The following is a 288,358-nucleotide window of genomic DNA, read 5'->3' on the forward strand; positions in this document are numbered from 1 at the left end:
GATAGACAGACAATACTTTTGAGCATCTGTGTCACCCAAAAATTAACTAAAATAAAAAATAATACTTGAACTGCATTTTTTAGGGTTAAATGGTTGCAAAAACTTAAAGTTAATATTTTAAGCAATTTTTATAAACATTTCGCAGATTTTAAAGAAAAATCAGGGTAGGAGGAAGATCATTCGAGAGGGGTTTAGTTCACACCACATTATTGTTGAACATTGGTAGATTTTACGGCCTTTTATGACACATCATGTTTGGTACATAAAAGAGAAACAAAGTTTGTTGTCATAAAACATAATGAAGAGTTCGACGTAAACTGATAGCCTTCGCCTACAATCTCATATAATATGTAAACAAAATTAGTGAGAAAGTGAAATACGACCGTAAGATAAGAAAGGCACGTTTTCAAGGCCATATATCATCATCTTTAAATTGATTATGGGAAAATGCGTTTCTTCTACTACTGTTATAGAAAAACTAATACATTTTAGTATGGAACATAAATGCTTCAAGTATTGTTAACAGATTAGAGCTGTGCTTTCCAGTGCCTCATGCATATTATGAAAAGTTATGGAGGATACACAACCAAATTGCTGCTACTCCTAAAGAAATTTAAAATAGATACTAATAGGGAAACAAGTCCTTCCATCCATCCATTGTCTGCACCGCTTATCCTCATTAGGGTCGCCGGGGTGCTGGAGCCCATCCCAGGTATTTTCGGGCAGTGCGCAGGGGACTCCCTGAACTGGTTGCCAGCCGGTGGCAGGACACACAGGGACAGACAATTCGCTCGCTCATTCACACCTTGGGACAATTTAGACCGGCCAATTAACCTGACATGCATGTTTTGGGAATGTGGGAGGAAACAGGAGTGCCCGGACGAAGCCCACACAAGCACGGGGATAACATGCAAACTCCACACAGGAGGTTTGATCTCATGACCTCAAAACTGTAACAAGTCGTGTTGACTAATTATGGCCAAGCTCTCCATTGCCTCGAGCACATTATATACTTCAAGTGACTATGAGATCTTTATTCAATCGGAAACAATAACTGTGACGTCCTATTTTCTCGTTATCTGTTCTATAACTATCTGTGCATCCCTAACTTTTCTCCCCTTTTCAAATGATCCCTCCATAATTTAGTAATCGGATGTTTGAGTGCTTTGTTATGAAGAGCTTGCTTGACAAATGCTGCAGGCTTCCACCGGCCAATCAGAGGGCAGCAGACTTTAAAGCTCCGGCCTTCTTCCCATTCATCCCACTGATGACATGGGTAAGCACCACTTGAGTGCAAGCCCCCCTCAAAGAAACATCTCCTCAGTGTGGATTTTTTTTAAAGAATGACTTTGCACGTGGAAAAGTCCAAAAACTTTCGTATCGAAGCTCTTTTGAGGCCAGACCCCTCAGAGGCAGGGAGGACCCCGCCTGATTCTGCGGTTTACAACTTTTCACAGGCAGGATTTGCACACATGCCACCTGGGGGCTACTTTGCAATGCACCCGAGGTGCGTTTACCCCCTGGCAATGGGGGGTGCTCAGACACCTGCCCTGGTTTACCCAGGATTCCCGCAAATGGTGCATCCCTATATGGGGCATTTGAAAACAGGGGGGACGCACCCACTGGAGTCCTGGATCAGAGCTGGGATCGTGGTCCCCACACTACGGGAATATGCACGTAAGTTGTGGCTACAATAGAAAATAATGGTGTGTCTGAATGCGGGAAATGGTTGAAAAGGAAACAAAAAATACTGAATAAAATATATTTTCTTATCAAACAAAACAATATATTTGAAAATAGCAAAATAAACCTTCAAACGAACCAAAAACATTATTATTATTATTATGTCAATGAAAAAAACAAAAAAGTAATCAATTACAAAAGGAAACATGGAAACATTTTGATTAAATGCATTTGTAGTTTGAAAAACAAAAACAAATAAAAATGATAAAAAAGAAAATTTAAAAAGATCCAATGATGAGTCACCTGATACCACGCTATAATATCAAATCAAGTGTTTAGAACAATTTTAAGCATTTCTGTTCTTCATTACAAAATATTTCAATTTGGTCGTGTTCCCTCTTTATCTCTCCAAATTGTGTGCAAGGCACTGGAGAGCTTGGCCATAATCATCCAACAATACTTGTTAGAAAGATTTAAAGGATTTATGTTCTTCATTAAAACATATGTAGAATTTTTTTTTTTTTTTTTTTAATGGAACTACTAACCCAACTTGGTCGTGTCTCCTCTCTACCTCCTCATGAAGCACCCAAGGCACTGGAGAGCTCAGCCTTAAACAATCTCATAGCTCAGATTGATTTAATAGTACTGTACTTGCTATAAGATATAAATAGCACAACTTAGTCGTGCTCCCGCTCTATCTCTTCATATTGTGTGCAAGGCACTGGAGAGCTTGGCCATAATCACCTAACAATACTTCAAAGTATTTATGTTCTTCATTTCAACATATTTTGATTTTTTTTATAGAACTACTAGCCCAACTTGGTCGTGTTTCCTCTCTACCTCCTCATGAAGCACACAAGGCTTAAGAGCTCAGCCTTAATCAGTCTCATAGCTCAGATTGATGTAATTTTACTTGCTTTAAAACATAGATAGCACAATTTGGTCGTGTTCCCTCTCTATCCCCTTCATATTGTGTGCAAGGCACTGGCAAGCTTAGCCATAATCATTCGACACAACTTGTAAAAAAGGTTTGAAGGATTTATGTTTCTCATTAGAATATATTTTTGATTCATTATAGAAGTAGTATCACAACTTGGTGTCCTCTCTACCTCTTCAAAATGCATACAAGGCACTGGAGAGCTCGGCCATTATCGGTCTCATGTGATTACATTTGCTTCCAAGCTTGATCAAATCCCACATAGAATAGTAGTAGCACAATTTGATCTTGTCTCCTCTCTACCTCTTCATAATGTATGTATTTTGTTTTGTTTACAGAATGTTTTCCTTTTTCGTTGCTATCAATGTACACAACTGAGATAATTCCACTTTATAAAAATGATTGCTATATTTTTCTTAGCCAAGGCATATGTGACTTTCAGTATTGGAGTATTTACTGTATATAACGTTTCAAAGTGGCTTTTTTCACATTATAAACACACCAATTTTCATATGCACTTTCTGCAATATCTATATATTATAGTGCTCATAATAATATCTGGTCATTATCATTACTGACACACAAAGTATGTATAGATCATTTCATTGGCAAAGTCTGTCAGGATCACTGATGTGAATCACCTTTGCCCGCTCATTTGGCGCCAACCGCGGCAGGTTCTGATTGGCTCCCTGTCCCTATTTAAACCCAGTCCTGTCAATTCCCTGTTGTCAGTCCGTCTGGGAACCTCTGTTTTTACAAGGCAAGCCATTTTTGACCCTGACTCCCGCCTGTACCGTTTTTGCTCCGGTTTGTCTCCGGCTACGACCTGTTTTGATCCCGACTACGTCTACTCTCCAGTCCTGGCTTACGACCCGTTTCCGACCCCCACCATGCTTTGCTCTCCCAGTCCCGGTTACCGACCCGATTGTGATCCGAACACGGAAGTGGATCTTATGTAGCGAGCGATGGCGGTGTCAAGGACGGAAAAACAGGTGGACAGGAGAGCAAAAACGTGGTCGGGGTCAGAAAAGGATCGTAAGCCGGGACGGGGGGGCGGACGTGGTCGGAATCAAAAACGGGTCGTAAGTCCGGACGGGAGAGCAGACGTGGTCAGGATCAAAACAGGTCAAAGCCGGAGACAGACAGGAGCAAAAACGGGACAGGTGGAAGTCAGGGTCGAAAAAGGCTTGCCTACTATAGACTGAGGTTCGTAGACGGACTGACAACAGGGAATCGACAGGATCGGATTCAAATAGTGACATGGAGCCAATCAGAACCCGTGGCGGTTGGCGCCAAATGAGCGGGCACAGCTGAGTCACATCAGTAATCATGACACTAAGTAATCATGACACTAACTGTTTGAGAAAAACGCACATTTGAAGAAAAATATCATTGGTCTTTGTCCTTCAGCATCAGCAAGCCAAGCAAGTTTGTTGGGAAAATGCCGTAAGCCCAGGACGGCCTTCACCAGCCAGCAGCTTTTGGAACTCGAAAATCAATTCAAGCTCAACAAGTACCTTTCACGACCAAAACGATTTGAGGTGGCCACCTCGCTGATGCTGACCGAGACTCAAGTATGTTTTATTTAAAATTAATTAATCTGAAACAGCAAGACAAAATGTGTAGCTTCATTTGCTAACAAAGTTCTTGCTATGCAACATTCACTGATCTTCTACGTTCCTCCACGGCAGGTAAAAATCTGGTTCCAGAACAGACGGATGAAATGGAAACGATGCCGCAAAAGCAAAGAGGAACCAGCGGCGTCCCCGATGAGCTCCAGCTTGGAGGATGAAGATGATCTGGAAGTGGAAGAAGAGGAGCCAAGTTCCTTGCGTTTTACTTGTAGGAGTCCTGGGAAACTACAGAGCTTAAGCTGAAGAACCATTTTGATCTGGAGAGGACAATGCTATCTATCTATCTACCCTGGTCATATCCCTCGAGGGGGGTGACCGACAGCAAGACAAACACATACACAAAAAAAGAAAATAAAAAAGGGAAAAAATAGCAAAAACACACACAAACATTTTTGGACCATGGCCAACCCGAATGCCCACCCAAACAAGTTAGGCACCTCGGCACCTAAGTCGCTCGTGCTTTCGTCCCTCCAGATGAAACAGGACACAAGAAAGCGGCCATGTCACTCGGGTCAGGGTGACACAACACTCTTCTGTTCAACAGCAGGGCCCGACAGCTTTCACTGGTTTACCCCTGCCACATCATCCAGGTGCCCTGCCCATCCTTTAGAACGCATCCAAACATCCCACTATCCTTTTTAAACATAACAATGCTAGTCATGGAATTTTTTTGTTCAACCACAACGATATACAATTGACTCCAAGGATCCAACATAGTTTGTTGTTGATGTTGTATAGTGGGGCAAAATAACATATTGCAAGGGATGCACACCTTAGCTTACACCTACCAAACACACAGTAAGAGATTAAAAACATGACATAATATTAATAATTTGTTGTTGATGTGTTGAGTGTAATGGGAAAAATGCATTTTATTCCTCACTATGAAGTGAAAAAGTCATGAGGTACGGTAGCTCAGGGCTCTACAGTACTTTGAACGGATTTTTGATTTTTATGGATTGCAATGGCATTTGAATGTATGATAATGTTGTAATATATTTTAAAATAATAGCATATAATATGGCCACACTATAACAATTACATATATTGTTCGGTTGGAAAATATTTTTGCTCATTTTAATTATTTATTTTTTTGATTTTACAGTATGTTGTACTAATTTTTCTTTGTTTTAATTCCACTAGAACAAAGTGTTTGAAAATATATTATAATAAGAAGAGACGAATTTCGTCTCAATGTTTTTGGTTATCATTGGTGTGTTTTTGTCGATCTTATTGTATGAATTATTTTAGGAAGCCTTTTTTGATGGACTTGTGCACTATTTTTTTTAATACGAAATGTAAAAGTGCGAAAAACTTTTATTTGGTCTGAAGTTTAAAAGCTTTTTCGATGAATGTGATTATGACAAAGTAATTTAAGAATCCCTACAATTTAATATATTTATTTTGATTTTTCCTTTGTGCATTATTTGTATTTTTGTAAGTTCAATATCATGTTAATAAAGATGTCAAAAAAATAAGATCCATTCAAGTTTAATTTTTGAGCTGCAAAAATATTAATTAATTAGTTAATTAATTAATTAATTAGTTATTTTTGGTTATACGGTACTATATTATTTAACGTATTTTTTTAACGTGTATTTTGTCTTTGATGGTTTTCCGTAGTTCCATCATAAAATGCAACAGGTTGTAAAGCTCCTTCTCTGTACTACAAATTCCTTTTCACAATTGCTGGATATTTATTCTTTTTTTTGTGCAATTTATAATAATTTTCCTGAAGATGAAAACCAAAATAAAACCTATTTAATGTGGCTTTTGTGTAATTTAGAAATTGTATTAAACTGTCGTGTATTTTTGTCCTCAATGAACTTCCGTAGTTACCATGACAACGTGTAACAGGTGTTAAAGCACATTCTTTAGACTACAAATTTCTTTACACTCTTTTATCTGCCGTTTTTAAACTTTCCACTCTTTAACCAGGTAAGAGTTTATTTACTCTATTTATCATTTTAATGATTCTAATATCAGAGCTAACAGAACGCTAATATTCACAACTGTCCACTATTAATTAGCGTACTTGCTAACTAGCTAGTATCCCTTAGCTCCGTATTTTTTATTTTTTTCGAAAATAAAATCGCTTTATCCTTTACTCATTTCAATCTTTACAAATAAAAGCATGCCACCTCATACCCTACTACATACATACATACATACATACACATCCTTTGGATAAATTAGTTTGAACATTTAAACTGTTACTACTTCAAATTTCACTATTTATTTATTTATTTATTATTTCGAAATGTTATCGTCATTTATTTATTCACAAAATCACTGTCACAGAAAATCAGAATATTGTGATACAGTTTCTATTTTTTTGTTATGAAATTAAAAAAAAAAAGAGAAACAAAAACTATATCTTCTGGATATATTTCTAATCAACTGAAATATTGTAAGTTTTCTAATGTTTTGATATGGCTGATTATGGCAAAAACTCAAATATCGAAACTCAAAATATTCCAATAATAAATAACAAAGTATACTTGTAGGCTGTAAGGCGTAAAACCAGTAATACCAAAATAATATAAAATCTGTAATATTTGTAATGATAAACATGGAATCTAACACTTAAATAAGAATATTTCAGATTCATATTCAGATATACTTTATTGTCATTCTTGTACCCGTGTATACAGAACGAAATGTTGATTTATCTGACCTGCACAGTTTCCTTGAATGTACAGATATAAATAAAATGTTGTATTGAGTTGGAGTATTGAAGTACTAATAATATACTAAATAATTATAGCTATGTATAGTATTATACAGTAGTGCAAAGAGTGCAAGAGGAGCAGCTGAACAGATGTGCAAAATGGGCTGTCAGGTAAACAAGTCACTATACAATAACAATAACACTGGAGTACGCAGAGGAGAACAGAGGCGTGTTCAGGAGAGTGAGTGATTGCTATCGCGAGCTATCGCTAGCTTCTGAACGGCCAGTGATTATTGAGCGCTCGCGTGCCCGAGTAATCACGGGAGAAAGACCGCTTACTTTGATTTCCAACATGGCGTCGACAGTGCAGAAGATGGAGGATCTCACCCTGACGAGTGCTGTTGGCGATGTAATATATCGTCTTACATTGCCTGGTAATGTTTGTGAACAATGCAAGACAGGTATGACCCTTCCACTGCGTTTAGGATAACCTTAACTGTGTCAATATGCGAACTGTCGCTCATATCAGCCAACTCGCTCAAAGCAAGCTGTAGAACGAAATCCATTGTACTGTCGTCGGCCATTTTGGATCAGTAAGACAATCACAGTGAGCGATTACAAAACGTTCAGCAGTGCGCGGCAAGCGATTATCAAGAGACTACATGTCTGATCACTCTCCTGAACACGCCTCAGATGTGCAAAGGAGTGGCTAGGTATAATAGAACTATTTGGATAAATGGGCAAATATTTACAAGGTTGTGCTTGTAAATAGGCTTATGTTGTAAGTGCATCAGAAAATAATGCAGTGATATTTAGCAGCAACATTTTGCCATATATAAGAAATAAAATATAAGTGGTGAATGCTCTGGTTAAGAAATTGTCACTGCCTGTTTTGTATGTGTTTTAAAGGCACAGTGTGTATTATTTAGAAATTCCTACTGGTAAAAAAAACATTCATTAAAAAAAAATGTTGATTTTTAAAAAATGAGCAAAAATACATGACCTATCATATAAACAAACATTTTTCTAAATACTGAATACTTAGGGAATTTGCATTTATTTTACATAACATGAGCTTCGCCTAGAGAGGCTGGTATAATTGCAAAAAATCTTTTGAAATTTTGGGCAAATGAGAAAAATTTTACTCTTTGGTCATTTTGTTGGTAGTTTTTATTCTTCCTTGTGTTTTTTAGCACTCATTTTTGGTTGTACTACACAATACAGTGATATCTTGCGGTCAAATTTTACATATTGTCCCTTTAAAGATCTTGTAGCGTCTGCCAGAGTGCAGTAGGTGAGAGCAGTCCTTGATAAGGTTCTCCAGACGAGGCAAAAAGCGGCCGATGATTTTCTGGTCTGTGTTGATGACTCTCTGTAAGGTTTCTGTGTTGTCATCCGTGCTCCGACCCATTGAAGCTGTATGTTGTCTCTATTTCTTTGCCTCCAGTCATGTTAACCGATTCTGAGGGTCCAAATTTAATCGGGTCCGAAGCACTATGGAAATCTTCTCTCATTGTGAACAATACCAAAGTGAGCATCTTTGCAATTTACACTTTTTCAGTCGACTGAGTTTTTTGCTTCATTACAATTCTGAGATTTTTCCTCTTTCAGTACTCGGGGACTCATCACAGGCACCCGCGGCGCCCCCATGTGGAACTAAGCTGCTTCCTGGGACTGGAAACCAAAGCCGAGCTGCTATGGGAGGATTGGGACGAGGGACGGGAATTCACCAAATCGTTAACGCTTAAAAACATCAGTCTCAAGCTGCAAAAACTTCACTTAAGGCAGGTGTCGGGAACCTTTTGGACCCAAAGAGCCATTCAAGCTCTTTTTTAAGGAGAGAGCCACACCATATCATTTAAGACAAAATTCAACAAAACTGCCAAACCCGGTCGCCAGACAGCAGCTTATTCTTTAGCATATTTTATTTCACTGTGTGAGAATTGATGATTTCATAAAATCTATGAAATAATAATTATGCCATAGCCTGTGTCCCATAACAATATAAATAAACAGGGTTGGGTAGGGTTACTTTAACTGGATTACTTTCAATTACTTTTGGATTACTCCAATAACAAATATGCTAATAAAAGACAAAATAAACTAAATATGAATAAAATTATGACTCACAACACGTGGTAAGCTTTCTCCCCTGGCTTTGATCTCTTTGATCTCCGGCAAAACTAACATAAAATGCGACAGAAACAAAATGAAAATAAATCCAAACAGCTTGCCAACATCATTTTTGCCGTTCCGTGTGTTCCGTTACTCCCCAATCCTGCACAAAATTTAGTCGTTTTATTCATATTTAGTTTCTTTTGTCTTTTATTAGCATATTTTGTATTGGAGTCATCCAAAAGTCATTGAAAGTAATCCAGTTAAAGTAACCCTACCCAACCCTGTAAATAAACCACTGAAATTGTGTCTCCCTCCAGCACTTACCGGCACTTAACAATGTTGAGGCACATTTTGACTGACATTTTCATACCTGTCAATCCGTACGTTTTTGCCGTACAAAGTACGTTTATTATGCATTTTAAGACGTGTACGACGTACAAGAACATCTGTACGGAAAAACGCAAATTTGTCAATTATGGGTACCATCCGGTATACACCGACTATGACGAAACGGCAAATCAATCAAGTCAAACGAGTTCGCCGCGGTAGCCTCTATCTCGGTATCGTTTTTTTCGTTGCAAACGAAGCGAGCGGTTTAATGCTACTGTGCGCATGCGTCTGCCACCTGGGGATTTCCCATCATGCATCATTCCGTGGTAGTTGTGTAGTGAAAGGAAGTCCGTCTCCTTTTAGAGAACCGGCCTTTTCGGCTAGACTCATTAAAGCGAGCCAGCTCTCAAACGGCTCACTTGCTTTGATGCATTATATTACGAATTATTATGTTGTATAAAGAAGTTACGGAAAAAAAGGAAGTATAAAGGAAGTATAAAAGGAGAAAATGAAAATCGACAGGTTTGTGGTAATTCCTTTAATCAGTATATTACCAACAATAATTTAATGCAGAAATGAATTAATATTTTGAATAAGAAAATTCTACTTAATTCTATTTGCATGTATTTTTTTCCTTCTACAGTGAACGTCCAAGCTACTTAATTTCTGAACTTTCTTTTTACAATAAACTTCATTAATGTCGAGCAACTTAGTGTCTCACAACAGAATGTTAATTAACAATATATATGATATAACGAAACACATGTACAATATAACGTGTTAAACTACATAAACAGAATAAAAATGGTGTAAGATTATTTTGTAAGGGAAAATATAAGAGTTGTAAGGGCATGGAGCCCTGGAGCATGACAGGTATGCATTTTTGCCCCAAATAATTGTTAAAAGGTGCGAGTAAAGGTGTTTTGTAGAAATGTCACATAATACTGCAAACGACGATACCATTTACCTTCAGTGCAGGCGGCGCTGAGTGCGTGTATAGCTCTGCCAATTACTACCGATCACCCAATCAACTTGCTTTGGGGGCTGGCGTTTTTGGGTGTTTACAATTTGTTTTCATCATAAATTGTCGCAATAGTGAACATAGATTTTTTTTTCATGCGCCTCCATATACAAAATTTCCTAGCGACCGACAGGCAAAACGGGGTCTCTGGTTTTGAAACCTTGACTGTAAACTATAATAAAGACTGCACTGCGTTCTGTATACACTGGACTGACAAATCTCAAATATCAGTGTTATCTTGGCTTTATTACAAGTGCTAAAAGCAGCTTTGACCCTAATACAACAGAAAATATTCAATTTTTTTTTATTTTATCTCCTAATCAGATATACACATGAAAAGAGCCATTAATGGCTCACAAGCCAAAGGTCCCCGACTCTAAGCTTAAAGTCTGCCGTGATTAAAAAATGTGATACACGAAAAATTGTTTTATGTTACATTTTGTTTTCTCTTTTTTTAGACCTCCAATGACAAAATTCTTCAGCGTTGCGAGCTCCCGGAATATAGCCGTGAGCCCGGGTACAACTTTGTCCATGCCGGTTACTTTTAAACCAGTTGAGAAGGTAATATTTTAAATACACCACGATATAAATTGTCCTCACTTACCGGTGTTGGGCCCGTTACTTTGAAAAGTAACTAGTCACAGTCTGGTTTCACGGACAGACTGAGATCATTTCTTCCTCATGCCATGAGGCTCTTTAACTCCACCCGGGGGAGTAAAAGCCCACTTTAAACCCCACCCCCTACATTTGCATATTACCCTATTTTAATGACAGTGTGTATTTTCTGTTGCATTATTTAAATACTCTATATCAACATGTTATATTGGGTATTTTTGTATCCTATATCTTTTATTTTATCATTTTATTATTTTATTTTTCAACACAAGGATACTGCTGGAAATGTAAATTTCCCTACGGGGATGAATAAAGTATCTATCTATCTATCTATCTATCTATCTATCTATCTATCTATCTATCTATCTATCTATCTATCTATCTATCTATCTATCTATCTATCTATCTATCTATCTATCTATCTATCTATCTATCTATCTATCTATCTAGACATCTAGACATCTATCTATCTATCTATCTATCTATCTAGACATCTATCTATCTATCTATCTAGACATCTAGACATCTATCTATCTATCTGTCAGGACCAGAACAGAGACAGGACCCACTAGCGTAACGTTTCTCACAGTTTTATTGGGAAGAAGGGAAAGGAGCGCACACACGATCCGGAGATCGCTGGTCGCGGGGAGTAGGTTGCTCAGACGCGGAAGTGGGACCTCCGTGACGAGCGATGGTGGTGTCGGGAACAGAAAAAAAACGGGTCAGGTGGAAGAGCAAAAACGTGATCGGAATAAAAAAAAAGAATCGTTATTCGGGGCGGGAGAACAGACGTGGTCGAGATCAAAACAGGTCGTACTTCGGGACGAGAGAGCAGACGTGGTCTAGCTCAAAACAGGTCGTAACGGGAGACTAACAGAAGCAAAAAAACAGGACAGGCGAAAAAGGGCTTGCCTTGTAAAAACAGAGATTCGCAGACGGACCGACGAAATGGGACTGACATGACCAAGTTTAAATACTGTCATTTTTAATTTCGCTATCGAGTTTTGATATCAATCGTGCCTGTCCCGTCCTGTCCGGGATCGACCTCATCTGTCCGATATCTGCTTGGGCAATTGGTATCGATTTCGTCGCTCTCTGGCTTCCTGTCATTCCACGCCAGACTATTGCTTTACGTTTTCCGCTCAACGATCGTCGAATCACTGGGTTTACGTGCATGACTGCCCGCATTTCCCGTAAAATAAAAGCTTTTGTGAGAAACGTCACGCATTTGGGTTCTCCTCCTGTTCCGGTTCATGGCAACTGTAACTCAATTGTAAAATGTTTTATGTGTTGCACAGTGTAAATATGAGGACAACATCGAGTTTGAAGGCAAAGACGGCAGATTCCAAATATTTCTCCGGGCTGTGGTTCCATACCCGGCCCTGGAAGTGCCAGAGGCCGTTCTCCTTCCGCTCTGTGCTGTTCATCAAACTGCCTCTGCTGTTTTTCTGCTCAAGAATCTCAGGTGAGTGTTTCGAAACGAATCATATCACTGCTAAAATTGATTTCTTTTGTCTGACTCAAAGTTTCAGTGTGTCTATGATAACAACCCCTGGTGGTATAGAAATACATTTCTATAAAACACCATCCATCCATCCATCCATCCATTATCTGCACTGCTTATCCTCAGTAGGGTCGCGGGGGTGCTGGAGCCCATCCCAGCCATCCTCGGGCAGTGGGCAGGGGACACCCTCAACTGGTTGCCAGCCAATCGCAGGGCACACAGGGACAGACAACTATTCACTCGCTCATTCCCACCTAAGGACAATTTGGACCGGCCAATGAACCTGACATGCATGTTTTTGGAATGTGGGAGGAAACCGGGTTGCCCGGAGGAAACCCACGCATACATGGGGAGAACATGCAAACTCCACACAGGAGGTTCGATCTCATGACCTCAGAACTGTGCGGCACACGCGCTAACCACTGCGCTGCCGTGCTGCCCCTATAAAACACTATTGATATCAAAAATGAGCAAAAACACATGTTCTATCTCATGACCATGATCACAGGTTTGGAAATGTGTTCATTATCTTACACAACTTGAAGAAGTTTACATGTTTGGCCGCCACCTTTTTACTACGGAAGCCCAAATGTCCATTTTGCGGAGCCAGGTTGTCTCGGTGGTGCTTTAAAGAATTAATGGCAACTTGTGATGGGCGCCGGGTCCTCCCGTTCAGGCATTTTCCACTATTTATCCACTGTTTCATTCTCTAGCCCAGGGGTCAGCAACCTTTTTGGTGTGGAGTGCCACTTTAAAATTTCCTTGTAAATCAGTGTGCCACACCAAGATTAATGGTAAATGGTCTGCATTTTATATAGCGCTTTTCAAGTCAATTAAGACTTTCCAAAGCGCTTTACAATGTGCTTCACCCCTACCCATTCACACACACTCACACACCAATAGCGGCCCTGTAGCCATGAAAGGCGCCAACCTGCTTATTGGGGGCATTAGGGATTAAGTGTCTTTAATGACTCGCACGACATTTTTTTAATATCCAACAGAGCTGTCATTTTACACCAGTCCAAATATACAATATGGATAGACATTTTAATCGTATAACTGACCAATTTATCTTCCATTATTCTTGTTCATCAATTAACTAAAAAAATGAATGTGAATAACAAGTGGAAAGGCCTGTAGCCATCCATGACTTTTTGCCTCAAAAATTAACCAGAATCAACATTTCTTCATTGACAATGAACTACAATCAAAAAACAAGTGCTATGGACAGATAGCATACCATTCATCAATGATATCTTGTTGCAGAAAATATCAAAACTTGAAATAACAGCAGCAAAGCAGAAGGCAGTTGCGTGCACACACGCATACACGCACACACACGCTTCTTTAAAATATTCGCCATCAGTAAATTTTTCTGTGCTTTGCTATGCAGTGAGCAATGTGATAGCTTGCTTCAGTGGTGGTGTTTTTAGCAGTGACGAAGGTTTTTAATGTCTGAGTTTGTTTGCTGTACCTGGACACTGCACGTTTTAATGTCTCCGCCATTGTAGACTCATCCTTGAATTCATGTTCATGTTTCGTCTCGTAATGACGTTTAACACTTGCTGTGAGAGGTACAACGCTCTTGAGGCATAATGCATAAAACAGCACGGTCATTTTTTTTGCACAAAACCCCATTCGTCTCTCCACGCTGGCTGGAAAGAACGAGATGTTTTCGCTGGAGGAGCCGTCATGATTCGTTCATTTATCGCGCGCGTGTCTTTCGTTGGCTGGGTTAAAACACGGATCTTTCCTCTGCGAGGCGCCACACAAACACGCACTCTACACGAAGCAGACGAGGAGCTAACGTAAAGCCTCTAAATAACATGGTGCAACTTAAAATGTCTATATTTCAGGTAAAAATGCACAGTTTTGAAATATAATCGTTATTATTTTGCAATGCGCTCGCGTGCTACTGGTTAACCCCTTGCGTGCCACTGCTGGCACTCGTGTCATAGGTTGCCGACCCCTGCCCTAGCCTTTCATGTTTGTCACTTTGCTGAAGGGCATGGTTTGTTGCCAGCCACTGTGTTTATGTTTTGTGATTCAGGTGCTCGACACATGACAAATTCTTTTTCTCCCTTCCAAATGATTTGCCGGCCTTTTTAACCGCTTTTGCTGCTAGTCGCTAAAGTTAGTTACTTCCACCAATTCTCACCAACTCTAGCTATTGGCTCTTTTCAGTTGCTCCGGGTTTAATCAGCTCACTCCGTCTTTTCTTGGTGCTGGCAGGGATTAACACGAACTATCATGTCCTGCCAAAGGCTGAAATGAATCCTTGCTCAAGAACATATTGAATTAGGCTTCTGAATGTTGCCAAGTGGTATCCTTTAAGCTTCTGAATACACATCTTTTAGGGTTGTTCTAGGCTACAACAACCCTTTGAATGAATGAATGAGTGAAAACTTTTTTCGAACATCAAAATAAAAACAGAACAAAAACAATAACTCAACAACAAAATAAAGTTACAGAATATGTTCGAAAAGGGGTAGTAAGAAGCAAATGCTTATATTACCTACCCCTTCATCTTCCCCACCAAATATACCAATGATATTACAACAATTGTAGTGATATTAATAATAACAGTTATAAGAATAGCAACAATAACACAAAGTTAACTAGACGCACTATTCCCAATCTCCCGCACCACTCAAAACCCATTTTCTTCATCTCTGTATTCCGCCAGGAATGTTCCTTTGTACCTAAACCTGAAGAAGTGAATAGTTGGAACCTAAACCTGAAGAAGTGAATAGTTGGACCTTGTTTGATCTGGTCTTGTAAATCATTCCAAAGTTTGACTCCGCACACAGGCACACACATACTTTTCCTGGTGGTTCTCACCTTTGGGATTATGAATTCACGACAGCCCCTTACGTTATAATTTCCCTCTTTCCGAATGAATAATTTATGGATTTTTTCTGGAACTATGTTTTTGTTGACCTTAAATAGCAGTTGTGCAGTGAAAATTTTACTAAATCATCAAATTTTAATAACTTGGACTGCAAACCCTTTAGCGCTAAACTGTTACACACTGACTCTTTGAACAGCAAACTCCATACGCGGTTCCGTTGGGAGTGTCCGGAACCTTTCGAAATCCGTCCCGAGGACGGCGCGCTGAAGCCCAGCCAGGAGATTCAACTGCAGGTCTTCTTCCAACCACATCAGGCGCTCCTGTACAACAAACAGGCCTACTGTCATTTTGGCGAGGAAGGAAAAAGCACGGACGGTTACATCGCCCTCCTTCTTCAGGGAGTGGGTACTGTACCTCATTTTACACGATGGACTCCAGGTAAGGTTTGATGTCAATTTTCACTTTTTTTGTTTTTGTTTCTCTTCGAAAGCCAAGTACCCGTGTCTTCAGTTGAGAAGCCCGAGTTTGAAAGAGAAACAAGACAGCTATCCGGTGCTGAACTTCGGATCTGTGGCTGTCGGACAATCTTTGCAGAAATCTTTTGACATCTCGAATCCTTCTTATGTAAGACGTTACATTCAGATATAGATTTTTGTAATTATTAGGATGTAACCATAGCACTAGCACTCTTTAGTGGTTAGTTATTTAGTACAGTTTTATTCTGATTGGGAATGTTTTGTCCACTTTGTGGCCAAATATTTTTCACCATCCTTATAAACCAAAATGGACAAATAATATGTCGGGTTTTTTATGTTTTAGTTTGTTTTTGTTTTATAAATTAATTATATAAGTATAATGATTTCTGTTTTTTTTCCTGAATTATCATTTTTATACCATATAAATAATTAAAGGGCAGCACGGCGGCGCAGTGGTTAGCGCGTGTGTGACACAGTTCTAAGATCATGAGATTGAACCTCTTGTGTGGAGTTTACATGTTCTCCCCCTGCTTGCCTGGGTTTCCTCCGGGCACCCCGGTTTCCTCCCACATTGCAAAAGCATGCATGTTCTCAGTTAATTGGCCGGTCCAAATTGTCCCTTGGTGTGAATGAGGGAGTGAGTTGTCTGTCTCTGTGTGCCCTGCGACTGGCTGGCAACCAGTCGAGGGTGTCCCCTGCCCACTGCCCGAAGATAGCTGGGATGGGCTCCAGCACCCCCGCGACCCTACTGAGGATAAGCGGTGCAGATAATGGATGGATGGATTTTTAACACATATGTGCGTTACACTTTGGAAAATTCCACAAATTCTAGCTGTTGCTCAATTTTATGTTGTCTTTGAGCAAACACATTTGCAAGGAATGAAAATCAGACATTAAAAGTGATTATTTGGAGATTATTTTGGTTGGCCTGATGCCTGCAATTGTTTTTTTAAATAATGATCTGCTTCCGCTTTCGCTGGTTTACCCCTGCCGCATCATACGGGCGCCCGCCCATCCCTTAGAACGCGTCTGAACATCCCACAGTCCTTTCACAACAGCTCTCCACTCATTCCTATCACCAACAAGAGCTCTAGCTTCCACTAGATTTAGACCTCTTTCTTGCAGTGCACTCATAACACCATTCATCCACGTCAGTCGCAGCCTTTCCTCTCAGTCTCCTTCCATTGACTTCTGCTCTGTAGATCCTCTTCAACATTCACTCCTCATCCATCCTCTCCATGTGTCCAAACCAACCGAGTACTCTCTTATCCACAGGCTTGCTCAGTTCCACTACTACTCCAGTTCTGTCTCTCACAATTTCATTTCTCAATCCAATCTTGTCACTCCTAACATACTCCTCAAATACTTCATCTCAAAAACATTTAATTTCCTTCTAAATTCTGCGTTCAGGCTCCAAGTCTCTGCACCATACAACAAAGTCGACACAATCACACTCTCATACAGTCCCCACTTAACATCCACACTCATACTCTTGTTGCTCATCACTCTCCTCAGAGCACCCAAAACCTTGCTTCATATATAATAATATGTATAATATATGAATAGATTTCTAGATTATAACACAAAAAACCTTTTTACTTCATTTGATTAAAAGAATCGTCAATCAACAATAATAATAATTCGCAGATATATTCCATGACATATAGAGTTTTCCCACAATATTTTTAAGAATATCACATTGGGATAGTTTGTATTGTAGCATTCATTGTGATATTCATTACAATGGTTTTTAGTCATCTGAGCTCTTTCAAGATGTCTCCATCTTTGTGTTTATTTTCCTCCCTCATATATGTTTTGTGTCTGCCCATTTCCTTCCAGGTGACGGCGTGTTTTACTCTGAACCGTCTCCCCGGGGGGATGCCCCTCTTGGGCTCGGAATTTATCTGCGATCACAGCAGCGGCAGAGTGGCACCGGGCGGATACGTGACCACCAAAGTCACCTTCGCACCTACGGTCGCAGATTCCGTCTCTGTCGAGTATTTGACGGTGGAATGCAAAGGAGCGCTCAATAAAACCGTTCTTAAACTTATAGGAAATTGTACAGGTAGGAGGATGGTGTTTTAAGAATCTCAAGAGTCCACAAATAGATTGCAGTGTGCGTTTTGTTTTTGTTACAAGGTCCCAAGGTTTCATTTTCTTCGCCCGTGGTCGACTTTGGCCGCGTCGAAGGGGGGACGGCCGCGTCACAGACGGTGGAGATGATCAACTCTTCCTGCGTCCAAGCCATCTTTCAATGGGACATCGACAGCGGCGGGCACAGCGTTTTCGGCATCCGACCGCAATGGGGCACCTTGCCCCCGAAGAGTTGTTTGACGCTGACTGTCACCTTCCTACCCACTGTGCCTTTCGCCCATCACAGAAGCGTGCCTTGTTTGATTCTCCACGCGGTAAGGACCATCACAAATTACTGAAGATACTATCTGACACTTATATTATTCTCTAAAGGAGCCGTTATTCCTGGACCTGATTGGTTTGTGTCATTCGGACCTCCAGAAACCAGCCACGCTCACACCAGAACATTTATTGGAAAGTAAAGAGGACCGGTCAGACATCATTAGTTTCCTGCTGCCAAGTAATAGCACGCAACTGGATCTGCAAGCGTTCTGTTTGTTTGCAGACGAGGTAAATAGTTTTATTTTGAATCTATCTATCTATCTGTCTATCTATCTAGACATTTATCTATCTATGTCGTTCGTTATACCCATCTCTGTCTATCTATCTATCTATCTATCTATCTATCTATCTATCTATCTATCTATCTATCTATCTATCTATCTATCTATCTATCTATCTATCTATCTATCTATCTATCTATCTATCTATCTATCTATCTATCTATTTATTTATATCTATGCCGCTCGCTCTCTATCCATCTCTCTCTCTCTCTCTATCTATCTATCTATCTAGATCTAACTAAAGATCTATCTATCTATCTACCTACCTACCCACCTACCAATCTACCCACCTACCCACCCTGGTCATATGCCTCAAGAAGGGTGACCGACAGCAAGACAAAAACATACAAAAACAGAGAAAATAAAAAATAAGGGAAAAAGTAACAAAAACACACAATTTTTTGGGGACCATGGCCAACCCAAATGTCCAAATACCCAAACAATTTAGGCACCTAAGTCGGTCATGCTTTCGTCCCTCTAGATGAAACGGGACACGAGAAAGCGGCCTTGTCACTCGGGTCAGGGTTACACAACACACTTTTGTTCAACAGCAGGGCCCGACATTTCGCTGGTTTACCCCTGCCGCATCATACAGGTGCCCTGCCCATCCCTTAGAACGCGTCCAAACATCCCACTATCCTTTTACAACACCTCCCCACTCCTTTCTATCACCAAAGAGAGCTCTAGCTTCCCCTAAATTTTGACCTCTTTCCTGCAGTGCAACCATAACACCATCCATCAACGTCAATCGCGGCCTTCCTCTTGGTCTCCTTCCATTTACTTCTGCTCAATATTCGCTCCTCATCCATCCTCTCCATTTGTCCAAACCAACAGAGTACTCTCATATCCACACGCTTCTCAGTTCCACTATTACTCCAGTTCTGTCTCTCACAATTTCATTTGTCAATTTTAGGGATGCACGAAAATTATCGGGCCAAATAGTTGTTGCACCAACTATGACGTAACAGTTAACAGCCCGATCGAAAGAAAGACCTGATAATCAAAAACTTAGCCATGCTAAAATCTTCAATCGGGACACGACATGTTAGAAATGTTCTAGGCCACGGGTGTCAAACAGGCGGCCCGCGGGCCATATCAGGCCCGCTAAGGGATTTAATCCGGCCCGCGAGACAACACTCAGAGAAGCGCAAGAGAAAAACAAGCTGCAGGTTGAAATATCTCAACTTGATGTTGCCAAAGCCAGGTGCCTCGAACAAAGACACTGTACTTATTTCTCTCTCTCTCTCTCTTTCTATTCCACCCCTTTTCTACCACTCTGTCTCTTTCACTCTCTGTGTCTCTCTTTTTCTCTTCCTTTGTTGCTCTTTGTCTCTTTCTCTCTCTCTGTCTTTTAACCTCTTTCTCTCTAACTTCCTTTTTTCCTTTCCTTTCTCTCTTCCTAGTCTTCGCGCTTTCTTTTCTCTTTTCTCTCCTTCTGTCTTTCTATTTCTCTTTGGATTTCTTTCTTCCTCTCCCTTTCTTTCCCCCCCTCTCACAACTTTTTATCTTTTGTTTCTCACGCTCACTCCCTCTCTCTCTTTTTCTTTCTGTGTCCCGCACTCTCTCCTTTTCCATCCTCTTTCTCTTATTTCTTTATCTCTTTTTCTTTCTCTTTAATCTACTAGTCCGGCACCCGACAGAATGTTTGTTCTATCGTGTGGCCCCCGAATTAAAATGAGTTTGACACCCCTGTTCTAGGCATTTATGTTTTTTCACTAGAAAATATTTAGATTGTCTGAAGAAATAATGGCAAAACTTTGTCTTGTTTCCTCTCTTCATAATGTATATATATATATATATATATATATATATATATATATATATATATAAAATCTCATCTTTCTTTATATTGTTTTTTTATTTCCTAGAAATTAAGCAGACAGTCAGATAATATCTCTGCCCGGTCGATGACTCCCAGGGAGGACAGCGACCCATCCAGCTTGACTGACGCGGATTCATCCGGCTCATCTTCGGCGTCCATGCGAATTTCGGTGGTGCCCAGCGAGCTGCTGTTCAATCACCCCTCGTCGGCCTTGTCGACTCTCTGTGTGCCTTCTCAGGGGGTTGCCGTCACCAACAACTCATCTTTGAAAGTCACGTAAAGTCATTTTGCTCTTGACATTCGGAGTTCTTTCTGAGAAACGCGCTCGTGTTATTTATTATTATTATTTTATTTAAACTATAATGCATTGTATTTATTATATTTTTCTCTAGTTCTGCCATACTTAACATATTGTGCAGAAGTCTGGGGCAATAATTCCAAAAAGTTCACCCCAGCCGCTTTTTATCCTCCAAAAACGTGCAATTAGAACCATACACAGGGTAGGATATCGATACCATACTAATATTTTATTCCTGCAGTCCAAATGATTAAAATGAGATGATTTAGTAAAATTTTTCACTGCACAACTGCTATTTAAGGTCAACAAAAACATAGTTCCAGAAAACATCCATAAATTATTTATTCGGAAAGAGGGAAATTATAACGTAAGGGGCTGTCGTAAATTCATAATCCCAAAGGTGAGAACCACCAGGAAAAGTATGTGTGTGTCTGTGTGTGGAGTCAAACTTTGGAACAATTTACAAGGCGAGATCAAACAATGTCCAACTCTTCACCTGTTCAAATTTAAATACAAAAAAACATTACTGGCGGAATACATGAGGTGGGGTATGAGTGGTGCGGGAGATAGGGAATAGTGCGTCTAGTTAACTTTGTGTTATTGTTGCTATTCTTATAACTGTTATTATTAATATCATCACAATTGTTGTTATATCATTGGTATATTTGGTGGGGAAGATGAAGCGGTAGGTAATATAAGCCTTTGCTTCTTACTACCCCTTTTCGAATATATTCTGTAACTTTATTTTGTTGTTGAGTTATTGTTTTTGTTCTGTTTTTATTTTGATGTTCGAAAAAAGTTTTCACTCATTCATTCATTCAAAGGGTTGTTGTAGCCTAGAACAACCCTAAAAGATGTGTATTCAGAAGCTTAAAGGATACCACTTGGCAACATTCAGAAGCCTAATTCAATATGTTCTTGAGGAAGGATTCATTTCAGCCTTTGGCAGGACATGATAGTTCGTGTTAATCTATCCCTTTTCGAACATACTAAGTAACGTTATTTTGTTGTTGAGTTATTGTTTTTGTTCTGTTTTTATTTCAGATTCAGATTCAGATTCAGATCTACTTTATTGTCATTCTAGTACACGTGTATACAGAACGAAATGTCGATGCATCTGACCCCCACAGTTTCCTTGAATGTACAGATATAAATAATGTTGTATTGTATTTTGGCTACGTATAGTATTTTACCATAGTGCCGATAGTGCAAGAAGAGTAGCTAACCAGATGTGCAAAATGGGCAGTCAGGTTAACAAGTCAGGTACACAGTAACATTAACACTGTAACAATAACGCTGTAATTACAATAGTGCAGAGAGCAATGTGCAAGGAGTGGCAAGCTATAAAAAAAAACTGCCAGTAGTGCAAAAAGTCAGATTAGCAGCCGTTTAGATTTAAGTTAACTATATGTTAGATTGACCATTTAACAGTCTAATGGCCAGGGGGACTAGACTATTGCGGAGCCTGGTGGTCCTGCACCGCACACTGCAGTACCTCTTCCCAGAGGCTAGCAGAGTGAACAGTCCATGATGGGGGTGAGAGGGGTCCCCGGTAATGTTTTTAGCATGGGATAGGCAGTGCTTCTGGCCAATGTCCTGAATGGAGGGAAGTGTAGTCCCGATTATTTTCTCTGCTGTCCTCGTTACCCTCCTCACACTACCCCAGTCGGTAGCGCTGCAGCCTCCACACCACACAGAGATACAGCTGGTCAGGATACTCTCTATGGTGCCCCTGTAGAATGTAATGAGGGAGGGTGGGGGCAGGTGGGCTCTCCTCATCCTCCGCAGGAAGTACAGGCGCTGCTGTGCCCTCTTAACCAGTGATGCAGTGTTCACGGACCAGGTGAGTTTGTTTGTAATGTGCACCCCTAGGAACTTGATACTGCTGACAACCTCCACAGCCTTGTTGTTGATGCAAAGTGGGGCATGGTTGGGCTGGTTTTTCCTAAAGTCGACAATGATCTCTTTAGTTTTGTCGACATTCAGGACCAGGCTGTTGTCCCTGCACCAGCCCACCAACTGCTCCACCTCCTCTCTGTAGGCCAGGTCGTTGTCATCCCTGATGAGGCCCACCACTGTTGTGTCGTCAGCATACTTCACGATGTGGTTTGTGGCGGACCTAGGGACGCAGTCGTGTGTCATCAAGGTGAACAGCAAGGGGCTTAGGACGCAGCCTTGGGGGGAGCCCGTGCTGAGGTAGATGACATCTGAACTGTTCTGACCTATCCGCACTGATTGGGGTCTGTCACAGAGGAAGTCCAGCAGCCAGTTCCGCAGGGGGGTGTTGAAACCCAGGAGTCTCATTTTGTCTACCAGATGTTGTGGGATGATGGTGTTGAATGCTGAACTGAAGTCCAGGAACAGCATCCGCACATGGGTGATCTTCTCCTCTAGATGTGTCAGGCTCAGGTGAAGCGCAGAGGAGATGGCATCCCTGGTGGAGCGGTTTGTCCTGTAGGCAAACTGAAAGGGGTCGAATGAGGAGGGGAGACTGGAGGTGATGTGCTCTTTAACCAGTCTCTCAAAGCACTTCATTATGATAGGAGTCAGTGCAACGGGCCGGTAATCGTTGAGTGATAAGATCTGGGGTTTCTTTGGCACTGGGATGATGTTGGCAAATTTGAAGCATGATGGTACTTTGGCTTGGTCTAGCGAGGTGTTGAAAATGTCTGTTAGTACACAAGCCAGCTGATCGGCGCACTCCCTAAGTACCCGCCCCGGAATGTTGTCCGGGCCTGGAGCCTTCCTTGTGTTGACCCTTCTCAGGGTCTTCCTCACGTCAGATGAGTCCAGGTGGACTGCTCTTATATGCACCTTTGATGTTTGTGTAGGCCAGGTCTAATGTGTTCCTACCTCTTGTAGCAAAGTTTACATGCTGATGGAAATGCGGGAGAACTGTTTTCATATTGGCCTGGTTAAAGTCCCCCGCCGCAATAAAAATGCACTCGGAGTAAGCATGCTGCAGTTCACTCACAGTTCGGTAGAGAACGTCCATTGCCTCCTTCGTATTAGCGCTGGGGGGCACGTACACGGCAGTAATGATGGTCGCGCTAAACTCCCTCGGTAGGTAGAAGGGTCTGCAGATCACCGTCAAAAGTTCAATGTCTCGTGAGCAGTGTTTCGAGATTATCTTCGCATTTTTACACCAGTTGTTGTTGGTATAAATGCATAGACCGCCCCCCTTGCTTTTGCCGGTGAGCTCGCCGCTTCTATCAGCGCGGAAAGCAGTTAGCCCCACAATGCTAACAGCGTCATTCGGGATAGATGAGTTTAGCCATGTCTCCGTCAGAATTAAAGCACAACAGTTCGTCAATTCGCGGTTCGATGTAAATTCCACTTGTAAATGGTCCAGTTTGTTGTCCAGGGAGCGGACGTTGGATAGGAAAATGGATGGTAGAGGCGTTTTGAAGGGTTTAGCCTTCATCCGAGCCGTTAGCCCGGCCCGACAACCTCGTTTCCTTCCCCGGTCACAGCGCTTCCGCTTGCCACTTTTACTCGCTGCTTTGTCGGCCGCTGCGTTCTGTTGACGTAGCACTCCGAGGCTAAGTAAACACTCCAGAGTGATCGTCGAAATTTGCGCTGGATTTCTGGATGTTCGCATATCCAGCAAAAAACTGCGATCGTATATTAATCTACAGTTAGAGTTGTCTTTGTTCGCCCTCATAAACTGAGTCGAATTTATTTATTTATTTTGACGTTCGAATAAAGTTTTCATTCATTCATTCATTCATTCCGGTTATTTTTTTCAACAGCCTGGTGTGGACCAACGCCCCCGACTCCCCATTTTCCGTCTCGCCATCGACACGTGACCTGTGCCCGCTTAAATCCACCTCCTTCCGAGTGGCTTACAATCCAAAGGAGCCGAACACACTCCATGCAGCTCAACTTGAATGCCTGGCTTTTAAAGTACGAACAGTTCTCTTTTATTCAAAGGGTTGGTTAGGGTTACTTTAACTTGATTACTTTCAACTACTTTTGGATTACTCCAATACCAAATATGCTATTAGAAGACAAAAGAAACTAAATATGAATAAAATGATGACTCACAACACGTGGTAAGTTTTCTCTCCTGGCTTTGATCTCTTTGATCTCCTGCAAAACTAACATAAAATGCGACCGAAACAAAATCAAAATAAATCCAAACAGCTTGCCAACACCATTTTTGCCGTTCCATGTGCTCCGTTACTCCCCGAGCCTGCACAAAATTGAGTCATTTCATTCATATTTAGTTTCTTTTGTCTTTTATTAGCATATTTGGTATTGGAGTCATCCAAAAGTAATTAAAAGTAATCAAGTCAAAGTAACCCTACCCAACCCTGTTTATTCCTTTATTTCACGATTTGTTAAGAAGAAATATAACCTACCTAACAACGATATTTCTTTGTGATTTCCTACTGTTGACCCTCCATTCTTAGGTGGGGATATCAAGGTGAAATTAGTGTATAGCGGGGATAGAAACCTAGAGTATTTAGCTAATGCCTTCCAAACTCCTAGTACCCAAGACAATTTAAAATTTAAAAAAAGATAGTATCATTGTTGTGGATTATTGGAGTCGGGCTTGACATAAAAAGAACACATTAGTTTAAAACGGGAAATTCCAGGCTTGTTTCTCCCGAGTGTAAATGTCAGCGAATGTTATTATTAATCGCCTTGGGCTGCCAAGGAATAACATTCTGCTTGGCGTGGAACATGAGGTCAAGTCAAGAATTTGGATGTCAGGCCGATCCCAATAATGTTCTTGAAAATTGTGTAACTTTGGAAAATCGAAAGAGGACGAAAACATTCTGGGGAAAAACATTGTGTCTGGTAGCGTGCATTTTGAGATAAACACGTGCGTCATCGTGAGAGGGACGTGCTAAGTAATATGAGATGATGTCTGAGGATATAAAAAGCCGATTGTCTCTTAGACGAATGAGAACTCTGTTTTGAACTTTGACGAAGATAATTAAACGGCTCTCCCTCTCCCGCCAAGATTTCTCCCTGCATCTTGTTTTACATGTTTTGGGGAGAAGCAATAAGGTCTGCTCCCAAATATACTTTTGTGTAGTATATTTGCAGATGAGGAAAATAACATAATAAATAAAGATAGATATAGAGGAAAAATTAAATTGTATTTACCTTTGGTGTGATGTGGTTTGAGCTGGTTATGTAGAGTAGCAGATGGATGCGAAAGGATGTGGGATACAGGGGATTCAAATTAAAACTTATTTCAAAACTTCTACTTGCAAGAACTGTCATAACCTTAGAATATTTTCTTTAATCGCCTCCTTAGTCATTATAATAGTTCCAATCGTTGATTGTTTATGGCCATGCAATTTAGCGACGGTAGCGATTTATGTGCCTTGTTTGTATTTCTTGATATTTGCAAGCTTCTTTTAAGTCAAGTCATATTTATTTGTATAGCCCTTTATCACAAAAAGTTTCAAAGGGCTGCACAGCTTTAACAGTTTGAAATCACTTTTCATTTGAATCTACCGTCTCCTCCCCCTTCTGCATTCCTCCGCTACTCCACTGTACCAGGTAAATCAATTTAAAAAAGAAAATCTCTAAATTAGTCGGAATTTCGATCTCTTCAAATGAACACCGGTCAAAGACATCACCGCGGTATTTCGTATTTGCGCAGAAAAATTCAAATTCTTTGACATACAACTTCTTTTTAAAGTGAGGGAAATATTGACTTTCCCCGGTAACTATTTACTTTTACTTTGGAGTAATTCAGTTACTTTTTGCAAGAAATTGTGAGTAACTATAACCAATTACTTTTTAAAAAAAACGCGCCCAACATTGGTCCCTAAACATGTAAACAATTCATTTTAAGTCATTTCTTTTCTCCAGTGTCTGCACTTCCTTGTGATCCCATTCCTTACCTTCTTCTTTTTCTTATCTTTCAAACTTATCAAGCTTTTGCTCCTTTCTTTAGCATCACTGCAAACCTTGGCACCTGCTGTATCACATTTTATCACTGACTCACAGAGTATCAGCAAAGCACACGAGCACTTAACAGTGGAAGAAAAAGCCATTGTGGGAGGAAGTTTAGCCAATAGCATTATCAGTATTTTCAAGATGGTTTGATGCAAACCAATAGAAGACCAGCATTTTATATGACATTGACCAATAGCAGACAGGCATCTTTGAGACTTAACTCATCACATGTGCGAAAAATGTGTTGATGTCGTAAGAGTGGAGAAAATGCCGTAAAGAAGGGCTGAAAATACATCTTATTCCACACCATAAAAGTTAAAGTGTTATAAGGCAGGAATGCCGTTTATTGGAAGGCCAATATACTTTTGATGTTATGGATACTCTGTAGCTCTTTAGATAAGTGGTTACACTACTCACATGTATTATTTTCAGATGTGCATGTTCCTCCTTCTAGGTGCAACAAAACGAATCTTTTGAGAACGAGGAACAAATACGACCACCATGGTGCGTGGTCATCAGAGTCCTCGGCCACTCCTTTGATCGAGGAAAAGAGCACTTTTACCCCTACTTTTCTCTTGAGCCCAGTAAAGCGGTACGCCAGAAATTTCAAATGTATTTATTGTATTTATATTTCAGAAGCTTTTTATAGCAACATTATGACTTATAACCTTTATAACTCCGTATGCTAAAAACACAGCTTTTGAATTGGGGGGGGGGGGAAAACCTGATGCTAAATGGTTGCATAGGTCTGCACACCCTCCACCACATAAAATGAAGGACTATTAGTTCACATCCGCAGATGCATTTCAGTTGATTTATTCATTGTATTGCTAAAATATTTATTGAATAGAATAGAATATATCTTTATTGTCATTGCTAGAAAATGGGTTGAACATATTGTGACAACGAAATTGGACGTGGCACTTCAGTCTCACATTTTACAGTGAGGATAGAAGAGAACAAAGAAGATAAAGGAACAAAGAAGATGTTGGTATTGTCCTTGTTGCAGGCTTTGTTTTTCTCCAGAGGGGGGTGTATGAGGGGATGAGAGACATATAGAGATGGTCGGATCCAGCTAGGTGGGGGGAGGGAGAAGCTCTGTACGCATGTTTGATGTTACTGTACACACGGTCCAGTGTGGTTGCACAGTCCACGTATTGAATGAATTTGGCGACGATAAAATCTCCGTCGGGGTGTGCAAGCTGCTGTTTATTGATAGCAGCAAGCAGGAGATTTAGCGCTATGCTAACGTTAGCATTCGGTGGAACGTAAACAGCAATCACAATGACCACAGTTAGCTCTCTCGGTAGATGGAAGGGTCTACCCGATACTGCTAGAAACTCTATGTTGGGTGAGCAAATATCAGTCACTGGAAATAAAGTCATGCCAAGCTTTGTCTATCCTCTGGAAATTATTTAATTGATTAATTCAGTACAAATCTCAATTAAAATGGGTTTTGACTCCAATTTACTCAGTTCTATTTTGATTGGTTAATTCTAAAAAAAAATAGACACCACCTGGGGGGGTGTAAATTTGTGTAATCACATTACCTTATGTATTTTTTTTTCATATTTTGTGTTAAACATGACATTAAAGTGACAGTGAGTATCAACTCACCACTAGAGGTTGTTGCTGTTTAGAATGGAGCTGAACCGCGTGCATTCGAATCTCTATTTACACTAAGCTGCTAACAATGACGGCTAATGGCGAGCCATAGTCTGCAGCCAAGTGGCTTACATGAGTGGCTAGAGAAAGAAACAAGGGGGTAAAAAGTCAGTTATATCTGAATCATGGAACTCTGTAACATTCTCTTGCATGATTAAATAGGTAAGACAAGTGACGATGAAGGACGAAGCAGAAGTAAAAAAAACAACAATAAAAATAGTGAGCCATAGCCTGCTGCTTAGTAGCTAACAAGAATGGCTAGAGAAGAAAACTGGAAAAAACTCAGTCATGCCTGACTCATGGAACTTGGCAAAGTTTACTTGCATGACCAGCTTAGGAAGGAGAGTGAACTTGAAGGACCAAGCAGAAGCAACTAACAATAACAATAGAGGTGAGCCATAGCATTCAGATAAGTGGCTGACATGAGTGGCTAGAGAAGAAAACTGCGAACAAATGGGGAGGATGCTTGTAAAACAGGACTCTGCATCGATCCGTTTTTTTGTTTTTTTTTTCAATTATTGGCTCAAAAACATTTGTGCAGGCTTGTTAAATCCCTGCATGTCTTTTATGTTTCATACGCTGTATCGTAGGTCTTCACAGGGCTCAGCGTTCGATCTTATCAGACGTTGCTCCTGCGCAATCACGGAGAGAAACCCCTCACCTTTTGCCGGAACCTAAACGAAAGCGTGGACCCTGCCCTGGAAGCCTCCGTGTCCATTGTGCCCAGATGCGGCTTACTCCCACCTGGAGCTCACCAGATCCTCACCGTCATAACCACCCCTAAGGATGACTGTCCCATAGAGGGCGTTAAGCTCCGCCTTCAGCTCAATTGTAGCAAATTCATGAAGGTACAAGAGCCCAAGATGATTTGAACAGTAAATATATAATAGCGATCGACTGATATGGGTCGTTACTGATTCTTAGTATTAAAAGGGGGCTGATAACCGATATTTGGAGCGGTATTCATTAGCTGTAATGGCGTAAAAAATATTTAATAATGCAAAAAGAAACAAAGTACCGTAAATTCCGGACTATAGAGTGCACCCGATTATAAGCCGCACCCACCACATTTTAAAAGGAAAACCGATTTTGTACTTACACAAGCCGCACCTGTATATAAGCCGCATGCGCCCACATGAAAAAATGTAACATAAACACAAAATTAACCCAGACCCGACTTTAAGTCCTCCGATTGTAACTGAATATCCTTCATTAAAGTACACAGTCCAAAAATCACAGCCGGCAAAATGAACGGAAAATGATACCGGTACTTAAGGTTTGATGCAGACCGGCAGAGTCCGGGTCCCGTTGAAAGTAATCCAAAGAAAAAAGTGTATATTTCCAAAGGTAAGGGTGGGAAAAATATATGTCCACTATTGTCCGCCTTGTCCTCTAACACTCACCTTTACCGGTCCCAACTTCCCGTCAGCTCGCGTTTGTTACGCCCTTTCTTTTTCATTCGCCCGTCCAAAACATATAAGTGTCTAAAATAAATACAAATAAATACATTACAAAAATATACAGTTGCAAATACATATTATACATGGTTACACATATTTACAAAGAAAGACGGTACACCGAGAGAGTTTTCAAAGCTTTAATAATAATAATATAACTTTCATCCGGGCAGTTAACGGTGGCAAGACGCTAGCAACACGCTAGCAACACGCTCGCAACACAGTAAACGGGTCTGTTAAAAAAAACATACCGTACTTGTAAAAATCACGGTAAACCGTCATCTTCCTCCTTAGAACTGAAGCCATCAAAGTCGTCTTCCTCAGTGTCGGAAAGAAACTTTGTCATATAGACGTCGTCCCACGCTCCCGCAGCCTCACTCGCGCTGTCACTGTCGCTGGAACTCTCATTCACTCCTGATTCTGTGCCCTCCTCTCCGTCACGCAGCGGACCGGCTTTTCGGAACCCGTTGGTGATGGTGGATTTTTTGATGCTTCCCCACGCTGTCAGGATCCACTGGCAGACTTGCGAAAAAGTTGCCTTTCGCATGCGGCCAGTTTTAGTAAAAGATTTCTCGCCGCTAGTCAAGCCAAGAAGTTGGAGTCTTCCTCTGCGCATATATTCCACCGGTCTAAATCTTACCTTTTGTACTCGAGCGCCGCTGGCGGCCGTTAGAAGAATGACATAAATTGGCCGCATCACTGAATAAGCCGCAGGGTTGAGAGTTTGGGGAAAAAGTAGCGGCTTATAGTCCGGAATTTACGGTATATCTGTTATAAATTTAAATACAACTTTAATAGCTGCTGAAACCCTTTACATCAAATTAATTACAATTTCAACACAATTATCATGAGTAATCAGTGCAGGAAATACAATTAAGCTTAGCAGCTATTTGTATAAAGGTACATAAAAACTTAAATATCTCCCCAAAACTTACGTGCAATAGCCTAAATAAATAAAATACAATACAACCAACATGACTTAAATTAACAAAAAGTGGAAAGTGAAAAAGTGTGGGCACCCCTGTGTAGAGCCACTGCTCCTCCGCATTGAGAGGAGCCAGTTGCGGTGGCTCGGGCATCTGATAAGGATGCCTCCCTCGGGAGGTGTTCCGGGCATGTCCCACCGGCAGGCGGACCCAGGACACGCTGGAGAGACTATGTCTCTAGGCTTGGCCCGGGAACGCCTCAAGATCTTGCTGGATGAAGTGGCTGGGGATAGGGACGTCTGGGCTTCCCTTTTAAGGCTGCTGCCCCCGCGACCCGACCCTGGATAAGCGGAAGACAATGGATGGATGGATGGACTCCAGATTGATGAACTAATGAAAAATTAGTGTCTTGATAGCTAAATTAACAATCTTCACCAGTGTTCCCTTTAAGATGCGCGAGTGCGCAATTGCGCACTGCTCACACATTCTCAGCGCACAAGAAAATCTAGCCAGCGCACAAAAATCAGGGCTCAAAATTACTCATTAAGAAGCGACTTAAGTCAAAGTTACAGTGCATGAAGGTAAAAATACACGGGTTCCCCTGACATTGTGTCCTAAATGCGGTATTTTGAAGTCAAGATCAAAGTAGAACGAAGTTGAGTAAAGTTGGTAGAGTTTGTCTGGGAACCGGCTTCTTCGGTTTGGCTCACTAAAAGAAACCGGCTCTTTCGGGTCCTAAACGGCTCTTCGGGTTGTTTTTGCTTCTTTCATCCCAACATGACCAAATATGATGTAAAATTATGCACAGAATGACTTAAAGGAATGGAGGATTAGAACAAAAAAGAAAAAAATACCAAAATGAAAAAGTAGTGAAAAGCTGAGAAAAAAAGAAACAAAAGGAAGAGAAAAAAGAAGGAAAAATTTAGAAAAAAGCCAGAAAAAAAGAAAAGAAAGAAATGCAGGAAAAAGATAGAGAACAAAAAGAAAAAAGTAAGATTGTTTACAAATTAAAGAAAAAATAAACACAATGAGATTTTTTTTAAAGGAATTTAAAAAAAAAGTAGAAAAAAAACACCGAAAAAAAAGAAAAAGTTTGTGTTGCATTCAAATCATTTCCAATTATATCAAGTGAATCTTGTTGCCAACATTGTACTTCCACTAAGAAATGTGATTAAGTACAGTTCTGTATCTTACAACCGACTAAATAAGCCCCCCAAAATGTTAATATTATGCGCCAAAATATGTCAGGAAATAAAAAGAAATGGATATCTTGTGAAAGAATTGTGAGAACAAATGACGTTTGAAGGCCGTACAACCTTTGCAATAATACATGAGTCAATTCATTCAAAAATGAAAAATAATTTTGCATTGCCAGAAACTCAGCAAAATGTAACTTGATGTCAAGTTTTGGACATGTTTGATAATGATTTAGTTGCCACACTTGGGATTGCCGTTGCTCACTGTTGTTTCAAGCGTTGCTCACCGACTTTGTGTGAACGCTCAGACCCCTGGAAAATTAGAGGGAACATTAGTCTTCACCTGAACTTACCTCTCTAAAACAAGTTATCTACACTATCTCTTTTATCACGGTTTTATCAAAAGTTAGTTGAGATCATCCTGCTTCAGTGGCTCCGCCCCCTGTCGCTTATCCAATCATAAGATGCGGGGTGGGTAGCAGGAGACAGGAGGTGGGGAGGAATAGGTTCAAGAGAGAAAGACAGAGGGTCTGCATGAGATATAGTAATTGGCTTGTTGAATGTGAAAATTTTGCTTATACGACATCCGTCATATTTCCAAATAACTGCTGATAATCAGCCTGCCGTATAATTGGTCAACCTCTAATATATGAATTTGTTCTGATGCATTTGTGTGTTCTTAAGGAAATTACAGTTTTCAGCATATTGGAAAAGATGAGCTTGTCACTGGGGGTAGAGGGGAGTCTGTATTTCCAGGATACATCCGTGGGCTCACCTACTCAACAGACTCACCTCATCAGAAACGTCTGCCGCATCCCTTTAGGGTTAGCTTTGCTGGTGTAGTATTGCAAAATCAACATTTGCTATAAGAATTTTCTCAAATGGTGTTATAATAGGTTCCAATGGAACATTCGTGAGGCAGACCAGAATCTCATCTCTGTTCAACCGAAATCTGGTGAACTGCAAGCCAACGAGAGTGCGGTAAGATATACGCTGGGTACGTGGAGGCAATAATTTTTGGAGAGAACGTCGTTGGGCGTCGCCCCAAAATATACGCAGAGAGGAGATATGGCAGAAAGGGAACACTCTTTATTGCAATCGGGACACGTTATCACATTCCCCTCACTTGTTTTCCAGAGAATGTCGTTGGGCGTCGGCCCAAAAAATACGCAGAGACGAGATATGGCAAAAAGGGAACGCGCTTTATTGCATTCGGGACACGTTCAAAGTTCCAGACGTTCAACATTGGCTTTTATAGTGTTCTCAAATAAAGTTAAGATGTCTCGTGAAGGTCGTCCGCCCCGGCTCCCTCAGCATATCAGCTTGTGACCTCTTGCAACAACTTAATCCCACGACCTTCACCAGATGCCTTTTCATTAGTTATTATCCACATTCAACGACATAATCGGATTAGAAACGGAATATTGCCAGTTTACAATTATTTAAAGCCATGTTAAATGTGCACAATATTCCGATTGACTGCAAGTATTGCAACGGTTGGGTACGTCATTTCATTTTGCGATTAGTCGTGCACCATTCGAGTAATCCGCAGTTTTTCTCAAATTGGATATTTTCATGCCGCAAAACACAGTAGAACTTGTGGTACAGGAACAAATGATACATATGAACTTGGTTTGCTCGCTAAAAAAAGCGCGGTTGATTTCTCCGAGACGTTTAATTTTATGCCCGGCAAAACTGCCACAACTGTTTATCCATCTATACCAAAGTTGTATCCATCCATATATAGTGCAAGTCTATGCTTCTGGTAAGCTACATACAAACACACCTTGTCAAAAGATGGAACCCAGCAATAGAGCTCACTTTTGGAGAAATCAAGCACAGTATTATGATGATTTTGGTGAGTCACGTGAATAAAATCATCCTTTTTTCTATGTATAAATGTAAATGTGAAAAAAACATCTATTTGTGTGATGACATTGCTCCCTGGTAATCAGAAAATGTACAATATTCTTTCGGATCACTCCAGAAGTCCAATGTTCCATTTCCAATCAGATTATTGCCCTCATGTAAACTGTTTGTACCTTCTTCATTTATTTATACTTTTTTCAATAGTTTTATTTGTATGTCTTTGACGTTGCAGCAGCCAAAATGGACCTTCAATCCCCAAGAAGAGAAAACATATATTCTGGAACCTACTCTCACTTACTGGCCCATTCAAGACCCCGATTATATAAAGTCGATACAGACCCTTAAAGTCGTGGGGAAAGGTGCCAAAGGCTCCATACAGGTATTATTATTAATTCCATATTGACTTCCAAATTGCTTGAATATATATATATATATATATATATATATATATATATATATATATATATATATACCATCCAGACTTTCTGTGCAGAGTTTGTATGTTCTCCCCGTGCTTGCTTGGGTTTCCTCCGGGCACTCCGGTTTCCTCCCACATTCCAAAAACATGCATTTCAGGTGAATTGGCCGGTCCAAATTGTCCCTAGGTGCGAATGAGCGAGAGAGTTGTCTGTCCCCGTGTGCCCTGCGATTGGCTGGCAACCAGTTCAGGGTGTCCCCTGCCCACTGCCCGATGATTGCTGGGATGGGCTCCAGCATCCCCGTGACCCTACTGAGGATAAGCGGTGTAGCTAATGAGATGAGATGAGATATATATACCATACTGAACTAAAAACAATTAAAGAGCATCTTCTTCTGTGGGTCTACTAGTGATGCCAAGAGCCAAGAAGAAATTGTGATAAAGGGCTTTACAAATAACCATGACTTATTTTCCATTCTAAGGCAGTTAAAGAGCTATTGGAAATGGGAGACACACTAGTTGGACGTTCAAAGGCCATCGACGTTCCGCTGGTGAACAACAGCACCTGCTCCATCTCCTTCAAGCTTTCCCTTGAGCAGAACTTACAAGACGAGCAACTTCAACCGGATCTTCAACCCGCAGGAATCGGTATCATACGTTTCCCAATCGAACGTATTGTTGGAGATTAATTATCAAAATGTACCGTTTACCTAATTGTTCGAATTAGTTATCTGACTCCATTAACCAAACGCAATCTTCATTCACCCAACAATTTATGCGCGCTCGTTTCTTGAGGGAAAAATGAACAGGAAAGCCGACATTTTCACACGGGGGCAGATTTATTTTCCCTAACAAAAGAACTAAGTGAACTCCATCGAAAACGGCCGAAGAAGCGACGTTGGAGTCTCTGGGAAGCCTTTTTCTCAAGTCCTTTAGCTTTCTCCTATTGGCCATCTTCTCCCTGAATAATGGTGTGCTGGCTCCTCCCATGGGCATGCCAAGGAAGCCCAACGTGAGCTTCACAATCTCATAGACGAGCGTCTTGATGTCTGGCTTCCACAAAACAACGCCTGTGTCAACCGTCAGATCCTGTTATCTAAATTCCCTAGTCAAAATATTATGCATTTCGAACAGCCTGTCCTGTCATTGAACTAAAGCCCACTCTGTGAAAATCTTGCATTAAACTCAATAAATGTAACTTGTATTCAATCATATGAAATCCTTTATAGTCAAATGTATAAAATCCTTCAATATGCATGTATTTCGAAATGAGCTGTGGGTACTACCACAGCGGCGCAATGAAAATCTCGCCGTTAACGCCCCAGTCTGGATTATGAACCAACCCGAGTGGTGTAAAAGGACTTCATTCATTGAAACAAAACTTTATTGATGCAAATAACGAGCAAAAACACATGTATGAAATCATTAAAATTATGTTTTTATTTTTTTTAGAGATTTTTAGGGTTAGAAATGTGTATTATGATTACACAACTTGAAGGTGCTTTTTTAGCAGCAAGCTTCCCACTATGGAAGACTAAATGACTATTTTGCAAGGTATCTTGACCTGATGGGGCTTGCACAAAGCTCAGCCCCCTCCCCCACTAATTACTAACTCCACTCATGGAAGAATGTATGTACTGGTAGGCAGTGTTCCCTCTAAGCTGTGCGCGTGCGCAATTGCGCACTGCTCGCACATTCTCAGCGCACAAGAAAATCTAGCCAGCGCACAAAAATGAGGGCTCAAAATGACTAATTAAGAAGCGATTTGAGTCAAAGTTACAGTGCATGAAGGTAAAAATACACGGGTTCCCCGACGTTGTGTCCTAAAAGCGGTATTTTGAAGTCGAGTCGAAGGAGAAAGAAGTTGAGTAAAGTTAGTGCAGTTTGTTGAGAAACGGCTTCTTCGGCTCGGCTCACTAAAAGGAACCGGCTCTTCCGGGTCCTAAACGGCTCTTCAGGTTGTTTTTGCTTCTTTAATCCCAACATGACCAAATGTTATGTAAAATATTGCACAAAACGACTTAAAGCAAGGGGGGAATAGAACAAAAAAGAAAAAAATACCAAAATGAAAAAGTAGTGAAAAGCTGAGAAAAAAAAGAAACAAAAGAAAGAGAAAAAAGAAGGAAACATTTAGAAAAAAAACAAAAAAAGAAGAAAAAGAAAAAGAAATGTAGTAAAAAAGCAAATAGAGAACAAAAAGAAAAAAATAACAGCTCGGAAAAAATAAACACAATGAGATTTGTTTTGAAGGAATTTTTAAAAAAAGTAGAAAAAAAACACCGAAAAAAGAAGAAAAAGTTTGTGTTGCATTCAAATAATTTCCAATTATATCAAGTGAATCTTGTTGCCAACATTGTACTTCTACTAAAAATGTGATTAAGTACAGTTCTGTATCTTACAACCGACTAAATAAGCCCCCCAAAAATGTTAATATTATGTGACAAAATATATCAGGAAATAAAAAGAAATATTTGTGAAAGAATTGTAAGAACAAACGACGTTGTACCTTTGCAATAGTACCTGAGTCAATTCATTCAAAAGAGAAAAATAATTTTGCATTGCTGGAAACTCAGCAAAATGTAACGTGATGTCAAGTTTTGGGCATGTTTGATGATTAATTATCTTGCCACACTTGGGATTGTGGTTGCTCACAGTTGTTTCAAGTGTTGCTCACCGACTTTGTGTGAACGCTCAGACCCGTGGAAAATTAGAGGGAACATTGCTGGTAGGTCATGCATCTACGGGCGGAGTACTTACATAAATAACTAGCACCTTTCTTTTAACATTGAAAATCACGCCGAAATTGCAATAATGGTCTAAAAAATCGCAGTTAGGTTATTTCTCAAAATCGCGCACCCTACTATCCAAGCGATAGATCATACTTGTTTAAAGAAAGTGGCTAAAAAATGCCACCAAAGCGACGCCTAACTGCCTGGTTTGATCTTTTCCAGCTCTGCAACTTAACTGTCAAGGGGCAACCGTAGCCTCACGCTCTTCCTTTATGCTTCGTGCAACTTTTCGGCCGGATCGGCAAGCCCAGTACAGATGGACCCTCAGCTATCAGACGCTCAATTGCAGCGGTACACAAAAAACATACCCGCATGTCTTCGCTCCAAGGAAGTGTATTCACCCATTTACCTTTCCCTGTTTTCTTTTGCCAGGTATGCTTCTGGCGCCCCCACAGGCGTTGTGCGAAGTGCGGGGCAAGGGCGTGTTCCCCAGCATGCAGGTGAGCGACGTTTGCAGCGGGGGCGTCGCGGCCTGGCTTAGCAAAACCTACGTTTGGAGACTGCTCTCCGTGGATAACCTCAACCTGCAGCTTCTCTCCATGCCTTCTCTCGTGGAGCACACCTACACAAGCCCCAAAAAGCACAGGTCAAGCCATAGATCACGCATGGATTTTTTTGCAGTATCTTTTAGTGCCTTAGATGGCTCTAGACGTCAAATTTCAATTATTTTCCGTCATGGACCCTCTAGGAAGAAGAAAACCCCTCGCGAGCCCCAAGCTCTCTTCTAGGGGCGTATCACACAATTTTAAGGCACCTCCAGGATTCTAAAATTTTTAAATTCTTTTCCTTAATAATATCAGGACCAGAACGGAGAAAGGACCCACGTGCGTTTCTCTCAGTATTTTTTTGTTTTTTTAATAACTTTTTATTTATTGCACACATTTTGACAGAGGTTTGATTCCTCCATCATACAGCAACACAAACATAAAATATATACAATTGACATACCCATAGATAACAAAAAACAACAACAAATGTTAATAGAATAAATAAAATAAAAAGTGAGGTGTTTAATCATCAATTAAAAATTGTGTGATAAGCTTCCATCTTTTCTCGAATTGATCTAGTTTCCGTTGAAGTCTTGCAGGGATTTTTTCCATATGTCTTAGTGCTTTAGGTGGCTGTAGACGTCAAATTTCAATTATTTTCCGTCATGCACCCCCTAGGAAGAAGAGAACCCCTTACTAACCCCAATCTCTCCTCTAGGGGCATAGAACACAATTTTAAGGCACCTCCAGTATTCTAAAATTTTAAAATTATTTTCCTTAATGATGTCAGGACCAGAACGGAGACAGGACCCACTTGCGTCAAGTTTCTCTCAGTTTTTTTTTTATTTATTTTTTTATAACTTTTTATTTCTCGCACACATTTTGACAGAGGTTTGATTCCTCCATCATACAGCAACACAAACAAAAAATATATACAATTGACATACCCATAAATAACGAAAGAAACAACAACAAATGTTAATAAAATAAATAAAATAAAACGTGAGTGTTTAGACATCAAGTAAAAATTGTGTGATTAGCTTTCATCTTTTCTCGAATTGATCTAGTTTCAGTTGAAATCTTGCAGTGATATTTTCCATATGTTTTAGTGCCTTAGGTGGCTCCAGACGTCAAATCTCAATTATTTTCCGTCATGCGCCCCCTGGGAAGAAGAAAACCCCTCGCGCTCTCCAAGCTCTCCTCTAGGGGCGTATCACACAATTTTAAGGCACCCCCAGGATTCTAAAATTTTAAAATTATTTTCCTTAATGATGTCAGGACCAGAACGGAGACAGGACCCACTTGCGTTACGTTTCTCTCAGTTTTATTGGAAGAAAGGAAAGGGTTACATCCCACGATCCGGTGATCGCTGGGCACAGGAAGCAGGCTGCTCTGAACGCGGAAGTGGGACTTCCGTGGCGAGCGATGGCGGTGTCAGGAACGGAAAAACGAGTCAGTCGCCGGGACAGGAGAGCAAAAATGTGGTCGGAAACGAGTCGTAAGCCAGGGGAGGAGAGTAGACGTGGTCAGGATCAAAAACGGGTCGAAGACGGGGAACAGACGGGAGCAAAAAACAGGCGGGAGTCAGGGTCGAAAAAGGCTTGTAAACTGAGGTTCGCAGACGGACTGATAACAGGTGACAGAAAGGAGTGGGTTTAAAAAGGGACAGGGAGCCAATCAGAGTCCGAGGCACAGGTGCATCACATCGGTAATCATGACAAATAAAGGAAAGATGAAGATATTCTCCCTGTGCTTGCGTGGCGGGCACTCCGGTTCCTCCCACATTCCAAAAACATGCATGTCAGGTTTATTGGCCGGTCCAAATTGTCCCTGGGTGTGAATGAACGAGTGAATGGTTGTCTGTCTCTGTGTGCCCTGTGATTGGCTGGCAACCAGTTGAGGATGTCCCCTGCCCACTGCCTGAAGATAGCTGGGATGGGCTCCAGCAACCCTACTGAGGATAAGCGGTGCAGATAATGGATGAAGTCTCATTAATAGATTTTGAGGAATAGACAGTTCAGTTTTGTCATAACAATAAAGCAATTGCTCTATATTGAGCTTTTATTTAATTTCAATGGGTCCTTTTATATTGTTTGCATTTTGGCCCTCTCAGGCTTCCATTGCAACCGTTTTCACAGTAAAGTCTTCTGTGTTGTAGTATGCGCAAGTACCCGTCCATCTTAATCAAGGCCATGCTGGACCTCAACTTCGGCGCCGCTCCACAGAAATCTGAACCTTCCACTTTCTGGTTGGTTTTCTACAACCACGGCAGCATTCCTGTCGAGTGGTACGTCGTATTTACTTCACAAATTGGAATCATCGTCAACTGACGTGTACTCATATGAATCTTTTTGAAATTTAGGAGCTTCTTGTTTCCAGATGACCAACAAGTGGAATTCAAACACTGGAGCCAGCGTGAAGAGTTATGCCACAATGAGCTGGAGCAGATGCAGGCATGACTTCATTTTTTACAAGCCCTTTTTAAATTATCGTTAGTAAAGAGAAAATTCAAACGGCTCCTTGAAGAAGAAAGACAGGCTTTGCGGAAATATATATGTCACGTTTGCCATGGTGCCCAATTGGCCCCGCCCGTGTGGCGCCAGCTGCGGCTCGTTGACAGATTGGCTTCCCTTCTATTTAAGCTCAGTGCTCTCACTCACCCTTTGTCAGTCCGTCAGCGAACCTCTGCACCCGCAAGACATGGGTTTCGACTCTGTCCGGTTTCCTGCCTGTGTTTCCTGTCCTGTCCTGTTCTCGTCTATTTTTTCCTGTTTAATATCGATCTTAAGTTTTGTTCCCGTCTAGTTTGTTCTGTTTAATTTTGATATCCAGTTTTGATATTAATCCTGTCCGGTATCGACCCCATCTGTCCGATATCTGCTCGTGCAATTGGTATTGATCTCGTCGGCCTCTGGCTTCCTGTCATTCCACTCCAGACTGCTGCCCGACGTCTTCCGCCCAACGATCGCCGAATCACTGGCGTTTGGGTTGACGTGCATGCCAGCCTATTTCCCGTAAAATAAAAGCTTGTGTAAGAAACGTCACGCATTTGGGTTCTCCTCCTGTTCCTGTTCCTGACAATATGTATTAAAAAAAATCAAAATCAATCAAAGTACTTCTCTAATACGCTAACAAGTTGGCAGCAACTTCCTACTATTGGATCTCACAGGCATCCACATGTGGTAACTGAACAATCACAGGCAAGAAATGACTCAGACGAGGCATTAGTCATGCATTTTGTAAAGCATCTTTTGTTATCTGTAAACAATCGAAAAAATATTGAGTCCCTTGAAAATTTATTAGTTTTTATTGTCAAAGAGGCAAAGAATTAGGGTATGGATGGGTCGTGTATGATGTGGGTCTCTGCCTCCAGAATTTTCTTCACCATGTAGCACGCTGGCCCCTTAAACGCCTGGTCATGGTAAAAAATAGTATGGAAAACTAAGAGAGCAAGACTAAAAACCATTTTGTATTTTCAGTTTATGTTGTCATACCATGTGTTCATGTTCAGTTCCAGTCTAATCCTGAAAAATCCAAGTCAGTGTTTTTGTTTTGGTTTTGATTTTTAACTGTTATTAGCCTAGATGGTAAGGCGCCCGCTTTGAGACTGGGAGGTTCGGGTTCGCGCCCCAGCCGAGTCATTCCTAAGACTTAAAAAGTGGTCGGCGGCGCCCTCTGTTGGCTGCGGCTGCATCGGCTCGCTACAACGGGTCAGGTGCAATCGACATTTCGTTCTGTGTACATTGTTACACAGAATGACAATACAAGGAAATTATTATTATTATTATTATTATTGTCATAACACACATTTTTGGGGAACAATTTTACCAGATATTGAAAGTTTGTCTTTTTTTGATAGCCAAAATAACAAAACAAACAAAATCCCAGGCGGCCTGTATGATACTTGGTCAACATAAGGTTGATATGCAAACTTGTAATCGTAAACTTTTAAAAAAATGTCACGGTTGCCATGGCGCCCAATTGGCCCCACCCGTGTGGCGCTAGCTGCGGCTCATTGACAGATTGGCTTTCAGTCTATTTAAGCTCAGTAGTCTCACTCTTTGTTTGTCAGTCAGTCAACAAACCTCTGCCCCGCAATAGGTGGGTTTTGACTCGGTCCTGTTCCTGTTGGTATTTCTTGTCCGGTATTGTTCCCGTTTGTTTTTGTCCTGTTTAATATCGGTTTTTAGTTTCGTTCCCGTCTATTTTTGTCTTGTTTATTATTCCCTCCAGTTTTTGTTCCCGTCTAGTTTGTCCTGTTTATTTTCGATATCCTGCTTCATTATCCTGTCTATCCTGCTCTGTCCGGTATCGACCCCATCTGTCCGATATCAACTCGGGCAATTGGTATCGATCTCGTCAGCCTCTAGCTTCCTATCATTCCACACCAGACTGCTGCCTAACATGCATGACTCCCCATTTCCCATAAAATAAAAGGCTTGTGTGAGAAACGTCACGCGTTTGGGTCCTGATCCTGTTCTTGACAAAAAATGCTTTCCTACAGGTTGCAGAGCTTTTCAGTGTGTTCCCACTTTCAGGAAACCTGCTTTCTGGACAGCAGAAATCAGTACAGCTCAGCTACAGGTAAGAGATCAATGTGCTGATTTTTGATTGTTTTATTTTTATATTTTCAATATGTGTATTTTAAATGATTATTTACAATTTTAGCGTACATTGCATACAATTATAAATATATGACCAAATAAATTTTACTGTATATATATATATATATATATATATATATATATATATATATATATATATATATTATTTACCAGGTTGTCCTTCGTTGCATGCAAAAATACTTACAGAACAAAACACGAAAGTCAGAAGGAGAATATACGACCTAATACATTTTTATTTTGCTGATGGTAGATACATATGTTAATTATGATACAGTAACATCTCGTTTATTCCTCTTCGAATCTGTGAAGTAGAAACCTTTTTTTTTTTTTTTAATCACTTTTATACAATTAAATACTGTAATACACTAATACCAAAGAACAAACTCTTTTTTTACAGGCTCAAGTGTTGTTTAATAAATAAAAGTACTGCATAAACGTTTTCTTAGTTAGTTTTGTACAAACAACTACTGTACCGTCAAGCAATGGTAAAATGGGAAATTGTTTAGCCAATCTAAATAAAGAACACAATGCATTAGGCAAACACGTGGAGAAACAGTATAAAGTAAACCGCATTATAGAAAGGGATTACTGTAATTATTTTCTTCTAAAAATATTGACCGCTAGAGGGCCCTATTGTCTAATGCAAACGAAAACCAATGCCAAATGATCACTGCCTTAGCTGCCAGTCAAACATGGCGCCAACTCCTAGGTATGGATTCTACTGTTTTTTTTAATAAAAGTTAATTTCCCTTCGGCGATGAATAAAGTATCTATCTATCTATCTATTGGTTCATGATTTTTTTTTTGCCTAGTATTCAAATCAATGTTTTGTCTTTTTACTGAATGAAAGTTTTTTTTGTGCCACTAAGAGGCACTAAATATTACACACTGTCCCTTTAAATGAGCAACTCTTTATTCCAAATGGGTAAGATTTTACCTGTTTATATGACGGTGTGTATTTTCTGTAGCACTATTTAAATACTCTATAGCAAAACGTTTCATTGGGTGTTTTTGTATTCTATCTTTATTTTATTATTTTATTTTTCAACACAAGGTTACTGCTGGACATGTGAATTTCCCTACAGGGATAAATTATCTATCAATCTAGACATCTATCTAGACAGCTATCTATCTATCTAGACAGCTATCTATCTAGACAGCTATCTATCTAGACCTCTATCTATCCATCTAGAGTCTAGATGGATAGATAGATGTCTAGACATCTATCTAGACATCTATCCATCTATCCAGACATCTATCTATCCAGACATCTATCTATCTAGACCTCTATCTATCTATCTAGACCTCTATCTATCTATCTATCTATCTATCTATCTATCTAGACATCTATCTAGACATCTATCTAGACATCTATCTAGACATCTATCTAGACATCTATCTATCTAGACATCTATCTATCTACAGTAATCCCTCGCGGTTAATGGGGAGCAAAACCACCCGCCAAAAGTGAAAATCCGCGAAGTAGCGACGTCCCTTCAAAAATGCTTAAAAAAATACTTTTTAAAAAAAATATTATTTTATTTTATTATTATTACTTTTTAGACCCGCGAAGCTCTGAACCTGCGAACGTGGAACCGCGAAGTAGCGAGGTCCCACTCTATCTATCTATCTATCTATCTATAGTAATCCCTCGGTTATCGCGGTTAATGGGGAGCAAAACCACCCGCGAAAAGTGAAAATCCGCGAAGTAGCAACACCCCTTCAAAAATGCTTAAAAAATTTTTACTTTTTAAAAAATTATTATTATTAATTTATTTTATTATTATTATTTTTTAGACCCGCGAAGTAGCGAGATCCCACTCTATCTATCTATCTATCTATCTATCTATCTCATTAGCCGTACCGCTTATCCTCAGTAGGGTCGCGGGGGGGCTGGAGCCCATCCCAGCAATCATTGGGCAGTGGGCAGGGGGACACCCTGAACTGGTTGCCAGCCAATCGCAGGGCACACAGGGACAGACAACTCATTCGCTCATTCACACCTAGGGACAATTTGGACCGGCCAATTCACCTGAAATGCATGTCTTTGGAATGTGGGAGGAAACCGGAGTGCCCGGAGGAAACCCACGCAAGCACGGGGAGAACATACAAACTCCGCACAGAAAGTCTGGAGCTGGATTTGAACCTACGACAGGTTCCCATGACATGAACTGTGCCGCACAAGCGCTAACCACTGCGCCGCCGTGCTGCCCCTATCTATCTATCTATCTATCTATCTATCTATCTATCTATCTATCTATCTATCTATCTATCTATTGGCACAAAACATGGAATAAGAAGACAGAAGAAAAGTTTGACGTGCGGTCAAGACCACAACTCGAGTGCCATGACAATGAGATCATGAAACATAAAGCTGGATCAATAACTACTTCCAACTGAACAAAACATGAAAAGACGACATTACTAGATATGTATTCACATGTGGATAGAACAATAACAAGAGTGCCATGATGACGAGATCATCAAATATAATGCTGGATCAATAATTAGTTCCAACTGAACAAAACATGAAAGAACGACATTATAGGATATGTATTCACATGTGGATAGAACAATCACGAGAGCGCCATGATGACAAGATCATGAATTATAATGCTGGATCAATAACTAGTTCCAACTGAACAAAACATGAAAGGACGACATTACAGGATATGTATTCACATTTGGATGGAACAATAACGAGAGTGACATGATGACGAGATCATGAAATATAATGCTGGATCAATAATTAGTTCCAACTGAACAAAATATGAAAGGATGACATTACAGGATATGTATTCACATGTGGATAGAACAATAACGAGAGTGAACGATGACGAGATCATGAAATATAGCGCTGGAACATTAAACTGGCTCTAACTGAACAAAACATTAAAGAAACCCGGGGGTCTGGTCTTTTTACAGCCATACAGTTGCTGGGACGCATCAGTTGCCGATTATATTGAAAATCGCACATGGAAGAGAAATCTTGGTGAGCACAAAGTAACTTTCATCTTTTTGTACCTGAAAGAAACTTAAAGTTGTTGTTTTTTGTTGTTCTACTTTTCCCCGACAGCTAAACTTTCAAGGGGTAACGGTGGAGCAAGAGAAACCTCATCTGTATTTTTTATCCAGACATCATGTTTTTACTCCCATCATGATTGGTGGGCTGACACCTCCAATGCAGGTAGGGGCGGATATCATTTTTAAATTATTTATGTCCCCCTTTTTTTATATTTTTAAAGAGTGATATTAAAAGTAATTGAAATTAAATATAATAATCAAACCAAAGGTACATTCTTATATAGTTAAACACACATATTTAGAATACTTCTTGTTATTTTACTATGTACTCATTTTGGGACGCCTAGTTTTCTCTATTAAGTGTGTCTTAACAATACCTAACTGAGTTCAAAGAGCCTTTATACGTTGCCCCAACCGCACCTAACTACCTTGAACTCACTTTTATTATCAGTGTTCCGGCCATGGAGTGCATTTGACTGGAGGGAAGGAGGAATAGGGGGGAGGAGAGTGATTTCATGCTTAAAGTTGCGGTTTTCTGTTATTCCAAGTTAAAAATGGTGATAGTAAGAAAAGGACTGTTTCAAATTCAGTCCAATTGCCAAACCCAACTAAAGTTGTAGACTACACCTTTAAGTTTGCTAAGCTTTTTTTTTTCTATAATAATGTCTTTCCAATTTTGAAGAATATTAGTTTAAATATTTTGTCAGGATCATAACAGGAAACAGGACCCACTCGCGTAACGTTACTCACAGTTTTATTGGGGGAAAAAGATAGGAGCGCACACTCCATCCGGAGATCGTTGGTCGCGGGGTGTAGGCGGCTCAGAAGCGGAAGTGGGACTTTGTTGGCGAGTGCTGACGGTGTCGAGAACGGAAAAAGTCGAAATCACACAGATCGTGACGGGAGAAAAACAAGAGCAAAAACACAGGAAAAACGGAGATTCGCAGGCGACTGTCAGGACAGCGTTTAAATACTGACAGGGAGCCAATCCGTCAACGAGCTCCAGCTGGCGCCCTCGGGCGGGGCCAATCGGGCACCATGGCAACCGTGACAGAAGCTGGCTCCACACGGCTTGGGCCAATTGGGCGCCATAGCAACCGTTACATATTTTTTTAATTTATTTTGGAACTAAATTAATTTAAATTCTTATTTTGCTCATCATACCATATTTTAATTTATTTTAGGAGTCAAATATTACTAACAAATTTCAGAGAACATGCATACTCCGCACCAGGAGGCTGTGGTAGCTGGAATTGAACTCTGGTCCTCCGTACCATGGGGCTTTGTGCTAACCACCCATCCACCATGTTGCCTTAAAGATAATTCAACAATCGGCTGTATAGGTGTACGGTATACTAACGTTACTTGCCAAACCATGAATTTCACTCCAAATGACTAAATCCAATGAAATCTTATCCCCGTTGTCACTTTTACCGGCAAACAACTCCCTTGACTTGGGAGGTAGAAGATGCACTGCTTCCACGGTTGCCATGGCGCCCAATTGGTCCCGCCCGTGTGACGCCAGCTGCAGCTTGTTGACCGATTGGCTCCCTGTCAGTATTTAAGCCCTGTCCTGTCAGTCCCCTTTTGTCAGTCCGTCAGCTAATCTCGGCAAGCCCTTTTTCGCCTGTCCCATTTTTTTCCTCCTGTTTGTCTCCTGCTAATATCTGTTTTGATCTCGACCAAGTCTGCTCTCCCGTCCTGAATTATGACCTGTTTTGATCTCGACCACGTCTACTCTCCTCTCCTGGCTTTCGACTTGTTTCCGATCCCGACCAAGTATTTGCTCTCCTATCCCGGCTACTGACCTGTTTTTTCCGCTCCTGACATCACATATTCTATTCTATTCTATTCTATTCTATTCACTTCCGCATTCAGAGCGACCTGCTCCCCGCGAACAGCGATCTCCGGATCGTGTGTGCAATCCTTTCCCTTCTTCCCAATAAAACTGAGAGAAACGTATGCAAGTGGGTCCTGTCCCTATTCTGGTCTTGACACCTTCTGCTTCTACGTCGCTTACCCTAAACTCACGGTCATCTCCGCTTTTCACTAACCACAAACTTTCTCTCAACTGCTTTATTAGCGTTTTCGGCTGCATATTTCGATATTTGCAGCTCATAATCTGCAGAATATAATTTTCTTTTTTGTGCTATTTGTGTCCTGCCCCTTCTCAGTTTTTTTTTATAAATAACCAGCAATGTTGACATTATCAACACAGGCCTAAAGCTCCCTCTTTTGGTTTTGGCATGAAAACAACATGTGAAATGATATGATAATGTTTTAATAATTTCACATTTAAGGTTGAGTGCGTAAATAAAAAGTGAAATTACATAATAATGTGTTACTAATTTCACATATAAGTCACATCAGACTATAACCACAGGGCAAACTATTATAAAAAGGAAAAAGTCAGAAGATTTTAAAAAAAAAATATTATTTGATTACGACTGGGGCAGCACGGCGGCGCAGTAGTTAGCATGTGTGCGGCACAGTTCTGAGGTCATGAGATCGAACCTCCTGTATGAAGGGGCGTTTTCTTTTCTTCTTTGTCTTTGTCCTACCCGTTGTGACTTAAATAAAACACAGTATAGGGGGGAAGGGCTCCAGAGTGAAGGAACGCGGCCAGAGAGACGAACGCGGGTAAATTCCTCCTCTCCTGGCTCCTCCCCCTCTCCAACTGGCAGTTGTAAAAAGTCTAATGCCTGGTCGATTTTAGACCCCACATAATGAAAAACGTACAACTGATAAGGTAATACTAACTATAAATGAATTAGATTTTTATTTATGTATTCATTGATGTTTATACAAAAACATAATAGCACCAAAACATTTGCATGAAATGATTACGACGGTTTGAACGGAATTCTTCTGTTTCGCAGACGTACGACCTTTACAACGGCGGTGACGTTCCGGTGCGTTACGAAGTGGACGCCGGCGTTTTGTCGCAATTGCAGGAGGACAATTTTAACCAACCGCTGCTGAGTTGCCTCAACCCAGTAGGTGTGGTCTTACCTGGGAAGATGGCCAAACTGGAGTTCATTTTCTCTCCGCTGGAGGCAAAATTGCATACTGTACGTACCTCAAAAGCATAAACAGTGTAGAGCACTTTCCTGAAAAACAGTAATTAGTTACAGTTGCTAGTTACATTATTTTGTCACAAACCAGGAACGGAGACAGGACCCAATTGAGTTCATTTGACTCTAGACATCTAGTCCCTGCATCCACGATCCGATGATCGTCGGTGATGGGTTGCAGATAGCAGGAACGCAAAAGTGGCACTTCCGTGTCAAGCGAGGGTAGTTGTTGACAGCGAAAAAAAAGGGGCGATGACCTGGGCGGAGGAGCAAAACCGAAACGGGTCCAGAAAAGAGGTCGGCAACAGGTATCAGGCAGGAAACAAGGCAAAACCAGTTTGATGGCCAGGACAGGGGAGCAAAAGCAGAAACGGGTCCAGAAAAAGGTCGGCAACAGGTATCAGGCAGGAGAACAGGGCAGGATAGAGTCAGGAGTCAAAAGAGCTGGCCTTGCTTGTAGCTACGGTTTATAGACGATCCGACAAATAATGACAGGAAGGCGGGGGTTTAAAAAAGAGGAAGCAGCCAATCAGCGTCCACGGCCAAAGAAGCAGACTCAGGTGCATCAGTAATCGTGACATTTTTAAACACTTATTCAGTTACCCCCTCTAAATCACTCACACCAAAATGTAGCATGTTACTCTGAAAGTAACCAGTTAAGAATTATCATATACACTCACAAAGAAGTCGAACCCCTAAAACCATCTTAAAATAGCCACATAATAAAAAATAGAAGAAAACATATACAACAATCTTTGTAAGCAGTAGCTTGCAAACAAACACTTAACCGAGACACTCCATATCCATTTTGTCTCTGGGCTTCAAACCAGTCAAAGATCTCCTCTATTTCTGGTTACTGCCCAAGATATTTTCCTTTTTTTCTCCAGTATTGCAAAAATAATTTTATAATTAAAAGGACCAAAATTCAACGGGGCGTGATCGGAGATCGGAAGCAAGTCGGGCAGCTGGTACGGGAGAACGGAGCGTGGTTGGAGATTTGAAGCAAGTCGGGCAGCCAGGACGAGAGACGGAGCGTGGTCGGCGATTGGAAGCAAGTCGGGAAGCCGGTACGGGAGACGGAGCGTTTTCGGAGATCAGAACAAGTCGGGTAGCCGGGACAAGCATGAAGCCAGAGATCGATACAGGAAACGGAATCAGGCAGGATATGGGTAGCTGGGACAGAAGAACGGAGTCTGGATCGGGGATCGATACAGGAAACAGAATTAAGCAGGAATCGGGTAGCCGGGGCAGGAGAACGAAGCTTGGATCAGGGATCGATAGAGGAAACGGAATCAGGCAGGATATGGGTAGCTGGGACAGAAGAACGGAGTCTGGATCGGGTATGGATACAGGAAACATAATCAGGCAGGATTCTGGTAGCCGGGGCAGGAGAACGAAGCTTGGATCAGGGAACGATAGAGGAAACGGAATGAGGCAGGATATGGGTAGCAGGCACAGGAGAATGGAGCTTTGATTGGGGATCAATACAGGAAACAGAATTAGGTAGGATACGGGTAGCCGGGACAGGAAAACGGAGCTTGGATTGGGGATCGATACAGGAAACAGGTTGGGATCAAAATGGGAGCCAGAATCAAAAGTGCTTGCCTTGCTTGCGCTGAGGTTTGCTGACGGACTGACAAGGAGTGAACGAGAATGACATGCTTAAATAGGAGGATGACTAATTAGGGAACGAGTGGCAGCTGGGGCTGAAAGAGTGAGCGCAGGTGAGGGCAATTGCCAAAACATGGCACACTTCTTGAAAAACACTGTATTTCACTATAAACAACATTTTATCTGTAGGAAAACAGAATAACGGTGCATTCCTAGTGATGCTCTTTCCCTTTTGTGGCTTGTGTATCACCAGGTAGACATTCCTATTCACGTGCAACACGGGGAAACAACCGTGGTCAGATTCGACGCCTGCGGCTTGGAGACCCAAAGAGACGTGTCCTCAAGCACCGATACCAAACCGGCCCCCGCTGTGCGGAGGATACCCATTCCCGGCCAGGTGAGAAAGGAAACTTTTGGGTTTCATTGTTAAAAAATGCGACGTTCCCGGCATTTTTGCAGACGGCGTTCCTCTCGGAAGACAAGATCTCGCTTGGCGAGATCCCGGTGTGCTCGCAGTCCTCCAGAATCCTTTTTCTCACCAATGTGTCCCTCAAAGAAGTTTTCTACAAATGGTGTTTGACTCAGGTGAGGGAACCCGCGCATGCTACAAATTCGGCACCAGACCATACGTTGGGTTCTGTTTGGGTTTGGTTTAAGGTGATCCGGATCCAGCCTAAGCAAGGCCTTCTTCGGCCGGGTGAAAGTATCATTTGTGTGCTGACTTTTATGGCAACTGACTTTCCCACCATTCATCATCTGGACATCATCTGTCAGGTACCTTTCTTCATCCATCCATCCATCCATTATCTGCACCGCTTATCCTCAGTAGGGTCGCGGGGGTGCTGGAGCCCATCCCAGCTATCTTCGGGCAGTGGGCAGGGGACACCCTCTACTGGTTGCCAGTCAGGGACAGACAACTCACTGGCTCATTCACACCTAGGGACAATTTGGACAGGCCAATTAACCTGACATGCATGTTTTTGGAATGTGGGAGGAAACCCATGCAAGCAAAGGGAGAACATGCAAACTCCACACAGGAGGTTGGATCTCATGACCTCAGAACTGTGCTACGAACGTGCTAACCACTGCGCCGCCGTGCCGCCCTTCATATTCATTTTTATTTTTTTAATGTTTTTTATTCTATTATTAAGAAACTCTAATATATTATTGCACTATTAATTTCTGATTATTTCCAGCATTACAATTTTTTTTCTTATTTTAATATTGTATTTTAAAAACATACAATGTTTTTCATTATGTTAGCACTAGAGAGATCTTTCTGTTTTCTCTGTTAGCGGGGACAAGTGAAAATCATTGAATTAGGCACCCCTTCAGAAATGCACCCAAGGGGTAAACTTACTTCGAGCTGATGTCATTTCCGACTGAGAGTATACAAAATAACAACTATAGATCTACAAATTGCTGTTGAATAACCTGTTTTCTTCTCATTCTGCAAAATAAAATGAAATTGGAGGACTTCTACTATCAGTGTAAGAAAGCAATTTAGAGAGCGGCTGACAAGCTGTGCGCTAGCATCAGGTACCCTCGCCACTGAGTGGTTGGCTAGTTGCGCACTAGCATCGGGTGTCCTCAAATTAAGACAACTCTCTGCGCAGATTTAAAACACAACGGTCCCAAATGTAGTGGTTTCCCATAAATTGTATCTCAAGGGCATCCGTTTAATGGGTTATGGATATGGCGTTGTTGAAATACGGGTTCCGCGGGGGTAGCTTGTGAGCGTAGTGTAGCTTAGCTGTAGAAATACCCCGGACCAGCAGCATCGCTCTCGCCTTCTCCCTGAAGCTGCCTCAGTCGTTTCCTCGAATCCGATAATAATCCACAGAGCACCCACTAATAGTTAGCATTTCTTTGCGCTCTTCTGAGAAAAAGTCAGATTTAATTGATTAATTTATTTTCAATGTAACAATCCGCTAAAAGCTAGGGGTCGCTCTGCTTCCCGGTTTGGTTTGGGAGGCAGCGCCGGCCCACTGTTTGGCTGACAGCATACACTAGCCTATCAAAGTCGCACACACAGACAGTCACATCCACCCAACGCAGATCGCAATCCCTAATCTGTCCCCGCTGTCTGCTTTCTATCGGAACACTATACACGAAACAATGACGTCAATGACAATAAAGTCAAGTCATGTTTATTTGTAAAAATAACTTAACGTACATACTTTTTGCAAAGATAAAAGAATGATTGTACTCATATTGTTATTTAATTTATGCAAGTACTGTTTTTTTGTAAGTATTGCATTCAAATTCTATTGCAGCTGACGGAGCAAGCGGCCTTGACACAGTACTGGGACTCCCTTCAGCATTGGGAGCAGGAGCGGGAACGCCAACAACACGAATTCACCATCACGGAGCGCGACCTGGGAGAGATCCGACAACCCCGAATAGACAAGGTCGCACCGCATCAATAACGTCACACGTTTAAGTCCAACCAGACTACATTAATAACATGACTTTTTTGTCACAGTTGCCCACATCCCTCCCCAAAGAACTACCGCTAGGAAAACATAAGGTAATAGTTTGACTCCTGTTAGGTTTAAACTTTAGTAGACACTCAAAATAAGGAGAAAAGACATCAATGGATTTTGAACTCACAAGGAGGACATGGAAAGAAGCTTTCAGAAATGGAATTCCGCTTTAAGGCACTCCCCTGAGTCTTTTCTTTTTATTTAATCTTCAAGGTTACAAAAAACAGATCAGCCCTAAGGGGTGTGGCAATCAAAGAACAGCTACATGCCTAACCAGAACCAAATTTCAGGCAAGGTCAGGCCTTATATTTTTTTTACATTCATGTCGGTTCATGCTTCTCTCTCCCTGAATCATTTTGCACACCCACTTTTTTGTTTTTTATTTGTTAAAAAAAGTTTAAAATTTGCATGTGTGTTCCACTTCATGATTGTGTCCCATTTATTGTTGATGCTTCACAAGAAATAACAGTTTTATATCTTTATGTTTGAAGTCTGATATGTGGCCAACCATTACAAAAAAAGTTCAAGGGGGCCAAATAGTTTCGCAAGCCACTGTACATCACCTCTCCTCCTCCCTAGTCCTCTCGATTAAAATGTGGAATTTGGAGTTTTTCTTCGCGCTCGGTCTTGTAAATCAAGTTAATTTGTCGGGCTCGGGTTGAGTCGAGCTTTAATAACCGTCGGTTTGGGTCAGGTCAGGCTGGACTATTTTAGGCCTGTTCTCACGACTGCTCTGTATTTGCCAAATAAATAAAAACACAATTATCTTTGAAATTAAATATTGCAGTGTGTGTCCTTTCAGGTTCTTCCGCCCATTTGCAGCAGAGTGGCACGGGCAGAGCAGCGGGCACAGGCGGAGGCAACCAAAACATCCAAACGGCCCACGCCACCTCAACCCACATTAGTGCACCTGGAAGTAACTGCACGCTCTTACCGGGCACAGGAATACCTCCGATACTTTCCTGACCGCTTCAATACTCGCTTCAGGTGGGTGAACCTTTGGAAGACATCAGGAATTTGCAATACAGTGGTACCTCTTGTCGGGAATTAACATCAAAATGTATTGTTTACCAAATTGTTCGAATGAGTTATCTGACTCCATTAACTAAACACAACCTACATTCACCCAACAATTTATGCGCGCTCGTTTCTTGAGGGAAAAGATGAACAGGAAGCCGACATTTCCACACGGGGGCAGATTTTTTTTCCCTAAAAATTTAACTAAGTGTATTCCATCGAAAACGGCCGAATTAGCGTCGTTGGAGTCTGTGTGAAGCCTTCATCTGAAGTCCTTTAGCTTTTTCTTCTTGGCCATCTTCTCCTCACATAATGGTGTGCCGGCTCCTGCCATGGGCGTGCCAAGGAAGCCTCCCCTGGACTTCACCATCTCGTCGAAGAGCGTTGCGATGTCTGGAATACTCAAAACAACACCGAGCGTTTCTACGTCATCAGGGCCTTTCTGCGTCTGGATGTGCTGATTATCTTATCAGCCTTATGTCCCGTTCCCGCCGTTCCTGTAAACAACATTTTCTACCAGGGTGCCCTGACCTCGCACCATAGCCCAGCTAGTGAATATCTTTTGCATTAAATGTAATTTGTATTCGATTGTATAAAATCCTTTATAGTCAAATGTATAAAATCCTTCACTCTTCATACGAGTTTAAATCGTTCCGGGATCGTGCTTGTAGCTCGAATTGTTGGTGTAACGAGCGACCTTTCCCCATAGGAAATCATTAAAAACTAATTCATCCGTTCCCGACCACCCATAAGCATCCAAGTGATTCCTAAATAGCAATAAAACACATCTTCCTGATCACTAAAACACGTTCGAATAACAAACAAAAAAAAATACAGTAATAATAAATAACATAATGTTAATGAAGTAAAAGGTGGGTTTTATTATGAGATCCATAGTGAACTCATTCGCTCATTCACACCTAGGGACAATTTGGACCGGCCAATTAACTTGACATGCATGTTTTTGGAATGTGGGAGGAAACCGGAATGCCCGGAGGAAACCCACGCAAGTACGTGGAGAACATGCAAACTCCTCACAGGAGGTTCAACATCTAACAATATTCGTAAGGAAATTTAAAAAAAAACCCATCTCATATCGCCCATTTCAGTTCTTATTCAGATCGTCTCGGTGACTGGTAGGAGACAACAACGTCACCGTAGATTGCTAATATTGTCGCGGTATTCTACATAGTCTGTCTTTCTGTGAGTAAATAGTAAGTGTAAGGTTTATTATCGCTTAATAAGGGGAAATGCAATCATGATAAGGGACGCAATTGGCTGATGTTGACAGGTAAAAGATTGAGAGACTGTTGATAATATGTAACTCTTACAGTACACTTAAAATTAAAGTTACTGTAACTTTAAACGAACATGCATTGAAAAGATTGTTACTGCGTAATTTTTTATTTTTTATATTTTGGCCTGCGGTAGTTTGCATGCACAAACTGGACAACCTGATGCTGGCAGTAAGCCGTCACGAGCGGCGAGTAGTTTTAAGCGGTCCCTAGTGGTAGCCGCTGGGATTGCTCATGAACTGGATTTCGTGAATTGGCTCGTATAAAGAGGTAGCACAGTTTTAACGAAATGAAATGTGAGTTTATTATGAGCACTTCTCTGGCGTGTCCTATTCTTCATGCTATTCAAATTCAAAGGCAATTTTATTTGTCAATTTCTTCAGATGTACCTAAAACCAAAATTACGTTTCACACTAAAATAAAGAAACATAAAAGTGAGCTTTAGGCTAATACGTACATAATACAACTGACAGACAGGAGACACATCATACTGTGAAATATTGCAAACAGCACCAGCAGCAGTAGTACTAATATAGGTAAAGGTAAAATGTAAAATAGGTAAAAGAATAAGCAAGGAGCAGGTGTGTGCAAGTTAATATGGAGAGGTAATTATTCTTCTTAGTCATGAATGTTGATTTATTTCAGTAGTCTTACTGCCTGGTGGGTGAAGCTGTTAGTGAGCCTTGTAGTGCGGGAGCGGAGGGTTCCTGTATCTCTTTCCAGAGAGCAGGAGGCAGAACAGTGTGCTGGGTGGCTTGCATCATTGGCAATAGAGATGGCTTTGCGGGTGAGGTGGGTGGTGTAGATGTCTTGCAGGGAGGAAAGTGCTACACCAATTTCCTTCTTGGCTGTTCTGCCAATGCGTTGTAGGCAATGTTCCCTCTAAGCTGTGCGTGTGTGCATCTGCGCATTACCCAGAGCTTTTCCGCGCACAATAAAATCTAGCCAGCTCACAAAAATCAGGGCTCAAAATTGCTGATTAGGAAGCGAATTAAGTCAAAGTTACAGTGCATGAAGGTGAAAATACACGGGTTCTGCTGACGTTGTGTTCTAAATGCGGTATTTTGAAGTCAAGGTCAAGTTGAGTAAAATCAGTAGAGTTTTTCGAGAACCGGCTTCTTCGGCTCGGCTCACTAAAAGGAAATTTCGGGTCCTAAACGGCTCTTCAAGTTGTTTTTGCTACTTTCATCCCTATATGACCAAACATTATGTAAAATTATGCACAAAATGACTTAAAGGAAGGGGAAAAACACAAAAAAGAAAAAAATACCAAAATGAAAAAGTAGTGAAAAGCTAAGAAAAAACCCCCAAAAGGAATTGGGGCGGCAGTAGCTCAGGAGGTAGAGCGATCGTTTTAGGATTAAGGGATCCCAGTTCGAATCCCGGCTTGTCCGTGTTACATGCCGAAGTGTCCTTGGGTAAGACACTGAACCCCCAATACCCCCAATAAGCAGGTTAGCGCCTTACATGGCTGCACAGATCACGGCCGCTATTGGGAAATGTGAAGCACAATGTAAAGCGCTTTGGGAAGTCATTGACTTGAAAAGCGCTATATAAATGCAGATCATTTCATTTCATTTCATTTCAATAGAAAAAAGAAGGAAAAATTCTGGGAAAAAAAACTGAAAAAAAGAAAAGAAAGAAACAAAGGAAAAAAAAGTAAATAGAGAACAAAAAGAAAAAAAGTAACAGCTAGGAAAAAATAAACACAATAAGATTTTTTTTAAGGAATTAAAAAAAAAATAGAAAAAAAACAGGGACAAAGAAGAAAAAGTTCGTGTTGCGTTCAAATAATTTCCAATTATACCAAGTCAATCTTGTTGCCAACATTGTACTTCCACAAAAAAATGTGATTAAATACAACTGTGTATCGTACTACTACGACTTAGTTGCCACACTTGGAATTATGGTTGCTCACTGTTGTTTCAAGCGTTGCTCACCGACTTTGTGTGAACGCTCAGACCAGTAAGGAAAATTACAGGGAACATTGGTTGTAGGTGCAGCTCCTGCCCCTACAGTGATGCAGCTGGAAAGGATGCTTAAGGATGCTTTTAATGGTCTCGCCGTTTCATAAATAAAAAAATCTAGTATGTCGTAATTGTGTCTGTCTAGAAGTGCTTGTATTTAGAGTTAGGAGCGTATGCTGAAAGTAATTGGGTGGTATCCTGTTTTTGCCATCAGGTGCTTCCAAAGCGTCAAGCCTCTGAGGCCTGACTCAATGATGCAGGAGGGGCGCCCGGCGCAGACTTTGGGCCCAGAGCGCCACTTCCTCGAGCATGTCATCACCTCAGTCATCAGGTAATTTCCTTCTTCCTCTACAGGTACTGGAATTAAATATTAAAACGTATCATTTACCAAATGGTTCGAATTAGTTATCTGACTTCATTAACCAAACACAACTTACATTCACCCAACAATGCGCGCTCGTTTCTTGATGGAAAAGATGAGCAAGAAAAGCCGACATTTTCACACAGGGGCAGATTTAATTTCATTAACAATGGAACTAAGTGTACTCCATCGGAAATGGCCGAATTACCATAAATTCCGGACTATAAGCCGCTACTTTTTTCCCTAACTTTCAACCCTGCGGCTTATTCAGTGATGCGGCCAATTTATGTCATTTTTCTAACGGCCGCTAGCGGCGCTCGCGTGTTGCTACCATTAACTGCCTTGACAAAGCTATATTATTATTATTAAAGCTTTGAAAACTCTCTCGGTGTACCCTCTTTCTTTGTAAATATATGTAACCCATGTATAATATGTATTTGCAACTGTATATTTTTGTAATGTATTTATTTGTATTTATTTTAGACACTTATTCTGATATGTTTTGCACGGGTGAACGAAAAATGAGGGGCGGAACAAACGTGGGGTGCCGAGTTTAAGTGGGGACCGTTAAAGGTGAGGGACAAACAAGGAAAGAAGAGGGGGTTAAAAATTGTTTAAAGAAAAAGGAGTTGCGTGAGTAAATGTGTTCATCTGATATATTTTTCCCACCCTTACCTTTGGAAATATACACTTTTTTCCTTGGATTACTTTCAACGGGACCCGGACTCTGCAGGTCTGCATCGAACCTTAAGTACCGGTATCATTTTCCGTTCATTTTGCCGGCTGTGATTTTTGGACTGTGGACTTTGATGAAGGACATTGATGCCAAGTCCTTAGCTTGGCCTTGATGCTAGGTCCTTAGCTTGGCCTTCTTGGCCTTGCTTGGCCTTTTGATGCTAGGTCTTTAGCTTGGCCTCTTTGATTTTTGCAATCCGGAGATGGAATAAGAGCTTGCTCTGTCCACTCCACGCATCGGCCCGGTATTGCAGTACCTCCGGGAACGGTGCATTCGCAATGATCGCAGCAAGGCTTTAGGGCTAGGACCTTAGCTTGGCCTTTTGGCTGAGAGTAAGTGTCCCGGCTCCTAGGCTTTGTAGCGTATTATGAACTGACCGATAACGGATAATGGATAATGAATAACGAAGATAGATCAATAACCCTTAAAAACCCCAAAACCCCATTTAGTTTCAATCGCGGGACTTGAAGTCGGGTTTGGGTTAATTTTGTGTTTGTGTTACATGTTTAAATGTGGGCGCATGCGGCTTATATACAGGTGTGGCTTGTGTATGTACAAAATCGGTTTTCCTCTCATAATGTGGTGGGTGCGGCTTATAATCAGGTGCGCTCTATAGTCCGGAATTTACGGTAGTTGAATTAGTGTCGTTGGAGTCTCTGGGGAAACCCTCTCTTCAAGTCCTATCGCTTCTCCTCTCGGCCCACGTCTTTTTGCAAGATGCTGTGCCGGCTCCTCCCATGGGCGTGCCAATGAAGCCCCAACGTGAGCTCCACCACCTCGCCGCGATGTCTGGAAAACTCAAAACAGCGGAGAGTGTTTCTCATAACCATGCCTGCCGTCCTCCGTCATCAGGGCGTTTCTGCGTCGTCGGATGTGCTGATTATCTTATCAGCCTTACGTCCCGTCCCCGCCGTTCCTGTAAACAATATTCTCCACTAGGTTGCACTGACCTCACACCACAGCCCCGCCAGTGAATATCTTTTGTTAAATGTAACGTGTATTCAATTGTACAAAATCCTTTATAGTCAAATGTATAAAATCCTTCAAGAGTTATTGCTGCAAAGCGTGAAGGGCTACCCTTTTGATATGCATTTCCAAGAGAAACTTGTACCCTGTTTTTGGTACAAAAATCGCACCAGGCCAAAAATCCATAATTGAGAAGGAAAAAGCATATATAAGTCGCACTGGAGTATAAGTCATATTATGGGGGGAAATTAATTTGATCAAATGTATCACCAAAAACATTCAAAGCAATTTAAAATAAACATCTTCAAAAATGTCCCCCACGCTTGATTTGCCCCCACTAGTGTCAAGACCAGAACGGAGACAGGACCCACTCGCGTAACGTTTCTCACAGTTTTATTGGGAAGAAGGGAAAGGAGTGCACACACGATCCAAAGATCACTGGTCGCGGTGTAGTGGGTTGCTCAGACATGGAAGTGGGACTTCCTTGGCGAGCGATGGTGGTGTCGGGTACGGCAAAAACGGCCAGTAGCTGGAATAGAAGAGCAAAAACATGGTCAATATCAGAAAATGGGTCGTTATTTGGGACGGGAGAACAGATGAGGTCGAGATCAAAACAGGTCGTAATTTGGGACGGGAGAGCAGACTTGGTCTAGCTTAAAACAGAATGTAGCAGGAGAAAAACAGGACCAAAAACACAGGACAGGTGAAAAAAAAGGCTTGCCGTGTAAAAACGGAGATTCACAGACGGACCGACAAAAGGGGACTGGCAGGACAGAGTTTAAATACCGACAGGCAGCCAATCTGTCAACAAGCTGCACACGGGCGGGGCCAATTGGGCGCCATGGCAACTGTGACAGAAGCTGGCGCCACACGGGCAGGGCCAATTGGGCGCCATGGCAACTGTGACAGAAGCTGACGCCACATGGCAGGGGCCAATTGGGCGCCATGGCAACCGTGACAACTAGTATATGTCACTCGCGCTACAGTTGCTAAAACTACTGTGCATATCATTTTTGGAGAATGTATTATAACATTAACACACATTGCAAATTGTATAGAAATCACTTTTGAGTACTGTAGGTTGGCACGTTCGCCCAACACCTGGAACAAATGTTGGCCAATTTGGCAGTTCATTTCAATGTAATAAGCTTTACGGTAGCTAGAGCATATAACAGTTTTCAAGGTGATAATCAGAAGATTACTGTTTTGAATCACAATAAAAGCAACTCGTTGATGTGTCCATTCATTGCTAAGAAAAGGTGGTATTGTCAGGACCAGAACGGAAACAGGACCCAATTGCGTTACGTTTCTCATAAGTTTTATTGGAGGAAAAAAAAAGGGCTGCACCCACGATCCGGTGTTCGCTGGACGCAAGTCGCTCTTGTACTCTGATTGCTCTCCGAACGCTGAAGTGGATCTTCCGTAGCGAGCCATGGCGATGTCAGAGATGGAAAAAAGGGGTCGGTAGCCGGGACTGGCAGAGCAGGCGTGGTCGGGATCGGAAACGAGTTGTAAGCCAGAACGAGAGAGTAGACGTGGTAGGGGACAATAAGAGGTCGTAAGCCAAGGACTGGAGAACAGACGTGGTCAGGAGCAAAACAGGTTGTACCTGGAGACAGACGGGAGCAAAAACGGGACAGGCGGGAGTCAGGGTCGAAAAAGGCTTGCCTAGTATTCACTGAGGTTCGCAGACGGACTGACAACAGGGGATTGACAGGACAGGGTTGAAATACTGACAGGGAGCCAATCAGAACCCGGGGCAGTTGGCGCCTAATGAGCGGGCAAAGCTTAGTCACATCAGTAATCATGACAGGTATCATTTCACCAATTATGGAAATTTATTATGGGCCACGCAAAAAAAGGTAGCGTTTCCTAGTGGTGAATCGTAATAGGAAGAACTTCCTGCAAATGTAAATGTAACCTACATACAGGGGTGGGTAGGGTTACTCTAACTTGATTACTTTCAATTACTTTTGGATGACTCCAATACCAAATATGCTAATAAAAGACAAAAGAAACTAAATATGAATCAAATGATGACTCACAACACGTGGTAAGCTTTCTCTCCTGGCTTTGATCTCCGGCAAAACGAACATCAAATGCGACAGAAACAAAATGAAAATAAATCCAAACAGCTTGCCAACATCGTTTTTGCCGTTCCGTGTATTCCGTTACTCCCCAAGCCTGCACAAAATTGAGTCATTTTATTCATATTTAGTTTCTTTTGTCTTTTTTTAGCATATTTGGTATTGGAGTAATCCAAAAGTAATTGAAAGTAATCAAGTTAAAGTAACCCTACCCAACCCTGCCTACATATTACCGTCATTTTTACCCTCCACTTATATGGTCAAGTCTGAATTACACACGAATTGTTCAGATCCACAAATATATTCACAATTTCCTCAAGATCTAGAAACCATATGTCTTGATAAATGCACACTCAAGATTAAAAAAATCGCAGAAATTTGCCGATATATGAGTAGCTCTGCAAAATACATGTTTCACACTAGATTTCTTCTTCTAATGGTGCTGGAGAAATATAAAAGTCCTTGAAAAGTGCTTGAATTTGCCCATGAAAAGGTGTACAAACCCTGCAAATAGTACCAAGGTTTCAGAATACCGTAAATTCCGGACTATAGAGCGCACCTGATTATAAGCCGCACCCACCACATTTTAAGAGGAAAACCAATTTTGTACTTACACGAGCCGCACCTGTATATAAGCCGCATGCGCCCACATTAAAAAAAGGTAACACAAACACAAAATTAACCCAAACCCGACTTTAAGTCCCGCGCTTGAAACTGAATGTCCTTCATTAAAGTACACAGTCCAAAAATCCCAGCCGGCAAAATGAATGGAAAATGATACCGGTACTTAAGGTTTGATGCAGACCTGCAGAGTCTGGGTCCCGTTGAAAGTAATCCAAGGAAAAAAGTGTATATTTCCAAAGGTAAGGGTGGGAAAAATATATATCCACTATTGTCCGCCGCGTCCACAAACAGGTCTCACCTTTACCCCACTTCCCGTCACCCCGCGTTTGTTCCGCCCTTTCTTTTTCATTCGCCCGTGCAAAACATATCACAATAAGTCCCTCAAATAAATACATTACAAAAATATACAGTTGCAAATACATATTATACATGGTTACACATATTTACAAAGAAAGACGGTACACCGAGAGAGTTTTCAAAGCTTTAAAAATAATAATATAACTTTCATCCCAAACGGTGCCTGTGACAGGGCAGTTAATGGTAGCAACACGCTAGCAACACGCTCGCAACACAGCAAACGGGTCTGTTAAAAAAACATACCGTACTTGTAAAAATCACGGTAAACCGTCCTCATCTTCCTCCTTAGAACTGAAGCCATCAAAGTCGTTTTCCTCAGTGTCGGAAAGAAACTTTGTCATATTGACGTCGTCCCACGCTCCCGCAGCCTCACTCGCGCTGTCACTGTCGTTGGAACTCTCATCCACTCCTAAAAATGTGCCCTCCTCTCCGTCACGCAGCAGACCGGCTTTTCGGAACCCGTTGGTGATGATGGATTTTTTAATGTGCCTTTTTTTTTTTGCTTTTTGCATGATGAGGGTATGTTTACGCTAATTTAATTTATGCACAATCCAAGAAGTTGCAGTCTTCCTCGGCGCATATATTCCACCGGTCTAAATCTTACCTTTTGTACTCGAGCGCCACTGGCGGCCGTTAGAGAAATTACATAAATTGGCTGCATCACTGAATAAGCCGCAGGGTTGAAAGTTTGGGAAAAAAGTAGCGGCTTATAGTCCGGAATTTACGGTAATCATTTTTAGAAATTCCATTTGTTTTTCAGCGATGTTTATTTTCTTTCCTTTTTGCAGGAGCTTACTAGACGACGACACCTTTTCCCGTTCTCTCCTCACCTTAGCATCCAAGCCCCTCTTCTACAAGCCCCTCGTCATCTTCTCCAGCCCTTCCACCATTCCGCAGCCTCTGATTGGCTTAAACGAAACCAACCCCGACCTTCACCTTCGCGCCGACGCGGCATCCAATTCCGGCGGCAAGATGAAGCTGACGCCGCGTGCCGAGCGCGTCCCGGTAAGCATCTTCAACGACATTTTGCTCAACACGCTCCAGAACGTGATGATGGAGGTCGTACGTGGAGATCTGGACCTCACCGAATATCGCAGGCTCTCCTCGCCCAATATCTCCAACAGGTAATGATGCAAAGACTTAGGTGGGTAGTAGACCCCTGGGATACGGTGACCCCCTCTTACCATATTTTCCTGTTACAGTGTGGAGTGAGATGTTTCAATATGGATCACCAATTCGAGTTAAAAACCCTAAATTTGGCTTAAAACCCTCATATGATACCCTAACTCTAGTTTTAAACCCTAGTTTAGAACCCTATATTTAGTTTAAAACCGTAACATAAGGCTCAAAAACTATGAGGTCCACACTCTAGTTTCAAATTCTAGTTGGAAACTATAAATGTCAGCTAAAAACCTTAATGAAAAGCCAAAACCTTATTATATCATGTTAAAACCCCACTATGGATCACAAATTCTAGTGAAAAACCCTACATGTGGCCTAAAACCCTCATATGATACCCTAACTCTAGTTTTAAACCCTAGTTTAGAACCCTACATTTAGTTTAAAACCGTAACATAAGGCTCAAAAACTATGAGGTCCACACTCTAGCTTCAAATTCTAGTTGGAAACTATAAATGTCAGCTAAAAACCTTAATGAGAAGCCAAAACCTTATTTTATCATGTTAAAACCCTACTATGGACCACAAATTCCAGTTAAAAACCCCAAATGTGGCCTAAAACCTTCATATGATACCCTAACTCTAGTTTTAAACCCTAGTTTAGAACCCTATATTTAGTTTAAAACCGTAACATAAGGCTCAAAAACTATGAGGTCCACACTCCAGTTTCAAATTCTAGTTGGAAACTATAAATGTCAGCTAAAAACCTGAATGAGAAGCCAAAACCTTATTATATCATGTTAAAACCCTACTACGAATCACAAATTCTAGTTAAAAACCCTAAATGTGGCCTAAAACCCTCATATGATACCCTAACCGTAGTTTTTAACCCTAGTTTAAAACCCTAAAATCAGTTTAACTCAGAATATTAGTCCCAAAAGCTACTTTTAAACCCTAGTTTGAGAATTTTTATTCATTTAAAACCCTAAAGAGAAGCCAGAGTCCTCATTTAAAACCCTACATTCAGCTTACAGTGTGGAGTGAGATGATTTTTATTTTAAAACCTTATTTTATCATGTTAAAACCTTACTATGGATCACAGATTCTAGTTTGAAACCCTAAATTTGGCTTAAAACCCTCATGTGATACCCTAACTCTAGTTTTAAACCCTAGTTTAGAACCCTGCATTTAGTTTAAAACCGTAACATAAGGCTCAGCAACTAGTTTTAAACCCTAGTTTGAGATCTTCGATTTTAAAACCCCAATAAGAAGCCAAAATCCTTGTTTAAAACCCTACATTCAGCTTACAGTGAATGTTTTTGAGGCCCCTCTTTTTACAGCCCAAATTACATTTTCCTTTCATTTTTTTGTTTCTATTTTGGGTCTTTCCTTCATACATGTTCACAATAAAATTCAAACTTGGTTTAAAGCCCTAATATGAAGCACGGATCCAATTTCAAACCCTTGTTTTAAGCCCTAGTTTGAAACAAAATGAAGTTGAAAAATATAAATATGAGGTCCACACTCTAGTTGGAAACTATAAATGTCAGCTAAAAATCTTAATGAGAAGCTAAAACTTTATTTTAAAACCTGACATTCATGTTAAAACCCTACTGTGGATCACAAATTTAGTTTGAACCCCAAAATTTGGCTTCAAACCGTCTTATGATATCCTAACTCTAGTTTTCAACCGTAGTTTAAAACCCTAAATTCAGTTTAACACAGAATATTAGTCCCAAAAGCTACTTTTAAACCCTAGTTTGAGACCCTTGATTCATTTAAAACCCTAATAAGAATAGAATAGAACGTACCTTTATTGTCATTGTTACAAAATGGGTTGAACTCCAGTTTCACATTTAACAGTGAGAATAAAAGAAAACAAAAAGATAAAGGAACAAAGATAACGGTTATAATTGACACAATATTTACACAAGTGTGGGCATGTGGGATGTTACATACAGTTTTGGGATCGTATTTAGTGCCGAAATATAGAAGCCGAAACCCTAGTTTAAAACCCTATATAATCTTATCTTCTCTGTTCCTTTATCTTCTTGGCTCATACCTCACTGTTAATGTGTAAAACTGGAGTGTCATGCCCAATTTCGTTGTCACAATATGTTAACCCATTTTGTAACAATGACAATAAAGGTATATTCTCTATTCTATTCTACAATTTCCAGTGTGGAGTGAGACGTGTGAGGTTCTTATCCTCCGCTATACGGAAATTTCACTTTGCTATCTCCACCTCAGAATGGATTCATGCCGTATCCCGGGGGTCTACAGTGTAAATTCTTCTGCGGTATTTAAAATAAGAAAATGCGTTTGTTTAGATCCCGGAGGTTCAAGAAAGTCAGACAAGAAGACAAGGAAGCGACTGTAGACAAACCAGTACAATCATTGTCCACAGAATATGTCAAATAAATTGCACGAAAAATGGTGGTTTTGCAAAAATCTCATCTCATCTCATTAGCCGTACCGCTTATCCTCATTAGGGTCGCGGGGGGGGCTGGAGCCCATCCCAGCCATCTCCAGGCAGTGGGCAGGGGACACCCTGAACTGGTTGCCAGCCAATCGCAGGGCACACAGGGACAGACAACTCATTCGCTCATTCACACCTAGGGACAATTTGGACCGGCCAATTCACCAAAAATATTCATTTAAAACAACTCGGAAAAATAATCTTTTGGTTTTTATTAAACAATTTATTTTTAATACAATTAAATATATTGGAAGAGGTATATAAATATAGTCAAATTAAAATGAGTGAATCACAAATGCAGTAAAACAATCAAATATTTTGAAAAATTGAGAAGAATAACTGTGTGTATACTCCTGTTAAGTGTTATGTTTATCATGTTGTTTTTCTTACTTTTTACTACATTCCCTATTTGGAATTTTGATGCGATTTAACAATAAAAATGTCAGGACCGGAACAGAGACAGGACCCACTTGCGTTACATTTCTCTCAGTTTTATTGGGAAGAAGGGAAAGAATTGCACACATGATCCAGGGATCGCTGGTCACAGGGAGCAGGTTGCTCAGACGCGGAAGTAGGACTTCCGTGCCAAGCGATGGCGGTGTCGGGAGCGGAAAAAACAGGTCAGTAGCCGGGACAGGGGAGCAAAAATCGTGGTCGGGGTCAGAAATGGGTCGTAAGTCGGGACGGGAGAAGCAGGACGTGGTCGGGATAAAAAATGGGTCGTAAGTCGGGACGGGAGAGCAGACGTGGTCAGAATCAAAACAGGTCGTAACCGGAGACAGACGGGAGCAAAAAATGGGACAGGTGGGAGTCAGGGTCGGTAAAGGCTTGCCTAGTATACACTTAGGTTCGCAGACGGACTGACCACGTGGGATTGACAGGACTGGGTTCAAGTTGTGACAGGTTGCCAATCTTCTGTGGTGAGCGATGGCGGTGTCGGGAACAGAAAAACGGGTCAGTAGCTGGGACAGGAGAGCCAAAACGTGGTCGGGGTCGGAAGCGAGTTGTAAGCCAGAATAGGAGAGAAGACGTGGTCGGGGACAAAAAGAGGTCGTGTGCCAGGACAGAAGAGTAGACGTGGTCAGGATCAAAAATGGGTTGAAGCCGGGGGACAGACGGGAGCAAAAAACGGGACCCTCGGGAGTCGGGGTCAAAAAAGGCTTGCCTAGAGTTAACTGAGGTTTGCAGATGGACTGACAACAGGGGACAGGCAGGACTGAGTCTAAACAGGCACAGGGAGCCAATCAGAGTCCGAGGCAGTTGGCGCCAAAGGAGCGGGCATAGGTGCATCACATCAGTAATTATGACAAAAAATTCAGTAAATCGAGTCATGAATGATGAAGAATATTGTAAAATTAAAAGGAATGAATACATAAAATGTACTAAAACAACTCCATTATCTCTAAAATTGAAAAGAAAGTCATAAGAATAACCTTTATTTTTGTGTGTCTTTAATTGTACTAATTTTAAGCCTTATGTTTCTCGTGTTGCTCTATATTTGGACTTTTTGTGCAATCTTAAGATTAAAATCAGTAAAACGAGTCAAGAATCTGGAAGAAAATTGTTAAATAAAATGAATAAATAAGTAAAATGTAGTAAAACATCTCAAATATCTCAAAAAGTTGAGAATAAAGTCATAAGAAGAACCTTTATGTCAGGACCAGAACGGAGACAGAACCCACTTTCGTGACGTTTACCACAAGTTTTATTGAGACAGGAAGGGCTGCGCCCACAATCCGGTGTCCGCTGGGCGCAGGGAGCAAGTCGCTCTCATACTGGGATTGTGCTCCGAACACGGAAGTGGATCTTCCGTAGCGGGCGGTGTCAGGGGCGGAAAACTGGTCGGTAGCCGGGACTGGGAGAGCAAGACGTGGTCGGAAACGAGTCGTAAGGCAGAACGGGAGACTAGACGTAGTCGGGAACAAAAGGGTTGTAAGCCGGGACAGGGAAGCAGATGTGATCAGGATCCAAACAGGTCGTAACCGGAAACAAACAGGAGCAAAAACGGGACAGGCTTAAGTCCGGGTGGAAAAAGGCTTGCCTTGTATACACGGAGATTCACAGACGGACTGACCACAGGGGATTGACAGGATCCAGTGAAACAAGTCTTGAAAAATATCGTAAAATGAGACACAATTAATATTTTACTTTTATTTTTTTACTTTTTATAAATAATGCTATTAATTAACTGGAGCAAACCACTGATTCAAAAAAACTGTTATAAACTTGAAGACATTACGCAAAAAATACTTTAAAAACAATACCTTTCTTTAAAGTGCCACACAAAGATTACTCATCTCATCTCATTCGCTACACCGCTTATCCTCAATAGGGTCGCGGGGGTGCTGGAGCCCATCCCAGCAATCATCGGGCAGTGGGCAGGGGACACCCTGAACTGGTTGCCAGCCAATCGCAGGGCACACGGGGACAGACAACTCACTCGCTCATTTACACCTAGGGACAATTTGGACGGAGCAATCCACCTGAAATGCATGTTTTTGGAATGTGGGAGGAAACCGGAGTGCCCGGAGGAAACCCACGCAAGCACGGGGAGAACATACAAACTCTGTCTGGAGCTGGATTTGAACCCATGCAGGAGGTTCCCAAGACATGAACTGTGCCGCACATGCGCTAACCACTGCGCTGCCGCCCTCACAGATTTAAAGTGTCCTAATTATATTAAAATATATAAATATAAAACGAAAATAATACACAAAAACAATAAAAGTATTTCAAAATAATACAAAAGGAGTCTTTACGATTTAAAGTGCAAAGTATGTGAACATTATAAGAAAGAATAACACACAAAATAAGTATTTCCTGAAAAATACTAAGACTAGAAAAGAATATCCTAGAAATAGTATGGTAATGTCCACTGGTCTCCGCTAGATGGCGGCCAACGCAAACAATTTGATGTTGTTTCTGCCTCCTCCAACCACAATAGAGTGTTTAGTGAAACCTCTGACGATTATTTTGGAGTTAAGCTATGAATATAATTCACAAATAAAATAGGAATTTAGGCATGAAAATGGTGTATATGTATGTTATTGCTGTGTTTGAGATTCTAAAAAGGGATAAAAAAATAAATAAAAAGATGCTATCAATGGAGTCATTGACAAGTGTTATCTAGTTACAGGGGTGTCAGACAGGCGGCCTGCATCGGGCCCGCTAAGGGTTCGATTCCGGCCCGCGAGACAACGCTGAGGGGAGCGCAAGAGAAAGACAAGCTGCAGGTTGAAATATGTCCACTTGATGGGGCCCAAAGCCAGGTGCCTCTTATAAAGACGCTGAAGTTGTATTTCTTTCTTTCTCTCCCTTTCTCTCTCTCTCTCTCTCTTTCTCTCTCACTTTCTTTCCCTCTCTTTGTCTTGCTCTCTCTCGCTTTTTTTTCTCTCTCTTTCTTTCTCTCTCTTTTCGCTTTTCATTTTCTCTCTCTCGCTTTTTGCTTTCTCTCTCCCTCGCTTTCTTTTTGCTCTCCCTCTCTCTCGCTTTTTGCTTTCTCTGTCCCTCGCTTTCTTTTCGCTCTCACTCTCTCTCGCTTTTTTGCATTCTCTTCCTCCCTCGCTTTTTGCTTTCTTTCTCTCCCGCTTGCTTTAGCTCTCTCTCTCTCTTGCTTTTTGCTATCTCTCTTGCTCTCTCTTTCACTTTTTGTTCCCTCTCTTTTTCCCATCTCTCACTCTCGCTCTCCCCTTCCCTCTTTCTCTCTCTCGTCTCTCGCTTTCTTTTCACTTTCCCTCTTTCTCTCTGTTTTTTGCTCTCTCCCTCTCTTGCTTTCTCTCTCTTTCCCTCTCTTGCTTTCTTTTCGCTTTCTTTCTCTCCCGCTTGCTTTTCGCTATCTCTCTCTTGCTTTTTGCTCTCTCTTTTTCCTTCCTTTTTTGTTCCCTCTCTCACTCTCTTCCCTTCCCTCTTTCTCTCTCCCCGTCTCACGTTTTCTTTTCACTTTCCCTCCCTCTCTTGTTTTTTGCTCTCTCCCTCTCTTGCTTTTTGCTTTCTCTCTCTCTCCCTCTCTTGCTTGCTTTTTGCTTTCTTTCTCTCCCGCTTGCTTTTCGCTCTCTGTCTCTCTTGCTTTTTGCTCTCTCTCGTGCTCTCTCTTTTTCCTCTCTTGCTCTTGCTGTCTCTCTTTTGCTTTTTGCTCCCTCTCTCACTTTCCCCTCTCTCGCTCTTGCTCTCCCCTTCTCTCTTTCTCTCTCTCTCTTTACCCTTCTCTCTTTCTCTCTAATCTACTAGAATGTTTGTTCTATCGTGTGGCCCCCGAGGTAAAATGAGTTTGACACCCCTGATCTAGTATATATCGGTCGAATTCTCTTTTACCCGTTCCCTTGTTTATCAATGAATCGATCAATTGATAAATGGATCCATGAAATTGAAAATAATAATAATAATAATTGTCTCCGTAAACACCAAACTAGTGAACTTTGTTAACAATGAGATTGGATGTGGCACTCCGAAATAAGCGTAATAAAAAAATCTTAAAGAGAAAAGAAAGGATGAATAGACAAAAATATGTATTTATTGCTTTTGCAGGGAATCGAACCCCGGCCTCCAGTGTGGCAGGCAAAAGTTATCCCACTGCATCGAGTAAATCCATTTGGAAATACAGCCATTTATGTCAGGACCAGAACGGAAACAGGACCCACTCGCGTAGCGTTTCTCACAAGTTTTATTGGAAGAAAGAGAAAGGGTTGCGCCCGGGATTGCTGGGTTGCAGGTCGCTCTGAACGCGGAAGTGGGACTTAGCAGTGTCGGGAACGAAAAAACGAGTCAGTAGCCGGGATAGAAGAGCAAAAACGTGGTCGGGATCGGGAACAAGTCGAAAGCCAGGAGACGAGAGTAGACGTGGTCGAGATCAAAAATGGATCGCTATTCGGGACGGGAGAACAGACGTGGTCGAGATCAAAACAGATCGTAACGGGAAACTAACAGGAGCAAAAAACAGGACAGGCGAAAAAGGGCTTGCGCTGTAAAAACAGAGATTCGCAGACGGACCGACCAAAGGGGACTGACAGGACAGAGTTTAAACACTGACAGGGAGCCAATCGGTCAACAAGCTGCAGCTGGCGCCACACGGGCGGGGCCAATTGGGCGCCATGGCAACCGTGACAATTTAAACCGGTTTTATTTCTATTTCAGTGCGATGAGCTGTCATCGACACTAATTTCGGTTGATTACTTATTAGTCACAAAATGTATTTTTGCATACTGATACTAAATCATTCTAAATCGTGTTGAGGACTGCTAGATGACCTGGTAAAATGCCTGTAATCCACTCACTGGATTGTGGATTCACTCTCCGGTCAAGGGAGTACAAATTCTAGGGTTTGGGTTTTGGTCGGAGCTAAGGTTTTGGGTTTTGGGTTGCAGAAAAGTTCGGGCTGTTTGTTTGAGTTGGAGTTAGGGTTTTTGCCCGAATTAGGGATGGAAGTATGGTGAGTCGGTTAGTTTTGAAGTTAGGGTTTGGTTTTTGGTTTGAGCTGGGATTAGGGTTGTGTTGGGAGATAGGGTTTGGTTTGGAGCTATGGTTAGGGTTTCGAGCAATAGGGACACCACTGGTATTTCAACTGGGAAGATGTGATTTGAGATTGGAGTGTTTGGGTTAGAGCAGGGGTGTCCAACTCGTTTTAGCTGGGGGCCACAAATGCTATAAAAACATCTCACGGGGGCCGGACTAGTAAGTTGAAGAGAAAGAGAGAGGGAGAAAAAGACAGAGAAAGAGAGAGCAAAAAACAGATAGGGAGAACAAGGAAGACAGAGTAACAGTGAAAGAAAGAGAGAGCAAAAAAGAGATGTGAATGGAGAAGAAGGGGGAAATGAATATAGAGAGAAAAAGAAAGTGATAAAAGAGAAAGATAAAAAGAATAAGAGAAGTGAAACGACAGAAAGAAAAAGAGTCAGCGGGAGAAATAGAGACAAAGTGAGGTGTGAGAGAGCGGTCGAAAAAGGGAAAGAGGGTGAAAAAGAGAAAAATAGAAAGAAAGAATTAAAATGTAAATTAGAGAGAGAAAATAGAAAGAGAACAAGACAGAGAAAAAGAAAGAGTTGGTGAGAGAGAAATAGAGAAAAGAGAGAGTGAACAGGAGAAAGAAAAAGAGGGAGAAATAAATAAAAAAGAAGTCAGTCAGAGAGAAACGGAGAAATACTACCACAATGGTTTTGCAAGTGTTAACTGGCATTGGTGACATCCGGTGGAAATATTTAAAACTACAGCTCATTTTCCTCTTGCGCCTCTCTCACTCTTGTCTTGCGGGCCGGATTTAAACCATTGGTGGGCCTGATCTGGCCCGCGGGCTGCCTGTCTGACACCTGTGGGTTAGAGTTTTGTTGTTATTTAGAAACAGTACTGGTAACCGTATTTAACCCGGTTTTCAGTGTTCTCTCGCCAACTCTTCAACATCTTCCTGGATAGGATCATGTCTGGAGCTCTGGAGTAACATGAAGGTTGTCAAAGATAGTCATTATTAAGACTCTTTGGTGGCTGTATTTACACAGATAAAATACATATACCGTATTTTCCGCACTATAAGGCGCACCTAAAAGTCTTCATTTTTTTCAAAAGCTGACCATGCGCCTTATAATACAGTGCGGCTTATTTATGGATCAACATTAAATCACAAGGTCTCGCAACTTACGCCGCCGCCGACTCGATTTTCCCCCGAACGTGGAGTAGTCGGCGGTGTATGCTGGGATTTATATACCGGCGTTTCATTGGCTAACCAATGTGTCAATCATCATTTGAATCGATCGCTATTGGCTAAAGTTATTCGGAGCCTCGGATAGGCTAGAGGGCCAAAACAAACCCTGCAATTGGCCGAAAAAGATGTGTCAATCATCCGTTAAATCGATCGCTATTGGCTGAAGTTATTCGGAGCCTCGGATTGGCTAGATGGCCAAAACAAACCCTGCAATTGGCCGAAAAAGATGTGTCAATCATCCGTTAAATCGATCGCTATTGGCTGAAGTTATTCGGAGCCTCGGATTGGCTAGATGGCCAAAACAAACCCTGCAATTGGCCGAGTTTAGCAATGGCGTAGCAAGCTTAGCAAGCTTGCTAAAGTACACCATAAAGAAACATGTTTTATTAGTCTGTATTTGCAAATAATTTACTCTCCTGGATTTACTTCACTCACGGTTGTAAGAAGACCATGATTGCGTATCATTATTGAACGTGAGAACTTAGGTGAGCTATGCGGCTTTATATTTTCCCGGTATCTTGTTTTAGAACCATCTTGATGTTGCTGTGATGAGTTGAGTGAATTCAACTCAATTCCAAGTGTTTATTGTCATATGCACAGTAAAGTTGCGAGCGAAAAAGAAAATAGAAACTAAGGAATGGTTGGCATTTCTTGAATCCCAAGACTTTAACCTTCCGAATGATATTTGAAATGACGCATTTAAGTGACATCGTACGGACACCGCATCCGCACGTGTCTACGACACGTATTTGCTTCTTTGCAAGCTTTGGGAATGTTAAGGGGGTAATCAGTTGGACTGAATCATCTGACTGTTTTGTCCATGTTCCCGTTGTAGCGCCTTATAATCCGGTGCGCCTTATGTATGGAAGATATAGGACCAAAAACTATTTTTTGGGGGTGCGCCCTATAACCCGGTGCGCCCTATAGTGCGGAAAATACGGTATTGTTAAAAACTACATCGTGATAGCAGCAGCAAGGTACTCACGAGGCTTCATGTTGGTTGAAAAAGGGAAGAGAGGGAGCCCAAACGGTGGGCGTGGTTTATTATACGTCAGTGATAACAGGACACACATGAGCACGACTTCACAATAAAAGAATATAAGATTGATAAACGCACAAGAGATATAATTGGACTGATTATTGAAACGTTGTTTTATGTGTGTGTGTGTGATAAAGATAGTTTTTGTATTTAGGAATATAAAAACAAGTTATTTTCATTAGACTGAATTCTGAGAGATTTACATCCAAAACGGCCAACTTGTGCAGTCAGTATTGGGGGACAAACATCACTAACCTCTGTTTTGATGAAGATGTTGCCGGATTGGCAGGAGATGAACAGGAACTGGAAATCAGCAAAGAAAAAACAAAAGTAATGCCCAACTTTCCCTTAAGGATCATCACAAACATCACCATCAACCACCAAGAAATTTAACCTGTCACCATATTTGAATATCGTGGAGCTGTTGGACAGAAGAAGGGTCAGAACCAGAAATCATAGCCAGTCTGGAGGGACAAGAACATAGCAGTGAAATCAAAGAACAGACGGGCAAGCACCGGTTAGTTCCGTCTTCCTCTAGGCTTGGGAGACATGGACTCTCACAGCAAAACTGGAAAAGAAAATCCAGACCTTGGAGATACAATCCTACAGGAAACTTCCATGCATCAGTTCCTTAGCCCATGTGACAAACGGAACGGTGCGCAACACCATCAGAGGGTACATTGAACCCTACCAAGAACTATTGTCAACTGCGCATACGGAAATTCCAGTGGTATGGTCACGTCACAAGATCATCAGGACTGGCCAAGATCATTCTCCAGGGCACAATCCAAGGGGGCAGAAGAAGAACTGGGCCCACAACATGGACTGGTGCCAACTTTGCTATGACTCAAAAACAGGCAAGAAACCATCAACCCATTCGGTTAAGGTATCTAAAAGCAATGAACTTTGAACTGGTAGCTTTTTTTTGTTTTGTTTTTTGTTTTTTTGCACTACTGGCAGTTCTCTTATACCTAGCCACTCCTTTGCACATCTGTTCTCCTCTGCACTACCGTACTCCAGTGTTATTGTTATTGTATAGTGACTTGTTTACCTGACTGCCCATTTTGCACATTTGGTTAGCTGCTCCTCTTGCACTCTTTGCACTACTGTATAGTACTATACATAGCTATAAATTATTTAGCATATTATTAGTACCGTATTTTCCGCACTATAAGGCGCCCTGGGTTATAGGGCGCACCCCCAAAAAATAGTTTTTGGTCCTATATCTTCCATAGATAAGGCGCACCGGATTATAAGGCGCTACAATGGAAACGTGGACAAAACAGTCAGATAGTTCAGTCCAACTGATTACCCCCTTAACATTCCCAAAGCTTGCAAAGAAGCAAATACGTGTCGTAGACACGTGCGGATGCGGTGTCCGTACGATGTCACTCAAATGCATCGTTACAAATATCATTCGGAAGGTTAAAGTCTTGGGATTCAAGAAATGCCAACCATTCCTTAGTTTCTATTTTCTTTTTCGCTCGCAACTTTACTGCGCATATGACAATAAACACTTGGAATTGAGTTTAATTTAAAAAAGACCCATCACAGAAACATCGATATCACTCTGAAACAAGATACTGGGAAAATATAAAGCCGGAGTAGCTCACCGAAGTCGTTGTGTTCAATAATAATGTGCAACCATGGTCCTCTTATATCCGTGAGTGTAGTAAATCCAGGAGAGTAAAATATTTACAAATACAGTACAGAATAGTAAAATACTGTTTTTTCTATGCCGTCAACCCAACTTGCTATTCACATTCATCTTTTTCGGCCAATTGCAGGCTTTGTTTTGCCCCTTTAGCCTATGCCAGCCTGTAAATGATAAAAAGGATCCACCCCCTTTACCTCCGAATAACTTTAGCCAATAGTGATCGATTCAAATGATGATTGACACATTGGTTAGCCAACCTCCTGCCTGGGTTCAAATCCAGCTCCCGGCCTTACTGTGCGGAGTTTGTATGTTCTCCCCGTGCTTGCGTGGGTTTCCTCCGGGCACTCCGGTTTCCTCCCACATTCTAAAGACATGCATTTCAGGTGAATTGGCCGGTCCAAATTGTACTTAGGTGTGACTGAGCGAGTGAGTTGTCTGTCCCCGTGTGCCCTGCGATTGGCTGGCAACCAGTTCAGGGTGTCCCCTGCCCACTGCCCGATGATTGCTGGGATGGGCTCCAGCACCCCCGCGACCCTACTGAGGATAAGCGGTGCAGCTAATGAGATGAGATGAGATGAGATGAGACATTGGTTAGCCAATGAAACGCCGGTATATAAATCCCAGCATACACCGCGGACTACTTCACGTTCGGGGGGAAATCGAGTCGGCGGCTGTTGCGTAAGTTGCGAGACCTTGCGACTTAATATTGAGCCATATATAAGGCGCACTGTATTATAAGGCGCACGGTCAGCTTTTGAAAAAAATAAAGGCTTTTAGGTGCGCCTTATAGTGCGGAAAATACGGTACTTGCTAAAATGCCCGTATTACTTTCACAGGGCATTCCCAACCAAGACAACACAATATCCGTTTCTATTGTTTTAATTGTTGCAAACAAAACGCAGACCCTAGCTCCAACCAAAAGCCGAACCTGAGATTTTTTACTGCAAGGACTGGGGATGGAACCCGCAACTCTGAGAGTAAAATACATGCATTATACCATTTGAGCTAACAGTACTGTTAAAAACTCCAGCTGAAACCAGAAACTCAGCCCAACCAGTAAAAGTATCACTAGTGGCTTAACTACTGTAATGCACGTACTACACTCCCAGGGTTATGTGTTCAATTCCCCTTGAAGGTCGTACAAATTTTAGAATTAAAATCTTTGCTGGACCAATCCTAACCCTAGGACTTCCTTGACTGGGGATTACACCAACAACAGTGTTCCCTCTAAGCTGCGCGCATGCGCAATTGCGCACTGCTCGCACATTCTCGGCGCACAAGAAAATCTAGCCAGCGCACAAAAATCAGGGCTCAAAATGACTCATTAAGAAGCGACTTAAGTCAAAGTTACAGTGCATGAAGGTAGAAATACACGGGTTTCCCCGACGCTGTGTTCGAAATGCGGTATTTTAAAGTCGAGTCGAAGTACAACGAAGTTGAGTAAAGTTAGTAGAGTTTGTCGGGGAACCGGCTTTTTTGGCTCGGCTCACTAAAAGGAACCGGCTCTTTTGGGTCCTAAACGGCTCTTCAGGTTGTTTTTGCTTCTTTCATCCCAACATGACCAAATATGATGTAAAATTATGCACAAAATGACTTAGAGGAAGGGGGGAAATAGAACAAAAAAGAAAAAAATACCAAAATGAAAAAGTAGTGCAAAGCTGAGAAAAAAGGAAGAGAAGAAAAGAAGGAAAAATTTAGAAAAAAGCCCGAAAAAAAGAAAAGAAAGAAATGCAGGAAAAAAGTAAATAGAGAATAAAAAGAAAAAGTAACAGCTCTGAAAAAAGGAATTTTTAAAAAAAGTAGAAAAAAAACACGGAAAAAAGAAGAAAAAGTTTGTGTTGCATTCAAATAATTTCCAATGATATCAAGTGAATCTTGTTGCCAACATTGTACTTCCACTCAAAAATGTGATTAAGTACAGTTCTGTATCTCACAACCGACTAAATAAGCCCCCAAAAATGTTAGTAGTATGCGACAAAATATATCAGGAAATAAAAAGAAATGGATATCTTGTGAAAGAATTTTAAGAACAAACGACGTTTGTACAACCTTTGCAATAGAGTCTCATCTCATCTCATCTCATCTCATCAGCCGCACCGCTTATCCTCATCAGGGTCGCGGGGGGGCTGGAGCCCATCCCAGCCATCTCCGGGCAGTGGGCAGGGGACACCCTGAACTGGTTGCCAGCCAATCGCAGGGCACACAGGGACAGACAACTCATTCGCTCATTCACACCTAGGGACAATTTGGACCAGCCAATTCACCTGAAATGCATGTTTTTGGAATGTGGGAGGAAACCGGAGTGCCCGGAGGAAACCCACGCAAGCACGGGGAGAACATACAAACTCCGCACAGGAAGTCTGGAGCTGGATTTGAACCCACAACAGGTTCCCATGACATGAACTGTGCCGCACAAGCGCTAACCACTGCGCCGCCGTGCTGAGAAAAATAATTTTGCATTGCCGGAAACTCAGCAAAATGTAACGTGATGTCATGTTTTGGACATGTTTGATAACGGATTAGTTGCCACGCTTGGGATTGACGTTGCTCACTGTTGTTTCCAGCGTTGCTCACCGACCATGTGGGAACGCTCAGACCCCTGGAAAATGACAGGGAACAATAACCAACAACCCCCTGAATGTGACACATGCATCTTACTGTTTGACCTACCAGTGGTAGCTAACCCTACTCTTGACACTAAACAAAACCATTACCCCAGACCCTGAGTTTTGGTTGAAATGGGACTAGTAGCTTAACTGCTTAAATGCCTGGATTACATTCATGGGTTCAAGTTTCCAATCAAAGCACTATGAATTCAAAGATCATGGTTTTGTTCGAGCAACCTAAACCTAGCTTAAACCAAAACCCTAACACCGGAATTTGTATACCCTTGCCCAGGAACAAGCATACAACCATCTCAGTGTAATACAGACGTTTTACCATCTAAGCTACTCAATGCGGTAACATAATCCAAACAAAACAATAGATACTTTATTCATCTCCATAGGGAAATTCACACTTCCAGCAGTATCCTTTTGTTGTTTATTAACAGATTAACAGGATGGCCTCGGGGTGCTGTGTTGTAGTTTAGCCACAGCGGAGTGGATGACGTCACACGCTAGGCTAAAAGTTCGACGTCCCTGCGGCAGATGGAAATCTTTGTGCCCAGGGTTACACCACCTCGTGTTCACGTCGATAGCGAGTCCGCCTCCTCTTTGCTTCCCGCAGGCTTTTGTGTCTCCGTCTGTCCTAATCGATTGTAGCTACCGATGTGATGCACCTGTCCCCGCTCTTTTGGCGCCAACTGCCTCGGACTCTGATTGGCTCCCTGTTCCTATTTAAACCCTCGTCTATCTGTCACCTGTTGTCAGTCCGTCTGCGAACCTCAGTGTACTCGAGGCAAGCTTTTTCCACCCTGACTTCCACCTGCTTTTGTCTGTTTCCCGGCTTTGACCCGCTTTTTGATCTTGACCACGTCTACTCTCCCCTCCTGACTTTTGACGCGTTGCTGACTTTTTTTTGCTCTCCTGCCTTGGCTCCTTTTTCTTTGATTTTCTATCCCCCTCATTTTCCATCCATCTTCTTTTTTTCCTTCATTATCTATTTATTTTTTCCCATTTTCAATTTTTCTTTCTTTTTTTTAAATTTTCTTTCACGTCCAGTCAATTTAATGAATCACATAACGCTTCGAAGGACTGCACAGGCTACAATGACACCATCCCCTGATCTTTCACCTTTTTCTTTACCTATTTTTCTTTCTCTGTATCCTGTTTTCCTCATTTTCTATCCTATATCACAATTTTTTTTCTTTTTGTTCCCTCTTTCATTCACGAAAGGCTGCGTAAAACACTAAGAGGGGGAAAAACGGTGTATTTTGGTCACTTTGAGTCTCTGTAGCTTTGTATTTCTCCTCCTGCTTTTTAGCACTTTTTCTTTCACTCTATAATATATACACCGATGGTCCAAGATTACACACTGCCAATGTTCCCTGTAATTTTCCAGGGGTCTGAGCGTTCACACAAAGTCTGTGAGCAACGCTTGAAACAACAGTGAGCAACCATAGTCCCAAGTGTGGCAACTGAGTCATTATCAAACATGTCCAAAACTTGACATTTTGCGGAGTTTCCGGCAATGCAAAATTATTTTTCTCTTTTGAATGAATTGACTAAAGTACGGCCTACAAACGTCGTTTGTTTTTACAACAATTCTTTCACAAGATATCCGTTTCTTCTTATTTCCTGATCTATTTTGTCGCATAATATTAACATTTTTGGGGGCTTATTGAGTCGGTTGTAAGATACAAAACTGTACTTAATCACATTTTTGAGTGGAAGTACAATGTTGGCAACAAGATTCACTTGATATCATTGGAAATTATTATTTTTCTTCTTTTTTTCCGTGTTTTTTTTCTACTTTTTTTTAATTCCTTAAAAAAAATCTCATTGTGTTTATTTTTTCCGAGCTGTTACTTTTTTCTTTTTGTTCTCCATTTACTTTTTTTTCCTACATTTCTTTCTTTTATTTTTTTCTGGCTTTTTTCTAAATTCTTCCTTCTTTTTTTCTCTTCCTTTTGTTTCGTTTTTTTCTCAGCTTTTCACTACTTTTTCATTTTGGTGTTTTTTTCTTTTTTGTTCTATTCCCCCCTTCCTTTAAGTCATTTTGTGGATAATTTTACATAATATTTGGTCATGTTGGGATTAAAGAAGCAAAAACAACCTGAAGAGCCGTTTAAGACCCGAAAGAGCCGGTTTCTTTTAGTGAGCCGAGTCGAAGAAGCCGGTTCTCTACTAACTTTACTCAACTTCGTTCGACTTCGACTCGACTTCAAAATACCGCATTTAGGACACAACGTCAGGGGAACCCGTGTATTCTTACCTTCATGCACTGTAACTTTGACTTAATTCGCTTCTTAATTAGCAATTTCGAGCCCTGATTTTTGTGCGCAGGCTAGATTTTCTCGTGCGCCGAGAATGTCCGAGCAGTGCGCCATTGCGCACGCGCGCAGCTTAGAGGGGACCCTGCACACTGCCCCTTTTTTTAAAAAGAAATTCTCCATTCGTGGAGTTCGAACGTTGCTCCAATGAGATGACTCAATTAGTGCGCTCATGCGCGTGCGTAAATGCCCCCCCCCCTTTTGTGTCAATATTGGATCAGACCAACGCACCGTGCGACAGGTGTCTGCCCCCCCCCCCCACTCCCTCCCCCCTTCTGTCTCTGCTTTCCATCAAATGGGGGGAGGAGAAAAAGGAAAAAGGGAGAAAAAAAAAGAGAGAGAGAGGTATAAAAGCGCCTACCTGTTCCTGAAACAAGTTCAGTGCGCGCATAAAGTTGAAGACCATCGAAGACTCCCCCCCTTTCACCCCCCCAGGTAAGTTTTCGACCCCCGAAATTCACATTTCACCCTCTTTTTTATGTCTTTTTGAAATTGTGGCCCCCCAGCAGAAGACCCCGCGCGCAAAGCAGAAGTGCGCATGCGCCATTTCTCCTCCGCATCTGCTTAACGCTGAGCCTCACGCACAATACCTGAAAAAAGTGAAGTTTTGTTCGTTCGGCTCGCGTTACGCAGGTTTTGGATTCTCGACTGGGAAAAGAGAGAAAAAGTGGATGACTTTTGAGTTTGAAAGGAAACGTTAGGTTGATGTTTGTTGATGAGGTTTGGTTTTTTTTCGCAGGATGGAGTTCTTGAAGAACGAGTTTGGGAGTCTGATATTTGCATGGCCGGATATCAATGTTGATGTTTCTCGAGTTTTGAATAAATGAGAGGGAAAAACTAACGTTTTTTATTGACTCGTGAATGCAACCTTTTTTTTTTTTTTTAACGAATCCATTTAGTTGATTTTAAGTGTTTTTATATGTGTTTTTTACATAGAGGCAACGGTTTGAAAATATATGATTTGTTTAAAAATAATTCTAGATTTTTTTTTCTCTATTTCAAGGTTTTTAAATCTAGTAAAAAATATTTTTTTTCATATGAAAGCAACTATTTTTAAAACGAATCTATCCTGCTGTATTTTGTATATATATAATTATATTTTTGTATAGATTTTTTTCTTACATAAAGGCAACGGTTTAAAAATATATGATTTGTTTAAAAGAAATCTATATTTTTTTTCTCTATTTCAAACTTTTTTATATTTAAAATGTAATAAAAACATGTTTTTTTTATATGAAAGTAACTTTTTCTAAAACGAATCTATCCTGCTGTATTTTGTATATATAATTATATTTTTGTATAGATTTATTCTTACATAAAGGCGACGGTTTGAAAATATATGATTTGTTTAAAAATAATTCTAGATTTTTTTTTACTCTATTTCAAGGTTTTTTATATTTAAAATGTAATGAAAAATATTTTATTCATATGAAAGTAACTATTTTTGAAACGAATCTATCCTGTTGTATTTTGTATATATAATTATATTTTTGTAGAGATTTTTTCTTACATAAAGGCAAAGGTTTAAAAATATATGATTTGTTTAAAAATAATTATAGATTATTTTTTCTCTATTTCAAGGTTTTTTATATTTAAAATGTAATAAAAAGTACTTTTTTTCATATGGAAGTAACTATTTTTAAAACGAATCTATCCTTCTGTATTTTGTGTATATATATATATATATATATATATATATAATTATATTTTTGTATAGATTTTTTTATTATTATTATTATAGATTTTTTCCTACATAAAGGCAACGGTTTAAAAATATATGATTTGTTTAAAAAATTCTAGATTTTTATTATTTGTTTTCTCTACTTAAAGGTTATTTTTGAAAAATTGTCTTTTTTTCATATGAAATAAACCCTTTTCAAAACGAATCTATTTTCTGGTATTTTTATATATTCATTATATTTTATTACATATATTTTTTCACAAAGGCAACAGTTTAAAAATATTTTTACATTTTTTTAGATTTCTTTCTTTTCTTTCTCTATTTAAATGTTATTTATATTTAAAATGTAATATAAACATTTTTCATATGAACGTAACTATTTTTAAAACGAATCTATCCTGCTGTATTTTATATAAATTTTTATAGATGTATTTTTATTATTGTTGTAGATTTTCTTCTGACATAAAGGCAACGGTTTAAAAATGTATGATTTGTTTTTTTAAAAAAAATCAAGTTTTTTTATATTTTCTTCTTTATTTAAAGGTTATTTATATTTGAAAAGTGTTGAAAATATGTATTTTTTCATATGAAATAAACCGTTTTAAAACGAATCCATTTAGTTTTTTTTTAAATTTCATTCTATATATATATATATATATATATATATATATATATATATATATATATAATATTGTATTTTACATAAAGGCAACAGTTAAAAAATATTTTTACATTTTTCTTCGATTTCTTATTTTTCTAATTCTATTTAAAGTTTATTTATATTTAAACTGTGATAAAAAAAGTAACTATTTTTACAACGAATCTATCCTGCTGTGTGTGTGCGTATATATATATATATATTTATATATATATATATATATATACACATAAAAAATTAGATTTTTATCATTTTTTTCTTTATTCAAAGGTTATTTATATTTAAAAATATGTATTTTTTCATATGAAATAAACACATTTTATAACGAATCTATTTTCTTGTATTTTTATACGTTCATTATTTTTTTATTACATATATTCTATCACATAAAGATGACAGTTTAAAAATATATGATTTCTTAAAAATATTTTTACAACTTATCTAGATTTCTTAGGTTTCTCTCTATTTAAAGGTTATTTATATTTGAAAAGTGTTGAAAATGTGTATTTTTTATTTGAAATAAACACATTTTTAAATCGAATCTGTTTTCTGGTATTTTTATATATTCATTATTTTTTTAATCACAGTTATTTTTTTCACATAAAGGTGAGAGTTTAAAAATGTATGATTTCATAAAAATACTTTTAAAGTTTTTCTAGATTTCTTAAGTTTCTCTCTATTTAAAGGTTATTTATATTTGAAAAGTATTGAAAATATGTATTTTTTTCATATGAAATAAACACATTTTTAAATCGAATCTATTTTCTGGTATTTTTATATATTCATTATTTTTTTAATCACAGTTATTTTTTTCACATAAATGTGATGGTTCAAAAATATTTTTTACTGTTTTTCTAGGTTACAAAATGTATTAAAAATATTTATATTTTTTGTACGAAATATTTTTTTAAACGAATATATATTCTCTTCAATTATTTTATTTGACATTTTCTCCATGTATGTTTATTGTAAAGGAATCAATATTGTTGTATTTTACTGGCATTACAGTTTTTAAACTCGTTTTTTCCACATTTGTCACTTTTTTTCCTGTAACTTAAGAAACCCTATTTATTTAGTATAACGTTCATTTTGGTACATGAGTGGAAAAAGACTTGGTTTGAGTAGAATTTGATGATTCTTTGATTTTATATTAAAAACAAGAAAGATAAACGTGAAAATATGAATGTAATTAAAGATAAAATTAAAAAAAGGTACAAGGTGTGCCTCAATTTCTGCACAAAATCGTTTTAAAATGTTTCTCACTTTATATACACAAACATCCTATGTTTTCAGATCAGAATAGTAAAAAAGTTCATATACTGATAGTTTTCATAAAAAAAGCATCCTATTTTTACATTTGCATGTAAGCACAAGAAAATTTCCATTCTACTTAATCGTAAAAGGGGAAACTGGAAATCCAAAAGCGGACATTCGCAGGAGCAGGGATGCTAATCTCATGGAAGCTCACGAGCGCTCACCTTTCAGGCATTTTCCGACTGGTGCGTTCAGGGCGGTCGTTTTTTCCACCGCCGACGTCATCAGCGGATGCTGCAGGCACAACTCCGAGATGCACTTCATAGGAGCTTAGCTTAATGCTTAACTAAACATGAAATGCGCGTGCACGCCGCGCAAACCTGATTATCGATTCAAACGATTCGTTATTTTTACCGTCGCCGCTCATAAATGTCGACACGAAATAAGGTTTTAAAAGCGGATCCCTTAACAGGAAAGAGTGTACAGAAACAGAACAAGGAAGTTTATGAGGATCCTTAAAGACATGAAAGCTACCTTAAAGAAGGCTTGACGTTGCATCCCGGATGAATAATGCTGAAACACCGACTCGATCTAAAGGAAGAAAACATGAAAGTGGTAGACGCATGACATGTCTAAGCACAAACTAGCTCTACCTGAACAAAACATGAATGTAAAGTAAAGCAACACAGGATGCGTTGGAAAACGATCTGGTTTCAACTGAAAAAAACAGGAAAATAAGAGTATGCATGGAACATATGCACAGTTGGATAGAACAACTACATAATCTACAGACCAGCTATAACAGAACAAAACATGAAACAAGGACGCCGCAAAAATCAGTCCCACACATGAACAAAACAACTACAAGACCGCCAGGGAGACAGGACCAAGAAATGTAATGCAAGTAGACTAAAGAGCTGTAACTGAACAAAACATGGATATGTTGGAATACCAAATACATCTAACTGAACAAATAAGGTATGTTGGAACACGGACGAGCTTGAAATGAACAAAACATGCAAGAAAATGCTGAATATGTTGGGAAACTAACTAGCTCTGACTAAAAAAACCCTAAAAGAACGACTTCTCGGAACACTAACTCTAACTGGGCAAAAACTACATCTAAAGGAAGAAAACATGAAAGTGGTAGACGCATGACATTTCTGAACACAAACTAGCTCTACCTGAACAAAACATGAATGTAAAGCAACACAGGATGCGATGGAAAACGATCTAGTTTCAACAGAACAAAACAGGAAAATAAGAGTATGCATGGAACATATGCACAGTTGGATAGAACAACTACATAATCTACAGACCAGCTATAACAGAACAAAACATGAAACAAGGACGCCGCAAAAATCAGTCCCACACATGAACAAAACAACTACAAGACCGCCAGGGAGACAGGACCAAGAAATGTAATGCAAGTAGACTAAAGAGCTGTAACTGAACAAAACATGGATATGTTGGAATACCAAATACATCTAACTGAACAAATAAGGTATGTTGGAACACGGACGAGCTTGAAATGAACAAAACATGCAAGAAAATGCTGAATATGTTGGGGAACTAACTAGCTCTGACTAAAAAAACCCTAAAAGAACGACTTCTCGGAACACTAACTCTAACTGGGCAAAAACTACATCTAAAGGAAGAAAACATGAAAGTGGTAGACGCATGACATTTCTGAACACAAACTAGCTCTACCTGAACAAAACATGAATGTAAAGCAACACAGGATGCGATGGAAAACGATCTAGTTTCAACAGAACAAAACAGGAAAATAAGAGTATGCATGGAACATATGCACAGTTGGATAGAACAACTACATAATCTACAGACCAGCTATAACAGAACAAAACATGAAACAAGGACGCCGCAAAAATCAGTCCCACACATGAACAAAACAACTACAAGACCGCCAGGGAGACAGGACCAAGAAATGTAATGCAAGTAGACTAAAGAGCTGTAACTGAACAAAACATGGATATGTTGGAATACCAAATACATCTAACTGAACAAATAAGGTATGTTGGAACACGGACGAGCTTGAAATGAACAAAACATGCAAGAAAATGCTGAATATGTTGGGGAACTAACTAGCTCTGACTAAAAAAACCCTAAAAGAACGACTTCTCGGAACACTAACTCTAACTGGGCAAAAACTACATCTAAAGGAAGAAAACATGAAAGTGGTAGACGCATGACATTTCTGAACACAAACTAGCTCTACCTGAACAAAACATGAATGTAAAGCAACACAGGATGCGATGGAAAACGATCTAGTTTCAACAGAACAAAACAGGAAAATAAGAGTATGCATGGAACATATGCACAGTTGGATAGAACAACTACATAATCTACAGACCAGCTATAACAGAACAAAACATGAAACAAGGACGCCGCAAAAATCAGTCCCACACATGAACAAAACAACTACAAGACCGCCAGGGAGACAGGACCAAGAAATGTAATGCAAGTAGACTAAAGAGCTGTAACTGAACAAAACATGGATATGTTGGAATACCAAATACATCTAACTGAACAAATAAGGTATGTTGGAACACGGACGAGCTTGAAATGAACAAAACATGCAAGGAAATGCTGAATATGTTGGGGAACTAACTAGCTCTGACTAAAAAAAACCTAAAAGAACGACTTCTCGGAACACTAACTCTAACTGGGCAAAAACTACATCTAAAGGAAGAAAACATGAAAGTGGTAGACGCATGACATTTCTGAACACAAACTAGCTCTACCTGAACAAAACATGAATGTAAAGCAACACAGGATGCGATGGAAAACGATCTAGTTTCAACAGAACAAAACAGGAAAATAAGAGTATGCATGGAACATATGCACAGTTGGATAGAACAACTACATAATCTACAGACCAGCTCTAACAGAACAAAACATGAAACAAGGACACCGTAAAAATCAGTCCCACACATGAACAAAACAACTACAAGACCGCCAGGGAGACAGGACCAAGAACTGTAATGCAAGCAGACTAAAGAGCTGTAACTGAACAAAACATGCATATGTTGGAATACCAAATACATCTAACTGAACAAATAAGGTACGTTGGAACACGGACAAGCTTGAAATGAACAAAACATGCAAGAAAATGCTGAATATGTTGGTAAACTAACTAGCTCTGACTAAAAAAACCCTAAAAGAACGACTTCTTGGAACACTAACTCTAACTGGGCAAAAACTACATCTAAAGGAAGAAAACATGAAAGTGGTAGACGCATGACATTTCTGAACACAAACTAGCTCTACCTGAACAAAACATGAATGTAAAGCAACACAGGATGCGATGGAAAACGATCTAGTTTCAACAGAACAAAACAGGAAAATAAGAGTATGCATGGAACATATGCACAGTTGGATAGAACAACTACATAATCTACAGACCAGCTCTAACAGAACAAAACATGAAACAAGGACGCCGCAAAAATCAGTCCCACACATGAACAAAACAACTACAAGACCGCCAGGGAGACAGGACCAAGAAATAAGTAGTAATGCACGCAGACTAGAGAGCTGTAACTGAACAAAACATGCATATGTTGGAATACCAAATAAATCTAACTGAACGAAAACACGAAAAAAGACCAAATGAAATGAACAAAACATGCAAGGAAGGCAATGCAAAATATGTTGGGGAACGATCTAGTTCTAACTGTACAAAACCCTAAAAGAAAGAATTCTCGAAAAACTAACTATCTCTAACTGAACAAAAACTACATCTAAAGGAAGAAAACATGAAAGTGGTAGACACATGATATGTCTAAACACAAACTAGCTCTACCTGAACAAAACATGAATGGAATGCTACACAAGATATGTTAAAAAAGGATCCAGTTCTAACAGAACAAAACAGGAAAATAAAAGTATGCTTGAAAAATATGCACAGTTGGATAGAACAACTACACAATGCGCCGCCCGGCTCTAACGGAACAAAACAGGAAAGGAAGACGACCAAAAAAAACAGTCCCACACATGGAGAGACCGACAACAAAAGTGCCATTCAGACGAGGCCATGAAATATAAAGCAAATTTGCCAGTTAAATGTAACAGAACAAAACATGGAAGAAGGCAGACACCGGATGTCTTGGAATGGTATGTAGTTCAATCAGAGGGGAGTGAAATCAAGAGGAGCAGGGAACTTGGATTTAAAACAACTACACAATCTACCAAGCAGTTTTAACAGAACAAAACATGAAAGGTAAACCGTCCTCTAAACATTCCCTGCTAGTTAACAGAACAACAAGACTACCACGAAAACGGCACAATTGAACTAAACGCAAGCACTCTAACTAGCCCTAACGGAACAAAACATGAAAGTTAGTTAACAAAAGAAACATGACCACACATGGAGAGAACGGCAACAAAAGTGCCATTCAGACGAATCCATGAAATATAACGTGAACACGCTAACTAGCTGTAACAGAACGAAACATGGAAGAAAGCAGACACCGGATTTCATGGAAAGGTATGTAGTTCAATCAGAGGGGATTGAAATCAAGAGGACTCAGGGAACTTGGATATAGAACAACTACACAATCTACCTAGCAGTTTTAACAGAACAAAACATGAAAGGTAAACCGTCCCTGAAACATTGCCTACTAATTGACAGAACAACGAAACTGCCACGAAAATCGAACAAAACGCAAGCGCTTCAACTAGAGCTAACGGAACAAAACATGAAAGGTAGTTAACAAAAGAAACATGACCACACATGGAAAAAACGACAACAAAAGTGCCATTCAGACGAGGCCATGGAATAAAACGCGAACGTGCTAATTAGGTGTAACAGAACAAAACATGGAAGGAAGCAGACACCAGATTTCATTGAAAGGTATGTAGTTAAATTAAATAAAACGCAGGCACTCCAACTAGCTGTAACGGAACAAAACATGATACAAAGGAAACCAAAATAAATAAAATATGATTTCTGATATTTCTCTTCATTTTTTGTTTTGTTAGGAAGGTTTTACTTGAATTTTCACTGTCATGAATAAAACAAAATATAAGTTATTGAATGTATTCACTGACTCCGCCCCCTAAAACTGGGGGATAATGGAAACCCCGTACGGTGATAATCCGAAAAGTCTATTGACGTAGCATTAGCATTGCTAGCCTTGCTATCGTTTACCTCACAGGTAGGCAATTATTTGCAGTGTGGGGTTCCAAAAATTGGCCCAGGGGCCCATGTTTGGAGACCTATCCATTTTTCTCATTTCTGAATAAATATACACGCAAACATCTACAAAAGAGATAATGGCTTTTGAAACCATTACTGCGAAAGCATGTATAAGCACTAAATTGGATATTTTCTTTTGTAGTATTTCTGTAGTATTTTGAAAGTATTTCATGAAGGATTTTTGTATTGTATCTGTAGTATTACTGTAATAGTATTTTGGTAGTATTGCCATAGTTGTATTTCTGTAGTATTTCTGTACTATCTTTAAAGTATTTCCATAGGAGGATTTCTTAAGTAGTATTTCTATAGAATTACTATAGTTTAACCTTGTAGTATTTCTGTAGTATTCCTAAAGAATTTCATGAAGGATTTTTGAATTTTTATCTGTAGTATTACTGTAATAGTATTTTTGTAGTATTCCCATAGTTGTATTTTTGTTGCATTTCTGTAGTATTTCTGTATTATCTTTAAAGTATTCCAGAGGAGCATTTCTTAAGTAGTATTTCTGTAGAATTACTATAGTTTAACCTTGTAGTATTTCTGTAGTATTTTTGTAGCGTTGCTGTCTAGATTTCTATTGTAATATTTCTTTAGTATTTTTAAAGTATTTCATGAAGGATTTTTGTATTGTATCTGTAGTATTTCTGTATATCTGTAGTATTCCCATAGTTGTATTTTTGTAACATTTCTGTAGTATTTCTGTATTATCTTTAAAGTATTTCCATAGGAGCATTTCTTAAGTAGTATTTCTGTTGTATTTTTGTAGTATCACTGTAGTTGCATCATAGTATTTCTGTAGTATTTTTGAAGCGTTGCTTTCTAGATTTCCATTGTAATATTTTTGTAATATTTCTGCAATATTTTTAAAGTATTTCATGAGGGATTTTTGTATTGTATCTGTAGTATTTCTGTAATAGTATTTTGTAGTATTCCCATAGTTGTATTTTTGTTGCATTTCTGTAGTATTTATGTATTATCTTTAAAGTATTTCCAGAGGAGCATTTCTTAAGTAGTATTTCTGTAGAATTACTATAGTCTAACCTTGTAGTATTTCTGTAGTATTTTGGTAGCGTTGCTGTCTAGATTTCTATTGTAATATTTTTGTAATATTTCTTTAGTATTTTTAAAGTATTTCATGAAGGATTTTTGTATTGTAGCTGTAGTATTACTGTAATAGTATTTTTGTAGTATTGCCATAGTTGTATTTCTGTAGTATTTCTGTATTATCTTTAAAGTATTTCCATAGGAGCATTTCTTTAGTATTTCTGTTGTATTTTTGTAGTATTACTGTAGTTGCATCATAGTATTTCTGTAGTATTTTTGAAGCGTTGCTTTCTAGATTTCCATTGTAATATTTTTGTAATATTTCTGTAGTATTTTTAAAGTATTTCATGAAGGATTTTTGTATTATATCTGTAGTATTTCTGTAATAGTATTTTGTAGTATTCCCATAGTTGTATTTTTGTAGCATTTCTGTAGTATTTATGTATTATCTTTAAAGTATATCCATAGGAGCATTTCTTAAGTAATATTTCTGTTGTATTTTTATAGTATTACTGTAGTTGGATCATAGTATTTCTGTCGTATTTTTGTAGCGTTGCTGTCTAGATTTCCATTGTAATATTTTTGTAATATTTCTGTAGTATTTTTAAAGTATTTCATGGGGGATTTTTTTTGTATCTGTAGTATTTCTGTAGTATTTCCATAGTTGTATATTTTGTAGCATTTCTGTAGTATTTCTGTATTATCTTTTTAAAGTATTTCATGAAGGATTTTTTTATTGTATCTGTAGTATTACTGTAATAGTATTTTTGTAGTATTCACATAGTTGTATTTTTGTAGCGTTTCCGTAGTATTTATGTATTTTCTTTAAAGTATTTCCATAGTAGCATTTCTTAAGTAGTATTTCTGTTGTATTTTTGTAGTATTACTGTAGTCGGATCATAGTATTTCTGTCGTATTTTTGTAGCGTTGCTGTCTAGATTTCCAATATTTTTGTAATATTTCTGTAGTATTTTTAAAGGATTTCATTAAGTATTTCCATAGGATATTTTTTGTCATCTACCTGTAGTATTTTTGTAAAATAACTGGAGTGGTATTTTTGTAGTGTTTCGTTGTGATATTTCTTTAGAAGTATTTTTGTATTATAGTATTATAGTTGTATTTGTGCAGTATTTCTTTAGAATTATTTATGAAGTATTTCCATAGGAGTATTTCTTGAGTATTATTTTTGTAGAATTACTATAGTTGAACCTTGTAGTATTTCTGTAGTAGCAATATTGTATTATTTCCATAGCAGTATTCTTGTCGTATTTATGTAGTATTTTTAAAATAGATTAATGGGAGATTTTTGGGGTATATTTTGAGTGTTTTTGTAATATTACTGTAGTTGTATTTCTGTAGTCATATTTTTGTATTATAGTGTTACTGTAGTAGTATTATTGTAGTATTTCTGTGTTGTTGTTGTTTTTTTCAGAATAAAAGCAAAATAATATATGAATAGTTTTTAAGCACTAAATTTAATATTTAGTTTGGGAAGATTTCGTAGTATATTAGAAATATTTGTGAAGTAGTACCCCTGAAGTAAAACATGGAATGAGTTCTAGTAGGTATGCAATTGTCAAGTATTAGGGACCCTCCCCCAAATCTAATTTTGTTTAGGGCCCCAAGAAGGCTAGGGCCGGCCCTTGCCCAGAATATTCTGTAATAAAACTACCAAGAAACTACTCATCTCTCCAGCATTTACATCCTACAACCAGAATATAACACACTACCGAAATACTGAAACGGCCCCTCTGCTAAATGCCTGAACCCAGTTCTGCCCTCGGGCCGTAGTTTGCCCACCTCTGGCTGTGACTGTTCCACCTCAAACTGGGAAACTGTATTTTCTAGCTGGGAGCTTATTTGCCTCAGCGGGTCAATATTTGCTTAAAGAGCCAGGAAGCTCCTCCGTATCCTGGTTACCTGGTTACCAGGTAACCTTGGTTACCTTGCTGTAACTGCTGGTCACTAACCCGTCCTGTTGCTGCCACTTAACAATAGCTCTCTCTCTATATAGATAGTTATAGATATATAGAGATAGAAAGATAGAGAGATAGAGATATATATGTGGATAGAGATATAGATATATATGTAGATCTAGAAATAGAGATATAGATATATATGTAGATATAGATATAGAGATATAGATATATATGTAGATAGAGATAGAGATATAGATAGAGATATAGGTAGAGATGGGGATGAAGATAGAGATATAGATATATATGTAGGTAAAGATATAGAGATAAGGATTAATGTGTAAAAATAGATAGATAGGAGATAGAGATATACATATATATGTAGATATAGATAGATAGCAGATAGCGATATAGATATAAATATATATGTAGGTAAAGATAGAGATAAGGATATATATGTGGATATAAATATTAGATTTAGATAGAGATATAGATAAATATGAAGATAGAGATAGCGAAATAGATATAGATATAGATAGAGATAGAGATGGAGATAGAGATATAGATATGTATGTAGATATAGATAGAGAAAGATAGGGATAGATGTGTAGATATATATATGTAGATATATATGTAGATAGAGATACAGAGATAGAGATAGAAATATAGATATAGATATATATGTAGATATGGATAGAGATAGAGATGGAGATAAAGATTGAGATATATATATATATATATATATATATATATATATATATATATATATATAGGTATAGATAGAGATAGAGATATAGATAGAGATATAGATATGTATGTAGCTATAGATAGAGAAAGATAGGGATAGATGTGTAGATATATATATGTAGATATATATGTAGATAGAGATACAGAGATAGAGATAGAAATATAGATATAGATATATATGTAGATATGGATAGAGATAGAGATAGCGATAGAGATAAAGATATAGATATATATGTAGATAGAGATATAGATATATATGTAGATATAGATAGAGATAGAGATATGTAGATAGCGATATAGATATAAATATATATGTAGGTAAAGATAGAGATAGAGATAAGGATATATATGTGGATATAAATATTAGATTTAGATAGAGATATAGATAAATATGAAGATAGAGATAGCGAAATAGATATAGATATAGATAGAGATAGAGATGGAGATAGAGATATAGATATGTATGTAGATATAGATAAAGATAGGGATAGATGTGTAGATATATATATGTAGATATATATGTAGATAGAGATACAGAAATAGAGATAGGAATATAGATAGATATATATGTAGATATGGATAGAGATAGAGATGGAGATAAAGATTGAGATATATATATATATATATATATATATATATATATATATATATATATATATATATATATATAGGTATAGATAGAGATAGAGATATAGATAGAGATATAGATATGTATGTAGCTATAGATAGAGAAAGATAGGGATAGATGTGTAGATATATATATGGATAGAGTTATAGATATATAGATATAGATAGAGATGGAGATAGAGATGGAGATAGGGATACAGATATAAATATATATGTAGGTAAAGATAGAGATAGAGATAAGGATATATATGTAGATATAAATAGATAGGAGATAGAGATATAGATATATATGTAGATAGAGATAGATATATATGTAGATATAGATAGAGATATAGATATAGAGATATAGATAAATATGAAGATAGAGATAGCGAAATAGATATAGATAGAGATAGAGATGGAGATAAAGTTTGAGATATAGATATGTATGTAGATATAGATAGAGAAAGATAGAGATAGATGTGTAGATATATATATGTAGATATATATGTAGATAGATATACAGAGATAGAGATAGAAATATAGATATAGATATATATGTAGATATGGATAGAGATAGAGATAGCGATAGATATATATGTAGCAGCTCCTGGTTTGTCTTTCAGTGTTATTCGCCCTCCATAGCAAGTCAAGGGAGCAAACGTCGCCGAGAGCCATTGTTGACTTTTTTCCCCATTGTTTCCTTCTCTAGCCACTCCTGTTAGCCTTTTGGTACCAGGCTATGGCTTGCTACTAGCTGCTTTTATTATTGTTAGCTTCTCTTTGGTTGGGCCTTTCCACATTTGTTTAAGCAAGCAAACATTGCTGGGTTCTGTTATTCGGGCATCTTTGACTTTTTCACCACTGTTTCCTTCTCTAGCCACTCTTGTTAGCTTTTTGGTACCAGGCTATGGCTCACCATTAGCTGCCATTATTATTATTAGCTTTTCTTGCTTGGGCCTTTCCACATTTGTTCAAGCAACCCAACATTGCTGAGTTTCATGATTTGGGCATCTTTGACTTTTTCCCCACTGTTTCCTTCTCTAGCCACTCCTGTTAGCCTTTTTGTACCAGGCTATGGCTTGCTTTTATCTACTTTTGTTATTGTTAGCTTCTTTTGCTTGGTCCTTTAGTGTCTTTCACACTTATTCTAGCAAACAAACATTGCTGAGGTCCATGATTTGGGCATATTTGACGTTTTCCCCGCCGTTTCCTTCTCTAGCCACTCTTGTTAGCCTCTTGGTACCAGGTTATGGCTTGCTATTATCTGCTTTTGTTATTGCTGGGTTCTCTAGCTTGGTCCTTTTTACATTTGTTCTATCAAGCAAACATTGCTGAGTTTGGATTTGGGCATCTTCCCGACTGTTTCCTTCTCTAGCCACTCTTGTAAACAATTTGGCTGCGGACTGTGGCCAACCGCTTGTCACGATTTCCTCTCACGCAAGAGAACATTGCCGAGTTTTGTGATTCATACAGCTTTGTACCTTTTTTTCCTGACTGTTTCCTTCTCTAGCCAGTCTCGTTATCCTCGTGGTACCAGTCTACAGCTCGCTATTAGTTGCTATTATTAATGTTAACTTCTCCTGCTTGGTCCTTTAGTGTATTTTGCACTTGTTAAAGCAAACATTGCTGAGTTTGGATTTGGGCATCTTCCCGACTGTTTCCTTCTCTAGCCACTCTTGTAAATAATTTGGCTGTGGACTTTGGCCAGCCGCTTGTCACGATTGCCTGTCATGCAAGAGAACATTGCCGAGTTTTGTGATTCATACAGCTGTCTTCTTTTTCCTGACTGTTTCCCTCTCTAGCCAGTCTCGTTAGCCTCGTGGTTCCAGTCTACGGCTCGCTATTAGTTGCTAATATTAATGTTAACTTCACTTGCTTGGTCCTTTAGTGTCTTTTGCACTTGTTAAGGCAAGCAAACATTGCTGAGTTTGGATTTGGGCATCTTCCCGACTGTTTCCTTCTCTAGCCACTCTTGTAAACAATTTGGCTGCGGACTGTGGCCAGCCGCTTGTCACGATTGCCTGTCACGCAAGAAAACATTGCCGAGTTTTGTGATTCATACAGCTTTGTACCTTTTTTCCCTGACTGTTTCCTTCTCTAGCCACTCACGTCAGCCAGCCTTATCTTGTGACCCGCTGAACTCTTTCCCACGTGGATCCATTAAGACTCGGCTGTCTGTTGCCCGGACACGTGATTGCATTTGCGGGGGTCTGCTCAACGGCCCAACTCCGTTATCTCCAAAATGCTTCGGTTGAGTAGTTCCCGGAGGGGGAGAACAGAGAAGGGGGGAGGAGTTCTTCTTCCATGTGTGCGAGTGCGTGCCGCTTCCTGTGACAGTTACTGATCATGGAGAGTCATGCAAATGGCCCCCGGGCGTGTTCCCTTTCTACTGGTGTGTTCTCCTGCGTGTGCAGCTGCAAAATTTCAATGGAATAAAAAGGAGAAGGGAAAATGTTCCCTTCTTCATAATAATTCGCATTTGAATGATAAAAACAAGCCTGACCATTAAAAATGGCTTGAAAAGACGTTGAAAAGACGCCATTTTTAAGATGATTTCTACCTCATTTTTACTTTTAGGAAGTTGAGCTTCAAGTATTAAAAACAAATCATTCTCATGGAGCAAAAACTGTTTGAAACGACCTTAAGGGACAACTTTCTCTTTTCTCTCTTCCTTCGTCATTCTTGTGCTTCTTCCTTCTTTTCTCTCTTCCTTTGTTTCTTTCTTTTTCTCTTGTCTTTTTTCCTCTTCTTTTTTTCCTTTTCATTCCTTCCTTATTTCTTCTTTCTCTCTCGTTTGATCTTTCTCACCTTCTTCCTTTTCTCTTTCTTTTGTCCTTTCCTTTATCATCTCTTCCTTTTATCGTTTCTTTTTTCTCTTTTCCCTCAGTCATGTCTTTTGTCCTTTTTCCTCTCTACTTTTTTCCTCTTTATTCCTTCCTTATTTCTTTTTCTATTTCTTTTTGGATTTCTCTCTCCTTTGATCTCTCCCACTTCCTTCCTTCTCTCTTTCTTCCTTCTTTATTTTTGTTGTCCTTTCCTTTAAAATCTCTTCCTTTTATCGTTTCTTTTTCTCTTTTCCCTCAGTCCTGTCTTTCTTTAGTTCTTTCTTGCTCTTTTTGTCTTTTTTCCTCTTCATTCCTTCCTTGTCTCTTTCTTTCTCCTTTGATCTTTCCCACTTCCTTCCTTCCCTCTTATTTCCTTCTTTTTTTCTCTTTCTTTTGTCCTTTCCTTTATGATCTCTTCCTTTTATCGTTTTTTTTCCTTTTTTCCCTCAGTCCTGTCTTTCTTTAGTTCTCTCTTGCTCTTTTTGTCTTTTTTCCTCTTCATTCCTTCCTTGTCTCTTTTTCTCTTTCTTTCTGACTTTCTCTCTCCTTTGATCTTTCTTTTCCTTTGCTATTCTTTCCTTCTTTATTTCTCTTTCTTTTGTCCTTTCCTTTATGATCTCTTCCTTTTATTGTTTTTTTTTCTTTCTCTTCCCTCAGTGCTGTCTTTCTTTAGTTCTCTCTTGCTCTTTTTGTCCTTTTTCCTCTCTTCTTTTTTCCTCTTCATCCCTTCCTTATTGCTTTTTCTTTCTGTCTTTCTCTTTTCTTTTGCTTGTTCTCACTTCCTTCCTTCTCTCTCCTTACCTTCTTTATTTCTCTTTCTTTTGTTCTTTCCTTTATCATCTCTTCCTTTGATCATTTCTTTTTTCTCTTTTCCCTCTGTCCTGACTTTCTTTCTTTCTCTCTTGCTCTTTTTTCCTCTTCATTCCTTCCTTATTTCTTTTTCTCTTTCTTTCTGTCGTTCTCTCTCCTTTGATCTTTCTCACTTCCTTCCTTCCCTCTTCTTTCCTTCTTATTTCTCTTTCTTTTGCCCTTTCCTTTATGATCTCTTCCTTTTATTGTTTATTTTTTCTCTTTTCCCTCAGTCCTGTCTTTCTTTCTTTCTCTCTTGCTCTTTTATCCTCTTCATTCCTTCCTTATTTATTTTTCTCTTTCTTTTTGTATTTTTCTCTCCTTTGATCTTTCTCACTTTCTTCCTTCTCTCTTCCTTCCTTCTTTATTCTTTTTGTCCTTTCCTTTATGTTCTCTTCCTTTTATCGTTTCTTTTTTCTCTTTTCACTCAGTCCTGTCTTTCTTTCTCTCTTGTTTTTTTTTGTCCTTTTTCCTCTCTTCTTTTTTTCCTCTTCATTCCTTCCTTTTTTCTTTTTCTCTTTCTCTCTCCTTTGATCTTTCTCACTTTCTTCCTTCTCTCTTCCTTCGTTCTTTATATCTCTTTCTTTTGTACTTTCCTGCATTATCTCCTCTTTTTATCGTTTCTTTATTCTCTTTCCCCGCAGTCTTGTCTTTCTTTAGTTCTCTCTTGCCCTTTTTCTTTTGTCCTCTTCATTCCTTCCTTTTTTCTTTTTCTCTTTCTTTCTGTCCTTCTCTCTCCTTTGATCTTTCTCACTTCCTTCCTTCTCTCTTCTTACCTTCGTTATTTCTCTTTCTTTTGACCTTTCCTTTATGATCTCTTCCTTTTATCGTTTCTTTTTTCTCTTTTTGCTCAGTCCTGTCTTTCTTTAGTTCTCTCCTGCTCTTTTTGTCTTTTTTCCTCTCTTCTTTTTTTGCTCTTCATTCCTTCATTTTTCTTTTTCCCTTGCTGTCTTCCTCTCCCCTTTGATCTTTCTCACTTTCTTCCTTCTCTCTTCCTTCCCTCTTTATTCTTTTTGTCCTTTCCTTTATGTTCTCTTCCTTTTATCGTTTCTTTTTTCTCTTTTCACTCACTCCTGTCTTTCCTTCTCTCTTGTTTTTTTGTCCTTTTTTTCCTCTTTATTCCTTCCTTTTTTCTTTTTGTCTTTCTCTCTCCTTTGATCTTTCTCACTTTTTTCCTTCTCTCTTCTTTCGTTCTTTATTTCTCTTTCTTTTGTACTTTCCTGCATTATCTCCTCTTTTCATCGTTTCCTTTTTCTCTTTGCCTTCAGTCCTGTCTTTCTTTAGTTCTCTCTTGCTCTTTTTCTCTGTTTCTACCTTCCATCCTGTTACTTTTGGATTTTCGGACTTAGTTCAAAGAGCGCTACAAAAAACAGTTTTTCACGGGGTGCGGGAAAAACGGAGGTCTTTGAGGATCACGAGGTGTTTCTTTTTATAATTTTTTATAGACTTGTCATATAAATGTAGTTTTTAGTTATCATCATTATTTTATGATATTATTTTGACAGCTCTGTCCCCTGCCTACTGCCTTAAGAAAGCTGGGATGGGCTCCAGCAGCCCCGCGGCCCTACTGAGGATCGACCTGATCCCGGTTTCCTCCATTATTCATCTAAAAGGAAATCCAAAGTCATTTTATCGATAGGGAGTGACGTCACACGGCTACGGCGGTTTCGGATAACCGATGACATTTTGGGGGCGGCTGACATTTTGGGACAGGTAACCCTGCCAACCCCGGGCACTGCAAAGGCGATCGGAGGCGCCGCAGCTGCTTTCCGAGGATGCTCGGATGTCGGACGAGCAGATGTCCCGCTGGCGTCCTCCTCACCTGGATTAGTTGCCCTGGCGACACAAACTCATGCGTGTTTGCGTGTCATTGAGTTTGGGGGGAGCGTATGCAAACACTTCCCCCAGCGTGTGCGCAGGTGCGTTCGCTGACTATTCAAAGCGTCGGGAAACGAGAGCGCTCTCGGACGAACGTTCGCCCTCGCCTTACAACAGGGGTGCCAAACTCGTTTCGGCTCGGAGGCCGCCTAGTGGAAATAACTCTCGAGTGGGTCGGACTAGTAGATTAAAGAGAAAGAGAGAGAAAGAGAGAGAGAGAGAAAGAGAGAAAGAGAGAGAGTGAGAAAGAGAAAGAGAGAAAGAGAGAGAGAAGTAGAGAGAGAAAGAGAGAGGAAGAGAGAAAAAGAGAGAAAAGGAGAAAGAGAGAGAGAGAAAGAGAGAAAGAGAGTGAGTGAGAAAGAGAAAGAGAGAAAGAGAGAGAGAAGTAAAGAGAGAGAAAGGGAGAGAGAGCAAGTGAGTGAGAGAGAGAGAGAGGGAGTGAGAGAAAGGAAACAAGAAAGAAAGAACAATAAAACTGAGAGAACTAAGAGAGAGAGAGAGAACAGAAAGAATACTGTGAAAGAGAAAATAGAGAAAGTAAAAGATTAAATAAAGAAAGTGAGAGAAAAGAGATAACCAAAGATAGATAGATAGACAGAGAACAAAAGGGGAAAAAGATGAAAGGAAAAAAGACAGAAAGAAAACAAGAAAGAAAAATAAAACTGAGAGAACTGAGGGAGAGAGAGAGAGAGAGAGAGAGAGAGAGAGAGAGAGAGAAGGTTGGAAGAAAGACAGAAAGGAAACAAGAAAGAAAGAACAATAAAACTGAGAGAACTAAGAGAGAGAGAGAGAGAGAAAAGAAAGAATACTGTGAAAGAGAACATAGGGAAAGTAAAAGATTAAATAAAGAAAGTAAGAGAAAAGAGATAACAAAAGATAGACAGATAGACGGAGAACAAAAGGGGGAAAAAGATGAAAGGGAAAAAGACAGAAAGAAAACAAGAAAGAAAAATAAAACAGAGAGAGAGAGAGAGAAAGAGAGAAAGAGAGTGAGTGAGAAAGAGAAAGAGAGAAAGAGAGAGAGAAGTAGAGAGAGAAAGAGAGAGGAAGAGAGAGAAAGAGAGTAAAAGAGAGAGAAAGGGAGAGAGAGCGAGTGAGTGAGAGAGAGAGTGAGAGAAAGTTGGAAGAAAGACAGAAAGGAAACAAGAAAGAAAGAAAGAACAATAAAACTGAGAGAACTAAGAGAGACAGAGTGAACAGAAATAATACTGTGAATGGGAAAATAGAGAAAGTAAAAGATTAAATATAGAAAGTGAGAGAAAAGAGATAACAAAAGATAGATAGATAGATAGATAGATAGATAGACAGAGAACAAGAGGGGAAAAAGATGAAAGGAAAAAAGACAAAAAAGAAAACAAGAAAGAAAAATAAAACACAGAGAGAGAGAGAACAGAGAGAGTACTGTGAAAGAGAAAATAGAGAAAGTGAAAGATTAAATAAAAAAAGTGAGAGAAAGAGAGAAAAGTGATAACAAAAGATAGATAGAGACAGAGAGAACAAGAGAGAAAGAAGAGAAAAAAATAGTGCAAGATAGAGAGAGATAGAAATACAGAATGAAAAAGAGATAGAGAAAGACAGAGAAAAAAGAGAGAGTGAGAAAAAGAGAAAGAAAAAATGAGAAAGAAAAAAAGAGAGTGAAAGAGAGAAGAAAAGACAGAGAGAAAAGGAGGGACAGAGATAAAAAAAGAGAAAAAGAGAGAGTGAGAGGAAGAAAGCAGGGGAGGGGAGGGGAGACAGAGAGAGAGAAAGAGACAAAATAGAAAGGGAGAGAGAGAGTTAGAAAGTGAAAGAAAGTAAGAAAGAGATACGGGGCGGCAGTAGCTCAGGAGGTAGAGCGATCGTTTTAGGATTAAGGGATCCCAGTTCGAATCCCGGCTTGTCCTTGGGTAAGACATTGAACCCCCAATTACCCCCAATAAGCAGGTTAGCGCCTTACATGGCTGCACACATCACGGCCGCTATTGGGAAATGTGAAGCACAATGTAAAGCGCTTTGGGAAGTCATTGACTTGAAAAGCGCTATATAAATGCACATCATTTCATCATTTCATTTCATTTCATTTCATTTCACGAAAGAGGTAGTGAAAAAAAGAAATAAGAAAGAAAAGTAGTGACAGAAAGGTGGAAAAAGACACAGAATGATTGCCGTAGTGCACTTTCGTCAAAATGGCTTCGGCTCCACAGTGACATCCAACGGTGAGCTATTACGAAAAAAAACAACTAAGTGTTTTTTCCTAAACAAATTATTCGGAATGACGTTCACATTCAAACTAGTTTACACTAAATTATTGTCAATGAATGTTTCCATAGATTTAAGGTGCTCATTGTTTGCCTTTTACGTAAAGAGCCGAGCACAAAAGCTTCAGTGTTTATTTTTTTCCTGCGACATCTGCGTCTACCTACGCTTCACCTGCTTAAAACCTCACCTGCCTGCTACACACACTCCCAAAACAAAACAAACACGCACATACACGCCCGTTCTCCGTCCATATTGACTGCCATCTCCATTTGACCGCTAGATGGCAGACTAACGGAGGTAAAGGGATTTTTCAAAACCCTTCGCCCTCATTTTGTCCTGGCTCCCACAGTCCGCCATTTTAATCTTTTTTTTACTGCCTTTTCTTATGTATTATAAATTTCGGCTAGCTTTTTTGTATTCGTGCCATGTTGAATCGTGACATACAATACAAAACACTAAAGTGGAAGGTTTTCGAGGATATTTTTGCATGAAATGTCAGTTTAAGGCAGGCGTGTCAAACTCGTTTTAACTCGGGGGGCCACACGATAGAACAAACATTCTGTCGGGGGCCGGACTAGTAGATTGAAGAGAAAGAAAAAGAGAGATAAAGAAAGAAGAGAAAGAGGGAGGGAAAAGGGCAGGACAAAGAAAGAAAAAAAGGGAGAGAGCGTGAGAAACAAAAGAGATAAAAAGTCGTGAGAGAGGGGGAAAAGAAAGGGAGAGGAAGAAAGAAATCCAAAGAGAAATAGAAAGACAGAAGGAGAGAAAAGAGAAAAGAAAGCGCAAAGGGTAAGAAGAGAGAAAGAGAAAAGAGACAAAGAGCAACAAAGGAAGATGAAAAGAGAGACACAGAGTGAAAGAGACAGAGTGGGAGAAAAGGGGTAGAAAAGAAAAAATGAAAGAGAGAAAGAGATGGAGAGAGAGAGAGAGAGAGAGAGAGAGAGAGAGAAATAAATACAAGTACAGTGTCTTTGTGAGAGACACCTGGCTTTGGCATCCACAAGTTGACATATTTCAACCTGCAGCTTGTTTTTCTCTTGCGCTTCTCTGACTGTTGTCTCACGGGCCTGATTTGGCCCACGGGCCGCCTGTTTGACACCTGTGGTTTGAGGTCACACTCCTGTCATGGTGGCGACATGAGAAAAATAATTTGAACATGGACCTGTCCAACTTGCTCGCGCAATCATTCTCTCATCAGCGATTTGGCCACATTCAGCGCAACAGATGAGGTGAGTTTTACCATATGGGGGAATTCTTCTCTCCCAAATTTGAAATTGGTTATGGCCACCACTTTTCTTTTCTCTAGTGGTGAAAAGAACACAGAACAGAGTCAGGGACGATGCAGCCCAAAAGAAAAATGAATGTGTTAGAAGAAGGAGTATTATCATTCATTTCACTCATCTTGCACTTTTTGCCTGTCATCTGTGTGTCACCGGGTGTGTGTTGTGCTTCGTGTTTTCAGAATTTAGGAGTTAAATGCCTTCACCATTGTTAGGAAATAAACTATTATTAATGTATCGTTTACCAAATTGTTCGAATTAGTTATCTGACTCCGTTAACCAAACATAACTTTCACTCACCTAACAATGCATGCTCTTTTCTTTTTGTGAAAAGACGGACAAGAGACCGGCATTTTCACACGGGGGCAGATTTATTTTCTTAAAGTATTTAACTAAGTGAACTCCATCGAATTAGTCGAATTAGTCTTCGTCCAGCCGCTCTCTTGTTCTATCTTCTCCGATCTTCTCAAGTCCTTCAAGCCCACGCCTTTTTCCCAAGCTGGTGTGTCAGCTCCTCCCATGGGCGGGCCAGAGAGTCCCCACGTGGACTCCACCTTGTCTCCTCGATGTCTGGACCCCGAGCGATTATCAAATCAATGCCTGGCCTCCTGCGTCTTGGCCTTCTCCGTCAGAGTCCTGTTATCAACAGAACTAAACAAAACATTCGCATTCGGAACGGCGTGACCTGTCATTGAACTTAAGCCTTGTCTGTGAAAAATCTTCATTCCATTCAATAAATATAACTTGTAAAAAATCTTTTAAGGTAAAATGTATATCTAGTCCTGTTGGCTTCCTCAAGCGGTGATCATTAACTCTTACTGGTGCAGTTAGCAGCTTGAAGGATTTTATACATTTGGCTATAAAGGATTTTGTACGATCAAATACAAATTACATTTAAATGCAAAAGATATTCACTGGCTGAGCTGTGGGGCGAGGTCAATGCAACCTAGTAAAGAATTTTGTTTACAGGAACAGCGGGGAACTGGGACAAAGGGCTGATAAGATAATCAGCACCTCTTGATGCAGACAGCCCTGGTGACGTAGAATCGCTCAGGGATGTTTTGACCATTTCAGACACCGAGGCGAGGGGGCTTTCCTGGCATGCCCGTGGGAGGAGCCGGCACACCAGTTGTGGAAAAAACGTGGGCAGAGGAGGAAAAAAAAGAAGATCGAGAGAGGAGGCTTGACGGAGACTCAAGCGACTCTAATTCAACTAATTCGAAGGAGTTCACTTAGTTAAATTGTTTAAGAAATTAAATCTGCCTCCGTGTGGAAATGCCGGTATCTTGTCCATAATTTCCCATCAAGAAATGAGCACGCATTGTCAGGAGAATGCAAGTTGTGTTTGGTTAATGGAGTCAGATAACTCATTCGAACAATTTGGTAAATTATACACTTTAATATTTAATTCCTAACAAGCTGAATGTGAAGCGGCCGGGATGAAGATAAGCTCCTCCAAGTCCAAGACCATGGTACTCAGACGGAAAAGGGTTGCATGCTCTTTACGGGTCACCGATAGATTCTGCCCCAAGTGGAGGACTCCAAGTATTTCGGGGTCTTGTTCACCAGCAAGGATAGGATGGAACGGGAGATGGACAGACGAATGGGTGCAGGGTCTGCCGTCATGCGGACCCTTACCGGTCCGTTGAGGTGAAGAATGAGCTTAGGATCTTTGTTCCTACCCTCACCTATGGTCAGGAACTGTGGGTCCCAGGTACAAACCACTGAAATGAGTTTCCTCCCTTAGAGATAGGGTGAGAGATATGGTCACCCAGGAGGGTGAGTTGCTGCTCCTACGCATTCAAAGGAACCAGCTGAGGTGGCTCGGGCATCTCATAAGGATGCCTCCTGAAGCCTCCCCCAGGAGGTGTTCCGGGCATGTCCCACAGTCAGGAGGCCACAGGACAACGTCTCTAAGCTGGTCTGGGAAAATTTGGGGATCTCGTCAGATGAGCTGGATGAAGTGGCTGGGTATAGCGAGGTCTGGGCTTCCCAACACCGCTGAAGATCATGGATGGATGGAAGGATAATGGTTAATACTTCAGGAATTTCATCTATCACAAACTGTTTTTGGAACGTCACCACGTGATGAACGAGGGTTGGGTGTATTCCTTCACGTTCTTCGGTTGTTCCCAATCTCGTCTACGTAAATGTTCCTAACTTCTTCTTCTCCCCCTTTTTTCTACATGTATCTCCAGCTCTCTATGTGAAAGCGAACAATCCAGAAAGGATCTGCTCCAAGAATGCCTCCATTATCCCCCGTCGCCAATCAAACTGTCACGTCAGTCGGCCATAGTGATGACTTAGTGTCCGTCGGGCCCCAGGGGACAATGGCCCCTGGAAGCCTCCACAAAGCACCGGGCTAATCCCGCCTTTCAGCGGGGCCTGCTGAGTGTGCAGGGACGCAGGGTCGGCTCTCACCCGGGGCGGGGGCCCGGCCCTATAAAAGGAAGAGCGAGGGGCTTTAGTTCCTCATTGATTATACCGGATCTGTCCCACATCAGTGCCGTCTGTAAGTATGTGCATATATTCCACTAGCAGTGTTCATTTTAGCTGTGAAAAGTGATGGGTCCCGGGGACTCGCATGCTCAAAAATCTATGGGTCCCAACAGAGATCTAGGGGTCCCCAAAATTTTGTGGTATCGAGGTTGAAATTGTAAATCGGCGACAAATATATAATATAAATCTATATATTCATTCAGTTTTAATCATCACAGTTTATTGGTAATACAAATCAGTTATCACTTCAGATTTTTCAGTTCACAACAATATTGCGCATTATTCAAAATAATATTGCTGAAATAATTATATGAATCTATATTTTCATTCAGTTTTAATCATCACAGTTATTTGGTAATACAAAGCAGTTATCACTTCAAATTTTTCAGTTCATATATTCTTTGTGGTTTGCTGTCCCGCCATAGTTGTAATGCCTTCTCAAGGTCCAATCCATTATCCTCCTCATAGCGTAACCAGGAATATAATTGAGTCCATTTTGGAAGAAAAGTCCTTGCTAGGAGTATTCTTTTGTTTGTTTTCTTTCGTCGAATCGTTGGCTTCAACACACGTGTTTTCCTTGCCTTCGCGATCTTCCGAAGAATTTCTCCGCCGTTTTTTCGTGCCGGAATTATTCCCGTTGTTATCACTTTCTGCAAGTTTCGACTTATTACTGACACTGAAGAAATGACCAATTTTGTGATGATTTTCACATAATACTAACTTTTTTCGGAGGCATACTTAGCCTTCACCTTCCCTCGACGACAAGCACCACAACAATGACGTCATCTCGAAACAACGAGATCTCGTTGGCCGAGATCGGCGTGCAGACGAAAACTCGAACCGCGAGACCAAAACAACAATGGCGGATCTGCCTGACGAAAAGTTTGGAGTGCGCTTAAATCTTTGTTTACCGCAACATTCTAATAATCGAAATCATAGTTTTAGATCAGGCCTTGTCAGAGTGTGAGGTGGAAAAATGTAATAAAATGATCGGATATTCCTTAGATTTTTACTGACATCACAATGAGAATAGAATAACAAATACTCTTATTTTGAAATTCAGAAACAGATTTCCTTTACTTTAAAATCAACACTGGAGCCAACCGATCAACATTATTTTTGTGTGAAACTGACTCTTCTGAAAGAGTGGATATTTAAACATTTTTTTTGTATTATATTTTAAGTTTGAACCTCAAAATAACCACATTTTTCCGTACAGCATATAAAAAAAAACATTAAAAGTTGAATTTAAAAAAATATATTTTTAGAGTAAAAAAAAAAGAATACAGTCAAATATTAAAAAATATTTCCCAATATTCTTGGACTTTAATATTATAATAAAATAAATACTTCACAGTAAAAAAAATGTAAGAAAAATATTCAAACGACAACAAAATAATAGAAAGATGATGAAGATGAAGTATTAGCACAATACTCATTTCATTATTATTTTCCTATCTAAACATCTATCTATCTATGAATCTAACGATCTAGACATATATCTCTCTAGACACCTATCTAGACATCTATCCCTCCATCTAGACATCTATTTATCCATCTAGACATCTATTTATCTAGACATCTATTTATCTACCTAGACATCTATCCATCTATCTAGACATCTATCTATAGACATCTATCTATCCATCTAGACATCTATCTATCTATCCATCTAGACATCTATCCATCTAGACATCTATCTAGACATCTATCTATCTAGACAACTATCTATCCATCTAGACATCTATCTATCCATCTAGACATCTATTTATCTAGACATCTATTTATCTATCTAGACATCTATTTATCTAGACATCTATTTATCTAGACATCTATTTATCTATCTAGACATCTATTTATCTAGACATCTATTTATCTATCTAGACATCTATTTATCTAGACATCTATCTATCAATCTAGACATCTATCTATCTAGACATCTATCTAGACATCTATCCATCTAGACATCTATCCATCTAGACATCTATCTAGACATCTATCTAGCTAGACAACTATCTATCTAGATACCTATCTATCCATCTAGACATCTATTTATCCATCTATCTAGACATCTATCTATCTAGACATCTATCTATCTATCTAGACATCTATCCATCTATCTAGACATCTATCTATCTAGACATCTATCTAGAAATCTATCCATCTATCTAGACAACTATCTATCTAGACATCTATCTATCCATCTAGACATCTATTTATCTAGACATCTATTTATCTATCTAGACATCTATCCATCTATCTAGACATCTATCTATCCATCTAGACATCTATCTATCCATCTAGACATCTATCCAGACATCTATCTATCTAGACATTTATCTATCCATCTAGACATTTATCTACCTATCTAGACATCTATCTATCCATCTATCTAGACATCTATCTATCTATCTAGACATCTATCTATCTATGTAGACATCTATCTATATCTAGACATCTATCTATCGAGATGGAACGCGTTTTCCCGCTATTCCGTAATGACAAATTCTTTCTCCGTGCAAAAGAGCCATTTTGGACGGCCGGAGCAGCCATGAATACTCAGCATTTGGAGCAGATGGGCCAGTTCAAGATCACCGTTTGGGAGGAGGAGAACTTCCAAGGCAAGCGCTGCGAGTTCTTGCTGGAGTGCCAGAACATTCTGGAGCGAGGCTTCAGCAAAATCCGATCCGTCAAGGTGGAGAACGGACCGTGAGTAGGAAAACCCGCACCCGCGTTTTGGAGGTCACTCTGTAGCAGGGGTCTCAAGGTCAATCGCTTTGGGGTCCATGTTCCTCTTGCACTTCTCTCACAATGGTGTCTTGCGGGCTGGATTCAAACCCTGAATGGGCCTTATCTGGCCCGCGGGCTGCACGTTTCACACCCGTGCCCTACTGCCCCTCCCCCCCTCCCTCAAAAAAAAGGGCCATGTAATTTTTCCTTTCCACACTGCCGTGTTATTAGCCTGTTATTGCACGTGTGCTTAGCATGCATGGAGTGCATCTGCTGGCTTGCAGCCATATTGTGGCTGACTGACTGGCCATCAGATAAGGTTTCCTTCAGCTGCAATGAGCAGAATCAAATGTTTGCTTTGTGTCCTGCCGGGCAGCTGCGAGCGCCGTCGCTCGCCAAACATTGTCTAAAAACCCGAACGGCTCGCCAGACGTCATCTAAAAACCTTAACAGATCACTGGACGTCGTCTAAAAACCCTAATAGATCGCCAGATATTGTCTACAAACCTTAATGGCTCAACAGACGTCGTCTAAAAACCCCAACTGATTGGCAGAAATCCTCTAAAAACCATAACAGATTGCCAGACATTGTCTAGAAACCTTAAAGACTCACCAAACACTGTTTAAAACCCCATCAGATTACCAGACATCATTTAATAAACCTTAACGCATAACCAAACTTCCTTAAAAAGACGTACCGGACCGCCAGGTGTAATCTAAAAACCTTAACGGATCGCCAGACGTAATCATAGAACCTTAACCGCTTACCAGACATAATCTAAAAACCTTAACAGATCACCTGACATCGTCTAAAAACCCTAACAGATCACTGGCCTTCGTCTAAAAACCCTAATGGCTCGCTAGTAAACGTCTGAAAGCCTTAACGGATCACCAGACATTAATCTAAAAACCTTAACAGATCACTGTACGTCGTCTAAAAACCGTAACGGCTCGTCAGACGTCTGAAAACCTTTACGGATCACCAGACATCATCTAAAAACCTTAGCAGATCACTGAACGTCGTCTAAAAAGTGTAACAGCTCACCAGACCTTGTCTAAAAACCCTAACGGCTGACTAGAACACGTCTGAAAACCTTAACGGATCACCAGACATTATCTGAAAACCTTACCGGACTGCCAGATGTAATCTAAAAGCCTTAACGGATCGCCAGACTTAATCTAAGAACATTAACCGCTTACCAGACATCATCTAAAAACCTTAATGGCTCACCAGACGTCTTCTAAAAACCTTAGTAGATCACTGGACATCGTATAAAAACCGTAACGGCTCACCAAACCTTGTCTAAAAACTATAACGGCCCGCTAGACGTCTGAAAACCTTAACAGATCGCCAGACATAATCTAGGAACCTTAACCGCTTACCAGACATCATCTAAAAACCTTAACAGATCACTGGACATCATCTAAAAACCCTAATGGCTCGCCAGACGTCTGAAAACAGACATTATCTAAAAACCCTACCGGACCGCCAAATGTAATTTAAAAACCTTAACGGTTCGCCAGACGTAATCTAAGAACCTTAACCGCTTACCAGACATCATCTAAAAACCTTAATGGCTCACCAGACGTCTTCTAAAAACCTTAATGGCTCGCTAGACAGCGTCTGAAAACCTTAACGGATCACCAGACGTTGTCTAAAAACACTAACGGCCTGCCAGACACCTTCTAAAAACCTTAGTAGATCACCAGTAGATCACTGGACGTCGTCTAAAAACCGTAACAGATCACTGGATGTCATCTAAAAACCCTAACGGCTTGCCAGACAACGTCTAAAAACCTTAATGGATCGCCAGACATCATCTAAAAACCTTAGCAGATCACTGCACGTCGTTTAAAAACCGCAACGGCTCACCAGACGTTGTCTAAAAATCCTAACAGCCTCCCAGACACCATCTAAAAACCTTACCAGCCTGTGTTTCCTCCGGTAGATGGGTAGGGTTCGAATACCCCGAGTTCCAGGGCCAGCAGTTCATCCTGGAGAAGGGCGACTACCCTCGCTACGAGGCCTGGAGCGGGAATAGCGGATACAGGACCGAACATATTCTTTCCATCAGGCCCATCAAGTGTGCAGTAAGTATGTTTTTGTCTATATAAATAGGTATCGAAGAACCCCAGGATACGGCATTAAATCGTTCGGATGTGGGGATCGTAAGGTGGAACGGATGTATAGAGGGGGATAAAAACCTAGGGTTATAGCTCATGTGTCCCTAACCCCCGGTAACTGTTAAAATAACAAAAGATTATGTATAAAAACTATTCACCTGTAATATACATGTACATACCGTATTTTCCGCACTATAGGGCGCACCGGGTTATAGGGCGCACCCCCAAAAAATAGTTTTTGGTCCTATATCTTCCATAGATAAGGCGCACCGGATGATAAGGCGCTACAATGGGAACGTGGACAAAACAGTCAGATGGTTCAGTCCAACTTATTATCCCCTTAACATTCCCAAAGCTTGCAAATGCGGTGTCCGTACGATGTCACTCAAATGCATCGTTCCGAATATCATTCGGAAGGTTAAAGTCTGGGGATTCAAGAAATGCCAACCATTCCTTAGTTTCTATTTTCTTTTTCGCTCGCAACTTTACTGTGCATATGACAATAAACACTTGGAATTGAGTTGAATTCACTCAACTCATCGCAGCAACATCAAGATCGTTCTAAAACAAGATACCGGGAAAATGTAAAGCCGCATAGCTCACCTAAGTTCTCACGTTCAATAATGATACGCAATCATGGTCTTCTTACAACCGTGAGTGAAGTAAATCCAGGAGAGTAAAATATTTACAAATACAGACTAATGAAACATGTTTCTTTATGGCGTACTTTAGCAAGCTTACTATTCAGTCATCTTTTTCGGCCAATTGCAGGGTTTGTTTCGGCCCTCTAGCCAATCCGAGGCTCCGAATAACTTTAGCCAATAGCGATCGATTTAACGGATGATTGACACATCTTGTTCGGCCAATTGCAGGCTTTGTTTTGGCGCTCTAGCTAATCCGAGGCTCCGAATAACTTTAGCCAATAGCGATCGATTCAAATGATGATTGACACATTGGTTAGCCAATGAAACGCCGGTATATAAATCCCAGCATACACCGCAGACTACTCCACGTTCGGGGGAAAATCGAGTCGGCGGCTGTTGCGTAAGTTGCGAGACCATGCGAATTTAATATTGAGCCATATATAAGGCGCACTGTATTATAAGGCGTAGGTCAGCTTTTGAAAAAAATTAAGACTTTTAGGTGCGCCTTATAGTGCGGAAAATACGGTAGTTAAATAAGATTATAAAAATAAATAAATTTTTATTGATCGTTTGTCTGACGGTACGAGCTGGTATAGTGGTGTTCGTGGGTGGACGCAAACATTTTCATGCCAATTGATATTCTACAAAACACTTACAATTAAAGATGTTTTTGATATATTTATAATGTCCAAAAGAAGAAAAAAAGACAGGAAAAAAAGAAGAGATACACAAAGGGGAAAAAAGAAAAAAAATGAAAGAAAAATGAAGTAAAAAGCTGGAAAACTCAACAAAATGTTAGTAGTATGTACCAAAAGATACATTTAAAAAAAAGGAAATCTCGTGTAATGGTTGCAAAAAAAAAAACCTGACATTTGCGGGCTGTACAACCTTTCGAACATTACAATAGACAATTGATAGAAATTTGGAAAAAACTAACTAGTGTTGCCGGAAAACCAGCAAAGTGTGATTTTATTCAGGTTTTGGTTGCCAGAGTTGGGATTCAGACCCTTGGAAGCTCAAAGGGGACATTGGCCGTAACCAGCGTTGGGTAGGGTTACTTTAACTTGATTACTTTCAATTACTTTTGGATTACCCCAATACCAAATATGCTAATAAAAGACAAAAGAAACTAAATATGAAACAAATGATGACTCACAACACGTGGTAAGCTTTCTCTCCTGGCTTTGATCTCTTTGATCTCCGGCAAAACTAACATAAAATGCGACCAGGGTTGGGTAGGGTTACTTTAACTTGATTACTTTCAATTACTTTTGGATTACTCCATTACCAAATATGCTAATAAAAGACAAAATAAACTAAATATGAATAAAATGATGACTCACAACACGCGGTAAGCTTTCTCTCCTGGCTTTGATCTCTTTGATCTCCGGCAAAACTAACATAAAATGCGACCAGGGTTGGGTAGTGTTACTTTAATTGGATTACTTTCAATGACTGTTGGATTACTCCTATACCAAATATGCTAATAAAAGACAAAATAAACTAAATAGGAATAAAATGATGACTCACAACACGTGGTAAGCTTTCTCTCCTGGCTTTGATCTCTTTGATCTCCGGCAAAACCAGGGTTGGGTAGGGTTACTTTAACTGGATTACTTTCAATGACTTTTGGATGACTCCAATACCAAATATGCTAATAAAAGACAAAAGAAACTAAATATGAATCAAATGATGACTCACAACACGTGGTAAGCTTTCTCTCCTGGCTTTGATCTCCGGCAAAACTAACATAAAATGCGACCAGGGTTGGGTACGGTTACTTTAACTGGATTACTTTCAATGACTTTTGGATGACTCCAATACCAAATATGCTAATAAAAGACAACCATGACAGTCCCGGAACTAAGTTCTAAAACCCTGAAACTGTATTTCCCCACAGAACCACAGCGACAGCAAAGTGACCCTGTACGAGAAAGAAGACTTCCAGGGCCGCAAGTTCGAAATGTGCGACGACTACCCCTCCCTACAGGCCATGGGCTGGGCCACCAAAGAGGTTCCTTCCATCAAAGTCAACTCCGGAGCGTAAGTCGGACACAAAAAAATCACCACAATAGGCCTGGGCGATATCACCAAAAATTGCTATCGCGATATAACATTTCTTTATCTTTTTTTTCCCCATTTTAAGTCTAATTTTGGCCCCTGAACGAAAACCACAAAACCAGCTCATTTAACAGATCTTTGATGTCAGAACAAAGACCAGTTTTGCGCACGCTGCTTGGCCCTGTGGCTAGGACCTTGACTCAGCCTCTTGGCTGGGAGCAAGTGTCTCGGCCTCTTGGCTTTGTAGTGTATTATGATTTGACCGATAACGGATAATTGATAAAGAATATAGAACAATAAACCTCTACAAAATCCCCCCCTCCTTTATAGTTACTACTTCTTACAAACAGTTACTGAATTACTCTATCTTCAAAGTAACCATTCACTAGGGAAAGTAACTATTTCCGATGCTTTAAAAAGGCGTATGTCAAAAAATCTGAAATTTTCTGAGCAGGATTCGAGTTAGATGAATAGAGAAAAACAGACATAGTTGTGTTATAGATTTTTTTTCATATTTATGGCAACTTCCCAGCTACACATTTATCCTACACTTGAAGTGTCAACAAAAATAAAGCTTGCGGGATTCAATCCCTTAGCAGGCCCGATCTGGCCCGCGGGCCGCCTGTTTGACCTAGCGGGTGACAAACAGGAGCAAAAAACGGGACAGGCGAAAAAGGGCTTGCCGTGTAAAAACAGAGGTTCGCAGACGGACCGACAAAAGGGGACTGACAGGACAGAGTTTAAATACTGACAGGGAGCCAATCCCTCAACAAGCTGCAGCTGGCGCCACACGGGCGGGGCCAATTGGGCGCCATGGCAATCGTGACATTCAGTGTATATCAGGGGTCTCCAACATGGTGCCCACGGGAACTAGGGTGCCCCCTAAGGCCAGCCAAGGTGCCCGCGTACGTCTTCTGCAAAAAAGCTCACCGCGCTGGGTCATTGTGATTTTCTAGTAAAATCCTTTTTTTTAGTGGTTGACTGAGACTGTTTAACTTTTAATAATGAACCTGGTATTAATATAGTAATGACATTTTGGTTATTTTAGAAATGGATATCACACTGGGTGCTCTTTGTGCTAAAAATAACAAAAAGTAGCGCTTGAAAAAGGGTGGAGACCCCTGGGGTATATTATCTGATCCGATATAAGGAATTAAACATGGATCTTTTCCGTTTTACCTCGAAATTATTTCCGATATTTGACTCCACTACTGGGCAGCGCAGTGGTTAGCGCATGTGCGGCACAGTTCATGTCATGGGAACCTCCTGCGTGGGTTCAAATCCAGCTCCAGACTTCCTGTGCGGAGTTTGTATGTTCTCCCCGTGCTTGCGTGGGTTTCCTCCCACATTCCAAAGACCTGCATTTCAGGTGGATTGGCCGGTCCAAATTGTCCCTAGGTGTGAATGAGCGAGTGAGTTGTCTGTCCCTGCGATTGGCTGGCAACCAGTTCAGGGTGTCCCCTGCCCACTGCCCGATGAATGCTGGGATGGGCTCCAGCACCCCCGCGACCCTACTGAGGATAAGCGGTGCAGCTGATGAGATGAGATGAGACTCCACTACTTGAAATTTGGTTATTTGCAGTGGGAACTAAACACATTTTTGAATTAAGAAAAAAAAAATGCTGAACAAATCTGTCCTTCAAAATAAAACGCACAGAAAACATGTTTTCCTTAAATCTAAATAAATGATTATTCCTTGGTTGTGTAACAGTGCCGATTCATTAGCATACGACTGGTATCGGTATCGTTACCTCATATCGATACTCCCCTTAAATAGACTCAGGCTCTGCAAAACTACTTTGCCTAAGGTAGAAAAACAATCAACCCCCGTTTAGCATTGACAATATGCGAGTGCCGAGGGGCGGGGCACTACAGAAAAGAGTGTTGCTAAGCAACCCAACAGAGTACTTCCCATTGGCACCCGTAAAATGACAATGTATAATACATTAAGTCGTTTCTTTCGCATTGGAGTTTACACCAGCTCTGACCAACTCCGGCTTTTCGCTCTTTCCAGCCGATCCGGGAGTATCCAAGTCAAGTCATACTTATTTGTGACGCCTTTTATCACAAAAAAAGTCTCAAAGAGATAACCGATAGACCGCCCGTGACTAGAAAATGAAACGGTAGAAAAAAAGTGGGAGGTACTTAAATCACGGGACTAGGTGACCATAAGTGGCCAGATAATAAAAGCATGGTCATTGGCTTCTGTAGTAATAATTTTAACCTACAAATATAAATTGTACAAAAGGAGTGGCTCGAGAAGGAAACTGTAGAAAAAAACACTAGTACATGTGTTTGTTGTGGTTTATTGGAGTCGAGCTTGACATAAGGAGAACCCATTAGTTTAAAACGGGAAATTCCAGGCTTGTTTCTCCCGAGTTTAGATGTCAGCGAGTGTTACTAATAAAAACACCCGCTTGGTTTGGATTAGCTTGCGAAATAATAACATTCCCCTGGCAAGCTGATAGGAGTTTAGATGTCAGGCCGACCCCAACGATTTTCTTGGAAATTGTGTAACTTTGGAGAATCAAAAGAGGACGAAAACATTCTGAAAAAACATTGTCAATTCCCGGAAAGCATGCACATTGAGGAAAAAACAACGCGCTAAGTAACATGAGATGTTGTCTGAGGGTATAAAAAAGCTGATTGTCTCTTAGACGAATGAGAGCTCTGTTTAGGAGTCTGATGAAGATAAATAAACGGTTCTCCCTCTCCTGCCAAGATCTCCCTGCATCTTGTTTTTATGTTTTGGGGCGAAGCAATAAGGTCTTCTCCGAAATGTTTTTTGATTGAATCAAATCAAAAGTATTTCATTTGATGACTGACCTTGTTGTGAGTTGATCAATTTGTTACCTCTGGGCTTCCGTAGTGTGACTTAGCAAACGCGTCACCTCCATTTTAAGCGAGTGATGAATTATTACACGCTGTCGCTTTAAAATGAAGCCGAGTTTCGACATCCTACCTTTGACTTGGTATATAATAACGAAACACGTGTATTTTGTGTTTCTGACAGCTGGGTGGCGTACCAGTTCCCCGGTTACCGCGGTTACCAGTACATCCTGGAACGAGACCGACACCAAGGCGAGTACAAAAACTACAACGAGTTCAGTACCCAGGCCCACACCAATCAGGTGCAGTCCATCCGGAGGATCCAGCACTAGACTCCGCCCCCGGAAACCCAAAAACTGAATCCCTTGTCCCGGGAGACGGACCGGATCCGAGCGCCTGCTTCTCGCGTTTACCGAAATGGGAAATCAAGTATTTTCTTCAAAAGGAGAATTCTGGGAAACGGTGTTTTGACATTTGAAGTCAATTTATGATTTTTTTTTCAATATTGTACATCGCAGTTCAAACTGTTGAAGCAATAATAAAAGACTGAAAGAAAAAAATATAATGCTTCGTTTTTAGATGAAATGACTCAATGATTCGTGACCAGAACAGGAAACAGGACCCACTCGCGTAACGTTACTCACAGTTTTATTGGGGAGGAGGGAAAGGAGTGCACACACGATTCAGAGATCGCTGGTCCCGGGGAGTAGGTGGCTCTGAACGCGGAAGTGGGACTGTCGTGGCGAGCGATGGTGGTGTCGGGAACGGAAAAAGTCGAAAACCAGGAGAGGAGAGTAGACGTGGTCGAGATCAAACAGATTGTAGCGGGAGAAAAACAAGAGCAAAAACACAGGAAAGGCAAAAAAGGGCTTGCCGTGTAGAAACAGAGATTCGCAGACGGACCGACAAAAGGGAACTGACAGGACAGAGTTTTAAATACTGACAGGGAGCCAATCTGTCAACAAGCTGCAGCTGGTGCCACACGGGCAGGGCCAATTGGGTGCCATGGCAACTGTGACAGAAGCTGACGCCACATGGGCGGGGCCAATTAGGCGCCATGGCAACCGTGACAGAAGCTGGCGCCACACCCCAGGGGAAATTTGGGCGCCATGGCAACCGTGACACAATGTAGGTTAGAAATGTGTTCAAACCAGAACGGAATCAGGACCCAATTGCGTAAATTTTTCTCACAATTTTATTGAAAGAAAGAGGAAGAGCCGTGCCCACGATCCGGGAAGTAAGTCGCTCTCGTACTCGGATTGTGATTCCAATACGGAAGTGGATCTTCCGTAGCAAGCGATTTCGGTGTCAGGGACGGAAAAACTGGTTGGTAGTCGGGACTGGGAGAGCAAGGCGTGGTCGGACGAGAGCGATTCCAATTGCCTCAGTAGCTATCGGACGGATGGGGTCGATACCAAACAGACATGATTGGTATTGAAACAGGATATCGAAATTAAACAGGACAAACAAGACGGGAACAAAAACTGGAGAGGATAACAAACAGGACAAAAATAGACAGAAACAAAACTGGAAACTGATATTTTACAGGACAAAATAAACAAGAACAATACTGGACAGGAAATACCAACAGGAAACAGGACCGAGTCATACGCCACGTCTTGCGGGGCAGAGGTTCGTTGACGGACTGACAAAGAGTGAGAGCACTTAGCTTAAATAGATGGAAAGCCAATCTGTCAACTAACTGCAGCTGGCGCCACACGGGCGGGGCCCATTGGGCGCCATGGCAACCGTGACACTGAGAATTATTCCAACACATCTACATTTTTTTACTCTATTTTGTTGAAATAGGCATTCTATACAATGTTGATAAGCTTTGATGCCAGTAAAAGAAGAGAGATCAGTTCATTTGAGGAATTTTGCCCAAGACACACCACAACACCCTAGTGTCAGGACCAGAACGGAGACGGGACCCACTTGCGTTACGTTTCTCTCAGTTTTATTGGAAGAAAGGAAAGGGTTGCACACATGATCGGGTGATCGCTGGGCACGGGAACCAGGTCACTCTAAAAACAGAAGTAGGACTTCCGTGGCGAGCGATGGCGGTGTCGGCGACGGGAAAAAAACGGGTCAGTAGCTGGAACAGGAGAGCAAAAAAGCGTGGTCGGGATCGGAAACAAGTCGAAAGCCAGGAGAGGAGAGTAGACGTGGTCAGGATCAAAAAACGGGTCGAAGCCGGCAAACAGACGGGACCAAAAACAGGAAGGAATCTGGGTCGAAAAGCTTGCCTTGAGTAAACTGAGGTTTGCAGACGGACTGACAACAGGTGACAGATGGACGTGGGTTTGAATAGTGACAGGGAGCCAATCGGAGTCCGAGGCAGTTGCCGCCAAAGGAGCGGTCACAGGTGCATCACATCGGTAATCGTGACACCTAGTGGTAAGTGATCCAACAACAACCAAGTAAAAATCAAACCGAGTATACCCCGGCAGGGTTGGGTAGGGTTACTTTAACTGGATTACTTTCAATGACTTTTGGATGACTCCAATACCAAATATGATAATAAAAGACAAAAGAAACTAAATAGGAATCAAATGATGACTCAGAACACGTGGTAAGCTTTCTCTCCTGGCTTTGATCTCTTTGATCTCCGGTAAAACTAACATAAAATGCGACCAGGGTTGGGTAGGGTTACTTTGACTGGATTACTTTCAATTACTTTTGGATGACTCCAATACCAAATATGCAAATAAAAGCTAAAAGAAACTAAATAGGAATCAAATGATGACTCAGAACACGTGGTAAGCTTTCTCTCCTGGCTTTGATCTCTTTGATCTCCGGTAAAACTAACATAAAATGCGACCAGGGTTGGGTAGGGTTACTTTAACTGGATTACTTTCAATTACTTTTGGATGACTCCAATACCAAATATGCAAATAAAAGCTCACGTGGTAAGCTTTCTCTCCTGGCTTTGATCTCTTTGATCTCCGGCAAAACGAACATAAAATGTGACGGAAACGAAATGAAAATAAATACAAACAGCTTGCCAACATCATTTTTGCCCTTCCGTGTATTCCGTTACTCCCCAAGCCTGCGCAAAATTTAGTCATTTTATTCATATTGAGTTTCTTTGGTCTTATTAGCATATTTGGTATTGGAGTAATCCAAAAGTAATTGAAAGTAATCAAGTTAAAGTAACCCTACCCAACCCTGTACATTACCTACAATGGAAAATTACAAACAATGGAATAGACTGAAAACATGGATCTTTGAAACGTGACTATGTGTGTGTGTGTGATGATTACTTGTATACAGTGGAACCTCGGTTTTCGAACGCCTCTCAGTTCGAACAAATCGGAGTCCGACCAAAAATTTTGAGAAATTCTTGCTTCGCTGTTCGGTCAAAAAGTCGGAGTTCGAACGCCGGTAATGCGTGAGTGCGTACTCCTAGGGTGCGATGCTGAGCGGCGTACGGGTGTTTTAGCCCCTAATTATGCCTCCGAAAAAAGTCAGTGCAAGCAGCAAAGTTGCTACAAGTGAAAAAAGAAAAGTAGTGCGTACAACTATTGCATTTAAGAAAGAAATAATATCTCCACCGTCCACCTGCGCCTTCTGCTGACCACCACAAAGGTAAGAAATCCTATGCATAATTCTTTTCTTTATCCTTTTTTTTTAATTTTTACACGTTCATGTTAGCGTAATCTTTCGTACGGAAGATTACGATAACGCGAACGTACGATTAGCCTGCGTTAGCTTTAAGTTTACGTTAAACATTCAAGGTAAACATTCAGGGTGTTGGAACGGAGCCCAACATTCAGGGTGTTGGGATGCAGCCCCCTTTCCAATGAAGCGCTAGCCACTTGTGGTGCTAAATGACTTGTAAACGACCTGATTTTTTTATTTTTACACATTCGTGTTAGCGTAATCTTTCGTACGGAAGATTACGATAACGCGAACGTACGATTAGCCTGGGTTAGCTTTACGTTTACGTTAAACATTCAAGGTAAACATTCAGGGTGTTGGAATAGAGCCCAACATTCAGGGTGTTGGGATGCAGCCCCCTTTCCAATGAAGCGCTAGCCACTTGTGGTGCTAAATGACTTGTAAACGACCTGATTTTTTTTTTTTTACACGTTCATGTTAGCGTAATCTTTCGTTACGGAAGATTACGATAACGCGAACGTACGATTAGCCTGGGTTAGCTTTACGTTTACGTTAAACATTCAAGGTAAACATTCAGGGTGTTGGAATAGAGCCCAACATTCAGGGTGTTGGGATGCAGCCCCCTTTCCAATGAAGCGCTAGCCACTTGTGGTGCTAAATGACTTGTAAACGACCTGATTTTTTTTTTTTTACACGTTCATGTTAGCGTAATCTTTCGTTACGGAAGATTACGATAACGCGAACGTACGATTAGCCTGGGTTAGCTTCATGTTTACGTTAAACATTCAAGGTAAACGTTCAGGGTGTTGGAACGGATTAAAACAATTTACATTATTTCTAATGGGAAAAATGATTTCGGTGATCGAACAAATCGGTTTTCGAACAGGGTTCTGGAACCGATTATGGTCGAGAACCCAGGTTCCACTGTATTAAAATAGAAAAGCAGGTTAAACAAGTTAATTTCATAGCAACTAAAAGTAGCTTACTTTACAAATCCCACAAACCAGCATCGAAAAACGTTTCGCCCCTGTCTTATAGGAAAGGGGCGCGTATGACCAAAATGAAAGTTAGCTGGAAAATGAAACTCAACTGGAACGGGATTTTCCCGTTAACGGGCTCCGACGCGAAAACCCAGAACGGGCCGTCGGCGACCCTTCACACGAAGGTTAAAACGGTTTCTACTTTACAGTGGCACGCTAGATCCTGGAGCGTGTTTGCGACACAAACAGGAGCAAAAAACGTTTCGCGATCCAGGACGTGCGATTCCGTGTCACACGCCCCAAAAAATAACAGGATATTTTAATCAAGCTGGGACTGTGTGCACAAGGCGCACACCTTTGTCAAATATGCCTTCCTGAAGATTAAAACGGGAACGTTGACACTCCGCGGGGGACTAGGTCGGGGACACGCTCCCACGCATGAAGGTAGGTTTGGAACGTCGGGGACGGGGATTCCGAGTCAGGGGCCCGTTCTTTTGAAATACAGTCTCGTACGATTGGTCTTGAAACGCAGAAAGAAAAATAATATATTATTGATATTTTGTTTTCTAGTGTTACTGTAGTGGTATTTTTTAGTACTTTTGTTGTATTTCTGTAGTATTTTATTTATTTTAGTATTCCGTTAGTATTTCTGCGGTGGTATTTTGTAGTATTACCATTCTATTAGTAATTTTGTAGCATTTCCAGCATTTTTAAAGTATTTCCATCAAAGAGTTTTCTTGCATATCTGTAGTATTTTTTAAAATATTTTTGTAGTTGTATTTTTGGAGTATTTTATTTATTTTAGTATTCCGTTAGTATTTCTGCGGTGGTATTTTGTAGTATTCGCATACTAGTAGTATTTCTGTGGTGTTCACGCGGTATTTTTAAAGTATTTCCATCAAAGAGTTTTCTCGCATATCTGTAGTATTTTTTTAAATATTATTGTAGTTGTATTTCTGTAGTATTTTATTTATTTTAGTATTCCATTAGTATTTCTGCGGTGGTATTTTGTAGTATTCCCATTCTATTAGTATTTTTGTAGCATTTCCAGCATTTTTAAAGTATTTCCATCAAAGAGTTTTCTCGCATATCTGTAGTATTTTTTTTAAATATTACTGTAGTTGTATTTTTGTAGTATTTCATTTATTTTAGTATTCCATTAGTATTTCTGCGGTGGTATTTTGTAGTATTCGCATACTAGTAGTATTTCTGTGGTGTTCACGCAGTATTTTTAAAGTATTTCCATTAAAGAGTTTTCTCGCATATCTGTAGTATTTTTTTTAGATATTACTGTAGTTGTATTTTTGTAGTATTTTATTTATTTTAGTATTCCATTAGTATTTCTGTGGTGGTATTTTGTAGTATTCCCATACTAGTAGTATTTTTGTAGCATTTCTGTGGTGTTCACGCAGTATTTTTAAAGTATTTCCATCAAAGAGTTTTCTCGCATATCTGTAGTATTTTTTAAAATATTATTGTAGTTGTATTTTTGGAGTATTTTATTTATTTTAGTATTCCATTAGTATTTCTGTGGTGGTATTTTGTAGTATTCCCATACTAGTAGTATTTTTGTAGCATTTCTGTGGTGTTCACGCCGTATTTTTAAAGTATTTCCATCAAAGAGTTTTCTCGCATATCTGTAGTATTTTTTAAAATATTATTGTAGTTGTACTTTTGGAGTATTTTATTTATTTTAGTATTCCATTAGTATTTCTGCGGTGGTATTTTGTAGTATTTTTGTAGCATTTCTGTGGTGTTCACACGGTATTTTTAAAGTATTTCCATCAAAGAGTTTTCTCGCATATCTGTAGTATTTTTTTTAAATATTACTGTAGTTGTATTTTTGTAGTATTTTATTTATTTTAGTATTCCATTAGTATTTCTGCGGTGGTATTTTGTAGTATTCCCATACTAGTAGTATTTTTGTAGCATTTCTGTGGTGTTCACGCAGTATTTTTAAAGTATTTCCATTAAAGAGTTTTCTCGCATATCTGTAGTATTTTTTTAAATATTACTGTAGTCGTATTTTTGTAGTATTTTTTTTTTTTAGTATTCTATTAGTATTTCTGCGGTGGTATTTTGTAGTATTCCCTTACGAGTAGTATTTTTGTAGCATTTCTGTGGTGTTCACGCGGTATTTTTAAAGTATTTCCATCAAAGAGTTTTCTCGTATATCTGTAGTATTTTTTGAAATATTACTGTAGTCGTATTTTTGTAGTATTTTATTTATTTTAGTATTCCATTACTATTTCTGCGGCAGTATTTTGTAGAATTCCCATAGTATTATTCTTGTAGCATTTCTGTAGTGTTCACGCAGTATTTTTAAAGTATTTCCATCAGAGAGTTTTCTCATATCTGTAGTATTCTTTTTAAATATTACTGTAGTTGTATTTTTGTAGTATTTTGTTGTGATATTTCAGTAGTGTTATTTTTGTATTATAGTATAACTGTAGTGGTATTTTTGTAGTACCTATGAAGAAATCTATTTGAAGTACTTTAATAGGAATATTTTTATAGTATTTCCGTCGTATTTCTGTACTAATTTGTAGTACTACAGTAGTTATACTTTGTAGTGTTTCTGCAGCAGTCTTTTTTTTAGTATTTGCATGGTAGTATTTTTGTATTATTTTGTTGTGATATTTCAGTGGTGTAATTTTTGTATCATAGTATAACTGTAGTGGTATTTTTGTAGTACTTATAAAGAAATGTTTTTGAAGTATTTCCACAGGAATATTTTCCTAGTATTTCTGTACTACTTTGTAGTATTACGGTAATTTTATTTTGTAGTGTTTTTGTAGTGTTTCCGCAGCAGTCATTTTTTTAGTATTTGCATTGTAGTATTTTTGTAGTATTTATGTAGTACTGTGAAAGTATTTGCATGGGCCAATTTTTAGGTGTATATCCGTAGTATTTTTGTAAGATTACTTTTGTTTTGTAATATTTCTGTGGTAGTATTTCTGTAGTTGTATATCTGTATCGTAGTGTTACCTTAGTAGTAGTAATATTTCAGTATTTATATGGTATTTTTTATTTCCTTTTGAAATAAAGAGCCCAAAAATATATTAGGTCCCTGTTTTATACACTAAATCTTATATTTAGTTTTGCAGTAGTATTTCTGGAGTATTATTTTTGTTGTAGACAAAAATAGGGACGATGGGGAAAATGTTGGAACCCAAAAACATCTTTTTATTTGTAGTACTTTATTTGCTATCTTATACTGTATACCGTCAATATAATGGGACCATTTTCGTTCGGTGGGCCTGGTGAAAAAGCCTAGCAATACGCATGTGGCCCTCAGACCGTAGTCTGCACACCTCTGAGTATTCTTCACAATTCTTAAGCTATCGCTCAATGTTAGCTATGCTAATCCAAGGCTTGTTTAAAAAAATAAAAAATAAAATAAAATCTTCCAAATGTGTTTTACAGGAAGTTCAATTTCAAATTATAAAACAGAGCAATTATTTAATCATGAAAAAAAAAACAAAATGGGGGAACCGGTCGCTGAAGATACATGATCATGAAATTTGTACTTTTAATTTCAAAATCACAGGATGTTAAAGTGACAGTGTGTAATATTTCACCGCGTGAGGTTATCGTAGCTTTGGATAATAGAATTCACTCGCAGCGATCCATAGCATGCTGTCAAGTGGCTGACATGAGTGGCTAGAGAACGAAACAGTGGAAAGAAGTGGAAGGATAAACATGAAGTAGTATGCTTGAAAGAGAAAAAAGAAGAATATTAGGATAGATTGGATATATTGATTCAACTTTTCCCTGGCTTTTTCCAGTCATACCTTTCTTTTTTTTCTCTCTTTCTTTGTTTCTATATTTGTTTCTCTCTTAGTTTGATTTCTTTCTTTTCCTTCCTTCCTTCCTTCCTTTCTTCCTTCCATTATTATTATTTCCTTCCTTCCTTCCTTCCTTCCTTTCTTCCTTCCATTATTATTATTTCCTTCCTTCCTTCCTTCCTTCCTTTCTTCCTTCCATTATTATTATTTACTTCCTTCCTTCCTTCCATTATTATTATTTCCTTCCTTCCTTCCTTTCTTCCTTCCATTATTATTATTTCCTTCCTTCCTTCCTTCCTTCCTTCCTTCCTTTCTTCCTTCCTTTCTTCCTTCCATTATTATTATTTCCTTCCTTCCTTCCTTTCTTCCTTCCATTATTATTATTTCCTTCCTTCCTTCCTTCCTTCCTTCCTTCCATTATTATTATTTCCTTCCTTCCTTCCTTCCTTCCATTATTATTATTTCCTTCCTTCCTTCCTTCCTTCCTTCCTTCCTTCCTTCCTTCCTTCCTTCCTTCCTTCCTTCCTTCCATTATTATTATTTCCTTCCTTCCTTCCTTCCTTTCTTTCTTCCTTCCATTATTATTATTTCCTTCCTTCCTTCCTTCCATTATTATTATTTCCTTCCTTCCTTCCTTCCATTATTATTATTTCCTTCCTTCCTTCCTTCCTTCCTTCCATTATTATTATTTCCTTCCTTCCTCCCTTCCTTCCTTCCATTATTATTATTTCTTTCCTTCCTTCCTTCCTTCCTTCCTTCCTTCCTTCCTTCCTTCCTTCCATTCTGACCCACCAAGGTAAGTTTAAGTCCCCTTAATGTCAAGAAACGAAACAGGATCAGGACCCAAACGTGTGACATCTCTCACTCAAGCTTTTTATTTTACGGGAAATGGGGAGTCGTGCACGTTAGGCAGCAGTCTGGTTTGGAATGATAGGAAGCCAGAGGCCGACGAGATCGATACCATTTGCCCGAGCAGATATCGGACAGATGGGGTCGATACCGGACAGGACGGGACAGACAGGATTGATATCAAAACAGGATATCGAAAATAAACAGGACAAACTAGACGGGAACGAAACTGGAAACCGATATTAAACAACAGGACAGACAGGATTGAAACTGGAACATGATATCGAAATTAAACAGGACAAACAAGACGGGAACAAAACTGGAAACCGATACCGATTGCCTGAGTAGCTATCGGACAGATGCGGTCGATACCAGACAGGACACGACAGACAGGATTGATATCAAAACAGGATATCAAAAATAAACAGGACAAACAAGTCGGGAACAAAACTGGAAACCGATACCAATTGCCCGAGTAGCTATCGGACAGATCGATACCAGACGGGACGGGACAGACAGGATTGATATTGAAACAGGATATCGAAATCAAACAGGACAAAGTAGACGAGAACGAAAACTGGAGATGATAATAAACAAAACAAAAACAGATGGCAACGATACCGGACAGGAAATGCAGGCAGGAAACCGGACAGAGTCAAAACTCACGTCTTGCGGGGCAGAGGTTCCTTGACGGACTGACAAAGGGTGAGCGAGAGCACTGAGCTTAAATAGAAAGAAAACCAATCCGTCAAAGAGCCGCAGCTGGCGCCACACGGGCGGGGCCAATTGGGCGCCATGGCAACCATGACACTTAAACGGTTACAATTAGCCAAGGTTACAATTTCCAACGCTAAGGGTCGGATGAGCTATGTTCATGCTAACTCTGGTTTGATCCTAGGGGGCGCTGGACGATCTCGGGACAAGTTTGCGGTCCGTCCTCCGAGGCTTGTTTTAAGTTGCCTGCGACGGGTATTTGTACTCAGGCAGCTAAAGCAAGTCTGGGATGTCGGAGACAAGCGGCAGCATCGGCGGGATCGAGGTCTAAGGGGCCTCGTTCGAGTCCTGGGATTCGGACGGAGTCAAATTGGATGAAGAAAAATAAAAAGATGAAGACATCGGTTCATCCTCCCTTGAACGTGCATCGAAAAATGCTCGCCACTGTCTTATAGGAAAGGGGCGAAGATGACTAAAAATGAACTTAACTGAATGGGATTTTCCAGGCAAAGGCAAATTAAGGAAGTCACATCTTCACAAAAGACCTTTTGTCAAAGGACCGGTAAAGAAATCAACAGTGATTTCAATACTAGGAAAAAATGCCTGTACTATCATAGCCATGTTTGTCCGGCATCCAAACAGTGGGCTGTGGCCTTGGTCCTTGCTCACACCTGACAACACAGTGCCATCTAGTGGTCAAATATTACAAACAGTGGCTTTAAAGATCGGGCTGCATCTGGATGATTTTACCCGGCCTACCAATTATTTCCGAGTAGGTAAACAAAAAAAACAAGCCAGTCTCTGGGTAATCTCAATCTCATTAGCTACACCGCTTATCCTCATTAGGGTCGCGGGGGTGCTGGAGCCCATCCCAGCAATCATCGAGCAGTGGGCAGGGGACACCCTGAACTGGTTGCCAGCCAATCACAGGGCACACAGGGACTCGCTCATTCACACCTAGGGACAATTTGGACCGGCCGATTCACCTGGAATGCAAGTTTTTGGAATGTGGGAGGAAACCGGAGTGCCCGGAGGAACGCACGCAAGCACGGAGAGAACATACAAACTCCGCACAGGAAGTCTGGAGCTGGATTTGAACCCACGCAGGAGGTTCCCAAGACATGGACTGTGCCGCACATGCGCTAACCACTGCGCCGCCGTGCTGCTCTCTGGGTAATTTCTATCCAAAATGATGATTTTTGTTTTTTTTCGTCAATAAAAACCGAATGCACTCTCTCGTCACTTGAGGGCAGTGTTGAGTTTACATAACTGTTATAATAAACAAGTTAACGCACATTCAGTGCGAAATATGAAAAAAAAATTCCCATTGTGAATAAATATGTTGTGTTTAGAAAAGATCCTTTGTGAGCCATGGTTATAGTATATAGCAGGAGTTGGGAACCCATTTATGGCTCTTTTCATGTGTACGTTGGGCTCGGAAAAAATAGACCTTGTGTAATTAATTATATCAAGTCGAGTCATGTTTATTTGTTTGGCCCTTAATCACAAAGAGTCTCAAAAGGCTGCACAGACTACAGACTATTGCAAACCACAGGCTATTATGACAACATCCCCTGATCTAAAACCTACATGAGAGCAAGGAAAAACTTTAAAACCCCAACATGAGGAAAATGAAGTCAAGTCATGTTTATTTGTTTGGCCCTTAATCACAAAGAGTCTCAAAGGGCTGCACAGACCACAGATTATTGCAAACCACAGGCTATCATGACACCATCCCCTGATCTGAAACTACATGAGGGCAAGGAAAAACTCAAAAACCCCAACATGAGGAAAATGAAGTCGAGTCATGTTTATTTGTGACACCCTTAATGACAAAGAGTCTCAAAGGGCTGCACAGATCAAAGACTATTGTAAACTACAGACTATTATGACACCATCCCCTGATCTAAAACCTACATGAGGGCAAGGAAAAACTCAAAAAGCTCAACATGAGGAAAATGGAGAAACAAGATAGAAATTAAGTTTTTCATATACTTATAATTCATTAGGTAGTATGGTATATTTAATAACTCATTTTGTTAAAAGAAGCTTTTAAAGATAAATGATAAAATTAAAATAATAAGGTCAAAGTCTTGCACATAATCTCGCTGATTTCAATAATTATTTTCTTATTTTACAGACAAGATTTCTACTAGTAAAACAGTTTTTGATCACTTTAAAAATGACTTTGTTATTTTGTGGTTTCAATAAAGTCCAGTAGTTCAATAAAGTCCAAATACACCATGCCTGGAGATAAAAATGATAACATCTTGGACACCACCCAGAAATCGAGAAGGAACCCTTCAAAAGACAAAATGGATATGGAGTGTCTCAACAGTGAGTTTGTAAGCTCTCAGAATTACACAAGCCCAAAAATATGAAGGTTTTACCGCTTCCAGGAGTTGGTGAACACATATTCTTCGATTTCTATTATTATGTGACTATTCTAATGTAGTTTTAGGTGACCGGCTTCAATGAGAGACGGTATTTTGTAACTAAATAGTAATTTTCAGTGTATTAAATTGACATACATGCAAAGCTAACAGGTTCTGTCCAGTAGGACATAATTCTGACTACAGTTTAAAGGGTGTCACACTAAATAATCCTTTATATTTAAGCTCATTAAACAAATTTGGTTCATTGTTTGGACACTTGATGATGAAAAACCGTAAAACAAACTTTTTACCCAAAAGCTCTAGCAAAGCACCCAGAGCAATTGAAACCACAAGACATAGGAAAAGTACTGGTATGTTGAAACAAAAGACCACCCCCAAGGAACAGTACCAACACCTTAAAAAAATAAAATAAAATAAACAAAGACAGGAAGACTTAAAGACGGCCAAAAGGAACATCGACTGATTAAAAAATACACACCTTGAGCAAATATGTTTAAGCCTACTTTACAAAAAACTAACTATCCCAAAATTGTTCATTTTCTTTGTTGTATTACCCCAAAAAATTTTTGCTTTAACCCTGCCAAAATTAGATGATAACCCATATATTCTAAAAAAATGTTGTCATTAAATAAAACTGAAAGTTGGGTTATCTTATATAAAACTAACTTCCCCAAAAGTAGTTTATCTTATTTTAGCAAAAGAAAATGGGTCAAAAAGGTTCCCGGCCCCTGGTATATAAGGTGGTTTACTTATGCACGCTGAATGATGAAGCAAAGCTAAAAATTTGGATTTGACAATATTGTCGTGACCAGAACGGAAACAGGACCCACTCGCGTAACGTTTCTCACAGTTTTATTGGGAAGAAGGGAAAGGATAGCACACACGATCCGGTGATCGCTGGTCGCAGAGAGCAGGGTGCTCAGACGCTGAAGTGGAATTTCTGTGGCGAGCGATGGCAGTGTCGGGAACGGAAAAAAAAAGGTCAGTAGCCGGGATAGAAGAGTAAAAACGTGGTCGGCATCGGAAACAAGTCGAAAGCCAGGAGACGAGAGTAGACGTGTTTGAGATCAAAACAGGTCGTAATTCAGGACGGGAGAGCAGACGTGGTCTAGCTCAAAACAGATCGTAACGGGAGACTAACCGGAACAAAAAACAGGACAGGCGAAAAAAGGGCTTGCCGTGTAAAAACGAGATTCACAGACGGACTGACAAAAGAGGACTGACAGGACCGAGTTTAAATACTGACAGGGAGCCAATCCGTCAACAAGCTTCAGCTGGCGCCACACGGGCGGGGCCAATTGGGCGCCATGGCAACAGTGACAAATATTTTGATGATCGGGGCAACCTGTTGTAAGTGTGAAGCACATTGTAAAGCCCTTCGGGAGGTCTTCAGTGACTTGCAAGCGCTATATAAATGCAGACCACTACCATTTTGAGCCAAACTGAGTTGGACATCTATACCTTCAAGCCCCAGTGTTTAATATTCGACCACTAGATGGCACTGTAGTGTCTAATGCGAACGGAAACCAAATGAGCACAGTGTAGCAACAAGATGGTAGACAAACATGGCAGTGACTACTAGGAATGGATTCCACTATGTAAAATAAAAACACATTTCTTGACCTAAGATTAAAAAAAAAACATGAAGATTGATATTAAAGTTTATGTTTTTTTTACTCAATTAATTTTTTTCTACCACTAGGTGGCACTCAATATTACAGACTGTCCCTTTGCCGGAAAATCCCATCCCAGTTCATTTTCATTTTAGTCAGCCACGCCCCTTTCCTATAAGACAGTGGTGAGACATTTTTCGATGCTTGGAGGCGGGTGGATTGTTAAGGGCCCCCAAGGTTCTACGTTTTTTTTGTGTGGATTAGGGAAAACAAATCTTTTTGAAATATTTTTGCCGGATTAAAAAGAAAAATGGAGAAAGTCAAATATAAAAAGTTGGTTTTATGGAAAAAAAAAGAGGATTTTATTTTGAAAACTTAACACTAATAAGACCATTTGTAGGTGATTAGTTTGAATTTTGATTGTAATGGGGAAACTGGTTGCTGGAAATGTAAAAAAAATGTATATATTTATTTAAGAAAAAAATAAAAGAATTTATTTAATCCTATAAAATAGCAATGGTTTTCCTATTATGGTAAAATGTCTTCTGGGTGAAATTTCAGGCTAAAATTAATCAAGAAAATCCTGAAAAGTGTTTTTTGTTTTTCTTTTATTTCATTTCTTTCTCTTTTTCATACTGTTTCTTTTCCTCCCTTCATTCCCACTCCCGTTTCCCCTCCGTTTATTTTTCTTTTAATCTATTTTTCTCCCTTTCCTCCTTTCTTTATATCCCCCCTTTCCTTTGCATTTTCTTTCTCCCTCTTTCTTTCTCCTTCCTTCTCTTCTTCTTTCTCCCTCCCACTTTTTTTCTGCATCTTGTTTCTCTTTCCCATTTCTTTCTTTTTGTTCTCTCTTTCCTCATTTTCTTATTCACTATCTTTCCCTCTATTTTCCTTTCTTTTTTCTCTTTTCCCCCTCTCTATCTTCTCTTGCTCCTTTTCTCTCTCTCTACATTTTTTCTTAATTTCAAACTAATTAACTTTCATTCTTTCTCTCTTTCCTTCTCTTCTATATTGAAATCCTTATCCTTATCTTATTTCTTCATTAATCTTTTTCATACTTCCTTTCTTTTCCTCCCTTTATTCACACTCCCTTTGTTCCTGTTTCTTTAATCTTTCTCTCTTTGCTCCTTTATTTATATCCCCCCTTTCCTTTGCCTTTTCTTTCTTCCTCACACCTTTTTTTTCCTGCATCTTTGTTCTCCCTTTCCCTCTATTTTTCTTTTTTCTCTTTTCCCCCTCTCTATCTTCTCTCGCTCCTTTTCTCTCTTTGTTTCTTGATTTCACACTAACTTTCATTCTTTCTCTCCTTCCTCTTCTTTCATTTGGAAATCCTTATCCTTTTTCTTTCTTCCTTTATCTTTTTCATACTTTCTTTTCCTCCCTTCATTCACACTCCCTTTGTCCCTGTTTATTTAATCTTTCTCTCTTTCCTTCTTTCTTTATATCCCCTTCCCTTTGCCTTTTCTTTCTTCCTCGCGCTTTTTTTATTTTTCCTGGATCTTTCTTTTTGTTCTTCTCTCTTTCCTCATTTCCTTATTCACCCTCTTTTCTTCTATTGTTCTTTAATTATTTTTTCTCTTTCACCCCATTTTCTCTTTATTTTTCTTAATTTCACACTAACTTTCATTCTTTCTCACTTTCCTTTTATTTCATTTGGAAATCCTTATCCTTTTTCTTTCTTCATTTATCTTTTTCATACTTCCTTTCTTTTCCTCCTTCATTCACACTCCCTTTGTTCCTGTTTCTTCAATCTTTCTCCCTTTCCTTCTTTCTTTATATCTCCCACTTCCCTTTGCATTTTCTTCCTTCCTCACACTCTTTTTTTCATTTTCCTGCATCTTTCTTTTTGTTCTCTCTTTCCTCATTTCCTTATGCACCCTCTTCCCCTCTATTTTTCTTTCTTTTTTCCCTTTCCCCCTCTTAATCTTCTCTCGCTCGTTTTCTCTTTATTTTTCTTAATTTCACACTTACAGTATTTTTTTTCTTTTTCATGCATCTTTCTTTTAGTTCTCTCTTCCCTCATTTCCTTATGCACCCTCTTTCCCTCTATTTTTCTTTCTTTTTTTTCCTTTCCCCTCTTTATCTTCTCTCGCTCATTTTCTCTTTATTTTTCTTAATTTCACACTTACTTTTTTTTCTTTTTCTTGCATCTTTCTTTTTGTCCTCTCTTTCCTTATTTCCTTATTCACTTTCTTTCCCTCTATTTTTCTTTCTTTTTTTTCTTTTCCCCCTCTTAATCTTCTCTCGCTCGTTTTCTCTTTATTTTTCTTAATTTCACACTTACAAACTTTATTTTTTTTATTTTTTCCTGCATCTTTCTTTTTGTTCTCTCTTTCCTCATTTCCTTATGCACCCTCTTTCCCTCTATGTTTCCTTCTTTTTTTTCTTTTCCCCCTCTTTATCTTCTATCACTCCTTTTCTCTTTATTTTTCTTAATTTCACACTTACAAACTTTCTTTTTTTTATTTTTTCCTGCATCTTTCTTTTTGTTCTCTCTTTCCTTATTTCCTTATTCACTCTCTTTCCCTCTGTTTCCTTCTTTTTTCTCTTTTCCCCCTCTTTATCTTCTATCACTCCTTTTCTCTTTATTTTTCTTAATTTCACACTTACAAACCTACTTTTTTTCATTTTTTCCTGCAGCTTTCTTTTTGTTCTCTCTTTCCTTATTTCCTTATTCACTCTCTTTCCCTCTATTTTTCTTTCTTTTTTTCTCTTTTCCCTCTTTATCTTCTCTCGCTCGTTTTCTCTTTATTTTTCTTAATTTCACACTTACAGACTTTTTTTCTTTTTCCTGCATCTTTCTTTTTGTTCTCTTTCTGCTGATTCACTCTCTTTCCCTCTATTTTTCTTTAATTATTTTCCCCCTCTTTATCTTCTTTCGCTCATTTTCTCTTTATTTTTCTTAATTTCACACTTAGACTTTTTTTCTTTTTCCTGCATCTTTCTTTTTTTCTCTCTTTCCTTATTTCCTTATGCACCCTCTTTCCCTCTATTTTTCTTTCTTTTTTTCCTTTCCCCTCTTTATCTTCTTTCGCTCATTTTCTCTTTATTTTTCTTAGTTTCACACTTAGACTTTTTTTCTTTTTCCTGCATCTTTCTTTTTGTTCTCTTTCTGCTGATTCACTCTCTTTCCCTCTATTTTTCTTTAATTATTTTCCCCCTCTTTATCTTCTTTCGCTCATTTTCTCTTTATTTTTCTTAATTTCACACTTACAGACTTTTTTTCTTTTTCCTGCATCTTTCTTTTTTTCTCTCTTTCCTTATTTCCTTATGCACCCTCTTTCCCTCTATTTTTCTTTCTTTTTTTCCTTTCCCCTCTTTATCTTCTTTCGCTCATTTTCTCTTTATTTTTCTTAGTTTCACACTTAGACTTTTTTTTCTTTTTCCTGCATTTTTCTTTTTGTTCCCTTTCTCCTGATTCACTCTCTTTCCCTCTATTTTTCTTTTAATTATTTTCCCCTTTTCTATCTTCTCTCGCTCCTTTTCTTAATTTCACTCTATCTTTCTTTCCCTCTCTCCTTCTCTTTTATTTCAAAATCCTCTCGCAGGTATCACTCGCACGTTTTGACCTCGCCCCTCCCGAGGGGGGGGGGGGGGGATGGCGGCAGGTAAACAAACGCTCCGCCCACCCCGCCCTGTTTGCCGAGCGCGACATAAGGCGCCAAATCTAACGAGACGTGAACCGGTTTCCATGTCAAACACTTCAATCCTCCATAGAAACTCGCCTCCGAACGCGGCGTTTATTAAACTGCGATGGCGGATTGATAAGGGCCCCCAATTTCGAGGTGCCCCCTCCTCTTATTTCTCTTTTACGGCGTGCGCCCGGGCGAAGCTGACAGAGGTAAATTGCTCTTTTAATTAAAGCAATGCAGCAAAGGAAATTGCTGTCTGAATATTGTATCCGAGATGGAGAGGGGGGGTCTACGGGGAGGAGGGGGGGTGACAGTTGCCTGGAAACTTGAAGGCGTTGATTTCCAGATCAGAGTCCAAAGATAAAATTTAATGAAAATGCGCCTTTTTTTCTCCCCCCTGCGCGCACGCAGCAAGCAAATGAAATCCAAGCTGGCTTTTTGTGTGCGCACAATGAGAAAAGAGTGCGGAGGAAAGCTCGTCTTCAACATGTTCCTCTCAGGTGCGCTTTATAAACAGACCGAAAAGAGGTTTTTTTTTCTATAAGGCGTTTTGGGTGACGTCCTGCGTCCGTTGCGCGCAGCTCGCGCGTCTTTTCTTTGGAGTTGGGGGGGCTTATGTCCGCTCTTTTGTCGGAAATCGGAAATCCGTCTTCCTTCCTGGACGCGTTTCCTGGCTGCTCTCGGGCAGCCGAACCCGCCCGGAACCAAAAGCCAGAACTCAGTCGGCACCGGGAGGACCACTTGGGAAGGCCGAGGCTTATTTGACGTATTATATATAGATCTCTTTCGGGGTTCTTTTTTCGGATCAGAGTTGTCTTTTTCTTTTGTTTAAGGCGTTAAATTCGTTTAAAGGTAAAACCAGTTTGGAATTGTTGGAATTAGAATTCATTACTGTTGTTATTATTTGTTATTATCAACGCATCGAAATGTTTAAACTCTGGAACGGGTTTTAACGGGATTAGAATTGGAATTAGAATTGTCTTTTTATTTTTTAGGTTCAGGCGTTAAATTCGTTTGAAGGTAAAACCTGGATTAGAATTGTCTTTATTAGTGTTGTTATTATTTCTGTATCAGCGCATCGAAATCTTTGAACTCTGAAACGGGTTTTAAACGAATTAGAATTGGAATTAGAAATGTCTTTATCGTCATTTATTTATAATTTGGGGTTCAGGCGTCAAATTCGTTTGAAGGTAAAACCTGTTTGGATTTGGAACTAAAATTGTCTTTATTGCTGTTGTTATTATTTCTGTATCAGCGCATCGAAATCTTTGAACTCTGAAACGGGTTTTAACGAATTAGAATTGGAATTAGAAATGTCTTTATCGTCATTTATTTAGAATTTGGGGTTCAGGCGTCAAATTCGTTTGAAGGTAAAACCTGTTTGGATTTGTTGGAATTAGAATTGTCTTTATTACTGTTATTATTTCTGTATCAACGCATCAAAATCTTAATACGCTGAAACGGGTTTTAACGGATTAGAATTTGAATTAGAATTGTCTTTATCGTCATTATTTTTATATTTTTAGGTTTAAGCGTCAAATTCGTTTATAGGGAAAACCTGTTTGGATTTGGAATTAGAATTGTCTTTATTACTGTTGTTATTATTTCTGTATCAACGCATCAAAATCTTTGAACTCTGAAACGGGTTTCAACGGATTAGAATTGGAATTAGAATTGTCTTTATTATTTTTATATTTTGGGGTTCAGGAGTCCAATTCGTCTGAAGGTAAAACCTGTTTGGATTTGGGATTAGAATTGTCTTGATTACTATTGTTATTATTTCTGTATCAACGCATCGAAATCTTTGAACTCTGAAACGGGTTTCAACGGATTAGAATTGGAATTAGAATTGTCTTTATTATTTTTATATTTTGGGGTTCAGGAGTCCAATTCGTCTGAAGGTAAAACCTGTTTGGATTTGGAATTAGAATTGTCTCTATTACTGTTATTATTTCTGTATCAACGCATCAAAATCTTTGAACTCTGAAACGGGTTTCAACGGATTAGAATTGGAATTAGAATTGTCTTTATTATTTTTATATTTTGGGGTTCAGGAGTCCAATTCGTCTGAAGGTAAAACCTGTTTGGATTTGGAATTAGAATTGTCTCTATTACTGTTATTATTTCTGTATCAACGCATCAAAATCTTTGAACTCTGAAACGGGTTTCAACGGATTAGAATTGGAATTAGAATTGTCTTTATTATTCTTATATTTTGGGGTTCAGGCGTCCAATTCGTTTGAAGGTAAAACGTGTTTAGATTCGTTGGAATTAGAATTGTTTTTATTACTGTTCTTGTTATTTCTGTATCAACGCATCGAAATCTGTGAACGGGGTTTTAACAGATTATAATTTGAATTTGAATTGTTTTTATCTTTATTATTTTTTTATATTTTTAGGTTCAAGCGTCAAATTCGTTTATAGGGAAAACCTGTTTGGATTCGTTGGAGTTAAAATGGTCTTTATTGCTGTTGGAATTATTAGTATATCAAAATCTGTGAACGGTGAAACGGGTTTTAACGGATTAGAACTGGAATTAGAACTATCTGTGATTAAAATTGTTATTATTCGTGTATAAACACATTAAAATATTTGAACGGGTTTTAATGGATTATTATTTGCATTAGAATTGTCTTTATCGTCATTATTTTTATTTTAACGCATCAAATTCGTTAAAAATGTTTCGATGGATTAGTAATCGAATCGTCATTATTAAAATTTCTATTTTTTATCAACGCGTCGAATCCGTCGAACGGTAAAACAGCTTTTGACGGATTAGAATTAGATTAGAATCGTCTATTTTTGCAATGGTTGTCATTTTTGCGTGAAGTGTTAAATCCGTTGAACGGTGAAACGTGTTTTGAAGGAATAGAATTCAAAATATAAATCCGATTGTCTTTGTTTTCATTATTATTATTTCTCTACAAACGCTCAAATCGTAGAGTGATCAAATGTGATTTCATGCATTCGATTTCGAATTATACATAAAATTGTCTTTGTTTTTATCATTATTATCTTTATATCAACACTCATATCGTAAATAGATCAAACTTGTATTATTGGATAAGGATTCGATTTGAAATAAGACATGCTTTTGTTGAATTGAATAATATCTTTATATTAAGGAGTCAAATTCGTTAAAGGGCCAAACATTTGTTCATGGATCAAATTTGCTATTCGAATTAGAATTTCCTTTATTGTCGTTATTTTGTTGTTCTGTCGACGCGTCAAAATTTTTTTTTGGGATGGATTAGAATTACCTTTATTATCTTTCGTGTTTTTATGTGTTGTAATAAACTAGAATTAAACAGGATTGTCATTATTAATATTTTATATCAACGCGTCAAATTCGTTGAAGGTGTTTTAATGGATTTCAATTAGAAATACAAATTCGTTCATCGTTATTGATAACAACTAAATGAGTCGTGGCACTCCAGAATAAACATGAAATAAAGTACCTAAAAGAAAAAAAGGTAGGAAAAACAAGTAATTTGGATACATAAATAATATTTAAAATAGAATTGTTGTTAGTTTCATTGATTAAAACGAGATTGGACGTTGTACTTCAGAATAAACATGTCATAAAATAAGATAAATATCATATTAGGATGGATAAGTCATATTTTAGAATAAAATTGTCTAGGCGTCAAATTCGTTGAAACGAATTTTGATGGATTCAAATTAGGATTAGAATTGTCACGGATTACGACGAGATTGGACACGACACAAAATATCTAAAATAAAAAAGATTTTCAAAAGAATATTAGAATTGATTACAACGAGGATAGACGTGAAACTCCAGGACATACGAGTCATATTAAGAGTTAAAAGAAAAAAGAACGTTGGGAGAAATAGGTAAATATTTAGAAGACCAGTCTAGCGTGTAAATGCATCTGTAATACAGTGCAATGAAAAAAACAGTTTTATTTCCCTTTTTTTGATTTCAGATCCGACGGAAAGTTTGTTGAAAGACAATAAAGCGGCGTCCTGGGGTCCGATTAATACCGGAGCACAAAAAGGTAAGGCTTTAAAATGAATCGATATGCAAAATAATGATATTAATAATAAGAAAATATGCTCCCAGTTTTGAATCAAATGTATTTGTATAATACTTTTTCATTATTTATATACAATAAAAACGCAAGTACCCTGATATATGTATGTATATACGTATAAATGTATGTTTTTCAAATTGTATTTTATTATTATCATTTGTTTCATATTACATTGGCCGCCGCCCCCCCAAATACCTTTATAATATATGTCAAGCTTTCTGGTTTCTAGAATAATTGCAGGCAAAAAATAATAGAAATAAAATCAAACACGTGGTTGGATCCCTTAACCATGCACTGAGGCGTAGGGGGACAATTTCCTGTGGTGATACTTGCCCAAGTACAGGCTGGTAGCACCCAATCCCTCTGCAGGCCAGTTTATGTTTCCACCCAGGGGCCTTTACACGATAGGCGGATCTGCTTTTCATATTTTCCTTTATAATGCGTCAGAAAATATATTAAATTCGATAGAAATCGAGACGATTTTCCACAATTTAAACAAACATTATTAAAGAAAAATATTTCTTCGAACGTTTTAGATATTATGCAAGATTGAACATCTACAAATTAAGGAAAAAAATCGTTTTTCTACAGCAGGGGTCGGGAACCTTTTTGACTCAAAGAGCCATAAAAGCAAAAAATATTAATTTTATTTTGGGAAAGAGACACACCATATATTATGAGACAAATTTACAAAATTGCTAAACCCGCACCCCAGACAAAAGCTCAGTCTTTAGCACATTTATTTTTGATGATTTGATAAAGATTATGAAAAGAGAATAATGCCAGAGCCCCTGTCCCAAAATCAACAAACATACCACTTTAAACTTGTCTCTTTCTTGCAATGACTCAAGATCGGTTAAACTCCTTTTGACCCTTTTTTTCAGACATATTGGTTTCAAAACCAGATGCAAGCAGTTATTTTGTAAAAACGTCCCAACATTCTGAGAACAGGGAGCCTGATGTGCTTACCTTTGGCGCAGACGGAGTAGGGCGAGAGATGGGAGGGAGTGCTTGCGCTTTTTGCATGGCTCCACCCATCCCTCCCACTCACCCAATCAAAAGACTAAGTTCTCTTCCGGTGTTTTGGCGTATTTACAGTGTGTTCTGTGGATTCATCATAAGGTATCTGAACACTGAACACAGATTATATAGTGAACTTTTATATAAAGGATTCTTTAGCGTTGTACAGCCAAAACGAGTTTTTTCCCCTCTTTTTCGTGTGACACCTTGACTGTAAATTGTAGTGAAAAACGTGCCCTATATATACTGCGAAGTAACATCGGCTACTTAGCTTTGGATTGGATTTGCGTGTACCTGAATAGGATGAATAACTCAAGTTTCGAACAAGATAGAGATATTTTGCATGCAATCAAATTTGTCTCTGAGCCATAGATATTCATAGAAAGAGCCATATATGGCTCGCGAGCCATAGGTTCCCGACCCCTGTTCTACAGTATACAAATCATGTTTTATTTCAATTCTGACAGTCAAGTTTTAATATATCATCTAATCGGCCTAACAAAACTGAATCAAAACCGAACTATTATAATTAAGATCATCAACATCCACTTCTCATACAATTTTATAAAAAAGATTAGGTGGTTATGGGCGTGTTGGAGCCATGAACTGATTTAACGTATATAAATTTGTGTAAATAAATAAAACAAACTTTGAAATCACCTGATATACAACTAGGGAACTAATAAAGTATTAATTTGACAAAACGTACAAAATGAAAGAAAAATGTTTCGAAAATGATCCAAATCGGCATTGTTGTAAAATTAACATTTACCACAATTATGAAAAATCAGAAAGGTATTAGTCATTCATATTGACAACAATACAGAATCTTCATCCTTCATCAGTTTTAGCGTTATATCTGTTCTAATAATACATAGTTTTGTTTTTCTCGTCATTTATTTCAAGCAGAAACTTTCTCTAACAATTTGCAACAAATTGATATACAGTATTGTAATCCGTAGAAACTGACGACTATTATCTGTCATTTTTGAAAGATCTTCAGCTATATCCATCCATTATCTGCAATGCTTATCATCAGTAGGGTTATTCAGCGACATATTACTTTATAATCATTACAAATTATTTATATTCATTACATCATGGCGGCGCCCCTGCATCGGCTCGCAACAGTTTTTTACACGTCGGCCATAAGACCCAGTCTTCGACTCAGTTTTGACGGCGCACAAAGGCGGCTCGAACTGCAGATTAAGATACGATCGCAGTTTTTTTTTTTGCTGGATATGCGATCATCCAGACATCAAGCGCTCGGTGCTACGACTACTCGGGAGTGTTTATTAGCCACGGACTGCTACGTCAACAAGACCCAGCGGCCTACAAAGCAGCGAAGCAGAGTGGCAAGACAGCGGCGTGACCACCGGACAAGGAAGCGAGGTTGTCGGGCCGGGCTAACAGCTAGGCTGAAGGCTAAACCCTGCAAAACGCCTCTCCCATCCATTCTCCAACGTTCACTCTCTGGACAATAAAAACTGGACCATTTAACAACTGGAAGTGGCATCGAACCGCGAGATGACGAACTGCTGCGCTAAAATTCTGACGAAGACATGGTTAATCTTATCTATCCCGGCTGACGTTCAAAGAAACTGTGCGGGTCAGATGTATCGACATTTCGTAAATCTGAATCTGAATATTCATTTACAATGTGTTTTTACAATCAATAAGACGTTGTTATCGTGGGTATTTATTGGAATGTGGTCAGGAATGGAGTGGAAGCACAATGCAGACGCACAGATTAGTGCAGTAATGGATTTTTAATTCGGTCAGGGTTCGGTACACTGGGAGTCGAAAATCGGGGTATCAAAATACCAGAGGCGGGCAAAGGGTCAGTGATCCGGTAACAAAACAAAACCTAAACAAAGGCGGCAGTCCAAATGTTCGGCATGCGGTACTCGTGGTCAGGAAAAGATACAAGGATTCGGCACACTAGTGGAATCAAACAAGACTGTGACAAAATGGCTAGCACCAAGCCCCAAAACAAGAGTGCTTCATAGAGAGCAGGAGAGGTGACGTGCTCCTAAGCTTGAATCCCGAAGTGTGTGCCGAGTATTTTAAACGAGTGGTTCATGAACCGAGAGTCAAAGTCTGTGTTGATGTTAGCCGTATTTAGACTCCCGCATAACGGGTGTACCGTGGGACTGATTCAGGAAATAATTCCCTAGCTTTGAATGTGGTTCGAAATAAAAAACGGCAGAGAAACGCGCCCCAGAGTTGAGAGTCCTATCAAGGTTAAAACTTGAGATTGTATTAGGATGAAGAAAAGAACACCGAGTTGAGATTTAGGTTTTTCACAGCCCTTACATCGGAGGTGCGTGCTTCCAGAATCGGCTCAGGAAGGAAAAACACGCTCTGCCGATGGCTAGAGACGCATTTATTGGAAAACACAAGAATGAAACATCACATCTGATTGGTTTAAGCGAGGTCTTATGAATACAAGAAAATAATCTGATTGGTTTAGACATAAATCACATGTTTAAATGAAGTAAATAATGCTGGTCGCGAGATGGCGTGTGAGCATACTAAATGAAAATCTTTTGCATTAAATGCAATTTGTATTCAATCGTATAAAATCCTTTATAGTCTAATGTATAAAATCCTTCACTTGTGACCATAAATAGTAATATTTTAGGCGTCACATAACAATTAAATAGTTTGAAATAGTTTGTTTCATTATTTGTTATCGCAACATCTACTTTAGCCTGTTGGAAGGGGGAAGACCTCATGTGCAGTCCCTTCATGCTCAGGTTTTTGAGTTTTTCCTTGTGTAGGTTTTAGATCAGGGGACGGTGTCATAGCAGTCTGTACAGCTCTTTGAGTCTCCTTATGCAAAGGGAATCACAAATTAACATGAATCGTGTGTTTCCCCGGAAGTATTTTATACATTGGACTATAAAGGATTTTATATGATTGAATCCACGTTTAATGCTGTAGTTATTGACTGACTGTGTCTTTATTCAATGAGCAGTAAAAGTTCAGGGCAGGCATGAGTGGTGGAAGATGTTGTTTACAGGACAGGACGTACTGCTGATAAGATAATCAGCACATCCAGACGGAGGACAGCAGGCGTTGTTTTGAGAACAAGGCCCCGATGACGTAGAAACGCTCGGTGTTGTTTTGAACATTCCAGACGAGGCGGGTCGGTAGCCGGGACTGGGAGAGCAAGGCGTGCTCAGGGTCGCAAACGAGTCGTAAGCCAGAACGGGAGAGTAGACGTGGTCTGGATCAAAACAGGTCGTAGCCGGTGACAGACGGGAGCAAAAACGGGACAGGTGGGAGTCAGGGTCGAAAAAGACTTGCCTCTTCTCATTACCTGCACCGCTTATCCTCAGTAGGGCTGCAGGGGTTCTGGAGCCCATCCCAGCAATCATCGGGCAGTGGGCAGGGGACACCCTGAACCGGTTGCCAGCCAATCGCAGGGCACACAGGGACAGACAACTCGCTCGCTCATTCACACCCAGGGACAATTTGGACCGTCCAATCCACCTGAAATGCATGTTTTTGGAATGTGGGAGGAAACCGGAGTGCCCGGAGGAAACCCATGCAAGCACGTGGAGAACATACAAACTCCGCACAGTAAGTCCGGTAGCTGGATTTGAACCCACACAGGAGGTTCCCAAGACCTTAGAACTGTGCCGCACACGCACTAACCACTGCGCCGCCGTGCTGCCCCCGTATTGAAGGATTTTATACATTGGACTATAAAGGATTTTATACGATTGAATACAAATTACATTTAATGCAATAGATATTCACTGACTGGGCTGAGGTGCGAGGTCAGGGCACCCTGGTGGAAAATGTTGTTTACAGGAACGGCGGGAACGGAACGTACGGCTGATAAGATAATCAGCACATCCAGACGCTGGTGACGCAGAAAGGCCCTGATGACGTAAATGAAATGATCTGCATTTATATAGCGCTTTTCAAGTCAATGACTTCCCAAAGCGCTTTACAATGTGCTCTACATTTCCTAATAGCGGCCTTGCAGCCATATAAGGCTGCTAACCTGCCTATTGGGGGTATTAGGGGTTCAGTGTCTTACCCAAGGACACTTCAACATGTAACACGGACGAGCCGGGATTCGAACTGGGATCCTTTGATCCCAAGACGAGCGCTCTACCTCCTGAGCTACTGCCGCCCCAACGTAGAAACGTTTGGTGTTGTTTTGTTTTGAGTACCCCAGACATCTACGAGATGGTGAAGCCCAGGGTGCTTCCACGGCACGCCCATGGGAGGAGTCGGCACGCCATTGTGCGGGGAGAAGATGGTGAATAGGAGAGAACTAAAGGACTTCAGAAGAGGGCTTCCCAGAGACTCTAACGTCACAAATTCGGCCGTTTTCGATGGAGTACACTCGGTTAAATTGTTAATGAAATAAAATCTGCCCCGTGTGAAAATGTCGACTTTCTTCTTCATCTTTTCCCTCAAGAAACGAGCGCGCATAAATTGTTGAATGTAGGTTGTGTTTGCTTAACGGAGTCAGATAACTAAATCAAACGATTTGGTAAACGGTACATTTTGATATTTAATTCCCAACAAAAGCCAATAGTGATTCATTTTTACGCACCTTTATTTCACGCAAGTGAGTACAATCATTGATTGACTTCTGGAAAGTAAAGTCAAACATTTACAACTGTGTCACAATTTCTAAAAAATGGCCAAAGTAGAATACACAAACGAAAAGTTTTCAGGGCTGTGAACTGGTTGTCTCCAAATGGCCACTTTGGGAAATGCCTAGACTTACCATAAAAAATGTGTGAACCACAATGTCTAATTTTTCAGATTGCGATCAGATATGACTACGTACTAGGTAAAGTTTTGAGCTATTGTTGCCCCCCGGGGGCCATAGTTTGCCCACCACTGCCTTTGGCTGTCAGGCACTAGAGTCTAGTGTCAAACTCATTTTAACCCGGGGGCCACACGATAGAACAAACATTCTGTCAGGGGCCGGACTAGTAGATTTGAGACAAAGAAAATGAGAAAGAGAGGGCGAGAAAAAGAGAGAGGGTGGGTCAAAAAAAAAAGAAAGGGAGAAAGAGAGAGAGAAAAGAGAGAGAACGTTAGAAACTAAAGAGATAAAAAGAGATAGTGAGATAGGGAGAAAGCGGGAGAAAGAAAGAAATCCAAAGAGAGAAAGAAAGAGGAAAGGAGAAGGATACAAGAAAGGGAGAGAAAGAGAGAAGGGGAGAAAGAGAGAAGGGGAGAAAGACAGAGAAAAGAGAGAGCAAAATAAGGTAAAAAGAGAGACAGGGAGAGTAAAAGAGAGAGATAGAGAGTGCAAGAAAAAGGGAGGAAGAGAGAGAGAGAGAAATACAAGTACAGCGTTTGTGAGAGGCACCTGGCTTTGGGAACATCAAGTGGACCTATTTCAACCTGCAGCTCGTTTTTCTCTTGCGCTTCTCTCAGTCACAAAGCAGCATGTCCTCTCCTGTCTCCCATATCCAGGCAGCGGGCAGATCCAGTTATGGCAGTTCCTCCTGGAGCTCCTGTCGGACAGCAGCAACGTGACGTGCATCGCCTGGGAAGGAACCAACGGCGAATTCAAACTCATCGACCCGGACGAAGTGGCCCGACGTTGGGGCGAGCGCAAGAGCAAACCCAACATGAACTACGACAAACTCAGCCGGGCGCTTCGTTACTATTACGATAAAAACATCATGACTAAAGTGCACGGGAAACGTTACGCGTATAAATTCGATTTCCACGGATTAGCGCAAGTGTGTCAACCCTCCAGCACCGAGCAAGCCATTTATAAATTCCAAGGGAACTTCTCACCGATTCCCTTCTCCGGCATCTCCAAGCTCAACTTACATATGGCGCCCGCCGTCGGACCGTCGGGGTTCTCCTACTGGGCCGGTTCTCCGTCCCTGTACCACCACCACCATCATCATCATCACCCCGGGCATAACCTGCAGACCCCGGCCCCGTTCGCCACAGTGTCCCCCGGCCACATCGGCTGCGTTAATAACATCAACACGCTGGGAAATCTAAACAATCATTACAACTGACTGGAGGAGGCGTCGCCGGGTGATGACGTCATAGGGTCAAAGGGGAAACCGAGATGTGTGGTGGTTAAAGGGACAGTGTGTGATATTTAGAGCCTGCTAGTAAAACAACAAAATAAAAACGCGATGTAACAAAGAAGCTCACGTTGAAATATCAGGAACCAATTATGAAAGTCAAGTTTGGATACTAAAACTCCGTTTGTGTTGTTCAACATTAATAATGGTTCCCCTTTTAAAGGGACAGTGTGTCACGTTTATGGCCTCCTGGTGGTACTAAAAAAAAGTTCAGTCGGTCAAACAACAAAATAAAAACGCGATGTAGCAAAGAAGCTCACATTGAAATGTCAGGAACCAATTACGAAAGTCAAGTTTGGATACTAAAACTCAGTTTCTGTTGAAAATGAATAATGGTTCTCATTTTAAAGGGACAGTTTGTCATGTTCAGAGCCTGCTAGCGCTACAAAACGCGATGTAGCAAAGAAGCTAACATTGAAATGTCAGGAACCAATTACGAAAGTCAAGTTTGGATACTAAAATTCTGTTTGTATTAAAATGAATAATGATTCTCTTTTTAAAGGGACAGTGTGTCATATTTAGAGCCTCCTAGTGGTAGAAACAAAACTTTCATTTAGTAAAACAAAACAATGCGATGTAGCAACAAAGCTAACATTGAAATGACAGGAACAAATTATGAAAGTCCAGTTTGGATACTAAAACTCCGTTTGTGTTGTTCAACATTAGTAATGGTTCCCCTTTTAAAGGGACAGTGTGTCACGTTTATGGCCTCCTGGTGGTACTAAAAAAACGTTCAGTCGGTCAAACAACAAAATAAAAACGCGACGTAGCAAAGAAGCTAACATCGAAATGACAGGAACCAATTACGAAAGTCAAGTTCGGAGACTAAAACTACGTTTGTGTTCAAAAATTAATAATGATTCTCTTTTTAAAGGGACAGTGTGTCATGTTTAGAGCCTCCTAGTGGTACAAAAAAACTTTCATTCAGTAAAACAAAACAAAACAATGCGATGTAGCGAAGAAGCTAACGTTGAAATGTCAGGAACCAATTACGAAAGTCAAGTTTGGATACTAAAATTCTGTTTGTATTAAAATTAATAATGATTCTCTTTTTAAAGGAAGAGTGTGTCATGTCTAGAGCCTCCTAGTGGTGAAAACAAAACTTTCAGTCGGTCAAACAACAAAATAAAAACGCAATGTAGCAACAAAGCTAACATTAAAATGTCAGGAACCAATTACGAAAGTCAAGTTTGGATACTAAAACTCAGTTTCTGTTGAAAATGAATAATGGTTCTCGTTTTAAAGGGACAGTTTGTCATGTTCAGAGCCTGCTAGCGCTACAAAACGCGATGTAGCAAAGAAGCTGACATTCTTAAAGGGACAGTACTTAATATTTAGAGCCTCCTGGTGGTACAAAACACTTTCAGTCCGTAAAACAAAAACAAAAAAATGTGATTTAGCAGAGAAGCTAACATTGAAATGTCAGGAACCAATTACAAAAGTCAAGTTTGGATACTAAAACTCCGTTTGTGTTATCCAAGATTAAGATAGGTTTTCCTTCTTAAAGGGACAGTACTTAATATTTAGAGCCTCCTGGTCGTACAAAAAACTTTCAGTCCGTAAAACAAAACCAAAAAAATGTAATTTAGCAAAGAAGCTAACATTGAAATGTCAGGAACCAATTACAAAAGTCAAGTTTGGATACTAAAACTCCGTTTTTGTTGTTCAAAATGAATAACAATTCCCTATTCAAAGGGACAGTTTCTAATGTTTGGAGCCCCCTGGTGGTACAAAAAACTTTCTCTCAGTAAAAGAAAACCAAAAAATGCGATGTAGCAACAAAGCTAACATTGAAATGTCAGGAACCATCTACGAAAGTCAATTTTGGAGACTAAAACTCCGTTTGTGTTGTTAAAAACTACTAATGATTCTCTTTTTAAAGGGGCAGTGTGTAAGATTTAGCGCCTCCTAGTAGTACAAAATACTTTCATTCAGTAAAAAAAAAACAAAAAAAAACCTGATGTAGCATAAAAAGCTAACATTGAAATGACAGGAAGTTCGGACACTAAAACTTAATTTGTGTTGTTCAAAATTAAGAAAGAATTTTCTTCTTAAAGGGACAGTGCATAGTATTTAGAGCCTGCTAGCGGTACGAAAAAACTTTCATTCAGTAAAACAAAACAAAACAATGCGATGTAGCAACGAAGCTAACGTTAAAATGTCAGGAAACACTTACAAAAGTCAAGTTTGGAGACTAAAACTCCGTTTCTGTTCAAAAATGAATAATAATTCTCTTTTTAAAGGGACAGTGTGTCAAAAATGTAGCAAATAAGCTAACATTGAAATGTCAGGACACTCCGAGCTATCGTAGCAATATTCATTTGTATGAAAAAAAAATAAGTGAAGAAATGTGTATTTCTTTTATATAATGGAATCCCAATTGTGTTTGTCTGCCATCAGGCTGCTACGCTGTGCTCTGTGACACCAGACACTAAGGTGCCATCTAGTGGTGAAATGTTACACACTGGGGCTTTAACGAACGAGAAAGTCTGCTGGTCGGTGAACAAGTGAAGCTGTTCTAAACAAGTAATAAGAAGAAAATAAACAATAAGAAGTTGGTATTAAAGGGACAGTGTGTGTGGTTTGGCACCTCCTAGTGATAAAACAACTTGTATCTTTCTCTTTGCCACCATTTACAGCTTTCTTTTTTTCTCTCCCTTTTCTTTTTTCTTTTGTTCTTTCTTTCATTTTTCCCCTTTTTAATTTATATTTTTCTTGTTCCCCTTTTAATTTCTTTATTTTTCTTTTTTCCCTTTTTAATCTCCTTTTTTCTTTTCTTTTCCCCCTTTATGCTTTTTTCAACTCTCCTTTTTCTCCTTTGTTTCTTTCTCTTTGCCCCCCTTTACAGATTTCTTTTTTTCTCCCCCTTTCAGTTTTTTCTCTCCCTTTTCTTTTTTTCATTCTTTCTTTCATTTTTTGCCCTTTTTAATTTATATTTTTCTTTTTCCCCTTTTTAATTTCTTCATTTTACTTTCTTCCCCTTTTTAATCTCCTTTTTTCTTTTCTTTTCCCCCCTTTATGCTTTTTTTCAACTCTCCTTTTTCTTCTTTGTTTCTTTCTCTTTGCCCCCCTTTACAGATTTCTTTTTTTCTCCCCCCTTTCAGTTTTTTCTCTCCCTTTTCTTTTTTTCTTTTTGTTCTTTCTTTCATTTTTCCCCTTTTTATTTTTTTTCCCCTTTTTAATTTCTTCATTTTACTTTCTTCCTATATTTGATCTCCTTTTTTCTTTTTTTTCCCCCTTTATGCTTTTTTTCAACTCTTCTTTTTCTTCTTTGTTTCTTTCTCTTTGCCCCCCTATACAGATTTCTTTTTTTCTCCCCCTTTCAGTTTTTTTCTCTCCCTTTTCTTTTTTTCTTTTTGTTCTTTGTTTCATTTTTCCCCTTTTTAATTTATATTTTTCTTTTTCCCCTTTTTCATTTCTTCATTTTACTTTCTTCCCCTTTTTAATCTCCTTTTTTCTTTTTTTCCCCTTTATGCTTTTTTTCAACTCTCCTTTTTCTCCTTTTTTTGTTTCTCTTTGCCCCCCTTTACAGCTTTCTTTTTTTCTCCCCCCTTTCATTTTTTTCTCTTCCTTTTCTTTTTTTCTTTTTGTTCTTTCTTTAATTTTTCCCCTTTTTAATTTATGTTTTTCTTTATCCCCTTTTTAATCTCCTTTTCTTTTCCCCTTGATGCTTTTTTTCAACTCTCCTTTTTCTTCTTTGTTTCTTTCTCCTTGCCCCCCTTTACAGCTTTCCTTTTTCTCCCCCTTTCAGTTTTTCTTTTCCTTTTTTTCTTTTTGTTCTTTCTTTCTTTTTTTCCCCCTTTTTTCTTTTTATATTTTTCTTTTTGCCCTTTTTAATTTCTTCATTTTACTTTCTTCCCCTTTTATTTATTTTTTCTCCTTTTTTCTTTTGTTCTCCTTTTCCAACTTTTTGTTCTTTTCTGTTCTTTCTCTTGCCCATATTTCAGCTTTTTTCTTTTTCTTTTTTTCCCTTCCACTTTTTACACACCCTACCTCTTAAATAAAGGGTGATGTCATTGTAGGTGCCCTTAAAAAGTTGACTTTAAAATGTTTTCCTTATTGTGAAAGTGTTCACAATGCTCAACTGAGTTCCAAGAGCCTTCATGCTTCATTTTCCACTGCATCTATTGTCTTTTATCTTACTTGGAACACATTAGGTAGGGGGAGTGAAGTGATCCTCGCCCCTTAGTTTATATTTATCCGTGTAGAATGAAAATGGTGAAAGTAAGAAACTGTTTGTTTCAAGTACAGTCCAAACACGTATCCAAACTCCGAGATGAAAAAAAAGAGTTTATTCAAACAAAGAAGGTGGAAGTCATTTTTGTGCTGGGCTTATTTTCTCGACAGTAGGAACGGATTAAAAGAAATAGCATGACTTTGTATGGGAAAAAATGTTTCAGTATTTGAAGAATTCAGTATTTTAGCATCGAAAGGATAATGGTACCAAGGTATCACTGTAATAGAATTATGATTTATAACCAAGGTTTGACGTTATTTTTCGTATATATTGTTTAGTTCTCGATGCTAACCTGTTAGCAGTCATGATTAGCGGTTCAGAAAAGGAGATTTTCTGTTAACAAATATCGAATCATCAGAAATAAATACATAATTAAGTTATCTTTAGAATACAACTCTATCACTTTGTTTTCATTCAAACGCCTTTTAGCACTTTTTATTCGTAACAAACCGAAAAAAAATGTCACTGGGGAAAATATGAAAGTATTGTGTGACGTCAGCACTTTTTTTTTTTTTTAACTTTTTCTAGCTTTTTTTTTTTGAACAATATTGGAAATTCAGAACAAGAAATCGATATTGGACTTTAATATTAACAACAATAAGATATTTTCCTCATGGAATAATACTGTTAAAGATAAAAACTAAATATCCATTGTTAGACTCCACCATTTTATACTACGAATATTTGTAACACGATGACGTCACACCCGGTAAAACATAACACAAAATTATTTCCGGTGGATTTAATAAATCAAAATCAGCTTTAAATATTTGATATTATATAGTATTAATCCGTATTACCAGTTTTTGTATAAGATACACATTAAATGTGCTTAAAAGAAAAACAAAATATGAATTTGTTGATTCACGAGTGGGACGTCCTGTTTTTTCGCTGGTGAGTAAATGTCAAATAATGACCGTAGTAGACCTTTAACGCCACCTCGTGGCCAGTACGAACACAAGAACATCTTTGACTTTTTTGTTAAAACAGAAAAAATATCGGCAATATGATCTCTCTCTCTCTCTCTCTCTCTCTCTCTCTCTCTCTCTCTCGAGTTTTACTCGGGGGCCACACGATAGAACAAACATTCTGTCGGGGGCCGGACTAGTAGATTAAAGAGATAAAGAAAGAATAGAAAGAGGGAGGGAAAAGAAGAGAGAGGGCGGGACAAAGAAAGAGAGAGAGGGAGAGCGTGAGAAACAAAAGAGATGAAAAGAGAGAAAGAGAAAAGAGAGAAAAGGAAAAAAGGAAGTCAGAGCAAAAGAGGTTAAAAGACACAGAGAGAGAAAGAGACAAAGAGCAACAAAGGAAGAGAAAAAGAGAGACACAGAGAGTGAAAGAGACAGAGACAGAGAGTGGGAGAAAAGGGGTGGAAAAGAAAGAGAGAGAGAGAGAAAGAGAGAGAGAGAAAGAGAGAGAAACAAAAGATAAAAAGTCATGAGAGAGGGGGAAAAGAAAGGGAGAGGAAGAAAGAAATCCAAAGAGAAATAGAAAGACAGAAGGAGAGAAAAAGAAAAGAAAGCACAAAGGGTAGGAAGAGAGAAAGAGAAAAGAGAGAAAAGGAAAAAAGGAAGTTAGAGCAAAAGAGGTTAAAAGACACAGAGAGAGAAAGAGACAAAGAGCAACAAAAGAAGAGAAAAAGAGAGAAACAGAGAGTGAAAGAGACAGAGACAGAGAGTGGGAGAAAAGGGGTGGAAAAGAAAGAGAGAGAAAGGGAGAGAGAGAGAGAGAGAGAGAGAGAGAGAGAGAGATAGAGAGAGAGAGAGAGAGAGAGAGAGAGAGAGAAAGAGCGAGCATGAGAAACAAAAGATAAAAAGTCGTGAGAGAGGGGGAAAGAAAGGGAGCGGAAGAAAGAAATACAAAGAGAAATACAAAGTCAGAAGGAGAGAAAAAAGAAACAAAAGCGCGAAGGGTAGGAAGAGAGAAAGAGAAAAGAGAGAAAAGGAAAAAAGGACGTTAGAGCAAAAGAAGTTAAAAGGACACAGAGAGAGAAAGAGACAAAAAGCAACAAAGGAAGAGAAAAAAAGAGTCACAGAGTGAAAGAGACAGAGACAGAGAGTGGGAGAAAAGGGGTGGAAAAGAAAGAAAGAAAGAGAGAGAGAGAAATAAATAAATACAAATTCAAATAACATTAACAACATGTTGGCCTGGAGAGGGCTGGGCGCCACCAGGCTGTACTTGCCCAAGACACACCACAGGAAATGTGGAAGAGAAAGAAAGAGAAAGAGAAAGAAAGAAAGAAAGAAAGAAAGAAAGAAGAGAAAGAGAAAGAAAGAAAGAAAGAAAGAGAGAGAGAGAGAGAGAGAGAGAGAGAGAGAAAGAAAGAAAGAAAGAAAGAAAGAAAGAAAGAAGAGAGAGAGAGAGAGAGAGAAAGAAAGAAAGAAAGAAAGAAAGAAAGAGAGAGAGAGAGAGAAAGAAAGAAAGAAAGAAAGAAAGAGAGAGAGAGAGAGAGAGAGAAAGAAAGAAAGAAAGAAAGAAAGAAAGAGAGAGAGAGAGAAAGAAAGAAAGAAAGAAAGAGAGAAAGAAAGAGAGAGAGAGAGAGAGAAAGAAAGAAAGAAAGAAAGAAAGAAAGAAAGAAAGAAAGAGAGAGAGAGAGAAAGAAAGAAAGAAAGAAAGAAAGAGAGAGAGAGAGAGAGAGAGAGAGAAAGAAAGAAAGAAAGAAAGAAAGAAAGAGAGAGAGAAAGAAAGAAAGAAAGAAAGAAGAGAGAGAAAGAAAGAAAGAGAGAGATAGAGAGAGAGAGAAATAAAGAAAGAAAGAGAAAGAGAGAGAGAAAGAAAGAAAGAAAGAAAGAAAGAGAGGAGAAGAAAGAAAGAAAGAAAGAGAAAGAAAGAAAGAAAAAGACAAAGAGAGAAAGAGAGAAAGAAAGAAAGAAAAAGAGAAAGAAAGAAAGAAAGAAAGAGAGAAAGAAAGAAAGAAAGAGAAAGAGAAAGAGAAAGAGAAAGAGAGAGAGAGAGAGAGAAATAAATAAATACATAAATAAATACAAGTAGAGTGTCTTTGTTCGAGGCACCTGGCTTTGGCAACATCAAGTGGACCTATTTCAACCTGCAGCTCGTTTTTCTCTTGCGCTTCTCTGAGTGTTGTCTCGCGGGCCGGATTCAATCCCTTAGCGGGCCTGATCTGGCCCGCGGGCCGCCTGTTTCCCACCTGTCAGCAAACTTTAGAGTTAAATTGATTCAATGTTCAATTTAAAAAAAAACATCTTTAAAAAAGAAAACCGGAGATAATTGAGGAAATGATGCAGTCTCAATGAATCATTGTTTTGGTTCAGGGCTGCTCCGGGACGCTAAGAGGCGCTGTTTTCCCATAAAGACAGCAAACTACGATGCCGAGCAAGTGATCGGAATTCCGGCTCTTTTTGAGAACCGGCTTTTTCGGCTGAGCTCATTTTGGCTCCCAAACGGTTCTTCAGATTTTCTTTAAATAAAAAACTACTTTTAATGGTATAGTACCGATACGAATGAAACAAATTAAATCATTTCGAAAATGTAGTATGTTACTATATTATAATAGCCTTAGTTGTTACAATATACAGTGAACTGTATACACTTTCGAATGGTTTTTACCTAGCAAACTACGCCAAGATAACGCCACACGGAGAGAGTCACAGAGAAAAAGAGTCAAAGAGAAAAAGAGTCAAAGAGAGAGATTAAGTGTGAGAAAAGGAGAAAGAGAGAGATGAACAGATTTAAGGGGGGGAGAAAGACAGAGAAAAAGAAACCGAAATGGAAAGAAAGATGGAAAAAAGTTTGAAAGAGAGAAAAGGAGAGAGAGAGTGACCGAGCGATAGCAAGATACAAGGAGAGAGATATAATGAAAGAAAAAGAAAGAAAAAAGAGATAGAGTAAAAACGAGTAGGGGGGAGAGTGGGGTCTGTAAGTGAGAGAGTGACCGAGAGATAGCAAAATACGAGAGAGAAAAATAATGAAAGAGAGAGAAAGCAAAAAGAGATAGAGCAAAAAGGAATAGGAGAGAGAGGGAGATCTATACGTGAGAGAGAGAGAGGAAGAGAGAAAAAGAGACAAAGGGAAAAATCGGGAAAGAAAGAGAGAGAAAAAAATATAGGGATTGCGAGAGGGAGAAATAGAAACAGTGTGAGAGAAAACAGAAAGAAAAGAGAGAGAACAAGAAAGGAAAGGGCATATAGAAGGATAGAAAGAAAGAGAGAGAGAGAGGCACAAAGCAAAGTGGGACAAAGAGAGAGAGAGAGAGAGAGAGAGAGAGAACAAGAGAGAAAAAGTGAGAGAGAGAAAGAGAGAGAGATAGAAAGCATGAAAAAGGGAGATATTTGATTTTAGAAAGAAAAGGAGAGGGAGATAGAAAGAGAAAGAGAGAGTAGAGGAGAGAGAGAAAAAAAAGAGACAGCAAAAAATAGTGTGAGAGGGAGATATTGAAAGAGAGAAAAAGAGAGAAAGCAAACAACAATGAGAGATAGAGGGTGAGAAAAAAGATAGAGATCGAAAAGATAGAGATAATAAAGAGAAATAGAAAGAGCGTGAGTGAAAAAAGATAGCAAAAATGAGTAGTAGAGAGAGAGAGAGAGATCTATACGTCAGAGAAAGAGAAAGAGAGATAAAAAGACAAAGGGGAAAATAGGGAACGAAAGAGAGAGCGAAAATATGGTGATTGCGAGAGAGAGAGAAATAGAAAAAATGTAAGAGAAAAAGGAAAGAAAGAGAGAGAACAAGAGAGGAAAGGGATATAGAAAGATAGAAAGAAAGAGAGAGAGGCACAAAGTAAAGAGGGACAAAGAGAGAGAGAGACAGAGAACAAGAGACAAAAGTGCGCACGAGAGAGAGAGAGAGAGAGAGAGAGAGAGAGAAAGCGTGAAGAAGATATATTTGATGTGGAGAGGGAGAAAGACTGAAAAAAGAGAGAAACATGATTAGAGAGATCTAGAAAGAGAGAGAAACGGTGAGAAAGCAAACAACAGTGAGAGACAGGGGGAATGAAAAAAGATAGAGAGAGAGAAGATAGATAGATGATAAGAGAGATAAATAGAAAGAGCGTGAGAGGAAAAAAAGAAAGAAAGAGAGAGAGAGAGAGAGAGAGAGAGAGAAAGCGTGAAGAAGATAGATTTGATGTGGAGAGGGAGAAAGACTGAAAAAAGAGAGAAAAATGATAGAGAGAGAAAGAGAGAAGGACAGAGAGAAAGAAATTGAGAAAGAGAGAGTAAGAGTAGAGGAGAGAGAGAAAAAAGAGAGACAGCAAAAAGTGAGAGAGAGGAAGATCTAGAAAGAGAGAGAAACGGTGAGAAAGCAAACAACAGTGAGAGATAGGGGGAGTGAAAAAAGATAGAGAGAGAAAAGATAGATAGATGATAAGAGAGATAAATAGAAAGAGCGTGAGAGGAAAAAAAGAAAGAAAGAGAGAGAGAGAGAGAGAGAGAGAAAGCGTGAAGAAGATAGATTTGATGTGGAGAGGGAGAAAGACTGAAAAAAGAGAGAAAAATGATAGAGAGAGAAAGAGAGAAGGACAGAGAGAAAGAAATTGAGAAAGAGAGAGTAAGAGTAGAGGAGAGAGAGAAAAAAAGAGAGACAGCAAAAAAAGTGAGAGAGAGGGAGATCTAGAAAGAGAGAGAAACGGTGAGAAAGCAAACAACAGTGAGAGATCGGGGGAGTGAAAAAAGATAGAGAGAGAAAAGATAGATAGATGATAAGAGAGATAAATAGAAAGAGCGTGAGAGGAAAGAAAGAAAGAGAGAGAGAGAGAGAGAGAGAGAGAGAGAGAGAGAGAGAGAGAGAAAGCGTAAAGAAGATAGATTTGATATGGAGAGGGAGAAAGACTGAAAAAAGAGAGAAAAAATAATAGAGAGAGCAAGAGAGAAAGACAAAGTAAAAGAAATTCAGAAAGAGAGTGTAAGAGTGGAGGAGAGAGGGAAAGAGAGAAAAAAGAGAGACAGCAAAAAAGTGTGAGAGAGGGAGATCTAGAAAGAGAAAAGGTAAGAGAGAAAGCAAACAACAGTGAGAGATAGGGCGAGTGAAAAAAAGATAGAGATGATAAGAGAGATAAATACAAAGAGCATGAGAGGAAAAAAGAAAGATAGAGAGAAAATGTAGGGATTGCAAGAGAGAGAGAGAGAGAGAGAAATAGAAAAACTGTGAGAGAAAATGGAAAGAAAAAGAGAGAGAACACCAGTGTAAAGGGGATATAGATAGATCGAAAGAAAGAGACAGAGGCACAAAGTAAAGAGGGAGAAAGAGAGAGAGAGAGAACAAGAGAGAAAAGTGTGTGTGTGTGTGAGAGAGAGCAAGAGAGAGAGAGAGAGAGAGAGAGGGAGAGAGAGTGAGAGTGAGAGAGAGAGAAAGCGTGAAGAAGATAGATTTGATGTTAGAGAGAAAAGGAGAGGGAGAAAGACTGAAAAAAGAGAGAAAAATGATAGAGAGAGCAAGAGAGAAGGACAGAGAGAAATAAATTGAGAAAGAGAGAGTAAGAGTAGAGGGGAGAGAGAAAGAGAAAAAAGAGAGACAGCGAAAAAAGTGAGAGAGAGGGAGAACTAGAAAGAGAGAGAAACGGAGAGAGAGTAAACAAGAGTGAGAGATAGAGGGAGATCTAGTAAGAGGGAGAGAGAAAAGATAGAGATAAGAGAGAGAAATAGAAAGAGCATGAGAGAAAAAAGGAGAAAGAGTGAGAGAGAGAGAGAGAGAGAGAGAGAGAGAGAGGGAAAGAGAGAGATCATTTCGAAGGGAGCCATTTCCTGTATGATGACGATTCAGCTCATAAAGCCATTTCGTTCTTGAACGACTCATCCGTTCCAATCACAGTAAACCTACGTGTTGAAGGAGCGACAAAATGATCGCGTCCATTGAACAAAATACACAACACGTACTCTCATGAAAGAGAAGACACTAATGCTTGTACTTCGCCCCGTTTTAAGGACACATCCGAAAGCATGACTAACGGAAAAAAGCAGAAGGGTTCGGACACAGCGGTAAGCTTCTCTGCACGCGACTTTTGGACAACGCGTTGGTGACGCCTTCATGATCTTCTCGGTCTCTTCAGGTGCAAGGAACCAATGACAGCAGCGTAGTGAGTAAAGTGTCTGCTGCAGCTCAAGGCTACTTCTGCGACTGCTTCCTGCAGCACTTTGTGTCCAAAGTGGCGAGGAGATCCCCACTCATTAACAGGTCCATAAAAACTCGCTATTCCTCTCTGGAAACAACAAAACATTCATAAATGAGCGGTTTTGTGCCTAATTTGGACTTCCCTGCAAAATCCCACTCCCCTTTTACGTAGGGGGTGACTATATTTGGATTTCTTAAAAAAAGAACTTCTATCTATCACCATGTATCAGAAGGCTAAATGGAAAAAAGCAGGGTGACGTTTTAGGGCGAGGCTGACATTAACTGACATTGCCGGTAAACCTATTTGCTATCTCTCTCTCTCTCTCTCTCTCTCTCTCTCTCTCTCTCTCTTTATCTCGACATCTAGACATCCATCTATCTACACATCTATCCATCCATCTCGACATCTATCTAGACATATTTATCTATCTATCCTGACATCTACCTATCTATCTAGACATCAAACTATCTATCTAGACATCTATCTAGACATCTATCTATCTATCTAAACATCTAACTATCTATCTAGACATCTAACTATCTATCTAGACATCTCTCTATACATCTATCTAGACATCTATCTATCCTATTATCTATTCATCTATCTAGACATCTACCTAGACATCTATCTATATATCTATCGAGACATCTTTCTAGACATCTAGCTATCTATCTATCGAGACATCTATCTAGACATCTACCTATCTCTCTAGACATATATCTAGACATCTAACTATGCATCTAGACATCTATCTTGACATATATCTCGACATCGATCTAGACATCTGGACAGCTATCTATCCATCTAGACAACTATCTAGACATCTATCTATCTAGACATCTACCTATATATCTAGACATCTATCTATCTAGACATCTATCTAGTGATCTATCTAGACATATATCTATCTATCTAGACATCTAACCATCTATTTAGACATACATCTAGACATCTATCTATCCATCTATCTAGACATCTATCTATCTATATATCTATCCAGACATCGTTCTAGACATCTATCTATGTATCTATCTCTATCTATCTATCCATCTGTCTATCCATCTATCTAGACATCTATCTAGACATCTATCTAGACATCTATCTATCTATCTAGACATCTATCTATCTATCTATCTGTCTAGACATCTATCTATCTAGACATCTATCTAGACATCCATCTAGACATCCATCTAGACATCCATCTATCTATCTAGACATCCATCTAGACATCTATCCATCTATCTATCTAGACATCTATCTATCTATCTATCTGTCTAGACATCTATCTATCTAGACATCTATCCAGACATCTATCCAGACATATATCTATCTATCTATCTATCTATCTATCTATCTATCTATCTATCTATCTATCTATCTATCTATCTATCTATCTATCTATCTATCTATCTATCTATCTATCTATCTATCTATCTATCTATCTATCTATCTATCTATCTATCTATCTATCTATCTATCTATCTATCTATCTATCTATCTATCTATCTATCTATCTATCTATCTATCTATCTATCTATCTATCTATCTATCTATCTATCTATCTATCTATAGATCTATAGATCTATCTATCTAGACATCTATCTATCTAGACATCTATCTATCTAGACATCTATCTATCTAGACATCTATCTATCTAGACATCCATCTAGACATCCATCTAGACATCCATCTAGATATCTACCTAGATATTCATCTAGTAATCTAACTTGAGTTTTTGGGGTTTCTCCAGGGGTTACTACGTGCGCTGGAGAGCAGTGGAGAACTGCGTGCAGACTTTCCTGCGAGTCACAAAACAATGCGCCAAGAGACAAGCAAGTTCAACTTGCCTGATCCATTACCTTGTTTTTCAACCCCCACATAAACAGCAAAATCTATTCCCGCTTTTGCAGATATTGTCTCTGGGTGCTGGGTTCGATTCCCTCTATTTCCGCCTTCACGGGGACGCGGCGCTCCAGAAGACCGTCGTGTTCGAGGTCGATTTCCCAGACGTGACTCGGCGAAAGGCCGCTCTGATCCAGTCTAATAAGTCCTTGTCGGAGTTGTTGGACTCTCGGCATGTAATTTCTTCGACAGGTGAGATAAAATTTTCTACCTGTGACATTGTTTTGCTGAGATCGGAGCTGTAAATAACGATTTATCGATGAATTCATCCATCTACTATCTGAACCGCTTATCCTCAGTTGGGTCCCGGGGGTGCTGGAGCCCCTGAACCGGTTGCCAATTATCTAAATGTACATTTCTTTAGCACGGCGGCGCAGTGGTTAGCGCATGTGCGGCACAGTTCATGTCTTGGGAACCTCCTGCGTGGGTTCAAATCCAGCTCCAGACTTCCTGTGCGGAGTTTGTATGTTCTCCCGGTGCTTGCGTGGGTTTCCTCCGGGCACTCCGGTTTCCTCCCACATTCCAAAGACATGCATTTCAGGTGGATTGGTCGGTCCAAATTGTCCCTAGGTGTGAATGAGCGAGCGAGTTGTCTGTCCCCGTGTGCCCTGCGATTGGCTGGCAACCAGTTCAGGGTGTCCCCTGCCCACTGCCCGATGAATGCTGGGATGGGCTCCAGCACCCCCGCGACCGTACTGAGGATAAGCGGTGTAGCTAATGAGATGAGATGAGATGAGACATTTCTGCATTTATATAGTGTTAGGTTTTAAATAAACTTCAATTACCCTCCTCATCTGTGAACTGTGACGCGAAAAGCATGCTGGGAGCACGCATTCTTTGGTTATTATATACTACGCAAGTCACTAGCGATACTAGTTTTAAATGTCATTTCTTTGTTTGGGAATTAAATATTAAATGTATCGTTTACCAAATTGTTCGAATGAGTTATCTGACTCCATTAACCAAACACAACTTACATTAACCCAACAATGTGCGCTCATTTCTAGATGGAAAAGATGAACAAGAAAAGCAGACATTTGCAGGGATCAGAATTTTCCGCGGATCCGCGGATTTCCGCTGTTTTTGAACCCCAAAGGCATTCCGACTTTTTCACTTTTTCTCTTGCGTAGCAAACAAATTCAAAATCCGACTGTCTCACTCTTTCCATTATTGCTCTGGCGCACCCTGGCGTCCGTTAGAAAAATTGGCCGCATTGTTGGGGGGGGCGCTCCGCCCTGTTTTATTCCTGGACCCTGGCTATTTCAGCTGAAAATGAAAATCTCCATTCTGATCCCTGCATTTGCAAACGGGGGCAGATTTAATTTCATTAGCAATTTAACTAAGTGTACTCCATCGAAAATGGCCGAATTAGTCGAACTAGTGTCGTTCCAGTCTCTGTGTAGCCTTCTCTTCGAGTCCTCTCGCCTTCTCCTCTCGGCCCACGTCTCCCCGCAAGATGGCGTCTCGACTCCTCCCATGGGCGTGCCAAGGAAGCCCCCCCCCTGGGCTTTGCGATGTCTGGAAAACTCAAAACAACGGAGAGCGTTTCTACGTCATCAGGGCTTTGTTCTCAAAACACCGCCTGCCGTCCTCCGTCAGGGTCCTGTTATCAAAATTCCCTAGTCAGATTATTCTGCATTTGGAACAACGTGACCTGTCATTGAACTATAGCCTACTCGGTGAAAATCTCCATTGTTCCAGTCTCTGTGTAGCCTTCTCTTCGAGTCCTCTCGCCTTCTCCTCTCGGCCCACGTCTCCCCGCAAGATGGCGTCTCGACTCCTCCCATGGGCGTGCCAAGGAAGCCCCCCCTGGGCGTCGCGATGTCTGGAAAACTCAAAACAACGGAGAGCGTTTCTACGTCATCAGGGCTTTGTTCTCAAAACACCGCCTGCCGTCCTCCGTCAGGGTCCTGTTATCAAAATTCCCTAGTCAGATTATTCTGCATTTGGAACAACGTGACCTGTCATTGAACTATAGCCTACTCGGTGAAAATCTCCATTGTTCCAGTCTCTGTGTAGCCTTCTCTTCGAGTCCTCTCGCCTTCTCCTCTCGGCCCACGTCTCCCCGCAAGATGGCGTCTCGACTCCTCCCATGGGCGTGCCAAGGAAGCCCCCCCTGGGCGTCGCGATGTCTGGAAAACTCAAAACAACGGAGAGCGTTTCTACGTCATCAGGGCTTTGTTCTCAAAACACCGCCTGCCGTCCTCCGTCAGGGTCCTGTTATCAAAATTCCCTAGTCAGATTATTCTGCATTTGGAACAACGTGACCTGTCATTGAACTATAGCCTACTCGGTGAAAATCTTCATTGCACTCAATAAATGTAACTTGTATTCAATCGTATAAAATCCTTTATAGTCAAATGTATAAAATCCTTCAATAGCCACCGAAGACCTCCCAAAGGGCTTTACAATGTGCTTTACACCTACCCATTCACACACACTCACACTCACACACCGATGGCTTATTTAAAAAATGCAACATTTTCTGCCAATTGATTATTGTTATTTTTTTTCATGTTTATTCTTTATATGCATTTGATTTGTAAATGTCATCTTAAAACGATTTGGGAATCGATTTGTTTTCAATTGTTTTATAAATGTTACATGATTCATATTATATTTTGTAATAGATTTTTATTTATATTATTTAAGATAATTTATTTTTTGCACCTTTTTAAGAAAAATCATTTTTGATGTGTAGTATTTATTTTTGGGGGAGAGAAAATCCCAGCCATCTCCGGGCAGTGGGCAGGGGACACCCTGAACTGGTTGCCAGCCAATCGCAGGGCACACGGGGACAGACAACTCACTCGCTCAGTCGCACCTAGGGACAAGTTGGACCGGCCAATTCACCTGAAATGCATGTCTTTGGAATGTGGGAGGAAACCGGAGTGCCCGGAGGAAACCCACGCAAGCACGGGGAGAACATACAAACTCCGCACAGGAAGTCTGGATTTGAACCCACGACAGGTTCCCATGACATGAACTGTGCTGCACAAGTGCTAACCACTGCGCTACCTTTAGTATTATAATGCCATCCTTTATGGCACAGGTGTCAAACAGGCGGCCCACGGGCCAGATCAGGCCCGCTAAAGGATTGAATCCGGCCCGCGAGACAACACTCAGAGAAGCGCAAGAGAAAAACAAGCTGCAAGGTTGAAATATGTCAACTTGATTTGCCAAAGCCAGGTGCCTCGACCAAAGACACTGTACTAGTATTTATTTCTCTCTCTCTCTCTCTCTCTCTCGCTTTCTCTCTTTCTTTCTCTTTCTTTCTTTCTTTCTCTCTTTCTTTCTCTCTCTCTTTCTTTCTCTCTTTCTTTTCCACCCCTTTTTTCCCCACTCCGTCTCTGTCTCTTTCACTCTCTGTGTCTCTTTTTCCCTTCCTTTGTTGCTCTTTGTCTCTTTCGCTCTGTGTCTTTTTTTCTTTTTTCTCTGACTTCCTTTTTTCCTTTTCTCTCTTCTCTTTCTCTCTTCATACCCTTCCCACTTTCTTTTCTCCTTTCTCTCCTTCTGTCTTTCTATTTCTCTTTGGATTTCTTTCTTCCTCTCCCTTTCTTTTCCCCCCTCTCTCACGTCTTTTTATCTTTTGTTTCTCCCTCTCTCTCTCTCTCTCTCTCTCTCTTTTTTTATTTGTCCCGCCTTCTCCTTTTCCCTCCCTCTTTCTCTTATTTCTTTATCCCTCTTTTTCTTTCTCTTTAATCTACTCGTCCGACCCCCGACAGAATGTTTGTTCTATCATGTGGCCCCCGAGTTAAAATTGTAAGTCGAGACGCATTTTGTATGGAAATGCGCTAATCCGTTCCACGCACGGCAAAAGTACAGTATACGGCATGTTAACATTCGATTACTGCACAATAAACATTGAATGAGAGGCACATGATATAAAAAAGGAAATCTAGAGTAAAACATAAAAATATTAATTTACCTTATTGCCTCGCGTGCAAGCTGAAAAACTGATCTAATGATGTCTGCTTTTGCCGGCTTTTGACAATTGGTCGGAAATGGGCGAAGCAGACGCAGCGAAAGCCTGACTTGTAAATGATGATCTGCATTTATATTACGTTTTCCGTGTGATTCCTTTCCACAAATTTCGAGACTTCATGGAATTTTGCAAAAATTCATTTAATTTAGGCTGTATGAATAAAGGAAGCATCCTCTCTTCTATCTTGCTGAAAACCTTCCTCCTGATCTGTGAACTCTGAGCTGTGACGGTGACACGAAAAGCATGCTGGGAGCATTAGCACTGGTTGCCAGGCAGATTTGAAGCGCTAGCCAGTTTGTTTTCATTGAGGAAATTCGGGGAGCGGCGAATAGCATACTGTACTGTATTTTTGACTTCGTAACTAGAGGCAATATTTTCCTGTTCCGGTACTTCATAACCTGAAACTATACTTAGTGGCTCATCCATCACGTGACACAACAAATCGATAAAATCGTTGGCACCTAATTTCATTATTTATCAATTATAATCAATTTTATCGATCAGTTGTTGCAGCCCTAGCTGAAATCCCAATTACAGGATTCATACTGGTGCCTGAAATAATTGAAAACGCTTGAATCTTAATGTTGTGTTTTTAAAGAATAAAAGGTGCTTGGATTTTGGTTGAAATGCTCGTAAATGCTTGAAGCTGTTGCCATGTTTTACAAGAAGTCCGCCAAAAAATGACGCCAACACTGCACTGCCATTGCATTTCTTCCCTCGTGATGTTGATGTACTTCTCAAAATGGCCTCTCATATGCGCAGGGCCCGTGTATGTGTCAAGCAGTCAGTACTTCCTACTAGGAGTAGATCTGCGACAAACAGTCCGTGTAGAGGAAGATCTACTAAAAGCAGGACTGGACCCAAACGCACCTACTTTGGTGCTTTCCGAAGTAGTGCTCACCTACATGGAAACACAAAGGTATTCAAAATATTTTAAAATTTTGGAACTTTAATGTACAGTAATCAACTGCTTCACGAATATATTTTCTTTTTTGTCATTGATATCCATGTATCGTGCATTGTGTTCTGCAGGGGACAGCACACAGCAAATGCTTTCACGTAGGCAGGTTGTATGTGTGTTTGGTGGGTGGTCGCGACTTCCTGTGTGCGCGGTTGTGATAGGTTGGTGTATGCTGTCAGTCAAACAGCCGGGGCAAAAGTCAATGTGGCCGCTGAAAACATACTGGAAAACCATGGCGGCAGATAGCTTTTAGCGACTCGTGACGTTATAAATAGATTACTCAATAAAATCGGACTCTGGGGAAATCAGAAGAGCGCGAAGGAATGCTAATCGCCAGTGGGTGCTTCGTGGATTGTTTTTGGGTCCCGGGCATCGGGAGAGAAAGCAAAGGCGGTGCTTCTGCTAGGTAGCTACTGCTACGACTGCGCAACAAGCAACCCCTGCCGAGCATGTAGCTCACCAATGCCCTTTTCATTACACATAAAACGGATGACCTGGAGCTACAACTGGAGGGAAACCGCTACTGTTGGGTCTGTCGTATTTTAATCATCACGGAGATCTGGCTCAATTCGAGGATACCCAATGCTAGCGTACAGCCAGCCAGACCCTCCCATGAGAGGAGAAGACCTCCATTTTCGCCGTACTTTTGTACAATGACAAGTTCTAGTCCCAACTGTGATAACCGAGGGATAACTGTAATTTATTTTAGAATCGGTTATCCCTATGTAGAAGGAACAATTCTGGAAATTTAGATCATATTACCGAATCACCTGTGCCCGCGCCAACCGCTGCGGGCTCTGATTGGCTCCCTGTCCCTATTTAAACCAGTCCTGTCACTCTCCTGTTGTCAGTCTGTCTGTGAACCTCTGTTGATACAAGACAAGCCTTTTTTGACCCTGACTCCCGCCTGTCCCGTTTTTGCTCCCGTTTGTCTCCGACTACGACCTGTTTTGATCCCGACCACGTCTGCTCCGCCGTCTCGGCTTACGACCCGCTTTTTATCCCGACTACGTCTGCCCTCCCGTCCTGGCTTAGGACTCGTTTCCGACCCGACTGCGTTTTTGCTCTCCCTGTCTCGGTTACCGACCTGTTTTTCCGTCCCTGACACCGCCATCACTCGCTACGGAAAATCCTTGCTTCCCGCGTCCTAGAGGATCCTGGGCGCCAGCCTTCCTCTTGACTTCAGTAAAACTGCTGGTAAACGTTACGCGATTGGGTCCTGATTCCGTTCCGATCGTGACAGTCTACTAGTTTTGGGGATTCCAGTTGTGGCAATTGAATTCATCAACATGATGTTCTTCCAGGTCCGAAGACATCATTGGTTGGATGGCGAAGCTTTTGCCCCAGTCTCTGTTTGTGATGTATGAGCAGATCCATCCTCACGATCCGTTCGGACGCATCATGCAGGAGCATTTCCGGAAATTGAATTCCAGTTTGCACGCGCTCCGACAATATCCCGACACAGAAGCCCAGAAGAAGAGATTTCTTGACCAGGTCAGTATTTACAAAATTGCTGTGATTTTTAAGCATATTTTCTTGCATGAAAGTCTTTATTTATTTCAGTTCAGAGTTTGTTCATTTAGGTCTTGGATGTGTATTACTACTACTACTACTACTACTACTGAATAATAATAATTGACTGGGTAAAATCACATCTCTCAAATAGAGCTCAATACCTACAGATTGGTGAAAGTAGTTCAAGTCTTAGAGCATTAGCCGTGGAGTCCCTCAAGGGTCTGTGTTGGGACCTTTGATGTTTTTCTCATCTCATCTCATCTCATTAGCTGCACCGCTTATCCTCAGTAGGGTCGCGGGGGTGCTGGAACCCATCCCAGCAATCATCGGGCAGTGGGCAGGGGACACCCTGAACTGGTTGCCGGCCAATCGCAATGCACACCGGGACAGACAACTCGCTCGCTCATTCACACCTAGGGACAATTTGGACCGGTCAATCCACCTGAAATGCATGTCTTTGGAATGTGAGAGGAACCGATGAATGCTATCTTGCCGAAAACCCTCCTCATCTGTGAACTGTGACGGTGACGCGAAAAGCATGCTGAGAGCACGCATTCTTTGGTTCTTATATACTACGCGAGTCACTAGTGATACTAGTTTTTAAATGTCCTTTGGGAATTAAATATTGAATGTATCGTTTACCAAATTGTTTGAATTAGTTATCTGACCTGACCCATTGGGCGGGTCAGGTGCCAACTTCACCTCCTCCTCGCCGGAAGACGCCGCCACGTCTAAAGGACTCACAACAAGAAAGCTTATCAGCTCAAAGCAATGCCAAGCGTTGATCAAAACAAGGCCCAATTCCCTCGTCAGCGCCCCGCTATCAAAATTCCCCAGCCAAAACACTCGACCTGTCCTCGACCTTCAGCCTCCTGTGAAAAATCCCCACTGCATTCAACAAATGTAATTTGTATTATATTAAATCCCTTATAGTCAAATAAATAAAATAAAAAAAACCTTCAGTAGGCACTTAAAAGCTTCGGCTTCAGCCTACTCCATTTGGGCACATGTTTATGTATAATATAAAGATTGTTTATTTGTCTTTATTGTGCAAATACTTTGTTCTTCCCTTTGGTTGATTACCGTAAATTCGGGACTATAGAGCGCACCTGATTATAAGCCGCACCCACCACATTTTAAGAGGATAACCACTTTTGTACTTACACAAGCCGCACCTGTATATAAGCCTCATGCGCCCATATTAAAACATGTAACACAATCACAAAATTAACCCAAACCCGACTTTGAGTCCCACGATTGTAACTGAATATGAAGTACACAGTCCCAAAACCGCAGCCGGCAAAATGAACGGAAAATGATACCGGTACTTAAGGTTTGATGTAGACCTGCAGAGTCCGGGTCTCGTTGAAAACAATCCAAGGAAAAAATATGTATATTTCCAAAGGTAAGGGTGGGAAAAATATATATCCACTATTGTCCGCTGCGTCCACAAACACGTCTCACCTTTACTCCACTTCCTATCAGCCTCCGTTGTTTTCGCCCCTTCTCTTTGATTCGCCCGTGGAAAACATAACAGAATAAGTCTCTAAAATAAATACATTACAAAAATATACAGTTGCAAATACATATTATACATGGTTATACATATTTGCAAAGAAAGACGGTACACCGAGAGTTTTCAAAGCTTTAATAATAATATAACTTTCATCCCAAACCGTGCCTGTGAAGGGTAGCAAAACGCTACTAGCAACACGCTTGCAACACAGGATACGGGTCTGTTAAAAAAACATACCGTACTTGTAAAAATCACGGTAAACTGTCCTCATCTTCCTCTTTATAACCGACGTCATCAAAGTCGTCCTACTTCAGTATGGGAAAGAAACTTTGTCATATAGACGTCGTCCCACACTCCCTTATTCAAAAACACGCTAGCAACACGCTCGCAACACAGTAAACGGGTCTGGTAAAAAAAAAAACTACCATACTTGTAAAAATCACGGTAAACCGTCTGGACTGCTCGATTGCTTTTAGCTTGAAAGCTGCGTCATGTGCCTTTCTTTTTTGCAATTTGCATGATGAGGGTAAGTTTACGCTAATTTAATTTGTGCACAAGATAAGAAGTCGCAGTCTTCCTCGGTGCATATATTCCAGCGGTCTAAATCTTTTGTACTCGAGCGCCGCCGGCGGCCGTTAGAAAAATGACATAAATTGGCCGCATCACTGAATAAGCCGCAGGGTTGAACGTTTGGGAAAAAAGTAGCGGCTTATAGTCCGGAATTTACGGTAGTTGTTGATGCTGTTTTTTGTGTTGTACCTAAATAAACCTCATTGTGTTTTTGTCATATGCAGGGATGGGAGCAGTGCGTGTGTTTGGACATGAACGAGTTCTTCCTTCGCTTGATTCCTGATGACGAGAGGCGTCGAGTGGAAAGTTTGGAGCCCTTTGATGAGTACGAGGTAAAGAAAATGGCCCCACTTAGCTTGAGGTCGACCGATTATCGGACAGTCCGATTATCGGCACTGATATCTGGGGATTTGACCATGGTTGCGTATCATTATTGAATGTGAGAACTTAGGTGAGCTATGCGGCTTTCTATTTTCCCGGTATCTTGTTTTAGAACGATCTTGATGTTGCTGCGATGAGTTGAGTGAATTCAACTCAATTCCAAGTGTTTATTGTCATATGCACAGTAAAGTTGCGAGCGAAAAAGAAAATAGAAACTAAGGAATGGTTGGCATTTCTTGAATCCCAAGACTTTAACCTTCCGAATGATATTTGGAACGATGCATTTGAGTGACATCGTACAGACACCGCATCCGCACGTGTCTACGACACGTATTTGCTTCTTTGCAAGCTTTGGGAATGTTAAAGGGGTAATAAGTTAGACTGAATCATCTGACTGTTTTGTCGACGTTCCCATTGTAGCGCCTTATAATTCGGTGCGCCTTATCTATGGAAGATATAGGATCAAAAACTATTTTTTGGGGGTGCGCCCTATAGTGCGGAAAATACGGTAGTCTTTTTAGGGAAGCACGTTCAGGTGGAGACGCATTAGCTCTTATCATAACATTATTCCGTCAATCAAGCGTGTGTGTTTGCGATTGAGAGAGATGATGAAAAGCACGCTATAGTAGAAGGTGGAGTGATTAGCTGTTACCATAACATTAGTTGGTAACTCTGGCTCTAAAACAGGAGTGCCTACACTTCTATTTGCTAGCTCTGTTAAAATTTTGATGAACTTTTTGTTTTAAAGTAAGTCATGTCTTTGCACTCTTACTGCGTATTCATAATTTTATTTTGAAATATGTTTTGCTTCTTCAAAGTTAAGTCCACTTTATTCATTGGTTCAGACTATAAAGAAAGAAAAAATAGTTGAGCTGTCAGCTGCTAAAATGTTTATTCATTATTTGGGGACGCACTGTATATGAATGTTTGTGTGTGTGTTCATTTTAATTTTTACTCTTCTCAAAACAGTACAATTGAAACTGCTTGCAAGAATAAACTGTAGTGTGCCAAATATCAAAGATGTCCGTTTTGACTTACACAATGTTAAAGTCAATCATTATTAAGACTATTTGGTGGCCATATTTACCCAAATAAAATACATATAATGTTAAAATATTACCCGTGATAGTAGGAGCAAGTACTCACACGAGGCTCTCATGATGGTTCCAAGAGGAAAGAGACCGCCCCCCAGGGGGGCGTGGTTTATTTCACGTCAGTGAAAACATTAAACACATAAACACGACTTCAAAATAAGAGAATATAAGATTGATAAATGTACAAGAGATGCAATTGGACTGATTATTGAAACGTTACTTCATGTGTGTGTGTGTGTGTGAAAGATTGTTTTTATATTTCGTAATATAAAAACAAGCTAATTACCTTGAGACAGAAATTCAAGAGATTTACCTTGAAAACCTGACACACAGTACAACATTCAGGTTTGAAATAGTATTTCCACTACATATTGTTCAACTAAATGGCTGTGTAGCTTGGAAAATAGGTAAGTATGCCAACGGAGGTGTGCTGCGCTTCACTCTTGTTTATTCCTGCTCATCTTCCCTGCAACTACTCTTTGCGCTTCTGTGCTTTTTCTTGTCTATCAGCGCCCTCTGTAGGAATTAATGTTCCATGATGTATGTTTTGGATCGGGTAATGTTGTAATGGTGCTCTGTGCAGCCCTTAAATTGTTTTAATTAAAAATATTTTAATGGTTTACAAGGTTTTTAGGGGTTTTGTTTTAATTATATCGTCACTGTATAGTAAACATGTTACTGCCCACTTTGCACATCTGTTCAGCTGCTCCTCTCGCACTTTTGCACCACTGTGCCATACTCGTAACTATGACTTTTGCACTATTGTTGTACATTATCCTTTTTCCGAGAATCCGACGTTTACCAGATACTGTAAGGTTTTAACATTTCTTAAACTTAAATCTGACTCCAAACCCTTACAGTTGGAGCATGCCCAAAAGTCGAAGAAGTTATTGAGCCGAGTATAGTCCACGTATTAATTTATTAAGCCGAATCAAAGAGTTGAACACATCTTTCTTCCTTGCCAATTGCAATTGTGTGTAGGAGAGCGAGCGAGCGGCGGGGGCTTCCGAGTTGCCCACTTTTATGACACATGGTGATGAAATGTCCACGCCCCATGACCAAGCCTCTGGCTGATTGGTCCGCGCCGTGTTGATGCAATTATCCCAATCGTCCTTTGAAGCTTGGGAGAAGGGTGAGAGGTCATCGCCCCCCGGACAGAATGGGGCACGACACACATATTCTAACCCCCCCGGGAAGTGACAATTCATTGTTATCTGCACAAACAGTATTCCAAGACACGTTCCAAAGCACAGGGGTTTTACGACATCCTTCTCTCAGAGTTTGCTCTCAAACACTGAAGTCAGAGTTTAGAACAAGTATTTTTGAGTATCTGTGGAATAAAACCGTGTATAAAATAGCATAAAACTTTAATACTTATTTTAACTTCATATGTATAATTGATATATTTTCTGTGTACAAGAAATGTGTGTACAAGAAAGACAAAGTAGATCTATCTAAATATGAATTGACATAACACACCATGAACACCTTTAATGGGTTCATTCCTTACCACATTTGGCATGTAAAACCAAGGGGGGCGTGGCTAGGGCAGAGCTAGGGTGCTCCCGACCTGGCATGGTGAAAAGAGGCTTTTGTCCCTCACTCTTAAGCCTTACTCTAACACTTAGCGGAGTATTCAGACGTTCTCATTCTCATCATTTGCTAAAGTAAGGCGTAAAATCAAGAGGAAGGGAGAGTAATAAGATCGAGTTTGTCAAAACCAAGAAAGGTGGCAAGATGCTACGCTTTATTTATTGGTTGGAAAAATATACTGTAGGTAGACAAAATAAACACCAAAGCACAGTGGAATCTCGGTTCTCGACCATAATCCGTTCCAGAACCCTGTTCGAAAACCGATTTGTTCCATCACCGAAATCATTTTTCCCATTAAAAATAATGTCAACCGTTTTAATCCGTTCCAACACCCTGAATGTTTAGCTTGAATGTTTAACGTAAACAAAGCTAACCCAGGCTAATCGTACGTTCGTGTTATCGTAATCTTCCGTACAAAATATTACGCTAACATGAACGTGTAAAAATAAAAAAATCAGGTCGTTTACAAGTCATTTAGTCTCCACAACAAGTGGTGAGCGGTTCATTGGAAAGGGGGCTCCGTTCCAACACCCTCAATGTTGGGCTCCGTTCCAACACCCTGAATGTTTACCTTGAATGTTTAACGTAAACATGAAGCTAACCCAGGCTAATCGTACGTTCGTACAAAATATTACGCTAACATGAATGTGTAAAGAAAAAAAAAAGGATAAAGAAAAGAATTATGAATAGGATTTCTTACCTTTGTGGTGGTCAGCAGAAGGCACAGGCAAGATCAGCAATAGTTGTACGCACTACTTTTCTTTTTTTCACCTGTAGCAACTTTGCCGCTTGCACTGACTTTCTTGGGAGGCATAATAAGGGGCTAAAACACCCGTACGCCGCTCAACACGGCACCCTAGCGTACGCACTCACGCATTACCGGCGTTCGAATTCCGATTTTTTGACCGAACAGCGAAGCAAGAATTTCTTTTGGGTCGGACTCCGATTCGTTCGAACTGAGAGGCGTTCGAAAACCGAGGTTCCACTGTATTGGAAACTGTTTATTCGTTTGAACTCCATGGGATATTTATTTTCTGTTGGTCAGGAGTGGCACCAGAAATGCTCCCACTACTTCATCCTGACAGCATCTAAAGGCTCTCTCACAGCACAGTGCCTGCTAGTCCATCCAACGGGTACTTGTAGCTTCTTCCTCATCCCCTTTCGGTTATCTATTTCAAGTTTTTAAGTTTTTTTCTTCTTTTTCAGCGGCAGTCGATTGCCCCCGTCGAAGCTCGTACGACCTCGTCGCAAAAACGGAGCCGGTGGGCGCGGAGGGTTTCGGAATGGCCTCCGCTTTGTTGGACGGAGGGCACGTCCTGCTCACCGGAGGATCCTGCAGGACTGGCCGAGGCGCTCCGAGTAGGGTCTTGTACCGAGGTCCCGAAGGCTGGAAAGCCCTATGTGTCAACCCCTCGACGCATTCCAGTGAGGAGTTTTAGAATTAGAATTGTTTTATTGTCATTAATAACAAGGTGGAAGTCATGGTTTGTAGTGGCGATTAACGATAGTTAGATAGATAGATACTTTATTCATCCCCGTAGGGAAATTCACTCTTCCAGCAGTATCCTTTTTTTGTTTATTAACAGATTAACAGGATGGCCTCGGGGTGCTGTGTTGTAGTTAGCAACAGCGGAGTGGATGACATCACAAGCTAGGCCAAAAGTTCGACGTCCCTGCAGCAGATGGGAGTCTTTGTGCCCAGGGTTACACCACCTCGTGTTCACGTAGATAGCGGGTCCACTTCCTCTCCGCTTCCCGCAGGCTTTTGTGTCTCTGTCCCTAACAGCGCTGAAGCCGGGTAGCTCCACGTTAGCGTCCGATATGCTAGATGTGAGCCATGTTTTGGTAAAACACAGCAAACTGCACTTCCTGTACGCTTTGATGTTTTTCACCAGCACAGCCAGTTTGTCGGTCTTATTTGGTAGAGCAGTGTTCTCGTTTGCCCGCGTCCCTGCGTCCTAGACGCATCATTTTTGCTGGGGACGCATAGTCTCAAATCAACTTGCGTCCCCGGGACGCAACTTTTTTGACACAAAATTGGCATTATTAACCGACTACATTTTTTTTAAACAAAGATTTACCGCACTACAGACATTTCGTCAGGCAGATCCGGCAGATGTTGTTTTGGTCTCGCGGTTCGAGTTTTCGTCTGCACGCCGATCTCGAGTTGTGTAGTGAAAGGAAGTCCGTCACTTTTTAGAGAACCGGCTTTTTCGGCTCAACTCATGAAAGAGCGCCGGCTCTCAAACGGCTCACTTGCTTTGATGCATTATATTACGAATGATGATGTTGTATAAAGAAAAAAAAAAGGAAATATAAAAGGAGAAAATGAAAAAAAGGCAGGTTTGTGGTTATCCCTTTAATCAGTATATTACCAACAATAATTTGATGCAGAAATGAATATATAGATTTTCATTATATTTTTGTCACCGATTTACAATTTCAACCCCGATAAGACTAAATTTTGGGGACCCATAGATCTCTCTTGGGACCCATAGATTTTTGAGCATGCGAGTCCCCGGGACCCATCATTTTTTACAGGTAAAATGAACACTGGTAGAGAGTTCACATTTACCATGATTACGGACAGTACCGAAGACTTATAACTCCGCTTAGCCTTAGCTCCGGCTCTGGATCCACGACAGGGCCCCCTCATCACGCTGGCACGAGAATTCTTCAGGGCAAGGAGTTGATTCCTGGAATAGACGCATTTTTGTGTGTTAAAACCCATAACCATAGGATAGAATTGCTAGATAGATGGATAAAAATTGTCCTCATGTTGAGGTTTTTGAGTTTTTCCTTGCCCGCATGTTGGTTTCAGATCAGGGGATGGTGTCATTGTAACCTCTGCAGTCCTTTGAGACATTTTGTGATTAAGGCCCTCAAAATAAATGGGTGACTTAAATCTGCCTTGCAGGTGCTCGCCTTTACCACAGCATGACCCGAGTTCCAGGGGGCGCTGCAGTGGTTTTCGGAGGACGCTCGTCTCCCGTCCATCCCATAAAAGGCCTCTTCAGAGTTACCCTAGAGTTTCGAGGTTCAAATGCTTCTGACAGGGTCGTCGAAATGCGTGAGGAGCAAATGATCTCCACTGGTGTTCCTCCTCCACCCAGGTGGAGGCACTCTTCCACGCTTGTCTCTCATAAAGGTAAACAATGAGAAATGATTTGATTTCCGTGTATAGTTTTGCTTTAAATGGTTTGTTTTTGACTAGGGAAAAACTTCTTGTTTGTCTTTGGTGGAAAAAACGAGTCTGAAGCAGTTTTGGGTGATGGCTATTTCCTTGATCTGGATCAGCAACTCTGGACTGAGGTAGTCATTGTTTTCTATGTTTTTAACAGAATGTGCGATACGACTTCCGAATATCAGTATGAAAATTCATTACTACCGTAAATTCCGGACTATAGAGCGCACCTGATTATAAGCCGCACCCACCACATTTTAAGAGGAAAACCGATTTTGTCCACACACAAGCCGCACCTGTATATAAGCCGCATGCGCCCACATTAAAAAAATGTAACACAAACACAAAATTAACCCAAACCCGACTTCAAGTCCCGCGATTGAAACTAAATGTCCTTCATTAAGGTCCACAGTCCAAAAATCACAGCCGGCAAAATGAACAGAAAATGATACCGTACTTAAGGTTTGATGCAGACCTGCAGAGTCCGGGTCCCGCTGAAAGTAATCCAAGGAAAAAAGTGTATATTTCCAAAGGTAAGGGTGGGGAAAATATATCAGATGAACACATTTACTCCCGCAACTCGTTTTTCTTTAACCAACTTTTTATCCCCCTCTTCACCTTTTTTTTTGTCTGTCCCTCACCTTTAGCAGTCCCCACTAAACCCGTCACCCCGCGTTTGTTCCGCCCCTCCTCTTTCATTCACCTGTGCAAAACATATCAAAATAAGTGTCTAAAATAAATACAAATAAATGCATTACAAAAATATACAGTTGCAAATACATATAATACATGGGTTACACATATTTACAAAGAAAGAAGTTTTCAAAGCTTTAATAATAATAATAATATAACTTTCATTCCAAACGGTGCCTGTGACAGGGCAGTTAATGGTAGCAACACTCGAGCGCCGCTGGCGGCCGTTAGAAAAATGACATAAATTGGCCGCATCACTGAATAAGCCGCAGGGTTGGAAAAAAGTAGCGGCTTATAGTCCAGAATTGACGGTAATTTTAAGTGTTATTTTTCCAGGGCAATTTCATCTCATTTTTCTTGTCAATGGAAAATGTTACTGTTACAATAAGAAAAATTATCTTATAGACCAGCTGGTAGATCATTTTTCTTATTTTCAGTGTTTTTTTCCCTAATAATATCTCTCTCTCTCTCGCTTTTATATTTTATCGCTTTCTCCTTCTATATCTCTGTCAAAGTTGAGATTGCATGAGGATGAAGAACAGAACACACTCTGAGTCCGAAATTAGGCTTCCATTAGAGGCGCGTGCTTCCAAAATCTGCTTCAAAGACTAGAGACTCATTTATTCGGGAAAACAGACATAAAACAACACCTCTGATTGGCTTAAGCGCAATCACATGAATACAAGAAACAAAGCTGATTGGTTTACACAGAAAACACATGTTTAAAGGCTGTGAATAATGCTGGTCGCTAGATGGCATGTGAACATAATAAATGAGCAGTAAGGAAAGGGAAACTTTGTACACAAAAGGTACACTGTGAAAAGAAAAGGAATGTGGGGAGGAAAGCTCTTCCCCACACTTCCCAGAACCAAAGCGAAGGCCATCTTGATTACTAGTTAGCGGGCCCCAAGAGGTTACAATTTTTAGCACTTCCTCGCACTTCCCAGAACCGAAGCGAAGGCCATATTGATTACTAGTTAGCGGGCCCCAAGAGGATACAATTTTTAGCTCTTCCTCGTACTTCCCAGAACCAAAGCGAAGGCCATATTGATTACTAGTTAGCGGGCCCCAAGAGGATACAATTTTTAGCTCTTCCTCGCACTTCCCAGAACCAAAGCGAAGGCCATATTGATTACTAGTTAGCGGGCCCCAAGAGGATACAATTTTTAGCTCTTCCTCGGACTTCCCAGAACCAAAGCGAAGGCCATCTTGATTACTAGTTAGCGGGCCCCAAGAGGATACAATTTTTAGCTCTTCCTCGTACTTCCCAGAACCAAAGCGAAGGCCATCTTGATTACTAGTTAGCGGGCCCCAAGAGGATATAATTTTTAGCTCTTCCTCGCACTTCCCAGAACCAAAGCGAAGGCCATCTTGATTACTAGTTAGCGGGCCCCAAGAGGATACAATTTTTAGCTCTTCCTCGCACTTACTTCCCAGAACCAAAGCGAAGGCCATCTTGATTACTAGTTAGCGGGCCCCAAGAGGATACAATTTTTAGCTCTTCCTCGCACTTCCCAGAGCCAAAGCGACGGCCATCTTGATTACTAGTTAGCGGGCCCCAAGAGGATACAATTTTTGGCTCTTCCTCGCACTTCCCAGAACCAAAATGAAGGCCATCTTGATTACTAGTTAGCGGGCCCCAAGAGGATACAATTTTTGGCTCTTCCTCGCACTTCCCAGAACCAAAGCGAAGGCCATCTTGATTACTAGTTAGCGGGCCCCAAGAGGATACAATTTTTAGCTTTTCCTCGCACTTCCCAGAACCAAAGCGAAGGCCATCTTGATTACTAGTTAGCAGGCCCTAAGAGGATAGATTTGTTGCAAGAATCCAAACAGCACCTGAATATAATCTTTGGCTTAGTTAAGGAAATTTTGAAGGTAAAATCATACAAAGGCACATTCAAACTATATTCTAACTATAATTTGCCTCTACAATCTCTATCGTTTGTTTTCTCTTTAACTCTGGTCTCTGCTTCTCCTTTTTTCCCTCTTTCTCTATTTATCTTTTCCCCTCTGTCTTCCTTTCCTTCTTTCTCTCTGTGTTTTTCTTTCTCTTGTTTTTCCATGTTTCTTTTTCTTTTTTCTCTCGCTTTCTGTTTATCCCTCATCTCTCCGTTTCTGTCGCTCACCTTTCTTCTCTCTTTTTGTCTTTTTGTCTCCTTTGCTACTTTTCCCACTTTCTCTCTGTCTTTCTCTATAGCTTTCTTTATCTCAACTCTCATTGTTTTTCTCTGTCGCTCCTTCTTTCTTTTTTCTATCTTTCACTTGGTTTCTCTATTTTTCTCCATCTCTGTCTCGCCCCCTTTTTCTTCTGTTTTTCTTTTTTTCTCCCTCTGTCGCCCTTTCTATTTTTTCTTTATTGCTGTCTTTTTCTCACCTCTCGTTCTTTTTCTATTTCTTTCTTTTCAATTCCTCCTGATTTCTTCTCTCTCTCTTTCTTTCATTCTCTTCTTTGCCTCTCTCTCTTGCTTTTTCTTTAATGTAATATTCCGTCAGTGAGAGTTTTTTTTTGCATGTGGCCCCCTAAGCTTAAATGAGTTGGACACCCTTGTTCTACACCAGGGGTGTCAAACTCATTTTAACTCGGGGGCCACACGATAGAACAAACATTCTGTCGGGGGCCGGACTAGTAGATTAAAGAGAAAGAAAAAGAGAGATAAAGAAATAAGAGAAAGAGGGAGGAAAAAGACAAAGAGGGGGACAAAGAAAGAAAAAGAGAGAAGGAGAGAGCATGAGAAACAAAAGATAAAAAGTCGTGAGAGAGGGGAAAAAAAGGGAGAGGAAGAAAGAAATCCAAAGAGAAATAGAAAGACAGAAGGAGAGAAAATAGAAAAGAAAGCGGAAAGGGTATGAAGAGAGAAAGAGACAGAGTGGGAGAAAAGGGGTGGGAGAGAGAGAGAGAGAGAGAGAGAGAGAGAGAGAGAGAGAGAGAGAGAGAGAGAGAGAGAGAGAGAGAGAGAGAGAGAGAGAGAGAGAGAGAGAGAGAGAGAGAGAGAGAGAGAGAGAGAGATACAAGTACAATGTCTTTGTTCGAGGCACCTGGCTTTGGCAACATCAAGTGGACATATTTCAACCCGCAGCTTGTTTTTCTCTTGCGCTTCTCTGAGTGTTGTCTCGCAGGGCAGATTCAATCCTTTAGCGGGCCTGATCTGGCCCGCGGGCCGCCTGTTTGACAACCGCGTTCTACACCATACAGTGCCATCTAGTGGTTAAATAGCCTTTAAGGTTCAACACTGGGTTTGACAAAATGCTGTTGTTTGACTTCTCGTTGGGCTAGGAAATTGGGCTGACCATGACCGACAGTCCTAATGCCAATTTTACCCTCTGAGCTCCAGTTAAGAGGTTTTATCAAATGTCATTTTTTTAGCTCGCAGTAGAGGGCGCTGCACCCGAAGCCCGCCATTCCCATTCGGCATGTGCCTACCAGGGGGGGCTGGTGCTCTTCGGTGGGCTCGGAAGAAGCGGGGAGCCGCTTGGGGACGTCCTGGTGATGAAACCGAACAAGAGAGGCTTCTGTTGGGAGAAAATAGATGTTCAACCGCCTCCTTGTCCCAGGTCTGTTCCTCTCATCCGAATATTACCGTAAATTCCGGACTATAGAGCGCACCTGATTATAAGCCGCACCCACCTCATTTTAAGAGGAAAACCGATTTTGTACGTACACAAGCCGCACCTGTATATAAGCCGCAGGGGCCCACATTAAAAAATGTAACACAAACACAAAATTAACCCAAACCCGACTTTAAGTCCCGCGATTGAAACCGAATGTCCTTCATTAAAGTACACAGTCCAAAAATCACAACCGGCAAAATGAACGGAAAATGATACCGGTACTTAAGGTTTGATGCAGACCTGCAGAGTCCGGGTTCCGTTGAAAGTAATCCAAGGAAAAAAGTGTATATTTCCAAAGGTAAGGGTGGGAAAAATATATATCCACTATTGTCCGCCGTGTCCACAAACACTCACCTTTACCGGTCCCCACTTCCTGTCAGCCCGCGTTTGTTACGCCCCTTCTTTTTCATTCGCCCGTCCAAAACATATCAGAATAAGTGTCCAAAATAAATACATTGCAAAAATATACAGTTGCAAATACATATTAAACATGGTATAAGCCACCCAAAATTCAAGTATTTCTCAAACTTCGAAAAAAACTTGAATGATGGATTCCAAGCACTCGTACAAACTCTGTGTGATTTTAAGAAGGATGAACCAATGACACATTGTTTTATAGATATTCGCATGGTGCCCATGTGATCGGCGATCAATTGATGGTGGTGGGCGGGGTTTGGCTGCATTCACACGGCGTTCCCGGAGTAACCGCCATCAACCTATCCAAGCGGAAGAGCGTGGAGTTCAACCTGGACACGGTCAGTCCCGCGAAAGGGATTCGAACCCGTCGAGCCGTTTTGTGGCAAACCTCACCGCCGCTTTCTCCCGTTGTCAGACTTCGGTGCCGCGGCCTCTCATGTTGCATTCCTTCTGCTCCGAGCTGCTGGTCGGAGAGGAAGCCACGCTGATCCTGATTGGCGGTGGGGGGAACTGTTTCTCCTTCGGGACGCATTTCAACCCTCTGGCGGTGGCTGTGGATCTCGGACCGGCACTGGCAGGAACCGAGTTTTCACAACGATAGAAAGATCTAAAAATCATGCGGTGTTAGGGTTTCCAGGTTGATTCCGTGTTGAAGCAGGGGTCTCCAACAAGGTCATGTTTATTGGTATAGTCCCTAATCACAGAAAGAAGCAAAGGGCTGCAAGGACACCATTCCCTGATCTAAAACCTACATAAGGGCAAGGAAAAACTCAAAAACCTCAAGTCAAGTCATGTTTATTTGTGACGCCCTTAATCACAAAGAGTCTGAAAGGGCTGCACAGACCAAAGACTATTGCAGACTACAGACTATTACGACACCATCCCCTGATCTAAAACCTACATGAGGGCAAGGAAAAACTCAAAAACCTCAAGTCAAGTCATGTTTATTTGTGACGCCCTTAATCACAAAAAGTCTCATAAGAGCTGCAGAAACCACAGATTATTGCAAACTACAGACTATTATGACACCATCCCCTGATCTAAAACCTACATGAGGGCAATGAAAAACTCAAAAACCTCAAGTCAAGTTAAATCATGTTTATTTGTGACGCCCTTTATCACAAGGAGTCTCAAAGGGCCGCACAGACCCCAGACTATTGCAGACTACAGACTATTACGACACCATCCCCTGATCTAAAACCTACATGAGGGCAAGGAAACACTCAAAAAACCTCAAGTCAAGTAATGTTTATTGGTTTGGCCCTTAATCACAAAGAGTCTCAAAGGGCTGCACCGATCAAAGACTATTGCAAACTACAGACTATTATGACACCATCCCCTGATCTAAAACCTACATGAGGGCAAGGAAACACTCAAAAACCTCAAGTCAAGTCGTGTTTATTTGTGACTCCCTTAATCGCAAGAAGTCTCATAAGAGCTGCAGAAACCACAGATTATTGCAAACCACTGACTATTATGACACCATCCCCTGATCTAAAATCTACATGAGGGCAAGGAAAAACTCAAAAACCTCAACATGAGGAAAATGAAGAAACCTTGAGAAGGGACCGCACATGAGGTAGAAGATCATTGGTTACCTTAATTAGGGCTTTCTGCAGTTTCGGGAGGTTACTTACATATTGTGGCACGTTTGCACTAGTGATGCATTCAGGGACATGAACTAAATTTTTTTTCCATCTTTTTGTATTTTGCAGTAATTGTGGTTTAAAATCCACTATACGATCACTGTATGGTTATATTGTGGTTTTACCTAGTAAATCTGAATATTTTCAAGATCTTTGGCACTTCAAACAGGTCAAACTTGAACTTGGACACAAGATATCCCAGAGTTTGTTGAAAATGAAAAAAGTGGACACTCAATGTGTGTAAAAATATATTTTTTTTCTTAATTTCCGCTTAATGTGAATTAAAAAAGAGCATATATTTTCTGCAATGTGAAAGAGAAAGTTTAATCTTTGTTTTAAGGGTAGGGTGCGTGATTTGAGGTGTCATTTACCATTAAGTACAATGCCTCAGTTTATCTGAGATTTTTCTTGGCCTGCCACTCCGGGCCATAACTAGAACCGTGCCTGTGGTCTTCCATTTCCTCACCATCTTCCTCACTGTGGAAACTGACAGCTGAAATCTCTGAGCTAGCTTTTTGAACCTTCCCCTAAACCACAGGTGTCATACAGGCGGCCCGCGGGCCAGATCAGGCCCGCTAAGGGATTGAATCTGGCCCGCGAGACGACACTGAGAGAAGCGCAAGAGAAAAACAAACTGCAGGTTGAAATATGTCAACCTGATGTTGCCAGAGCCAGGTGCCTCTCACAAAGACACTGTACTTGTATTTATTTATTTATTTATCTCTCTACATCCCTCTCTCTCTCCATCTCTCTACATCTCTCTCTCTCTCTCTCTCTCTCTGCATCTCTCTACATCTCTCTCTCTCTCTCTCTGCATCTCTCTGTCTCTCTCAACATCTGTCTCTCTCTCAACATCTGTCTCTCTCTCAACCTCTCTGTCTCTCTCTGTCTTTCTCGGTCTCTCTCTCTCTACATCTGTATCTCTCTCTACATCTTTCTTTCTCTACATCTGTCTCTCAATCTCTCTTGCTCTGTCTCTCTCAACCTCTCCCCCTCTCTCCCTTTCTATTTCTATTTTTACCTTCATGCACTGTAACTCTGACTCAATTCGCTTCTTAATTAGCAATTTCGAGCCCTGATTTTTGTGCGCCGGCTAGATTTTCTTGTGCGCAGAGAATGTGCGGGCAGTGCGCAGTTTAGAGGGAACATTGCTCCCAACCCACAAGAAAAACGATCGGAAACGGCTTTGCTTCCAGACTTTTATTTCGTCGGTCTCGTGGCTCATTTGACCCATTCCACAGGGCAAGACTCATTCAGTGAAGCGCTTAAAGGACTGGACCGCAGCGTTTGCCCCTCCCCAGTCCCCGGGCTTGCGGTACTCGCCCTTCTCCAGGAAGTATTGGCGACCGCGGTAGTTGGGATGCTCGTAGAACACCCACCAGCCATCCGAGACTTTGCAGGAATTGACTTCTCTCCAGCGGAACTTCTCCAGGAGTGAGGCGCAGTCCTCCGTGGCCTCAAAAGCCTTGCCCCCGAAGTCGGACTTCTCGTACAGCTGCATTTTGTACTGGCCTCCGCTGGTCTGTGAGGGCCACGGAGTATAGTCAGGGAAATGGAAAACCAGAACTGGGTGTGATCGATGGAGCGTTTGGTTCGTGGGTCGAGTCAATGTGTATTGATTTTAGCCAGTTGCATCATGGGTAAAGCTATAAGCCAGGGGTAGGCACATTTCAGGGTTTGTACACCTAAGGACTTACAAAGCCAATTTTCCAACACCATCAGAATAAGAAATCCGGTGGGAATCACGATTTTGCAGAGCCATAAACATATCTGTGATCAGGGTTGGGTAGGGTTACTTTAACTTGATTACTTTCAATTACTTTTGGATTACTCCAATACCAAATATGCTAATAAAAGACAAAATAAACTCAATATGAATCAAATGACTCAATTTTGTGCAGGCTTGGGGAGTAACGGAATACATGGAACGGCAAAAATGATGTTTGCAAGCTGTTTGGATTGATTTTCATTTTGTTTCTGTCACATTTGATGTTCGTTTTGCCGGAGATCAAAGAGATCAAAGCCAGGAGAGAGAGCTTACCATGTGTTGTGAGTCATCATTTTATTCATATTTAGTTTCTTTTGTCTTTTATTAGCATATTTGGTATTGGAGTCATCCAACAGTCATTGAAAGTAATCCAGTTAAAGTAACCCTACCCAACCCTAGTCGCATCTTATGTTCGTTTTGCTGGAGATCAAAGAGATCAAAGCCAGGAGAGAAAGCTTACCATGTGTTGTGAGTCATCATTTGATTCTTATATAGTTTCTTTTGTCTTTTATTAGCATATCTGGTATCTGAGTCATCCAAAAGTAATTGAAAGTAATCCAGTTAAAGTAACCCTACCCAACCCTGTCTGTGATTTACATCTCCATTCATCAAAACATGATTTTTAGATCTTGAGTGAAGCTTTTGAGACATATCGCCTCATATACTGTATTTGTAATCCGTTAGCATGTTGATGTTAGCATAAATTGTTAGTATACATTTTTGAAATGAAGCAGTTAGTGTTAAGCTGTTCGCCTTATATGTTATGTTCCCGTTAGCAAAACTTGTTAGCATAGTTTGTTAGCATTAATTTATTATCATGTATCCGTTATCATAACTTGTTAGCATTGACAGTTAGCATTTAGCCGTGAGTGTAATTCGCTGGCATGTAGCCGTTAGCATAATTTCTTAGCATGTAAGTTTTAGAATTGATCTGATAGCATAAATTGTTTGTATACATTTTTGAAATGAAGCAGTTAGCATTTAGCTGTTTGCCTTATATGTTATGTTCCCATTAGCATGTAGCTGTTAGTAAAACTTGTTAGCATAATTTGTTAGCATTCAGCTATTATCATGTATCCATTAGCATTACTTGTTAGCATTGACAGTTAGCATTCAGCCGTGAGTATAATTCGCTAGCATGTAGCTGTTAGCATAATTTCTTAGCATGTAAGTGTTTGAATTTTTCTGAGAACATAATTTTTTTAGCATATAGCCGTTAGCATTTGGACATTAGCATCACTTATTACTATATAGGCATTATAATAACTCATTAGCACGTAGCCGTTAGCATAATTTGTTATCATGTAGCCGACAGCATGTTAGCATTAGCATAATTTTATAACATGAAGGAGTTAGCATTTAGCCGTTAGCATCACTTGTTAGCATTGGCAGCTAGCATTCAGCTGTGAGTGTAATTCGCTAGCATGTAGCCATTAGCATAATTTCTTAGCATGTGTTAGAATTTATCTGATAACATATTTTTTTTAGCATATAGCCGTTAGCATTTGGACATTAGCATCACTTGTTAGCATCTAGGCATTATTATTATTATTATTATTAGTGTGAGGAGGGTAACGAGGACAGCAGAGAAAATAATCGGGACTACACTTCCCTCCATTCAGGACATTGGCCAGAAGCGCTGCCTATCCCATGCTAAGAACATTATCGGGGACCCCTCTCACCCCCATCATGGACTGTTCACTCTGCTAGCCTCTGGGAAGAGGTACTGCAGTGTGCGGTGCAGGACCACCAGGTTCCGCAGTAGTCTAGTCCCCCTGGCCATTAGACTGTTAAATGGTCAATCTAACATATAGTTAACCTAAATCTAAACGGCTGCTAATCTGACTTTTTGCACTACTGGCAGTTCTTTATAGCTTGCCACTCCTTGCACATTTGCTCTCTGCACTATTGTACTTACAGCGTTATTGTTACAGTGTTAATGTTACTGTTTACCTGACTTGTTAACCTGACTGCCCATTTTGCACATCTGGTTAGCTACTCCTCTTGCACTATCGGCACTATGGTAAAATACTATACGTAGCCATAATACAATACAACTTTTACTTATATCTGTACATTCAAGGAAACTGTGCGGGTCAGATGTATCGACATTTCGTTCTGTATACACGTGTACTAGAATGACAATAAAGTAGATCTGAATCTGAATAACAACTCATTAGCACGTAGCCGTTAGCATAATTTGTTATCATGTAGCCGTCAGCATGTTAGCATTAGCATATTTTTTTAACATGAAGGAGTTAGCATTTAGCCATTAGCATCACTTGTTAGCATTGGCAGTTAGCATTCAGCCATTAGCATATTTCGCACTGGATTTTTTCTTTTAATGGTACTGGAGAAATTGATAATAATGGCTTTGAAATTCCGTAAAAAGTGCTTGAATTTTGTGTACGAAAGGGGTACAAACCCTGACTTCTTCCAAGTCCTACATGTAGAGGAGGGGAAACTCACATAATGGATGATTTTGCAGGAGCTGAGCCTTTCGTTGAGTCCCATCCAGCGCTGGTACTCCGGGTACTCGCCCCGGGTCAGGACGTATTGGTAGCCCAAATAGTTTGGCCGCTCGTAGACAACCCAGGCTCCGCCTTCCACACGGATCGAATTGCAGCGACTCAAGTAGGTGTGGAAGTCGGAACAGTCGCTGTCGCACTCGTACCTGCGACCCTGAAAGTTCTTGTCTTCGTAGAATACGATCTGTAGATTGGGACGATATTTACTTTTGGAATGGAAAAACTACAACTGTCACACTGGGTTATAGAACCAGAAGGACACAAACACTTCAATGTCATCTATCCGAGCTGGGTTTATTTAAAATAAATAGCCAATGAAAAGGATACTGTGGGAACCAATGTACTGCCTTAATCGTCCTGTTGTAGAATATAAACTTGCATTTGTAGAATAGATTTGCATACATTTAGAAAGAAATGTAGAAAGACTTGCGTACAGTTGGGAGAAATGTTGCTTACATCTCGGGAAGGTCTTGGCAGACGAATTAGTATAAACAATCCTCCTTAAGGGAGGACAAGAGATAACGGCAAAGGGCAAGGTGACATAAACTGGCATAAACTTAAAAACACTTCCAAATAAGGACGGAACCCTGGGCATGTACACGTGAAAGGGTGTAGCGTGAAAGGGGTACACGTGCTATGTTGAAACTATAAAGTTTCTTGTTGAAATTGTGTATCAATAAAAAAGAGCTCCCTCTGACGTCATTTGATTCCTGCATTCTTTGAACACATATGAGACGATTTCTCAATTTATCTTCTTCAACATATTGGTCTTATCTTCATCAAACCGACTTATCCAAGTTTGAGCAACAGGGACAGAAGCCTCAGAAGGGAAACCCAGAGCTCCCTATCTCCAGCCAACTCAATTGACAGGATCCTGAGACTTGCCCAGCCTAGAGATGTAGTCTTCAATCTCTCCTGGGTTGTCTATGGAGGCTTGGAACACCTCTTATCGGAGTCAACCTTACTGGCTCCTCTCAAAGCAGAGGGGTAGAAGCTCCATACGGAGTCAGAGCTTCCCACCCTATCTAAGAAAGACCAGACTTTTCAGAGGAAAATATGGGGTCTAAATCGACCTCTTTTACATGTTGTGGGAGAGCTATTTACAAGTTGCTGATGCTAGAAAAGATACACCAAGCATTCGACTTTTTTTCAACTGCCAGTTGGAGAGGGGGAGGGGCCAGAAGAGGAGGACTTACGTCCATCTCCTTGGTCGCGCTCCCAACTCTGGGGGGCCCTTCCCCCACCAAACGGCATTTATTTAGGCAGAACAAAGAAAGAGAAAGAAAGAAACGCCGGTACCAATATTTGAAACAGAAACGTGATACCATCTGGTTTAGAGATACACACTTTTTGTGGAACTAGTTTAAGCCCACTTTACAGGAACTAACTTCAGTTGCTGGTTTTGGTTGATCATGACTCCCCCGGTTCATAATCATAGGTGAGGGTAGGAACATAGATCTACTGTTAAATGAAACGCTTTTCCTTACAGCTCAGTTTCTTCTTCACCAAGATGAATCGATACAGGGTCTGAATGACAGCGGACATTGAATCGATTGGTGTCAATCTCCCACTTCATCCTGCCCTTACTTGTGAACAATACCTTGACAAACTGTAAGGTGGGCTTAGGGTACTTCCCCAAAAGTGTATTTTGAAACCAGGTGGTATCACGTTTCTGTTTCAAATATTGGTACCGCCCAAAGGGGCGTTTCTTTCTTTCTTTGTTGTGCCTAGATAAATGCCGTTTGGTGGGGGAAGGGCCCCCCAGAGTTAGGAGCGCGGCCAAGGAGACGGACCTAAGTCCTCCCTCTCCAACTGCAGTTGTAAAAAGTCAAAATGCCTGGTGCATTTTTCTAGCATCAGTATTTTGTAAATAGCTCTCCCACAACATGTAAAAGGTCGATTTAGACCCCACACAAACAAGGACCTTCTCTTGGGACAGGAAATCATCCCTGACCCGGTGAGGTATTGCTACTTGCTACTATTTTCCGTCTGAGAACGATGGTCTCGGATTTGGAAGTATTGATCCTCTTGCCAGTTTCTTCACACTCCAGTCCATCCATCCATACATAATCTTTTGCTTATTTGGGGTCAGGTAACGGGGGCAGCAGGCTCAACAGGGAGGTTCAGACCTCCCTATCCCCAGCCAATTCGACCAGCTCATCAGACAGGATCCTAAGGTGTTCCCAGGACAGCCTAGAGTAGTCTTTCCAGCGTGTCCTGGGTCCTGCTCAAAGCCTAGGGGGGTAGGACATGCCCGGAACACCTCCCGAGGGAGTGGTCCAGGAGGCATCCTTATCAGATGCCCGAGTCATCTTAGCTGGCTCTTCTCTATGAAGAGAAGCGACTCTCAACCAATTCCCTCCTGGATGACCACTCCATCTTTAAGGGAGAGTCGAGCCACCCTGTGGAGGAAACTCCTCTCACCCGTTTGTACCCAGAATCATGACCCACAGTTAGTGACCATAGGTGAGGGTAAGAACGTAGATCAACCAGTAAATAGAGAGCTTTGCCTTTTGGCATAGCCCCTTCACCAAGACAGACCGGTACAGGGTCCATATTACGGCAGACACTGCACCGATCCTTCTGTCCATCTCCCTTAACATCCTACTCTTCTTCGGGAGCAAGACCCTGAGATACTTGAAGTTTTCCACTTGGAGCTCTCCAAGAAGGGTCAAAAATAAGTTGGAGAAGCGAAAAGCAGCACATTATCTGCAAACACCTGAGCTATTACTCACCCTGCCCATCTTTGATTGACAACGTAGCCTTTGCGATGCTAAGGTGATGGCAGCGTTCGGTGTCCCGACTCAGCGCAGGAGCCCCGGGCGCTCCGTTTTATACCCCTGGTTCCCTATGTCGGCAAGCGCCTACAGCAACAGTGGAACAACTGCTTCGTCATGAAAAGGAGTTCCAAAAATTGAGTCAGTGATTCTAGCTCTATTCAGTTTTTCCAGAAACGCGGGGAAGGATTACGGCATAATAGACGGTTCATGGTAAGCGTCCAGCGCCTGATATCCCCCCACCACACGTGCCAACTGCACCGGGTTGCCCCCACCTGGCGAGGGAGGAGCTGCCAACTAAGGACCTATTTCCAGGGTTGGGTAGGGTTACTTTAACTGGATTACTTTCAATGACTTTTGGATTACTCCACTACCAAATATGCTAAGAAAAGACAAAAGAAACTAAATATGAATACAATTACTAAATTTTGTGCAGGCTCGGGGAGTAACGGAATACATGGAACGGCAAAAATGATGTTGGCAAGCTGTTTGGATTGATTTTCATTTTGTTTCTGTCGCATTTTATGTTCGTTTTGCTGGAGATCAAAGCCAGGAGAGAAAGCTTACCACGTGTTGTGAGTCATCATTTTATTCCTATTTAGTTTCTTTTGTCTTTTATTAGCTATTTAGTGTTGGAGTAATCCAAAAGTCATTGAAAGTAATCCAGTTTAAGTAACCCTACCCAACCCTGGTTTTGCCGGAGATCAAAGCCAGGAGAGAAAGCTTACCACGTGTTGTGAGTCATCATTTTATTCCTATTTAGTTTCTTTTGTCTTTTATTAGCTATTTAGTGTTGGAGTAATCCAAAAGTAATTGAAAGTAATCCAGTTAAAGTAACCCTACCCAACCCTGGTTTTGCCGGAGATCAAAGAGATCAAAGCCAGGAGAGAAAGCTTACCACGTGTTGTGAGTCATCATTTTATTCCTATTTAGTTTCTTTTGTCTTTTATTAGCTATTTAGTGTTGGAGTAATCCAAAAGTAATTGAAAGTAATCCAGTTAAAGTAACCCTACCCAACCCTGGTTTTGCCGGAGATCAAAGCCAGGAGAGAAAGCTCACCACGTGTTGTGAGTCATCATTTTATTCCTATTTAGTTTCTTTTGTCTTTTATTAGCTATTTAGTGTTGGAGTAATCCAAAAGTCATTGAAAGTAATCCAGTTAAAGTAACCCTACCCAACCCTGGTTTTGCCGGAGATCAAAGCCAGGAGAGAAAGCTCACCACGTGTTGTGAGTCATCATTTTATTCATATTTAGTTTATTTTGTCTTTTATTAGCATATTTGGTATGGAGTCTTCCAAAAGTAATTGAAAGTAATCGAGTTAAAGTAACCCTACCCAACCCTAATTAAAACTCTTTCTGTGTACCGTCTTCTTTTGTACATATCTCATGTTTCAATGTGGGCACATGCGGCTAATAGTCAGGTGCGGCTTATGTATGTGCAAAATGTGTTTTCCTTTGAAAATGTACTTGGTGCGTCTTATAATACGGTGGACCTTATCCAAATTTTGCGGTAAATACCTAAAAAACCTTCTTTTTAAGTGTTATTTGAATCAATAGTGTTTTATTTGAATGACTAAAGTCTTTTTACATCCCTGGGTTTGTTGTATAATAAACACTGGGGTTTTAAGACCCTGAAGTCTGACAAAGATTGTACTCAAGAACCAGGGTTGGGTAGGGCTACTTTAATTGGATTACCTTCAATTACTTTTGGATTACTCCAATACCAAATATGCCTTGTTCTCCAAACATCGCCTGCCATCTGCGTCAGAATTCTGTCATCAAAATTCCCCGACCAAAACACTCTGAAGCGACCTGAAGCACACTCAGTGAAAATCTTCATTGCACTCAATAAATGTAAATTGTATTTAATCGTATAAAATCCTTCATCTCGGCTCTATACGATGTACGTCGGTCAGCGTTTTTGACTTCACTGTGAATTTCTCCTTTATACCCGATTACCAAAATTTCCGCACTATAAGGCGCACCGGGTTATAGGGCGCACCCTGAAAAATAGTTTTTGGTCCTATATTTGACATACATAAGGCGCACCGGATGATAAGGCGCTACAATGGGAACGTCGACAAAACAGTCAGATGATTCAGTCCAACTGATTACCCCCTTAACATTCCCAAAGCTTGCAAAGACGCAAATACGTGTCGAGAACACGTGCGGATGCGGTGTCTGTACCATGTCACTCAAATGCATCGTTCCATCATTCGGAAGGTCAAAGTCTTGGGATTCAAGAAATGCCAACCATTCCTTAGTTTCTATTTTCTTTTTCACTCACAGCTTTACTGTGCATATGACAATAAACACTTGGAATTGAGTTTAATTTCAAAATAGACACTCCATTCCATCCATTATCTGCACCGCTTATCACAGAAACATCGAGTTCAGTCTGAAACAAGATACTGGGAAAATATATAGCCGGAGTAGCTCACCGAAGTCGTTGCGTTCAATAATAATGTGCAACCATGGTCCTCTAATATCCGTGAGTTTAGTAGATCCAGGAGAGTAAAATATTTACAAATACAGTACAGAATAGTAAAATACTGTTTCCTCTATGCGGTAGTTCGACCTAACATGCTATTCACATTCATCTTTTTCAGCCAATTGCAGGCTTTGTTTTGCCCCTTTAGCCTATGAAAGCCTGTAAATGATAAAAAAGGATCCGCCCTCTTTACCTCCGAATAACTTTAGCCAATAGTGATCGAGTTAACTGATGATTGACACATCTTTTTCAGCCAATTGCAGGCTTTGTTTTGCCCCTTTAGCCTATGCGAGCTTGTAAATGATAAAAAGGATCCGCCCCCTTTATCTCCGAATAACTTTAGCCAATAGTGATCGATTCAAATGATGATTGACACATTGGTTAGCCAATGAAACGCCGGTAAATAAATCCCAGCATACACCGCGTACTACTTGGCGTTCGGGGGGAAATCGAGTCGGCGGCTGCAAGTTAGTTGCAAGACTTTGTGACTTAATATTGATCCATATATAAGGCGCGCTGTATTATAAGGCGCATGGTCAGCTTTTGAAAAAAATGAAGGCTTTTAGGTGCGCCTTATAGTGCGGAAAATACGGTAGAATGCCACATTGGAAATAGCACAGGCTCTCAAAATGAAGTGAGAATTTTTATTTCTTTTAAGTGAACATAATAAATCTTTTAAAGTTGCATTGAGAGCATTCGTCTCCAAAAGCAATAACATGACAAGGTATCAAGTACAAAACAAGGAGGGCTCCAAGATAAAGGAAACCATAGAAAAATATTAAATACGAGGCGTTTTCAGGAACTGATAGAAAAATATACTTTGAAGTACATAGTTGGCTGGAAGAAGGAGGAGTCAAAAGGTTCAAAACATCAATTACAATCTGTGTTAAACTAAATTCCATATGGAAAACATTGTTTGGTGAAGGTCTATGCTAGTAGTTGATTCATGACATTTTTATGACCGACTTAACAAAATTTCCCTTTAGTTTGAATGCAGGACGGCACTTAGTCTACACCACAAGTGTTAAACAGGCGGCCCACGGGCCAGACCGGGCCCACCAATGGTTTAAATCCGGCCCGCAAGACAACAATGAGAGAAGCGCATGAGGAAAATGAACTGTAGTTTTAAATATTTCCACCGGATGTCACCAAAGCCAGTTAACACTTGCAAAACAATGGTGGTAGTATTTCTCCATTTCTCTCACACTACACTCACTTCTTTTTTATTTATTTTTCCCTCTTTTTCTTTCTCCTGTTCACTCTCTCTTTCTCTTTTTCTCTGTAACGCAGGGGTATCAAACTCATTTTACCTCAGGGGCCACACGATAGGACGAACATTCTCTCAGGGGCCGGACTAGTAGATTAGAGGGAAAGAGAGAGAAAGAGAGAGAGAGAGAGAGAAAGTGAGAAGGGGAGAGCAAGAGCGAGAGAGGGGAAAGTGAGAGAGGGAGCAAAAAGCGAAAGAGAGAAAGCAAGAGAAAGAGGAAAAAGAGAGACCACGAGAGAGAGAGAGAGAGAGAGAGAGAGAGAGAGAGAGAGAGAGAGAGAGAGAGCGAAAAGCAAGCGGGAGAGAAAGAAAGCGAAAAGAAAGCAAGAGAGGGTGAGAGAGAAAGCGAAAAGCAAGAGAGGGAGAGAGAGCAAAAAATGAGAGAAAGAGGGAAAGTGAAAAGAAAGCGAGAGACAGAGCGAGAGAAAGAGGGAAGGGGAGAGCGAGAGAGGGGAAGTGAGAGAAGGAACAAAAAGTGAAAGAGAAAGTAAGAGAGATAGCAAAAAGCAAGAGAGAGAGAGAGACCAAAAAGCAAGCGGGAGAGAAAGAAAGTAAAAAGCGAGGGAGGAAGAGAAAGCAAAAAGCGAGAGAGAGGGAAAGCAAAAAGCTCGAGAGAGGGAGGGAGAGCGAAAAGAAAGCCAGGGAGAGAGAAAGCAAAAAGTGAAAGAGAGAAAATGAAAAGTGAAAAGAGAGAAAAAGAAAATGCAAGAGAGAGAGAGAGAGAGAGAGGAAAAAAAGCACGAGAGAGCAAGACAGAGAAAGAAAGTGTAAGAGAAAGAGAGAGCGATAGAGAAAGGGAGAGAAAGAAAGAAATACAACTTCAGCGTCTTTGTAAGAGGCACCTGGCTTTGGCCACATCAAGTGGACATACTTCAACCTGCAGCCTTGTTTTTCTCTTGCGCTTCCCTCACTTTTTCTCTGTCTTGCTCTCTTTCTATTTTCTCTCTCTGATTTAATTCTCTTTCTTTTTTCTTCTCTTTCCATTGTTCTCTTTCTTTCTCACCCTGTTTCCCTTTTTCGACCTCTCTCTGTCTTTTTTTTCTCCTGCTGACTCTTTTTCTTTCTGTCGTTTCACTTCCCTTATTCTTTTCATCTTTCTCTTTTTTCATTTTCTTTTTCTCTCTATATTCATTCCCCCCTTCTTCTCCATTCATCTCTATTCTGCTCTCTCTTTTTCTCTCACTGTTACTCTGTCTCCCTTGTTCTCCCTATCTGTTTATTGCTCTCTCTTTCTCCCTCTCTCTTTCTCTTAAACCTAGTAGTCCGGCCCCCGTGAGATTTTTTATAGCATTTGTGGCCCCCAGCTAAAACCAGATTGACACCCCTGGTCTACACCATGGACTATTTGTGGACGTGATAGACTTTCAATTTCCTCTCCACAAATAAACGCGGACTTCTTCATCTAGATAAATACTTCAGAAGGCGTGAGGACTCAACAGGCCATAGGCGACTGTCCAACTTCTTCTCTCTTCTTCATGTACACGTCCTTGTTCGCCGGCTCGCCATTGAAGACCTGCAGAGAGCGCCCCAGGGTCGGGATCAGACTGACCAGTTCCTTCCTGTGTCCCGTCTCCAGGAGCCACTCGTGGAACTTTGCCTCCACGAGTTCCTGGAACTTGCTCGTCTGCTCCCTGAGAGGAGAACATATATTTGAAGTGAGCTTTTCGGTTCTGGTGTGAATTGTGTAGTGCTGTTCGAAATAATAGCAGTGTGACGAACTAGAATATCTCAGGTTATAGTATTTTATTTTTATTGTTACACGACTAAAAAGTAACCAGTAGGCCCAGGCTGTCCAATTGGGCGGTTAAATAGCTCAGCCAACCACTACAAAAAATCATTTTCCTAGAAAATCCCCATGACCAATGTTCCCTGTAGTTTTCCAGGGGTCTGAGCGTTCACACCAAGTCGGTGAGCAGCGCTTGAAACGACAGTGAGCAACCGTAATCCCAAGTGTGGCAAGATAATCAATGTCCAAAACTCGTCTTGGGATCAAGAGGTCGCGGGTTCGATTCCCGGCTCCTCCGTGTTACAGTGTTCATTTTACCTGTGAAAAGTGATGGGTCCCGGCAATTTTCCTTGTAATTTTCCTTACGGGTCTGAGCGTTCACACAAAGTTGGTGAGCAGCGCTTGAAACAACTGTGAGCAACGGCAATCCCAAGTGTGGCAACTAAGTCATTATCAACATGTCCAAAACTTAACATTTTGCTGAGTTTCCGGCAATGCAAAATTATTTTTCACTTTTGAATCAATTGACTCATTTACGATTGCAAGGGTTGCAGGGCCTACAACGTCACTTTTTTACAATTCGTTCACAAGATTTCCATTTATTTTTAATTCCTGACATATTTTATTAATATTCACATTTTTGGGGGCTTATTTAAAGTGAAAAAAGAGAAAGATAAAAAGAATAAGAGAAGTGAAACGACAGAAAGAAAAAGAGTCAGCAGGAGAGTAAAAAGACACAGAGAGAGAGGGGGGGTCAAAAAAGGGAAAGAAAGAGGGTGAGAAAGAAAGAAAAATAAAAAGAGAAAAAGAAAGAGAATTAAATAATAATAATAATAATAATTTCCTTGTATTGTCATTCTGTGTAACAATGTACACAGAACGAAATGTCGATTGCACCTGACCCGTTGTAGCGAGCCGATGCAGCCGCAGCCAACAGAGGGCGCCGCCGACCACTTTTTAAGTGTAAATTAGAGAGAGAAAATAGAAAGAGAGCAAGACAGAGAAAAAGAGAAAGAGAGAGTGAACAGGAGAAAGAAAAAGAGGGAGGAATAAATAAAAAAGAAGTGAGTCCGAGAGAAATGGAGAAATACTTCAACAATTGTTTTGCAAGTGTTAACTGGCTTTGGTGACATCCGGTGGAAATATTTCAAACTACAGCTCCGTTTTCCTCTTGCGCTTCTCTCACTGTTGTCTTGCGGGCCGGATTTAAACCATCGATGGGCCTGATCTGGCCCGCGGGCCGCCTGTTTGACACCTGTGAAGTAATGCAATGGCAAAGCAATGCCAGAGAGCAGTGTCAGTTTCCGGCAATGCAAAATTATTTTTCTCTTTTGAATGAATTGACTCATGTACTATTAAGATTTCTATCCCCCCTTTCCTTTAAGTCATTTTGTGCATAATTTTACATAATATTTGGTCATGTTGGGATTAAAAAAGCAAAAACAACCCGAAGAGCCGTTTGGGGCACGAAAGAGCCGATTCTTTTTAGTGAGCCGAGCCGAAGAAGCCGGTTCTTGAAAAACTCTACTGACTTTACTCAACTTCGTTCTACTTCGACATTGACTTCAAAAGACCGCATTTGGAACACAGCGTCAGGGGAACCCGTGTATTTTGACCTTCATGCACTGTAACTTTGACTTAATTCGCATTTTAATTAGCAATTTCGAGCCTTCATTTTTGTGAGCTGGCTAGATTTTCTTGTGCACGGAAAATGTGCGGGCAGTGCGCGATTATCATCCTCCTCATAGTGTAACCAGGAATATATTTGAGTCCATTTCTTGCTAGGAGTATTCTTTTGCCTATCTTTCGTCGAATCGTTCGCTTCAAAACACGTGTTTTCCTTGCCTTTGCGGTCTTCTGAAGAAATTCTCCGTTTTTTCATGCCGGAATTATTGCCGTTGTCACCACTTTCTGTGTTATGTTTCGACTTATTACCGACAATGAAGAAATGACCAATTTGTTGTTGATTTGCACCTAATACCAACTGTTTTTACGCAGGCATACTTCTCTTTCACTCGACAACCACCACAACAATGACGTCATCTCGAAGCAACGAGATCTCGTTTGCAGAGATCGGCACGAGACCAAAACAACAATGGCGGATCTGCCTGACAAAAAGTTTGGAGTGCAGTAAATCTTTGTAAAAAAAAAAAAAAAAAAAGTAATCTGGTAATAATGACAATTTGGTGTCAAAAAAGTTGCGTCCCGGGGACCAGTGTTCCCTCTAAGCTGCGTGCGTGCGCAATTGCGCACTGCTCGCAACTCTCGGCGCACAAGAAAATCCAGCCAGCGCACAAAAATCAGGGCTCAAAATGACTAATTAAGAAGCGACTTAAGTCAAAGTTACAGTACATGAACGTAAAAATACACGGGTTCCCCTGACATTGTGTTCTGAATGTGGTATTTTGAAGTCAAAGACGAAGTAGAAGGAAGTTGAGTAAAGTCAGTAGAGTTTTTCGAGAACCGGCTTCTTTGGCTCGGCTCACTAAAAGGAACTGGCTCTTTTGGGTCCTAAGCGGCTCTTCAGGTTGTTTTTGCTTCTTTAATCCCAACATGACCAAATATTATGTAAAATGATGCACAAAATGACTTAAAGGAAGGGGTAATAGAACAAAAAAAAATTCCAAAATGAAAAAGTAGTGAAAAGCTAAAAAAAAAAAAAAAAAGAAACAAAAGGAAGAGAAAAAAGAAGGAAGAATTCAGAAAAAAAGCAAAAAAAAAAGAAAAGAAAGAAAAAAAGTAAATAGAGAACAAAAAGAAAAAAGTAACTGCTCAGAAAAAATAAACACGATGAGATTTTTTTAAAGGAATTTAAAAAAAAGAGAAAAAAAACAGGGAAAAGGAAGAAAAAGTTTGTGTTGCATTCAAATCATTTCCAATTATACCAAGTCAATCTTGTTGCCAACATTGTACTTCCGCTAAAAAGTTTAATTAAATACAGTTGTGTATCTTACAACCGACTCAATAAGCCCCCCAAATTGTGAATATTATGCGACAAAACATATCAGGAAATAAAAAAAAATGGATATCTTGTGAAAGAATTGTAAGAACAAACGACAATAGTACATGAGTCAATTCATTCAAAAGAAAAAAATAATTTTGCATTGCCGGAAACTCAGCAAACTTGATGTCAAGTTTGGGACATGTTTGATAATGACTCAGTTGCTACACTTGGGATTGCCGTTGCTCACTGTTGTTTCAAGCGTCGCTCACCCACTTTGTGTGAACGCTCAGACCCCTGGAAAATTACAGGGAACATTGCCGGGGACGCACGTTGATTCGACACGATGCGTCCCCAGCAAAAATGCTGCGTCTAGGACGCAGGGACGCGGGCAAACGAGAACACAGTGTGTGTATTTTTCCATGGCATGGCCGAAGTGTTTGGATGGAGAAGAGTCGATATCGAGGTTAGCTCATGTCAATGGTTACAATACAAGTATGTCATCATTGCTGGAGGGACTCTAAACTCGCCGTGACCCTCACTAGAAAGAGAAGCAACAAAACAATGTCCACGAGCGCTTCACAGTCCTTGAAAGCACAATAAAATTATTAACACGTGTGAAGTCTATATATATATATATATATTTTGTGTATTTCTCTGAACATTCCCCTAATATTCACTCTCTATATATCTTTTGCTGTTTTAGTCTCATGACTACCCAATGATGTGTCAGTCTAATGTCTACCCAATGATGTGTCAGTCTAAAGTCCACCCAACGATGTGCCGGTCTTAAGTCCACCATACTTGTACTAAATAAAACCGGCTGCAGAGAGGAGGAGGACGATTGTGGAGCCGAGAACACGATTCTCCCCCGATTCTGCAGCAGAACGAAAATGTACATTGTCTCTGCCTGAATTTCCTTTTATATCTGATGACCGGCCACACGGGGTTTACCCACAATTTGGACCCCACAACACGTCTGCTTAAAAATGACGCTGACACTGCTCTCTGGCTTTGCTTTGCCATTGCACTACTTCACCAGTGTCAAACAGGCGGACCGCGGGCCAGATCAGGCCCACCGATGGTTTAAATCTGGCCCGCGAGACAACAGTGAGAGAAGCGCAAGAGGAAAATGAGCTGTGGTTTAAAATATTTCCACCGGATGTCACCAAAGCCAGTTAACACTTGCAAAACAATGGTGGTAGTATTTCTCCATTTCTCTCTGACTCACTTCTTTTTTATTTATTTCTCCCTCTTTTTCTTTCTCCCGTTCACTCTCTTTTTCTCTTTCTAACGCTTTCTTTTTCTCTGTCTTGCTCTCTTTCCATTTTCTCTCTCTATTTTACACTTTAATTCTCTGTCTTTCTATTTTCTCTTCCTTTCTCACCCTCTTTCCCTTTTTCGACCCCTCTCTCTCTCTCTCTCTCTGTCTTTTTTTCTCTCCTGCTGACTCTTTTTCTTTCTGTCGTTTCACTTCTCTTATTCTTTTTATCTTTCTCTTTTTTCGCTTTCTTTTTCTCTCTATATTCATTACCCCTTCTTCTACATTTATATCTCTATTCTGCTTTCTCTTTTTCTCTCACTGTTACTCTATCTCCCTTGTTTTCCCTATCTGTTTATCGCTCTCTCTTTCCCTCCCTGTCTTTCTTTCTTTTTCTCCCTCTCTCTTTCTCTTAAACTTACTAGTCCGCCCCCCTGTGAGATTTTTTATAGCATTTGTGGCCAGTTTGACACCCCTGCATTAGTTCTTCCCTCATACCCAACAACAGCTGGCATGAATTTGTACGGTATTATACTATGGAAAGCTATTTAAATGCAGACCATTTACCATTTACCCTACAGGTGGCGCCCACGTGCATCCTGTACCACTCACCTGTTCAGCTGAGCCTCCAGGACCGTCTGCTGCCATCTTTGTAACCTTTTCTGCTTGTCCTCCAATGCCGACTGATAGGGGGGCGGCAACTCCCCCGGTACCTCGCACGTGTCCCCCTCCATGTGGAACGGCACCACCATCATATGGAACTCCTCCGGGGGCAGAAGACGGAAGCAAACCGGGTCCGAGTTCTTAGAAGGCTTGGCGGGGTCGGTCCCCAGCAACAGGGGATCGTCCCAGAGATTGGGGACCACCGCCAGCCCCACGCTGGCCATGTGGTCCTCCAGGGAAGGGTAGAAGGTGTGGAAAGGGCCCAGGGTGATGTCGAGGTTGCCGGGCAGGAACAAAGGGCGAGTGGGTGTCATGACGTGGAGCGTGCAGCGGGACGAGCCCCCGATTGCGATCTTGCCCGCCGCGCACACAACGCGGACGTTCTGGCAGCAATGCACGTGCACGCTAGTCTCTACTGGACCCAAAACCACGGTGCAATCCCTGCACTTGTCCACGATGACAGACCTGGGGAAAGAGAAACCTTCAGAAGCAAGCACATACCTGTCAAGCTCCAGGGCTCCATGCCCTTACAAACTGTATCATTCGGAAGGTAAAAGTCTTGGGATTCAAGAAATGCCAACCATTCCTTAGTTTCTATTTTCTTTTTCGCTCGCAACTTTACTGCGCCTATGACAATAAACACTTGGAATTGAGTTGAATTTAAAAATAGACACTCCATTCCATCCATTATCTGCACCGCTTATCACAGAAACATCGAGTTCAGTCTGAAACAAGATACAGGGATAATATATATAGCCGGAGTAGCTCACCGAAGTCGTTGTGTTCATAATAATGTGCAGCCGTGGTCCCCTTATATCCGTGAGTTTAGTGAATCCAGGAGAATAAAATATTTACAAATACAAAATAGTAAAAAAATGCTTTCTGTATGCCGTGAGCCACGTGCTATACACATTCATCTTTTTCGGCCAATTGCAGGCTTTGTTTTGCCGCTTCCGCCAATGCCAGCCTGTAAATGATAAAAAGGATCCGCCCCTTGACCTCCGAATAACTTTAGCCAATAGTGATCGATTCAACTGATGATTGACACATTGGTTAGCCAATGAAACGCCGGTAAATAAATCCCAGCATACACCGCGGACTACTTGGCGTTCGGAGGAAAATCGAGTCGGCGACTAAGTTAGTTGCAAAACTTTGCGAATTAATATTGATCCATAAATAAGGCGCACTGTATTATAAGGCGCATGGTCAGCTTTTGAAAAAAATAAAGGCTTTTAGGTGCGCCTTATAGTGCGGAAAATACGGTAATTAACATTTTGTTGTGAGATACTGAGTTGCTCGACATGAATGAGGTTTATTATAAAAAAAGTTCAAAAATGAAGTCGCTTGGACGTTCACTGTAGAAGGAAAAAATACATGCAAATAGAATTAAGTAGAATTTTCTTATTCAAATTATGAATTCATTTTCTGCATTCAATTATTGTCTGTAATATACTGATTAAAGGTATAACAAACTTGTCTTTTTTCATTTTCTCCTTTTATACTTCCTTTTTTTCTTAACTTCTTTATACAACATCATCATTCGTAATATAATGTGTTATTTTCGATTGTTCTCGATTGTTCTCAGCTCAGGGATGCTGCTGGAAATGTGAATTTCCCTTCGGGGATGAACAAAGTATCTATCTATCTATCTATCTGGCAGCCACTCCAGCAGCTCCCGTGTTATTTTCGATTGTTCTCGATTGTTCTCAGCTCAGGGATGCTGCTGGAAATGTGAATTTCCCTTCGGGGATGAACAAAGTATCTATCTATCTATCTATCTATCTATCTATCTATCTATCAAAGCAAGTGAGCCGTTTGAGAGCCGGCTCTCTTTAATAAGTGGAGCCGAAAAAGCCGGTCTACACAACTACCACATGAAATCTGATGTTTTTTAAGACCACATGTATTTCCAGGGTTGAGTAGGGTTACTTTAACTGGATTACTTTCAATGACTTTTGGATGACTCCAATACCAAATATGCTAATAAAAGACAAAAGAAACTAAATATGAATCAAATGATGACTCACAACACGTGGTAAGCTTTCTCTCCTGGCTTTGATCTCCGGCAAAACTAACATCAAATGCAACAGAAACAAAATGAAAATAAATCCAAACAGCTTGCCGACATCATTTTTGCCGTTCCATGTATTCCATTACTCCCCAAGCCTGCACAAAATGGAGTCATTTTATTCATATTGAGTTTCTTTTGTGTTTTATTAGCATATTTGGTATTGAAGTAATCCAAAAGTAATTGAAAGTAATCAAGTTAAAGTAACCCTACCCAACCCTGTGTATTTCAAATTTACTCAATCAACTCCTGATCGGAATGATGCATGATGGGAAACCCCCAGGCGGCAGACGCATGCGCACAGTAGCATCAAACGCTCGCTTTGTTTGCAAAGAAAAAAAGGATACCGAGATAGAGGCTACCGCGGCGAACTCGTTTGACTTGATTGATTTGCCGTTTTGTCATAGTCGGTGTATACCGGACGGTACCCATCATTGACAAATTTGCGTTTTTCCGTACAGATTTTCTTGTACGTCGTACACGTCTTAAAATGCATAATAAATGTACTTTGTACGGCAAAAACGTACTGGTAATGCTGGAGGAAACCAGAGTGCCCTGAGGAAACCCACGCAAGCATAGGGAGAACATGCAAACTCGGCACAGGAAGGCTGGAAGTTGGATTTGAACCAATGACCTCAGGAACTGTGCCGCGAACGGGCTAACCACTCAGCTCAACCACTCATAAAATGAATAAGTTACCTGCCAGTAACGTTGACTGTAGTGTAAAATAAATTTGTACCAAAAATAAAAAAATCAACATTTAACCAGATGATGGCAGTAGCCCTTTGGCCACCATGCCCCCCAAAAAAAATTAGTCCACCCCATTTCAAACATACCGACGTTAAATAAAAAAAAAAGGAAAGTTGACTGTAAGGGGGGCCTCTTCCAGGATAAGTTAACATTGAAGTATTTTTTTCACCGAAATCCCAAATAACTGCATCTGCCTAATTTGCCTACAATAACTCAACAACCAAGTAATGTTACATAATATGTTCGAAAAAGGTAGTAAGAAGCAAATGCTTATTTTCCCTACCCCTTCATCTTCCCTATTAAATACACCAATGATATAACAACAATAGTAATAATATCAATAATAACAGTTATGATATAACAATAGCAACAATTACACAAAGTAACCATATTTCTAGACGCACTATTCCCAATCTCTCGTATCACCCATATCCCATTTTCTTCATCTCTGTATTCTGCCAGTAATGTTTTTTTGTATTTAAATTTGAACAATAGTTGGACATTGTTTGATCTCGTCTTGTAAATTGTTCCAAAGTTTGACTCCACACACAGACACACACATACTTTTCCTGGTGGTTCTCTCCTTTGGGATCATGAATTCACTGCAGCCCCTTAAGTTATAATTTCCCTCTTTCCGAATGAAAAATTTACGGATGTTTTCTGGCACTATGTTTTTGTTGACCTTAAATAGCAGTTGTGAAGTGAAAAGGTTTACTAAATCCTCCAATTTTGATTATTTGGACTGCAGGAATAAAATATTTGTATTATCCCGATATCCTACCCTGTGTATGGTTCTAATTGCACGTTTTTGGAGGATAAAAAGGGGCTGTAGTGAATTTTTGTAACAATATGTTAAGTTGCATGTTAAGTATGGTATCATAAATACAATGCATTATAGTTTAAAATGAATTTGGCTTCATTAATTATTGAAATGCTTTTAGATACTTTAGTTCAGGAGTGTCAAAAAGGCGACCCGTGGGCCGTATCAGGCCCGCTAAGGGATTGAATTTGGCCCGTGAGAAAACGCTGACAGAAGCGCAAGAGAAAAACGAGCTGCAGGTTGAAATATGTCCACTTGATGTTGCCAAAGCCAGGTGCCTGTCACAAATCTCTCTATCTCCTCTTTCTATCTCTCTCTTTGACCCTCCCTGTCCCTCTTTTTCTCTTTCTTTGTTCCTCTTTGTCTTTTTCTTTCTGTCTTTTTACCTTATTTTACCTTTTCTCTCTTTCTCTTTCCCCTTCTATCTTTCTCTCTCTTTTCTCTCCTTCCATCATTCTTTATCCCACCCTCTCTTTTTCTCTCCCTCCCTTTCTCTCTCTCTCTCTCTCTCTCTCTCTTTTTTCCTTTCTCTCTAATCTACTAGTCCGGCCCCCGAGAGAATGTTTGTTCCATCGTGTGGCCCTCCAGAGTTAAAATGAGTTTGACACCCCTGCTTTAGTTTGCATGTGTGTTTTCCAGCTTAATTTATTGTCTATTATGACCCCTAAAAACTTAATTTCTGATACAATGTCTATTGCAGCACCTTCTATTTTTTACTTCTAAATCTTGATTTGCCTCGCAATTACCTAAGAGTATTACCGTATTTTCCGCACTATAAGGCGCGCCTAAAAGCCTTTATTTTTTTCAAAAGCTGACCATGCGCCTTATAATACAGTTATAATACAGTTTATGGATCAATTTTAAAGTTGCAAAGTTTTCCAACTAACTTGCTGCCGCCGACTAGATTTTCCCCCGAACGCCAAGTAGTACGCTGTGTATGCTGGGATTTATTTACCGGCGTTTCATTGGCTAACCAATGTGTCAATCCTCATTTGAATCGATCACTATTGGCTAAAGTTATTCGGAGGTCAAGAGGTGGATCCTTTTTATCATTTACAGGCTGCCATTGGCTTAAACGGCGAAACAAAGCCTGCAATTGGCCGAAAAAGATGAATGCGTATAGCATGTGGCTGACGGCATAGAGAAAGCATTTTTTTCTATTCTGTATTTGTAAATATTTTATTCTCCTGGATTTACTACCCTCACGGATATAAGAGGACATTGCCTGCACATTATTATGAACACAACGACTTCGGTGAGCTATTCCGGGTTTTATATTGTCCCTGTATCTTGTTTCAGACTGAACTCGATGTTTCTGTGATAAGCGGTGCAGATAATGGATGGAATGGAGTGTCTATTTTTAAATGAAACTCAATTCCAAGTGTTTATTGTAATATGCACAGTAAAGTTGCGAGCAAAAAAGAAAATAGATACTAAGGAACGGTTATCATTTCTTGAATCCCAAGACTTTAACCTTCCGAATGATGGAACGATGCATTTGAGTGACATCTTACAGACACCGCATCCGCACGTGTTCTCGACACGTATTTGCGTCTTTGCAAGCTTTGGGAATGTTAAGGGGGTAATAAGTTGGACTGAACCATCTGACTGTTTTGTCCACGTTCCCATTGTAGCGCCTTATAATCCGGTGCGTCTTATGTATGTCAAAAATAGGACCAAAAACTATTTTTTCGGGGTGCGCCCTATAACCCGGTGCGCCTTATAGTGCGGAAAATACGGTACTTTGGTTTTATTTAAATTTAAAGACAATTTATTTATATCCATCCATACTTTTAGGTTAATTAATTCACGATTAATACAGGTTACCAAATCAATTTACAGTGGAACCTCGGTTTTCGAACGCCTCTCAGTTCGAACAAATCGGAGTCCAACCAAAAATTTCGAGAAATTCTTGCTTCGCTGTTCGGTCGAAAAATCGGAGTTCGAACGCCGGTACGCTAGGGGCGATGCTGAGCGGCGTACGGGTGTAGATTGCCCCCACCCCTCGTGAAGAACTGTTGTCACGTGACCGCGCACTTCTTTTTGCTTTAGTTTTGAATATCGGTGAACGGAGTGTTTTAACCCCTAATTATGCCTCCGAAGAAGGTCGGTGCAAGCAGCAAAGTTGCTACAGGTGAGAAAAGAAGAGTAGTGCGTACAACTATTGCATTTAAGAAAGAAATAATAGCAAAATATGAAGATGTGCAAGTTTCCCTTCTTTCGAGGGAATAGAGCATGGATTCTGCAGACCATCACAAAGATAAGAAATCCTATTCATAAATCTTTTCTTTATCCTTTAACCGCTCACCACTTGTTGTGGAGACCCCGGTGCTAAATGACGTGTAAACGACCTGATTTTTTAATTTTTACACGTTTATGTTAGCGTAATCTTTCGTACGGAAGATTACGCTAACGCGAACGTACGATTAACCTGGGTTAGCTTCATGTTTACGTTCATGGTAAGCCTTCAAGGATTTGGAACGGATTAAAATGATTTTATATTACTTTTAATGGCAAAAACGATTTTCGGTGATCGACCAAATCGGTTTTCGAACAGGGTTCTGGAACGGATTATGGTCGAGAGCCGAGGTTCCACTGTAGTTATCGTTTGAATTGAAAATGTCAGTGTCGTTTAACGAAGGAGTGAACCCGGTCGGTCGGTCGGTCGGGCTCTCTCTCTCTCTCTCTCTCTCTCTCTCTCAACCCAATACCGTTCTTCTCTTATTTCCCAAGATCCGTGAGTAGATGTTAACTCACCTGAGAGGCGACAAGAGGTAGATGAAGGCATCAGAGCATCGGTGGATCTTGATGTGGGCCCCTGTCATCTTGTCAGAGGTTTTTGCCAATGTCTGCTTGCACACCTGAGACATGAGAACAATCCTGCTACCAGCCGGGGCCACGTGCGTGTTTCGGGCTATCTTGGCCGGCTTTAAACTTCCCTCAACTGCGAGGAGAGAGGAAGTGAATGTTCAAAGGAGATTCTTGAATCATTTAAGATTTCTGGGGCAATGTTCCCTGTAATTTTCCAGGGGTCTGAGCATTCACACAAAGTCAATGAGGAACGCCTGAAACAACAGAGAGCAACGGCAATCCCAAGTGTGGCAACTAAGTCATTATGCACATCTGTTTCTCTGCACTATTGTACTTACAGTGTTATTGTTACTGTTTACCTGACTTGTTTACCTGACTGCCCATTTTGCACATCTGGTTAGCTGCTCCTCTTGCACTATTTGCGCTACTGTAAAATACTATACATAGCCATAATTATTCAGTATATTATTGGTACTCAATACTCCAACTCAATACAACATTTTATTTATATCTGTACATTCAAGGAAACTGTGCGGGTCAGATGTATCGACATTTCGTTCTGTATACACGTGTACTAGAATGACAATAAAGTAGATCTGAATCTGAATCAAACATGTTGTTGGAATTATATACATATATTTATCCTACAGTTGACATTAATATGTTATAAGTGTTCTCAGCCCTTTTTGTAGGGTTTTCAGCCGTAAGCTGTTCTTCAAGGCCATGAGTTGTTTTTTGTTCAGTCTGTCTCACATTCCAGTGGGTGCACCCTGACCTGGAATATGCAATAACTCAAGTTGTTTTTAAGAAGAAAGGAGGACAGATGTCACCTGTCATCATCGGGTGGAAAGCAGGCCGTGCGAAAGAAGATGAATTAACTCCGCGTAGCAACAGTGCGAACCTTAAGAAGGGAGGGATCGGAGATTTCTTCAAAGTGAGAGAGGAGATTTGTAACAGCCTGGTCTCCGCCGCTCTCATTATAATGATTAATAAAATAACCAATTCTCAATGACCGATTCTCTATGTCTTCTTTTATTTCAGAGCGTTTTATTAAAAATGTTGGGGACTTAAACCCAACACATGTCCAAAACTTCATCAAGTTACATTTTGCGGATTTTCCGGCAATGCAAAATTATTTTTCACTTTTAAATGAATTGACTCACGTACGATTGCAAAGGTTGCTGGGCCTACAAACATCATTTCTTTACAATTCTTTCACAAGATTTACTTTTCTTTTAATCCTGGTATCTTTTGTCGCATAATACTAACATTTTTGGGGGCTTATTTAGTCGGTTGCACGATACAGAACTGCATTTAATTACATTTTTCAGTGTAAGTACGATGTTGGCAACAAGATTCACTTGATATCATTGGAAATTATTTGAATGCAACACAAACTTTATCCTCTTTTTCCCTGGTTTTTCTACTTTTTTTTGTGTTTATTTTTTCCTAGCTGTTACTTTTGTCTTGCTTTTTGTTTTCTCACCTTGCACAATGTTGTCAATTTTTTTGCACTATGATGACTATTTTTGCACCAAATGCATATTGCGCAAACCCTTACGATACCAAACTGTATGTAACATCCAACATGCCGACATTTATTGTGTAAATCTAGTGTAAATTATAACTATAACCTTATCCTCCTTGTTTTATAACCTTATCTTCTCTGTTCCTTTTTTTTCTTGGGTTTTTTACTCACTGTGAATGTCATTTTTTTTGCACTATGATGACTATTTTTGCACCAAATGCATATTGCACAAACCCTTACGATACCAAACTGTATGTAACATCCAACATGCCGACATTTATTGTGTAAATCTAGTGTAAATAACTATAACCTTATCCTCCTTGTTTTATAACCTTATCTTCTCTGTTCCTTTTTTTTCTTGGGTTTTTTACTCACTGTGAATGTGTGAAACTGGAGTGTCATACCCAATTTCGTTGTCACAATATGTTAACCCATTTTGTAACAATCACAATAAAGGGATATTCTATTCTATTCTTTTACCTTTTATTCCCCTTATTTGCTTCTTTCTTTTTTTCTGGCTTTTTTTCTGAATTTTTCCTGCTGTTTTTTCTCTTTTCTCCTCTTTTGTTTCATTTTTTTTCTCAGCTTTTCAATACTTTCTCATTTTGGCATTTTTTTCTTTTATTTCCCCCCTTCCCTTAAGTCATTTGGTGCACAATTTGGTCATATTTGGTCGTGTAGGGATGAAAGAAGCAAAAACAACCTGAAGAGCCGTTTGGGACCCGAAAGAGCCGGTTCTTTTTAGTGAGCCGAGCCGAAGAAGCCGGTTCTCGAAAAACTCTACTGACTTTACTCAACTTCGTTCTACTTCGACATTGACTTCAAAATACCGCATTTAGAACACAGCGTCAGGGGAACCCGTGTATTTTTACCTTCATGCACTGTAACTTTGACTTAATTCGCTTTTTAATTAGCAATTTCGAGCCCTGATTTTTGTGAGCTGGCTAGATTTTATTGTGCGCGGGAAAGCTCTGGGTAGTGCGCAATTGCGCACACACGCAGCCTCTTCTGGGGTACCTTTTTGTGCCCAGGCTAGCTGCTTCTTGGAGCGAAGGCAGGACGTGATGCCAAAGGGATTGAGGGTGAGATATTGTTGAAGGCAGGAGATGAGCTTGTACAGAGAGAAGGAATTCCTGATGGCAGAGTAGCCAGCTTGCATCTGGAGCAGAGGGTTACTCAGCAAATTATGGACGGTTTGGACGGTCCTGTCCGGCTGCACACAGCCCTCTAATAGCAGGTCTAAGCTCTGCACGGCTTCCATGGAGATCTGGAAGCAGAGAGTCATAAGTCTGTTGTAGCTTGAGCTGAGCTACAATAGAAAAAGTGGCAGACTGTGTTGGGACTAGAGCAGGGGTCAGCAATCAACCAAAAAATGAATGTGAATAACAAGTGGAAAAGCCTGTAGCCATCCATGACTTTTTGCCACAAGAATTAACCAGAATCAACCATTCCTCATTATCAATGAACTACAATCAAAAAACAAGTGCTATGGACAGCTAGCATACCATTCATCAATGCTATCTTGTTGCAGAAAATAGCAAAACTTGAAATAGATAGATAGATAGATGGATACTTTATTCATCCCCGTAGGGAAATTCACACTTCCAGCAGTCTACCCCGTTGTTTATTAACAGATGAACATGATGCCCTAGGGGTGCTTGTAGCGGAGTGGATGACGTCACGCCAGTCCAAAAGTTCGACATCCCTGCGGCAGATGGAAATCTTTTCTTTGTGAAAATCCAGGGATACACCACCTCGTGTTAGCAAGTCTGCCTCCTCCCCGATTCCCCCCGGCTTTCGTGTCTCTGTTTAGCGGCGTTGAAGCCGGATAGCTCCGGGTAGCTCCGGGTGGCTACACGTTAGCGTCCGGAATGCTAAACGTGAGCCACGTTTCCGCAAAACACAGCAACTGCGCTCCCTGTGCGCTTCGATGTTTTCCACCAGCACTCGATGATCTTATTTGGTCGTGAGTTCGCATTTACCATGATTACGGATGGTACCGAAGACTTATAACGCCGCTAGCCGCTTAGATAGCTCCGGCTCTTCTTCCACGATAGGCCCCTTCATCACACCAGCACGAGAATTCTTCAGGGCAAGGAGTTGATTCCTTGATTAGACGCATTTTTGTGCGCTAAAACCCATGTCCATAGGATAGAAGTAATCCATAGTGTAGTTGTCAAAACGGGAAGAAAAAACACCGAAGATAGGAGCAGACAATAAAACAATAGGGCAGCTGATGGAAAAGGCAGCCGCTGCAAAGCAGACGGCACGCGGGCGCACACACACGATTTGATTTAAAATATCCGCCATCAGTAAATGGTTTTCTATGCTTTGCTATGCAGTGAGCAATGTGATAGCTTGCTTCAGTGGTGGTGTTTTTAGCAGTGACAAAGGTCTTCAGGGTCTGTGTTTGTTTGCCGTACCTGGACAATTCTCGTAAATGTCTACGCCTTTCCAGACTCATCCTTGAATTCATGTTCATGTTTCGTCTCGTAATGCCGTTTAACACTTGCTGTGCGAGGTACAACGCTCTCGAGGCATAATGCACAAAACAGCACGGTCATTTTTTCCCCCACAAAGCCTCATTCGTCTGTCCACGTTGGCTGGAAAGAACGAGATGTTTCCGCCTGAGGAGCCGCCATGATTTATTCATTTATTGCGCGCGTGTGTTTGGTTGCCTGGGCTAAAACTCTGATCTCTCCTCTGCGAGGCGCCGCGCAACACACACTGACACACGAAGCAGAGGAGGAGCTAATGTAAAGCCTCTAAATAACACGACGCGCAACTGAAAATGTCTAACTTTCAGGTAAAAATGCGCATTTTTAAAATTTAATCATTATTATTTTTGCGTGTCATAGGTTGCCGACCCCTGGACTAGAGCATTACAACACGATTGCTGTTCTCGGTAACGAGTACTGGAACGCGTTTTTGATAACAATTTATAACTCAACTGTCGATACAACATGGTGTGTTACTCTACTACTTATGACAGGGCCAAATTGAAGCACTTCTAAGGACTTTCAAAGCAAATTTTCCGATACCATCAAAGGAAGTAAGGAGTAAATCATGTATTTGAGTTTTATAGGTGATGGGTTTAGCCATTTGTAGCTTATATTTTCAGTTGCAGGAACTTTTTTCTCATTACTATTTACCACTCCTGGATGCTACTTCAATTTTTTTACTTGGCCCATAATAAATGCCCATAATTGATGCATAATACTTGCACTTGTACTCATGTCTTGTTATGAGGTCCTTAATGTCAACACCAATTTATGTACTGTAAATTCCGGACTATAAGCCGCTACTTTTTTCCCTAACTTTCAACCCTGCGGCTTATTCAGTGATGCGACCAATTTATGTCATTTTTCTAACAGCCGCTAGCGGCGCTCGCGTGTTGCTACCATTAGCTGCCCTGTCAATGCTATATTATTATTATTAAAGCTTTGAAAACTCTCTCGGTGTACCGTCTTTCTTTGTAAATATGTGTAACCCATATGTATTTGCAACTGTATATTTTTGTAATGTATTTATTTGTATTTATTTTAGACACTTATTCTGATATGTTTTGCACGGGTGAACGAAAAATGAGGGGCGGAACAAACGCGGGGTGCCGAGTTTAAGTGGGGACCGCTAAAGGTGAGGGACAGACAAGGAAAGAAGAGGGGGTAAAAAGTTGCTTAAAGAAAAAGGAGTTGCGTGAATAATGGGTTCATCTGATATATTTTTCCCACCCTTACCTTTGGAAATATACACTTTTTTCCTTGGATTACTTTCAACGGGACCCGGACTCTGCAGGTCTGCATCAAACCTTAAGTACGGGTATCATTTTCCGTACATTTTGCCGGCCGTGAGTTTTGGACTGTGGACTTTAATGAAGGACATTTAGTTTCAATCGCGGGACTTGAAGTCGGGTTTGGGTTAATTTTGTGTTTGTGTTACATGTTTAAATGTGGGCGCATGCGGCTTATATACAGGTGCGGCTTGTGTATGTACAAAATCGGTTTTCCTCTTAAAATGTGGTGGGTGCGGCTTATAATCAGGTGCGCTCTATAGTCCGGAATTTACGGTAGTTGTTGTGTATTGGCCCACCTGGACCATACTCAATTTTTTTGGGATGAATTTTCGGAACTGTTAACAGACTTAGTAACTTATGTGGACAATGTTGTAGATATTGCTGATTTTAATGCTCACATAAACTCCCCATCAAATTCACTCTCAATTGCTTTTAAGTCACTGATTGATACATTTGTTTTTAATCAAATAGTTGATGTGCCCACTCATAAAGATGGGAACACTCTAGATCTTGTTCTGACCAGGGCCGTAGTAGCCACAAATGTTACAGTGTTACCGTATCCTAATGCCATCTCTGATCACTATCTTGTTAAGTGTGAGGTGCTGTTTAATATTTACAGTGATAAGGAAAATTTAGGCTTTAGCGGTCGTAATCTCCGCCCTACAACGGCATTAGCTTTAAAAGAACTATTACCTACGGTAACTGCAGCCTTCCCTTCGTACACTGGGTCTGTTGACTCACTTACAAACAACTTTAATACTGCTTTGGTTAATGTTCTTGATTCTGTGGCGCCCCTAAGGCATAAATTTCGATCTAAGAAGCATCCATCTTGGTTTACTGAAGAAACCAGGTCACTCAAACAAGGTTGCAGGAAACTTGAACGAAAATGGCGCACTACAAAGCTGGAGGTCTTCAGACTGGCCTGGTGTGACAGCTTGCTGAAATATAAAGTAACTCTCGCCTCAGCTAAAACATCGCTTTTCTCTAAGATTGTTGTTATACATAAGAATAAACAGAAATTTTTGTTCGACACAATAGTGAAACTTACCAGACAACAACTTAACCCAAATAGTTCTACTTATTCTGCTAATGACTTTATGGAATTTTTTAATAAAAAGATTCAACTCATCAGGAATTGTAATCCTGTGCAGTCCTTTGAGACATTTTTGTGTTTAACGGCTATATAAATAAATGTGACTTGACATGTCATAGTGGGTCTTTGGCGCGACCAGTAGGGGGCAGTCACGCTTCATAGGACAATGACATACAAACTAACAACCGCTTTTAATCACGAGGGAAAAATAAACGCAATGGCAAAGCGAAGCCACCATGGAGCAGTGTCTGTATCATTTTTAAGCATATTTGTAGATAACAAGGGAACAAATTTAAACATTTACAAGCACTTGACCCAAATATCAAGCATTTATCTTTCCTTGAAAACACAGCATTACAAATCGAGCATTTTTAAGGATTTCAAGCACCCATACGAACCCTAACAGGTGGCTGATGCACTCACCTGACAGTCGCGTGGGACCATACCAGACTCGGACAACTGGTTGGGATCTACCAGCAGCTTCAGAAGCTCTGCAAGGTGGTTCTGTATGAAGGAAAGGTGGGCCTTGTCGTCCCAGTTCTACAAAAAAATGAATTTGATTTAGAACCCTCTATAAAATAACATTTATGGCACTTAATTGAAGACGTGTTGTGTGTTCAGGTTCAGGTGTAAGACAAAGGTTTTGTCCCACGGATGACGAGATGACATATACTGTGAGTATACAGTAATCCCCCCCCCGCGGATTTTGAATTGAATTGTCTTGATTGTCATTGATATCAACATATCGTGCATTGTGTTCTGCAGCAGATGGCACACAGCAAATGCTATCAGGGGGCAAGTTGTGTGAGTGTGTTTGATGGGTGGGCGTGACTTCCTGTTTGTCAATCAATAACAGGGCGGGTGCACATGTCAATATGGCCACCAAAACAAACTGTTACGGCCTGTGATCAAATTTTTACTGGCCCTCTTGCCTATGTCATAAAATTTATCAAATTTGACCAAGCAGTAATGAAAAATAAGAAAATCACCATGTCACTAGACGATAGCAGTTGCCCTTTGGTCACCTTGCCATTGGCATTCTATGGGAATGTTAGCCCATCCCATTAAATAAAAAAGGAAAGTTGACTATGAGGGCTGCCGCTTCCAGGACAAGCGGAGATTGGAGAATGTTTTCATCAAAATCTGAAACAACTGTATCTGCCTATTGCCAAGAGACTGTGGCTGTTTTCAAAGAATATTATATCAAGAGGCAGCCCGGTGGCCTTGGGGTAGGGCGCCCGCCCTGAGACTGGGAGGTCGCTGGTTCAAGCCTCGGCCGGGTCATACCCAAGACTTACAACATTGGTACTCATTGCCTCCCTGCTTGGCGCTCGGCATTAGGGGTTTGGAATTGGGGGATTTGGTCACCTAATGACTCCCAACACATCAGTTTGGTTGGGCGAGGCGGCTGGGAATCCCCTCTTCTGTATCGATTTCCCAGAACGAGTCAGAAAAAGACTCTAGCCGCCTACCACTAGGGGGATATGGCTCTGGTATAGATGAAACATGGTGACTATAAGAAGCTAACAGGAAGCGAACGCTGTGAAAAGGTGAAGCAACCATACTGTGATGTATGCAGGAAATGGGTGTATATTCTAAGAGTGTTGACCTTGTTCTGCGAGCCGGTCTTGGCATCGCAGTCCGTTGAGGACTGAGAGTTTGCGCGATGGCTGGGCCACTCCTCACCAATCAGCGATTTTCGCAGAGATACGCTGTTCAACGGTTGAATGTAGAGGAAGAGGAGAAACTGCAGTGTGTCCACGGACCTCTAGGAGGCAAAGAAAAAAGTCGGGCATCAACTTAAGCAGACGTTACCAGTAGATTTTTCCCCAAACGTTCAATCCTGCGGCTTTTTCAGTGATGCGGCCAATTTATGTAATTTTTCTAACGGCCGCCAGCGGCGCTCGAGTACAAAAGGTAAGATTTAGACCGGTGGAATATATGCGCCGAGGAAGACTGCAACTTTTTGGCTTGACTAGCGGCGAGAAATCTTTCACTAAAACTGGCCGCATGCGAAAGGCAACTTTTTCCGCAAGTCTGCCAGTGGATCCTGACAGCGTGGGGCAGCATCAAAAAATCCACCATCACCAACGGGTTCTGAAAAGCCGGTCGGAGAGGAGGGCACAGAATCAGGAGTGGATGGGAGCGTGGGACGACGTCTATATGACGTTTCTTTCCGACACTGAGGAAGACGACTTTGATGGCTTCAGTTCTAAGGAGGAAGATGAGGACGGTTTACCGTGATTTTTACGAGTACGGTATGTTTTTTAACAGACCTGTTTACTGTGTTGCAAGCGTGTTGCGAGCGTGTTGCTACCTGTCACAGGCACGGTTTGGGATGAAAGTTATATTATTATCATTAAAGCTTTGAAAACTCTCTCGGTGTACCGTCTTTCTTTGTAAATATGTGTAACCATGTATAATATGTTATTTTAGAGACTTATTCTGATATGTTTCGTACGGGCGTATAAAAAAGAAGGGGCGAAAACCACGGGGGCTGACGGGAAGTGGAGTAAACGTGAGTGAGACCTGTTTGTTGTCGCGGCGGACAATAATGGATATATATTTTTCCCACCCTACCTTTGGAAATAGACTTTTTTTCCTTGGATTACTTTCAACGGGTACCCGGACTCTGCAGGTTTGCATCAAACCTTAAGTACCGGTATCATTTTTCGTTCATTTTGCCGGCTGTGATTTTTGGACTGTGTACTTCAATGAAGGACATTTAGTTTCAACCGCGGGACTCGAAGTCGGGTTTGGATCAGTTTTGTGTTTGTGTTACAATTTTTTAATGTGGGCGCATGCGGCTTATATACAGGTGCGGCTTGTGTAAGTACAAAAAACGGGTTTCCTCTTAAAACGTGGTGGGTGCGGCTTATAATCAGGTGCGCTCTATAGTCCGGAATTTATGGTATTTGGTTGCATGACCACGTTTTTTTTTATAACTGATTCACATCTGTGTGGCATAGTCAACCAGCTTGTGGATCCTTTCAGCTACATTTGAACTATTATATGTTTAATTAAATTGTTTCTTAATTCAACATTCATTGCAGACTGGATGAGCGCTAATACATCAGTCTCCGCCTGAATGTGATTCCCGAAAACAAGTTAGGTTCACAAACTAATGTTATGGTAGCAGCTAATCATTCAAGACGCCAGCTTTAACATGATTTTAATCCTCTCTCTCAATCACAAACAAACACTCTTGATTAACAAACTAATGTTGTGATAAGTGCTAAAATATCAGTCACCGCCTGACTGTGATTCCTGAAAACAAGTTAGGTTCACAAACTAATGTTATGGTAGCAGCTAATCATTCAAGACGACAGCTTTAACATGATTTTAATCCTCTCTCTCAATCACAAACAAACACTCTTGATTAACAAACTAATGTTGTGATAAGTGCTAAAATATCAGTCTCCGCCTGAATGTGATTCCCGAAAACAAGTTAGGTTCACAAACTAATGTTATGCTAGCAGCTAATCATTCAAGACGCCAGCTTTAACATGATTTTAATCCTCTCTCTCAATCACAAACAAACACTCTTGATTAACAAACTAATGTTGTGATAAGTGCTAAAATATCAGAACCGCCTGAATGTGATTCCCGAAAACAAGTTAAACACATGCCCTGTGACTGGCCTGCAACCGGTTAAATCCTATCACGCATTTGTGGAACAATCTGAAAAACGTTGTGCACAAACGATCACCAACAAACCTTAAGGAACTTGAACTGTTTCGCAAAGAAGAATGGGCAAATATTTCTGTTTTAAGATGTGTAAAAGATTTGTGATATAAATTGTTGAATAAATTGAATCCCTTTTCACACGTTGTTGATTCTTAGAACATATTTTGTGTTTTTCATCTATGAGTTTGGAGCCTGAAATATGGCAATGTCAAAAAGTCAACCAGTTCAGGGTGTCCCCTGCCCACTGCCCGAAGACAGCTGGGATGGGCTCCAGCACCCCCGCGACCCTACTGAGGATTTGCGGTGCAGATAGTGGATGGATGGATGATTAATCGAAAGAATTATTGTTAGTTCAGGGATCAGAATGGAGATTTTCATTTTCAGCTGAAATAGCCAGCGTCCAGGAATAAACCAGGGCGGAGACCCCCAACCCCCCCCCCCCCCATCCCCCCCCACCCACCCCCCGCCACAAAAAACCTGGGTTTTAGGCAATTTACTTGTCCAAAACCATGCTTATATTTATCATTTAAGTAACATTTTTAGAAGATTAAAATAATTTGCCCACATAACTGATTTTTTTGTAAATACTGCAAGATAAGTTCAAATGCAGTTCAGTCCCTGCAGCTTGTGCGACAATGCGGCCAATTTTTCTAACGGCCGCCAGGGTGCGCCAGAGCAATAAAGGAAAGAGTGAGACAGTCGGATTTTGAATTTGTTTGCTACGCAAGAGAAAAAGTGAAAAAGTCGGAATGCCTTTGGGGTTCAAAAACAGCGGAAATCCGCGGATCCGCGGAAAATTCTGATCCCTGTTAGTTGCTGCGCCAAAGCACTTCACTCAAAATTCAAGCACAAACACAACATTAAGCATTTTCAAGGGTTTCAAGCACCCGTGCGAACACAGTAAAAGGCAAGAGTGTATTACCTTATTCCTCTGCTGATCCAGCTCACTTTTGTTCGAACACTGGAAAAGACACTCCGCCCATTCCAGCCGTTCACTCGGTGAGTGTCCGGTAAAGAGATGGAAGATCTCAAAGTAGAGCCAGGCTAGATCTTCTGAAAGCTGCAGCTTTAGACATGCAATGTGCCTCCACATGGTCCAGGTCAAGGAAGGGAAGCAGCCATCCCGGGTGTGCACGTAAGAAGAAATCTTGCGAAGGTAATAAAGGCGCAGCTTGGAGGAGGGAGCCACCTAAAATGAGGAATCCCCACGTTCATTATCGAGATTTGAAGTTAGCAACCCATTTGCTGATCAGGGTTGGGTAGGGTTACTTTAACTTGATTACCGTATTTTCCGCACTATAAGGCGCACCCCCAAAAAAATAGTTTTAGGTCCTACATTTTCCATACATAAGGCGCACCGGATTATAAGGCGCTACAATGGGAACGTTGACAAATGAGTCAGATAGTTCACTCAAACTTATTACCCACTTAAAATTCCCAAAGCTTGCAAAGAAGCAAATAAGTGTCGTGGACACGTGCGGATGCGGTGTCCGTACGATGTCACCTGTGCATATGACAATAAACACTTTAAATTGAATTGAGTTTAAAAATAGACTCATCACAGAAACATCAAGATCGTTCTAAAACAAGATACCGGCAAAATATAAATCCGCATAGCTCACCTAAGTTCTCTTGCAGCCATCACGTTCAATAATGATACGTAACCATGGTCTTCTTACAACCGTGAGCGTAGTCAATCCAGGAGAGTCAAATATTTACAAATACAGAATAGTAAAAAAATGTTTTCTCTATGACGTAGTGCAACCCAACGTGTGATTCACATTCGTCTTTTTCGGCCAATTGCAGGCTTTGTTTCGCCCCTTTAGCCTATGCGAGCCTGTAAATGATAAAAAGGATCCGCCCCCTTTACCTCCGAATAACTTTAGCCAATAGTGACTGATTCAAATGATGATTGACACATTGGTTAGGAAATGAAACGCCGGTATATAAATCCCAGCATACACCGCGGACGACTTCGCCTTCGGAAGAAAATCTAATCGGCGGCTGCTTGCTTTAGTTGCAAGACTTTGCGACTTAATATTGATCCATATATAAGGCGCACTGTATTATAAGGCGCATTGTCAGCTTTTGAAAAGAATAAAGGCTTTTAGGTGCGCCTTATAGTGCGGAAAATACGGTACTTTCAATGACTTTTGGATTACTCCAATACCAAATATGCTAATAAAAGACAAAAGAAACTAAATATGACTAAAATGATGACTCACAACACGTGGTAAGCTTTCTCTCCTGTCTTTCATCTCATCTCATCTCATCTCATCAGCTGTACCGCTTATCCTCATTAGGGTCGCGGGGGGGCTGGAGCCCATCCCAGCCATCTCCGGGCAGTGGGCAGGGGACACCCTGAACTGGTTGCCAGCCAATCGCAGGGCACACAGGGACAGACAACTCATTCGCTCATTCACACCTAGGGACAATTTGGACCGGCCGATTCACCTGAAATGCATGTTTTTGGAATGTGGGAGGAAACCGGAGTGCCCGGAGGAAACCCACGCAAGCACGGGGAGAACATACAAACTCCGCACAGGAAGTCTGGAGCTGGATTTGAACCCACGCAGGAGGTTCCCAAGACATGAACTGTGCCGCACACGCGCTAACCACTGCGCCGCCGTGCTGCCCCTCTCCTGTCTTTGATCTCTTAAAATTTAGTAAATGTATTCATATTAAGTTTCTTTTGTCTTTTATTAGCATATTTGGTATTGGAGTCATTCAAAAGTAATTGAAAGTAATCCAGTCAAAGTAACCCTACCCAACCCTGTTGCTGATGTACTCTCACCTGCAGGGCACCTAGAAGGAATGGGTCCATACGAGGCCATATGCTCACCTGGTCTGAATTTATCTCTAAGGAAATACAATATTGAAATTAATTGAACATTAGATCATTCCAAACAAAAATCATCGTGAGACAAACAACAATACAAAGCTGTTGTGTAAATTCGTGATAATACAACCCCCAGGAAAACAGTATGGAATCCCCTGTATTGGGTAAGCCCTCACTCAGACATTTTATTTTGTAGAAAAAACTCAGAAGACAACCTGGAAATAATCGTAGGGTCATTCCAAACCCGTTGGCATTCAGAAACACTCAAAGAAATAAAGAAAAAAACATTGCAATCTTCTCTGTTCCTTTATCTTCTTGGCTTTTTTACCTCACTGTGAATGTGTGAAACTGGAGTGTCATGCCCAATTTCGTTGTCACAATATCTCATTATCTCATCTCATTAGCTACACCGCTTATCCTCAGTAGGGTCGCGGGGGTGCTGGAGCCAATCCCAGCAATCATCGGGCAGTGGGCAGGGGACACCCCGAACTGGTTGCCAGCCAATCGCAGGGCACACGGGGACAGACAACTCACTCGCTCAGTCACACCTAGGGACAATTTGGACCGGCCAATTCACCTGAAATGCATGTCTTTGGAATGTGGGAGGAAACTGGAGTGTCCGGAGGAAACCCACGCAAGCACGGGGAGAACATACAAACTCCGCACAGTAAGGCCGGGAGCTGGATTTGAACCCACGCAGGAGGTTCCCACGACCTCAGAACTGTGCCACAAACGCGCTAACCACTTCCCCGCCGTGCTGCCCTGTCGTCACAATATGTTAACCCATTTTGTAACAATGACAATAAAGGTATATTCTATTCTATTCTCTTCTATTCTATTCTATTCTATTCTAAATGCTACTTTTTTAGAGCAAGTGCAGGGAAACAAATATGGAATCACTCCATTTTGAGGAAAAAATATGGAATCAGTTCATTTTCAGTAGAAAATAGGGACACTCCCTGTCAATTTCCTTTCCTTAATTCGGTACCTGGATTAGCTGAAGTCTGCGTGTTATTCAGCAGTTAAAAAAAAACACTGCAGATATCACACCTTGGAGGGCTCCTGGACTACGGGGATTGGCAAAAATCATGGCTCCAACAAGAGAGATGTCTCTTGAGACAAAGACAGAATCGTCAAACTTCTTGAAGAAGATAACTTTACTCGTATGGTTGCTAAAGATGTGGGCTGTTCACAGTCAGCTGTATCGAAGATTGGGACCAAGTACAAACAGCATGAGAAAGTTGTTGAGTCAGACCTACTGGAAATCCAAGGAAGACCAACAACTAAACGTCATGTCTTGAAAACAGAAAATGCACAAGACAAATGAAGAAATAGGAGGAAGTTGGAGTCAATGTATGTGACAAAACTGTGCAAAATCGCCTAAAGGAAATGGGATTTTCATATAGGAGAGCTTAAAGGAAAAACAAAACCCTCGCTACGCGATCGGGTTCTAGATAGATAGATAGATAGATAGATAAATCGATTGGGTTCTGCTCCCTGTTTCCTGTCCTTAATGATATGGGGCTGCATGATAGGCAGAGTTCCTCTTTGTCTTTTTCTCTCTGTGTCTTTTTACCTTATTTTGCTCTTTCTTTTCTCTCTCCGTCTCTCCGGCTTTCCCTGTCTCTTTCTCCCCTTTTCTCTTTCTCTCTTTCCATTTCTCTTTGGATTTCGTTCTTACTCTCGCCATCTCTTTTGTTTTTCACACACTCTCTCTCTTTGTTCCTTTTTGTCTCTTTCTGTGTCTTTTGACCTTCTTTTACTCTTCTCTTGCTTTCTCCTTCTCTTTTTCTCCCTTTCTTTTTCTCTTTGGATTTCAATCTTTCCCCTTCTCTCACTATTTCTCTTTTCTCTTTTGTTTCTCACGCTCTCTTTGTCTCTCTCCCTTTTTCTTTGTCCCACCCATTCTACTTTTCTCTCCCTCTCTTTCTCTTATTTCTTTCTCTCGTTTTTTTCTTTCTCTTTAATCTACTAGTCCCCGAGAGAAATTTTGTTCCGTCATGTGGCCCCCGAGCTAAAATGAGTTTGACACCCCTGGTCTAAATTGTTCCATAAATTGATAGTTTCTCTCTCTGCACCTTTCTCTCTCTCTTTCCACATTTCTCTCTCTACCCTTCCCCTTTTCACCTTTCTCTCACTCTCCACATGTATCTCTCTCTCTCTCCACCTTTATTTCTCTCCACCTTTCCCTCTTCACCTTTCTCTCTCTCTCCACATGTATCTCTCTCTCTCTCCACCTTTATTTCTCTCCACCTTTCCCTCTTCACCTTTCTCTCTCTCTCCACCTTTCTCTCTCTCTCTCTACCTTTCCCTCTTCACCTTTCTCTCTCTCTCTCCCTCTTTCTCTCTCTCTCTTTTTCCACCTTTCCCTCTCTCCACATTTCTCTCTCCCTCTCTCTACCTTTCCCTTCTTCACCTTTCTCTCTCTCTCCTCCTTTATCTCTCTCTCTCTCCACCTTTATATCTCTCTCTCTCCACCTTTCTCTTTCTCTCTCTACCTTTCCCTCTTCACTGCTCTCTCTGTCGACCTTTCCCTCTCTCCACATGTCTCTCTCCCTCTCTCTACCTTTCCCCTCTTCACCTTTCTCTCTCTCTCCTCCTTTATGTCTCTCTCTCCACCTTTCTCTTTCTCTCTCTCTACCTTTCCCTCTTCACCCCTCTCTCTCTCTCTCTCTCTCTTCACCTTTCTCTTTCTCTCTCCAACTCTCTCTCTCTCTTTCTCCACCTTTCCCCCTCGCTCTCTCCACATTTCTCTCTCCCTCTCTATGTATTTTAGCCCCCTCTATCTTTCTTATTTCCTTTTTAATCTACAAGTCTGCCCTTGTGAGTTGTTTTCCTCCCCTTGCAGCCCCAGAGCTTTTGACAACCCCGCACTACACCATAAGATGACATCTAGCGGTCAAAAAAATACACTAACCCTTTCACCCAAAAAAGTAAACAACCATCTTGTAAAACTGAACGAAGAGGAAAACAAACCATTTGAAAATGTTGCTATGATAACATCACCGACTTTTACGTAACATCAGGCAATGCCTTCATTTCCGACTTATGGATCAACTGGATCGATCGAATGATCGATCGGTCGATCATAACACAGAGTAGCATGACGATCGACACTTTTTAAAACAATTTCGGAGTGATTTACGTTGGTACTTTTAGTAATACAAAACAAAAGTCCAATCGAGTTGTTTGGTGTAAAAAGACGAATGGAGTCTGCAGGAAATCGTGTGTCGCTAAACGTTTGTGTTGGCTAAGCGACGCTAAACAACAAAGCACGCTCTTACCATTACTCGAGTAGGTTTCCTCCATGTCGGCGGCACGCGGCCACGTCAACGATCCCGAATCATTTATATGTTTGTTGTTGTTCGATGAGGGACCATCGCGATCATTTCTGTTCTCTTACTTCCTATTTGGCGCCCTCTTCCAATGCGCTCTCTGCCGAAGACGCTTCTGCGCATGCGTCAACCCCAAGCTCACCTCTCACCTTTAGTCTGAAGGCAGGGGTGTCCAAACTTTTCAAAAAGCCTAAGGTAGGTAGGTAGGTAGGTAGGTAGGTAGGTAGGTAGGTAGGTAGGTAGGTAGATAGATAGATAGATAGATAGATAGATAGATAGATAGATAGATAGATAGACAGACAGACAGACAGACAGACAGACAGACAGACAGACAGACAGACAGACAGACAGACAGACAGACAGACAGACAGACAGACAGACAGACAGACAGACAGACAGACAGATAGATAGATAGATAGATAGATAGATAGATAGATAGATAGATGGATAGACAGATGGACGGATAGATAGACAGAAAGATGGACGGACGGATGATGATGATGATGACAGACAGACAGATAGATAGATAGATAGGGGTTCAGACATATAACACGGATGACGGGAATCAAACCTGTGACCGATTGATCCCAAGACGATCGCTCTGCCTCCTGAGCTGATGATGCCCCTGTTGCTCATGCCTCGTGACTATCATCACACGGCTTCACTATGCCTACCTGTCATACGGGGCTGCTTACACACTTCAATTTCTGGATACAGGAAGCAAGACTAGAAAGTGGGGGCTTCCTTAATGAGTTGACAATCGAAGCCACTCCTGCCATTTAATGGGTATTTATCATGCTAAAATCATTCCCATAGGCTTGATACTTACTGATGAACTGCGTCAAACATGTTATAAAACTTTTTGAACGTGCCCGCACCCCCAGGAAAAAAACTTTTTCACGTTTTGGAACTCAGACAATGCGTATTTATACTTTATGGCATTGAATTAGTTACTTCTTTTAAAAACTGCCTTAATTGAAATCGTTTCAATAAATCGTTCGTTTTTTTATTTAAAAAAGGTAGCCTTAATCCGTTTTTTTATTTTCATTAATTGATTTACGTAATAACAGCACGTATTGACGTTAACAAAAATATATCCGGATAATGAACAAGCTACCATTTATTTTCAATGATGCCATGAGGCTCTTTAACTCCACCCGGGGGAGTAAAACCCCACATTAAACCCCACCCCCACTTTTACATATTACCCTATTTTTATTAAAGTCTGTATTTCCGTAACACTATTTAAATACTCTACAGCGAAACGTTATATCGGGTATTTTCAAGTGTATTATATATCTTTATAGATTTTTTTATTTTATTTCACAACACAAGGATACTGCTGGAAGTGCGAATTTCCCTACAGGGATAATAAAGTTTCTATCTATCTATCTATCTATCTATCTATCTATCTATCTATCTATCTATCTATCTATCTATCTATCTATCTATCTATCTATCTATCTATCTATCTATCTATCTATCTATCTATCTATCTATCTATCTATCTATCTATCTATCTATCTATCTATCTATCTATCTATCTATCTATCTATCTATCTATCTATCGGGGACTATGACCCTACCAATATGGCGGCCGCGTCGGCACGCTATTTAGCGAGCTGCTACAGTGTGCTGACGTATTGTATATAGATAGTTACGCGTATGGGCGGGACTTCCTTAACAAGCCGGAAGTAAGACTTTCATGTGAGTGGCAACCTTCAAAAGAAGCCGGCAGTTCTTTACAAAATTTCTATATTAAAATATATATTTTAGTGGTTTATATATGGCGAGCAAAGGGATGAATCTATGCACGGCGTGCTACTTGATTCTATGGGTTATCACGACAGTGTTTGCGGGGTAAGTAAGCGTTTTAACGTGAGAACGGTCGCGAAAAGCAGCATCGCCAGCTGGTACACATGTTCCACTGTGATTGGTTCAAGCAATAAGGCGAAAACAAAGCTAAACTATTCATATTTTCGGGAGGTTTTTGTTTTCTATTGATCTAAGTACGATCTTAAATGGAGAGCATTCTTTATGTACGAAAAAAGACGTGGAAATCGTGCTTCTGTTTGTCAAACTAGCGTGGTTAGCCGTTTCGATACCAACAAGAGGATTACTGTTCATGTTTGGGATTTTTTATAAATGAATGTGTTTTTTTTTTTTAATATTGTAGGCGAGATTTTTACAAAATCCTCGGGGTGAGCAAAAGTGCATCAATAAGAGACATCAAAAAAGCGTACAGGAAGCTGGCTCTCCAGTTACATCCTGACAGGAACCAAGACGACCCCAAAGCTCAGGATAAATTTGCTGATTTGGGAGCAGCGTACGAGGTATGAGACGAATCAATTTATTTATTATTTTTAGAAATGATTTTGTTTTCAAAATGTACATTTGTTTTGTGAAATTCCACCCGGCGACCCGGCTTTTGTGCTCTGAGTAGGCGGTTGCCGTTGGATACGTGATGTTAGCGGTGATTGGTCAACCTTACCGTGTGGCTGCATCTGATTGGCTGAAATGTGACCACCAAAATAAATAGAAGTTGCAGGTGTATTTGGTTCGTTCTGCTCACAGGGCACTGAAATGGTTGTATTTATTCAAAACTTGGAGGTTTTAGGGATTTTTCTAATGCATATCTTCAACATCAGCCAATTGCTCCCATTTTTCAATAAGATCCCTTATTTATGCATTTAATGCCAGACTTTTTTTCTCAAAGTGGGAAGGCCGGTGCCAGCAGACCTGTGCAATTTTGATCCATTTGAAAGGGCTATAGGCTCTTAAGATCCGTAGCTAAATAGGCATGTACAAAAGAAAACTTTAACTTCCATCTTTCATTAGAAAATTATTCATTCGGAAAGAGGGAAATCATAACTTAAGGAGCTGTAGTGAATTCATAATCCCAAAGGTGAGAACAACCAGGAAAAGTATGTGTGTGTCCGTGTGTGGAGTCAAGCTTTGGAACAATTTATAAGACGATATCAAACGATGTCAAACTATTCACTTGTTCGAATTTAAATACAAAAAAAAATTCCTGGCGGAACACAGAGATGAAGAAAATGGGGTATGAGTGATACGAGAGATTGGGAATAGTGCGTCTAGAACTATGGTTAACTTTGTTGTTATTGTTGCTATTGTTATATCATATGTTATTACTAATATTATTAGTATTGTTGTTATCATTGGTGTATTTAATAGGGAAGATGAAGGGGTAGGGAAGATAAGCATCTGTTTCTTACTACCCCTTTTCGAACATGTTATGTAACATTATTTTGGTGTTGGGTTATTGTTTTTGTTCTGTTTTTATATTAATGTTCGAAATAGTTTTCATTCATTCATTCAAATATGTATCTCTTAGTAGGGCTGCACGATTTTGAAGAAAAAAACTAAATGTGGTTTTTCAAACCAGTATAGCAATGTCGGTGCGATTTTCGATTATTGCTACTGGTAACCATGAAAACCAGTGGTATTTGTTTCAAGTGGGTGGAGCAAACCTTTACTAAAACAAAAAAACTTCCTGCAGAGGGATGCGCACTGCCATTAAAAAAAGGGCGATTCTTGTAAACATGTATCCATTATCTCCACCGCTTATCTTCAGTAGGGTCGCGGGGGTGCTAGAGCCCACCCCAGCCAACCTGAACTGGTTGCCAGTTTTTAGATAATTATTTTAGGAAAACAGATGAGAAACCTTGTTTAGTTCTTCTGAAGGGTGGCTACACACACTTTAGGTGAATTGATAGTTCAATATACAGTAATCAAGACACACACACTCTTGGATTTATGGACTTTACTTTTACAAAGCATCTACTGAAGACGCTTAAATAGAACATAAAACAAGAATAAGAAAATAAAACAAAGACAGCTAGAACTGGCGCCATTTGGAAAGACAACAATGTTGGCTTGATTATTACGACATTATATTTTGATAGAACTCCTCTTTTAACGTCATACTAATACCTAGCAACAACAAGATGTTCTGTGAAGATCTGCTTCAATGAAGATGACGGCCCAGTCTTCATGTCATCAGCTGTAGAGCGATGATAAATCCCGGTCGGTTTAAGACCCTTTGGGGATTAGGACCACAGGATGCAGGGTGTTGAAGCAGAGGTTGACTGCTGGTGGTTTGAGGCTTTGCTAAGGTCGCTGGCTTTGTCCCCCCAGTTTGGCCGCTAGCTTGATCAAGCTTGACTGCTGACTAAGGTTCTCTGGCTGCTTGTTGAGCTGTTGAGGACCGGCCCGGGTTTTTGTCCAGTTTTTCTTGTTAGTACATGCCCTCTTGCCTTCTTGCTGCCCAAAATCAGACTGCCCTTGCGAGGTGAGACGTGTACCAGCTTTCGGTTTCCTGGGAGGGGCGGACCCTCTGTGGTGGAGTTATCATGGCAACCTTTGATGCTCAGATACAAGCTAACGCCCCGCTCCCCAACCTCGCATTCCACCAGTATCAGTCAAATAACATAACTATGTGATTGACTTAAAACACAGTATTTATTTCACATGTTTTGACACTATTTGATTATTTTCTGACATTGCAAAATGGAATTCTGACCAAAACTTCAATACTTTACAATTTTGTACACAATTTGAAATGATCAAGAAGCGTTTGATATATTGGGAAAACATAAGTTGACAGGTATTCTAATGCCAATGTGGAATTGCTGGCCATACCATTGATTACATGATATCATGACACTCAATAGACACGCTTTATAACATTCTCGTAGGTTAGAATGATCTGTTATTTCATAGATACTGTTTTTTTTGTCTGCAGCGGTATGACTGCTTATTTTTCATTTATAGGTTTTGTCAGACGAAGAGAAAAGGAAACAGTATGATGCATACGGAGAAGATGGACTTAAAGAAGGCCACCACAGTTCACACAATGACATATTCTCCAGGTTGGTCCAGTTTAAGAATGCTTGTAATGGGATTCTTAATTCTATCGGAACACCGTTAAAATGATTTCATGTACTTGTGTTTGGGATGGCCCAAAAAATAGGCTTTTACATACTTTGGTTGTTTGCTGACATTATGTGCGCAAATGTGTCCGATGTGGATGTGTGCCATGGTATTGACAAACAGGATCAGTTCCTAAATGGAATAATGGTTATTATTCCATGGTCAAAAACCTGGAGTGCCAGATAATCTTATTTTCTTATTTTTGTGTGCTGTATCTAGTACCTTTCTTGGGCTACATGATGAAAAGACAAGGAAATTCCCCCTCTGTCCTCAGAGGCTTTTGAATTTAAAGGTTTAAGGGGTTTCTGCGTAATTTTTAAGAAACAAAGATTGTTAGACTTCTCAGACTGCACAGTACAAGTATTTGATGCTCGATAAGTCAGATACCAAGTACTAATAACTGAAATACTTTTCGTTATAAAAGAACTGCTGACCGTCTACTAGTACGTTAAAACGAGACTGCTCCTAAGTATAAAGATACCTTTTATCAGTGTTCACCAATGTCTTAAGACGTTGTTTCTCAACCTACGGGTCAGAACCCACAAGTGGATTGCCGACCCGTCTTCAGTAGGTCCCCGGGGCTTTGCCCCAGCTAATCAATGCGAAGGAGAAAAAAACAGAGGGTCAACTACATAGTAGATGGTGAGAATACCCTGCTCGATCTCTTCTTCCTGTTCAGTCATGAGGGGCCACATCTCGTTTTGTTGTGATTTGAATGTTTTATTTCCTATTTATTTTGCGCCAATAATGAGTAAGTTATAAGGTGAAGGAAAAGTGGAAAACTGTGACAACAACCATTAAGTAGCAGAAAGAAGTGATTGCAAAATACAAATATATTGTATGAGTTTTTAATTGAAGGAAGGCTTGAAGGTACAATGAACGTTTTACTTCTAGTCAAGTCGTTTATTTGTATAGCCCTTAATGACAAAGGGCTGCACAGACCACATATTTTTGAAAATTACAGACTATTATTACACCATCCCCTGATCTAAAACCTACATGAGGGCAAGGGAAAACTCAAAACCTCAGTCAAGTCAAGTTATGTTAATTTGTGATGCCCTTAATCACAAGGAGTTTGAAAGGGCTGCACAAACCAGACTATTGCAAACTACAGACTATTATTACACCATCCCCTGATCTAAAACCGATATAAGGGCATGGGAAAACTCAAAAACCTCAGGATGAGGAAAATGAAAAAATTGAGAAGGGACTGCACATAAGGTAATCCAAATCAAGCCATGTTTATTTGTTTGGCCCTTAATCACAAAGAGTCTCAAAGGGCTACGCAGACCACAGATTATTGCAGACTACAAACTATTATGACACCATCCCCTGATCTAAAACCTACATGAAGTAAATGAAAAACTCAAAACATCAGTCAAGTCAGGTCAAATCATGTTTATTTGTATAGCCCTTAATCACAAATAGTCTCTAAGGGCTGCACAGACCACAGACTATTGCAAACTACAGACTATTATGACACCATCCCCTGATCTAAAACCTACATGAGGGCAAGGGAAAACTCAAAAACCTCAGGATGAGGAAAATGAAGAAACCTTAATTAACCACACAGTGTAAGTATTTGTCGATTTTAAGGTACACAATGGTTAAATATACATGCAATTTAGGTTAATATGCAAGTGAACATAGTACCTGAAGTCATTTTGGTGGTCTTTTTTGTGTAAAAAAGGTGAATATATTCTATTATTTCTGCTTTTAACTGCACAATCCTTGCATTCGATACATTTGAGAAGTGGAATTGGTTTTATGATTTGCGTCACAGCTTGTCATTAGGGTGGAATAATGGGTCTTCGAGTCAGACCTGTTAAGAACCACTTGCCTTAGACAAAAGATATGCAGCTTCCTATATTGTCTTTGATGCAAATTGACCTTTTAAAGTGTGGTTACATTTAGGATCACTCATTTATGCCAATTGAAGAGTACCGATTGGCTTACAATTGTTGTTTCCTGCTCTGTAGTTTCTTTGGCGATTTTGGTTTCATGTTTGGGGGCAACCGACAACAGCAGGACCGAAACATCCCTAGGGGAAATGATATCATACTTGACTTGGAAGTCACGCTAGAAGAGGTCTACTCTGGGAACTTTGTCGAGGTGAGTAGGAAATTCTGCGTGGCGTTGTCACAATTTAAATGATATGCTCTATAAAGACGAACTCAACTTTATTTAACTTACTTTTGGAAGATAAGCTTCAAGCGGTCCTCTTCCGTGTTAGAGAGTGGCCGAAAAAAAGTGATCCAACCATTTTCTCAACCGCATCAAGCTTTCTTATTCCACTTTCATTTCAAAAGAAACGGCTCGCCTCTTCTTTACACTTTACACCAAAAGTTCTTAACGCGCAGGAGATACAGCATAGGATGTATACACACGAACTAGGAAGAGGAAGCTGGATTTCTTCTTCGGGGGGATGCTGGGTGAGCTCTCACAGCGACAAACGCCGGTAGTGGCGGATATAAGCACTACAGTAATGTCTTGTACTCGGAAAAAGGTGCACACGATACAAAATCTAACATTCCGAAAAAATGTCCGTATCTACCGTTTTTCGTAAGTCGAATGGTCGTAAGTAGGGGAGCGTCTGTGTGTCAAAAAGTCCATGGGGGTCCAATACTTTTGCTAGGCGCCTTTTGTTTTTACAGTATCGTACACTTGCTCTAACGATTTGAACTATCTCAGAAATGTTTACTAATGATAGAAAAAAACTGATCTTTCATTTTTTTTTCCCGCCAGGTTGTGCGAAACAAGCCCGTCGCCAAAGAGGCGTCCGGGAAGAGGAAATGCAACTGTCGACCAGAGATGAGGACCACTCAACTGGGCCCAGGCCGCTTCCAGATGACGCAAGAAATGGTTTGCGACGAGTGTCCCAACGTCAAGTGAGTCTTCCTTTTTATCGATTGCCACCTTTTGTTTACATTTTACCGGAATTTTTTTTTTGTGTGTGTCATTTTTGCAGGCTGGTGAACGAAGAGAGGACACTAGAAGTGGAAATTGAGCAAGGGGTGAGAGATGAGATGGAGTACCCCTTCATTGGGGAAGGTAAGGTTAAATAAAACCAGAAATCTCATACTATTGGTATAGTGTTTTGTGACGATTTCATGATTCTTATTGTTTATTTCATTCATCCTTCTCAAAGAAAATATTCTCTCTGACAAGGGAACAGATAGATATAGATGGATAGATAGATACTTTATTCATCCCCGTAGGGAAATTCACACATTCAGCGGTATCCTCATGTTGAAAAATAAAATAATAAACAAAGCAGGCGGTGTTTTATCCAGATTCCCATGATTGAAGTCCCTAGAGATTAACAGGATGGCCTCGGGGTGCTGTGTTGTAGTTTAACAACAGCGGAGTAGATGACGTCACACGCTAGGGCAAAGGTTTGACGTCCCTGCAGCAGATAGATGGAAATCTTTGTGTTTACATGCCCAGGGTTACATCACCTCGTGTTCACGTAGATAGCGAGTCCGCCTCCACTCCGCTTCCCGCAGGCTTTTGTGTCTCTGTCTACCCTAACATCGCTGAAGCTCCACGTTAGCGTCCGGGATGCTGGACGTGAGCCACGTTTCCGTAAAACACAGCAAACTGCACTCCCTGTACGCTTTGATGTTTTTCACCAGCATAGCCAGTTTGTCAGTCATATTTGGTAAAGAGTTCATTTCCCATGATATCGGACGGTACCGAAGGCTTATATCGCTGCTAGCGGCTCAGCCTTCACCTTAGCTCCGGCTCTGCATCCACGACAGGGCCCCCTCATCACGCCGGCACGAGAATTCTTCAGGGCAAGGAGCTGATTCCTCGAATAAACGCATTTTTGTGCGTTAAAACCCATGTCCATAGGATAGAAAGTAATCCAAAGTGTCGTTGTCAAACGGGACGAAAAACACCGAAGATAGAAGCAGACAATAAAAACAATAATTCACAGAGCAAAATAACACAGAGCAGCTGGAAAGGCTGCCGCTCGCGGTTGCACCTTTGATGTCTATGATGAAATTGGAGTTGTCTTTATGTAAATTCAGTGCCGTGACTAAGTATTTTCCCACTTCCTGATTTCTGTATTTTTTTGCATCGTTATTAGCTGTTACCATAACATTAGCTTGTGAACTTAACTTGTTTTCGGGAATCACATTCAGGCGGTGACTGATATATTGGCTGTTATCATGGCATTAGTTTGTTAATCAAGCGTGTTTGTTTGTGATTGAGAAAGAGCAACAAAAGCATGTTAAAGTGGGCGTCTTGAGTGATTAGCTGTTACCATAACATTAGTTTGTGAATCTCTAATCCACACTTATCAATTCACAAACTCTGTTGGAATTTCGATGCACTTTTTTTTTGAAGTTCATTTAAGTCAAGTTGGTTGTATTGACCAGGGATGTGATTTTTCCGCTAATTCGCGGAATTCCGCTTTTTTTATCCCCAAAAATAAAATTTTAAAATTTCCGATTTTTTTAAGTGGTAAAAAAATCCGATTTCGTCTCTACAGCATTCCATTTAAGTGTTTCCGTAACTGAAATGAAACGGATCTTGCGATTGGTTGAAGTCTCTGTGTTGACCAATAAACGCGCTTGTTATGAAGGCACAGGAGTATGCCATTGTTCATTTCTCACACGTTTTTGCCGGGTGTTTGAAGAAAGATGTCCGTGATCGAACGCAAAGATGCTCCGCGAGTTAAAGAAATTGATAAGATCGTAAAAAACAAGTTTCGATGGGACTGGTTAGAGAAGGAATTATCTACAAATGTTGGAAAGAAGACTGTGACGAATTTGTTCAGTGACTTTATTCGGAAGATCGATTGTGCCGGGAAAGTGCTTTGCATTTGGTGCCATGATACCATCGACTATGGTGGGAGAGGTTTCAAAGCTCTTGAAAGTCACGAAATTTGAACTCTTCAACATGATTTATGTCTTAACTTAGTAATCACATGAGTTAGATATGATGATATTCTCAGTGATAGTTTTTAAAAGCAAAGGCAGTCCAATGTTTTTTAATGTGACTGATTTTGAGTTGACTTAAACTGTAATTTTATATGGGATAGTTCAATATACATTGAAAATTGATGCTGTTGTTTTGTCTATTTCTTTGTCATCTGAGTGCATTGAAAGTACTTAAAAACACGGAAAACCCATGAGCTCCGAGGGGCTTCGCCCCACTTGTCCCCCCACCAGGGCACTGCCCTGGACCTAGCTGGGTGCCCGCGGCCCCCAGACCCCCGGCTAATTTTCAGATAATTTCACTTTGGTCAAATCACATCCCTGATTGACTGTTTTATTTATTGTATCGATCCTTAACACATACGCCGTGTGAATTATTTCCTCAGGAGAGCCTCACATCGACGGAGAGCCCGGAGATCTGCGTTTCCGCATCAAAGTCTTAAAGTACAAATTAACGGTCACGTTTTGGTCGAACAATTTCGCGTATTAAGGAGACATTTGTCTTCGGCAGACATCGCACGTTCGAGCGCCAAGGAGACGACCTGTACACCAACGTCACAATCTCCCTGGTGGAGGCGCTAGTCGGCTTTGAAATGGACATTGTTCATCTGGACGGACACAAGGTGAGACATTTTGGTTACACGTTAGGCAAGGTTCACACTGCAGGGAAATCAGATTTATTTTTGCACACACGTGACCTTTAACTGTCTATCTAAATGGCACATATTGGATTTTTTCACTCCGTAACCTCGTAAATCCGATATTTATCTGATCTTTTGGAAGGCACTGCTTGCGTGAACGATCGAAACGCATTCTTGTGACCTGCATGTCATCAGTAGGGGGCAGATGTCACTGTTTTGCATATAACGAGGGGGAAGGAGGCGGAAAAAATCAACAACCACGGCGGTCGAAAACACGGTGTCATGAGTTAACACGTTCATGAAAGACGAATTTTTTTTATATTGTAACTTGCTGAAAAGCCAACATCGCACCGCATCAGTAGGCGGCAGACGTCACTATTCTGCATATGACAAGGTGGGAGGAAGCTGAAGAATCAACAACCACGGCGGCGAAATACACAGAGTGTCATGAATTCACACGTTCATGGAAGATGAATATTTGTCTATATTTTAAATCGCCGAGAAGCCAACATCGCATCGCACACAGCCGGATTCACAACTTGTTGCCTGATGTCTCTGCTGTAAACAAGCAGTGGTGCTCATTGGTGAAGCGATAGCATCCTCTAATGGTAGTTAACGATATTCAAGAACAAATCAAACCACAGAGAGCATTCAATGGGGTGAAAGCGGGGTTGTAATATTTAGGGACAACTTTGTTCCGCCCACAGTATTACAATAACTTTCAAATAGCTAGATACGCTCTCTCCTTAACATCCATGACTACTTCCGCAAAGTGAGTGGATTGCGTGTGACGAATATTTTTATATTGTGACTCGCTGAAAAGTCAACATCGCATCGCACACAGCCGGTTTCACAATTTGTTGCCTGACGTCTCTGCTCTAAACAAGCAGTGGCACTCATTGATTAAGCGATAGCATCCTCTAATGGTAGCTAACGATATTGACGGTCATATCACGTCACACGGAGAACATTCAATGGGGTGAAATCGGGGTTTAATATTTAGGGACAACTTTGTTCCGCCTCCAGTAATACATCCATCCATCCATCCATTATCTGCACCACTTATCTGCAGTAGGGTCGCGGGGGTGTTGGAGCCCATCCCAGCTATCTTTGGGCAGTGGGCAGGGGACACCCTGAACTGGTTGCCAGCCAGTTGCAGGGCACACGGGGACAGACAACTCCCTCGCCCATTCACACCTAGGGACAATTTGGACCAGCCAATTAACCTGACATGCATGTTTTTGGAATGTGGGAGGGAACCGGAGTGCCCGGAGAAAACCCACGCAAGCACGGGGAAAACATGCAAACTCCACACAGGAGGTTTGATCTCATGACCTCAGAACTGTGCCGCACACGCGCTAACCACTGCCCCGTCGTGCTGCCTTCTGGTAATACAATACCTTTCAAATAGCTAGATACGCTCTGTCCTTAACATCCATGACTACTTCCGCAGAGTAAGTGCATTGCGTGGGACGTCACGTCTTCTTCTGCGCATGCGTGACACTTGTGGCATGCAAACAGGAAATGAGGTAGCATACAAGGTGCATTCAGTTGGAACATCGGACTTCACCCAAAAATCGTAATTGAGTATCAAGCCCTGCGGCGTGAACCCAGCTTTAGCATCTTTTCAAGGTCGCGTCGAATCACTGGAGTTTTCTTCCGCTAGGTGCACATCGTACGGGACAAGGTGACCAAGCCGGGCGCCAGGATGTGGAAAAAAGGCGAGGGTCTGCCCAACTTTGACAATATTAACCTCCGCGGGTCTCTCATTATCACCTTCGATGTGGAGTTCCCTCAGACACAACTGGACGAGAATCAGAAAAACGGTAAGCGGGGGTTTTGTGTTAAAGCCATGAGTATGATTTTGAATGCTTTAATAGGAGTGTCTCCCGACTAGTTCGATCCACTTCAGGGCCACAATTGGTCGTGAGCATTTGCACAGGCAAAATAATGCTAATAAAAGGGAGAAAATAACCGTCAATCACACTCCTAAACACTAGATGGCGAGGAGAGCTGGAAATGTATCCTTGATGTAGGTCATGGTTTGTGACTAGGGTGGTCCTGAAGCGTTTTGGTAAATGACGCGCGGCTTCCTCCTTCCACCTCCCTTACGTCATTTCCACTTCTTGCTAATAGGTTACAGGCTTTTCATATTTCCTTTCTGCTTTTTGGGACAAATCGTTCACTATTTGAAGCTTCTAGATAGATACTTTATTCATCCCCTTTAGGGAAATTCACACTTCCAGCAGTACCCTTTTGTTGTTTATTAACAGATTAACAGGATGGCCTCGGGGTGCTGTGTTGTAGTTGAGCAACAGCGGAGTGGATGACGTCACACGCTAGGCCAAAAGTTCGACGTCCCTGCAGCAGATGGAAATCTTTGTGCCCAGGGTTACACCACCTCATGTTCACATAGATAGCGAGTTCAGCTCCTCTCTGCTACCCCCAGGCTTTCGTGTCTCTGTCTGTCCTAACAGCGCTAAAGCGGGGTAGCTCCACGTTAGCGTCTGGAATGCTAGCAGCAAACTGCATTTCTTGTACGCTTTGATGTTTTTCACCAGCACAGCCGGTTCGTCGGTCTTATTTGGTAGGGAATTCACAGTTACCATGATTACGGACGGTACCGAAGGCTTATAATGCCGCTAGCCGCTTAGCTAGCTCCGGCTCTGCCCCCTCATCACGCCGGCACGAGAATTCTTCAGGGCAAGGAGTTGATTCCTCGAATAAAACTCATAACAATAGGATAGAATGTAATCCAAAGTGTAGTTGTCAAACGGGACGAAAAACAACGAAGATAAAAGTGTCTGCTTTTATTCTTTCTTTCATTCTTTTTCTTTTTTCTTTCATTCTTTCTTTTGTTATTTCTTTCTTTTTTCTTTCATTCTTTCTTTGTCCCCATCTTTTTTTTCCATTCTCTCTCTCTCTCTGTCTCTCTTTCTTTCTTTCTTTCTTTTTTCTTTCATTCTTTCTTTGTCCCCATATTTTTTCATTCTCTCTCTCTGTTTCTCTTTCTTTCTTTGTCCTATCTTTCCTTTTTCTTCTTCCTTTATTCTTTAACAATAAATCACAAAAAGTGCGAAATAACACGGAGCTGCTGGAAAGGCTGCCTATGATGATGAACTATCCTTAGAATTAGATTATTTTTTCAGGTCCCTTTTGTTCAGTTTTATTTTTGTTCGCTGTACGTCGCCGAGAAGTGCGTTTTGGTGCCCAACCCTTCATTTCGGTGCTGCATTTGTTCAGTTCACACTTGATTTGACGGACTCGGCCCCAAGTGGCCTGGTTCACCCGAAATGCTGAAGTACGCAAGACTGAAGGATTATTTTGGGCCTGTTTATCAAATCAAGTTAATCTTTCGGGTTCAGGTTAATACACCCGCGACTCGGGTCGGGTCGGGCTGAATTTTTTTTTTGTGAAAAATCTTACCTCTATCCTGAAGGCACACCAGCTGAGAACTACCGATTCGTGCCGGCTTCGAAAAAACGTTTCTCACACCTTTTCGCAGGTATCCGTAGCTTGTTGAAGCAAGGCTCCATACAGAAAGTCTACAACGGACTACAAGGCTACTAGCAGGCGTGACCGGATGCTGCAAAGACTTTCGTTTACAGGATGAAACACAAATGACAGCAGCAGCAGGACCGGCCTCAACCGCCCTATTTGTTTTTTTGTCCGCCCACGTTCGATAAAGTTTTTCATCTTCCCACCTCGAGACATCTTCAACTTGTTTTTTTTCACCTTCCATGTTTTCTGCAAAAAGCAACCGAAACCACATTTTTGTGCTTCTGCGAAGTTGCAGGCTGTATAAAAGGAGCGAACGCCGCACCGGAGTCTGGGTTTGGATTTGCAATGAGGAGAACAAGTAAGGGACGTTTGCTCAGATATGTAGACAGTGCCTTGCAAAAGTATTCGACCCCCCCCTCAAGGAACTTTTTGACATCCCATCCATCCTCAGTAGGGTCGCGGGGGTGCTGGAGCCCATCCCAGCTATCTTCGGGCAGTGGGAAGGGGACACCCTTGTTGACTTTTTGACATATTGCCATATTTCAGGCTTCAAACTTATAGATGAAAAACACAAAATATGTTCTGAGAATCAACAACGTGTGAAAAGGTATTCAATTTATTCAACAATTTATATCACAGATCTTTTACACATCTTGAAACAGAAATATTTGCCCATTTTTCTTTACAAAACAGTACAAGTTCCTTAAGGTTTGATGGTGATCGTTTGTGCGCGACATTTTTCAAATTGTTCCACAAATGCGCCATAAGATTGAGGTCTAGACTTTGTTGGATTATTAGTTTTAAAGCATTCCATAGTAGGGTTTTTATCCTGTTGGAAGTTGAAACTATAGATTTTCTGCCACAATCGCCTTGTTTTTGGCTCCATCTATCTGCCCATCAACTTTTAACAATCTTCTGAAGAAAAGCAACCCCAGAGCATGATGCTGCCACCACCATGTTTGACAGTGGTGGTGGTGTTTTTAGGGTGTTGTGCACTTACTCTTACAACAAACGACGTGTTGCACTCAGCCCCAAAAATGTTTAATTTTTGTCTCACCTGACCAGAGCCCCTTCTCCACATGATATTTCCACATATTTCTTTCCAATACCAGGCTTCTTGGAAACACCAAATGGGCATTTTTATGGTAGTCATTCTGCAACGCCTCCCTAAAGGGCAAATGTATGCATAGTACAACTAATAGTTGTCTCATGCACAGATTGTCTCACCTCAGTTATGTATGCCTGCAGGTCATTCATTGTGATCTTGCTTCTTGGTCGCTTCTCTGATTAGTTTTCGCATGGTGGGGCCGAAAGTTTAGAGGGACGGCCAGGTCTTAATAGGTTTACAGTTGTTTTATGATTTTCAGTTTGATGTTATTGCCCACACAGTGAGATGTGTTAATGTTATTAATTTTTTTTTGTATCCAATTCCTGCTTTGAACTTTTCCACCACTTTATCCTGGACTCGCCTGGTGTGTATTATGTTCTTCATAGAGCTGTCCAATATGCTCCGTTTTTTTCCCTTTTTAAATGTTGAATAAATTTGGTTCCTTTTCACAATTGCGTCTCACATTTTGTTGATTCCTAGAAAATATTTTCAGTTTTTTAGCTTCAAGTTCAAAGCCTGAAATGTGGCAGTATATTAAAATGTTCTTGGTGGGGGACAATGCTTTTACAAGGCATTGTATTCTCAAACCAACATTTGAAGCCTTGAAGTACTTTCTCATATTTTAACACGGTTATTCATTCCAAGCATTCACATTTGGTCATTTTTCCAGTGCTGAGAAATTCACACGCGGATACTATGTGAAGATCATAGGAATTATATAGCGGGAATACTGGAAAAATAATTATTCTATTGGTAGTGTTTTCACTTCCGGTGAATTTCTACTTCATAATTGTAATTCCTGTTTTCGACCGGCCAGATTTCATAATGGTTCGATTTTAAAAGCGTTTTTCTTTTGTGTTTTATAAAAATGCAACGCTGTCGTCAACTGTGATTTTTCCTAGTGTTTTCATTCAAAGCGAATACAAATGTCTACCGGTTGTGATGATGCAATGATACGAGTTGACCGGTGGGTGTCGCTAAAGTTGCATAAATCTTACTGTGTCCGCTTGCAAAAAATCTAAGTAAAACATCGCAACACAATACTGTAAACAACAAATGAATCAAGCCGGGAAATTTATATACTAGCGGACGTAAGCCAGAAATAACAAATACTAATATATTGTTATTTACATAATGTAATCTCAGTTGCTCGGTGAGTACGTCTTCCTCTTACGTATTAATTTATCAGGGTTGGGTAGGGTTACTTTAACTGGATTACTTTCAATTACTTTTGGATTGCTCCAATACCAAATATGCTAATAAAAGACAAAAGAAACTAAATATGAATCAAAGGATGACTCACAACACAGGGTAAGCTTTTTCTCCTGGCTTTGATCTCCGGCAAAACGAACATCAACTGCGACAGAAACAAAATGAAAATAAATCCAAACAGCTTGCCAACATCATTTTTGCCGTTCCATGTGTTCCGTTACTCCCCAAGCCTACTCAAAATTTAGTCATTGTATTCATATTTGGTATTGGAGTAATCCAAAAGTAACTGAAAGAAATCCACTTAAAGTAACCCTACCCAACCCTGTAATTTATATATACAGTATACAGTAATTAAACCCTTTTATTCTTATATTTTTGATTGGACAATTCAATTGAATTATTATTTATGTAATTTATTTCAAATCACTTACTTTTGAAGGAGCCAGTTCATTTTAACCATCAAGTTATTCGTTTTAAATACCTAAATAATTTGAATATATGAACAAAACATACAAAAGTCCTTTAAAGGTACTGTGTGTAATATTTAACCATTTTGTGTATGACGTCCTTCAACCCAAAACGAGTGCTAAATAGCATGGGGAAGAACTATAGACACACAAAGGGACCAAAACACTATAAGTTCCCCTCATTTTTGGCCTAGCTTTGCATCAAGTAAAAGTAAAGAAAGAAAAATACGAAAAATTAAAAATAAGTGTAAAGGACAGATATAATGGGGAAAAAAAGAAAAGGGAAGAAAAAAGAGAGTAAAATTGAAAAAGAAAGAAACAATAATAATAATAATAATAATAATAATTTCCTTTGTATTGTCATTCTTTGTAAGAACGAAATGTCGATACACCTGACCCGTTGTAGCGAGCACTTTAAATGAGCAAAAATGATCAAACATCTTTTTTCACTATGTTTTGAATTATTTAGGTTTTTTTGGGGGTATTAAAAAATGTAATTGTGTATAGAAGGGAAGAAATGGAACGCCACAGGTTTGAAGGTAGCCTTGGCAGCAAGATGACAGCCAATAATGCCAGCGCCATCTTAATGAGGATGTTAAATGGTCTGAATTTATATAGCCCTTTCCCAGGCACTGAAGTGCTAACAATGTGCTTCACTATACCCATTCACACACACACACACCGATAGTGGCGACGTATCAGTGGAAAGACCAGCGCTTTACCTCCTATGCTAATAATTTTGTTTTTACAAATTTATTTTTTACCACCATGAGGCGCTGGGTAATACACACTATCCCTTTAATATGGCTCTAAAAAGGACGCAGCGTCATTGCCACAAAGTTTATAGTGTGAAATTCATTATTTTCGGAACAGATTTGTAATACCGAGTATCGGTATTATCACACGCCGATACCCACCATTGCCGAGGTCCGTCTCATCTCTGGAGAACGCGATGATGCTCTACAAAAAAAAAAAACGGCGACCAGGTGAAACAGGTGCTGTATCTGAGTCAGATCAAGAGGCTTCTTCTGCTGCCGGCAACGGTGGAAAACTATGTTTCGTTTGAGGGAGAAAACTCCTATCCACTGAGGATGGAGCTCAGAGCTGTGAGAGGGTCTGCGATTTGGCCGTAGTTGCAGATCGAGGGTCTATAGAAGTTAGCAACGCCGAGGAACCTTTGGAGCTGCTAACGGGTGGTCAGTTCTGGAAATAGGAGACTACTGCCACCAGTGTTCCCTCTAAGCTGTGCGCAATTGCGCGCTGCTCGCACATTCTCGGCGCACAAGAAAATCTAGCCAGCGCACAAAAATCAGGACTCGAAATCATGAATTAAGAAGCGACTTAAGTCAAAGTTACAGTGCATGAAGGTCAAAATACACGGGTTCCCCTGACGTTGTGTCCTAAATGCGGTATTTTGAAGTCGAGTCGAAGTCGAACGAAGTTGAGTAAAGTTAGTAGAGTTTGTCGAGAACCGGCTTCTTTGGCTCGGCTCAGTAAAAGGAACCGGCTCTTTCGGGCCCTAAACGGCTCTTCAGGTTATTTTTGCTTCTTTAATCCCAACATGACCAAAAATTAAGTAAAATTATGCACAAAATGAGTTAAAGGAAGGGGGGAATAGAACAAAAAAGAAAAAAATTGCAAAATGAAAAAGTAGTGAAAAGCTGAGAAAAAAAAGAAACAAAAGGAAGAGAAAAAAGAAGGACAATTTCAGAAAAAAAGCCAGAAAAAAAGAAGAGAAAGAATTGTAGGAAAAAAGTATATAAAGAACAAAAAGAAAAAAGTAACAGCTCGGAAAAAACAAACACAATGAGATTTTTTTTTCAAAGGAATTTAAAAAAAAGTAGAAAAAAAACCACAGAAAAAAGAAGAAAAAGTTTGTGTTGCATTCAAATAATTTCCAATTATATCGAGTCAATCTTGTACTTCCACTAAAAAGTTTAATTAAGTACAGTTCTGTATCCTAGAACCGACTAAATAAGCCCCCAAAAATGTTAATATTATGCGACAAAATATATCAGGAAATAAAAAGAAACGGATATCTTAATAGTACATGAGTCAATTCATTCAAAAGAGAAAAATCATTTTGCATTGCCGAAAGCTGACACTGCTCTCTGGCATTGCTTTGCCATTGCACTACTTCACAGGTGTCAAACAGGCGGCCCGCGGGCCAGATCAGGCCCATCAATGCTTTAAATCCGGCCCGCAAGACAACAGTGAGAGAAGCGCAAGAGGAAAATGAGCTGTAGTTTGAAATATTTCCACCGGATGTCACCAAGGCCAGTTAACACTTGCAAAACAATTGTTGAAGTATTTCTCCATTTCTCTCGGACTCACTTCTTTTTTATTTATTCCTCCCTCTTTTTCTTTCTCCTGTTCACTCTCTCTTTCTCTTTTTCTCAGTCTTGCTCTCTTTCTATTTTCTCTCTCTAATTTACACTTAAATTCTCTTTCTTTCTTCTTCTCTTTCTATTTTTCTTTCTTTCTCACCCTCTTTCTCTCCCTTTTTTGACCCCCCCTCTCTCTCTGTGTCTTTTTACTCTCCTGCTGACTCTTTTTCTTTCTGTCGTTTTACTTCTCTTATTCTTTTTATCTTTCTCTTTTTTCACTTTAAATAAGCCCCCAAAAATGTTAGTATTATGCGACAAATATGTCAGGAAATAAAAAGAAATGGAAATCTTGTGAACGAATTGTAAAAAAATGACGTTTGTAGGCCCTGCAACCCTTGCAATCGTACATGAGTCAATTGATTCAAAAGTGAAAAATAATTTTGCATTGCCGAAAACTCAGCAAAATGTTAAGTTTTGGACATGTTTGATAATTAATTATCTTGCCACACTTGGGATTACGGTTGCTCACAGTCGTTTCAAGCGTCGCTCACCGACTTTGTGTGAACGCTCAGACCCGTAAGGAAAATTACAAGGAAAATTGGCGGGACCCATCACTTTTCACAGGTAAAATCAACACTGTAACACGGAGGAGCCGGGAATCGAACCCGCGACCTCTTGATCCCAAGACGAGTTTTGGACATTGATTATCTTGCCACACTTGGGATTATGGTTGCTCACAGTCGTTTCAAGCGTCGCTCACCGACTTTGTGTGAACGCTCAGACCCGTGAGGAAAATTACAAGGAAAATTGCCGGGACCCATCACTTTTCACAGGTAAAATCAACACTGTAACACGGAGGAGCCGGGAATCGAACCCGCGACCTCTTGATCCCGAGACGAGCGCTCTGAGGAAAATTGGCTTTTAAAGTCCTTGAAAGGTGCTTGGTCATGAAAACGTCTGGTTTGATACCCCTGATTCAAAGTGCTTTACCCGCCTCCCAGTCAACGTCTCATCTCATCTCATTAGCCGTATTGCTTATCCTCATTAGGGTCGCGGGGGTGCTGGAGCCCATCCCAGGCATCTCCAGGCAGTGGGCAGGGGACACCCTGAACTGGTTTCCAGCTAGTCGCAGGGCACACAGGGACAGACAATTTGCTTGCTCATTCACACCTAGGGGACAATTTGGACCGGCCAATTCACCTGAAATGCATGTTTTTGGAATGTGGGAGGAAACCGGAGTGCCCGGAGGAAACCCACGCAAGCACGGGGAGAACATACAAACTCCGCACAGGAAGTCTGGAGCTGGAATATAACCCACGACAGGTTCCCATGATATGAACTGTGCCGCACAAGCGCTAACCACTGCGCCGCCGTACTGCCTCCCAGTCAACGTAAAACACAAAAAACTGAGATTTTAATGACAATTATCAGAAGCAGACGTTGTTTCCCCCATCATGTGCGAACCACCTGTAGGACTTCTATTATCACAGAGTTTCTTTATCTGCGGCCCACCGAACACACATACCACAAATATGGTCGGGGGGGTCCGTCTTCACGGGCGGTCCCCACCCGACCCCGTCCTGGCAATTTATAGCCTGCTCACTGATGTACGCATCTGCGCACAATGCTAATGAATTATTATCTTACATTTATGCGTGTGAGCACGTGTGTCAAGAACGCCCATGGAGATAACAGAGATGTGGCGCAGGGAGTTGTTTCTTGGAAAAAAGCCATAGAACTGCGCTTGGTTCTTGATGAAATGAAATAATCTGCATTTCTATAGCTCTTTTCAAGTCAATGACTTCCCAAAGCGCTTTACAATGTGCTTCACATTTCCCAATAGCGGCCGTGCAGCAATGTAAGGCGCTAACCTGCTTATTGGGGGTATTAGGGGTTCAGTGTCTTACCCAAGGACACTTCGACATGTAACACGGACGAGCCGGGAGTCGAACTGGGATCCCTTGATCCCAAGACGAGCGCTCTACCTCCTGAGCCAATGTCGCCCCCCAAAAAATAGCGACCTTGCAGCCATGTAAGGCGCTAACCTGCTTATTGGGGGTATTAAGGGTTCAGTGTCTTACCCAAGGAAACTTTGACATGTAACACGGACGAGCCGGGATTCGAACTGGGATCCCTTGATCCCAAGACGAGCGCTTTACCTCCTGAGCCAATGTCGCCCCCAAAAAAATAGCGACCTTGCAGCCATGTAAGGCACTAACCTGCTTATTGGGGGTATTAAGGGTTCAGTGTCTTACCCAAGGAAACTTTGACATGTAACACGGAGGAGCCGGGATTCGAACTGGGATCCCTTGATCCCAAGACGAGCGCTCTACCTCCTGAGCCATTGTCGCCCCCAAAAAATAGCGACCTTGCAGCCATGTAAGGCGCTAACCTGCTTATTGGGGGTATTAAGGGTTCAGTGTCTTACCCAAGGAAACTTTGACATGTAACACGTACGAGCCGGGATTCGAACTGGGATCCCTTGATCCCAAGACGAGCGCTCTACCTCCTGAGCCATTGTCGCCCCCCAAAAAATAGCAACCTTGCAGCCATGTAAGGCGCTAACCTGCTTATTGGGGGTATTAAGGGTTCAGTGTCTTACCCAAGGAAACTTTGACATGTAACACGGACGAGCCGGGATTCGAACTGGGATCCCTTGATCCCAAGACGAGCGCTCTACCTCCTGAGCTACTGCCGCCCCCAAAGTTGATGAGTCGGGGACTGGAAGGGGTCCGCTAAAGTACTGGTTTTCCACTGGGCTGATACCATCGTTCCATCCGAATAACAAGCTGTGACCCAAATCTAGGAATTCCATCTCTAATGAAAGGATTTTGCAGTTCAAAGCAGAGATTATGAATTATTTAAAAAAAAAAAACAACAAAATTAAGTCAAGTCATGTTTATTTGTATCGTCCTTAATCGCAACGAGTCTCAAAGGGCTACACAGACCACAGACTATTGCAAACTATAGACTATTATGACACCATCACCTGATCTAAAACCTACATGAAGGCAAGGAAAAACTCAAAAACCTCAAGTCAAGTCATGATTATTTGTGACGCCCCTTAATTACAAGGCGTCTCAGAGGGCTGCACAGACCATAGATAATTGCAAACTACAGACTATTATGACACCATCCCCTGATCTAAAACCGACATGAAGGAAAGGAAAAACTCAAAAACCCCAGTTTAAGTCAGGCCATGTTTATTTGTGACACCCTTCATCTCAAGGAGTCTGAAAGGGCTGCACATACCACAGACTATTGCAAACTACAGACTATTGAGACACCATCCCCTGATCCAAAACCGACATGAGGGCAAAGAAAAACTCAAAAACCTTAAGTCAAGTCAAATCATGTTTATTTGTGACGCCTTTAATCACAATGAGTCTCAAAGGGCTACAAAGACTACATACTATTCTAGACTACAGTCTGTTTTACACCATCCCCTGATCTAAAACCGACATGAAGGAAAGGAAAAACTCAACAACCTCAAGTCAAGTTAAGTCATGTTTATTTGTGACGCCTTTAATCACAAAAAGTCTCAAAGGGCTGCACAGACTATTGCAAACTACAGACTATTATGACAACATCCCCTGATCTAAAACCTACATGAGGGCAAGGGAAAACTCAAAAACCTCAAGTCAAGTCAAGTCATGTTTATTTGTGACGCCCTTAATCGCAAATAGTCTCAAAGGGCTGCACAGATCAAAGAGCACTGCAAACTACAGACTATTAAAGCATCAAAACATAAACGGGAGACAACACATAATAGGTGTGAATACCCACATGTTCTAACTGAACAAAACACGAAAGACAGAAGCCAAGTGGACACACTCACACTTGGATAGAACAACTACACAATTTTAAACATGAACCATATTTCACAGAACAAAACATTAAAGGAAGACAACAGGGGATACGATGGAATAGAAAGGAAGATGACGCAGGGAACTTACTCATGCATGGATTTGACAACATAATGCCCCAACAACCTTATTTATCTTTCTTTTTCTCTTAATCTCTTTCTTTATCTCTTTTTTTTGCCCTTTTCCTTTATTCCCTTCTCGCCCTCTTTCTTTCTTTCTTTCTTTCTTTCTTTCTTTCTTTCTTTCTTTCTTTCCTTCCTTCCTTCCTTCCTTCCTTCCTTCCTTCCTTCCTTCCTTCCTTCCTTCCTTCCTTCCTTCCTTCCGTCCTTCCTTCCTTCCTTCCTTCCTTCCTTCCTTCCTTCCTTCCTTTCTTTCTTTCTTTCTTTCTTTCTTTCTTTTTCTTTAAGATTCCTTCCTTTCCCTTTCTTTTTTCCCACTCTCTTTTCTCTTTCTCTCTTTTTTCCCTTTTCTTTATGCCTTTTTCTTTTTTATCCCCTTTTCTTTTTGTCTCTATTTTCTTCCTTTCTTTGATTCTTTCTTTCTTTTTTGCCTTTAACTTTTTCCTTTTTTCCATTCACCCTAATTCTCACACTTTTTATTTCTTTCTTTCCTTTCTTTTTTCTTATCTCTCTTTCTTTCTTTCTTTCTTTCTTTCTTTCTTTCTTTTTCTTTAAGTTTCCTTCCTTTCCCTTTCTTTTTTCCCACTCTCTTTTCTCTTTCTCTCTTTTTTCCCTTTTCTTTATGCCTTTTTCTTTTTTATCCCCTTTTCTTTTTGTCTCTATTTTCTTCCTTTCTTTGATTCTTTCTTTCTTTTTTGCCTTTAACTTTTTCCTTTTTTCCATTCACCCTAATTCTCACACTTTTTATTTCTTTCTTTCCTTTCTTTTTTCTTATGTCTCTTTTTCTTCTCCCTTTTTTCCTCTTTCTCATTCTCTCTTTTTCTCTTTATCCCTCTCTTTCTCTCTCTTGCCTATTTCGCTCTCTCTTCTTCCCTTTCTTTCTCTCTTCCCCTCTTTATTTCTCACTCTCTCTTGCTCTCTCTCTCTTGCCTTTTTCTCTATTTCTTTTTTTCTTTTCCCTTCCTTCAATTCCACTTTCTCCTTGTCTCTCTCTGTTTTTTTTGTCCATCTTTTTCTTTCATACTCTTTAATCTACTAGTTCCACCCCTGCTCCGGGGTCCAGACTCCAAGGTCCAGGGTATAGGGTGCAAGGTCTGGGCTCCAGGGTCCAGGCTGTGGGCTCCAGGGTCCAGGCTCCTGGGTCCAGACTCCTAGGTCCGGGCTCCAGGGTGCAGGGTGTAGGGTCTGGGCTCCAGGGTCCGGTCTCTGGAGTCCAGACTCCAGGGGAGGAGGCGGCAACGTATGCCGACTCCGGCGTGGACCCCGCCTGCCCAGCATCAACCCTAAGTGCCTCTGACAGCCCTGCGCTGTGTTATTAACTATGATCCACCTCCACCGGGGAGGGAGCCTCCACCGCAGGAGACACAAAGCCGGCTTTCACCCCCCTTTGGACCCACAAGTTCACTTAATACATATTTACATGTCTTCATACAGCGCCGGTACAGTTATGATATAGAGCGATTCATGGTGCTCGTTAGAAGGCTCTTTGGGACGAGCGATGGGAATTAGGCCTGTTTTTCCAGAACCGGCTCTTATGGCTTCGCTCACGAAGGGAAGACTCTTTTTCTTTAGCTCCCGAACAGCTCTTCAGATTTTCGGATCGATTGAATCCAAATATTACAGAATATTGTGGAACAGTATGCACGAAATGACTTAAAAAGGGGGACGAAAAGACAAAATTAAATAAAAGGGGGGAAAAAAAAGAAGAAAAACAGAAAAAGATGAAAAAAGGAGAAATAGAAAGGAAAAAAGCAAGAAAATAATTTAAAATGGGGGGATAGAAAAGGATGTGAATAAAAGCAAAATGGTAATGGAAAGAAACAAAACAAAAGAAGAAAAAAGAGAGAAAGAGGAATCGTGAGGGAAAATAAAATAAAAAAGCAAGTAAAAAGAAGAAAAGTATAAAAAGTTAAAATAAAGAAGAAAACAGCAAGAAAGGAAATAAAAATCCAAAGGAACCAGAAGAAAAGAAAGCAAAAAAGAAAGAGCGTTGTTTCGCGGGCTGGTTTCAATCCCTTAGCGGGCCTGATCTGGCCCGCGGGCCGCCTGGTTGACACCTGTACACTGTAAAAAGAGAGAATGGGAGAAAGAGAGAAGGGGAAAATCAAGCGAGATAGATAGAAAAAACAGGCAAAAAGGAAGAGAGATCAAAAGAAGGTAAAAAGACACAGAGAGAGAGAAAGAGACACAGAGAGAGAAAGAGACAAAAAGAAACAAATAAAGAGAAAGAGAGAGAGAGAGAAACAAATAAAGAGAGAGAGAAAGAGAGAGAGGGAGAGAGAGAGAGAGTAAGAGAGAGAGAAAGAATGAGAGAGAGAGAGAGAGTACAGCATCTTTGTGAGAGACATATTTCAACCTGTAGTCAAAAGAAGGTAAAAATACACATAGAGAGAAAGAGACAAAGAGAAACACATAAAGAGAAACAGAAAGAGAGAGAGAGAAACAAATAAAGAGAAAGAGAAAGAGAGAGAGAACGTGAGAAACAAAAGAGAAAAAAAGAAAAACAGTAAGAGAGGGGGAAAGAGAGAGAAAGAATGAAACCCAAAGAGAAATAGAAGGATAGAAATTGAAAAGGAGATAAAAAAGAGGAGAAAAAGAGAGAATGGTAGAAAGAGAGAAGGGGGAGCAAGAGAGAGATAGATAGAAGAGACAGAAAAAAGGAAAACAGGAAGAGAGATCAAAAGAAGGTAAAAAGACAGAGAGAGAGAAAGAGACAAAGAGAAACAAATACAGAGAAAGAGAGAGAGAGAAACAAATAAAGACAAAGAGAGAGAGAGAGAGAGAGAGAAACAAAGAAAGAGAAAGCGAGAGAGAACGTGAGAAACAAAAGAGAAAAAAAGAAAAACAGTAAGAGAGGGGGAAAGAGAGAGAAAGAAAGAAATCCAAAGAGAAATAGAAGGATAGAAATAGAAAAGGAGATAAAAAGAGAAGGAGAAAATGAGAGAATGGGAGAAAGAGAAAAGGGGAAGTCAAGCGAGATAGATAGAAAAAACAGAAAATAGGAAAAAAGGAAGAGAGATCAAAAGAAGGTAAAAAGACATAGAGAAAGAGACACAGAGAAACAAATAAAGAGAAAGAGAGAGAGAGAGAGAGAGAGAGAGAGAGAGTACAGCGTCTTTGTGAGAGGCACCTATGGACATATTTCAACCCGCAGTTTGTTTTTCTCTTGCGCTTCTCAGAGCGTTGTTTCGCGGGCCGGTTTCAATCCCTTAGTGGGCCTGATCTGGCCCGTGGACCGCCTGGTTGACACCTGTACAGGCTTTCATCCGTATAGGTGGTCCACGTGGTTTTTTTTTTCGTGTCCCCTGGAAGAAACAACACTGCACGGCTCATGGGATGACAAAATCGGGGCAGGGATAAAAGGGGAACAGCGGCCAAGAAGTGTAACGATAGTCGACTATGTTTAGCTCGCAGTAAAGGATCGGGATCAACAGTGGGATGAACCCCCGAAAACCCCGTTTCCCTCCCACGTGGGACATCATGAGAACCCCGCTGTTCAATTGTTGAATACTTGAGGCTTTTCTCTCGTTCCGTGTCTTCCCCGACTGCCCTTTTGTTTTCTTTCCCTTCTGATCTCTCCAATTCAATTTTCATTTTGTTTTTGTCGCATTTTATGTTAGTTTTGCCAGAGATCAAAGCCAGGAGAGAAAGCTTACCATGTGTTGTGAGTCATCATTTGACTCCTATTTAGTTTCTTTTGTCTTTTAGTAGAATATTTGGTATTGGAGTCATCCAAAAGTACCGTCAATTCCGGACTATGAGCGCACCTGATCATAAGCCGCACCCACCACATTTTAAGAGGTAAACCGATTTTGTACATGCACAAGCCGCACCTGTATATAAGCCGCATGCGCCCGCATTTGAACATGTAACACAAACACAAAATTAACCCAAACCCGACGTCGAGTCCCACGATTGAAACTAAATGTCCTTCATTAAAGTCCACGGTCCAAAAATCACAGCTGGCAAAATGAGAGGAAAATGATACCGGTACTTAAGATTTGATGCAGACCTGCAGAGTCCGGGTCCAGTTGAAAGCAATCCAAGGAAAAAAGTGTATATTTCCAAAGGTAAGGGTGGGAAAAATATATCAGATGAACACATTTACTGACGCAACTCCTTTTTCTCTAACCAACTTTTTACCCTTTCTTGTCTGTCCCTCACCTTTAGCGGTCCCCACTTCAACGCGGCACCCCGCGTTTGTTCCGCCCCTCATTTTTCCTTCACCCGTGCAAAACATATCAGAATAAGTGTCTAAAATAAATACATTACAAAAATATACAGTTGCAAATACATATGGGTTACACATATTTACAAAGAAAGACGGTACACCAAGAGAGTTTTCAAAGCTTTAATAATAATAATATAGCTTTGACAGGGCAGTTCATGGTAGCAACACGCGAGCGACGCAAGCGGCCGTTAGAAAAATGACATAAATTGGCCGCATCACCGGATAAGCCGCAGGGTTGAAAGTTAGGGAAAAAGTAGCGGCTTATAGTCCGGAATTTACGGTAATTGAAAGTAATCCACTTAAAGCACAGGTGTCAAACTGCCGGCCCGCGGGCCAAATCAGGCCCGCTAAGGGATTGTATCCGGCCCGCGAGACAACGCTGAGGGAAGCGCAAGAGAAAAACGAGCTGCAGGTTAAAATAGGTCCACTTGATGTTGCCAAAGCCAAGCGCCTCTCACAGACGCTGTACTTGTATTTCTTTCTTTCTCTCTCTCTTTCACTCTATCTCTTGTCCTAACTTTTTCTCTCACCTTCTATCTTTTGCTCTTTCACTCGCTCTTTCTCTCTTTTTCTTTCTTTGTTCCTCTTCTTCCCTTTTTCTCTCTGTGCCTTTTTACTTTTTGGCTCTCTCTTTTTTTCCTTTTCTCTCTCTCTCTTGCATCCCCCTTTTTCTCCCCTTCTCTTTCTCTCTTTCTATTTCTGTTTGGAATTCTTTTTCTCTCTTTCTTTCCCCCTCTTTCACAATTTATTTTTTCTCTTTTGTTTCTCATATCGCTCTCTCTTTTTTACCTCTCTCTCTCTTTCTTTCTCCCTTTCTCTTTTTTATTCGTCCCACCCTCTCTCTTTTTCCTCTCCCTCTCTTTCTCTTATTTCGTTCTCTCTTTTTTCTTTCTCCTCAATCTACGAATCTTTCTTTCTTTGTTTTCTTTCTTTCTTTCCTTCTTTATCCCATCTTTGCTTTTCTTTCTTTCTCTCTCTCTTTCACTCTATCTCTTGTCCTAACGTTTTCTCTCACCTTCTATCTTTTGCTCTTTCACTCGCTCTTTCTCTCTTTTTCTTTCTTTCTTCCTCTTCTTCCCTTTTTCTCTCTGTGTCTTTTTACTTTCTTTGGCTCTCTCATTTTTTCCTTTTCTCTCTCTCTCTTGCATCCCCCTTTTTCTCCCCTTCTCTTTCTCTCCTTCTATTTCTGTTTGGAATTATTTTTCTCTCTCTTCCTTTCCCCCTCTTTCACAATTTATTTTTTCTCTTTTGTTTCTCATATCGCTCTCTCTTTTTTACCTCTCTCTCTCTTTCTTTCTCCCTTTCTCTTTTTTATTCGTCCCACCCTCTCTCTTTTTCCTCTCCCTCTCTTTCTCTTATTTCGTTCTCTCTTTTTTCTTTCTCCTCAATCTACGAATCTTTCTTTCTTTGTTTTCTTTCTTTCTTTCCTTCTTTATCCCATCTTTGCTTTTCTTTCTTTCTCTCTCTCTTTCACTCTATCTCTTGTCCTAACGTTTTCTCTCACCTTCTATCTTTTGCTCTTTCACTCGCTCTTTCTCTCTTTTTCTTTCTTTCTTCCTCTTCTTCCCTTTTTCTCTCTGTGTCTTTTTACTTTCTTTGGCTCTCTCATTTTTTCCTTTTCTCTCTCTCTCTTGCATCCCCCTTTTTCTCCCCTTCTCTTTCTCTCCTTCTATTTCTGTTTGGAATTATTTTTCTCTCTCTTCCTTTCCCCCTCTTTCACAATTTATTTTTTCTCTTTTGTTTCTCATATCGCTCTCTCTTTTTTACCTCTCTCTCTCTTTCTTTCTCCCTTTCTCTTTTTTATTCGTCCCACCCGCTCTCTTTTTCCTCTCCCTCTCTTTCTCTTATTTCGTTCTCTCTTTTTTCTTTCTCCTCAATCTACGAATCTTTCTTTCTTTGTTTTCTTTCTTTCTTTCCTTCTTTATCCCATCTTTGCTTTTCTTTCTTTCTCTCTCTCTTTCACTCTATCTCTTGTCCTAACTTTTTCTCTCACCTTCTATCTTTTGCTCTTTCACTCGCTCTTTCTCTCTTTTTCTTTCTTTCTTCCTCTTCTTCCCTTTTTCTCTCTGTGTCTTTTTACTTTCTTTGGCTCTCTCTTTTTTTCCTTTTCTCTCTCTCTCTTGCATCCCCCTCTTTCTCCCCTTCTCTTTCTCTCTTTCTATTTCTGTTTGGAATTCTTTTTCTCTCTCTTTCTTTCCCCCTCTTTCACAATTTATTTTTTCTCTTTTGTTTCTCATATCGCTCTCTCTTTTTTACCTCTCTCTCTCTCTTTCTTTCTCCCTTTCTCTTTTTTATTCGTCCCACCCTCTCTCTTTTTCCTCTCCCTCTCTTTCTCTTATTTCGTTCTCTCTTTTTTCTTTCTCCTCAATCTACGAATCTTTCTTTCTTTGTTTTCTTTCTTTCTTTCCTTCTTTATCCCATCTTTGCTTTTCTTTCTTTCTCTCTCTCTTTCACTCTATCTCTTGTCCTAACTTTTTCTCTCACCTTCTATCTTTTGCTCTTTCACTCGCTCTTTCTCTCTTTTTCTGTCTTTCTTCCTCTTCTTCCCTTTTTCTCTCTGTGTCTTTTTACTTTCTTTGGCTCTCTCTTTTTTTCCTTTTCTCTCTCTTGCATCCCCCTCTTTCTCCCCTTCTCTTTCTCTCCTTCTATTTCTGTTTGGAATTCTTTTTCTCTCTCTTTCTTTCCCCCTCTTTCACAATTTATTTTTTCTCTTTTGTTTCTCATATCGCTCTCTCTTTTTTACCTCTCTCTCTCTTTCTTTCTCCCTTTCTCTTTTTTATTCGTCCCACCCTCTCTCTTTTTCCTCTCCCTCTCTTTCTCTTATTTCGTTCTCTCTTTTTTCTTTCTCCTCAATCCACGAATCTTTCTTTCTTTGTTTTCTTTCTTTCTTTCCTTCTTTATCCCATCTTTGCTTTTCTTTCTTTCTCTCTCTCTTTCACTCTATCTCTTGTCCTAACTTTTTCTCTCACCTTCTATCTTTTGCTCTTTCACTCGCTCTTTCTCTCTTTTTCTTTCTTTCTTCCTCTTCTTCCCTTTTTCTCTCTGTGTCTTTTTACTTTCTTTGGCTCTCTCATTTTTTCCTTTTCTCTCTCTCTCTTGCATCCCCCTTTTTCTCCCCTTCTCTTTCTCTCCTTCTATTTCTGTTTGGAATTTTTTTTCTCTCTCTTTCTTTCCCCCTCTTTCACAATTTATTTTTTCTCTTTTGTTTCTCATATCGCTCTCTCTTTTTTACCTCTCTCTCTCTTTCTTTCTCCCTTTCTCTTTTTTATTCATCCCACCCTCTCTCTTTTTCCTCTCCCTCTCTTTCTCCTATTTCGTTCTCTCTTTTTTCTTTCTCCTCAATCTACGAATCTTTCTTTCTTTGTTTTCTTTCTTTCTTTCCTTCTTTATCCCATCTTTGCTTTTCTTTCTTTCTCTCTTTCTCTTTCTTTCTCCATTTCCTTCTCTCTTTCTTTCTTTCTTTGTTTCTTTCTGTCCATCTCTCCATTTCATTCTTCCTTCCTCATTAGTCCGGCCCCTGAGAGAATGTTTGTTCTATCTTGTGGCCCCCGAGTTCAAATGAGTTTGACACCCCTGACTTAAAGTAACCCTACCCAACCCTGTGCGTTATTGTGTACATACATCGTTCTGAGAACTGTCTTCATATATAAGACAATTCTGAAGTCAGGGAATCCCAGAAACATCGCCAAACCAGGAAAAGATCCTCGGAAGTTCAAAGAGCTAACTTCAAACGAAGGTCTGGAGAGCAAACAGACAGTCTGGTATTCCGTTCCGTCCTGACCTTCAACAAAGAGCTTCTTATCTACGCTCGTAAAACTAATACTCCTAATGAAGTTCCCTGGGAACGGAGGGCGACGGGAGCGACTGTTTCTGACCTTCGTTTTACGCCCGGGACCGTAAGACTCCCCCGCCCCCGGGTCTGTCAGTGAACTCCAAAGTCCAGCTCGTCCCTGTCATCTAGATTAGATAACCGGCCTTTAAAAGCCGGCCACGCTGTTTACTCAGCCGCGACTCGCTTCCCTAATAGCGTCCGATCTAATGGGAGATTGCCGAGTCTTTGTTGACAGTGCGGACCGGGTCGGTGTCATGGCGACGGCCAAACAACACGAGGGGGGCGGGTTGCGGTCGGGGCGACCGGACCGGACCTGCCTTTTAGCGTCGAGCGCTGTCGGCCGAACAAACAACAGATTTGATTTCTTTCGCCGGGCGTGTTATTAATACAAGCTGCTAGCAGCTAGCTGCTAGATGTTATCACTTCTGGGTGCTTACAGAAATGGATTAGCCGCACAGAAACGGCTTTTACTGTGCCTGGACGAAGTACTACCCCCCCCTTCAAAGACTATTACAACTTTTTATATCATATTTACAACAAAAAAAAGCAGAAAACGGGACAGGTGGGAGTCAGGGTCAAAAGAGGCTTGCCTAGTATACGCTGAGGTTCGCAGACGGACCGACAACAGGGGACTGAGAGGATTGGGTTCTACCTATGAGTGTTTTAAAACACATATTGCATAATATTAGTGTATTTTTGCAACTATTTCAACATTTTCTATCATGGTTATAACAAATAAAGCAGAAAACAGGACAGGTGGGAGTCGGGGTCAAAAGAGGCTTGCCTAGTATACGCTGAGGTTCGCAGACGGACCGACAACAGGGGACTGACGGGGCTGGGTTCTACCTATGAGTGTTTCAAAACACATTTTGCATAATAGTAGTGTATTTTTGCAACTATTTCAACATTTTATATTATATTTACAACAAATAAAGCAGAAAACGGGACAGGTGGGAGTCGGGGTCAAAAGAGGCTTGCCTAGTATACACTGAGGTTCGCAGATGGACCGACAACAGGGGACTGACAGGATTGGGTTCTACCTATGAGTGTTTCAAAACACATATTGCATAATATTAGTGTATTTTTGCAACTATTTCAACATTTTCTATCATGGTTACAACAAATAAAGCAGAAAACGGGACAGGTGGGAGTCGGGGTCAAAAGAGGCTTGCCTAGTATACACTGAGGTTCGCAGACGGACCGACAACAGGGGACTGAGAGGATTGGGTTCTACCTATGAGTGTTTTAAAACACATATTGCATAATATTAGTGTATTTTTGCAACTATTTCAACATTTTCTATCATGGTTATAACAAATAAAGCAGAAAACAGGACAGGTGGGAGTCGGGGTCAAAAGAGGCTTGCCTAGTATACGCTGAGGTTCGCAGACGGACCGACAACAGGGGACTGACGGGGCTGGGTTCTACCTATGAGTGTTTCAAAACACATTTTGCATAATAGTAGTGTATTTTTGCAACTATTTCAACATTTTATATTATATTTACAACAAATAAAGCAGAAAACGGGACAGGTGGGAGTCGGGGTCAAAAGAGGCTTGCCTAGTATAAACGGAGATTCGCAGACGGACCGACAAAGGGGACTGAGAGGATTGGGTTCTACCTATGAGTGTTTTAAAACACATATTGCATAATATTAGTGTATTTTTGCAACTATTTCAACATTTTATATTATATTTACAACAAATAAAGCAGAAAACGGGACAGGTGGGAGTCGGGGTCAAAAGAGGCTTGCCTAGTATAAACGGAGATTCGCAGACGGACCGACAAAGGGGACTGACAGGATTGGGTTCTACCTATGAGTGTTTTAAAACACATATTGCATAATATTAGTGTATTTTTGCAACTATTTCAACATTTTCTATCATGGTTATAACAAATAAAGCAGAAAACAGGACAGGTGGGAGTCGGGGTCAAAAGAGGCTTGCCTAGTATAAACGGAGATTCGCAGACGGACCGACAAAGGGGACTGAGAGGATTGGGTTCTACCTATGAGTGTTTTAAAACACATATTGCATAATAATAGTGTATTTTTGCAACTATTTCAACATTTTCTATCATGGTTACAACAAATAAAGCAGAAAACGGGACAGGTGGGAGTCGGGGTCAAAAGAGGCTTGCCTAGTATACACTGAGGTTCGCAGACGGACCGACAACAGGGGACTGACAGGACTGGGTTCTACCTATGAGTGTTTCAAAACACATTTTGCATAATATTAGTGTATTTTTGCAACTATTTCAACATTTTATATTATATTTACAACAAATAAAGCAGAAAACGGGACAGGTGGGAGTCGGGGTCAAAAGAGGCTTGCCTAGTATACACTGAGGTTCGCAGACGGACCGACAACAGGGGACTGAGAGGATTGGGTTCTACCTATGAGTGTTTCAAAACACATATTGCATAATATTAGTGTATTTTTGCAACTATTTCAACATTTTCTATCATGGTTATAACAAATAAAGCAGAAAACAGGACAGGTGGGAGTCGGGGTCAAAAGAGGCTTGCCTAGTATAAACGGAGATTCGCAGACGGACCGACAAAGGGGACTGAGAGGATTGGGTTCTACCTATGAGTGTTTTAAAACACATATTGCATAATATTAGTGTATTTTTGCAACTATTTCAACATTTTATATTATATTTACAACAAATAAAGCAGAAAACGGGACAGGTGGGAGTCGGGGTCAAAAGAGGCTTGCCTAGTATAAACGGAGATTCGCAGACGGACCGACAAAGGGGACTGACAGGATTGGGTTCTACCTATGAGTGTTTTAAAACACATATTGCATAATATTAGTGTATTTTTGCAACTATTTCAACATTTTCTATCATGTTTACAACAAATAAAGCAGAAAACGGGACAGGTGGGAGTCGGGGTCAAAAGAGGCTTGCCTAGTATACACTGAGGTTCGCAGACGGACCGACAACAGGGGACTGAGAGGATTGGGTTCTACCTATGAGTGTTTCAAAACACATATTGCATAATATTAGTGTATTTTTGCAACTATTTCAACATTTTCTATCATGTTTACAACAAATAAAGCAGGAAACGGGACAGGTAGGAGTCAGGGTCAAAAGAGGCTTGCCTAGTATACACTGAGGTTCGCAGACGGACCGACAACAGGGGACTGAGAGGATTGGGTTCTACCTATGAGTGTTTCAAAACACATATTGCATAATATTAGTGTATTTTTGCAACTATTTCAACATTTTCTATCATGTTTACAACAAATAAAGCAGGAAACGGGACAGGTAGGAGTCAGGGTCAAAAGAGGCTTGCCTAGTATACACTGAGGTTCGCAGATGGACCGACAACAGGGGACTGACAGGATTGGGTTCTACCTATGAGTGTTTCAAAACACATTTTGCATAATAGTAGTGTATTTTGGCAACTATTTCAACATTTTATATTATATTTACAACAAATAAAGCAGAAAACGGGACAGGTGGGAGTCGGGGTCAAAAGAGGCTTGCCTAGTATAAACGGAGATTCGCAGACGGACCGACAAAGGGGACTGACAGGATTGGGTTCTACCTATGAGTGTTTTAAAACACATATTGCATAATATTAGTGTATTTTTGCAAATATTTCAACATTTTCTATCATGTTTACAACAAATAAAGCAGAAAACGGGACAGGTGGGAGTCGGGGTCAAAAGAGGCTTGCCTAGTATACACTGAGGTTCGCAGACGGACCGACAACAGGGGACTGAGAGGATTGGGTTCTACCTATGAGTGTTTCAAAACACATATTGCATAATATTAGTGTATTTTTGCAACTATTTCAAAATTTTCTATCATGGTTACAACAAATAAAGCAGAAAACGGGACAGGTGGGAGTCGGGGTCAAAAGAGGCTTGCCTAGTATAAACGGAGATTCGCAGACGGACCGACAAAGGGGACTGAGAGGATTGGGTTCTACCTATGAGTGTTTTAAAACACATATTGCATAATATTAGTGTATTTTTGCAACTATTTCAACATTTTCTATCATGGTTACAACAAATAAAGCAGAAAACTGGACAGGTGGGAGTCGGGGTCAAAAGAGGCTTGCCTAGTATACACTGAGGTTCGCAGACGGACCGACAACAGGGGACTGACGGGACTGAGTTCTACCTATGAGTGTTTCAAAACACATTTTGCATAATAGTAGTGTATTTTTGCAACTATTTCAACATTTTATATTATATTTACAACAAATAAAGCAGAAAACGGGACAGGTGGGAGTCGGGGTCAAAAGAGGCTTGCCTAGTATACACTGAGGTTCGCAGACGGACTGACAACAGGGGACTGAGAGGATTGGGTTCTACCTATGAGTGTTTTAAAACACATATTGCATAATAAAACTGTATTTTTGCAACTATTTCAACATTTTCTATCATGTTTACAACAAATAAAGCAGAAAACGGGACAGGTGGGAGTCGGGGTCAAAAGAGGCTTGCCTAGTATACGCTGAGGTTCGCAGACGGACCGACAACAGGGGACTGAGAGGATTGGGTTCTACCTATGAGTGTTTTAAAACACATATTGCATAATATTAGTGTATTTTTGCAACTATTTCAACATTTTATATTATATTTACAACAAATAAAGCAGAAAACGGGACAGGTGGGAGTCGGGGTCAAAAGAGGCTTGCCTAGTATAAACGGAGATTCGCAGACGGACCGACAAAGGGGACTGAGAGGATTGGGTTCTACCTATGAGTGTTTTAAAACACATATTGCATAATATTAGTGTATTTTTGCAACTATTTCAACATTTTCTATCATGGTTACAACAAATAAAGCAGAAAACGGGACAGGTGGGAGTCGGGGTCAAAAGAGGCTTGCCTAGTATCAACGGAGATTCGCAGACGGACCGACAACAGGGGACTGACAGGACTGGGTTCTACCTATGAGTGTTTTAAAACACATATTGCATAATATTAGTGTATTTTTGCAACTATTTCAACATTTTCTATCATGGTTACAACAAATAAAGCAGAAAACGGGACAGGTGCGAGTCGGGGTCAAAAGAGGCTTGCCTAGTATACACTGAGATTCGCAGACGGACCGACAACAGGGGACTGACGGGGCTGGGTTCTACCTATGAGTGTTTCAAAACACATTTTGCATAATAGTAGTGTATTTTTGCAACTATTTCAACATTTTATATTATATTTACAACAAATAAAGCAGAAAACGGGACAGGTGGGAGTCGGGGTCAAAAGAGGCTTGCCTAGTATACGCTGAGGTTCGCAGACGGACCGACAACAGGGGACTGAGAGGATTGGGTTCTACCTATGAGTGTTTTAAAACACATATTGCATAATATTAGTGTATTTTTGCAACTATTTCCACATTTTCTATCATGGTTATAACAAATAAAGCAGAAAACAGGACAGGTGGGAGTCGGGGTCAAAAGAGGCTTGCCTAGTATAAACGGAGATTCGCAGACGGACCGACAAAGGGGACTGAGAGGATTGGGTTCTACCTATGAGTGTTTTAAAACACATATTGCATAATATTAGTGTATTTTTGCAACTATTTCAACATTTTCTATCATGGTTACAACAAATAAAGCAGAAAACGGGACAGGTGGGAGTCGGGGTCAAAAGAGGCTTGCCTAGTATACACTGAGGTTCGCAGACGGACCGACAACAGGGGACTGACGGGGCTGGGTTCTACCTATGAGTGTTTCAAAACACATTTTGCATAATAGTAGTGTATTTTTGCAACTATTTCAACATTTTATATTATATTTACAACAAATAAAGCAGAAAACGGGACAGGTGGGAGTCGGGGTCAAAAGAGGCTTGCCTAGTATACACTGAGGTTCGCAGACGGACCGACAACAGGGGACTGAGAGGATTGGGTTCTACCTATGAGTGTTTTAAAACACATATTGCATAATATTAGTGTATTTTTGCAACTATTTCAACTTTTTATATCATATTTACAACAACATACCTGTCAACCTGTATGTTTTTGCTGTACAAAGTACGTTCATGATGCATTTTAAGACGTGTACCACGTACAAAGAAATCTGTACGGAAAAACGCAAATTTGTCAATGATGGGTACCATCCGGTATACACCGACTATCGCGAAACGGTAAATCAATTAAGTCAAACGAGTTCGCCGCGGTAGCCTCTATCTCGGTATCAGTTTTTTTCGTTGCAAACGAAGCGAGCGGTTTCATGCTACTGTGCGCATGCGTCTAAGGCCTGGGGATTTCCCATCATGCATCATTCCGATCAGGGGTTGAGCTAATTGCGTGGCTGCTACTTAAGATTGGGGTTGTGGGCATTGCGGGTGTTGGCTCATTACACTTTTTTCGTTCTGTTATGCCCTGTCCTGTTTAGTTTGAGTCGGAGGAAACCTGTACCTGACCATTCTGAGTGTAAGAATGTTTTGGTTCTGTTTTGTCCCGGAGTTTTTGGACTACTTTTATTTTGTTAAATAAATATCACGAAACACATGTACATAAAAAACACGTTTGAAAAAAAAAATATGGTGTAAGATTATTTTGTATTTTCTAAGGGAAAATTATATTTATGTATGTATGTATGTATGTATATGATGTTTTAATTGTATATCATGCATTGTATATACGCTATTATACTATGTAATATTATTGGTCTGTTACCCATAGTAACGCAGTTTTCTTCTGTTCCAAAAACTGAAGTATATGAGTTGCTTGTGAGCTGTAAAAACTTGTTTCGCACCTGCTGGGAATATCAGTTCGACAAAAGTGGCAGGAAATTGAATTCAAACTGTTTTAAATTTTGTATATGAGAGAAAACTAGGTGGTATTTAATACGTTTTCTTCGTCCCACTCCCTTTCAGGCATTCTGCTAAGATTCAGGTTGTATTTACGTGCATACACCAAGAATATAAATGCATGAAATGAAAAATTTGAAAAAAATGATAGAAATGAATTACAATGAGATCTAATAAAAGAAGAACGTCAACAAGAATACAAGATATCCTAAAGAAACTGAAAACTGAGTACAAAGAGATGAAGAACTACTGTACTTAGAGTCCATTACGCACATCAAAAGAGTTACCATCGACTATCCTGACCTCAAGTTCACCTGACTTTAACCCAATAGAACACCGATTGGGCTATTATGTCTCGGTCGATCCGGCGTCGCCTGGTTTCTCCTTCGATTGTCCAGAAGCTCAGTAAAGAATTCACCAGATCTGGGAGGAGATAGCCCAGGACACCATCCATCGTCTTATAAGGATCGGAACCCATAACGTTCGATTTGTAACTGTAAAATGATGACTTCTAATTGTTTTTATTTATGAATTTAAGACATTTATTTTATGTGAATAAAAAACTTGATGGTTTAAGAACCCTAACCAAAAAAAACCCACAGTTGCTGTTATGTGTCGAAAGCTATGAGTAGAAATCAAAATGCGACAGGAAAAACTATGGGTACGAATCGGACTGATATATAAATTATGATGACATCAAGTGAGGATTCTCTCATTTGAGAGTGTCAGAACACGAACAGATGGTGGACCCAAACGCGTAACGTTGTCACACCAAGCTTTATTTTACGGAAACGGGGCAGTCATGCCCGGAAACACAAACACCGGCGAATCGGTGATGGCAGGGCAGAAGAAGTGAAACAGAGAAGTCAGGCGGGGGAAAACAGGGAGCCAGGGGCAGACGAGATCGAAACTGATAGGACAGACGGGATCGGTACCAGATACGGGATACACGAGCGAGATACCGGACAGGACGGGACTGACGGGATCGATACCTGATACGGGATACACGGGCGAGATACCGGACAGGACGGGAAAGACGGGATTGATACCGGATACTGAATACACGAGATACCGACCAGACAGGATCGATACCAGAGAAGATGCACGAGCAAGATACCGGACAGGACAGGACAGACAGGATCTATACCAGGTGCAGGATGCACGAGCAAGATACCAGACAGGACCGGACCGATACCGGCTACAGGATGCAGGAGCAAGATACCGGACAGGACGGGACAGACAGGATCAATACCGGATACAAGATGTATGAACAAGATACTGGACAGGACAGGACCGACACCGGATACAGGATGCACGAGCAAGATACCGGACAGAGCGGGACGGACAGGATCAATACCGGATACAGGATGTACGAACAAGATACTGGACAGGACAGGACCGACACCGGATACAGGATGCACAAGCAAGATACCGGACAGAGCGGGACGGACAGGATCGATACCGGATACAGGATGTACGAACAAGATACCAAACAGGACAGGACAGACGGGATCGATACCGGATACTGAATGCACGAGCAGAATACCAGACAGACAGGATCGATACTGGATACAGAATGCATGAGCAAGACACCGGAAAGGACAAGACAGGTACCAGATACAGGATGCACGAGCAAGATACCGGACAGTACAGGACAGACGGGATCGATACCAGATACTGAATACACGAGCAGAATACCGAATTGACAGGATCGATGCCGGGTACAGGATGCACGAGTACGATACCGGAGAGGATGGGACAGACAGGATCGATAGCGGATACAGGGTGCATGAGCAAGATACAGGACCGGACCGATACCGGACACAGGATGCACGTGCAAGATACCAGCATGGGCAGGAAAGACAGCATCGATACCGGATACAGGATGCACGAGCAAGATACCGGACAGGACAGAACAGACGGGATCGATACCGGATACTGAATGCACGAGCAGAATACGGGACAGACTGGATCGATACCGGATACAGGATGCATGAACAAGATACCGGAAAGGACGAGACTGACACCGGATACAGGATGCACGAGCAAGATACCGGAGAGTACAGGACAGACAGAATCCATACCAGATACTGAATACACAAGCAGAATACCGAATTGAAGAGAGCGATGCCGGATACAGGATGCACGAGTAAGATACCGGAGAGGATGGGACAGACAGGATCGATAGCGGATACAGGGTGCATCAGCAAGATACAGGACCGGACAGATACCGGACACAGGATGCACGTGCAAGATACCAGCATGGGCGGGACAGACAGCATCGATACCGGATACATGATGCACGAGCAGAATACCAGACAGACAGGATCGATATCGGATACACGATGCATGAGCAAGATACCGGAAAGGACGAGATTGACACCGAACTGAATGCACGAGCAGAATACCGGACATTCCGATGACGTTTTTGCTCTTCCTGACCCGTTTTTTTTCCGTTCCTGTCACCGCCATCGCTCGCTGTCTAAGCAACCTATTCCCCGCGACTAAGCGATCTCCTGATCGTATGTGCGCTCCTTTCCCTTCTTCCAAATAAAACTGTGAGAAACATTACGCGAGTGGGTCCTGTCTCCGTTCTGGTCCTGACAATAAATTCAGAAATGTTTTACATGAAGGAGCAGTTTCAATTATTTTAAATACCATTCAATTACATTTAGCGACATAAATATTAAGTATGTGTTAACAATGCCCAATTTTCTTCACTTTAATACCAGGATGAAAGTGGTGAAAGTAAGAAAGGGGCTGTTTCAAATACAGTGTAAATGGCAACCCACCCCCTTAAAATTTGAAAACAGGAGTTTCTTCTAAAATTTCACATACTCACACGTGCGACAAAAGACACTGCAATGAAGGATTCAGCCAGAAGATGGCGTCAGCAAGTAGAATCAAAAAATGGACTCTTTTTGACTCTGACCTTTACATTCTAAGCCACTTGCTGTTTTGCTAGCTAACAGCGAATGGTTACGTGATTACCGCAGGAAATACTGTAAGTCCAGATCCATTTGCCTAAACGAATGCACGGCATCGGTAACATGAAGCGGAGCGGGTGGAGGGCGCCTACCTCGCTGAAAAATTTCTGCGGCTGCTGGCCGTCTCTGTTTAAATCATCACTTCCTGTTCTCAATCCCCGACGTCTGCTTATCCGTCATTTCATAAGCATGCCTGCATGTGTGCCTCTTATTGCATCCAGTCCAGCCTCCCTTGGGTTGGGGGTTGAATGAGGGAGGGTGTGGGGGGGCAACACCTCTCGAATCATAGCCCAATTCCTTTTTCAGCATCCAGATGGAGACGGACAGACCACCCTGCCCGACCGCCTGCCCGACCCCTGCCCGACTCCCTGCCCGACCTGCTGCCCGACCCCCTGCCCAACACCCTGCCCGACCGCCTGCCCGACCGCCTGCCCGACCCCTGCCCGACCGCCTGCCCGACCCCTGCCCGACCGCCTGCCCGACCCCCTGCCTCCCCCAGGTCAACAGCAGCCGCGTCTCGTAGCCCCCCGCCCTTTCCTCGGCTTCCAAACACGCAACCTGGGAGCCCGGCCTTGTCCCTGCGAAGACCCCCTGGCCCCCTTCTCGCTACCATATACTGAGATAAAACAGCTCAGGCCTCAGACTGACCTACGCGTTATCATACTTGTCAACCCGTACGTTTTTGCCGTACATTTATTATGCATTTTAAGACGAGTACAAGAAAATCTGTACGGAAAAATGCAAATTTGTCAATTGTGGGTAGCATCCGGTATACACCGACTATCACCAAACGGCAAATCAATCGAGTCAAACGAGTTCGCCGCGGTAGCCTCTATCTCGGTATCGTTTTTTTTTCGTTGCAAACGAAGCGAGCGGTTTGATGCTACTGTGCGTATGCGTCTGCCGCCTCGGATTTCATGTGGTAGTTATATAATGAAAGGAAGTCCGTCTATTTTTAGAGAACCGGCTTTTTCGGCTCAACTCATGAAAGAGAGCCGGCTCTCAAACGGCTCACTTGCTTTGATGCATTATATTACGAATGATGATGTTGTATAAAGAAGTTAAATAGGGAGTATAAAAGGAGAAAATGAAAAAAGAAACAGCAAATCAATAATAATAATATAATAATAATAATAATATATCAAGTCAAACGAGTTCGCCGCGGTAGCCTCTATCTCGGTATGGTTTTTTTCATTGCAAACGAAGCGAGCGGTTTGATGCTACTGTGCGCATGCGTCTGCCGCCTGGGGATTTCCCATCATGCATCATTCCGATCTGGGGTTTATTGAGTAAATTTGAAATACATGTGGTCTTAAAAAAATCGGATTTCATGTGGTAGTTGTGTAGTGAAAGGAAGTCCGTCTCTTTTTAGAGAACCGGCTTTTTCGGCTCAACTCATTAAAGAGAGTCGGCTCTCAAACGAGTACAGGACATTACTGTAGTACTTCTTTCCGCCACTACCGGCGTGTGGCGCTGTGAGAGGTCACCCAGCATCCACCCCAAAGAAGAAAGCCGGCTTCTACTCCCTAGTTCGTCTGTAAACACATTGCACTGTATCTCTAGCGCGCTAAGAACTCTGACATTTTTATTGTTTAATATCTCGTGCATCCATTCAATAGGTTGGCGTAAGGCAGCCATGTCCAAAGTCCGGCCTGGGGGCTAGATACCGTCCGTGATCAATTTTTTTACTGGCCAGCGGCCTCTGTCATAAAATTAAAATTACAATTGCACAAAAAAAAAAAAAATCACCATTTCACCAGAGAGTATAACATACCTGACTATTTGGTGATAATGGATCGTGAATGGTGATAATGGATCCAATAGAGAAACCAAGAGTAAGAGTTGTCATGATTACTGATGTGAAGCACCTGTGCCTGCTCATTTGGCGCCAACTCCCTCGGACTCTGATTGGCTCCCTGTTCCTATGTGAACCCAGTCCTTTCTGTCCCCGTTTGGCAGTCCATCTGCGAACCTCTTTTAATGCTAGGCAAGTCTTTTTCGACCTTGACTCCCACCTGTTTTTGCTCCTGTCTTTCCCCCAGCTTTTGACCTCTTTTTGTCCCCGACCACGTCTACTCTCCTTTTCTGGCTTAAGACTCGCTTCCGACCACATTTTTGCTCTCCTGTCCCGGCTACTGACCTGTTGTTCCGTCCCCGACACTGCCATCGCTCGCCACGGAAGATCCACTACTGCGTTCAGAGTGACTTGCTTCCCGCGCCTAGCGAACTCCGGGTCGTGGGCACAGCCCTTCCTCTTTCCTTTGATAAAACTTGTGAGAAATGTTATGCGATTGGGTCCTGTTTCCGTTCTGGTCCTGACAAGAGTTGTGACACTGATTTAGTTTCCTTGGCACACTTTTTGGTGGGAAGCAATAAAAAACGAACACCGCGAGTCAAATGAAAATTCTACAAAGGCGAGCTGCGAGGTCAAGACACTGATTGCCGAGCACGGTAAACCTTTGTCGCAGGGTGAAATTATTAAAGACTGTGTCATAAAAACGGTTGAGAAAATTCGATCGGCCCTCACACAATTTCTCCTTTCCAAATTTGTCCCGCTCTCTGAAAAGTTTGGACACCTATGGTGTAAAGTGTAAAGAAGAAGCGAGCCGTTTCGATTGAGATTTAAGTGGAATAAGAAAGCTTAATGCGGTTGAGAAAATGGTCGGATCGCTGTTTTTCAGCCACTTTCTACCACGGAGGAGGAAGACGCCTAACTTTTGAAGCTTATCTTCCAAAAGTAAGTTGAACTTAACTTTATTTATCTTTATTGAGCATATTATTTTAGTTACTTTCCCTGGTAACTAGTTACTTTTAATATGGAGTAACTCCGTTACTAACTCTTTTGGAAGTAGTAGTGAGTAACTGTAACTAATTTCTTTTTTAAAGTAACGTGCCCAACTTTGGACAGCACTGACATGTTCATCCACACAGAAATGGACAAGGATCTTCTCACCCAACAAATTTGCTTTTGCAGGTAATCCGTGGGGTTTTGCTACTTCGGGTTCTGATTGGCTCCCGATCAGTATTTGAACCCTGTCCGGTCTGTCCGCTTTTGTCAGTCCGTCTGCGAACTTCATTGAACACTCGGCAAGCCTTTTTCGACCCTGACTCCCACCTGTCCCGTTTTTTTGCTCCCGTCTGTCCCCGGCTTCGTCCCGTTTTTGATCCTAAACACGTCTGCTCTCCCGTCCCGGCTTCGACCTGTTTTTGGTCCTGACGGCGTCTGCTCTCCCGTCGACCCCTTTTGTCCCAGACTACGTCTTCTCTCCTGTTCTGGCCTACGACTCGCTTCCGACCCCGATTTTTTGTCATGATTACTGATGTGACTCAGCTCTGCCCGCTCCTTTGGCGCAACCCGCCGCGGGTTCTGGTTGGCTCCCGATCCGTATTTGAACTCAGTCCCGTCAATCCCCTTTTGTCAGTCCGTCTGCGAACCTCAGTGAACACTAGGCAAGCCTTTTTCGACCCTGACTCCCACCTGTCCCGTTTTTTTTCTCCTGTCTGTCCCCTGGCTTCGACCCGTTTTTGATCCTGACCTCGTCTGCTCTAACGTCCCGGCTTTCGACCTCTTTTCGTCCCCGACTACGTCTTCTCTCCTATTCTGGCCGACGACTCGCTTCCGACCCCGACCACGCCTTGCTCTCCCAGTCCCGGCTCCCGACCTCGTTTTTCCGTCCTTGACACTGCCATGGCTCGCAATGGAAGTTCCACTTCCGCGTTCAGAGCACCATCCGAGTACAAGAGCGACTTGCTTCCCGCGTCCATCGAACACCGTATCGGGGGCGCAGCCCTTTCTCTTCCTTCCAACAAAAACTTGAGAAACAACGCAATTGGGTCCTGTTTCCGTTCTGGTCCTGACAACTTGTTGGATGTCTTTTGAGAATTAACAGACTATTTTGAGGATTTGAAGTCTGAGCTGAGAAACAGGCGAAAATTGACCTATTTTTGAAGCCAGGTCTAACCAAAGAACAAAGGAAATGGGCTATGGAATAAGGGGCTCCAGTTTAAAACATTGCCACACCCCTCACGGTTGACCGCCGGTATAAGGTACTTCTCCCGTCATGACTGTTGGGAATTAAATATCAAAATGTACCGTTTACCAAAGTGTACTCCATCGAAAATGGCCGAATGAGTGTCGTTGGAGTCTCTGGGAAGCCCTCTTCTGGAGTCTTTCCTATTCATCATCTTCTCTCCGCATAATGGCTTGCCGACTCCTCCCATGGGCGTGCCAAGGAAGCTCCCCCCTGGGCGTCGCGATGTCTGGAATACTCAAAACAACACCGAGCGTTTCTACGTCATCAGGGCCTTTCTGCGTCTGGATGTGCTGATTATCTAATGAGCCTTACGTCCCGTTCCCGCCGTTCCTGTAAACAACATTTTCCACTAGGGTGAAATGAAATGATCTACATTTATATAGCGCTTTTCAAGTCAAGACTTCCCAAAGCGCTTGTGAAAGAATTGTAAAAACAAATAACGTTTGTAGGCTGTACAACCTTTGCAATAATACATTAGTCCACAGGTGTCAAAGAGGCGGCCTGCGGGCCAGGTCAGGCCCGCTAAGGGTTTGAATCCGGCCCGCGAGACAACACTCAGAGAAGCGCAAGAGAAAAACAAGCTGCAGGTTGAAATATGTCCACATGATGTTGCCAAAGCCAGGTTCCTCTCACAAAGACACTGTACTTGTATTTATTTCTCTCTCTCTCTCTTGCTCTCTTTTCCACCCCTTTTCTCCCACTCTGTCTTTCACTCTCTGTCTCTCTTTTTCTCTTCCTTTGTTGCTCTTTGTCTCTTTCTCTCTCTGTGTCTTTTAACCTCTTTTGTTCTAACTTCCTTTTTTCCTTTTCCCTCTTTTCTCTTTCTCTTCCTACCTGTTACGCTTTCCTTTCTCTTTTCTCTCCTTCTGTCTTTCTATTTCTCTTTGGATTTCTTTCTTCTTCTCCATTTATTTTCCCCCTCTCTCATGACTTTTTATCTTTTGTTTCTCTCTCTTTCTCTCTCTCTCTCTTCTTCTTTCTTTTCCACCCCTTTTCTCGCACTCTCTGTCTTTGTCTCTTTCACTCTCTGTGTCTCTCTTTTTCTCTTCCTTTGTTGCTCTTTGTCTCTTTCTCTCTCTGCGTCTTTTAACCTCTTTTGCTCTAACTTCCTTTTTTCCTTTTCTCTCTTTTCTCTTTCTCTCTTCCTACCCTTCGCACTTTTTCTCTTCCTCTGTCTATTTCTCTTTGGATTTCTTTCTTCCTCTCCCTTTCTTTTCCCCCTCTCTCATGACTTTTTATCTTTTGTTTCTCTCTTTCTCTCTCTCTCTCTCTCTCTCTTCTTCTTTCTTTTCCACCCACTTTTTCCCACTCTCTGTCTCTATCTCTTTCACTCTCTGTCTCTCTTTTTCTCTTCTTTTGTTGCTCTTTGTCTCTTTCTCTCTATGTGTCTTTTAACCTATTTTGCTCTAACTTCCTTTTTTCCTTTTCCCTCTTTTCTCTTTCTCTTCCTACCTGTTACGCTTTCCTTTCTCTTTTCTCTCCTTCTGTCTTTCTATTTCTCTTTGGATTTCTTTCTTCTTCTCCATTTATTTTCCCCCTCTCTCATGACTTTTTATCTTTTGTTTCTCTCTCTTTCACTCTCTGTCTCTCTTTTTCTCTTCTTTTGTTGCTCTTTGTCTCTTTCTCTCTATGTGTCTTTTAACCTATTTTGCTCTAACTTCCTTTTTTCCTTTTCTCTCTTTTCTCTTTCTCTCTTCATACCCTCCGTGCTTTCTTTTCTCTTTTCTCTCCTTCTGTCTTTCTATTTCTCTTTAGATTCCTTTCTTTCTCTGTCTTTCTTTTCCCCCTCTCTCACGACTTTTTATCTTTTGTTTCTCACGCTCTCTCCCTCTTTCTCTTTTTCTTTCTTTGTCCCGCCCTCTCTCCCTTTCCCTCCCTCTTTCTCTTATTTCTTTATCTCTCTTTTTCTTTCTCTTTAATCTACTAGTCCGGCCCCCGACAAAATGTTTGTTCCATCGTGTGGCCGGACTGTGGGTCCTGATGTCAGACCGTTGGGAACTATTGTTCTCCCCGGTGCACGTGTTGGATATGAAATAATGCAATAAGAAACTGGAGCGCTCCTGTGGAAAGCATGAGCGATGAGAGTTAACGGGAGCATTGACGGGAGCATTAGAAGAGTGCTAATAGAAGAATGGCAGACGCCATGGCCAGAACCTGCCATGTGTCACTGATTAACCGACCAGAGGTGCAGTGATTAGCATTAGCAACCTTGTGGGTGTAGATTAATGACCCAGTGAGAGGCTAAATGAGGTCCTAGATTGATATCGCAGACCTTGTTTTAGTTCACATAGCTCCTCCCTCCTCTAATTACTTTGTACCCTATTGGTCATGAAGGATTTTATACAATTGACTAGAAAGGATTTTATACGATTGACTACAAGTGACATTTAATGCAAAAGATACTCACTGACTGGGCTGTAGTTCAATGTCAGGGCAGTGGCTCGTCAGGGTTCATTTCAAGAACTTGAAGGATCTAGTGGAACACAGGTGTCAAAGAGGCGGCCCGCGGGCCAGGTCAGGCCCGCTAAGGGTTTGAATCCGGCCCGCGAGACAACACTCAGAGAAGCGCAAGAGATAAACAAGCTGCAGGTTGAAATATGTCCACTTGATGTTGCCAAAGCCGGGTGCCTCGAACAAAGACACTGTACTTGTATTTATTTCCCCATTCTCTCTCTGTCTCTCTCTTTCTCTTTTCCACCCCTTTTCTCCCACTCCGTCTCTGTCTCTTTCACTCTCTGTGTCTCTTTTTCTCTTCCTTTGTTGCTCTTTGTCTCTTTTTCTCTGTGTCTTTTAACCTCTCCGCTCTAACTTCCTTTTTTCCTTTTCTCTCGTTTCTCTTTCTCTCTTCATGCCCTTTGCGCTTTTTTTTCTCTTTTCTCTCCTTCTGTCTTTCTATTTCTCTTTGGATTTCTTTCTTCCTCTCCCTTTCTTTTCCCCCTCTCTCACAGCTTTTTATCTTTTGTTTCTCTCTCTTTCTCTCTCTCTCTCTTTCTCTCTCTCTCTCTTTCTCTTTCTTTTCCACCCCTTTTCCCCCACTCTCTGTCTCTGTCTCTTTCACTCTCTGTTTCTGTTTTTCTCTTCCTTTTTTGCTCTTTTCCCTCTCACACGACCCTTTATCTTTTATTTCTCTCTCTTTCTCTCTCTCTCTTTATCTCTCTCTCTTTATCTCTCTCTCTTTCTCTTTCTTTTCCACCCCTTTTCCCCCACTCTCCGTCTCTGTCTCTTTCACTCTCTGTTTCTCTCTTTTTCTCTTCCTTTGTTGCTCTTTGTCTCTTTCTCTCTCTGTGTCTTTTAACCTCTTTTGCTCTAACTTCCTTTTTTCCTTTTCTCTCTTTTCTCTTTCCCCTTTCCCTTCACGCTTTCTTTTCTCTTTTCTCTCCTTCTGTCTTTCTATTTCTCTTTGGATTTCATTCTTCCTCTCCATTTATTTTCCCCCTCTCTCATGGACTTTTTATCTTTTGTTTCTCACACTCTCTCCCTCTCTCGCTTTTTGTTCTTTGTCCCACCCTCTCTCCTTTTCTCTTATTTCTTTATCTCTCTTTTACTTTCTTTTTAATCTACTAGTCCGGCCCCTGACAGAATGTTTGTTCTATCGTGTGGCCCCCGAGTTAAAACGAGTTTGACACCCCTGTAGTAGATGTTAGACCTCCTGTGACAGGACTGTACGTTTTTTTTTCGGGTTCTTCTTCCGTCTCAACTCTCTTTCCTTAAAATATGTTCCCAATTAGGTTATGTGAGTGTCTTCCATGTTTGAAGGATGAAAGTGAAGGGGAAGGGTGGTCCGCATGTGTTACGCACACCAAGCGATACTCTGTTAGCATACCTCAGCTGGCTGAGCTACAATGCAGTGCCGAAAAAATGGCATGATATCATTGACAGGGTCTAGCGAAAGTATTAGCCCCTCCTGGACTTTTTGCCGTCTTGCCACATTTCAGAATTCAAACTTAAAGCTAGAAAACACAAAATTGATTCTAAGAATCAACATGAGAGACACAATAGTCATCTCATCTCATCTCATTAGCCGTACCGCTTATCCTCATTAGGGTCGCGGGGGGGCTGGGCAGGGGACACCCTGAACTGGTTGCCAGCCAATCGCAGGGCACACAGGGACAGACAACTCATTCACACCTAGGGACAATCTGGACCGGCCAATTCACCAGAAATGCATGTTTTTGGAACGTGGGAGGAAACCGGAGTGCCCGGAGGAAACGCACGCAAGCACGGGGAGAACATACAAACTCCGCACAGGAAGTCTGGAGCTGGATTTGAACCCATGACAGGTTCCCATGACATGAACTGTGCCGCACAAGCGCTAACCACTGCGCCGCCGTGCTGCCCACACAATAGTCAAGTGGAACCAAATGATTTCAAAATTTTATACAAAAAACACTGATAAGTAGGTGTTGCAAAAATATTGACCCCCTCTTCTCTCAACCAAATGATTTCTAGAAGTTCCCTGATGACTTCTAAATGATCCAATGTCAACCTTAATGACTGAGGATAACCATCAGAGTGCAACTGGAATGTTCTTTCCCATGAGATTCGATCTGGAACATCAATGGAACTGTCAAAATCTAGGCTTAAAACACACTTCTATGATATAGCTTATGAATGACCTATAGTTCACGTTGACAATATCTATGTATTATTTGTTAATGCAACATCCAATGCAGCCTGGTAATCCATGTGCGGTCCCTTCTTAAGGTTTCTTCATTTACCTCATGTTGAGGTTTTTGAGTTTTTCCTTGCCCTCATGTAGGTTTTGGATCAGGGGATGATGTCATAATAGTCTGTAGTTTGCAATAATCTGTGGTCTGTGCAGCCCTTTCAGACTTCTTGTAATTAAAGGTGTCAAAAATAAACATGGCTTGAATTGACTTAAGGTTTTTGAGTTTATCCTTGCCCTCATGTAGATTTTAGATCAGGGGATGATGTCATAATAGTCTGTAGTTTGCAATAGTCTGTGGTCTGTGCAGCCCTTTGAGTCTTCTTGTGATTAAAGGCGTCGAAAATAAAACTGGCTTGAACTGACTTAAGGTTTTTGAGTTTTTCCTTGCCCTCATGTAGATTTTAGATCAGGGGATGATGTCATAATAGTCTGTAGTTTGCAATAGTCTGTGGTCTGTGCAGCCCTTTGAGTCTTCTTGTGATTAAAGGCGTCGAAAATAAAACTGGCTTGAACTGACTTAAGGTTTTTGAGTTTTTCCTTGCCCTCGTGTCAGTTTGAGATCAGGGGATGGTGTCATAACAGTCTGTAGTTTGCAATAGTCTGTGGTCTGTGCAGCCCTTTGAGTCTTCTTGTAATTAAAGGCGTCGAAAATAAAACTGGCTAGAATTGACTTAAGCTTTTTGAGTTTTTCCTTGCCCTCATGTCGGTTTTAGATCAGGGGATAATGTCATAATAGTCTGTAGTTTGCAATAATCTGTGGTCTGTGCAGCCCTTTGAGTGTCCTTGTGATTAGGGGCGTCAAAAATAAACATGACTTGACTTGACTTAAGGTTTTTGAGATTTTCCTTGCCCTCATGTAGGTTTTAGATCAGGGGATGGTGTCGTAATAGTCTGTGCAGCCCTTTGAGTCTCCTTGTGATTAAGGGCTTCACAAATAAACATGACTTGACTAAACTGTGTGTCATTAAGTCCTAGTTTAAATACACCTAAAACCGAGAGTATTATGAATCATTACGATAGCATTATGAAGACCAAAGAACACACCAAGCAGGTCCGGGATACAGTTGTGGAAAAGTTCAAAGCAGGAATAAAATACAAGAAGAACATTCTGGATATTTTGTAAATCGGGATTTGTGTTCGAGTCCTATTTTAACACCCGCTTCAATCGGCAAGTATTGGTATTATTATCCCTTTTTTGACAGTTTAGATAAAATCACCCGGGGGCCCATCATGGAAGTGACCCCTGGAGTGTGTGTTTGTGTGCGTTTGTGTCAGAGGAAGTTCACATTCTAACTGTGTGCTATGTTAACCCGTCCAAGGGCAGCATAGCAATAACAAACACAGGATCACAGTCGCGGTCTGACCTCTAACCCCGGACCGTGGCCCGTCGGGTCGGCGTACATCCAATACGCACACACTTCACCGATAGACGTCCGTTTCCGCGCATGTTTTCAATCATTGATTCTTTTTTAGACAAATCACAGCCAACAAGCGCTTCCTCATTGGTGTGTTTCGGTAAATGATTGACGGCTCTCCAATAAGTCCCGCCCCTTTACAGGGGAATGGCCGATCACGTGGTTTTCTGTTACCCAGGAGGCTTTGGGATATTTCGGAATTTGAGGACAAGCCGAGCTGCTTCAGGGTGTCTGAGATAGAGGTAAGCACAGGCCTGAACTCAAGCGAAACCTAAATTTTCATATTTTATCATCGAGGACTCGGGAGGAGGAAAGGTGAAGCTTGTCTTATGTGACGAAATCCAAGTTAAAGGTGGGGTCAGTCACTGATGTGTCTGGGGTGGCAGTAGCTCAGGAGGTAGAGCGCTCGGGATCAAGGGATCCCAGTTCGAATCCCAGCTCCTCCGTGTTACATGTCGAATTTTCCTTGGGTAAGACACTGAACCCCTAATACCCCTAATAAGCAGGTCAGCGTCTTACATGGCTGCAAGGCCGCTATTGGGAAATGTGGAGCACATTGTAAAGCGCTTTGGGAAGTCATTGACTATATGAATGCAGATCATTTCATTTCATTTCTTTAAAGAGATAAACATACAATCTATATTAAGTATATGTTAAAATGTGAGTTCAAAGAGCCTTTATAAACAGTTTTCTTCTTTTATCTTACATTTAGCGAAACGGTTACGGGATTAGCAACACAAAAAAGCGAGAAGGAGGTAAGGTGGACGAGTGGTGGGGAGTGAGTTCATGCTCGTCCCCGCGGATTTTTGTTAGTGTAGCCTGAAATTTGTATAAATGAGAAAAGATTTGGTTCGAATCCAATCCAAACCCCCAAATGACTTTAAGCCAGGAGATGGCAGAAGAGAGTAGCGAAATTTCAAGTTGAGGACACTACTTTAAACAAGACTCAACATTTAAATATTTTATATTCCTGTCTCTGCAGAGGTTATATGAACGGACAGTTTTCCAACACTGATGGTTTTTTTTAAAAGTTGACGGGAAAATTTCAAAAGTTTCCGTCATAATGACGGGTTGAAAATCGAGGCATGGACCAAAACAGCAGTACATCCTTAAAAAAAATCGAACGCACCACTTTAAAAGAGACATAAGCAGAGAAACAAAAAAGAACAATGACAGGTGGAAAAAAGACATATACAGTAAAGAGTTCAACTTCAACTTTATTGTTAAGTACGCTAAATGCACAGCTTACAGCACGGATGAAATCATTTCCTCTTTCCTGCATTCAGACATGTACCTATCTATCTATCTATCTATCTATCTATCTATCTATCTATCTATCTATCTATCTATCTATCTATCTATCTATCTATCTATCTATCTATCTATCTATCTATCTATCTATCTATCTATCTATCTATCTATCTATCTATCTATCTATCTATCCATCCATCCATCCATCTATCTATCTATCTATCTATCTATCTATCTATCTATCTATCTATCTATCTATCTATCTATCTATCTATCTATCTATCTATCTATCTATCTATCTATCTATCTATCTATCTATCTATTTATCTATCTATCTATCTAGACATCTACCTACCTACCTACCTATCTATCTATCTTTCTATCTATCTATCTATCTATCTATCTATCTATCTATCTATCTATCTATCTATCTATCTATTCATCTATCTATCTAGACATCTACCTACCTACCTACCTATCTATCTATCTTTCTATCTATCTATCTATCTATCTATCTATCTATCTATCTATCTATCTATCTATCTATCTATCTATCTATCTATCTATCTATCTATCTAGACATCTACCTACCTACCTACCTACCTACCTACCTATCTATCTATCTATCAATCTATCTCTCTATCTACCTACCTACCTATCAATCTATCTTTCTATCTATCTATCTAGACATCTATCTATCTATCCAGACATCTATCTATCTATCTATCTATCTATCTATCTATCTATCTATCTATCTATCTATCTATCTATCTATCTATCTATCTATCTATCTATCTATCTATCTATCTATCTATCTATCTATCTATCTATCTATCTATCTATCTATCTATCTATCTATCTATCTATCTACCTTGGTCATATCCCTCAAGTATAGTATAGTATAGCTACAAATTTTAAATTGATTAGGCAGAAGGCAGGGAGAGTGTTCGGAGTCCTGACAGCCTGATGGAAGAAGTGGTCCTTGAGCCTGCTGGTTCCTGCCCTGACCCTATGCAGTTCTTTGAAAGAGTTTAGGGTAGTATGTGTTGTGATGAGGGGACTTCTCTTTTTTGCGGACCATGGTGTCTGGTGGCTAAAATGATCAACTTTTATATACATCCATCCATCCATTATCTGCACCGCTTATCTTCAGTAGGGTCGCGAAGGTGCTGGAGCCCATCCCAGCCATCTTTGGGCAGTGGGCAGGGGCCACCCTGAACTGGTTGCCAGCCAGTCGCAGGGCACACAGGGACAGAGAATTTGCTCACACTTAAGGACAATTTGGACCAGCCAATTAGCTTAACGTGCATGTTTTTGGAATGTGGGAGGAAACCGGAGTGTACGGGGAGAACATGCAAACTCCGCACAGGATTTGAACCCATCACCTCAGGACTATGCCACAGACAAGCTAACCACTGTTTCACCGTGCTGCCCCTTTTATATACATCTCATCTCATCTCATTAGCTTCACCGCTTATCCTCAGTAGGGTCGCGGGGGTGCCGGAGCCCATCCCAGCCATCTTTGGGCAGTGGGCAGGGGCCACCCTGAACTGGTTGCCAGCCAGTCGCAGGGCACACAGGGACAGAAAATTTGTTCACACTTAGGGACAATTTGGACCAGCCAATTAGCTTAACGTGCATGTTTTTGGAATGTGGGAGGAAACCGGAGTGTACGGGGAGAACATGCAAACTCCGCACAGGATTTGAACCCATCACCTCAGGACTATGCCACAGACAAGCTAACCACTGTTTCACCGTGCTGCCCCTTTTATATACATCTCATCTCATCTCATTAGCTTCACCGCTTATCCTCAGTAGGGTCGCGGGGGTGCTGGACCCCATCCCAGCAATCATCGGGCAGTGGGCAGGGGACACCCTCAACTGGTTGCCAGCCAATCACAGGGCACACAGGGACAGACAACTCGCTCGCTCATTCACACCTAGGGACAATTTGGACCGGCCAATCCACCTGAAATGCATGTCTTGTGGGAGGAAACCGGAGTGCCCGGAGGAAACCCACGCAAGCACGGGGAGAACATACAAACTCCGCACAATAAGTCCCGTAGCTGGGTTTGAACCCACACAGGAGGTTCCCAAGACCTTAGAACTGTGCCGCACACGCGCTAACCACTGTGCCGCTGTGCTGCCCCTTTTATATACATATATCTTTAAAAAAATCAGCAAGAGAGAAGCCTTGCCCAACCCGAACGTAATGATTTACATTTCAGGCCAAAATCCGTGCCGGACTCGGGCTTCAAACCTGGTCAGAGCACTCGGTCCGCGTCCCCCGTATCGATTTCCATTCACCTAAACACGGGCCCGGAGGGCTAACGAGAGCTGGCCTTGGACTTATTAGGATGGACATGTTGTGATTTTGTTCTGCTCTAAAAAGCCCCTGGCCCCCGCGGTGAGTTTCATGTTTTCTTTACAAATCCAAAATGAGACGTCATCAAGGAAAGACTTAATGGTATAAACATATCTAACGGATTCCGCTTTAATTCGATGAAGGCCCCGCTATTAAGGGCCAGGTTTGGAGGGCCGAATCCCGAGTGGCGTATTATTTTCCACATTTTGAGGTAATAAAGTTGAAAAAAACGCAGAGTATTCTAAGGTAGCGTTTGAGGGAACTCAATCTATTCGGCAACCTTTTTGGTGTGGAGTGCCACTTTTAAATTTCCTTGTAAATCATTGTGCCACACCAAGATTAATCTATCTATCGATCTAACTATCTATCTATCTAACTATCTATCTTACTATCTATCTATCTATCTATCTATCTATCTATCTATCTATCTATCTATCTATCTAGACATCTATCTATCTATCTATCTATCTATCTATCTATCTATCTATCTAGACATCTATCTATCTAGACATCTATCTAGACATCTATCTATCTAGACATCTATCTAGACATCTATCTAGACATCTATCTATCGAGACATCTATCTAGACATCTATCGAGACATCTATCTAGACATCTATCTATCGAGACATCTATCTAGACATCTATCTATCGAGACATCTATCTAGACATCTATCTATCGAGACATCTATCTAGACATCTATCTATCGAGACATCTATCTAGACATCTATCTATCCAGACATCTATCTAGACATCTATCTATCTAGACATCTATCTAGACATCTATCTATCTACCTACCTACCACCTATCTATCTAAATATGAATATTATTACTAAATTTTGTGCAGGCTTGGGGAGTAATGGAATACATGGAACGGCAAAAATGTTTTGCCGGAGATCAAAGAGATCAAAGCCAGGAGAGAAAGCTTACCACGTGTTGTGAGTCATCATTTGATTCATATTTGGTTTCTTTTGTCTTTTATTAGCATATTTGGTATTGGAGTCATCCAAAAGTCATTGAAAGTAATCCAGTTCAAGTAACCCTACCCAACCCTGTCTGTACACAACAGTTTTTTTATCAGAAGTGCCGTGAAACAGTATTTGCCCGCTTCCTGATTTCTACGTTTTTTGCATATTCATCACTCAAGGAGGTTTCAGATCATCAAACCAATTTTATTATCATACAAAGTCAACTGAAATCAAACGTTTACGATAATTGGTGATGAGTCTTTCAGAACGCTGTGGAGGAATTTTGGCCCACTCTTCTTTGCAAAATGGTTTCATGAAACATGAAATGCCCGTTTCAGGTCACAATACAGCATCCCAACTTTGACTGCTCCAGAACCTTCATTTTGTGTATTTTAAGCCATTGTTTGGGACCGTTGTCCTGCTGAATGATCCAAGAGCTCTTGAGTTTGAGGGCACCAACTGATAGCCAGACGTTCTCCTTCTGGATGTCAGGACCAGAACGGAGACAGGACCCACTCGCGTAACGTTTCTCACAGTTTTATTGGGAAGAAGGGAAAGGATTGTACACACGATCCGTAGATCACTGGTCGCGGGGTGTAGGTTGCTCAGACGCGGAAGTGGGACTTCATCAATTAAATCGGACTTTGAAGAAAGTCAGAAGAGCACAAATAAATGCTGATCAACAGCAGGTGCTCCGTGGATTGTTATCGGGTCAGGGAAGCCACTAAAGCGGGATCAGGAGTGAAGGTAATCACGAAGCTGCAGGTCCGGCCTACTGCTACGGTTAGGCTAACAACTCTCTTAAGCCGGGCCTGTATCTCACCAACATCAGATCCATTACTTATGAAACGGATAACCTTTGTACCTACCTACCCATCTATCTATCTATCTATCTATCTATCTATCTATCTATCTATCTATCTATCTATCTATCTATCTATCTATCTATCTATCTATCTATCTATCTATCTATCTATCTAGACATCTATCTAGACATCTATCTAGACATCTATCTAGACATCTATCTATCTATCTATCTATCTATCTAAAATGAAATGTTTCTCTATTGTATGTGTTATCTTTTCTTCCGGCGCCGTCACGAATGGCAGCCACTCCAGCAGCTCCCGTGTTATTTTCGATTGTTCTCGATTGTTCTCAGCTCAGGGATGCTGCTGGAAATGTGAATTTCCCTTCGGGGATGAACAAAGTATCTATCTATCTATCTATCTATCTATCAATGCCAAATTGAGTTCAAAGAGCCTTAAGATATGTTTCCCCACCACGCCTAACTGATTTTATCTTACTTTTTATCAGAGGTGTTCCGGCCACAAAGCGTAAGGAGGCAGAGGGGGGAGGAGAGGAATATCCCATCCATGCTCGAGTTTTTCATTTATTTTATTTTTTTAGGATGAAAATGGTGAGAGTCAGAAAAGGACTGTTTAAAGTAAAGTCCAAATGTCAACCTAAGCCCCCCTCCAAAAAATGAAAAAGGACACTTGACCACATCTAAGAATTTCACATACTTGCACGCGCAACAAAAGTAGCTGCACTGATCATTTCAGCCAGAAGATGGCGTCAGAAAGTAGAGTATTTTGAACTTGCTGACACCACCTTTGAGGCAGAATATCATCCTGCGGGCCCCTGGCTCCATTTTTTTTTTTTTTTTTTTTACATTTTTTAGCAAAGGTTCCCAAACCGTGGCACGCATGCCATAATTGCGACACATCTGAAACGTCTCTGCCCAATACAGACGTTCCTCAAGCTGTTACCAATGATTTTTTTTCTTGGTACGGTATTTATATTATCACGTGTACAGAGTACCACAAAAGTACCGGGGGGATTTTGGGTGGGAATTCTGACTTGAAATGAAGTATTTACAGATAATTCCGAATGTCAAATAGTTGTGGCCCCCGTGACGAAGTGCAGAGTGCCGACACCCACGAGCTCCTCGTTAGCGGGGGCCTCATTTCGTTTCAGGTAGGGAGTCACTCAGGGGCTGTTTAAAGTAGGGGGGGGGGGGATAGATGAGGAAAATAATTGCCAGCGCTCTAGAGTACTGGTTCTCAACTGGTCTGACTTCAGGACCCCCAATCCCACCCTCATGACAAGTCGTAACCGAAATCTAGAAAACAATTCCACTTCTCAAATGAATCGAAGTAAAGGATTATAGAGTTTTAAGCAGAATATTAAAAAAAAAGTCCAGCAAAACCAGGAGGACTTCAAGTACTGTAGATACTTGCTTAAAAGCCTGCATCCCCATGAATATTCAGGGCTCCCACCTTACATTGCCGAGTCCTTTTAGAAAAAATAATTGTGCAGTTTAAAGCGGATATAATAGAATGTTTTCACTTCTTTTGAAAAAAAACAAAATGACCAGCAAACCCAAAACAACTATAACTACTGTTTACACTCGCATATAAGACTACATCAACCTCCCAAAACCGCTCTAAAATCGCCACATACTATCATGGTTCAGTCCCAGTAGTCTCTTCCCTTCTCTGCGCGATGACAGCATCACCCTAATTTTCCAATCACTCTCTCAACTATCCTGTCCAGGTCCTTCCCATCAATTAAATACCCAACCTTTACCATGAATATTCCGGGCTCCCACCTTACGCTGCTGAGTCGTTTTAGATGAAAGGATTTTGCAGTTTAAAGCGGAGATAGTGGAATATTTTAGATAGATAGATAGATAGATAGATAGATAGATAGATAGATAGATAGATAGATAGATAGATAGATAGATAGATAGATAGATAGATAGATAGATAGATAGATAGATAGATAGATAGATAGATAGATAGATAGATAGATAGATAGATAGATAGATAGATAGATAGATAGATAGATAGATAGATAGATACTTTATTCATCCTTGTAGGGAAATTCACACTTCCAGCAGCTTGTTTTGAAAAATAAAATAATAAAATAAAAGATATAGAATACAAAAATACCCAATATAACATTTTGCTATGGAGTATTTAAATAGTGCTACGGAAAATACACACTGTAATCAAAATAGGGTAATATGCAAATGTAGGGGGTGGGGTTTAATGTGGGCTTTTACTCCCCCGGGTGGAGTTAAAGAGCCTCATGGCATGAGGAAGAAATGATCTCCTCGGTCATTTTCACCTCTTTTAAAAAAAACAAAATGACAAGCAAACCCAAAACAACTTCAAGTACTGTATACACTCGCATATAAGACTACATCAACCCCCAAAACTGCTTTAAAATAGTAACATACCAAAAGAAGTTCATACCCAAAATATTACAAAATCTTGTACCCAACGATAATTACTTGTGCAGATAATAAAGATCAATATACTGGTAAAAAGAAGCTATAAATACAAAATGTTTAAAAAAATTCCTGTACCTTCAAGCAGTGCTTCAATAGTACAATATAGTATTTAGTATATAGTATTTCTGTACTATTCTTGGAGTACTTCTGCAGTAGTATTTTTTTAGTATTTACGTGGTATGATTTTTATATTATTTCTGTACTATTGTAGCATTCCTGTAGTAGTATTTTTGTTGCATTCTTGTAGTATTGTGCAGTAGTATTGTATTTATATAGTATGATTTTATAGAAATTATGTACTATTCCAGTAGTATCCCTGCAGTAGTATTTTTCTAGTATATATATATATATATATATATATATATATATATATATATATATATATATATATATATATATATATATATATATATATATATATAAAATTATTTTTATCGTATTTCTGCAGTAGTATTTTTCTAGTATCCACGTTGCATGATCTTGATAGTATGTCTGTACTATTCTTGTAGCGTTCCTGCACTAGTATTTTTGTTGCATTCTTGTAGTATTCTGCAGTAGTATATTTTTCTTGTATTTATATAGTATGATTTTTATAGAAATTCTGTACTATTCCAGTAGTATCCCTGCAGTAGGATTTTTCTAGTATATATATATATATATATATATATATATATATATATATATATATATATATAAAATGATTTTTATCGTATTCCTGCAGTAGTATTTTTCTAGTTTTTTTGTTGTATGATTTTTATAGTACAGTATTTCTGTATTATTTTAGTAGCATTCCTGTAGTATTGCTGTTGCATTCTTGAAGTATTTCTGCAATAGTATTTTTGTAGTTTTAATGTGGTAGGAATTTTATAGTATTTCTGTACTATTCTAGTAGTATTCCTGCAGTAGTATTTTTCGAGTATATATGAAGTATGTTTTTTATTGTATTTCTGTACAACTCTTGTAGTATTTTCGCAGTAGTAGTTTCCCCAGTTTTTATGTAGTATGATTTTTACAGTATTGCTGTACTATTTTTGTAGCATTCATGCAGTAGTATTTTGTTGCATTCTTGTAGTATTCCTACAGTAGAATTTTTGGAGTATATATGTAGTATGATTTTTATCGTATATCTATACTCTTCTTGTAGTATTTCTGTCGTAGTTTTACCGTGACAATGGAGCAAGAAATGCGCTGAAAGAATTGTTAATGTCGTTTATTTGGTAAATGAAATAAACCTGTTCAAATAAATGATATTTAAAAGTATTGAGTAAATTGTGAGTAAATAGGTGCCGTGACGTGTTTGTAGGCTGTATCATTAATTGATTGATTCATTATATCATTAATTAGACGAATTGCGATCATTTAAAGGGTACAATCGACCGAAGTTGCCAGATACGTGGTGTATGTCATAAATCCCCCTTTTTACATCTTAAACACCCATCACTCAACAGTAATCGAAGTATTTTTGCAAGACGACAGGTTTATAATGCCGTTTTTTTTAAATTTCCTTCTTTGCAAGGAAGACCACCCAAGACGATACGAAACATGCATCTTTAATCATCCCACGCTGCGTTTCTTTTCTTTTTTTTTCCAGATCAATATTTCATTCTTCACGCTAGTTTGCACGTGGAGTCGCTCCTCATCCCCAAGAAGTGCAAACTAGACAAAGAGAGAAAAAAAAACATTCCCTCGTGGTGCTTTTTCATTATTTAGTAGCAGAAAATTCAATGCCCCCCCTCCCTGAACTAAATGCATGCATGATGCAAGGGTTTAGAATGTTAATTGAGATATGTAATCTAAATTGATTGATGAATTGATTGATTGATATTATTTGGTTTTTGCAGCCTTTGTTTATTAAATACAAGTTTAGAATCAACTGTATTTTATTGTCCATTATTGTTTTTTATTTGACTTATAGCTTCTCTTTGTTTATGTACTGTAAAGCAATTGTGTACATTACATTTATACATTACATTTGTATTTAAATTTAAAAACCGACAAATCTTATCTTAGTCCCGCGTTTTTGAGAGTCTAAAACACTTTTTTTCACTTCCGGGTTTGAACCTGACCCTTCAGCATCAACCTGGATGTGGTTTTTCAAAGATTTGGATAATATTTTAGATATTTTTTGATATTATTATAATATTTGGATAATAACACTGCTTGCTCAATTGGTGAGAGAGAGAATTAATCATTATATGTTTGCATATTTATTTGCCAAATTATTCTTAATCCTAAATCGGGTTAGGGATGTCAATTTTGGCCATTTACTATTTTTTTTTAATCATTCAAACAAAGCGATAGTTTCGACAAATCAATAAAAGTGTTTTTATTGTACAAATCAACTCTCCTTTGCAAAAGTTTTGAACAACAATTAATGATCTAAAAATTAATCTTAATTTAAATGTATTCACACTTGGTAAAAAATGCTATTCATAGCTTTTGCCTCACAAAAATGAAATAGTGTACAACATTGTGCTGTAAATATCATGCGACTAGTTATTATAACAAGATATTGTATGCCAAATAAATCCCATTTTAGCATCTTTCTCAAGAAAAGGAAAATAAAAGTCAACATTTATTATATTATAAGTAAAGCAATACTCAACAATTTCATTGATTGATTGATTGATTAAGAAAGCGCTAGACAGCCTTTTTGCATGGATAAGTTGTAATCAATTATTATTATTTTCTTCTTAATAATACTATCATTATAATTATGATGATGATGATTATTATTATTATCATTATTATTAATATTATTATTTTTATTATTACTACTACTAATAATAATCTTAGTAATATTATTCGTGGTTTTGCAATTATCATTATTCATTATCACATTTGTAATTAAATCTTAGATGACCATCAATTATAAGAATAAGAATAAGAAAAAACTTAAGAATAATAATAAGAATAATAGAAATAAGAATAATAATAATAAGAAGAAGCATAAGAATAATAAGAATAAAAATAAGAATAGGAAGAAGAAGAAGAAGAAGAAAAAGAAGAAACATGAGAACAAGAAGAAGAATAAGCATAATAATAACAATAATAATAACAATAATAATAATAAGAAGAAGAACAAGAAGAAGAAGAAGAACAAGTACAAGAAGAACAAGAGGAAGAAGAAGAACAAGTACAAGAAGAACAAGAAGAACAAGAAGAACAAGAAGAAGAATAACAAGAAGAATAGCAATTAGAATAATAATACTACTAATAATAAGGAGAATAAAAATAAGAATAAGAATAAGTACAACAAGAAGAACAAGAATAAGAATAACAATAATAAGAAGAATAAAAATAACGATAAGAATAAGCATAGTAATAATAATAATAACCAGAAGAAGAATAATGATAATAATGATCGTGATAATAATAATAATAATAATGATAATGATAATGATAATGATAATGATAATAATGATACTACTACTACTACTACTACTACTACTACTACTACTAATAATAATAATAATAATAAATAAGAGGAAAAAGAAGAAGAATATGATGAAGAAGAATTATTATTTTCTGTTTTTATTGGAAGCAATCACAGCCTTACAATCATTGCCGTGGTTTTAAACAGGAACAGAAAAAAAACCTCAACCCAAGAACGTAAAAATCACAAATTGACACATTGGAATCACATCCTCAAAATCCAACAGTTGATCATTGGTTCACCAACAAGAACAATAAGGCCTCTAAATACCTCTAATCCCGACCGGGATTAGATCCAAAATAAAAAAAGTCAAACGGCTGCAGAATTTGTCCCCAAACTTTCCTGTTTATGTATTTTGATCAAATTCAAATACTTGAGGATATCTTTTTAACACGTTCGAAATGCCGGAACAATATTTGCCCTTCCACTCTTGCAAAATAACGATAATTAACGAATGCGTTAATCTAATTAGTTTGCACGCAAGCATTTATTTCCATTTCTACGATTAGAATTGCTATCATTTGGATTTCGATCAACTGCCATTATATAATTAATAATAATAATATGAATTACTATTATTATAAAAATACTACTACCAGTGTAAACTGTGATTTCGATCAAATATACAAGATAAAACTCCGAAAATAAAACATCGGAAAAATAAAAATATTACAACGCCAGTTTCCAACCAAAACAACAATAGGAAGGAAACTACTTTATGAGCGTAAAAAAAATCATAAAATTGAGCGAAAGAGTGTAAACGAGTGCGTTGGGATTATAAAATAAGAACAGTGAGAGAAAAATCTACACAATAGAAAAAAATCCTACAGTAATTTCAACAAGTATGGCAATATATCAAATACCTATACTATTTTGCTACCTCTTGGCTTTTTCTATTATCCACAGCACAAAAACAACAACACTAATTATTAACTCACAAAAATAAAACAACAAATTGCGCAAAAACCTATAAAATATAACATTTACACACGATTCGAAAGAGCTGAAGCGTTTAAATGTCGTTTACATTTTTTTCCGAGCAGGGAATAAATATTTAAAATTCAAACAAGCAAAATACAACTGCGGTTATACCACAAAAATACTACTAAGAAAATGCTGCAAAGACACAATAAAAATAATGGAGAAATATTCCAGTAATACTTTTACTTAAATACATCAAAATATTACTACAGTAACGCTACAAAAATACTAAAAATACAACTTTAGTAATACCATAGAAATGCTAATATGGAAACACTGCAAAAATACTACAAAAGTACTAGATGAATACTATAGAAATACTTCCAAAATACAACTACAGTTATACCACAATATACTACTAAGGAAATGCTGCAAAGAGACAACAAAAATAATGGAGAAATATTCCAGTAATACTTCTACTTAAATACATCAAAATATTACTACAGTAACGCTACAAAATACTAAAAAATACAACTTTAATAATACCATAGACATGCTAATACGGAAATACTACAAAAGTACGACAAAGGTACTAGATTAATACTGTGGAAATACTTCCAAAATACAACTAAGGACATTCCACAAAAAAATACTACTAAGGAAATGCTCCAAAGACACGACAAGTACACAATACAACCATATTATATACAAACGGAGTATATAGGCTGAAGCTTTTATATTCAACCTATTTTCCTTGCAATGAATATATATTTAAAATAAAAACAAGAAAACGCAACCCTACCCGACAAAACACACCCAAAAAATAGATTTCAGACATGCAACTCTACCGCTATCGACTCCAGGGTTTGCGCAAAAAACATAGATATACCAAATAATCATATGCACAATCGATATAACCCAAAACTCCAGCTTTTAAATGCATAATTCTCGGGAATGCATATTTTATATCGAAACAAAAAAACAGAACTGGGCAGAAAAATGCGTTCGATTACACCGCTAGCGATAACGTTTGCACAAAAACAGCTGTACAGCGATATCATATACACACATGTGCAGCTGCGGCTTACAAATGCCTATCCATGATATATTTATTCAATTGCATTTGATATATATTCTAAATTAAAACAAGAAAATGGAACCCGTTTTGTTAAAAAAATAGAAATGGACAGAAAAATGCGTTCGATTACACCGCTAGCGATGACGTTTGCACAAAAACAGCTGCACAACGATATCATAGACACACATGTGCAGCTGCGGCTTACAAATGCCTACCCATGATATATTTATTCAATTGCATTTAATATATATTCTAAATTAAAACAAGAAAATGGAACCGGTTTTGTTAAAATGCAAATTCGAAAGAAAAATATTGATTATAATAACATTACAGAAATGCAATGATACCGCTAGCGACTCCTATAGCTTTTTGAGTCTACAGCCACGAGAAGGGAATTCTTACACCCGTGCAAATGGTGTTTCGGGTCACAAAACCAGGGATAGAAGTGAGATCCGGCCCATTAATAGCGACGCCCCCTTCGGATCTCCCTCCCTTCTTCTTTGCGTCTCTCTTCCTCCTCCTCCTCCTTCTCCTCCTCCTTCAGTCATTCACTCAGGGAGTGAGTGGCGCACAAGAGAGCGCTTATTCAAAGTGACTTTTCTGCAAACTGCGAGTTTCCTCCAACGGACCTTTGCAGAACTCGAAATCCCGAGAAAACTGCGGAAAAAAAAACCCTGCAGAGAAGAAAATCCTGCACCCAAACGCGCACTTTCCTCCGCACGTGCAACTTTTGGGTTTTTTTAGGGTTTTTTTGGGAATCGAACCCAGCCCAGCAGCCCTGGATTCACTACTACTGATCAATGGACAGAACCTCCTCGGCGGGCAGCAGCGCTACACACACGCCGTGAATCGTGAGTACGCGGGCGGACACGCGCGGTCGGCTGCAGCCCGTCTGCGGAACACCTGACACCGGGACAGAACCGTGCATGCGCGGGGAAAGATTTGAAAAAATGGACGGTGTGTCATATTCAACGACTAGATATCGCTGTTTTGTGCACGGCAACCGGAAAAAGGAGTGCTCCAAAGCACAAAAAAGAATACAAACTACAAAGAGCATTTCGAAACCCCTGTCGGAAAAATTCCAATACAAAAACGAATATATGGGAAATACAAAGTAATCACCTCTAATATAAAGTAGTAATCTAAAATAAAAACTATACACACTCGGCAAAAAGCCTTTAATATTACACTTTAAATATAATAACTTAAATACCTTCCATTTGCAGAATATTCCGGAAATCAGGTGAAATTGTAAACAAACGATATACCGTAAAACATTTTACAGTACGAAAATAAAATACTCATTTTGCAACAATTGTTTTAAAACCAAAGTCAAGAATTTCTCTATAAACATCCGGGATAGTGCATTTAAAACTGGGGTATTGTCATATTTTTGCCTAATTTTTTGCAAAGAAAGACAAAAAATGAAAGGAAACATGTGAAACTGAGAAAAATGAGAAATGAAAAGGGAGAAAAAAAAATACATTTTTCATTTCCTTTTGTCGCTGTTAAATGTTGTTGGAAAAAGAAGGAGGATAGAGAAAAAAGAGAATGGTAAAAAAGAAAAGTGAAAACACAAAAAGATAGAGAAAAAAAGAACAGAGTAGAAAAGAAGGGAAACGAGGAAAAATGATATAAAAAAGAAAATAGGAAAAAAAAATAAAGGACACAATAAAATAGAGAAACAAACAAAAAGAATCAAGAAAAAAGGGAAAAAAGAATAAAAGAACAAAGAGAGAACAAGAGAAGGATAAAAAGAAAATCAAAAACACAAAAAGACGGAGGAAAAAGACTAGAGTAGAAAATAGGGGAAACGAGAAAAAGGACGAAAAAAGAAAATAGAACAAAAAAAATGAAAGGATACAATAAAATAGAGAAACAAAGGAAAAAGGCAAGAAAAAAAAATTAAAAACAAAAGAAGGGAGAGAAAAACGAAAACAAAAAAGGGAAAGAAAAACTAAAAGAGAAAAAAGGAAAAATTCAAGGTAGAAAAATAAAAATGACACAAAATACCATTTTCCTCAGCAGCAAGATATCCGCCAATTATATCAGCCCCTCTAGGGTAGTCTCATCTAATTGTAACTAAAATAAATATGAATCCATTTTCAGATCTACGAAGTGGTGCTAAATATGACACACTGTCCCTTTAACGGGACTGACACAACACAACTTAAAATATAGATGGAAAAAAAATTGTCATTATTATATTTCTATGTATCGAAATGAAGATTAAGATTTAATTCCCGGGGTAAAAAAAATTCGATATTTTATCCTCAAATCAGAAAAAGAACATTTGTAATATTAATTATTTTGCGTTATTAATTTCTTTAAGTAGGCGTTTTTATTTTATAATGTTGTAGGTTTTAGTAAATGAATACCTCTATTTTCTCCATATTAAATAAAACAATGTATAGCCCAAATGTCAATTACTATAAATTAAACAGTTTTGTTGCGCGGAAATTTAGAGAAGACCGCAAAAGGCCTTAATTACAATATAAAATCTAATAAAAATATTTAGAAAAACTCATAAGTACGAATTATATCTTTATACTGTATATCTGCAACATTACCTCTCATTTTTGACGTCATCTTTGTACCTTTTTTATACCTCTTACATGGAAAATGTAAATAAAAACACCATTTATTTTTTAATTTGTTGAAATCAATCTAAGAAAAGTAGTATCACTTGGTTAAATATATATAATTTAGTTTTTTTTTCCAGTTTTTAAACAAGCGCATAAAATTATGGAAACAAACCTTGCGATTTTATTTTTTATTTTTTTGCTGTTCCTTCTAAATGTTTTTGCACGGAACTGTGAAAATAAAAAAAACCTTCTGACTTTTCCTGCCTTGAAAGATTCCCCCCCCCTTTTTTTTTCTCTTTAAAGTCTTTATTACGTGTTTACCCCGGAGTGCCACGTCTAATCTCGTTGCCTACATTATTCCACAACGTCGATATCAATCACAAAATCAATTGAATTTAATTCAATTTAATTTAACAAAGTGTCAATTCTGACCCGAAGACATTAGTAGCGTTAACAATAACAACATTAATAATAATATTAATAAAAATAATAATAAATTGCTAAGTACAGTTGCCATGGCTTATAAATAAACATTAAAAATAACCCCAAAAAATGGTTAAATTCTTGTGTAAAAAAAAGGGAAAATTAATTTTGATGGCCTCTTTAATAAGTGTGTATGAAACTCAATTTATCGAGAAAAAACCGCTAAGTATGGACAAAACCGTCCAAATATTTTGCATCGGCTGACAAATATACAGTAAAAGAAGATTAAAATTCTACAAAAAAGTGAATAAAATAATTTGGATTGGCTCTACAGTTAACGCGTGCGATAATTAATTGTGAAACACGACAGCGCGTTATCCAAACAACGGAAAACGGGCTAACATACACCGTAAATATTCTAGATTTACGCTGAACTTTTTTTAGCCTATTTCGTTAAAATCTGCTCAATTCCTCATCGCTAAAATTGAACTTGTTTGGGGGAATTGGACTTTCGCGTCATTGGGAAATGGATTTCATCCATTATGGTTCGCAAAAGTTATATACATACACGACGTATTTCAATTATTTTCATTGCACTGTTGTTTACGATGTGCTATTTGTATTCATTATAATTATTATTGTAACTTACTGTAGTTTTTCAAAGATCTACGTTGTATTTCTGTTTGCTATTTGTTTTGATAGTCTTTAATCATTTTTCTTTTAAAATGTCTTTATTACAGGCTTTATCCTTAAGTGGTACAGTTCAATTGAATTCTGTTGAATTTTATACTATACTATACTATACTATACTATACTATACTATACTATACTGTTCTTTTCTATTCTGTTATTCTGTTCTGTTCTTTTATTTTTACATTTTTCTGTCCTTCTGTTCATCTGTTCTTTTCTGACTGTTCTGTTCTGTTCCATTCTGTCCTTATCTTCTTCTGTTCCTCTGTTCTGTTCTGTTCTGTTCTTCTATTTGTCAAATTTTCTGTTCTTCTGTTCTACTGTTCTTCTGTTCCTCTGAACTGATCTGTTCTGTCCTATTCTATTATTCTGTTCTGTTCTTCTGTCCTGTTCTGTTCTTCCATTTTTTTCAATTTTTCTGTTGTCCCGTTCTTCTGTTATTTTTTTTCTCTGTTCTGTTCTTCTTCCCTGTTCTGTTCTTCTATTTTTTTCAATTTTTCTGTTCTTCTGTTCTTCTGTTTCTCTGTTCTGTTCTGTTCTGTTCTATTCTATTATTGTGTTCTGTTCTTCTTTCCTGTTCTCTTCTTCTATTTTTTTCAATTTTTCTGTTGTCCCGTTCTTCTGTTATTCTTTTTCTCTGTTCTGTTCTTCTTCCCTGTTCTGTTCTTCTATTTTTTTCAATTTTTCTGTTCTTCTGTTCTTCTGTTTCTCTGTTCTGTTCTGTTCTATTCTATTATTGTGTTCTGTTCTTCTTTCCTGTTCTCTTCTTCTGTTCTGTTCTGTTCTTCTATTTTTCAAATTTATTGTTTTTCTGTTCTTCTGTTCTTCTGTTCTACTCTTCTTCTCTTCTTCTCTTCTTCTCTTCTTCTCTTCTTCTCTTCTCTTCTTCTCTTCTTCTCTTCTTCTCTTCTTCTCTTCTTCTCTTCTTGTGTTCCTCTGTTCTGTTCTGTTTTTTTCAGTTCTATTATATTGTCCTGTTCATTTATGTTCTCTTTTTTTCTCTTCTCTTCTCTTCTCTTCTCTACTCTTCTCTTCTCTTCTCTTCTCTTCTCTTCTCTTCTCTTCTCTTCTCTTCTCTTCTCTTCTCTTCTCTTCTCTTCTCTTCTCTTCTCTTCTCTTCTCTTCTCTTCTCTTCTCTTCTCTTTTCTTTTTTCAAATTTTCTGTTCTTCTGTTTCTCTGTTCTATTCTGTTCTGTTCTTCTATTTTTCAAATTTACTGTTCTTCTGTTCTTCTGTTCTTCTCATCTTCTCTTCTTGTGTTCCTCTGTTCTGTTCTGTTCTGTTCTGTTTTTTTCTGTTCTATTATATTGTTCTGTTCATTTATCTTCTCTTCTCTTCTCTTCTTGTGTTCCTCTGTTCTGTTCTGTTTTTTTCTGTTCTATTATATTGTTCTGTTCATTTCTCTTCTCTTCTCTTCTCTTCTCTTCTCTTCTCTTCTCTTCTCTTCTCTTCTCTTCTCTTCTCTTCTCTTCTCTTTTCTTTTCTTTTCTTTTCTTTTCTTTTCTTTTCTTCTCTTTTCTTCTCTTCTCTTCTCTTCTCTTCTCTTCTTTTCTCTTCTCTTCTCTTCTCTTCTCTTCTCTTCTCTTCTCTTCTCTTCCCTTCTTCTATTTTTTTCAATTTTTCTGTTCTTCTGTTTCTCTGTTCTGTTCTGTTCTTCTATTTTTCAAATTTACTGTTCTTCTCTTCTTCTGTTCTTCCGTTCTTCCGTTCTTCTGTTCTTCTCATCTTCTCTTCTTGTGTTCCTCTGTTCTGTTCTGTTTTCTCCTGTTCTAATGTATTGTTCTGTTCTGTTCATTTATGTTATCTTCTCTTCCCTTTCCTTTCCTTTCCTTTCCTTTCCTTTCCTTTCCTTTCCTTTCCTTTCCTTTCCTTTCCTTTCCTTTCCTTTCCTTTCCTTTTCTATTCTATTCTATTCTATTCTATTCTATTCTATTCTATTCTATTCTATTCTATTCTATATTCAAAGTTAATTCTAGTCATTGTTCCTGGGAAGTGGGAAAAATGTGTACAAAAGAAAATAACACAAATAATTTTAGCAACGGTCTCAGTTAAACATAACCCCAAATAAGTACCTCTGTAAACTAATTATAAATAAGAATAGAACTGGATTGTCCCTAGGCTATATTCTCTCCCCAACGTGGCCTCTGAAATTCCGTGTGTGGTCCTGGCGTTTTGTGCGTGCTCTCCAAGCCTACTACGGTGGTGAATGCCACCGAGCAAACAGGGATGGTTTTATGCTAAGAAAAACAACTAAATAACCAGGTTAGCAAAAACAAAGCGTTCCTGACCTTTGCATCGGGATTCAAGTAACTCCATTACACAGTAATAGGAGAAAAAACACTCCTGGAGGAAAAACACACAC

General features: G+C 40.3%; 9 protein-coding genes, 1 long non-coding RNA gene and 1 pseudogene across 14 annotated transcripts in view; 8 read left to right on the forward strand and 3 right to left on the reverse strand.

Moving 5' to 3' along the window:
• The first annotated feature begins 1,313 nt into the window (after positions 1-1,313).
• Positions 1,314-5,491, forward strand: LOC148352547 (motor neuron and pancreas homeobox protein 1-like). Its single transcript, XM_088352978.1, has 3 exons — positions 1,314-1,677; positions 4,031-4,194; positions 4,312-5,491. The coding sequence occupies exons 1-3, from the start codon at positions 1,344-1,346 to the stop codon at positions 4,495-4,497; spliced, it is 684 nt and encodes a 227-aa protein (XP_088209104.1). The 5' UTR covers positions 1,314-1,343; the 3' UTR covers positions 4,498-5,491.
• A 600-nt stretch (positions 5,492-6,091) lies between these two features.
• cfap65 (cilia and flagella associated protein 65) lies at positions 6,092-65,155 on the forward strand. Its single transcript, XM_088353496.1, has 35 exons — positions 6,092-6,192; positions 8,373-8,455; positions 8,537-8,709; positions 10,853-10,955; positions 12,308-12,474; positions 15,561-15,769; positions 15,855-15,988; positions 17,680-17,905; positions 17,980-18,248; positions 18,307-18,483; positions 20,405-20,634; positions 24,409-24,562; positions 27,033-27,170; positions 28,834-29,091; positions 32,507-32,646; positions 32,719-32,803; positions 33,924-34,070; positions 34,592-34,757; positions 37,061-37,189; positions 37,271-37,484; positions 39,545-39,673; positions 39,749-39,839; positions 41,891-41,970; positions 44,937-45,003; positions 45,088-45,198; positions 47,915-48,106; positions 49,974-50,117; positions 50,180-50,305; positions 50,378-50,494; positions 51,997-52,131; positions 52,206-52,250; positions 53,009-53,193; positions 56,700-56,816; positions 62,405-62,740; positions 65,065-65,155. Exons 2-35 carry the CDS (start codon positions 8,375-8,377, stop codon positions 65,153-65,155), a joined length of 5,166 nt encoding a protein of 1,721 aa, XP_088209622.1. The 5' UTR covers positions 6,092-6,192; positions 8,373-8,374.
• LOC148352549 (U2 spliceosomal RNA) lies at positions 57,701-57,860 on the forward strand (annotated as a pseudogene).
• A 36,955-nt stretch (positions 65,156-102,110) lies between the features above and the next one.
• On the reverse strand, positions 102,111-143,318 carry LOC148352550 (uncharacterized). Of its 3 annotated transcripts, none has more exons than XR_015852644.1 (3): positions 143,103-143,318; positions 142,630-142,809; positions 102,111-102,360 (listed from the first exon to the last, which is right to left on the reverse strand). It is a non-coding gene; the product is annotated as an uncharacterized LOC148352550 (long non-coding RNA). The 3 variants fall into 3 exon arrangements; XR_015852645.1 differs by lacking the exon at positions 102,111-102,360 and adding an exon at positions 102,397-104,164; XR_015852643.1 differs by lacking the exon at positions 102,111-102,360 and having other exon boundaries at positions 141,844-142,809.
• On the forward strand, positions 104,086-115,176 carry LOC148352551 (beta-crystallin A2-like). The gene is made up of 5 exons (XM_088352286.1): positions 104,086-104,236; positions 106,749-106,932; positions 108,903-109,044; positions 111,622-111,764; positions 114,796-115,176. The coding sequence occupies exons 2-5, from the start codon at positions 106,775-106,777 to the stop codon at positions 114,941-114,943; spliced, it is 591 nt and encodes a 196-aa protein (XP_088208412.1). The 5' UTR covers positions 104,086-104,236; positions 106,749-106,774; the 3' UTR covers positions 114,944-115,176.
• On the forward strand, positions 132,594-144,136 carry fev (FEV transcription factor, ETS family member). Its single transcript, XM_088352284.1, has 3 exons — positions 132,594-132,704; positions 136,152-136,223; positions 142,737-144,136. The coding sequence occupies exons 1-3, from the start codon at positions 132,623-132,625 to the stop codon at positions 143,297-143,299; spliced, it is 717 nt and encodes a 238-aa protein (XP_088208410.1). The 5' UTR covers positions 132,594-132,622; the 3' UTR covers positions 143,300-144,136.
• Positions 144,137-154,393: 10,257 nt separating this feature from the next.
• On the forward strand, positions 154,394-178,498 carry lcmt2 (leucine carboxyl methyltransferase 2). Its single transcript, XM_088352738.1, has 14 exons — positions 154,394-154,540; positions 154,612-154,736; positions 156,425-156,506; positions 156,585-156,768; positions 161,324-161,480; positions 162,827-163,016; positions 165,348-165,455; positions 169,237-169,324; positions 169,398-169,616; positions 171,109-171,339; positions 171,406-171,503; positions 175,436-175,623; positions 176,300-176,435; positions 176,513-178,498. The coding sequence occupies exons 1-14, from the start codon at positions 154,502-154,504 to the stop codon at positions 176,696-176,698; spliced, it is 2,031 nt and encodes a 676-aa protein (XP_088208864.1). The 5' UTR covers positions 154,394-154,501; the 3' UTR covers positions 176,699-178,498.
• A 459-nt stretch (positions 178,499-178,957) lies between these two features.
• crygs2 (crystallin, gamma S2) lies at positions 178,958-184,940 on the reverse strand. Of its 2 annotated transcripts, none has more exons than XM_088352539.1 (3): positions 184,775-184,940; positions 181,981-182,223; positions 178,958-179,265 (listed from the first exon to the last, which is right to left on the reverse strand). In XM_088352539.1, exons 1-3 carry the CDS (start codon positions 184,781-184,783, stop codon positions 178,993-178,995), a joined length of 525 nt encoding a protein of 174 aa, XP_088208665.1. In that variant the 5' UTR covers positions 184,784-184,940; the 3' UTR covers positions 178,958-178,992. The 2 variants fall into 2 exon arrangements, with proteins under 2 accessions (XP_088208665.1, XP_088208664.1); XM_088352538.1 differs by lacking the exon at positions 184,775-184,940 and adding an exon at positions 182,367-182,458 and having other exon boundaries at positions 181,981-182,245.
• A 2,998-nt stretch (positions 184,941-187,938) lies between these two features.
• tbccd1 (TBCC domain containing 1) lies at positions 187,939-217,995 on the reverse strand. Its single transcript, XM_088353308.1, has 9 exons — positions 217,840-217,995; positions 214,511-214,575; positions 212,639-212,905; positions 209,639-209,797; positions 208,453-208,569; positions 204,161-204,410; positions 201,562-201,748; positions 195,116-195,631; positions 187,939-190,206 (listed from the first exon to the last, which is right to left on the reverse strand). Exons 1-9 carry the CDS (start codon positions 217,862-217,864, stop codon positions 190,008-190,010), a joined length of 1,785 nt encoding a protein of 594 aa, XP_088209434.1. The 5' UTR covers positions 217,865-217,995; the 3' UTR covers positions 187,939-190,007.
• A 1,588-nt stretch (positions 217,996-219,583) lies between these two features.
• dnajb11 (DnaJ heat shock protein family (Hsp40) member B11) lies at positions 219,584-233,931 on the forward strand. Its single transcript, XM_088353225.1, has 10 exons — positions 219,584-219,750; positions 220,067-220,223; positions 222,685-222,782; positions 224,823-224,955; positions 225,589-225,731; positions 225,812-225,894; positions 228,176-228,233; positions 228,301-228,412; positions 230,097-230,256; positions 231,936-233,931. Exons 1-10 carry the CDS (start codon positions 219,677-219,679, stop codon positions 231,998-232,000), a joined length of 1,083 nt encoding a protein of 360 aa, XP_088209351.1. The 5' UTR covers positions 219,584-219,676; the 3' UTR covers positions 232,001-233,931.
• A 49,039-nt stretch (positions 233,932-282,970) lies between these two features.
• Positions 282,971-288,358, forward strand: part of satb2 (SATB homeobox 2) — a 112,357-nt gene continuing 106,969 nt past the window's right edge. For both annotated transcript variants that reach the window (XM_088352546.1, XM_088352547.1), the window contains exon 1: positions 282,971-283,149. The gene's annotated coding sequence lies outside the window, so the exon portion shown is untranslated. The remainder of the gene's footprint in view (positions 283,150-288,358) is intronic.

The sequence above is a fragment of the Urocampus carinirostris genome, chromosome 14, assembly GCF_059441175.1.
Source record: "Urocampus carinirostris isolate Australia breed hairy pipefish chromosome 14, RoL_Ucar_1.0, whole genome shotgun sequence".
In the NCBI taxonomy this organism is placed as follows: Eukaryota; Metazoa; Chordata; class Actinopteri; order Syngnathiformes; family Syngnathidae; genus Urocampus; species Urocampus carinirostris.

Excerpts from the sequence above, each read along its gene's own strand:
- LOC148352547 (XM_088352978.1), top strand. The coding sequence starts at position 1,344 with ATGACTTTGCACGTGGAAAAGTCCAAAAACTTTCGTATCGAAGCTCTT. Across the intron at positions 1,678-4,030 it reads CACACTACGGGAATATGCAC|CATCAGCAAGCCAAGCAAGT; the intron begins GTAAGTTGTGGC and ends TTTGTCCTTCAG. Across the intron at positions 4,195-4,311 it reads TGATGCTGACCGAGACTCAA|GTAAAAATCTGGTTCCAGAA; the intron begins GTATGTTTTATT and ends CCTCCACGGCAG.
- cfap65 (XM_088353496.1), top strand. The coding sequence starts at position 8,375 with ATGTTAACCGATTCTGAGGGTCCAAATTTAATCGGGTCCGAAGCACTA. Across the intron at positions 15,770-15,854 it reads CCTCCTTCTTCAGGGAGTGG|CCAAGTACCCGTGTCTTCAG; the intron begins GTACTGTACCTC and ends TCTCTTCGAAAG. Across the intron at positions 41,971-44,936 it reads TCAGTACAGCTCAGCTACAG|CCATACAGTTGCTGGGACGC; the intron begins GTAAGAGATCAA and ends GTCTTTTTACAG.
- LOC148352551 (XM_088352286.1), top strand. The coding sequence starts at position 106,775 with ATGAATACTCAGCATTTGGAGCAGATGGGCCAGTTCAAGATCACCGTT. Across the intron at positions 109,045-111,621 it reads TCAGGCCCATCAAGTGTGCA|AACCACAGCGACAGCAAAGT; the intron begins GTAAGTATGTTT and ends ATTTCCCCACAG. Across the intron at positions 111,765-114,795 it reads ATCAAAGTCAACTCCGGAGC|CTGGGTGGCGTACCAGTTCC; the intron begins GTAAGTCGGACA and ends TGTTTCTGACAG.
- fev (XM_088352284.1), top strand. The coding sequence starts at position 132,623 with ATGAAATCCAAGCTGGCTTTTTGTGTGCGCACAATGAGAAAAGAGTGC. Across the intron at positions 132,705-136,151 it reads CTTCAACATGTTCCTCTCAG|ATCCGACGGAAAGTTTGTTG; the intron begins GTGCGCTTTATA and ends TTTTGATTTCAG. Across the intron at positions 136,224-142,736 it reads TAATACCGGAGCACAAAAAG|GCAGCGGGCAGATCCAGTTA; the intron begins GTAAGGCTTTAA and ends TCCCATATCCAG.
- lcmt2 (XM_088352738.1), top strand. The coding sequence starts at position 154,502 with ATGACTAACGGAAAAAAGCAGAAGGGTTCGGACACAGCG. Across the intron at positions 154,737-156,424 it reads AGATCCCCACTCATTAACAG|GGGTTACTACGTGCGCTGGA; the intron begins GTCCATAAAAAC and ends GGGTTTCTCCAG. Across the intron at positions 175,624-176,299 it reads CAACCGCCTCCTTGTCCCAG|ATATTCGCATGGTGCCCATG; the intron begins GTCTGTTCCTCT and ends ATTGTTTTATAG.
- crygs2 (XM_088352538.1), bottom strand. The coding sequence starts at position 182,443 with ATGTATGCAAATCTATTCTACAAATGCAAGTTTATATTCTACAACAGG. Across the intron at positions 182,246-182,366 it reads GCAGTACATTGGTTCCCACA|TAAATATCGTCCCAATCTAC; the intron begins GTATCCTTTTCA and ends CCATTCCAAAAG. Across the intron at positions 179,266-181,980 it reads CCTGCAAAATCATCCATTAT|ACCAGCGGAGGCCAGTACAA; the intron begins GTGAGTTTCCCC and ends TGGCCCTCACAG.
- tbccd1 (XM_088353308.1), bottom strand. The coding sequence starts at position 217,864 with ATGGAGGAAACCTACTCGAGTAATG. Across the intron at positions 204,411-208,452 it reads TGGTCCCACGCGACTGTCAG|ATCTCCATGGAAGCCGTGCA; the intron begins GTGAGTGCATCA and ends CTCTGCTTCCAG. Across the intron at positions 195,632-201,561 it reads TACCTCTTGTCGCCTCTCAG|GTCTGTCATCGTGGACAAGT; the intron begins GTGAGTTAACAT and ends CTCTTTCCCCAG.
- dnajb11 (XM_088353225.1), top strand. The coding sequence starts at position 219,677 with ATGGCGAGCAAAGGGATGAATCTATGCACGGCGTGCTACTTGATTCTA. Across the intron at positions 220,224-222,684 it reads ATTTGGGAGCAGCGTACGAG|GTTTTGTCAGACGAAGAGAA; the intron begins GTATGAGACGAA and ends TTTCATTTATAG. Across the intron at positions 225,732-225,811 it reads GACGAGTGTCCCAACGTCAA|GCTGGTGAACGAAGAGAGGA; the intron begins GTGAGTCTTCCT and ends TCATTTTTGCAG.